At 45.3% G+C, this 288,358-nt stretch overlaps 1 protein-coding gene across 2 annotated transcripts; it reads left to right on the plus strand.

Annotated features, from left to right (window-relative positions):
* Window positions 1–3,339: 3,339 nt before the first annotated feature.
* On the plus strand, window positions 3,340–199,965 carry TLR5 (toll like receptor 5). 2 transcript variants are annotated; one of them, XM_069233840.1, is made up of 3 exons: window positions 3,340–3,859; window positions 163,553–163,668; window positions 197,240–199,965. In XM_069233840.1, exons 2-3 carry the CDS (start codon window positions 163,643–163,645, stop codon window positions 199,857–199,859), a joined length of 2,646 nt encoding a protein of 881 aa, XP_069089941.1. In that variant the 5' UTR covers window positions 3,340–3,859; window positions 163,553–163,642; the 3' UTR covers window positions 199,860–199,965. The 2 variants fall into 2 exon arrangements, with proteins under 2 accessions (XP_069089941.1, XP_069089940.1); XM_069233839.1 differs by lacking the exon at window positions 163,553–163,668 and having other exon boundaries at window positions 3,341–3,859.
* Window positions 199,966–288,358: the final 88,393 nt, after the last annotated feature.

Consider the following 288,358-nt stretch of genomic DNA (forward strand, 5'->3'; position numbering starts at 1 on the left):
AGTCTGATCCGTGTCTATTAGGCCCTGCATATAGGGGCCCAGTCTGTGCGCTAAGATGCCAGAAAAAAGTTTAGCGTCCAAATTCAATAATTTGATTGGTCGGTATGTTGCACACAGAGTTGGGTCTTTGCCAGGCTTTCAGACAACCGCAATAGTGCCCGTGTGTATTGACTGGGGCATCAATCCGGCAGAAGCAAAACCATTGAACAGCCTCACCAGCACCGGAGCCAAGAGCTCACCAAAAATCTCATAAAATTCCGCCCCAAACCCATACTGGTGCCTTCCCCAGGCGAAGCTGCCTGATAGCCTCCAGGACCTCCGCAGGAGTAATATCCTTGTCTAACTCACTGGCTAGCATATTAAGTACTTGGGGCAAGGGTATCTCATCTAAGTATCTCTCATCTAGGAGCTCTGCGGTATATAATGAGGCATAGAAAGTCTCAAATTCTTTCAGGATCAGCTCTTCATCTGTAGTGGTCGCTCCCCTGCTTGTCTGTATTTAATTTATCTGGCGGTGAGCCACCTGAGCGCGCAACCGGTACGCCAGGAGTCGCCCTGCCTTATTGCCCCCAGCATAGTACATCTGTTTAGTGCGCAGAAGAGCAAATTTGGTCCCATCCATATCTATTGCTTTCAAATGTTTATGCGTCACCATCAACTAACGCTTCACACTCTGCGCACCGGTAGCCCCATGCTGCCCTTTCAGCTCTCTTATCTGATCCTCTAGCTGCTGCCTCTTTTCCCTCCACAGAGCGTTGGCACGAGCCGCACTGTAATCGGAGCGTGATCGGAAAAAGACGCCACCCCAATCCCTGAGTGTGTAATTGTGTGCAGCAGGCCTGGGGAGGTCAGAAAGAGATCAAATCTCACATAGTTCTGGTGTGCGGGCGAAAAAAACTTATATGCCCGCAGGGTCAGATTCTGTGCACGCCAAACGTCCGTCATTCCCCCTTCCTCCAACTACTTTCGAAAACCCACAGAGAACGCCCCTGCCTGTCCACTTTGCTGCGCTGACCTATCTACATGGGTGTCAGGGACCAAGTTAAAATCCCCTCCTATAAGGACATCCACATCTGTTGTGGCCAACACCCGCCCGATGGCCTCCCTCAAAAACTCCACTTGGTGTTCATTAGGGCCATATATACAGGCAACATTAATAGCACGCCCATTGATATCTATGCGCAAGGAAATAAGTTGTCCGTTCACCTCAGCCTGCAAGGCTAATAGCTTCCCCGGGAAATGTGTAGCCAGCAAGATTGCCACTCCTGCCCTCCTCCCCGGCCCAGAAGAATGGTATTGTCTGTCAAACCATTGTGTTCTCAGCTTCTTCCAATCTGATCTCAGCAAGTGTACCTCTTGGAGCAAACATATGTCCCCTTTGGCCTCCCTCAGCTTTTCATAATAAGAACATGTTACATTATCTTTTTACTAGTCCTAATTTTAAATACCATGCACCCTAGTTTAGGGCTTATAAGGCCTGGGTCTCGGGTGACTGATTAATATTTAAAAGGAAGGTTTTGACCTATCAAAAGGCTTTAGTTTGACAGTTCTAATTGCACTTTGAAACAACCAAAATCAGGCTTCAATGGTAGGCCTGCAGTCATGTTTGCACTGTCACTGTAATGGGTGGCACCATGGGTGCTGCAGTTCACTACTGACATTTAACTTACAGGCCATGGGTATACATATATCAGGAACATATAAGCATATAAGGATGTTAAATATGCCACTTGAGAGTATAAAAAAGTTCAACATGTTTTAGGGGTCAGAGCACATACACTGGGCACTGGACAGCAGAGTCCAAAAACTAGCAATAAAAGCTAGCAAAAAGTGTGGGTGACCATGCAAAAGAGGTTTTACTACAGTTTTATTCTTCCATTGTCAATGTAGACATTTTTTCCCATTTTCGGATGCTCACTGTTCTTATACAGTAAAAACGTATATATACTCTGAAGCTCAGGCTGACCCCGTGGTATGCTCTGTGTAATATAAGGCTGTTGATAAATACATATATCAGAAAATAGAGTGATAACTTGGTAGCTAAATTGTTGACAGAATAACCACACATAAGCATTAGTGACAAAGAACTTTGTAATTGTAAATTGTATTTATATAGGGCTTCCTACCCCTGATGAGACTTTGAAGAGCTTTGCGGTGAGGTGTACGCTACTCCAGCACTCAATATTAGAGTTTGATAGTAGATTAATAATGTTTTTGTTGAGTTGAGCATTAGTTCTCAAACTAACCGAAAGTCCAAATTTGCCAAATTAAGCCAGACTTTCAGCCTGACGTTATCTGCTATTCCCACCACAAGTTTTCTGATCTTTATATAACCCAGATTGTGGTAAAATGACATTGCTTTCCCAATCAGATTGGAGGTGTAGCCTAATGCCAAGACCAGTGATACCCAAAGTACAACCCGGGGGCTGCTGCTGCCCTCCTGACCTTTACATGCAGACACCGTGACAACAATGCCAATAGTGAACTAAGAGAAAAATCAACTGTTATGTGCACCCTCTGGGTGGCCTGGGTTGCTAATATATGTGGGCAATGTTATAATCAAACACAGGAGAAGTTTTTTATAACGTGCATTCTGAACCTATGTATTTCGAGGTCCTCTTATATGCCATAATAAAGAAAAAGAAGACAAAGTGGGAAGAAAATTGTCTAGGATCACACAGTTTGGTCAAGGGGAAAGCCGGGATTGATCCCAGGTTTTCTGGTTTCACATTGTGCAATTTAGCCACTGGATGTACATGCTTTGCTTCCCCCTATGACCACCTTACACAATCCTTGACCCACCAGCGCCCCCGACCACCGCCCCACTGGCAGTGTGGCCCTTGGTCACACCACAGACCATACATTGTGGCCGCTGGGCAATGTTTGCGAGCACCTATGGTCTAGGCAAACAGCTTTACACACTGAGGAACTAGGTTCAAGTCCCATTCTTGGCTCAACCACCAGTGATTCTGGACAACCAAATCTCCCTATGCTTTAAGAAAACTACATTTGTTCACGTAATATGTTCCTTGTAAAGTGTTCTGATCCTCTAGGTTTAAGTTCGCCCTATAAAAAACTACAAAAAACATTTTTACAGAATCAATCCAATAATGGCCTGTTTTTTCGTCTTCGGTAACTTCAATGCGAAACAACTGATCGCAACAAAGGAATTGCACGTTCTGGTGGTTGTTCAGAAAACAAGGACGTGACGCTTATTTTTTCTGAGGCGCGAGGCTTTATCGTGTTGAAGCCTTGATTGCAGCCCGGAGGTCTCAGTGCTGTGTTTGTTTTCCTTGCCCCGGGCGGCCCGGGTGCTGTTCACGTGGAATGTTAGTTTTTTTGCACCGTGCATGCCTCTCCTGATGACATCACATCCCAGGTCCAATTGCACAACAGTGAGGAGGGCATTCGGGCACGGGCTCTGGAGATGAGGGCAGCGGCATGAACCGGACGGCGCCCTCTCGTTGAGCAACCCTGCTGTCTGTGCGCGCGTGAGAAAAGTTGCAAAAGTTAAGAAAAGCCTGAAAGCGCGCGCGGTCCTTGCCTCCCCATGTATGACGGGTGGGGGCTCCTGGTGAACCAGAGAGAGGCGTGATGAGGAAAGGGAGTTCCTAGCAGGACGAGGAAGGTGTTGGAAGGTCGCTGACTAACACCAGTGACCTGATTGCCAAAGCAAGGCAAGAGCGCTGAGAGGAGCCGAGGAGAGAGCGCTGACGTCGTGCAAGAAGCACCTCCTGAGACAACAGAGGACCCTCGAGGAACGGCCAGGGGCGGTATCCTGCCACTCACAGCCTGCCTCCGCTGCGGACATGTCTGGGAAGAGAGGCGTGTACAGTGCTGGCAGCCGTGCACACCCCAGGTGAGTGTCAGCGCTGCGTTTACTTCCACGCGTTTAGCGCAGCTTGTGTGGTCGCACTGCAAAGTTTCAGCCAGGATCGGATGATACATCCAGATGTTCTTCGGGGCGAAACTTCTATTGATGCAGAAGGTGCAGTGGCACCAGGGCACACAGGCTTGAGAGTGCCACTGAACTCTGACCATTGCTGCAATTTATAATTCAAACAGCAGCCTGGGGGGGGGCAGTTCTTTCCTTGTACAAGAGCCTATGACACACTGGCTACGCTGCAGGCATGTTCCCCGCCTAGAAGTGTCCAGTGAAGCGCGACGTGCGTTGCTTGGATCACAAGCTCCCCAGCATGGTCGCTACTGACCCGGGCATTCCACCGCGACAGCGGCCACCTCCACCGCGAAGCCTGAGAGTACGACAGGGGGGTGTTTCTTCATATCTCACTTGATACCTTAGGGTTTCACCAAAACTGCTGGGGGACATCATTCAACTCTGTGGTCAGGATCGGTGGCTTAACAAAGGCTCCCACACCCCCTGCAAGGGGTAGGGGCGAGCTCCAGGGGGCCCCCTCAGCACAGAACACTGTGCACAGGCGGCAACCCCCTCATTAAGTCCAGGGAGGTAGGGGCCCCCTCCATGTACTTTGCAGGGGGTCCCCTCACGTTTCGTTACGCCGCTGGTCATGATGGCGAAAATGTCAGTTCGGGAGTTATAAGAAGTCTGCACAGCCAGCAGTTACCGTTACATGTTATGGGTGGGCAGTCCTTAATAACATTATATATATATATATTTACCAATATAAGAGGAGTTAATGACAGTTCACATCATGAGCTGATGTATTTCGAGGTGCTCCTATGTGATGATGGAAAAAGCGAAACTGTGAAAGCAGTAATTACACGTTAAATCAAGTTTACTCGAAACCTTTCTGGAAAAAAAATGCAAAATTAAGGAAATTCTGAGGAAGCTATTTTTATGATGAAATCACCAGCTTCCCCAGTCGACAAAGAGACTGATTTTAAGGCGATTATATCTGTTTTCAAAATTAAATGCCTGGTAGCAGCAAGAAAGTTACATATCTTCTCATCAGTGCGAGTGAAGTGCTAAGCCCAGCGGCGGGTAGACTCGCGGCGCTCTTTCCACAAGGTGTAGTAGGCGCTTTTCATTTGGTATTGGCACTGGTAGTTGGGACTGCTGTTGTAGATGGTCAAGACCCTCTTTGGCAGTGGTTCTCAACCTGTTGTCTAAAGACCACTCGGGGTCCGCGAGGCCTACTCAGGGGGTCTGTGACTGTTTAAAAACGCTACCCCCCAGGACCCTCTAGTCCTCGTCCCATTCATCACAACATGGAGATTTGTCTACCTCCACAACACGAAAAAACCCACAAGGAATGCTAGATCCCCTCACCCTTCGGGTAGTACTTAAAGAGTACTTACCGCCTTGGACATCAACTCTGTTGCATGGATAATTGCACGATTGCCGATATGTTTGATTGCAAGCAAACTTCTTTTTCCTTGTGTGTCGCTCCTTCGCGCTCATGGTTATGGCAGTCTTGGTGCTTTGAATTGGCTCGCTTATGTCAACTGTTTTACTTTTCATTTTCAATTTAAGTGGCAGGAAAAGTCCAGTTAGGAATTTACAACGTTAACAGCTCTAACTCGAGCAAACGTGAGACCCATTGCATTGCAAATGCTTGTTTCTGTCTGGCGATGGAATAGGCTGAGGAGTAGAGGGAGCTGCTCCTGCTGGGCTGGAGCGGTTCCAATTTTGTGATGCTTTGTCATCCCTCAACCTACTGGGCTTGCTGAGGGGTGCGTGTTTGTGGCCCGGCTACTGCTGCTGGTGGTGCAGTTTTTCTGTTTTCAGGCCTCTGTGGATCCATCTCTTGCACTCTTGGAATCCCCGTTCAAAGGACTTCGAACTGCTAGTACCAGTGTCTCGAGTGGTGTTGGGGACCTGAGATGGTGGACTGTCCAGGACAATCTACTGAGAGGGGTTCCTTTGCAGCCCTACCCTCCCTTGATTCTCACCACAGATGCAAGTTCCCCGGGTGGGAGGCTACTCTGAGGGACCTTTCTTTCCAGACCCAGTAGTTTTTTCAGGAGAGCCGCAGGTCCTCCAAATGGAGGGAGTTGATGGACGTCTGTCAGGCTGTCCTAAGGTTCTGTTGTCATCTGGCGGGCCGTCATCTGGTGGTGAGGTCAGACAACCGGGGGACAGTCTTCTATCTCAGCAGTCAAGGGGGAATTTATTCCCGGTCTCTCAATGCAGTGGGTTTGCAGTTGTTTCAGTGGGGGGAGTTGCATCTTCTTTCCCTGAAAGGAGTTTATGTTTGGGGAATAGACAACGGGGTGGCGGATATCCTCAGTTGTTTTTTTCCTCCCTTTCAGGAGCTGTCTCTTTCGGGGGAAGTTTTTCAGCGGGTGTGCAGGAGGTTTCGTGCTCCCTTTCTGGATCTCTTTGCTTCTCGCCTCAATGCTTGGTGGGGGGGGGGGAGGTGCGTTGACGATTCCCTGGCCCAATTGCCTGTTGTATGCATTTCCTCCAGTGACTTTGATTACCCAGTTTCTCACTCATCTGGGGGGGAAGCCTGGGTGGTGATTGTGGTGGTTCCTTTTTGGCCTTGGAGGTAGTGATTTCCCACTCTCAAACGGATGGCGATCGAGGGCCCTTGATTGATACCATCCTCTGCATTTCCTCTCCGGTCATTCCCCTCTCTGGATCTCCGGAGTCTCCACCTGTCGGTATGGAAATTGAGAGAAGGGGACTGCAGCGCAGTGGTCTACCCAGACATCTAGTGGTGGCGGTACAGTGTTCTAGGAAGCTGGCTACATTTCAGTCTTACAATTGCCATTGGAGTAGTTTCCAGAAATGGTGTTAGCCTGTTGGGGTATCTCCCCTGGAGTGCTTTCCACTCATGGTTCTTCAGTTTTTCTGGGAGGGGTTTGAAAAACATCTGGCTGTGTCTACTTTGCGTGCTCAATGGGCTGCGATTAAGGCTTTCCGTTCTTCTTGGGGTAATCTGCAGGATGTGGATGATTTGGTGGTTCAGTTGCAGCACAGTTTTTCCTTGCAAGGTTTGGTATGAAGCCTTCCTTTCCTTTCTGGGGTTTACCATTGGTACTGAGCTCTTTGGTCTTGGCTCCCTTTGAGCCATTGGAGGTTGTTGAAATGAAATTTGTGACCTTCAAGGTGGTGTTTTTGGTGGCTGTGACATCAGCTTGATGTTTAGGGGAGTTAAGTGCTCTCATGGCTAGGGAACCCTTTCTGTCTTTCCAGGAGGATGTGGTTGTGTTGCGCTTGGACTCTTCCTTTGTCCCTAAGGTTCCTTCCCAGTTCCATTGATCTCAGGAAACGCTTTTGCCCACTTTGGTGGTGGGTGACAAGGATACTTTTGGGGTGGATTGGTCTTCTTTGGATGTGAAACGAGCCTTGCAGTTATACTTGGTCCGTACCCAGTCTTTTCAGAGATTAGAGTCTCTCTTTGTGTCCTTTGGGGCTGCCTCTACGGGGAACGGGCCTCTGTGTTTCTCTCAGCAGGTGGATCAAGCAAACTATTGAGCTTGCTTATTCTGTATCTGGGGTGCCTCCTCCAGCAGGAGGGAGGTCTACCTGGGACTTCCTGGGCTGAGTTTCGAGGGTGTTTGTTCCGGAAATTGAATTGCGGCCACCTGGGCTTCTGTTAACACTTTTGTCAGGCATTACCGTTTGCGAAATGCCTTGAAAGATCAGAATAACTTTGGTCTGGGGGTTCCGAGGACAGTCTGTTCTTGACCTGTTTTGTGTTTTGTTTCTTTTTTCCTCTGATAAATAATCACTGTGGGCTGACTGCACGTTGGTGTGGTCCCCCTTATTGCGTCTGGTTCTGGATTGGCTGCATGTTTCAGAAGGCTGGTTCTAACAGCTTGGGTATGCTGCATTTTGTGATGAATAGAACGAGGACTGGAAGGACCTGGGGGTAAATGCCCTATTGCTTACCGGTAATCTTCATTACTCCTGATCGTTTTGTCCTCGTCCCATTCATCACACCATGCGCTCCCTCCCTGACTGCTGGCCTTCTGTGGTGGCTTGGTAACACAGGAGAAGTGCTGGGTAAGTACTCTTTAAGTACTACCCGAGAGGGAGGGGCGGGGGATCCGGCATTCTTTGTGTTATTTTTTCTGTTGTGGAGATAGACAAATCTCCATTTTGTGATGAATGGGACGAGGAGAACAGGACCAGGAATAATGAAGATTACCAGTAAGTAGTAGGACATTAAATAATATTACAATTAATAAAGTATACACAGGTAAAGAAGCAAAATTGAAAATGTGGAAACTTTGAATTAAAAAAAACAATTAAAAGTGTGAGCATTTGTTTGGTGTATACTTGTTTTTGTGGGTTTTTCTGTGCATTATATTGAGGTCCAAATCATAGAAATTGCTTGTGACAGGAGTCCCGACTTCCAATAATGACTCAATGGGTGTCCCCCGATTCAATTAATGATTCATTAGGGGTCAGCAGAAGTAAAAAAGTTGAGAACCCCTGCTCTATAGTTTTATGAAGTACTTGAGGGGAACAATCTCCACTTTCACAACAAATAGAAAAAAATAATTAGCACTTTCACAGCACTCCACTGGCCTTCAGCATCTTCCCATCTATGAAAAAAATCACAGTACATTACCGGCCGTATGGGAGCCTTGAACAACAAGCCTGCATGAAGCCTTGGTTCTATTTTGAACTGAGGTTCGAAGAAGACTGACCTTCAGCTGATCCAGAATCCATCATTCTGCTTGAGCCAGGGTTGAGCGTTCAGTGGCACGGCCACCTCTAGTTTGAGATAGCAATTTTGTGCAACCAGTAGGATTTATCTTGTGTTTGTAGGTGTACGTGTGCAAACCAGTGTCCAAAAGCCACATGATGCAACTGGGTCCGGTGCAAACCATATGTAACTAGTCAACTAGAATTTTAACTACACCAGCTCATATTTGGCAGCTCTTATTGAGTCAGATTTGGGCCAGTCTCTGTAAAATATACTGAATTTGTCCTGGTGTTGATAGAGCGGAACGTGGTAACAATTTGCCTGCGTTCGGATGCTCTTTAGGTCGATGAATCTTTTGACTAAGTGGGAACTCTCTGTACTCTTAATTGATCAATCACCTCTTATCGATAATCAATAACGAACATAAGCAACACCTTGAACAACATAACACTTAACAATTAATCCAGAATACATTTCGGCGAACCCTGACCTTTCAGCCAGGAATAACCACACCAGTTTATTGCAAAGTTAGTGAATTTATTTCCCTATATTAACAAAGCTAGCACGATATAGATGTGTCTCAACACCAAATGATAAACATATATGAACATTAATAGCTGTCCATATCGTCGAAACAAGTGTAATCTATGTAGCATTTGAATCACAAGGCATTCGATAGTGGCAATGCAAAGCACTAATACGATAATCTGTAATGGGCTAATTGCGTACATTTAGTCAGCATAACAAGATCTCCAATTGCATCGTGCGACATATGGAATCCTCATCTAACCTCAAATTAGCATCAGCATGTGGGACTTCATGCAAAAAACAATTTAGCAACATCAATTTAGAAAACTCCTAGCTAGGGTCCTTATCAAAATCAGCAGTTGGTTACCTAAAAGAAACACAATGCAATTTTACAATTTCCTTTCATAATTACCAATTCCAATCAGCAATCAATGAAGTCTTCGTCTCACAGGTACCGTTTCTCGATCAGCCTGGGACGGGACAAAGGGGCAGGGGTGAACGGGGCAATTGCCTCACGGCGGCAAGTTAAGGCTACTACTTCATGCAAAGGGACAAATCAAAGTTAAAGTCTCTAGGGCAAGAATCATTAAAGTCTCTTTCTCTCGACTAGAGAAAGCATCAAAGTCTCTCAAAATGGCGTCGCAGCAAAATGGGTCATAGTAGCTACGAAGTCAAAATGGCGGGATGTCCGAAGATAGAGAGAGAGCTTCCCTCTCGTGCACCTGGGTTTTATAGACAACAGTTCAAGTCCAGTAGGGTCTTCATTGGAGGGTTCATAGGTTAGCTTCAAATTGACCAATCAAAAACGACAGTTCTCAAGCTTTTACTTAAGCATACATTATCCTTGGAGATGGGTACGCAATTTGCAACATTGTTTCTCGATTAGCTTACTCTCAGAGGCTCCATTGTCCGCACCTGCAAGCCGACCTTGAATTTAAGAGAAAATATGCCATGCTGGCACCAACTTTAAGATAAGCATGCGAACAGTCTCTGTGGAAAAGTACAGCTTCAAGCAGAAATACACGTTTAATAGCACAGTGGAAAAATACGAACATTTAAACCGTGAGACCAGGCAACTAGGCCAAAGCCTCCGCTAAAGTAATGCTAAGCTAAGGCATTTCAAATAAGCAAATCGTAGCACACGTTTATGATTATGTCGGATTAGTGCAATTCTAATACACCACGTTATATAAAGCACGCGTATAAATGATGGCAAACTACTCTGAGGGCACATTTTGTCCCCGTACAATCTTTATTAATTCGGTTAACGTCACACATGATTATTTCAGCACTACGTTTATGCGTTAATAAATCAAAACCTTCATTTTCTGCTTCATCAATCCCTCCTCTGATGACTACTTGTCATCACACAAATTTAGCCCACAAATTTTTATCCCATTAAAATTCTGTCAGCTCCCTTTTCCTTTTAGTTCCCCTAGTTTGCTCTTTGTATTCTTCTGCCATTCTTTTCATTATTTTCTCCTCCTTTCTTCTTTTAATTCTCTCCATAATCATTATTATTCCCCTTTTTATTCCCCAAATTCCAAGTACACAAATTATCACTATTAATATCCCTTCTATTATTTTCAATAATATTCCATTCCAAATTCCCCCAATCCAATGTCCCACTGAAGCAAGTCCCTTTCCAACCTTCTCCCACACTCCTGGTTCTTTCAGTTCCTTCAAATCTGCACTTTCTTTTGTTAGATTAGCAAGCATAGTTTTAATTTTCACACTATTATCAGGTATATAGGTGCAGCAGTGACGTGCACCAATCATTTTGCAAACGCCTCCATCCTTTGCTAAAAGAATGTCTAAAGCAAGCCTATTTTGAAGAGTCATAGCTCTTTCCGCTGCAAGTTCAGCATCCATCAGGATTATAGCACCTGAAAACTTTGTCAACATGTTATCCACTATAGTAGACAACTTTCTTATTTTGATGGAATTCAGCACAACCCCTAATGAAGGAATCATGGCTCCAAATATATCACCTACCACAGCAGCTGCGGTCTCTCTTTTCTGGATACGATGGGATCCAGGTGTCTTTTCAATCATCGATATGTCATCCAGTTGATAAACCTTTGGAAACACTATACCCAAATAACATCTTCCCCATCATCCCTTTGGAAGACGATAATAGGCATTATGCCCACAAATGTAATACACCCCTGGAATGACAGGGTCAAGTCCGTCCATCATGAATGTCCATTTGGCCTTAAAAATAAACGTATGTTTGCATTCACTCGCTCCTACAAAAATATTGTCATAGTAAGATTCACCTCGATATATACAAAACTTCCCTACATGCCAAGCATCTAAAGCTATTTTCCCTTGTGTCTTTATAGCAGCAAAATCATAATTGTCTACTGAAGTCCTCTTATGCAGTTCTTTTTCTAACTTCGCCTTCATTTGAGCCCTTCTATCATCTGTGCGATCTAAAAAGCTTATTTCTACAGCAGAGACGGAGCAAGTAAGGTTCTCCCTATGAGCATGAGCCGTTTCAAAAGGTTGCATTGGCTCGAAAAAGTCCCTCATTATTTTGTAATCCCAATATTTTGCAGTCTCGCTTAGCTGCGCTATTATAGGAACATAAGCAAAGGTAACATCATAATTTGAGAAGAAATACTGTATGTTAGCTTGACCATAAAACCCAGACATTACTATACTACATGTAATCCCGTATGTAAGAGGCATGTGGTGATAAGTCACCCCTTCCTTTACTGATGTCGGTATCTGGGTACACACATAACAATCTTTCGCATCCATAGTCTCAACATACTCTGTTAGCAAGCGATAGAAAACGTTATACGAAAGCTCCTTCTTATCATGCAAGAGCCTCTCATCCATTGCTAGCCTTTTCAATGGTGTTAGTTCAGTGACAGTAACAGGAACAATAGTAGAAGCAGCAATAGTCTCATTCTCACCCTTTCCATGCATTCCAAACACAATTGCCATTATTATTAGTACACATGTTAGTACTAAGCCTATACACACGTATTTACAATACTTCTTTCTATTGTTTTGCATAGCGTACCCAGGCATGATCTGTATAGAATCAGAGAGCTAGAAGCACTTATAAATGAAACTACTTAGCAATTCAGTTACAAAGCTTGAACGAGCACAATGTTCACACCGTCTTCTTTAAAAGGCCAGTCACTTTTCGGTTAGCAGCATTTGTCTCAATTCGGTTTAGCAATGTCTCAGCTGGTTGTTTATCTCACGTTAGATTGCAGCAAGCAATACCATTTACTACCGTTTCAATCAACAGAGTCTATGAAACTTTTCTTTTCTATTGGTATCTCTTCTTCTTCTTCGTTCTCGATGCTTAGAGATACAAACTCATCAGTCCAATCATCATTGACTGCATATGCCCATTCAGGACCGGAATACCTCTTGTTTGGTATCCTTTTCCTTTTCAATTTTGCTTCTCTCTTTGATTCTGCTTCGCTGGCACTCTCCTCCTTCGCCAAGTCCTTTTCTTCACTTGACGATTGTTCCACGACAGTCACTTCCTTTCTTTTCTCTTTCACTTTCGGCCTTCCTCCTTCGTTCAAACCTTCTTTACCCTTTTCTTTTATCGGTGAGATACTTAGTCTTCTTTTTGCACCGTGTCCGTTTGATGGACCTGCGATCTTTTCTGTAGAGGTTTGAACTCTTTCGTTCTGCTCTTCTTTGTCCCCACCTTCAGGGGAATCAGTCACGTTTTCCTTTTCTTTTTCTGTATCGTCTGTTTCTGGGAAAGCCCCCTTCTGCTCAGGCTCTCCTGCCTTCTCACTCTCCTCGAGCCCTTCGTCACCGTTACTTTCTTCAGGCTCTGTATCACTTTCAGCTGCTTCAGGTTCCTTGTCACCTTCAGCTGCTTCAGGCTTTTTGCTACCCTCAGCTGCCTCAGGTTCTTTGTCACCTGCAGCTTCGTCGTCGCTGTCTGAACTTTCTCCTTGGTCTTCCCCAAGTGAGTCGGACTCTTCGTTCTCCAATAATATCTCCTTTTCTCCTGCTGTTGCTTGTTCGCTTTCAGTTCGCTTTTGTTCTGTCTCAGCACTCGGCACCGTTTTATCAGGCACTGGTAGTTTCAGCGCTTCAACTTCCTCATCTGTGGGACACAACACCTTCTTTGTATGACTGGCGTGAATCCAGTTGGGAACCCCCGCGCACTTCACAGCGGTAGTTGTTGTCAGGATCACTTGGAAAGGGCCTTTCCAACGGGGTTCCAGACACGACTTCCTCACGTGCTTCTTTATCACGACCCAGTCACCTGCTTTCAGGGCGTGTCCTGGACCTTGGATCGGTGGCAAGGTGGTCGCCTCCACCTGGTGAGAGAAAGAGCGAACCACGTCAGCCAGACCTTTGCAGTAGTCTAACACCATATCATCTGTAATATTCAAAAGCATATTTGCGGGAACTGCAGGAAGTCTCATAGCCCTGCCCATGAGAATTTCGTGCGGAGACAATCCAGTTTTTCTATCCGGAGTGTTTCTCATTGACATTAGCACTAAGGGCAATGCGTCAGGCCATTTCAAATTTGTTGATGCACATATTTTTCCCATTCTCGATTTCAGCGTACCATTCATCTGCTCCACCAGTCCTGATGCCTCAGGATGATGGCTACAGTGCAGCTTTTGCTCAATGTTCAGTGCTTCGCAAAGTAACTTCATCACCTCGTTATTGAAGTGACTTCCCCTATCTGATTCTAAAGAGATCGGGAATCCGAAACGTGGTATTAACTCCCTCAATAATAGCTTGGCAACTGTAAGACTGTCATTTCTACGTGTGGGGTATGCCTCAATCCAATGACTAAAAATGCACACAATCACCAACACATATCTTAAACCTCCATGCACAGGCATCTCAATGAAGTCCATTTGCATTCGGCTAAAAGGACCGCTTGCCCTACCAATGTGGCTCGCGTTCACAACTGTTCCCTTTCCTGGGTTCATCTGTTGGCAAGTGACACATCGATGGCAAACTGCTTCCGCAGCTTGGCGAAATCTGGGGTTAAACCAATCAGTTTTGAACAATCTTATCATGGCATCTCTCCCTAGGTGAGCTTGCCCATGATAGAACCGCGCAAGCTGTGATAAGAGACTATTTGGCAAAACAAATTTTCCCTCATGTGAAACCCATAGCTCGTCTTGTCTTTTTATGCATTGTGATTTAATCCAGGAATCTCTTTCATCCTCCCTGACATTACTTTGTAGTGCTTTTAGTTCTTCTATTGTATCTACGACCTTCAAGGCAAATGCTTCAGCTGGTTCGAGTTCTGGTTCACTTATTGTATTCCAATCATCCCTTAACAATATACAGTTCAAGGCACAAAATCTTGCGACTTGATCTGCACAGGCGTTTCCCAGAGACACATAGTCCTGTCCTTTCGTGTGAGCACTGCACTTTACCACTGCAACTTCAGCTGGTACTTGAATGGCATGTAACAACTCCCTTATTCTCTCCCCATTTTTCACTGGGGATCCTGAAGAAGTCAGGAAACCTCTCTGTGACCACAGTTGTCCAAAGTCATGCACAATCCCAAACCCGTATTGGCTATCAGTGTAAATGGTGACTTTCATCAATGCAGACAATTGACATGCTCTAGTAAGGGCTACAAGTTCTGCTACTTGTGCAGAATAGACTCCTTGGAGCCATCCCGCTTCCAAGACCCCTGTTACAGTACATACAGCATATCCTGCTTTCAAAATTCCCACCCCATCTCTTAGACATGAACCATCAACAAAAAGAATTTGGTCATTTTCATCAAGTTTTGTATCCTTGATGTCCGGTCGGGGTTTTGTGCAAAATTCAGTCACCTGAAGGCAGTCATGCTCGACGTCTTCAGCGTTCTCAATTTCAGCATGTTCTCCAGGAAGCAAGGTAGCTGGATTCAACGTAGTGCACCTTTTCAGCTGCACATTCGGTGAGCCCAGAATAGTCGTTTCATACCTTGTGAGTCTTGCTCCAGTCATGTGCTGTGTTCGGGAGCGGGTCAAAAGTATCTCAACTGAGTGAGGGACCATGACTGTTACTGGGTGTCCCATCACTATTCCTTCACTCTGAGTGAGGCTGATACCAACTGCTGCTACGGCGCGCAAACACCCTGGGAGTGCTGCTGCAACTGGATCCAGAGTAGCTGAAAAATACGCTACTGGTCTGTTTACGCCACCATGGGCTTGTGTCAAGACAGACAAAGAACATGCATCACGTTCATGGCAAAACAATGTGAAAGGCTTCGTGTAGTCAGGCATACCTAAAGCTGGAGCCCTACACATGCATTCTTTCAGTTCAACAAAGGCATCCATCTTGTCTCCTCTCAGCTCAATTTCATCCAAAGCATCCTTCTGGGTCAATTTCAGTAAAGGCTTTGCTAGAGACGAGAAGTTGGGAATCCACTGGCGACAGTATCCCACCATTCCCAAAAACTTCCTCACCTCCTTCCTTGTTTTTGGTGGACTCATTTAAAGTACACTGGTAATTCTTTCCTTCATTATTTTCCGTGACCCTTTCTCTATCTGGTGACCCAAGTATTTCACCTTCTTCTGACAGAACTGCAGTTTGGAAGGAGACACCTTGTGTCCATTCCCTCCCAAATGGTTCAACAGAGCAATGGTATCGGCTGTGCAGCCACTTTCTGTCTTTGATGCAACCAGTAAGTCATCAATGTACTGTACTAGGGTTGACTCGAATGGCAACTCTAACTCTTCCAAATCTTTCTTTAGGACTTGATTGAATATCGACGGTGACTCAGAGAACCCCTGAGGAATTCGGCACCAACTGTACACTCTGTCTAGGAATTTAAAACAAAAGAGGAATTGGCTGTCCTCATGAAGAGGCACAGAAAAGAATGCTTGTGACAAATCGATGACTGAGAACCACTCAGCTTCGCAAGGGATCTGAAACATTATCACAGCTGGATTCGGTACGACAGGGCAGCACTTTATTATGATGTCATTTATTTTCCTCAAATCCTGTACAAGTCGGACTTTCCCACTTGGCTTTATTAATCCCATTATCGGTGAATTACATGGGCTGCTTAATACTTCTTTCAGTACTCCCTGCTTCACGAATTCGTCAATAAGTTGGGCAACTTTCATGAGGGTATCTTGTGGCATGTGGTATTGTGGGGTCTGGGGAAAGATCGCATTGGGCTTTACCATCACCTTTACTGGTTCTACTCCTTTCATCAATCCCACCTCTTTCCCTGTCATGTCCCACACTTTCTCTCCGACTGTTTCCCGTAGTTCTGCTGGGATATCTTCTTCAGTTATCATTGGTAAAAGACAAATCAGAGGATACTCTTCGTCAACTGTTTCTATTTCATCGCCCTCTATACTGTCCTCTTCTTCCCCATCACTGCTCGTCTGTATTGTTATTCCCTCGTTCGAGCACATTATCGAACAACCCAACTTGCACAATAGGTCTCTTCCTAACAGTGCAATCGGGCTTGAGTCACATACTACAAACTGATGTACCCCTTGATAGTTACCAATGTTGACTGGTATCGGATCTGTTATTGGGTTCGTCAGATGCCTGTTTGCTACTCCCACCACTTGAACTGTCCTCCCCGAGAGTGGCAAATTTGGTACTTCACTGCTCTTAACTGTTGAACGTGTGGCTCCCGTGTCAACCAGGAATGAGACGCGATGACCCATTACTCTTCCCTCTACGTACGGACCCTTTTGATCAACTTCTAGGGATGCCGCAAGCACACAATCTCCTTCCTCTTCTGAGATTTCACTCTCCCATACATTGTTTATTCCACTCTCACTGTGTAATGGGAACTGTTGTACTGTGCCGTTTGTGCTCATTACCTGACCCGTTACCTGTGGAGGAACCATCATTTGCTGCTGACTCATTGGTGCCAAAGGTATTTGCATTTGCTGATTAGGTACCAAAGGTAACTGCTGTTGCATCGGCTGCATTTGCGTCATCTGCACACGGGGCATCTGCATCTGCTGCGGCTGCATAGGTTGTAATCCCTGCAATTGATTCATGGTCTGAAAATTTGGGTTTGGACCCCTCATTTTCGGTCCTCTCGTTATCTGAAATGCATTGACATCATTGTTTTGCTGACCAACACCTACACCTGCACCTGCACCTTCCTGCACCACCATCGGACACTCGCGTTTCCAATGACCTACGTTTCCGCACGCGTGACACAGCATCACTTTCTTCATTGCCTGCACACCTGTCACAACAGTGTTCAAATCCGGACCATTATTCACAAAACCTCCTCTACCTCTGCCTCTGCCCTGTGGTTGAAACGCCATGTTTCCTTGCAACTGCGGCTGCTGTTGCTGAAACACCATGCCTCCCTGCAACTGCGGCTGCTGTTGCGGTACCTGCTGTTGGAACCCTTGCATCCCTGGCAACCCTTGCAAGCCTGTCTGAGCCGCCTTAAGCTGCATCATCATCACCTTCTCTTTCAGTCTTTTCTGTTTCACCTCAATTTCGTTGCTACAGTATTTCGCATAAGTCAAGACTTCATCCATCGGTTTCGACTGCCAGCAGATCAAATGCGATTTTATCATCTGACTTATCTCTGGTCTCAGCCCTTCCACAAATCTGAACACAAAATGAAGCATATCTTTCGCCTCGATTGCTTCTGTGCCACTGTAATTCTTGAACGCCTTCAACAACCTCTCATAGTAACTATGAATCGATTCTTTAGCCTCTTGGGCAGTTCGATCAATTTTCTGCCAATCCACATTTTTGGCGGCAACCTTCGTCTTCAAATGTTCAATCACCTTATAGTACAGACACATCACCATAGGTGATGGCGCACCCGTCTCTCTGTCTCTCTCTGGTTCACTTGTCGGCCAACCTACAGCTCTTTTGCAATCCTCCCACAAATCTGCCGGAACCACAATCTCGAATAAAGTGTTCAGGTCTTCCCAGAGACATTTGGCAAGCTTCACAAACCTATCAGTCTGTTGATACCATTCGATCGGCTTCTCCCTCAGTTTGGGAAAATCGTTCGTAAAAGACTGAATATCGCTCCTGTGCCATGGTACATGTACTAATTTTCCCCCTGCTGTCTCCCTCATGGGTAACATGGTTACGGTCTCGCTGCTCTGCGGTCTTTTCTCATTGTGCTCTGTGGCACTGTCCCTCCTCTTATCCTTCCTCTTTACCCATCTACTTTCCCACTTGTCTAAGCACCTCCACACTTGGGCACTCTGCAACAATTCTCTAAGGTGTGCCTTCATGCCTGCTGATCTCATGTGTTCAAAATCTGTGGTCCCAAAATCCAACCTATAGCTCCTGCTCAAGTGTTTCGTCTTGCCTATGTCAATCCCGTTCCTGTCTGCTACTTCCTGCAAACTTTTATGTACCTTGTTTACCTCTTTCGTGATCTTTGGACATAGATACCTCAATTCCTCTTCCGTGTAGGATTCTAACCTGTTCACACCCATATTCCCTTCCACCAATTCTTGTGCTTCCATGTTCAGCCTCATCCTGCTCAAGTAATCGTCTCCTTTCCCACTGTCTGAACTTTGTGTGGAATTTAGACTGTTGAACCACTGCGTCAGCTGTTGCGCATTTACCCCCATCAGTGTAGCATTCACATCGACTGCCATCGATGGTTGCGGCAACTTTTCAGTGTTCGATGTTAATGGTATTATCAGTGGGGGGCTCGACCTCACCAGTGTTGATTGAGCGCATACGGGACTAAACTCCATCAAGGACCCAGACCCAGTTGGCTGAGCCACTATCGGGGTTATCCCTGGAGTGTTTTCTATGCACCTTCTTTCTGTCCCATTCTGCAGCATTTGTCCCTGACTGCTCATACCTAAGTTAGGCTGACTATACAAAGGTACCACTGGACCTACAGTAATGGGCAGTGATATCGCATCTGGATTTTGTCCATTTCCCATATTCTGAGGCATGTTCATCCCCATATTATGGGCCATCATTGCCGGCATGCCCATCTGACTCCCCGTCATTTGAGCATGAACACTTCCTCCCTGCATCTGCTTTTGAGGCATCATAAACTGAGTTGATTCAGCTTGTGCCATTGTTGGGTTGTAACCATTCTGTACGCCCCTTACGGTTGGATCTAGAATCAATCCTCCACTGTTATCACTGCTGTAGTACCCTGGCATCTGCGGCTGATAATTCTCTGCCGGTTTCAACACTGGCACATCTGGATACATTCTCCTAACCTGCGGTATCTGTGGGGTGAGCAGTAGACTCGGATCCTTAGATCCCGATGGTGCTCCTGGATTCTGCGTTTCACTGTTCTGTACCGATGCCGGAGGGGCAGAACTGGTACTTGGACCTTGTCCATTCTCTGCATAAGGTGGTGGACGGTCGTTCAGCAACTCCATTATCAATTCCTCATCCTCTAGCTCCTCTTCTTTTCTCAACTTTTCCTCGTCCTCTCTGTCCTTGGAACACTTCCTGTCTGTCTTACAGGTAGCTTTCTTACCTGTCTCCTCTTCATCTTTAGTAATTGCGGGGAACAATTTTATTCCCTGCAATACATCTGACCTCCACACCTTCTGCGCATTATCCCACCTAGCATCCGCTAGTGTCTTTTCTACCTTCCTCATCCTTGTTTCAAACTTGTTTTTCTGTTGCTGCCTAGCCATGAGTTCCCATATTGCTAGAGCCTCAAACTGTGCTGGCCTTGGAGGTACTTTCATGTCATACATCGTGAATCTCAAATTCTCTAGGACCCTTATATTGAATGTCCCATGTATCGGGAATGCTACGCTCCCATGTTTCTCTGTCCACTTGTGCCATTGTTTTAGCCAAAGGCACGGAGCTACCCCTTTTTCCTCCATTACAATGTAAGCTGGTGTACCCTCGGGCGGCGTTTCCTCTCCTACGCTCGCTTTAATGTATGACTCTCCCTTCATCGCGCTCCTGAATGCTTTAAGGAATTTCATTTTCTTGACTTTTAATTCACAAAGTTTATAATCAATAGGTCACTGTTATTCCACAAAATTTGTAATCAATAGGTGACTTTAATTCCCGGAATACTCTTCACCTGCCTTTCCCCTTCCAATCGAGTGCCACGGACTGCGTCCAATCCGTGCGCGACCCTTCTTTCCAACCAACCTATCCCAGCGTGGCTCTTAGTGACGTCACACTCACACACACTGCGGCTGACAAAGCCTCGCGGCTAATCCTCCTTCACTCAGTTCCTCCCGTAACAACTTTTGCATGTATCGCGAGCTACCAAAAACTAAAACAGATCTGTCGGTTTACTACAGGAAGGGTAACACAATCGCTTCAGGACCTTAGGGACTTTTCACCAGCCTCGACCACTATTCGATCTCTTTCACCAGCCTCGGCCGCTATTCCGTCTTTCTCAGTCCCCACATTCGCAAGCAAGCCTGACCCGCAGACCTACTCTCAACTTGTCAATGATCTGTTCTAGTGCACTTAGAATCTTGTCAAAGCCCGAAGTCGAAGTTCCTATCGCTCCCTAACACACGTACCGACCCGTTGACCACGCCCGATCAACCTACTAAACCGCCCAGACCACAACATGGATCAACATACTCCGGAGTCTCTTGACCTCGCAGGGCCCGTCTCAACAACAACAACCACGTGGACCTTTTTATGCACAAAGCGCCACACACACATGAAGTTCGACGACTTCCCTACTCTCACACTCGGAGCCGCACCTCCGTTACTCTATGAAGTTCGACGACCTCTCTACTTCTACACTCGGAGTCGCACCTCCGCTATCCTTAAAAAGAAAATCCTCGCAACCTTTTCACACACCCTGCGGCAATAAGCTGTGCAAGCGCAAAACCCTAACTTCACTCATACCATTACTAGTACCGCCAACGCTGTTTCCACATCTCCTTTCTCTCCATTCGCAAGCTTCGAGATCCCGGGAAAGTCGCGGTGGACCTAGCCCATCATCATCTTGTCAATCAGTTTTATCCAAGAAAATCTAATTCAACTTTTCGAATGGGGTCTCAAAATGCGTAACCGTTAATCCGACACCATGTACTCTAATGGTACAGGGTCCCAAAAGACGAAACCGTCCTCTGCTACCATCTACTGATAGAGCGGAACGTGGTAACAATTTGCCTGCGTTCGGATGCTCTTTAGGTCGATGAATCTTTTGACTAAGTGGGAACTCTCTGTACTCTTAATTGATCAATCACCTCTTATCGATAATCAATAACGAACATAAGCAACACCTTGAACAACATAACACTTAACAATTAATCCAGAATACATTTCGGCGAACCCTGACCTTTCAGCCAGGAATAACCACACCAGTTTATTGCAAAGTTAGTGAATTTATTTCCCTATATTAACAAAGCTAGCACGATATAGATGTGTCTCAACACCAAATGATAAACATATATGAACATTAATAGCTGTCCATATCGTCGAAACAAGTGTAATCTATGTAGCATTTGAATCACAAGGCATTCGATAGTGGCAATGCAAAGCACTAATACGATAATCTGTAATGGGCTAATTGCGTACATTTAGTCAGCATAACAAGATCTCCAATTGCATCGTGCGACATATGGAATCCTCATCTAACCTCAAATTAGCATCAGCATGTGGGACTTCATGCAAAAAACAATTTAGCAACATCAATTTAGAAAACTCCTAGCTAGGGTCCTTATCAAAATCAGCAGTTGGTTACCTAAAAGAAACACAATGCAATTTTACAATTTCCTTTCATAATTACCAATTCCAATCAGCAATCAATGAAGTCTTCGTCTCACAGGTACCGTTTCTCGATCAGCCTGGGACGGGACAAAGGGGCAGGGGTGAACGGGGCAATTGCCTCACGGCGGCAAGTTAAGGCTACTACTTCATGCAAAGGGACAAATCAAAGTTAAAGTCTCTAGGGCAAGAATCATTAAAGTCTCTTTCTCTCGACTAGAGAAAGCATCAAAGTCTCTCAAAATGGCGTCGCAGCAAAATGGGTCATAGTAGCTACGAAGTCAAAATGGCGGGATGTCCGAAGATAGAGAGAGAGCTTCCCTCTCGTGCACCTGGGTTTTATAGACAACAGTTCAAGTCCAGTAGGGTCTTCATTGGAGGGTTCATAGGTTAGCTTCAAATTGACCAATCAAAAACGACAGTTCTCAAGCTTTTACTTAAGCATACATTATCCTTGGAGATGGGTACGCAATTTGCAACATTGTTTCTCGATTAGCTTACTCTCAGAGGCTCCATTGTCCGCACCTGCAAGCCGACCTTGAATTTAAGAGAAAATATGCCATGCTGGCACCAACTTTAAGATAAGCATGCGAACAGTCTCTGTGGAAAAGTACAGCTTCAAGCAGAAATACACGTTTAATAGCACAGTGGAAAAATACGAACATTTAAACCGTGAGACCAGGCAACTAGGCCAAAGCCTCCGCTAAAGTAATGCTAAGCTAAGGCATTTCAAATAAGCAAATCGTAGCACACGTTTATGATTATGTCGGATTAGTGCAATTCTAATACACCACGTTATATAAAGCACGCGTATAAATGATGACAAACTACTCTGAGGGCACATTTTGTCCCCGTACAATCTTTATTAATTCGGTTAACGTCACACATGATTATTTCAGCACTACGTTTATGCGTTAATAAATCAAAACCTTCATTTTCTGCTTCATCAGTGTCATTTGCTGACGTTCAGCAGCACCCACACATTGCCTGTGTTCCGCTCAGAAGACCAAACTGCAAGGGGAATGGAGATATCTTATTTTTATATTTTCCCTTCCAGATGGGGCCAACACAAAGGCCTCACTTAAAGGATCATCAGCCCTCCTTTTGTTGGAGTCTCAACCTGTCAGGGAGCTATCAAGAACCTAACACCTAGATACCAATTCACTGGAAAGAAACAAAGGTGCTCAGCTTGCTATCACTTCACAAGTGCGTAAACGAAACTATAATTTGGGGGCAGGTTTTCAACTAGGATCAGTCTCTGCATGCAAGAGATATGGTTCCACTGTAGGTAAGTCAGATGTACCTGCCTTTTAACAGAAGTGCATATAACGATTTAAATAGCAGTTATTCATGTTTTAATTTAGTTTCCTTTATAGCACTGCTCATCGCAGTACAGGGAATCTAAGCGCTTTACAGCACATCTATATTAAGCAGAGACGAGTCATGCAAGTAATTAAATCAATTGACATAAATGATACATAAGGCAACGATATTTACAAGGTTTACTAGTCATATACCATACAAACAAGTAGGCATTATATACTAAGAGTGCTTAGTCTGGAGAAACACAAGGTCAGGATTTAATATAAAACACAGTGGTGGGTGTTGACCGTACTATTAAGACTTTACTGTTAGCCAAAATAATCCTTTTTAGCAACTGTAAAATAACAAAATATTGGCAAAAATCAATAAGATTAAAAAACAGCGCACTGCAGTTTGCATGCAGCTCATTGATGCTGGTTCACTGTGCAATATCAGAATATTATGAACTTCAAGTAAGAAAATTATCTCTCTTACAAAAGCAGTAATCCACTGAACTATCTACATACCCTACAAATATGCAATCAACGTGTTACATGTTATGTTTGACAATAGGCAGAATAACCCTCTGTGCTTTATTATCAGTTACAACCATAGCTAGATAAAACCAGGGCCACTGGAATTATGCGGCAGGAGGTGATCAAATTATGTGGCAGGGTTGAGTAAATTATGCGACAAGAAAAGACAAATTATGCAGCACATTTTGTAATAGTATTACTTCATAATTTTTAAACTTGGTAACACTGTCTGGGCATTGGTTGCATCTCATCAGTACCAGTTTAATACCCAAATAGAGAAATAAGCATCAGCAAAGGTGACCAGTCCAGCTTTTCAAAGGGCTTTCCGCTGCGCTGCAAAATGTTTTGCTGCATTTTTAGTAACCTTTGAACCGTCTGAGTTAGAACCAATTTCTTTTTTTTAAAATCTTTAGATTATGTGGCAGATGATGGATCATGTGGCAAATTCTGCAGATCTATAATAATGCAAAAATTGCTGCTTCTGCAAAATCGAATAATTCCAGTGGGCCTGGATAAAACACATATCTCTCCATCAAGTACATTAACCATCACAGTTATGTTACTAATACTATTATGCCCTGAACATTTTCTGGCCACATAATGGTCTCTGTAGCTGGGGCCTTAACCTCATAACATATTTTAAAAAGCAGCTTGTCTGTGACTGGTTATGTGAGTCAGAACAGATTTACTGTCACATATGTCCTTGTTGCCAGTTTCTTTGAGGAAGATATATTTTTAAATGGCTTTTCATGACCCCACCCTTTTCTGCTACCATTCTTTGACCCTCAATTTATGGGATGCCTGAGCAAATGTTTCCCATTTGTAGTAATTATTCTCAAAATGTTCACCACTCCCCATGGTCCCTCCCACACTACCTACAAACACATATACCTATGCATGCGAAGACCTCTGCCACCATGGCGAAGATCTCAATAGAGAAAAGATAGGGGAGACGGAGGTGGCGATCTCCACCCATAAGGTTTGTGATTTGCATTTTGTAGCAAGCAAATAATACAAATGGAGTACTACTTTACTAACTGCATATGCAGTTTGTGAATCTGGCTGATAATGTTTCCTTTTTTAATTTCTACACATAAGAAAAATATTTTTCTCTGTAGAGAAGTCCTTTCCTAACAACACCATGAATTAAGGGTGGGCTCCCTTTCCCAGGTTGGAAGAACCCTCACTCCTGCATTATAAAGGGGTGGATTTATTTTAATTTCCATGGTAGGAAACTGCATGCAAAATATTTAATATCCACCAACCTATGAGTTTATAGCAATATTTTGCATTGTACATGGCCCATATCCTGTGAAATTTCTCCTCATTTTCTTCCCCTAAAAGTAAATTAGCGGTGGTGGAAATTATACCCCACTGTCAGGCTTTATGCCATTCTAAGTACACTTTATAATCACAAAACGCCTCAAATCATGATTCTTTGACATTGAGCTGCGCTAAAAGAGCTATACATCTGTCTGTGGGAAAGGAAGTGATACCTATATTTCTGATTATGCTGCTTTTTTATGGCCTGGCTTCACAGTACAGCTGTGGCCAGACAATTATGTGAGAACCACCAGTAAAGAGGATTTGGCTCCACCCACATTTTGGATTCAGAAGTACATGTTTTGGTTGGGCAGAAGTTGTGTACTTCCACAAATAAGTGCTTGCCCATCACATAGCTGTGACCATTTTGTTTATTTATACAGCTACCTTTGTTTAAACTCTCAGGGGCAAGCAAACACATATGACTTGAATTCTATTAAAGTGTCTTAGATAACTAGATAATTTATGGTGTATTTCTTTTGCGGCAGCATAGATAGGCGGAAGGCATTTATTAATGTACATGAATTTCTAGGTCTGGCTTGACATAAGCCGACCTATTGGCATTGCCAAAGCTGTCTGCTTTGGCTTCTAGACAAAGAATTGTCTTAGTTTGGCATTTCTTGTATGCCCAGACATTGAGTAAATATTATTTGCATTTGAACTTTACACTGTTCACAGGAATCTTGCTTAACTTGCTAGCAAGCAATGAACAGCCAGATCATCTTCTTTTGAGCGAGTTAGATAAAGGGTAATTGAGTTAATGTGCACAGAAACTGATCTATGATAAGGCTCTTCCAGGCAGTCTATTGTCTACCTCTGCACAAAACACAGGCCTTACCCAGGGCCAGGATTTAACTTTGTTTTTACAGTACTTTTAGTTCTAAATGTCAGTCTTTGATTAATGCTGTAAATTGCTTCCTATTGCAAAAAAACTCAGGTTTTTATTTCTTCTGAGCACTTGAAGATTTCTAGAAGGAGCAGAACAGTTGCAGTGCCAGTCCTGCATGGCATTTATCATTGTACTTTTCTCTCTAGTTATTGTCCCATCCAGACAGTTTCCGAAAGATCATGTACAGTGCAGTTTTTACTTTTAATATCCTCATCTTTTTTCATGTGCTAAGTTTTTGACAGGGCCAGCTGCCAGTAAATCAGCCATAATCTGAAGACCTTCTAAGAAATAACTATATTTTAGCGCTTGAACAGACCGATGTATATATATATAGTTAGGTTCTAAATTTACTCGCACAAAACCAGAGAGATTCAGCAGTTATAGTTAGAGTTATTGCAAGTAATTCGCGGCCTAAGGTAACTATACCGGTGCCACCGCCATGCACAGTTTTTTCTTCAATAATTTGACTTCTAATGTTTCATAGGTTTTTTTATTGATGTTATAAAAGTTGTCATGAGTGCTGTTATATTTGGGGTAATTAGCAGTGCATGGCGAGGACCATCCCCTGGGGCCCACTAAATTCAATTCGGGGGCACATGGACCCACCCCTGGGCCGCTTTCTGCCCCGGGGACCCCATCCCTCGTAGCCCAGGCTTCGATAAATGGAGGGGGGGGGGGCTCACAGCCCACCTCCCCTGGCCAATTTCGGCCCTAGGGATTTATTTTTCTGGGTAGATGGGCCACATGACCCCCATCCCCTGGTGATCTTGGCCCTGGGAAACCTATAATCCGGGGCCCGGCCATTTGTCCTGGGGTCATGCAGGCCACCCAGTGTGCATTGGGACTTTCGGGGGAGCCTGAACGACCCTGCGATCCCAGATGGCTCTCTGCCTCCTGCTGGAGCAGGCATTGCTTTCGCAGACAAGGAACTGCTAAAGATGCAGCTCACTGACTGCAAAAGCAATTGTTTTCCTCTGTTGCCCTGCTCGCACGTCTATGGGCAGGGAAACAGAGGAAACCTCCGCTTCAAGCAAGCAAGAGCTGTTTGATAGCTCTCACTTGCTGGAACCGGAACGTTCGCTCTGACTTGGTGGGAGCTGTCAGAGCTCCCGCCAAGTCAAAGCAAACAGCTATGTTCCGGGGTGGGCACCCCAGCACATAGCAGGAGCCAGCCCTGGGGGTTGGCGGTCCCCATGTCCATTATTGCTCCTCGACTGGGGCCACGGGGCCCACCTCCAACATCTGAAATTTGCCCCGGGGAGGTGGTGGCCCCTGGGGCTGGAGGTCCTCAGCGGACCGCCCTTCCTTATCTTCTTCTAGCCCTGGGGGGGGTGGCAGTCCCCTGGGCTGCATGGGAGCCATGTGCCCCCCCCCCTAAATTTAAATAAATTGCCCCGGGGAGGTGGCGGTCCACGGGGCTGCGGCAGGGCTGCACGGCCCCCGCATGTCATTGAATGTTTGCCCTGGGGAGGTGGTGGTCCACAGGGCTGCGGGGGGTGGCGTTGCGGCCCCCTGCATTTTTGTCTGAGATTGCCCCGTGGAGGTCTCTGGGGCTAATACAAGCCAGAGGGGGGCCTGGTGCGTCCACCTTCTTTTTAAATCCCCCAATTGCCCCGGGGCAAAATAAAAAAAAGGGGCGGGTACTGCCCTTTTAAAAAAAGAAAAATGTGTGAAAATCTGCAGATCTATACATTTTCCCAAGATATACAAAAAAAAAAGTTTTTAGCCCTGGCGGGGTCCGTAAGAGACCCCTATACCAAGGTTAGGGGCTCAGGGTGACCCTACCCTGGCCCCTTTACCTTTTTTCACTTTTTATTGTGGCACTCAGCTGAAGCCAAGTCCCAAGATGGCTGCCAACACATCCTTGTTGAAGTGTTGGCAACCAATCAGATATCAGCACGGGGACAGTTGGATCCCCTAGATATCTATATTTTTTGCCCTTTAATATCTCTGAAATCACTGAATGGATTTGGACCAAAGAGCTAGCTTTCTGCCAAATTTGGTGTAAATCCGTCAAGGGGTTTGGGCTGTAGTCGTGTTCAAAATCCCTAATAGAAAATGAATGGGGAAATGCGTTTTGGGACCGCCTCTTTTTCTCGTCCCCCACTTGATGGATCACCCTGAAACTCTCAAGGCAGCAGCTGAACTGACCAAAGTATAAGTTTGTAAAATTTGTTTAAGATTCTTCAGGTGGCACCAAAGTTATTGGCAAAACAAAAAATGCTCTTCCTATGGAAACTAGGTCCTAACTATAACTACCTAGTGGCAACCACCACTAGGATATATATGTATCTCTATATATATAGATATATATATTTTATACTGGCAGTCTCCACTAGGTAGTTATAGTTAGGACCATGTTTCCGTAAGCATTGTTTGATTTTCCTATATCATTGGCGTTGTTTGACGAATCTTCACAAAATGTTCCCAAAAAAGTGTGCCGGTGATTATTGTTGCGCATGAAAGTTTTAGACTGATCTGTGAAGCGTGGGCCGAGAAAAAAGGGGTGGGGGCTGGGAGGGAGGGAGAGGAGCAAAAAACGTGTGTTTCCCCTGTTAATTCCCATAGGAGTTTTGAGCATGGCTACAGCCCGACCTGCTGGACGGAATTACACCAAATTTGTCAAAAAGATAGTGTTTGTCCTGCAGATTGTGCTTTTTTTATTTGGTGTAAATCCGGTAAGTAGTTTTTGAGATATTAAAGAGAAAATACATTTGTATTTCTAGGACCGCAGATCCATCGTAAGGTTTTTGCGGTGATCGCAGCAATTTCAAAAATGCCGCGTCAACAGGAATGCTGTGATTGGCTGCCGCAGCCTGACCAGAAAGTTGCGTCCGCCATTTTAAGTTACAGGACACAGTGCCCAGGGCTGAAAAATAAAATAGAAAGTGGCATAAGAGTTCAGGTTGGAGGTACCCTGACCCCAGGGGTGTGATATAGGAGTCTTTGAGGGTCAAATTAGGACTTTTAAATGGACTTTAAAATTATTTTTTTCATAGCGTGCAACATTCGCAAATACATTACAATGTTCATCGCAGCCCCCATGCAACTTTGCGTCAGATTTAGAATATCAGCAAAAAATGTATTGAAAAAACATTCACCGGCTCATTCTTACATTCATTCACTCATAGTAGCACTCAGACACTCATGCAGCTGCAGGCAGACCCACACAGACTCTGATATGCCCACTCACAGACCCACTCAAACACTGACACACCCACTCACAGACCCACTCAGACACTGAAACACCCACTCACAGTCCACTCAGACGCTCACACACCCACTCACAGATCCACTTTTATCTTCGCGCACCTACTCACAGAGCCACTCAGACACTCACTCACCCACAGACCCACTCGGGCTCTGATGCACCCACTCAGACCCTCACAGCCCCACTTAGACCCTTGTGCACCCACTCACAGCCCCACTTAGACCCTCGCGCACCCACTCCCAGACCTACCCAGACACTCATGCACCCACTCACAGACCCACTCAGACCCTCATGCACCCACTCACAGACCCACTCAGACCCTCACGTACCCACTCACAAATCCACTAAGACACTCATGCACCCACTCACAAACCCACTCAGACCCTCACACACCCACTCACTGACCTACTCAGACACTCATGCACCCACTCTCACAGCCAGACACTCTCACAGCCAGAGAGACCTTCTCGCACCTATTCTCACACCCAGAGAGACAGAGCTTCCGGCCATTCGTGGTGCAGGGTTGGGTGGTTATGGGTGTTGACTACCAGCCTTGTGGCCAACCCAGCCGTGTGCAGTAAGGATTGGGTAGTTATGGGGGTTGCCGTGCGTGGTGGTGGTTGGATTAACATACAGTAATGAAATTTATGTTATGTTGAAAAAAACATAGAAATGCACTGAATAAAACAAAGGTTACAGGGACGTTATAATTAGGTTCTGAATTTACTTGTACAAAACCATAGAAATTCAGCAGTTATAGTTAGGTATTTCAAGCAACTGTAACTCGCACCCTAAAGTAACTATAATTTGCGCCCTCGTCATGCACTGCTAATTACCCCAAATATTACAGCACTCATGACAACTTCTATAACATAATTAAAAATATAACTGAAACATTAGCAGTCAAATTATTGAAGAAAAAACTGTGCATGGCGGGAGTTATAGTTACCTTAGGGCGTGAGTAATAGTTACTTGAAATAACTCTAACTATAACTGCTGAATATCCATGGCATTGTATGAGTAAATTCAGAACCTAACTATGATGACCTTGTAACCTTTGTTTTTTCAGTGAAAGAATATGTATATATATGGGTATATATATATATATGGATATATATATTTATATTGTTAGACCTGAAAGCCTTAGGGTGGTCATCCCCCAGCTTTTTGTCTGACCCTGTTTTTGCTGGTTTTAGGACTCTCCACACTTTACCGCTGCTGACCAGTGCTAAAGTGCATGTGCTCTCTCCCCTAAACATGGTAACATTGGTTCCAACCCAATTGGCATATTTAATTTACTTGCAAGTCCCTGGTAAAGTGCACCAGAGGTGCCCTGGGCCTGTAAATTAAATGCTATTAGTGGGCCTGCAGCACTGGTTGTGCCACCCACCTAAGTAGCCCCTTAACCATGTCCCAGGCCTGCCATTCAAGGGCTGTGTGTGCAGTTTCATTGCCACTTCGACTTGGCATTTAAAACTAACTGCCAAGCCTTAGACTCCCCTTTTTCTACATATGTCACACCTAAGTTAGGCCCTAGGTAACTCATAGGGCAGGGTGCTATGTAAGTAAAAGGCAGGGCATGTACTAATGTGTTTTTTATGTCCTGGTAGTGAAAAACTCACAAATTAATTTTCATCTACTGTGAGGACTGCTCCTCTCATAGACTGGCATTAGAACTGCCCTCATATACTTTTAAGTGGTAGATTCTGATCTGGAAGGAGTAGACCTGTCGTGTTTAGTATGGCCAGAATGGTAATAGAAAATCCTACTTACTGGTGAAGTTGGATTTAATATTACTATTTTAGAAATGCCACTTTTAGAAAGTGGGCATTTCTCTGTACTTACTGCCATCTGTGCCTTACAGACTGTCTCCAATCCAGGTCTGGTCTGTGCTGGTTGACATCTCCCCTTGTGCAGTCCACCCAGGCAGCCATAAACACAGGACACTCAGACGCCTCTGCATTCATCTGCATACTGAACGGGTCTCCCTAAACAGGAAGAGTGGAGGGGCTCTCTCTTACACTTCAGAGGCCAGTTGCCTGCCCTCACACAAAGGGCTGATAACCCCCCACAGGGACCCAGACAGACAGGACTGGGCTAGAGGGTGAACTTGTGCACTTTAAACCCACTCTTTGAAGTTTCCCCCACTTCAAAGACACTTTTGGGTATATATACTGGGTCTCTGACCCTACCAAATCAGACACTTCTGGATCTACACCTGGACTATGTCAGAGGGACTGCCTGGCTGCCCAAATGACTCATCTGGACTGATTTGCTGAAAAGGACTGCTGCCCTGCTTGTTGCCCTACAGCCTGCTGGCCTCTGACTCTCCTGGAAGGACTCTGTCTTCCCCACAAGTGCTCTCCAAGGGCTTTTATTGAGCTTGCCACCTGTTCTGAAGTCTCAGGGCCACAACGGCTTCTCCCCAGAGAAGAAAATTCCTGTGCATTGGAAAATTTACATAACGCCTGCAGAAATCGACGCAGTGCCTTCTTCACGGTGGAAAAATCGCTGCATCGCCTACCAGATCGATGCAGCGCCTGGTCCTCCCACCAGCGTTTCAAGGATTTTCAACGCACCATCTTTGGCTGTCAAAATATCCCCGCATTGCAGTGTGGAACCAAGGCTTCACTCCTGGAAATCAACGCATCAACTTGACGCTTGGAATGAAACAACGCATTTTTTGTGCTGCACCAGAAAATCCGACACAGTGCCTTATTTTTCAACGCCTCTCCTCTGCGGCCCGCATGCGTCGTTATTTTTGACCATCACAGGTACTGTGTGTTACAAGGATACAACCACTGAATCTTAAGGATTGAGACTGGTTTAGACCTTTAAAACGTGATATCTCAACTTGTGTATATTAGATTTTTGTTGTTTTTACCTTATTTTATTCAGATAAATATTATCTATTTTTCAAAATCTGTGTGGTGTATTTTTGTGGTATTTTCACTGTGTTACTGTATGAGTTATTGCACAAATACTTTACACATTGCCTTCTAAGTTAAGCCTGCCTACTCGGTACCAAGCTACCAGAGGGTGAGCACAGGATAATTTGGATTGTGTTGTGACTTAACCTGAATAGGATTGTGGTCCCTACTTGGACAAGGGTGTATACCTCTGCCAAGTAGAAACCCAATTTCTAACATATATATATATATATATATATATATATATATATATATATATATATATATATATATATATATATATACACGTAACCCAAAACCATGTTATTTAGAGCTGTTGTCCTAATAAATGCACAATCACACATTATATGATTACATTGCACAGGTCAGATTCTGTTTTTTACCACAGTACACTGAAATTGAGAAAAATGAAATTTATTGCCACAGACTGCAAAGTACATTTATTACCATTATTGAGTAAGGGGAGAGACGTCATAACCCACTCTAGGCCTCCCCTCAGGTGAGTTATGGGTCTTTCTGACACTGCACAAAGGTATTAAATAGCATAATACTTTCTGCACACACACGTGTGTGTGTGTGTGTATATATATATGTGTATGTGTGTGTGTGTGTGTTTATTCACTGAAAAAAAAACAAAGTTTAAAATTATGTTATAGTCAGGTGATTATGTCAGTGACAACATTAACATTTTGAACTAAATAAAACAGAAATTCGCCAGTAATAGTAACAGAGCGCGTGGGTGTAAGTGTTTACAAACCACATGTGCTCCTAATGCATCAAAGGTGTGTAGAGGTATTGAACATGTTTAAATCTTTGTATCGAAGAGTAACTCTTACAGTTGATGACTTATGCCCAGTGTGTTCCACACAAGTTTTCTGGTTCTGCAGATAAGGTTTCCAACAGGGCATAGATTATTCATAGTAGAAACTAAGGGCCTCATTATGAGGCTGGCTATCAGAAGATTACCCGTTAAATCAAACTTCCACAGGAGCAGATGCCTTTTACCCAACTCCCACCAACAGATGCGTGCTCAGACTTTAACTGATTATCTGAACCCTGCATCCGCTAGGGGGAAAGGGGAATGGGAATAGAAAAGAGAGACCGCCTCAAGATCAAGTTCCAGACTGTGTTTCCCACTTGAAGATAGGATATTTAGTGTGTGTCGCTGAAAACCTGCACCTTTCTTCTTATTGGGGTTTCTTTAAAGGAAGGACCTGCAGTCGGGTGATAAGAGCATAGATAAGTACATTCTACTACTGCGCATTCAACTGTTCAGCCATTCACATTCACCCAATTCTATTGTTCTCCTAACCTGGATCTTTTGAGAGACTGGCCTCTCTCTAAGAGAACAATGTTAACGTAATATCTTCTTTTCTCCAGGTGTCAGAGGTTTCCAAGGTTCTCTGGAGAACAGTTGAAAAGTTCACAAATATACAAACTACTAATATCTTTTACAGGAAACAAAAACTCCTTCTCAAGGTTCAGTTTTCTCAATCACAGTCTCTAGGAATTAGTCTGAGTACTGAGGTTTGTCTCTAAGACTGACACGTTTCCAAAGCGAAGAGTTCCTGAATATATATGTACATATATATATATTGCAAGTCTGGAAATCATACGAAAGGATTCCTTACTGCAGTTGCTTGTAGTTCTGTTATGTGAAAATGAATTCTCAAAAAGCCCCAGTTGTTGGAAGAAGGAAAAAATTCAGCTTCCTCAAAAGAGAAAAAGTAACTGGTGTGCAGACAGTAACAAGAAAAATAATTAATTACTCAAAACTGGAAGGATTCTCTATGAAACGAAGCACCTCAGGAACACTGCTCATCCTCCTCAGGATGGCAGTTGAAGTGCAGGGCTCCCAGAGAGAAACAGCTGGAGGGAAGCTTCAGCACAAGACTAAGGTAGAAACACTAGAGCGCTGACCTCAAAAGGATTTGCGGTCACCATCTTGAGTGGCAGTTAAACCTAAAGAAGCCAGTCTAAGAACAGCCTCCGCAAGAGCCACCGGGAGTGAGGACGCCGCTGCAACCAACATGGGTACAAGGAAAAGGGGAATCGTTTTTGCTGAGGAACAAACTTAACAACGCTGGCAATAGTTTTCCTGACACTGGCGGTTTCAAGAATGCCACATTACATGTTTGGCGGTCGGACCGCCATCCGGCCGCCGTTTCTGCCAGGATCCTAGATCCCTACCTCGGTCTTGTTTGCAGTCAGCCAGAGCATCGCTGAACTCAGCGCTGCCCTTCTGATTACAGCTTTGTTCTCTGCCAGCCTTTTCATGGTGGTTTCCCCACCATGAAAAGGCTGGCAGAGAACAAGTGCAGAGTGCCACAGGGGGGTCCCTGCACTGCCCATGAAATGCCTTTCTGAGCATTCTCTTCTCATCTAACCATGCCTGTAACAACCAAGACTTTTTTGCCTCTTTGACGGACATTGTAATTTGCCAATATAGTGGCCCTGCTCGGTGACACCACTTGATTACAAAGTTCACATGTCCTAGTAATTATTGGACTAGTCACAATTAACAGATTTTCTATTGCATACTTCTGCCTGCAGATTCCTCACCTCCTTAGTCTTATTTAAGCGTCAGTCTGGATCCGCAAAACTTGATATAGCTATTCTTCGCCAGGAGCTGGTGCCATGGCTCCAGCTTGATTCTATGCCTCCCTGGATGCTGTGTGTTGGAGCTGTATATGGTACAGCCCTGGTGTTCTGACCTCAGTCCTTTTTTCTCTACCCACTTTGATGCAGATCAAAGTTGTCCTCCGCTGGAATTTCATTTTAAAAATGTAATTTTGCCCTCTGACTTCATGCAATAAACAGCTCCTGAGGACCTTGAGGGAACTTCTTTTACTTCTAGAGGTTGCAGGAAGCAAAGGAGTCACAGTCTCTTCAGATCCTATTATCGCAATACTTAGAGAGAGGTGGGTGGCTTTGTTCCAGGGGAAGTCCTCCACACCAAGTATTGGATGGAAGGCAGGTATTGTGGTTGGCGACACCACTCCCTGACTCAGACCTTGATGTCACTTTCAGATCCATTTCCTGTTCTGGAGGATGTGGCACCGGTGCCTGGATCTGTTCCTCTTCTGGTGATGCTGGGCCCGCTCCTGGATTTTCCTATAACTTATGTGGCAGCTTTCACCCAGGCTTTGTGGCCATGTAAAATCTTGGAAGAAATGGGCACTCCGCCTTCTGTATCAGGATATGAAAATTAAAAAAGTATGTAAAGAAGAAGAAACAGAAGCTTTTAGTAGCAGCACCAGCAACTCAGACAGAATGAAAGAAAGGTGGGCAACAACCAAAACTGTAACTCTGAAACACTTCAGACAGGAGTGAAGAACATACAGACGTAAGGGAGAACAGACATGTGACAGCTGTGTGTGGGCCCTCACCATGAACCAATCAGAAGCAATCACCACAACAGGCCTCAATGAAGTCTGATAAATGGTAAACATAAAACATAATTCGGCCTTCATGAAAGGAAAACAGCGTCAACGTTGTCAAGCGAGAGAAGGCGGCGTCCAGCCAAGAAGACTCCCAAAACCCTATGGGTAAAGTAGATCAGTCCATGTTGTCTGTACATAGCCCCTGTCACAAGATAACCAGGTATGAAAGTTATATATATATATATATATCACACACAGAAGTCTCGGAATGCAGGAACTCCACACAGCGGTCCTGGATGGGCTCGGCTCCGAGAGGCCCTAATAAATCTTCCAACACTCCTTCAAATAACAGGAGACCCAGGACACCTCCAAGGTGCAAATCAATTTATGTGCTGAAATAAATTGATTTGCACCTTGGAGGTGTCCTGGGTCTCCTGTTATTTGAAGGAGTGTTGGAAGAAAGATATATATATATATATATATATATATATATATATATATATATATATATATATAATTCACCAAAAGTATTCACTGCACTCCATGAAGTCTCAATAGTGCCTATTTATTGATGCCAAAATAACAACCACCAACGCGTTTCAACTCCCCAAGGAGTCTTGTTCACAGTGAATGAGTCCCTTTTCCCTGTGTCATAGAAGCAATGAGACAAATAAGTGATAAGGAGAGCTATGAAAAATTGAAAAATGATCCCACGAACCATATACAGGCGATGATTATAAAGAAATTGGAAAAATGGCCCAATGAATGTTTAATCAATGAGGAAGAATTCAAATATCTAAATCCAAGATATCCAATACTGTCTTCCATTTACTTCCTTCCGAAGATCCACAAGACATTAATTAACCCTCCAGCAAGGCCCATCATCTCGGGGTGTGGATCGTTGTTTGAAAATATATCCAAATATGTTGATCATTATATTGCTCCATTAGTCTCCTCTCTTAGCTCATATATCAAAGACACAGGAGACTTCTTACGAACAATAGACAACATTCAATGGCAATCTGGATACAAATTGGTGACAGTGGATGCCGTGTCATTATATACATCAATCAGACATGAAGTTGGATTAAATGCATTAAAATTCTTTTAACGACAAAGAAAAGTTGAAGAAAAAAGCCATTCGGAGATGTTAGTAGAGATGGTGGAGCTATGTTTAACTAACAATATCTTTCTATTCAACAAAAATATCTATAAACAAGTGCGCGGCACAGCCATGGGAATCTCCCTCTCTCCAAGTTATGCCAATTTAACTTTGGGATTGTGGGAGAGAGAAATAGCATGGCAGGATGGATATTCCGATCATCTGGATAAGGTAGTATAATGGCTACGCTATATAGATGATTTATTTCTGATTTGGAATGGCACCAAGGTGGAGTTTGCGATGTATTTTAAAATCTTGAATGAAAATGAATATGGTTTGAGTTTCACTTATAACATCAATGAAAAACAAATTGATTTCTTGGATATAAGAGTGTATATAGACAATAATCAAATTAATACAACTGTATTCAGGAAAGCGACTTCCACCAACAGTGTCCTACATGCGAGCAGCTTTCATCCTAATTCCCTGATAAAGAGCGTTCCATTTGGTGAATTCCTAAGAATGAGAAGGAACTGTTCAAATGATAAAGAAATGGAAAACCAATTCAATATGGTACGGAAACGCTTCCTGCGTCATGGATATCTAAGAACCAATATTGATCTTAGTGAGAAGAGGGCTAAGAGGATGTCTCGACAAGAAATACTGATGAATAGGGATGCAAAAAGAGGAAAAAACAAGGAGGAAACTTGTCCCCGCCTAATTCTCACTTTCAGTAAAGAGAGCAAAGCAATAGAATATATATTCAGAAAACATTGGAAGATATTGAGGAGTGATCGAGATCTGGCAAAAAGAATAGGTGGAATTCCACAAATATCCTATAGGAAATCACGCTCATTACAGGATATATTGGTAAAAAGTCACTATGAAGCACCAACTACAAGAAACTGGGTGAAGAATGAAACAATTGGCTTTCATAAATGCAATAAATGCAAAGTGTGTCAAATTGCAAGAAACACCAAAACTTACATTGACCACAATGGTAAGGCCATGAATATCCTACAAAGAATCACCTGTGACAGCCAATATGTAGTCTATATGCTTGAATGTGAGTGTGGTTTGAGATACATTGGCAGCACAATTTGTCCATTAAAGAAAAGGATTTTAGAACAACCTAGAGCCATTACCAACAAAGATATGAGCTACACAATGGCAAAACACTTTGCGAACTCGCATACCAATGATTGGAGATCATTACGATTTATAGGTATAGCACAAATGAAAATAAATGAGAGAGGAGGAGATAGAATTTGAAAATTTAGACAAATGGAGAGTAAATTTATTATTCAGCTCCGCACGAAGATGCCTTATGGATTGAACATGGACGAAGAATTACATGTACATTTGTGATTCTGACAAATGGTCTAAATAGATGACAATAATGGCATTCATGTGGGCAAGCCACTGACAAAACACTATGAGATAAGCATATGACATCCTAGTCAAATAATGATAGGCATTACATTAGAGAAAACTGATATGTGTTTACCTAGGATTGAGAGAGTAGAACTTAATAGATAATTTATAAAATCTCTCAAGGTCATCAACAACATACTGGCATGTCTCAGTTAGAAATGCTTGAACACCATAGAGACACTACATTTGAATATGCATATGAAAAATTGAATAATTGTTATAAGGGAATTTGTGTCACTTATGTACAGCTTTTTTGCTTAATATAATATAGTAAATGATCAGTGGTGCATATAAATAGTATTATATTATGAATTAGAAACTGAACGAAACGACACACTAGAGGAGAGCACATGCAATAAGTATTATATTATGAGGAAGGCGATCTTTTATCAGTACTAATCTATGTATTTGTTATGTTTATTTGTATTTTTTTTTATGTATTTGTAGTAATTGTATTTAAAATTAGGAAAATTATAAAAATGTTTTTCAATTGGAAAACTACACCTTCCAGAATGCATTGCAAATAATGAAGCACTATGGGGTATAAATAGCAAAAGGGAAAAGGGACTCATTCACTATGAACAAGACTCCTTGGGGAGTTGAAACGCATTGGTGGTTGTTATTTTGGCATCAATAAATAGGCACTATTGAAACTTCATGGAGTGCAGTGAATACTTTTGGTGAATTGTATTCTTCAAGATTGGTCCTCTCCGTCACTGGCACCGGCAGTGGAGTGCACCACCCAGCAACCTTTAGACCATTTTTGTTTGAAGATATATATATATATGTATACTGCTTCCAACAAGAGAAGATCCAAAATGAACCAAAGCTGAAGACACAAACACCTAATACAGAAACAGAATTAGATGTAAACCCCCCATTCTCCGGATGACACCGTAAATAAAATCACATCTCCACACCCCTTTCTAATGAGATTGCCCCAAAGCCAGAAAGCGGAAGACATGGAATTGGAGTCAAGATTCCACTCTAGAGGAAGTCCCGTAATGAACAAGAGGCGACAGCCTCCGATTCACTCATAGTCTCTGGTGTTTCCAACTTTCTTTTTTCTTTTCTTTTTATTCCGAGAGTTCACTTGAATGCAACCCATATCGAACAAGACAATACAGAACATTCATTCAATGGCTTCATTAAATATGACTCTACCACTACAACCTACATACGTACCCTCATGTTCCTGGTTCAGGCTACCGTGATTACAAACATGCACAGAACACATATATTTCATAATCCGTCCCATAGCTTCCTAAATTTCCACCAGATCTTAAGGTGTAGCAATATTCTAGGCCCTTTATCTTTTCCATTTTCGCTTGCCAATGTACAAAGCTAGGAAGAGCCTCGGACTTCCAATTTTGGAGTATTAGGGATCTGGCTATCAGTGTGACCACATATAGCTTCTTATTATCCATCACCCGCATTCTCAGATTCACGGAACCTCCCAGTATAATCGCTTGGGTGTCATGCACAAAATCAATGTTAAACATACTAATACAGTGTTCATTAATAGAGGGCCAATATCCTGCTATTTTTGGACATTCACAAATAATGTGCTGCCAATTTCCTGCACTTTTATTTGCAAGATACAGGGATAACAGGGCACTTGTCATAGCAGCCTCCCTACCCCAGGTCCTCACATAATTTAATAGTTATTCAATATATAGTTCAGATCATGTTATATAAAGGTATCCATGCTCTTTTAGATATCCTAGCTTTGATTTCAGTGCCTCTAGCAATGCTCCCACCAAAATTAGTTGCATCATTCCACCTAAGATTCAGTAATGTTTGACCTCAGATATTGGTTTTGCCTCATTATATCAGTCCAGTGTGTCATTCATACAGTAAACAAATGCCACCACATATCTGCAGTATGTTCCTGCAAATAATATCTTACATAGTTCAATGCTTTGTTGTTCATTCACATTTATGATCAAATCAAATAAGTACATGCACATTAAAACATTCACAAATTAAAAAAACATAAAAAATGTGCTTCAGTTCCATCACCTGCCAAGGATACCAGGAGAGGACTTAGTATAAAACCTGGAATTAGGCCATTTACAGGACTGCGAAAATATCTTACCGGAAATTTAAGTATAATGCTTTATCTGGTCTTCCCTTGAAATATTCATGGAGATTAAGGACAAGGTTAGAAGTGAGAACATTAACAATATTACAAAAAATGTTTTCTATATTCAAACACATATGCTTAAGGATAACATGACATTGTAGCAGGCATGTGCAACCTTATAGACCATGCACCAAAATAAAACAACCAGCCTACATTCCAGCCCTCCCTGCCGAAGAAGGCCTAAATAGCTAAGAGGCAAAAACATCTTAACACAGTATTGAATGAATATGGATATGACCATTTATGAAATGTATAAAATATATATCTGTGTCATGAACATTGAATGGTGAGTAGCCAGTATCCCGTATTTTGAGTTGTATACTGGCATTATTCTGTTTCTTTGTTTCAAAGTTTTTGGTTTTCTTGGTAACTCCTTGGTTCCCATGCATGAGGCTCTAAGTGTATTTGTTTGTAGTGCATCACAGGAGAAGCATCTAGGCTTAGCTCCTCTCCTACTCCCAGGACACACTGTTGTCAGAGTCTCTCCTCCCTGGCATGTCTTGTTTAATTTATTGCCTAGACTCCATGTCCGGGCTATTGCCACTCATTTTGTACTTGGTGATTGTTTGCCTTTGGTTAATGTTTCTTACCACAGTCAGATCAGTTTGAAGTCTCATGACTAGTAGCACTGCTTCTAGTTTTATTGTCCCAGCTGCACCCACAATTCTCTGTAATGGGTTTTGTGGAGCTCCAACAATGCTCTCGTATGGAACGATCGTGGGGATAAAAGGGTTGTGAGCTAAAGTTGTACTTATTTTACATATGCAAGTTGTTCCTTGTGATCAGGTGTGAGGAAGACACTGGTAGGATAAAAAGCAAGACGAGATTTAGATCTAGAGTCATAATGCTCTTCAGCAGAGCTTCTGCAACACCCAGCTATTTAAAAACAGGTAGGAACTTTGGCAGAAATTGAGGCTTGAGACTGCAGCATATGGAAATCAGCAAGTACAATGAAGAAAAAAAAGAAGTGAAAAAAGCACTTAAGTTGCAGGCAAATGCAGAGATGAGGCCTTATTTAGAGTTTTACTGATGGCCAAACTCTGTCAAAAACGTGACAAATATCCAGTTCACCCTAATAAGAGACCAAATAAGCTATTCTGCACTTGTAATAAGGCGGATAGGGATCCACTATGTGACAAAGTAGCCCATCTGCAAATTCTGACTAAGGCCTTAGTTGGTAATAGTCCTATTCTATTAAAAATAAAAATACAAAGTTGACATGCAAAATAGGTGCAGAATGTTAACAAGTCAGCCTGGCTAAAAGTTAGAGACGTGGGATGGGGTGGGGTAGATTGTTATGGCGTAGACTGGGATAGAATGGAGTTGGGTAGATTGGAGTGGGGATTTATTGGGGTAAATTGGAGTGTAGTGGGGTAGATTTGAGTGGGGTAGAATGGAGTAGACTGGAGTGGGGCAGATTGGATGGGGTAGAGGAGTAGGGTAGTTCGGGTGGAGTTAGGTAGGGTAGATTAGAGTGGGGTGGATGTGGGTGAAGTGGGTTGGATTGGACTGGAGTAGGGTAGATTTGAGTGACGTGGTAGTATGGAATGAACTGGAGTGGGGTAGATTGTGTAGAGAAGAATGGAGTGTGTTACATTGGGGTGGGGTAGATACGGTGGATTGGGTGGAGTGGAATGGGGTAGATTGGGGTGGGTTGCTGTGGAGTTGGATAGATTGGAGTGGAGTTGAGGTAGGTTGTGGAAGAGTGTAGTGTAGCGGGGTAGATTGGGTGGATTAAAATAGGGTAGACTAGAATGGAGTGTGGTAGAATGGAGTGGGGTAGATTGAAGTGGGATGATTGGTAGTTTGGAGTGGTGTAGATTTGAGTGGGGTGGATTGGAATGGAGTGGTGTAGATTGGAGTGGGGTGGGATAAAGTAGGGAAGAATGGCGTAGAGCAGATTTGAGTGTAATAGACTGGAGTTGAGTATATTGGAGTCAGGTTGATTGGGTGGAGTGGGGTGGGTAGATTGGAGTAAACTGAAGTGGGATAAATTGGGGTGGGTGAATTGGAGTGGTGTGAGGTAGATTGGGATGGTGTGGGGTAGATTGGGATGGGGTAGATTGGATTGGGGTAGATTGGGGTAGAATGGAGTGAGGTATTTTGGGGTAGATTGGAGCGGGTTAAGTTGGAGCAGGGTAGGTTGGAGAAGGGTAGGATGGAGTGGAGTAGATTGGAATTGAAATTAGTAAATTGGAGTGGAGTGAATAGTTTGGAGTGGAGAGGAGTGGTTTGGAGTGAAGTCTGGTAGGTTGGGGTGGAGAGGAGTAGATTGGAGCACAGTAAAATAGATTAGGGTGGAGTGGGGTAGATTGAAGTGAGATAGATTGGGCAGATTGGAGTTGGGTAGATTGGAGGGGAGAAGGGTAGACTGGAGTGAGATAGATAGGAGTGGGTAGTTTGGAGTGGGGTAGATTGGAGTGGAGTGGGTTTCAGTGAACTGGAGTGGGGTAGATTGTGGTAGATTACAGTGAAGTGGAGTGGGGCAGATTAGGTAGAGTGGAATGGAGCATGGTAGATTGGGTAAATTGTAGTGGGGTAGATTGGAGTGGGGTAGATTAAACAAGGGATGATTGTAGTGGAGTTGTTTGGAGTGGGTTAGATTAAATTGGAGTGCAATGGGGTGGATTGGAGTGGGGTAGAGCAGAGTTGAGTGGAGTTGGATAGATTGCAGTGGAGTGGGGTAAATTTGAATGGGATGGGGTAATTTGAACTTGGGTAAAATGGATTGGATTTGAGTCAATTTGAATGGATTGCATTGGATTGAAGTACATTGGCATGAGATCGATTGGGGTAGAGTGGATTGGAGTGGAGTGTGTAGACTCGGGTAGATAGTAGTTGAGTGGGGTAGATTTGAGTGGAGTGCAGTAGATTGGGGTGGAGTGTGTTAGACTGGAGTGGGGTGGGGTTGTTTGTGTTAGACTGAGTGGAGTGGAGTAGATTGGACTGGATTTGTTTGGCGTGGAGTGGGGTAAATTGGGCTAGAGTGAGATAGACTGAAGTGGCCTGATTGGAGTGGTGTGGAGTAGATTGGGGTGGGTAAATTGAGGTGGGGTAGATTACAGTGGAGTTGGGTAGACTGGAGTGGAGGCAATTGGAGCAGAGTGGGGTGGGTAGATTGGGTTATATTGGATTGGAGTGGGATAGACTGAGTGGAGTGGGGTAGATTGGTGTGTTGTAGTTTGGAGGGGGTAAGTAGTGTGTAGTGGCGTAGAGTGGAGTGGAGTGGCGTGGTGTGTGGCATAGATTGGAGTGGCATGGAGTTGAGTGGTGTGTCTTAGAGTGAAGGGTCATAGAGTGGAGTGCCATGTCGTGGAGTCTGTAGAATGGAGTGGCGTGGCATAAAGTGGAAGGACATTGAGCTGAGTGGAGTGGTGTGGTGTGAAGTTTGCATGGTGTGGTAGCACACTGCCTTTACAGAAACACACTTCAGTTGAAAAGACAGTTACATTTGCACCAAAATACAGTTGTACTGCACACCGACAATAATGCGTGCAAATGTCATCACCTACTGTAACATTGAAACATCAACAGAGGTAATTTGTTTTTACTGTATGCTAAAAAAAAAAACCATCCTTTCTCATCCTACATGGGTACTCTGCAGGATTGTCACGCTTTGCAGTCAGAGAAAGAAATATAAACACCAATCTCCCTGGAAGAGAGAGTCTGACATTTGACCTCTGTCTTTGAATGCACAACAAATGTGACAACATAAGAACAAGGTTTAAAGGCCTGTTTACAGAAAGCGGGTTCGTGGAAGAATACAGTAAACACGGTTTAGGTAATGGGAGGGCAAACTGAACATTGAGAGCCTAAAGCAAATAAAGCCAGCGAATAGAAAGCCAAAATATTTGAGCTTTAAATCACAAATCCAGCGGTAATCAAAGAGCGGAATGCATTCCTAGATCAAGTCCCCAGGATGTTTTTAGCACACCAGGCAGCTGCTGGTAGGCAGCGACCTAAAAATTAACCTATTGATTTGTTTTTTTCAATGGATACAAATCCACAGCATATAAAAACAATCTAAGGAGAAATGCCTGTTGACACACAAAGGGTAAAAAAGGAACACACTCAAACCCTGACTTAACTAACTGCTCATACCCATCCACGGCTATCATAATAATGTCTGCAGAGAAAGAGAAGCAGGGGTGCAGAGGCTATGCTGGAAACATGAAGGAAAGGCACTTTGGGGTGAACTTAAAGAAATTCTGCAGGTCTAGGTCCACAGATGGCCTAGTTCAGTCAACATTAGTGGCTTCAAATACATGGAAAGTTCAGTAACATGTTCAGACATTTGATGACAGACGTTCACCCTTCAGGTTTCTCTCTGACCATTGCAGCAAGCCCTTTATGATCCTGCTCACCAATGTATTTGGTGTCAAATTATATTCCCTGCTTTGTTGCAGGCATGGTTACATCTTCCAGTTCTGTTGCCAAGATAACTGCAAGTTGATTGAAATATGTGGCGGTAATTCAGACGTTTGCCTCCCAGCAAGGCAAACTCGGCCTTCAATCCTTCTGACTTCAGTGAGTTTTATTGCTCCTGTTATGTGGAGTTATAGTAACACTTGTTACTTACTGCTTAGAAATAGCAGAAACGAGGTATGAACTGATATAAAAAAAAAAAAAGTTATGGTATGCATTGCTCATGGACCTACAACCTCGTCTCCCCAAAGATCTATCAATGTGAGCTGGGAAATCTGTCCATTATCGTACTAGTCTTTAAAGTGGCAGATTCCAAATGCTGATGTTCAGTGCTTCCAGACACTTGGTTCACAGAAAAGTTTCCAGAACTCCATCAATAAAGAAGACATATCCTTCATGCACAGGGCTGGGATTAGGCATCAGGCAGTCCTACTCTGGTACCAGCCATCAGCCTTGCAGGGCTTAGACAAGCACAAACCTTTTTGCGTTGGCATCAAACACAACTCTGGCCAGGATGAGTGGAATTTCAATCACCTCTCAGGTGTTCGCTCACTGCCCCTTAAGCTGCATTACCTCATCCATAACCTTACTCTGAGATCCTAGAAAGGATAATCTGTGGGGAAATAGACCTCTGTATTCCCAAAAAGAAATATGAATGTGTTTCTGAGATCGAGAGAGGGATGGGATATCTTTAGAAATTATTGGGAAAATCCTGCTGCCTCGTTCAAGGTTTCAAAAAGAACCAAGGCAACAGAGAAATGCTAATTTCCTGTGACTACCATTAAAACTATTTTAGAATTATTAATGGATGTTGGTAGTTATCAGGATGTTCCCTTTCTCCTCAGAGAAAAAGTAGTCCAATGCTCCCCTTCCACCCTTCTGTTTCCTTGAACTTCTCCCACGTGGCATCTCATAGACATGGTTCCTTAACCCTGACATTCAAGCAGAAACTTAGGATCCTCCTAGGATCCGCCTTTTCGTCATCAGCTTCCCAGGTTCCTGAACTCCTCACACAGACAAACCAGTGAATGTGCCCAGAATATAAGGATGAATTGGTCTCTGGATTCTCAGGCCCCGCAGCCCGGCTCATATGATTTTCCTTCACTGTTGATGAAGCTGTGATGATTTATGCTCATGTCCACCATGAGTCTGCAACCAGTCATGACAGCAGAAGAACCTGCTGACATTTTAAGCGGCATATATACTTTTTATAATTACCCCCAAATAAATAAATAAATTGCATGGAGAACTTTTTAGATCTGGCCTTCCTAAAGACCTCTTCTGATGTTCAGAGAGTGGGATATGGGTCAGCCTTCTTCGGCCACTGGCTTCTTTTGGTAGTGTACTTAGACCACCTACACATAAATGATAACCAGTATGTGGATTAGGGTACCTTCACGTTTAGGGTCCTCCAAAGGCATTTTGCAGATTTTTACATTTTTGCAGTGCTGCAACGGCATAGCAGAAGTCCAATTCGCTGCGCGGCTCAGTCCTCGCTCTTCTGCTCCGTTGTTTCACTGGCTCCCAGCGAGATATGCAGTTCTTAGGTGGCTGACATGAGGGGCTGGCCGCTGAAGAGTGCGGCTGAGCGTAGAGATTTTTTTTCTTTTTTTTACATTATGGCATATGGTGTTGCTGCCACAGGGATGCTGCATAGGAGATGTTTGTGCTAGAGCGTTATCAACAGGGCGCAGGAGGTACTGATTTGCATACTTGATGCTATTGTCTAACTGATACTTACATCATTGTATTCAGTTGCATAACAAAATGGCCGTGTTAGTGATTGAGTTTTGCAACTGCAGCACAACTGGGCCTGGGTTGTGTCACTTCCAGTAACCCCATTTCTGGTAAACCACTGACATTTTTAATCTAGTGTTGGCCAGAATACAGAGTTTACATCAAGAATAGGATTATCATTTCACTCATGACCAAATCCTTGATTTAACAATGGACTTCAATTCCACAAAATGTCAGGAGTAGAGGAAGTGAGATTGGGCATCCGTTGAAGCCAGATGAGATCCAGGTTTGATTCTTTATCCCATCCTTGTCCACTAAATAGTCTCCTGTTTGTCGCTGATGTCATACGAAGGGGCAAAGAGTGGAAACTAAAGAAAGACTAGGGAAATAAAATGACTTTTAGAGCTCTGTTTACTTTCTGTCTCTGTTGCTGCAGTGATGAGCACTCATACGAGTGCTCCAAGGTTGAGTTATAGGTTCCCAAAGCTACTCCTGCCTCCATCTAATTGACATTCATGAGCTTAACCTGTAGATGTACGTCCTCTGGGTCTGCATCTTATTTTGTATGACTCATTTATGCAGTGATGTGTATTTCTTTGCTCTAGTGTGGCAGAATGAAAATAATTAAGTTATGAATCCCAGTTATGTTGTATTGCTGAAGTATGCTTAGTGTTATATAGCCATAGGTCTTTACCTCTCATGATATGGTAATCCCCTACCTGCAATCTATGAATCTTCTAAGCTTCCTGTATCCTGTATATTCACCTGCCAATCATTTGCATGCAAAACCCCCATCTATTCAACCCATTCACTGAAAACAGCTAACTTGCTCTGATCCCTCCATAAACAAATTTGAGTAATGCATGTAAGGGTCTCCTTACCAATAACCACTAAATTAACAACTAACCTTGGGTTCCATAGTAGTCTACTACTCGCCATAAAGCAGTACAACGCCTCATCAAGGGCCGTAAACACTTTATAAATGCATTGACAACATAATACAACCCATACGATGCTGGAAGGGGATGCACGTTTTTTGCTGTTAGACTGAAGGTGGCAGCTTTCCAATGGCCTTAATTTGTAAATGGTTTCTACTAGGCATGGGCAGAACTCATGGAATTTCACTCCAGAATTGCAGCAGAGATACATACACATTCTGTAAGATTCCACGGAGTTCTGCCAGCTGACAAATATATGCATATTGCCCTGCTCACCCTGCGATTTAGTGTCAGTAGCGTGTTCCACACTGAAAAATAAGTGTGGACGGCACCACACTGTACGCAAGAACGTGCGCTTATTCAAGTTGATTTTGCTGCCGGTCAAGTTGAAAATCTACTCGAGAAGCAGCACTCTAACCGCAACAGCTCACGACTGCCTGCGTTAGAAATCCTCGCCAGAAGTGCTCCTAGCAACCGTAAATTGCATTAGAGGATGCCAAATCTCGCGGAACTCGCCTGCTTGCATTTCTGGAGCCTCACAGGAGAAAAAATTACACCACGGGGCGATTTGCGGAATTTGGCAGGAACTCTTTGCCCAAATTCTGCCAATTCTAGGAGTGGAATGAAATTTTCCACCCAGGCCTAGTTGTCACACTTTCATTTTTTTGCTCTCAGTGTCACTGGTGAATCAGATTCTGGTGAACCCCCTTTCATTTCATTTCTCTCTGCACATCACCCATTGAAAGAATACTTTCGGTAGAGTTGGTATCCTATTGCAGGATTTTTCATCCATAAAATCATCTTAAGGCAGCAGACTTGTAGACCTTTAGTGAGCATTTATTTACACATTTTGCAAAGTCATTCTCACAATACCTTTTACACAAAACACCTTATAGGTATCTTTATTTAATTATTTATTTTACTCAAGCAAACATTTTGCTCAGGTAAGCACAATATTTGTTTATGCTGTTAGCAAGATAATTTGGAGAACTCTTCATCCTGTTCCCAGCATTTCTGTCTTTCAGTGGTGTGCATTTCCTGGTATGGATCCTTTACCCTCCTCTGTGCTACCTTTTGTTTTCACATGTTCCTCTTAATCATTGTCCAAGAATCACAGGATGAGCCCCAGCCTTCATCTTTTGTGTATTTACATCTAATGTACTGACATAACTTGTATATCTGGAATTTCCATTTCACATGAGGAAGGCTGTATAATGAATCGGAGATGACCAAGCCTGGTGTCCCTGGTTTCTGTTAGTTTGCCACTCAAAACTTAGTTTGATGATTAAGCAGTTTTATTGGGTTTTATCATTTATAGACATTAGCAGCTGTAGCAGGATGAGAACAAAAATGGGTGGCATTCTATAATAACAAAAAACATGTAGCAGTCGTCAAACACATTTCAATATCTGCACATGAAGGAAACCAAGGTTCAATGCTTGCAGAAACAATAGGCTCGGAGTAAATTGCACTGGCTCATAATGATATAAAATGTCAGAATCATTCTGCTAGGTGCTGCTGTGTAAAATTGTCCCCTATGTGCCCTAAAACGATGCGGGGTCCCGATAAGGTTGGACTGTAGAACTTGGAAAAAGAAACCTGAGGGAGCACGATTGATAATGGTGTAATGCTGTGAAACACAATTTGAGGGGATCGCGGGAGGGGGGGTGAATTCTGGTGCATTGTCATGGAGTGGGACGGTAGCCGGGGGCCCGAGTTTGACACAGTGAGGGGGGGAGGTTCTCTTCAGCCTGTTTCATAGTGTCTCAGACAGCGGCTACATGGCACCGGCGTATTTTACGGGCCTCCTCCAAATGCAGTGCACTGATTTCTGCCTCTCCCAATTTAAGTAATGCCTTACGCCATTGGGAGAGAGTCCGGGGGTGTTGGGTCCTCCACTGCATGGTTAGTAGACAATTGGCCAACAGGAGAGTGAGGTTCGCAAAGCGCACCAATATCTTGTGATTTTTTTTGTCTGTGGCAAATACCTAAGGTGGTAGCCTCCCATGAATTTAACATGTCGAGTTCTGTCACCGTGGTCAATGAAGCATGCGCTGTGTGCCAAAAACTTGCTATGCTGGGGGCAGGACCAGAGCATGATCGACAACCAGGGTGAGATATCTAGGACAAGCGAAGTAGAATACAGGGAAAATACGACTTAGTCAAAAGGGTGTAAGATAAGCCCTGTGAAGGTTCATCTATTGAATGCTTTTAAAATCAGCATTCCTCGGAACAGTCTTAGGGGATTCCAGGGCTCTGGACCACTTGGTGTCGTGAAGAGGTCTTTCTGAGTCCTCCTCCCAGAGAACAAGAGCGATGTTTCTGTGTTCCCTAATTGCTTTGTGTAGCCATGGGAAAAGATGTTGCCCCCCACTCCCGATGAGGTATATAGCATGCATCACCGCATAGGTAGGTGATTCTTCAACCAGTGCTCCCCAAAATGATCAAAGTGCCACCAGCAATTACCTGCATGTCGGTAACTGTCCAGAGGGGATGTTATAATACTGACAAATGTTCTAGAATGTTAGGCTTTGGGCATTCTAGAAGAGGTCACCCACCATTTCTAAAGAGTGTGCAGGCCACTCCGACAGCTGCTCATCCGTAAGCAGACTTAAGAGTCCCGGTAGGCCCTGGAGGGCTACTTTGGGACAGTATGAGGTGATATTACTTGTGAGGTGGAAAGCCCTAGTTAGACATTTTTGGGCGATCCATCCATGTATGGATCAGGAGCGATGTATTTTGATAGTGGGATGTAAGAGCTGGCATATTATATAGGAGAGGAGTGGACCGTCTCCTGTGCTTGTCTCATAGAGGTTTGTTCCTGCCAGCCAACAGGATACCCTTTGGAGCTGTGCCACTAGGTAATAAGGTTTGAAGGATGGCACCCCAGGCCCCCTTGACCCATCAGATATTCTAATCCAGCCACACTTTTGATAGATCCTTTTCTACTGAATTTGTGTGGACATATTTTGAGGTAAAGGAGTGCTTGTGTCCATTCTGTGGTGAAATGCAACCTGTTTTACTGCATCGATATCGACCTACACCTATTTATCCATCCCACCCCTACAGCCATCAGCTAATCACATCCATTTATATGTCCTTCTGCTCTCATCCAATCATTCATTCATCTACCCACATTCAATGCAGGTATGCAGCCACATCCACCCATCCTCCCTTATACACAGTTACATCAGCCCTACCATCTTGTCCATCCATGAATAGCAAAGGGGTATCACTGGCCCACCTCGGCAGCGATTGATATAGAAAACCGTTTATGTTTTCCCACTCTGTAGGCGATCTACATGGATCAGAGGACTAAAGAGCATATAAGGGCGTAAAAGTCCTTTAGATCACTTCAGTGGTGCTCAATGTGGAATGCCACTTATGCAAGCCAAATGACTTTGTCCCTCCCCGCTAGATTACCTTGCATCTTGAACTTGTATAGATAGTCTATGGGCCTGCAGTTGTTGGAAAATGGACAGGAATCTCAATGCCCCACATGCAAGCTTTAGCGCAGTGTTGGATCAGTATGGAATCTGCTGCAGGCCCTTCAAAGCCTCTTGGGAAGAGGTGTAAAAGAGGCATAACCAAATCTTACAATTTGGTGTGGTATGTGTCAATGGTTTGCAGCAGCAATTGCAGTCCAAAACATTGAACAGTTACTGACTTCTGAAAGGAGGTGATAACTGATTTGCAAATGGGAAGCTGACCCCATTTTACAGCTTCACCTGTGGAATCGTGTGGGAGAAGGAGACCACTGTCTGCTCTTCCCATTATGTTAACAAACATTAACAAGCATTTGCAATGTAATGGGTCTTGTGTTTGCTCGAGTTAGAGCTATTAGCGTTGTAAACTGCTAACCGGACTTTTCTTGCCACATAAATTGAAAATGAAAAGTAAAACAGTTTCACATAAGCAAGCCGACGACCGCCATGAGCGCGAAGCAGACACACCAAAGGAAACAGAGGTTCGCTCGCAGTCAAACGTATTGGCAAAAGTGCAATTATCCATGTAACCGGAAAAATGCAAATATCCATGTAACAGGGTTGATGTTGTGCAAAGCGCATGACTACTGCCCAGCGAGATTACGCTGCCTACGAAATAAAAAGAAAAAGTAGTCCAGAAATCATACGGAAAACATGGAGCCTCGTTTGTTTTCAGTAGTTGGCGAGTGTGCTCGAGGAGGGCTAAACACCGGAAAAGGCATGATGTATGCATGCCTTCCACTAATGAAATCAAGCTAATTTTAAAAGGCAAGCCTAAGAACCAACCAATCTGATGGGTGTGACATGGGCGTGGTTAAAAGCCCACAGAGAGATTACCACAGGGACCCTAAAAATTATTTTGCTAAGAAGCATGAGCCCCTTTGAGTAACGGGCTGCTTTAAAAAAACATAAACTTTCTCAATTGGGAATGCAGACCCAGTGATGGTGGTCTGCTGTTTTTTGCAGGCCACCAATCCACTGTTAGGTGCCAGTTGCAGGGGGTCGCAGTTAGTAACTAAGTTAAAATTCATTAGACCGGTCATTTAAACACCCCCCCCCCGCTATTGAGGATTTTACAATCTGACCAATCAGTACAGAGATCGCATCAGAAAATTAAAGACTTGTCTCAAAAGGTCAGTGTGCAATTTGCGGCCCTTTTTTGCAATCAATCTTTTATTACTTCAGGTCCCAAATGTCTGTGCTAAAGTATTTCCAAAAATAATATCTATTGTAAATAATGGGCTATGCAAGATCAAAAATAAATGCCTGCAAATTAAGTGCAATAGGTTCAGAATACTTGTAGGTTCCTGATGGCCTGCAAACTAAGCTTGTTTATCAGTTGGCCTATGTTCTTTGCTGTGGGCAAATACTTTGTGGCCTACACCTGAGCTGTGATAAACTTGAGGCTGTAGACATGACTGCATCACCCTCACTAACATTGTTAACATTTGTGATTAAAAACAGGCAAATTGCACATTCTTTAAATATTTATATTTATCAACTGTACAGTACACATGGACACTAGATTTGATGAGAGAGAACATTGGACATATCTGCCTAACAAAGCGCCCATCTGTCTTTTATCAAGAAATTAATCTAACTACTGCACTGGAAAGTATGTGCCTGCAAACAATACCTAAAACATAGTCTCTCCACTCTCACTACTCAGCTGCCATAACAAATCAGCAAGCAGAGTGTCAGAGTGAAATGTAACAAACCTAATTTTTACAATGATGAATGAGACTGTGAAGTAAGAAGTTTGCTTTTTAGAGCTGGAGTTGAAGATGTACATAAATAAAATATTTGCACTCACAACTATGTTTCCTTTTTCTTACATTCTGGACCATAAATATGTTTTGAGTTTCCCTCACTGGAATACATTTCTCCTCAGACAATACCTGATGACAGTCCCATCTGCAGCCTTTTGCAGTGCTGCATGGCCTTCTGGCTCTTTTTAATGGTCTGGTTTGACAGCGCAGCTGTCACCAGACAGTCATGTGTGCATTACTAGAGATGGGCTTTGGCTGTGTTCACAGGTGTGGAGTCAGGCATACATGTTTTGATTGGGCAGAAGTTCTGTTCTTCAACAAAAAAGTGCCCTGGAAGTAGCTGTGATCATTTTATTTATTTATCCAGCTGCCTAAGCTTGAACTTTCAGGGGCACACAAAGGCATTGTAGTACTATAAAAGTGTCATAGATAACAAGATAATTTGTGTTGTTTTTCTCAGGCAGCAGCACAGATGGCAGGGGGGCAGTCATTAACCTACATGGATTTTTAGGTCTGGATTACCTTTTCACCTACACCCATATTATTCTACAGCTCTTTGGTTCCACATAAGTACACATAAGGACAAGCCATTCCCGTGCTACTGGGGCTCTCACAAAGCCAAACACCAAATGAGGGCCCAAATCTCAAGTCTGCATTTAAAGTTTCTTAATATTGGAGTGAACATTGGTGTGCATTTATCCACACTTGCCATTCTTGTGCTTGTCCAGCCTGTAGTTCCCCAAGAAACTCAAACTGGGTAACTGCCTCTTCCCTTCTCTAGTTTCACCTATTGGGTGGTGTCAGAGCAGCATTCTCCTTCCAAGGACAAGTTTAAGACTGAATAACAAAGTCTAACTCTGGAAATGTCCCTTAGCGAACAACAGCAAATAAGGTCCTCTCCAGGCCTGTATGATTATTTATCCAGAGCTTCTAGAAACTTAAGAGAGGACCACCCAGAGATGGTCCACAATCCAGGCTTGTGTAGGCGCGGCTCTCTTTCAGTGCAAAGCAGTCACCTTTAGGTGCTCATAAAAGCACTCAGACTAAACACAGGTTTCCAGCAAAGCTGCCCTAGTTGGAAATATCCCAGTGAACCCTTTTCAGGGGACCTGTGTGTCTTGTCCTAAAACCTCCATCTTTGTGCTAGATCTTCTTGCAACATGGGTGCAGCACATCAAGGAGATTGCGTTTGTGGACACCAAACCTGGCACTTGTAAATGAGATTAGGAACCCAGGAGTGGTGGCAATTAAAGTTGTTAAATGAGCATATCAGCCCTTCCCTTTTTGAAGCTTATAATACTCTCTTTAAACAAGAGAGTGGACAGAATAGAGTTACCCATAAAGTGACAACTCCTGGTTATTGAAATTAATAAATGTACGAGGTTCCACTGGCTTCCTACCCTTGGAGTGTAGAACAAAAACATGCCTCTCAGAGGTAAGGGCAACCTGCCAGCCAAACCTTGAGTGCAATGCCAGTACTTATATGAGTGACTTATTCTGGGCCATTTTAGGATTGGGCGCAACTGGTTCTTTTTTAGCTCCTAGTGAGGATATAATGAGAGTAGGATAACACACCCACTAGAGACAAAACAAAAACAAAAAGAGACCTTTACTGTGAACTCAGCAGAATGCTAGAGGAACTAAACCTTTCTACGTTTTCATGTTAAAAATGCATGCAACTAATCACTTAAAAGGAGCAAAACATGCACGTCCAAAGCTTCAGAAAAAAACGTCACATTCATTACACAATTTAACGATGCCCTTAGGTTGCCAAGAAACACAAATGCATCCGATCACTCTTAGAGGCAAAGCAAACACATTTTTGTGAGAAAGCCAAATCTGTGCATTCTTATGTAGACAATTACTGCGTATTCAGCATCACAGTGTTCTGCTTTTTCCCATCACACAAATAGCTTGTTGCAGCTTCCTAATTCACTGTAGACAACATCGCTTTTTAGAGTGCGGAGCGTAGAGGAATTGTCAGTCTACATTACGCTGTCTTTTTTCCTCTTACCCTCGAGTGTATACTGCTACATGTAAATTAAAAATCCATTGTGGCCTTCCTGCTTCGATTTACAGTAGAAATAAGACACTGTCCACCACCATTCACACAGCCTGCTGCGGTCAAAAGTTTTCATCTCAGAATCTGGGTCCACTAGCAGTGTTGTAGCTGTCCACAGACGCTGGCTCAGCCGTGTGGCATTGCTAGGGCCAGATCTGTGTGTGGAGGACTAACTGAATGGAGGATGAAACAGCCTATTCGAGAGTAGAGCCTCACATGCACCTCTATTTTTTGTGGCCTCTTGTTTTGTGTCCTGCTTTATCTTTAGTGACATTATATATGTTGGCCTGAAGTCTCCCCAAAATGCTTATGGGCTTTACTGCTGAGAGCAGACGTGATTATTCCTGGACTGTAAGAACCTGGGCATGGAAAGTATTTTTACATCCTCCACAGCCTGAAGGGAATGAAGGCTACAGACAGATTCTTGACAGCACACACCTGAGATCAAAGTTCTCATCTTTTGCTTTCTGGCCTTGTGGATTTTTGAACGGGAGGAGTGCTGAAAGCTAACTCAAGCACAGCAGGACTCACTCGTCTGACTTCATCAGTGCTGTCCACACAACAACAGTGAACACTGTTTCGCGTCTATTGCGAGGTCCACATTCACTGCGGTTTACGGGATCCCTGTCTTTTGATGGCATGTTTTGACAGCCCTTGGTCACGCTGCTTCCATTTGTTGGATAAAATCATAAAAGGTCCTGACTTGTTGCTGGATTTACTATAACCAATTTGTCCACGTTGTCTCATCATCTAACGTTAATTGCTACCACTTTTGTCCTGATGATTATCCTTTTTAAATCAATTTCTCTAGTGTTGAAACATCGACAACCTCACTAATAGACTGATGATAATTTCATTTAGGTACACTGTCCTCTCAGTTTGAGTCTTGTTGCGAAAGCTTACATTTATATCAGTCCCTAGTCAGTGGCCGCAGCAGCCAGGAAGGGCTGGTGGGGCAGCAGAGGGGGCTTGGGGAGTGGGATAACAAAAATAAATAAATAAGACCTTAGGTCCCGCCTCCACCGCACCCCCTGCCTCGGTGCTTCTGTGATTGGCCTTGCTCCCCTCTGCACCCAGTCTAGAGGCTTCTCTCATGCTGTGTAAGGCTGGGATTATCTTGAGCAGGCTGAAATGCCGCTCAGTGAGGGAGTGGGAGCCTGGGCTTGGTCTCCACCTGGCTGTGCAAGCCTCAGATGGCCGGCCAAACCGACATGCGCACTTAGAGTGCACCTAGCACTCCTCCCCCTGCTGACGCGGAGGATGCTGACCCCGCCCTATCTAAGCGGAAAAAATAAAATGGTATTTTTCTGCTGCTTTTCAGCAGGAGAGAGGCAACGCTCCTCCGCCACTAACCCTAGTGTATATATGCTTTGTATATAGCACTGCCAACATTTGTTTCACCGTTGTCACTATTCACCTTCACTGCGCCATTATGTTGGAGCACCTGAAGATAGTAAAAATCTGTTGTTTTGTTTATTTTTCTAAAGAAATGCTCATATAGTGAATACTCTTAACTATATAAGTACAACTAAGTAAATTATATCACTGTTCTTTGTACCAAATGTCTTCCTTACATAAATGTTTTGATTGAAATATAATGGCTGCTACAGAAATAAATAGAAGGGAGGGTTGGGAGCACACTGCCTCACATCCCAGCACAGTTTGCCTTTGCATTATGGTAAATGCGAAACACAATTAGCACTTCTTTGATATTTGACTGCAGTTTTTCACCATAGTTGGTGCAGATAGTGCTGTATATCTCGACACATGAATACGTTTCTGTATTTTGTCCTTCAACAGTAGAGAGCAGAGAAAATTCATCTGCGGTTGCTTGAAATGCTGCTAAAATATTTGCAGGTCACAGTACCACTGATAACGCGTCCAGCCCTTATAAATTACCTGTACCTGGACACGTTGGAGGTCGGTGAATCTTTTAACCGAGTCGGGCTCTCCTCATCCTCAATAGTCGAGTCACTCAAATCAATAATCAATAACTGTTGTAATCGATAATCAATACTCAATTAATAGATCAATATAACACATCAGAAATCAATAACAGTTGATATTTCTGCGCACCATTACCTTTCAGTCATGAATAACCACACCAGTTTATTAAAAGTTAGTGAATTTATTTCCCTATATTAACAAAGCTAGCACGATATATATGTGTCTCAAAACCAATTGATATATGTATATGAACATTACTAGCTGTCCATAACGGCGGAAGAAACGCAATCTACGTAAAATCTGAATAATGATACACTCTGTTATAGCAATGCAAATCACCAATGTGACTAACTGTATTTGACTAATTGCATACATTCGGTCAGCATAACAAGATTTCAATTCTTCATGGTACATTGAATGAATACCTCGACTAACCTCTAATTAGCATTGGCATGTGGGACTTCATGCAAAACGAATTTAGTCAACACAAATTTGGAAAAGTTCTAGCTAGGATCCTATCAAAATAGCAGTTGGTACCTAAAAGGAAAAAAAACACAATGCATAATACATTTATCCTTTCATATTTACCAAATACAATCAGCATTCAAGAAAAGTCTTCGTCCTTCAGGTACCGGTTGATCAGCATGGGGCAAATTTCAAAGGGGCAAAGTTAAGGGCAAGCTTCCTTGCAACGGCAAGGAGAATAGGGCAAAGTTACTGCATGGGCAAGACGGGGCAAATCAAAGTTAAAGTCTCTAGGGTGAGAATTCTTAAAGTCTCTTTCTCTCAGATAGAGAAAAGGGCATCAGGGTGTCGTCCAAAATGGAGTCTGGCATCAGGCTTCAAACTGGCATCGAGGAAAATGGCTGACTTCTCTTTGTCCGGTGGGTTTAAGTAAGAAACATTCCAAATTCTGTAGGGTCTTCCATTGGAGGGTTCATAGGTTGGCTTCAAATTGTCCAATCAAAATTGTCTTTTACTAGCGCCCATTTATGCATACACTGTCCTTGGCGCCTTGGAACACAAATTGTATCATGGTTTGCCAATTATTTTACTATCTGTACCTTCATTGTCCGCACCTGCAGAGACTGACCTTGTATCAAAGGGGATGTAACCGGCCTAGCACGAAACCTTGGAGATAAGTGTACTAGCCAGTTTCTACTGGAAAAATACAACTTCAAGCAAGAATATATTTCATTAATTCAAGGAAAAAAAGAATCACGCAGTTAGAATTTGAAACCAAGCAACTAGGCCAAAGCCTGTACTAAATTTAAGCTAAGCAAAACAGTTTTCAAACAAGAAATCATGGCATACATTTGCGATTATGACGGATTAATACATTTTTAATACTTCATGATTAATAAAGCTCGTTTATAATGATGGCGAACTACCCCGAGGGCACAATTTCCCTCGTACATTATTTCTTTTACTTAAAATCACTCTTCAATATATATGTCGGTTACACAGTGTACATGAATATATGTCGAACCCTCTTTTTCTGCGTCCTCAATCCCTCCTCTGATGACTAATTATGTCATCACATCAAATCTACCCACAAATTTTATTCCATTAAAATTCTGTATAGTAATTTGGCACTTCAGTCAATTCCCTTTTTCTTTTAGTCCCTTTTGACTTCTCCCTATAAATTTCCACCATTTTGTTCTCTATTTTCTCTTCTCTTTTTCTTTTGTTCCTTGCTTTTAACATTTTGAAAGCTTTCCATATTCCCCAAGAACCTAATAGACAAATTAATATTATTAATATTCCCTTTACTATTTTTAGTAACAATCCGTTCCAAACGTTGCTGAGCCAATTTCCCACAGAAGCAAATCCTTTTCCAATTTTCTCCCAAACTCCGGGTTCTTTCAATTCCTTTAAATCTACACTTTCTCTAGTTAAATTTGTAAGCATTGTTCTAATTTTTCCACTGTTGTCGGGTATATAGGTACAACAGTGACGCGTGCCAAGCATTTTGCAAACGCCGCCATCCTTTGCTAAAAGAATGTCTAAGGCAAGCCGATTTTGAAGAGTCATAGCTCTTTCTGCAGCGAGTTCAGCATCCATCAGGATTATAGCTCCCGAAAACTTTGTCAACATGTTATCCACAATAGTAGACAACTTTCGTATTTTGATTGAATTCAATATGACTCCTACTGAAGGAATCATAGCTCCAAATATATCTCCTACCACACCAGCAGCTGTCTCCCTTTTCTGAACACGATGTGATTCAGACAGCCTTGGAAATTTCTTTAAGTCATCTAACTGGTAAACCTTTGGGAACAATATTCCCAAATAACACCTCCCATACCATCCTTTAGGAAGACGATAATAGGCGTTGAGTCCACAAATATAATATACTCCAGGAATAACTGGGTCTTGTCCATTCAGCATGAACGTCCACTTTTGTTGAAATGCGTATGTGTGTTTACATTCACTCGTTCCCACAAAAACTGTGTCATAATATGATGGAAATCTATGTATACAAAATCTTCCCACATGCAATGTATCTAAGGCTATTTTCCCTTGTGTCTTTATTGCGGCAAAAGCATAATTATCTACAGACGTCCTTTCGTGCAACTCCTTCTCTAATTTCTCCTTCATTTCGTTCTTTCTGTCGTCAGTGCGGTCTAAAAATTCTATTTCTATTGGTGAAAGCAAGCATGTAAGGTTCTCTCTATGTGCGTGAGCTGTGTGGAAAGGGGACATTGGTTCGAAAAATTCCCTCATTAATTTGGCAGACCAATCTCTAGCTATCTTACTTAGGTGCCCTATTATGGGGACATATGCAAATGTAACATCGTAATTAGTATAGAAATAATGAATGTCTTTTTGAGCATAAAATCTGGAAGCTACTATACTACATGTAATTCCATACGTAAGAGGCATGCTGTGATACGTTACCCCCTCCACTACTGAGGTAGGTATTTGTGTACACACATAACAATCTTTCGCATCCATGGTCTCAACATACTCACTCAGTAAGCGATAGAAAACGTTAGATGAAAGTTCCTTCTTATCATGCAAGTGTCTCTCGTCTTGCTCGAGTCTCTTCAGAGCTGTTAGTTCAGTAACGATAATAGGTTTAGAAGTAGAAGCATCATTCGTCTCACTCTCGCCTTTACCATGCATTCCAAGAACTATTGCTACAATTATTAGTATGCATGCGATCATTAAGCCTATACACATGTATTTACAACACTTCATTTTACGCCCCTGTGTAGTGAAGCTAGTCATGATCTGTATAGAATCAGAAAGCTGAAGACACTTTATCAAAGCGTATTTGCAGGGTTTTTTTTTTTTTTTTTTTGCAGGTATTTACAAAGCTGAACGAGTTCAATGTTCACACAGTTTCTTTAGCAGCTTAGTCTCTTATCGGTTAGCAGCGTTGTCTCAAAATCGGTTTCAAAGTCAATCAAGTTAGCAATGTCTTAGCCGGTTGAAAAGTCAATCAGGTTAGCAATGTCAAGTTAGCAATGTCTTAGCCGGTAAAAGAAAATCAATCAAGTGATCAATGGTTTCAATCAACAGAGTCCATAAAGTTTTTATTTCCAAAATGAAGTTCTGCCTCTTCGTTCTCAAGGCTGAGGGATACGAATTCATCTGACCAATCGTTATTGGCTACGTATGCCCACTCCGGACCGGAATACCTCCTGCTCGGTATCCTTTTTCTTTTCAGTTTTGCATCTCTCTTTGATTCTTTCTCACTGGTACTTTCCTCTTTGGCCAAGTCCTTTTCTTCACTTGATGTTGGTACCACGACAGACACTTCCTTTCTTTTCTCTTTCACTCTTGGCCCTTCACTGTCGTTCAACGTTTCTCTAGTTCTCAGTTTCACTGGTGATATACTTGGTCTTCTTTTTGCACTAGGTCCACTTGATGGGACTGCGATCTCTTCTGAAGAAGTTTGAGCAGTTTCGTTCTGTTCTGCCTTGTCCTCTCCTTCTGGGGAGTCAATCCGGTTTTCCTTTTCTTTTTCTGTACCGTCTGCTTTTTGGAAAGCCCTCCTCTGATCAGGCTCTCCTGCTTCTTCACCTCTTTCAAGCCCTTTGTCACCGTTACTTTCTTCAGGCTCTTTGTCACTTTCAGCTGCTTCAGGCTCTTTGTTACCTTCAGCTGCTTCGTCGCTGTCTGAGGCTCCTCCTTGGTCTTCCCCAAGTGAATCGGTTGCTTCGTCCTCAGAGAATATTTCTCCCTCCTCTATTTCTGCCTGTTCGCTTCTAGTTCTGTTTTGCTCTGCCTCAGCGCTCGGCACTTTGTTATCAGGTACTGGCAGTTTCAGCGCTTCAACTTCCTCATCTGTGGGACACAACACCCTCTTTGTGTGACTGGCGTGAATCCAGTTGGGAACTCCTGCACACTTCACAGCGGTGGTAGTCGTCAAAATCACTTGGAAAGGTCCTTTCCAACGGGGTTCCAAACACGACTTCCTCACGTGCTTCTTTATCACGACCCAGTCACCTGCTTTCAGGGTGTGTCCTGGACCTTGGATCGGTGGCAAGGTGGTTGCCTCCACCTGGTGAGAGAAAGATCGAACCACATCAGCTAGACCTTTGCAGTAGTCTAACACCATATCATCTGTAATATTCAAAAGCGCATTTGCAGGAACTGCTGGAAGTCTCATAGCTCTGCCCATGAGAATCTCGTGTGGGGACAATCCAGTCTTTCTGTCAGGGGTGTTTCTCATTGACATTAGTACCAAAGGCAATGCGTCAGGCCATTTCAAATTTGTCGATGCACATATTTTCTCCATTCTCGATTTCAATGTGCCATTCATTTGCTCCACTAGACCTGATGCTTCAGGGCGGTAGCTACAATGCAGCTTTTGCTCAATGTTCAGTGCTGCACAAAGCAATTTTATTACTTCATTATTGAAGTGACTTCCCCTATCTGATTCTAAAGAGATCGGGAATCCGAAACGTGGTATTAACTCTCTCAAGAGTAGTTTTGCAACTGTGAGACTGTCGTTTCTGCGTGTAGGGTATGCTTCAATCCAGTGACTAAAAATGCACACAATCACCAACACATACTTCAAGCCTCCATGCACAGGCATCTCAATGAAGTCCATTTGCATCCTGCTGAATGGACCCCCTGCTCTTCCAATGTGGCTCAAATTTACTACTGTTCCCTTCCCTGCGTTCATCTGTTGGCAAATGACGCAGCGGTGGCAAACTGCTTCAGCAACTTGACGGAATTTGGGGTTAAACCAATCAGTTTTAAATAACCTAATCATGGCATCCCTCCCAAGATGAGCTTGTCCATGGTAAAATCTGGCTATCTGTGTCAAAAGGCTATTTGGAAGAACGAATTTCCCTTCACTTGAAACCCATAATTCATCTAGTCTCTTTACACATTGTGATTTAGTCCACGAGAGTTTTTCATCCTCACTGACACCATTCTGTAGGGATTTCAATTCGTCCATTGTATTTATAACATTTAGAGCAAATACTTCGCTTTGTTCAAGTTCTGGTTCACTTATCAAATTCCATTCATCCCTGAGCAATATACAGTTCAATGCGCAAAACCTTGCGACTTGATCCGCATATCCATTTCCTAGGGAAACATAGTCTTGTCCCTTCGAGTGTGCACTGCACTTCACCACTGCTATTTCCCCTGGTAACTGAATGGCATGTAACAATTCTCTTATTCTTTCACCATTTTTCACTGGTGATCCTGAAGAGGTCATGAAGCCTCTCTGTGACCACAATTGTCCAAAATCATGCACTATTCCAAACCCGTATTGGCTGTCAGTGTAAATGGTAACTTTCATTAGTGCAGAAAGTTGGCATGCTCTAGTAAGAGCTACCAATTCTGCTACTTGTGCAGAGTAAACCCCTTGAAGCCAAGAGGCTTCCAGAACACCTGTTACAGTACATACAGCATACCCAGCTTTCAATACACCCAGTGCATCTCTTAAACATGAACCATCAACAAAAATGATTTGATCATTTTCTTCTAATTTGGTATCTTTGATATCAGGCCTTGGTTTGGTGCAAAATTCAGTCACCTGAAGACAGTCGTGCTCGGTGTCTTCAGCGTTCTCAATTTCAGCATTTTCACTGGGAAACAAGGTTGCTGGAGTCAACGTAGTGCACCTTTTCAGCTGCACATTAGGTGATCCCAGAATTATTGTTTCGTACCTTGTGAGTCTAGCACCAGTCATGTGCTGTGTTCGGGAACGTGTCAAAAGTATCTCGACTGAGTGAGGGACCATGACTGTTAATGGGTGTCCCATCACTATTCCTTCACTCTGAGTGAGGCTGATACCAACTGCTGCTACGGCGCGCAAACACCCTGGCAGTGCTGCTGCGACCGGATCCAAAGTAGCTGAAAAATACGCTACTGGTCTGTTTATGCCACCATGGGCTTGGGTCAAGACAGACAAGGAACATGCATCACGTTCATGACAAAACAATGTGAAAGGCTTTGTGTAATCAGGCATACCTAAAGCTGGAGCCCTGCACATGCATTCTTTCAATTCAATAAAAGCATCCATCTCATCTCCTTTCAGCTCAATTTCATCCAATGCATCCTTCTGGGTCAGTTTCAGTAAAGGTTTTGCTAGAGTTGAGAAGTTGGGAATCCATTGGCGACAGTAGCTCACCATCCCCAAAAACTTCCTCACCTCCCTCCTCGTCTTTGGTGGACTCATTTGAAGTACACTTGTTATTCTTTCCTTCATTATTCTCCGTGACCCTTTCTCTATTTGATGACCCAAATATTTCACTTTCTTCTGACAGAACTGCAATTTTGAAGGAGACACCTTGTGTCCATTCCTTCCCAAATGGTTCAATAGGGCAATGGTGTCGGCTGTGCAGTCACTTTCTGTCTTGGATGCAATCAGTAAGTCATCAATGTACTGTACTAGGGTTGACTCGAATGGCAATTCTAACGCTTCCAAGTCTTTCTTTAGAATCTGATTGAAAATTGACGGTGACTCCGAAAACCCTTGAGGAATTCGACACCAACTGTAAACTCTGTCTAAGAATTTGAAACAAAAGAGAAATTGGCTGTCCTCATGAAGAGGCACCGAAAAGAATGCTTGTGACAAGTCGATGACTGAGAACCACTCGGCATCGCAAGGGACTTGAAACATTATCACAGCTGGATTTGGTACTACAGGGCAGCATTTAATTATGATGTCATTTATTTTCCTCAAGTCCTGCACAATTCGGACCTTTCCACTTGGCTTTATTAGTCCCATGATTGGTGAATTACATGGACTGCTTAACACTTCTTTCAGTACTCCCTGTTTTACAAACTCGTCAATGAGTTGGGCGACTTTCATGAGGGTGTCTTGTGCCATATGGTATTGTGGGGTCTGGGGAAAGGTTACATTGGGTTTTACGGTCACTTTCACTGGTTTCACTCCTTTCACCAATCCCACCTCTTTTCCTGTCATATCCCACACTTCTTTTCCAACTGTTTCCCGTAATTCAGCTGGAATATCTGCTTCAGTGATCATCGGAAAAAGGGTAATCAGAGGATATTCTTCATCGACAGTTTCCATCTCATCCCCTTCTACACTGTCCTCTTCTTCCCCATCACTGCTCGTCTGAATTCTAATTCCATTGTTCGAACACATAATCGAACATCCCAATTTGCACAATAGGTCTCTCCCTAACAGTGATATCGGGCTTGAGTCACATACCACAAAATTATGTGACCCTTGATAGTTACCAATTCTGACTTGTACTGGATCTGTGATTGGGTTCGTCAGGTACCTGTTTGCTACTCCCACTACTTGAACTGTTCTCCCTGAAAGTGGCAGATTTGGTACTTCAATGCTCCTAACAGTGGAACGTGTAGCTCCTGTGTCAACCAAGAATGAAACACGATGGCCCATAACTCTTCCCTCCACATACGGGCCCTTTTGATCAACTTCCAAGGATGCTGCAAGCACACAATTTCCCTCCTCATCTGAACTTTCACTCTCCCATGCATCGTTTATTCCATTCTCACTGTGTAACGGGAACTGATGTACTGTGTCATTTTGATTCATTCCTTGACCCGTGACCTGTTGAGGAAGCATTGCTTGCTGCTGATTCATTGGTGCTAAGGGTATTTGCATTTGCTGATTAGGTACCATAGGAAACTGCTGTTGCATTGGCTGCAATTGTGTCATTTGCACACAAGGCATTTGCACCTGTTGCGGTTGCATGGGTTGTAGACCCTGCATCTGGTTCATATTGTTTTGAAAATTTGGATTCGGACCTCTCAGTTTCGGTCCTCTCATAGTCTGAAATGCATTGACATCATTGTTTTGCTGACCTACACCTTCCTGCACCATCATTGGGCACTCCCGTTTCCAATGCCCGACAATTCCGCACATGTGACATGGCATCACCTTCTTCATTGCCTGTATACCATTTGGAATCATAACGGTATTCAAATCTGGACCATTATTCACAAAACCTCCTCGACCTCTGCCTCTCATCTGTGGCTGAAACATAACATTTCCCTGTTGCTGCTGCTGCGGCATCTGTTGTTGAAACCCTTGCAAACCTTGTAAACCTGTCTGAGCTGCTCTGAGCTGCATCACCATCACCATCACCTTTTCCTTCAATCTTTTCTGCTTTGTCTCAATCTCATCACTGCAGTATTTTGCATAATTCAACACTTCATCGATCGACTTTGACTGCCAACAAATCAAATGCGATTTAATCATCTGGCTAATTTCGGGTCTCAGCCCTTCCACAAACCTGAACACAAAATGGAGCATGCCTTTTGGTTCAATCGTTTCCGTGCCACTGTAATTTTTAAACGCTTTCAACAACCTCTCATAATACGCGTGTATAGATTCTTTAACCTCTTGAGCGGTCCTGTCAATCCTTTGCCAATCCACATTTTTCGACGCAACCTTGGTTTTCAAGTGCTCGATCACCTTGTGGTACAAACTCATTACCATAGGTGATGGCGCACCTGTGTCCCTATCTCTCTCTGGTTCACTCGTCGGCTAACCTACAGCCCTTTTACAATCTTCCCACAAATCAGCCGGAACCACAATTTCAAATAAGGTATTCAGGTCTTCCCAGAGACACTTCGCGAGTTTCACAAATCTATCCGTTTGTTGATACAACTCTATCGGCTTCTCTCTCAATTTGGGAAAGTCATCCGTAAAGGATTGAATATCGCACCTGTGCCATGGTACATGCACAAGTTTTCCCCCTGCTGTCTCTCTCATTGGTAACATGGTTATCAGATCGTCATTCTGTTGTTTTTTCTCACTTCGTTCTGAAGTGTTTTCCTTCTTTTTATCCTTTTTCTTGACCCACCTGCTTTCCCACTTGTCTAAACATCTCCAAACCTGTGCACTCTGCAGTATCTCTTTAAGGTGTGTTTTCATCCCTGCGGATCTCATGTGTTCAAAATCTTTTGTCTCAAAGTCTAACCTGTAACTTCTGCTCAGGTGTTTGGTCTTACCTATATCGATCTCGTTTCTGTCTGCAATTTCTTGTAACTTCTTATGTATGTTGCTCACTTCTCTTGTAATCCTAGGGCACATGTATCTTAGTTCTTCCTCTGTGTATGATTCTAATCTGTTCAAACCCATTGTTCCCTCTACCAGTTCGTCTGCCTCCATACCCAACCTTATTTTATTCAGGTATTCTTCTCCCTTCCCGCTTGATGTACTCTGTGGGGAGTTCAGGCTGTTGAACCATTGTGTCAACTGTTGCGCGTTCAGTCCCATCAATGTAGCAGTTACATCAACTGCCATCGACGGTTTCTGTAATGTTTCAGTCTGTGAGGTTAACGGTACTAATAGTGGTGGATGTGACCTTACCACGGTTGACGGAGCACAAATTGGAATTGGACTAAACTCCGACAAGGACCCAGATCCATTTGGCAGTGCCGCTATCGGAGTTGTCTCTGGAGTGGTTTCTATGCATCTTCTCCCTGTCCCATTCTGTATCATTAACCCTTGGTCGCTGGTGCTTGAATTTGCCTGTATGTACAGTGGTACTGGTGGACCTACAGTGATAGGTAGAGATATTGCTTCTGGATTCTGTCTGTTCCCCGAATTCTGTGGCATGTTAATCCCCACATTGTGGTTCATCATTGCTGGCATACCTAACTGGCTTTCTACCACTCGCACTTCTGGTGTCTGCTTTTGGGGCATCGAGAACTGTGTTGATTCAGCTTGAATCAATGTCGGTCTCTGATAGTTTTGTCCTCCCTGCGCCATTGAATCGGAAGTCATTCCCACATTATGCTCATCGCAATAGTGCCTTTGAACCTGTGGCTGATAGTTATCAGCAGGTTTCAATGTTGGCACGTCTGGGTACATCCTCTGAACCCGTGGTATTCGTGGTGAGAAAGGCATGTCAGAACTGCTCGGCCTCTGAGATCTTCTCAAATTTGGCGTCACATTACCCTGTATTGGTTCTGGAGGGGCAGTACTAATGCTTGAGCCTTTTTCGCTTTCCACTTATGGTGGTGGGCGATCATTCAGTAATTGTATAATGAACTCCTCATCATCTGACTCGTCTCCCCTTTTCGAGTTTCTATTGCTCTCTCCTTCCCTGGACTGACTCCTGTTTGTCTTACAGGTGGCTTTCCTTCCTTCCGTCTCCTCTTCCTCGGCAATCGCTGGAAACAATTTAATTCCCTGCAATACGTCTGATCTCCAAACCTTTTGTGTGCTGTCCCATCTAGCATCCGCTAGGGTCTTTTCTACTTTCCTTATTCTTGTCTCAAATTTCTTTTGTTGTTGATTTCTAGCTATTAGCTCCCAAATTGCCAATGCCTCAAACTGTGCTGGCCTTGGGGGTACTTTCATGTCGTATAGCGCAAACCTCAGATTTTCTAAAACCCTTAGGTTAAACGACCCGTGGATAGGGAACGCTACACTTCCATGTTTTTCTGTTAATTTGCACCATTGCTTTAGCCAAAGACACGGCGCTATACCCTTTTCTTCAATGACGATGTAAGCTGGTGTACCCTCAGGCGGTGTTTCTTCTCCTACATTTGCTTTAATATAAACATCTCCCCTCATGGCACTCTTAAATGCTTTGAAAAATTTCATCCTTCCGTCTTTTGTTTTTCTGACAATATGTAATCAATAAGTGACTTTAATTCCCGGAATACTCTTCGCTTGCCTTTCCCCTTCCAATTGCGCTTCACGGACTGCGTCCAATCCGTGCGCGACCCTTCTCACCAACCGACCTATCCCAGCGCGGCTCCTAGTGACGTCACACTCACACACTGCGGCTGACAAAGTCCTGCGGCTTGTCCTCTTTTCATTCGGCTTCACTCATAAACTAATTTCTGCAATATAACGCGAGCACTTAACCAAAAGAATAAAACAGATCTGTCGGTTTACTACAGGAAGGGTAACACAACCGCTTCAGAAACCTTAGGGATTTTTCACTAGCCTCTGCAGTTATTCCATCTTTCTCGGTTTCCCACTTTCGCAAGCAAAATTTGACCCGCAAACTTTACTCTCAACTGATCAATGAACTATTCTAGTGCACTTTAGAATTCGTCAAATCTCAAAGTCGAAGTTTTCTTTCACTCTGCAACATTCATACCGACTTGTTGACCACGCCCGATCAACCTATTAAACCGACCAGATCACAACATCAAACAAGTGTCACATACACTTTTCAACATACTCCGGAGTCTCTTGACCTCGCAGGGCCCGTCTCAACATCAACAACCACGTGGACAATTTTTCTGCTCAAAGCGCCACACACATGTGAAGTTCGACGACTTCCCTACTCTCACACCTTTGGAGTAACACTCCTCTAATATCTTTTAACCCCCCTTAAAATCCTCACAAACTTCTCAATTAATCTGCGGCGATAAGCTGTGCAAGCGCGAAACCCTAACTTCACTCATACCGTCACTAGAAACGCTGAGACCGGTCTCATACCTGCATGTTCCTCATTCGCAAGCTCCGAGATCCTGGGAAAGTCATCGGGGACTTAGGGCATCATCATCTCTCCAACTTGTTTTATCAAAGAAAATTCTAACCTGACTCTGTCTATTGTTCGGATGGGGTCCCAAAGGGCTAAACCATCCTCTGCTACCATCTACTGATAACGCGTCCAGCCCTTATAAATTACCTGTACCTGGACACGTTGGAGGTCGGTGAATCTTTTAACCGAGTCGGGCTCTCCTCATCCTCAATAGTCGAGTCACTCAAATCAATAATCATTAACTGTTGTAATCGATAATCAATACTCAATTAATAGATCAATATAACACATCAGAAATCAATAACAGTTGATATTTCTGCGCACCATGACCTTTCAGTCATGAATAACCACACCAGTTTATTAAAAGTTAGTGAATTTATTTCCCTATATTAACAAAGCTAGCACGATATATATGTGTCTCAAAACCAATTGATATATGTATATGAACATTACTAGCTGTCCATAACGGCGGAAGAAACGCAATCTACGTAAAATCTGAATAATGATACACTCTGTTATAGCAATGCAAATCACCAATGTGACTAACTGTATTTGACTAATTGCATACATTCGGTCAGCATAACAAGATTTCAATTCTTCATGGTACATTGAATGAATACCTCGACTAACCTCTAATTAGCATTGGCATGTGGGACTTCATGCAAAACGAATTTAGTCAACACAAATTTGGAAAAGTTCTAGCTAGGATCCCATCAAAATAGCAGTTGGTACCTAAAAGGAAAAAAAACTCCATGCATAATACATTTATCCTTTCATATTTACCAAATACAATCAGCATTCAAGAAAAGTCTTCGTCCTTCAGGTACCGGTTGATCAGCATAGGGCAAATTTCAAAGGGGCAAAGTTAAGGGCAAGCTTCCTTGCAACGGCAAGGAGAATAGGGCAAAGTTACTGCATGGGCAAGACGGGGCAAATCAAAGTTAAAGTCTCTAGGGTGAGAATTCTTAAAGTCTCTTTCTCTCAGATAGAGAAAAGGGCATCAGGGTGTTGTCCAAAATGGAGTCTGGCATCAGGCTTCAAACTGGCACCGAGGAAAATGGCTGACTTCTCTTTGTCCGGTGGGTTTAAGTAAGAAACATTCCAAATTCTGTAGGGTCTTCCATTGGAGGGTTCATAGGTTGGCTTCAAATTGTCCAATCAAAATTGTCTTTTACTAGCGCCCATTTATGCATACACTGTCCTTGGCGCCTTGGAACACAAATTGCATCATGGTTTGCCAATTATTTTACTATCTGTACCTTCATTGTCCGCACCTGCAGAGACTGACCTTGTATCAAAGGGGATGTAACCGGCCTAGCACGAAACCTTGGAGATAAGTGTACCAGCCAGTTTCTACTGGAAAAATACAACTTCAATCAAGAATATATTTCATTAATTCAAGGAAAAAAAGAATCACGCAGTTAGAATTTGAAACCAAGCAACTAGGCCAAAGCCTGTACTAAATTTAAGCTAAGCAAAACAGTTTTCAAACAAGAAATCATGGCATACATTTGCGATTATGACGGATTAATACATTTTTAATACTTCATGATTAATAAAGCTCGTTTATAATGATGGCGAACTACCCCGAGGGCACAATTTCCCTCGTACATTATTTCTTTTACTTAAAATCACACTTCAATATATGTGTCGGTTACACAGTGTACATGAATATATGTCGAACCCTCTTTTTCTGCGTCCTCACCACTCACAGGCACACAGGTGCATCTCCCAAGCTCGTCATCCTGCTGGCATGAGTTAGCCTTTTAATCAGAACGTGAGTTGGGAGCACGCTGTCTCACATCCCAGCACAGTTCACCCCATTGCAAATTTGACCATAGTTTTTCACCAAACTTGGAGGAGCTAGTGCAGCATTTCCAGAAACCCCAGATGAACTTTCTCTGCTTATGAAGGATGAAATCCAGAAACATATGTAAGTGTCTAGCGATATACAGCACTATCTGCACCTCTCCTGCACGGGGATCCAGTGGAATTGCCTGAGGTGTGGTGTGGTGTGATGTGGCATCAACAGGGAAGGTCTGGCTGCGGCATTCTGTATGGTCTGAAGTCTTTGTAGGAGTTGGGAGGTGATTCCTACATAGAGAGCGTTGCCGTAGTCTGTTCGACTGGTGATGAGGGGATGTGTCACGGTGCGTCTCGTGTGCAGTATAGCCACTTGAAGATCTTACATAGCGTGCGCAGAGCGAAGAAGCAGGCGCCACAGATGGCGTAATCTGTGATTCCATGTTGAGTCTGTTGTCAGTGATGATTCAGAGGTGTCTGGCGTGTTTGGAGGGAGTGGGTGCTGGTCCTAGTTCTGGAGGCCACTAGGAGTCGTTCCATGTGTTGCTGCTCTTGCTGTAGATCATAGCACAGCGTCTGCTAGACTTCCTCAGTACCACATCTTTTCTGAAAATATACTTAGTCACTGGACATATTCTGGAGAGAAATCACGGATCTGCAGCAATGGGATAGGTTTAAATTTGAACAACAAAGTTTGCTTCCAGAACAATAATTTGAAATGTTTAAGATATATTAATCAGGTTGTCCACTCCTCCTAGGACCAGACAAGCACTTTACATATTTATTGTAGTAGATGTCCCTTCAATAAGAGATGACAGAGTGAACAGCGTGTAGGGAAATAGGACACACAAAAAGCTAGAACGAGTAGCAACTAACCAGAAACAAAGACATTTTGAAAGAAAGTACAAGAGGGACAGAAGGAAAGGACTGCAAAATGAGTACAGCCAGGTGGAGTATAAAAACAGTGGGCACACTCTCTGAGAGGACGGACAGAGTTGGATGGTGATGCAGTTGTGTTTGCCTCCTATTGTAATACAGTATCCACCACTTCACTGAAACAGTCTTCATGATGTAAACCAGTGTGTGTTTGTAAAGAAAATGCTGCTGCCAGATTTTTACTGCAGGGGTCAGCTAACCAAAAAAAAAGCACTGGCAAAGCCAGTATTGTTCGTCTATGAGAGCTACTGACTTTCACAGTGTTTTGAAGCCTTGCTGTACAGCAGCGCAAATGCTTTACAGTGTGCCTAAAACTAATTTTTAAAAACGCTGTGATGCAGCCAGGGCTAATAGACTTTTTTTAAAGTGCTGGAGGCATCATAGTAGTTTTTTATATTAATTTTAGCCATCGTGCACAGAAGGCAGGGTGCTATACAGCATGGTTACAAATCACTACCTGTACAGCAGGAACAAAAGGCAGTAGCAGATCCAATAGTCTCAAAAGTGGAACCTATTGTTTTGCCAATGCTTGTTAGGTCTCAGCACAACACTTCTTTGATTCTGAGCAAATCAGTCAAGCGCCTCACATGTGAAAAAGAAAAGAAAGACATTTCGCCAAAAATCCTCTGATATCAAGAAAGCAATTGCACCCATGTCCATGTCTTAGTGAAAATAAATTGTTGAAGCAGATAACATCTCTTGTCACAATTCAAGCAGATAACATCTGGTGTCACAATACCAAAATTTCAAAGGAGAACAAGCATTTTCAGTGCAACGGGTCTCGCATTTGTTCGAGTTAGAGCTATTAGTGTTGGAAAGCAAAAAAAAACGCAGTGTGATCGCGCTGCGTGTAAAATAAACAGATAAAGTAGTCCGGACTCCAGGCTGAAAACATTGAGCCTCGTATGTTTTTGGTACTTTACCGGTGCTGTGTAGGTGGGCTAATCACTGGAAAAGGCATGACTTATGAATGCCTTTCACAAATGAAAGCAAGCGGATTTTAAAAGGCAAGCCCAAGAACCAATGTAAGTAACTGACGTGGCATGGGTGTGGTTTGAAGCCCAAAGAGAGATTACAGAATGGATGGAGCACTTTGTGCTCGCCCATAAAAAAGGCTTCTTTAAAGTGTGTCTGGCATACTAAAACATAGCTACAAATGACAAGAGATTCAACATGGACGACAGGGAAGAAGAAAAAGTATAGGTAGTACTTCAATCATAGCGCGATCAGCGGAAGGACAGCAGTCAAGCTAAAGCAATTAGTACTTGGTTCATGCTCCAGCTGAAAGAAGAGGAAGTGAAGCTAGCATGCCCTCTGCAATTCAAAAGCAGCAAATAAAAGTGACAGTGAAGCCAACAAATGTTAAGCAATGTGTGGGCTGGAAAAGTTCTATACAATATCTCTCACAAGTGAGAGCTTGTGCACGGTCACAGGCAAGACCTGAAAAGTGTGAACATGGAGTTTTTGGTTCCTGCAGTTAAGGTACAGTCACGCAGTAGTCCAGGTCAGTCTGGCTTGATCTTGGGACCAAAAGTGCTACCGTCCTTTGCAGCGACGGGCAGCACTTCTGTAGTCATCTCTTGTGTAAAGATAATGTGTGCATTTGTGGTGATGGTGTGCAGTATTTCAAAAGGAGTGCAACTTTTCAGAAGAGTTTATAGAGTGCCGGGTCCTCTGAAGCTGAACAGTGCCATGAAAACGTATTTGGCAAACAGGCAACAAGAAACTTGGAGGTACGTTGGATTCTCACACCCAAGGCCGACCGAGATGTGAATAAATGATTGCACGCTGTATGCACTCTGTTATCATCTAATGATTAGGTTTAAATAGCCTCAGGTAATTTTACATTTCAATAAAAACAGGCTTGCCTGACCAATGGAAGCATGTTCACCTCTTCCAGCTTTAAAAGGAGCTCAAACATGTTTCCACAATTTTGAGTAGCCCAATCTTCCTCTTGCACTGAAACACAGGTTAAGTGAGGGATTTCCCACTCTCATACAGAGGGGAGTGGCCAACTAAAGGTCCCAGTGTGCAATAGCCGTGTGCAAACAAACCATGGCTGATCAATGATGAAACTGAAATTGGGGATACAGTTTTACCACATTTTAGGGTAAGTAGGAAGGGGTTGTGGTCAAATATGGCCCTAACTAATCAATCAGAGTAGGAAAGAAGTGCGGCTATCTGAATAGAACATACAATTTTTCCAGGCACACTAAGCGGCCATGAGGAGGGGAATAAAAGGAAAACTGGATGTCTGGGTATAGGGTGTTGTCATACATCTGTTCCCCAGTGCTGAAGCCAACATGATACTGTGTTTGTATTCTGAATTGTTTGGGCCTTTGGAACAGGCGGATGTGACCAATCAAGTGGAACATTTAAAATACAGGTAAAGTCACCCCCTAAGATTCAAAGGGCATTTATCCACCTTGCCAACTGGTCTGACAGGCTGTTAAGGACTGTCTGCTGATCTGTGGGGGGCATAGATACGTACTCCCTATCACCACCGAGTGTCTGTCCAGCCTACCCTCTGCAAGTACAAACCTGCCATCTCTAGCTACAACAACTGTCCTAGCCTCAAAGGGGACACACACACTCGTCCAAATCAGAGATCCCCTGGCATATGTGGAAACATTGGTAGTAAAAACCTGACCCAACCAGCACTTCTGGAGTTTGGTGTCCTCAGCTTCTGTGATATAGGACTCTCTGAGCAGGGCAATGTGGAACCCTCCATGCTTCAGGAGGGAATATATTCTGTACTATTTACGTATTGTGTGCATCGTCTTAATATTCCAGGTTATCAGAGAGAGGCTATTATTGAGGTCCATGAAGGAGGAGGTTAATCAGTGCATGCAATACCTGACCCAAGGAGTTGAATAACTTTTAACGTAACCACAACCTTTAAGAATGGGAGGTAAATTTACTACTTCCAGAAAAGTCAAAAGGAAAAGTATTCCTCGTATTGAGCATGTTAGGGGGCCCTTACAAAACAGGGAGGACTAGTTTGGCACAAGTTATAGTTACCTTAGGGCACAGGTTATAGTTACTTGAAGTAACTCTAACTATAACTGCTGAATTTCTATGGTTTTGTGCAAGTAAATTCAGAACCTAACTATAACGTCCCTGGAAACTTTGTTTTTTTCCAGTGAATTTCTTTGTTTTTTTCATGTAAAGTAATTTGAATTACTATACTTTAGTCCAACCATCTCCGGGGATTGGCCACATGGCCTGGCCTGTGGCCAGGCCTGGCATCCAAGTCCCTATAGCCACCAAGCTCTGTTCCGTGCATGACCGAAGCGGTCAGTCTCTTTGTCCAACCCCAATAATCACACACACCAATGTCACTGAAGAGAATGAGAGGTTTTTTTTAGGCTTTGATGAATGACATACTTAAAATAAGATATTTTCTGGCAAATTGAAAAGAAAGATGCATTTCTCAAGTAAAAAGAGTTTGCTGACCTTTTATGCACCTTAAATATCTGAAGTTGAAAAGAGAGTGAAGCAGTAAAATTGTTTTTTTGTTTTTTTTTATTTTCAGGAACCGCAGGGGGAGCCTCAAGGCCCCTTGCGGTTCCAGCTTGCTCACGACTGCTGATCGCTCCCGCTTGCATTTATTTATAGATATTTGCCCCTGGGAGATGGCAGTACATAGGGCTGCAGCTCCTTCCCCCAATAATTTCATGTTTAGAGCTAGGGAGGTGGCGGTCTCAGGGACACATTCTGGCCCAGCTGGCCCACCTGCATAACTATATTAAAGTTCCCCGGGGTGGTGGCGGTCCCTGCAGCTGCAGGTGGGCAAGCAGGCCTCCGCATTATTTTACTGTGATTTGCCCTGGGGAGGTGGCGGTCCCTGGGGCATGGGTGGGTCCGTGCATAACTATATTGAAGTGCCCTGGGGAGGTGGGGGTCCCCAGGCCTGCAAGGGGGACGGGGGCACCCCCGCATTTATTTATAGATATTTGCCCCAGGGAGGTGGTGGTCCCTGAGACGCGAGCCCCCTCCCCTCCCCACATACATTAAAAAGAGTACCCCAGGAAGGGGGCAGTTCCTGGGGCATTCATAAGCCCTGTGAGGGGGCCCCGTGCACCCCCCTCCTATTTTTATGGCATGCTCCGGGTCCTGGCCCACCTAGGAGCAAAAAAAAGCAAGCGCAGGAGAACGTGCTTGCTTTTTTTTGTTTAAATCATGAAGAAATTTATGGATTTGCTGCGATTTTCGCCATGATTTATAACAAAAAAACTTTTAAGCCTTGGGAGGGTCCCTGGGGGACCCTTGCACCAAGGCTAGAGGAGTAGGGTAATAGTATCCTTCCCCATTTCATTTTTTTCTAATGGGAAGCGCACTTTTTTGACCACCCCCTTTTTCTTGGCCCCCGCTTGACGGTTCACCCCGAAACTTCCCATATATACCAAGATTCTCTGTAACACTTTTTTAGGAAAATTTTATGAAGATTCGTCAATGGTACCAGAGATATAGACAAGTCCCCAAAAATGTTTTCTTATGAAACTAGGTCCACTAGTAAGCAACCGCCAGTAGTCAATATATATCCAAAGCAAGTTCATAAGCGAGATTGGAGGACGCGCACTCCAGATGCTTGAACCACCATTTATTGTCATAATATTCACCATGGAATCAGTAATTGGACGGCACAAACAACACCCAACGCATTTCGGCAAGCAAGTGGTCTTGTTTACAGGTGGGTGATTGCCGCCCCCTTAAAACTAGATCTATTATCAATAATATATTCCAGAAAACAACAAAAAGCCATTCACACAGGTGTTCCAAGGCCTGTAGAGACAGGGAGCCAAGTGCCAATGAAAAGTCACAGAACTCTGAGGTGATTTGCAGTTTGAGTATTTTATTGTTTGCAATGTATGCCCCTTCTGCATTGAACGAAGCCATTTTTCATTTCACAGCTTCTGGAATGGAAGGTTTCCAGCAAAAACAAAAAAACATCTCCCTTGGCCAAAGTCTAGAGCGGCTTCATGCTTGAAGTAAGACAAGCAGACAGTAGCCATGACGTGCAAGTAAGGATGTGCAGTTCAATGTGTAGGTTGCAACGGACTGGTGCAAAATAACTAGCCCGCCACCGTTGTCTTCGCTGATTCAGCTGTAAGCAAATCAAGAGTTACTACATGTGTTTAGGCTGTTTGAGAGGCATGGTTTGGGTTAAGTCCATATTCTGAAAGTAGCCAAACATAGCATGTAGTGAAGATGGAACTGCAAGTTCTTAACCACTGACTTCATAAACGTGAGCTGGTGCCCTGGTTAGTAATGGTATGGCACTGTAGAGGCTGTTCAGGGAGCAGCTGTGTTTTCAGTGGATGGCAGCTGTTGTTTATGAACGTTCTGCAAACAGAAAATTGCTAATATCTGCAAAGAAAGCATGTGCAAACAGATGGAAAGTTCCTAAGTAAACAACCAGGCCTGGGCAGAGAGATAATCATTGGTTGCACAAGCCACCAAGAGTGATCCCTGGGGGGAGCAGGCCATTGTTCCCTGCTTCCCTGCTTCCTTAACTTCAGAAAGAAGTCCTTCCGTATACTAGTGCTTATCCAAGAGATGGGCGGAGTGGGAATCATTCTCGGTAGACCTGGGTAAAGCGGTAGTCAGTTAAGATTATTGATGGCGTTCAGCATTCGTGGCACTTCCTTTGTTTTTAAAAAATCCAACGATTAGGTGTTTATGTCTTCACAAAAAGTCTGTACAGGTCCAAGTTTGGACTCAACAATGATGGGAGACATCAAACCGTAGACCGTGTCGCCCAGAGCCTTGCAGTGGTCTCCAGCTTCGCATGAGGACCATCATTCTTGCGTTAATATGAAATTGCCCTCTTTTTCTGACTAAGATAGAGGTTGGCTATTACCTTTAATGTCAGAGACGTGCTGGTCCAAATATACACGTTTACTACCCACAGGGATAGTCAGGTGTCCTACAGAAAGATCCATCTGCCTTCTTATTCTTACACAAGACGTTGTGTGATTTTAGATGGTTTTTCTGGAGCAGGCAGTACTTGCAGGCTGCAGGAGCGCCAGTGGTGTAGGCAGGCTGCACAATGGTGATTACTGACCAAGGAGTTAGTGTAAACGCTAAACAGGAAGGTGCCTTCATTATGTGGCACAGAGGAGCGACGCAGATATTGTCGCAAGTTCAGTTCAGGGAAGAGAACAACATATCATCTCTCTCCCTCTAAAATCAAGCAACGATTGTGACATCCCGGACGAAATACACACACCTTTCTAATAGCAGCTTCTGTCCCACCATGCATAGAGTATGATCAGATGCAGTCAGATATTCAGACACCTGGGTAAGGGAAAAGTACAATAAAAAATAGGCTTCTGCAGTTCACAACTTCTTTTAAACTTTCAAATTCGTTGAAACACTCTAGAGGTCTAAAACGTGTCCGCATGATACCAGTGTCTCACCAGTGCTGACCAGAAAATATTAATCTAAGATGCCAGGGAAACTTAGAACACTTAAACAGCTCTGGCGAAGAGACCCCGGGTCAAGAGATTACATGAGCTGTCGAGAAGAGGGCACTGCTTTTATTGCATTAAAATGGCTTCTTATGAGGGTGACCACCCCCTGGTGACCTGCTTAAGGAATCCTGCTAGTTTTACGCAGGTCACCATACCGATGACGTATTTCATCACACTCCACTGTTTATGCAGGTTAACTTCATTTTGAAGGTTTCAACAATTGTCCGGGCAGCACCCTCACCTTGTACTCAGAACTCATAGGACCAGATGTAGCAAAGGGTTTTTCCCATTCTGTGTCAATGGGAAAATGTGTTCGTACATATGGCCCATAGTCTCTTCACCGAAAAGCGCTTCGACGCCTCGTCAGGGGTAGTAAGCGCTATATAAATTCTATTACAATACACTACAATACGAGTTCCGAAGATTCTCGAGCATTACTCTGCGAAATCTGCTCCACTTTCTTCATTACAAATGCTCGGTGCAAGTGTACACAAACCCTAATTTAGACAAAGTTCACTAATGCTTGGAGCTCCATTTGATTAAAAAAAAGTGTTGGGCTTATTCATTGCTGTTTGTAGAGTCCACGTCCTCTGCGACATTTGCAGCACCCGATAAAAATAGGAATCTTAACTTCTAAAAGATTCTGATAAAAAAATTAGGAGGCATCTCTGAATGGAAAACAGATATGGTGTAAAACATCAGGTGAGCAGATAACCTAACGCGCGTTTTTGCAGGACAGTTGTAAGGAGTTGAGGCCCGAGTGATGTAACCAAGATTGGGGACTTTTGGACCTGGGCCTGAGACTTAAAGATTCTGAAACCCTTACAAGCACGGACATCTGCCTGCAAAGTGTCATAATTTAGAATTGTGCCTAATCAACTAAACCCCCGTGTGCATTTGTACAGTTTCCCGGGCAGCATATGTTTGTCCAATTCTGACTCGTTCTGATTGCACTGTAACAATTTCACCAGGTGTAAGCTTACGGTTCCCTTCCGCTTTATAAGTCTTCCTAAAATCTTTTTCTTGTCATGATAATAAAAACCTGTATGAACTCTTTCCTTTTCATGTACTCCCTTGCAAAATAGAGAAGTCACATATACTTTGCCACAGTCCAGCTGGAAGTATTGCTGTCACTTAAAAGCTCACTTCCGCGGAACGTGCTTGAGCTGCACGTCACGAGTTTGAAGCTCTGCAAAGCTGACTCGGCTTCCATACTTCTGAGATCGGTAAACTGAGTGCTGTGAAATTGGGCAATAGTAAAAATGTTAATTACAGCGCTTAGAAGCAACAGAAATATGGTTTGAAGTGCTCTATAAAAACAAGCTGTTACTTTGTTTGATCCAATTAGGTGGCTCATGGGAGGTGAACAGAAGTGTGGCAAAGTCATTACAAATGTGTGTTAAAACATACAATGAGTGGCAATTTTGTGGGTTCTGTTACCGTCAACATTTGCATTGCCTGCTTCCCTGGGAACAACTTCCCCATCTCCCAGGGCACATTTCAAAAAGCCAGTTACTTAGTGTTGGGATATTGCGACGTTATGCTTTTAGTAGTAGCATTGTTCTTCGCTCAGAGGCATACAAACAAGACTATTAATTATTAATCAAAAACTACCCGGGCTTTCGAGGAAGCCCAAGCGACAACAGGAAGTGCTCATTTGAAGTCCACTCTCCAACTTCCGCTGCATTTCCTGCTTTTCTGAACACATTTGGGAGTTAAGGAAGCAATGTACTGGGCACGCTCTGCTGAAGGAGGAAGTCACAGCTATCAAACCCACTATGACATCATTGCCTCGTGGGACAGGATGTAAGAATCACAGTTGTCAAACCTACTATGACATCATTGCCTCGTGGGACAGGATGTAAGAATCACAGCTATCAAACCCACTATGACATCATTGTCACGTGAGACAGGATGTAAGAATCACAGTTGTCAAACGTACTATGACATAATTGCTTCGTGGGACAGGATGTAAGAATCACAGTTGTCAAACCCACTATGACATCATTGCCTCGCGGGGCCGGATATAAGCCTAAGCACTCGAGGCGGAATTTCCTGTGACGTAGCACTATGTTACTCACCCGGCACTTTTAAGCATCACAGGAACGTCCTTAGGGATTCTGTCATAGCCAGTGCATCGCTGTATTGATTGCAGTGGGTGGGACTCGCATACATGGCCAGAGTTCCACCCAAGGTGTATTAAGTAACCCGCTGCTGCAGAATTACTTATTAATTGTCAGCCGATGGGGCCCCAGTGACCCAACACAGTAAAATATTTTGAGCCCTGAGCAGTGGTGTAAATACTGCAGTCACCCATTAAGGGAAGTTTTAGAGTGACCCCTGCAATGATAGTCACCCTAGAAACTGATGGGACAGGCATACTTGTCTGCCAGGCAAAACCAAGCGAGGAGGGGGATGGTGAATGTTCATGCAGAGACAGAGCACCAAGCATCGAAAAGTGTATGAAGGCCCACTGAACGATGCGATATTGCAGCTGCAGCGTTTCCCACATAATTGTTGATTTGCCGTATAATCTGCAGATTTTAACATAAACATGTTGTTTCTAGCTCAAATGGATCAAATGTTACTAAAAACACTTCACCAAGTGTTGCAGCGCAGTAGCAGGCCGTTTGAAAAGGTTCTCAGGTTATCCTGCTGTTGCCTAATGCTGTATTTGGGTGTCAAACTGGCACTGGTAATGAGGTGAAACCCAAGCCGAGATAGGGTTAACGTGTAAACATGACAAGATAACCAGGTAATTCTATCACAAAATGTTTCCAAATAAGACGCATAATTGCCTTTTGTTGCCACATAATTTTGTTAACCCTGTTGTATAATTGTGCTATCTGCGTTAGAGTAATAAGGGTCTCTTATGCTAGGTAAATCATAGTTATTCACACTAAACGCACGTTCTTTTCCCCCGCTAACACTGATTTCCCTCCCCTTTGTGATGTTGTGTGTCATAGTCCACACAGACATGTAAGGATGAATGGCGTAAACTCAAAGATTCACGCCACTGAAGGATTTCCTAACCTGGTAGTGTCTATTGATTGCTGCCATACACCTCTAGTTACTCCCAGGGCTACAAGCAAGTGTTATGGAAAGGATGATACGCCATTTAGTGAATGTGAACATGGTCTGTGAAGCAGCCTCTGGTTCCAGTGGTGTGCAACATTTCCTGCTTCAGCCGATGACTCCATAATTCTGAGGAACAGCTCTCTTCATATCTTACACCATGGTAACATTACAGCTGCTCAGGACTTGGGTACTAGGCGAAAATAGCAAATCATTCTCTAGATGTTCACCATCATATTGATGTGATCATAGAGATCATCCAAGCCACGACATCGTGCAAGTACCAGCCTTCAAAAATGACATATAATTTGCTATGTATCTAGAACTCAGATGTGTCAAGGTTGTAAAATGACATGTAGATGGGCATGTCAATTTGTGTCCCCAGCATTACTTCTCACCTGTACCCAACTTGGCATCCCATGCAGGTTATTCTGGGTATCCCGTCAAACCATGGCTCATGACGCTCTCTGGGAACCATTAACTATCCTGGAGCAGGCCTACAATAAAGTCCACATCAACATCCAAAACATGACTTAGCATGCTTTTGGACGTTTGAAAGGATGTTTCCGGTATCTTTTCTGCACCGGGGTTTCACTGAGTTACAGACAGGATTAGATTTGCAGCATTGTGATTTTTTTCTGTTGCAATCTGCCCAGTATTGTGTTTTTTTATACATTTTTATTGGCATTTTTGCAACTAGTATAACAGTAGGTGAATATTGTAGGAACAGTTCAAGGAAAAAAAAAGGTAATTAAGACCCCCCTCCTATCCTCCTTCTCGAATAATGTATTTTAACCAGTGTGATTGTTAGGAAATTTGAAACTCCCCCCTCACACCACCCCAGTCTTATTGACCAAGTGACGCCCCTTGCGCTCAGCACTAGAAACCCTGGTCTCCCTCCGGACCCACCACTACCCTGCTGTTGTCCTCAGCACCTTGAACCTCGGTTGCTTTGCCACCCTCCGCTGGCACATTATACAACATGGAAGGAGCCTTCACCTGCCCCCTCCGGTGCTTCACCTGCACCACAACACAAACCAAGAATATACCCACTACTTGCCTGAACCACTACTGCTAAACAACTAAAAAGTCTCTACAACTAAGTACTGAACAGCTACTGTCTAAACAACAATTGTGCCTGAATAACAATTGCCTGAACAACTAATTTTAAGGTAAGGTTTTCTTTTTGTTTTTTATTAGTTGTTTAGAATATATATATATATACATATATATACATATATATATGTATATATATATATATATATATATATATATATATTAGTTGTTCAGGCAATTGTTATTCAGGCACAGTTGTTGTTTAGACAGTAGTTGTTCAGTACTTAGTTGTAGAGAATTTTTAGTTTTTTAGCAGTAGTGGTTTAGGCTGTAGTTGTTTAGGACCTAGTTGTTCTGTCACATATTCGATCTGACTGGTTGCAGTACGGTCCCCCACCTGTAATCTGCAACTAATGAATTGAAAACACGAGCACTGCGTCACTAATTACAGCAAGAGCAATTCGCACCAGTATTTTCACCTTTCTCGTGTTTCTCCTCTCTCTCTTGGCTTAGATTTAAGACACAAATTACATATTATCATGAACACCAAAAAACCTGTATAGCTCTCATCTTCCACTTAAAAGCTAGTACCTGTTTCTGTAAGCATTGTGGTCTTGTGTTCATAGACAACTTTTCTATTCCTTGAAAAAAAAACTATTCAAGAATGTCACATTGTCAGTATGATTATCGTAGAAAATGTTGATATGATATGAAGGTCTCCATGCTGCAGATGTCTTATAGGTATCATATATGTTGTCATAATATTAAGGTTCAAATAAACACTACCCAGTTCAGTTGATAGGGGCAGGCATAATTTGAGATTATTGGTTGACATATGTGATGAAACAGTTTCTTTTTTAACTCCAAATGGAAAAATACAGACCTTTTTGCCTCATGCCCTAATTGGGCCAGCATGCCCTTACGAGATAAGGTCTGCGCTCATTCAAAGACATTTCAAAATGGCGCTACATTGTTTCAGGGCACCCTATTTTTCATTTTCATTCTATTGCTGCACTTGAATTTTTCAGCACACCGAGCACCACTAGGGGATCACCAGCAAGGTTAATTACAAACGATGTGGAACTGTGGTCAAATTCCAGGTATTTCACAGGGATTTTGTGACCATCCGTCTGTTTTTTGACACCTCTGTTACATCTTTTTGTCAAGCACTTGAGGTTTCTTGCCGCTTTTACGCCTTCACTTTTACTGACGAATACGTAATTCACCTACCTTCATTTATTGTGCATCTTCACTACCTGTACGCTGTATTTATTTGAATGTGTATTTATTTTCTCCCCTTCGTAATCTCCAAACTGTATTACGAATAAACTTATTCTGGTGGTTGCTTTTCGCAACTGTTTAGGACATTTTCCTGGGTCCATTTTGATTTTTTGTTATGCTGGTCTCCAGTGCTTGAAATGGAAAAAATAAAGTGCAGGTACTCTGTGCTAGAGTACCTGCTTGTTTCTGAGAAGTGCCGGTACTCCCCAATTAAAAGTTTTACGTTTTTCTTGAGATGTGCCGGTACTCTCCCGCTCAAAATAGAAAAGTGCCGGTACTCAGTACCGGACAGTACCGGCCTATTTAAAGCACTGCGTGGTCTCCGCAAAGTACTTTAACACCTGGGACCCGTTTTTTAAAAATAAGAATCGAGAACAGAAATCCACCCATTCTTCTATCTTACCTTCTAGGTCTACAGTAATATGCGATTTTTGGGACATTTACAGAGCTTTCCAGAGGCAGTCCTGGGAAGCCACAAATGTTGCATTTTTACCTTGGAGTGCTCCTGAAATCTTTTTGTGAATGCCATTTCCGTAAGGACAATTACACCAGCAAACAAAGACTTTTGTGTCTGTTCACAAATGATATGGCCATTACCAGCAGGAGGCGCCCACTCCACGCCTCTCCAGGTAGATTTACTCACAACGAACTACTTTGCGCTAGTAAATCTTTACGAGTACAAACACACCTTCTGTATCTAGAAAAAGTGGCTTTACACTCTTAAAAATAGCTACTTGGGTAGTATTAACTTACATTTGCAAACAGCTTTGTGAATCCAGCCCTTGACCTTTGTATTTGTGCCATTCTTTAAACTAATACATGAACAGTTATGCTATAATCTGTAATAACAATAATTAGGTGTTGTGTACAGCAAGAAGCAGGTATCCATCTTTTTGTTCATCTGCTCGTTTGATGAGTCCTTGTGGCTGCCTCTTAAGGCCAGGAGCCCACCCTATTAATCAAATACTAATAAGAGTTTACTAGAGACAGGTGTAACCCTTTACGTGCTGAACCCACAGTAGAAGAACATTACCCCGCTAGTCATAACCCCCCTTCAAAATAAACAGCAGGGGCATCCACCCATCCTGTGTCTGCATGAACTGGATCCATGCCAGGGCTTCAGCTGGTCACTTGGATAAGTGCGTATATATTCAATAGAAACGGGAGTCACTTGCTTATTGAACTTGTTGTTTTTAAAAATATTTCCTAACTTCAGAAGAACGTCTAAAAAATGGACACCTTTAAGTGATTGCATGCGGCATCATCTAAATGGCAATAAATCTAACCAGCATCCTACTGCAGAATTCCATAGTCACTTTGCAGTATTTGTTCTTGATTACAAGTTTCTTATGCTATCCCATTTGCAACATTTTTAACATTTATAATTAGAAAAATCATACCAAATCTAAAAGTGGTATGAAAAATAAAAATGTGGTTATGGAGGCATAATCCATTTCATCAGACAATATGGTTCTAAGCCTTACATTACTGCATGTTCCACGACTTCAGCAGAGTAGGGAAAAAGTGTTTCAAGGATTATGTTAATGTACACGATGAAAGCAGAAAATATCCACGGTTGTACAGGTAACAGTTCTTTTTTTATATATAAATCTTTTTATTTGTTTTTCAAAAGGTGCATACCATACTCAAAGCAGCTTTACTCAGAGATACATCATCGCACAACTAGTATTAAAGAAAAATTAGCAACAATTTCCTCAGCCAACAGCCCTCAGACACTCGAGCACACATGACAATAATTGGTTTCATTCCCCAATCATAAGCATCCCATGTCTCGCAATATTTAGCAATGTGTGGTCAGCAGCACAGTTCGAATGACCCACATTCGGCAAGTGTGTACACATCCAGTGAGTGGTATGCCATACAGGTCCCCCAAACCCTCCCAAACTATCGGGGGCAGCTTCTATTTGTACATGTTACCTTCTCTGCTATCATAAATCCATCCATCCCTCTTCTCCACTGTTGGGCACAGCTCCGATCCACAAAACAGGCAATATCCCTCTTGGCCATCACCAACCTGAGGCTGCAGAATATAAGCCTAGCCCGGGGCAAGTTGATGTTGTTGGGGATTCCCAGAAGGACAAATTTGGGGTCAAGCGTTATTTGTTCCGACAGCACCCCCACAATTCCCCAGCAATCCTTGTCCAGTATTCCTGTTTTACAGAGCAATCCCAAATGGTATGCAAGAAGTTACCAATGTTCTCCTGATATCTGGGACAGTTCCGGTGTTGCACCCTTCCCATAGTATGTAGACACTGTCTATCATAGTAAATTCTATGAAGGATCTTGAATTGAATTAGTCTCAGTCTTGACCTAATAGCTACTTCTCATGGGCCCATCAATGCTGCCTCCCAATCTACATCTTCCAGTTCCCCTGTATCGGACTCCCAGCGACTGCGTAATCTGCAAAGTGTATCAGGTATATTATTGTTAATGGTCTTACACACCATGGACATAGCTTTAATGTCTAGATTCTCCATCAACAATCTGCCTTCCAGCGGAGCATATTCAGGTATACCCTCCCTCAGGAGGCCCTCCATGCGTGTCTCAGTCATGCATATTGGAAGAGCTGAGTCCTGCTAAGCTCATATTTGGCCTGAAGTGACTCGAAAGACATGAGATCTCCCCCCACCGACACATCTCCAATCTTGGAGATGCCAATACGGTCCCAGTCCTCAAAGCCCTTCAGTTTACTAATTTCTTGCAACTAGCATCCCTCCCAAAAGGGGAGTCATCCTGGTGGGCCTGTGCAGCCATCCCAGTACCTTAGTAACTCTAGCCCACTCCCTGAGAGCCACCTGGGTGGCTGGTAAAAGGTGCGTTCTCCCCTCACCTAAATAGTGGAGAAATGATTTCCCCTCCCATTGCAGTCTCTCCAGCCCGAAAAGTAAGGTGGTCCCCAGGGGCATACATCCAATCATTAATATTTATCAGGTGAGCTGTCCAGTAGTATGCATCCAGATCTTGCAAGAGAAAAGACCCTACTGTACTGATTATGCTGCAGTGTTTTGAGGGCAATTCGAGGATGCTTCCCCTCTGTAGGAGGCTGGACTGGCTTGTAGTGAGTACCAAGGGGTACTTGCACCTTGCACCAGGCCCAGTTATCCCTTATTATTGTATAGGGTGTCTAGCAGCTTAGGCTGATAGATAATGGTAGCTTAGCAGAGCAGCTTAGGCTGAACTAGGAGACGTGTGAAGCTACTACAGTACCACTTAGTGTCATATGCACAATATCATAAGAAAACACAATACACAGTTATACTAAAAATAAAGGTACTTTATTTTTATGACAATATGCCAAAGTATCTTAGAGTGTACCCTCAGTGAGAGGATAGGAAATATACACAAGATATATATACACAATAGCAAAAATATGCAGTATAGTCTTAGAAAACAGTGCAAACAATGTATAGTTACAATAGGATGCAATGGGGACACATAGGGATAGGGGCAACACAAACCATATACTCCAAAAGTGGAATGCGAACCACGAATGGACCCCAAACCTATGTGACCTTGTAGATGGTCGCTGGGACTATTAGAAAATAGTGAGAGTTAGAAAAATAACCCTCCCTAAGACCCTGAAAAGTGAGTGCAAAGTGCACTAAAGTTCCCCTAAGGACAAAGAAGTTGTGTTAGAGGAATAGTGCAGGAAAGACACAAACCAACAATGCAACAACGATGGATTTCCAATCTAGGGTACCTGTGGAACAAGGGGACCAAGTCCAAAAGTCACAAGCAAGTCGGAGATGGGCAGATGCCCAGGAAATGCCAGCTGTGGGTGCAAAGAAGCTTCTACTGGACAGAAGAAGCAGAGGTTTCTGCAGGAACAAAAAGGGCTAGAGACTTCCCCTTTGGTGGACGGATCCCTCTCGCCGTGGAGAGTCGTGCAGAAGTGTTTTCCCGCCGAAAGAACGCCAACAAGCCTTGCTAGCTGCAAATCATGCAGTTAGCGTTTTTGGACGCTGCTGTGGCCCAGGAGGAACCAGGAGGTCACAAATTGAACCAGGAGGTAGAGGGGACGTCGAGCAAGACAAGGAGCCCTCTTAGCAGCAGGTAGCACCCGGAGAAGTGCCAGAAACAGGCACTACGAGGATGCGTGAAACGGTGCTCACCCGAAGTCGCACAAAGAAGTCCCACGTCGCCGGAGAACAACTTAGGAGGTCGTGCAATGCAGGTTAGAGTGCCGTGGACCCAGGCTGGACTGTGTACAAAGGATTTCCGCCGGAAGTGCACGGAGGCCAGAGCAGCTGCAAAAGTCGTGGTTCCCAGCAATGCAGTCTAGCGAGGTGGGGCAAGGACTTACATCCACCAAACTTGGACTGAAGAGTCACTGGACTGTGGGGGCCACTTGGACAGAGTTGCTGGATTCGAGGGACCTCGCTCGTCGTGCTGAGAGGAGACCCAAGGGACCGGTAATGCAGCTTTTTGGTGCCTGCGGTTGCAGGGGGAAGATTCCGTCGACCCACGGGAGATTTCTTCGGAGCTTCTAGTGCAGAGAGGAGGCAGACTACCCCCACAGCATGCACCACCAGGAAAACAGTCGAGAAGGCGGCAGGATCAGCGTTACAGAGTTGCAGTAGTCGTCTTTGCTACTATGTTGCAGGTTTGCAGGCTTCCAGCGCGGTCAGCAGTCGATTCCTTGGCAGAAGGTGAAGAGAGAGATGCAGAGGAACTCGGATAAGCTCTTGCATTCGTTATCTAAGGAATCCCAAGAGACAGAGACCCTAAATAGCCAGAAAAGAGGGTTTGGCTACCTAGGAGAGAGGATAGGCTAGCAACACCTGAAGGAGCCTATCAGGAGGAGTCTCTGACTTCACCTGGTGGCACTGGCCACTCAGAGCAGTCCAGTGTGCCAGCAGCACCTCTGTTTCCAAGATGGCAGAGGTCTGGAGCACACTGGAGGAGCTCTGGGCACCTCCCAGGGAAGGTGCAGGTCAGGGGAGTGGTCACTCCCCTTTCCTTTGTCCAGTTTCGCGCCAGAGCAGGGCTAAGGGGTCCCCTGAACCGGTGTAGACTGGCTTATGCAGAATTGGGCACACCTCTGCCCAAGAAAGCATTTCCAGAGGCTGGGGGAGGCTACTCCTCCCCTGCCTTCACACCATTTTCCAAAGGGAGAGGGTGTAACACCCTCTCTCAGAGGAAGTCCTTTGTTCTGCCATCCTGGGCCAGGCCTGGCTGGAACCCAGGAGGGCAGATGCCTGTCTGAGGGGTTGGCAGCAGCAGCAGCTGCAGTGAAACCCCAGGAAGGGCAGTTTGGCAGTACCAGGGTCTGTGCTACAGACCACTGGGATCATGGGATTGTGCCAACTATGCCAGGATGGCATAGAGGGGGGAATTCCATGATCATAGACATGTTACATGGCCATATTCGGAGTTACCATTGTGAAGCTACATATAGGTAGTGACCTATATGTAGTGCACGCGTGTAATGGTATCCCCGCACTCACAAAGTCCGGGGAATTGGCCCTGAACAATGTGGGGGCACCTTGGCTAGTGCCAGGGTGCCCTCACACTAAGTAACTTTGCACCTAACCTTTACCAGGTAAAGGTTAGACATATAGGTGACTTATAAGTTACTTAAGTGCAGTGTAAAATGGCTGTGAAATAACATGGACGTTATTTCACTCAGGCTGCAGTGGCAGGCCTGTGTAAGAATTGTCAGAGCTCCCTATGGGTGGCAAAAGAAATGCTGCAGCCCATAGGGATCTCCTGGAACCCCAATACCCTGGGTACCTCAGTACCATATACTAGGGAATTATAAGGGTGTTCCAGTAAGCCAATGTAAATTGGTAAAATTGGTCACTAGCCTGTTAGTGACAATTTAGAAAGAAATGAGAGAGCATAACCACTGAGGTTCTGGTTAGCAGAGCCTCAGTGAGACAGTTAGGCATCACACAGGGAACACATACATATAGGCCACAACCTTATGAGCACTGGGGTCCTGGCTAGCAGGGTCCCAGTGACACATAACAAACATACTGAAAACATAGGGTTTTCACTATGAGCACTGGGCCCTGGCTAGCAGGATCCCAGTGAGACAGTGAAAACACCCTGACATACACTCACAAACAGGCCAAAAGTGGGGGTAACAAGGCTAGAAAGAGGCTACTTTCTCACACAACCCCCCCCCAAACGAAGGACAATAAGGCTAACCTTGGCCAGTTGAGACTTTATTGTCTAAGTGGTGATAATTAGAGAGTAGTTCTGCAATAGACTGGTTACTCCCTTTATCATCCACTAAATGGTTACTTCCCTGTGGGGATGTAAACCACCCTGTTTGAAGTTTTTTAGCTAAGCAACAATGTGAAGATGTATTTTCAGAGGTTCTATCAGTAAGTTTTAGTTTAGAGCAGTGGGAATTGCCCACTGAACCTATTTGTAGTGATGGAAATGCCAGACAGGGATGCTGTCTCAGAAAAGCCATAGCTGGGCAAAAACTTTGTCATATGGCTGGAAGAGAGAACAGGGATGCTGTTTCTCTTGAGTTGGAGCAGGGCAGGGATGCTGTCCTATGAGCTCCACACTAGGGCAGGGATGCTGTCCTAAGTGTTGTGAGGCAGTGCAGAGTTTCTGCACTAAAGTTTCTCTGGGAGGGTTGGAGGGATGCTCCATGTTAACTAAAATGGTGCTCTTTTTGTCACCAATGTTAGTTATCCCACAGAGAGGTACTTCTACCTCAGGGAGTACAGTTTTGCCAACTGATGATTCCCTTGGAACAGGTGCCACCCCAGGAGAGGTTTCTCCCACCACAGGAATGATATCCTGAATGGTAGGGTGGTTAGGGGATACTGTGATACCCCTTTTACCTGTTGTTGGAGAGGGATCCTGAGTTTTCAGGCCTTCTCTCCTTTGCTTTTTCATTTCAGTAGAAATGAGAGGGAACAATTCCTCTGGGATGCCCAGCATGGCTGCATGGGCATAAAACTCTACATCAGCCCAACCTGAGGCCTCTAGGTCATTACCTAAGAGACAGTCTACAGGTAAGCTAGGTGATACTACCACCTGCTTAGGGCCAGTAACTCCACCCCAACTAAACTGAATTATAGCTAAGGGAAGAAACTTAGTGGAGTTATGGACATCAATAATCTTATATTGTTGTCCAATGATGTGTTGATCAGGGTGCACTAGGTTTTCAGTCACCAAAGTGATACTGGCACCTGTGTCCCTGCAGGCCAAGGCCTCAACACCATTTATTGAAACTGTCTGCCTGTACTTATCCATTGTAAGGGGACAAGCAGCCAGTGTGGCAAGGCCAATGCCACTAGGTGTGACAGAAACTGTCTTGGGACTGACTACCCCAGTTTCTATGATGGACCCATAAGTGAACCCAACTACACCCTTTGCTTGACTGTTGCCAGCAGTCCCACCACTAGTACCACTACTACTAGGGGCACTAGAGCTTGATGTATTAGTGGTGGTAGGCTCAGGGGGTTTCCTTGGACAGGACTTATCCCCTGGCCTATGGCCTCTGTTTTTACACACAAAGCACCAAGGCTTTTTAAATTGTGTAGGTTGAGAAGAAGAAGAATTTGTTTTATCCCCACCCCCTGAAGAGTGTTTAAGATTTGAAGTGGGATCTTTGGTTTTACCGTTATCCCCATGCTTATCTTAAGATTTTTCACCATCTTTCTTCTTATTGTTCTCTTTGTCACCCCCTGTATGAACTTTTCTGTTCACCCTTGTTCTGACCCATTTGTCTGCCTTCTTTCCCAATTCTTGGGGAGAGGTCAGATCAGAGTCCACCAAGTACTGGTGCAACAAATCAGACACACAATTATTAAGAATATGCTCTCTCAGGATCAAGTTATACAGGCTGTCATAATCAGTAACTTTACTGCCATGTAACCACCCCTCCAAGGCCTTCACTGAATGGTCAATGAAATCAACCCAGTCTTGTGAAGACTCCTTTTTGGTCTCTCTGAACTTTATCCTGTATTGTTCAGTGGTTAAGCCATAATCATCCAGGAGTGCATTCTTAAGAACTGTAAAATTATTGGCATCACTTTCTTTCACAGTAAGGAGCCTATCCCTACCTTTTCCACTAAATGATAGCCATAGGATAGCAGCCCACTGCCTTTGAGGGACATCCTGTACAACACAGGCCCTCTCAAGTGCAGCAAACCACTTGTTAATGTCATCCCCCTCCTTATAAGGGGGAACTATCTTATGCAGATTCCTGGAATCATGCTCTTTTGCAGGATGACTATGGGGAATACTGCTGCTGCCACCATGGGTTTCTAAACCCAACTTCTGTCTTTCCTTCTCTAGTTCTAAAGACTGTCTATCCAAATCCAGCTGTTGCTTTTTAAGCTTCAGTCTGGTTTGTTCCACCCTCAACTTATTGAGTTCCCTCTCTAACAATCTGTCATCAGGGTTGGTGGGAGGGACATTCCTAGACACAGAAGTATGATGGGAATGAACAGAAGGAGACCTGTCCCTTACAGAGGGCACCCTAACAGCTTGGCTGACAGTGTAATGTGAGAGCACATCATCTGTATGATGTGACTCCACCTCAGTACCAACTATGCTAGACTGTCTAGTAATGGGCAGGCTAAGAAGTTTCTTTCCTGAATCTTTTCCTGGGGGAGTCCCTGGATCAGATTGGGAACCATTAGCTACTTTTTCAACAGATGGGGCACTTTTAGCCTTATTATGTTCTCTAAGCATGTTAAGTAACAATTCCAAGGAAGGATTCTTCCCTACACTCAAACCTCTCTCTATGCAGAGACTCCTTGCTCCTTTCCAGCTAAGGTGATCATATGCAAGTTTGGACAGATCAACATTTTGGCCTGTGCCAGACATTTTTAGAGAGAGTTAAAGTGATAGAAAAAGAGAAAAAAGTTTGTCAGAGCTTTTAGAAAGACAGAGAAAAAAAACTTTAAAAACTTTTTAGAACTTTTTAGAAAGTTAGAAGTACTTTTCAGCACTTAGAAAAGAGTGAAAAGAGGAAATGCAAAACTTTTTGGCTATGTGTATATACTCTGACCTTGTTTTGTATATTTTTCTCTTATGAAAAGTACAATGACAAGAGTGGTAAGTAGTCTCAAAGCACTTATCCCACCGCTGCACAACCAATGTAGGAGGCTGGACTGGCTTGTAGTGAGTACCAAGGGGTACTTGCACCTTGCACCAGGCCCAGTTATCCCTTATTAGTGTATAGGGTGTCTAGCAGCTTAGGCTGATAGATAATGGTAGCTTAGCAGAGCAGCTTAGGCTGAACTAGGAGACGTGTGAAGCTACTACAGTACCACTTAGTGTCATATGCACAATATCATAAGAAAACACAATACACAGTTATACTAAAAATAAAGGTACTTTATTTTTATGACAATATGCCAAAGTATCTTAGAGTGTACCCTCAGTGAGAGGATAGGAAATATACACAAGATATATATACACAATAGCAAAAATATGCAGTATAGTCTTAGAAAACAGTGCAAACAATGTATAGTTACAATAGGATGCAATGGGGACACATAGGGATAGGGGCAACACAAACCATATACTCCAAAAGTGGAATGCGAACCACGAATGGACCCCAAACCTATGTGACCTTGTAGAGGGTCGCTGGGACTATTAGAAAATAGTGAGAGTTAGAAAAATAACCCTCCCCAAGACCCTGAAAAGTGAGTGCAAAGTGCACTAAAGTTCCCCTAAGGACAAAGAAGTCGTGTTAGAGGAATAGTGCAGGAAAGACACAAACCAACAATGCAACAACAATGGATTTCCAATCTAGGGTACCTGTGGAACAAGGGGACCAAGTCCAAAAGTCACAAGCAAGTCGGAGATGGGCAGATGCCCAGGAAATGCCAGCTGTGGGTGCAAAGAAGCTTCTACTGGACAGAAGAAGCAGAGGTTTCTGCAGGAACGAAAAGGGCTAGAGACTTCCCCTTTGGTGGACGGATCCCTCTCGCCGTGGAGAGTCGTGCAGAAGTGTTTTCCCGCCGGAAGGACGCCAACAAGCCTTGCTAGCTGCAAATCGTGCGGTTAGCGTTTTTGGACGCTGCTGTGGCCCAGGAGGGACCAGGAGGTCGCAAATTGGACCAGGAGGTAGAGGGGACGTCGAACAAGACAAGGAGCCCTCTTAGCAGCAGGTAGCACCCGGAGAAGTGCCAGAAACAGGCACTACGAGGATGCGTGAAATGGTGCTCACCCGAAGTCGCACAAAGAAGTCCCACGTCGCCGGAGAACAATTTAGGAGGTCATGCAATGCAGGTTAGAGTGCCGTGGACCCAGGCTGGACTGTGCACAAAGGATTTCCGCCGGAAGTGCACGGAGGCCGGAGTAGCTGCAAAAGTTGCGGTTCCCAGCAATGCAGTCTAGCGAGGTGGGGCAAGGACTTACCTCCACCAAACTTGGACTGAAGAGTCACTGGACTGTGGGGGCCACTTGGACAGAGTTGCTGGATTCGAGGGATCCCAGTGAGACAGTGAAAACACCCTGACATACACTCACAAACAGGCCAAAAGTGGGGGTAACAAGGCTAGAAAGAGGCTACTTTCTCACACCCTCCCACAGAAAGAGCCACATATCTCTTGCCAGGTTCTGGAAGAATTCAGGTGGGATCTGGTAATATGTATTTTGTAAGACATATAGCAGCTTCGAGAGAGGAATCATTTTAAACATGGCTACACGACCCATCAGAGTGAGTGGGAGACCTCCCCAATGCCCCAGATCAGTTTGACAAGCTCTTGTCACCTTCCCCGAGTTACGAGTATAGCAGAGATCTGCCATATGTGTCATGATTATACCAAGATATTTGAATCCCTCCTGCGAATATTGCAAATGATTTGGTAGGGAGTGGATAACCGTATCCTCCTGCGTGTCATATAATACCGATTTATCCCAGTTAATGTTCAGATACTTGGAAGAGTCTTGAAAGAGACTCTAGGGGCCTCGCCACTTATAAAAGTGTGTCATCAGCATATAATGAAATGCGTTCCTTCTCAATCTCCTCCTCTCTCAGCTTGAACCCATGCAACTCAGGATGGACACCGATCATACATGCCAGTGATTCTATGGTGAGGGTAAACAACAAGGGGGACATCCCCTGGCAATGGGAAACTCAGATGAAAGTGTCCCATTAACCCTAAATGCCGCTACTGGGTTACAGTAGAGCAGCCTCACCCACTCCCGGTATCTGGGGCCAAACCCAAATCTTTCCAAAGTACCTTCCAGAGAAGGCCAGTGCACTGCATCAAATGCTTTCTCAGCATCAAGGGCCAAAAATATGTGCGGGCAACAGTTCTTGTTTCTTTATGACCATGGGACAAAAGGCGGTGCAGCAGAATATGGATTAAAATGTAACTAAAAGCAGGGATTTAGGTCGATTCAGTTTGTGTAGCGGAATGGAACAGTGAAGCTGTAGGATCGTATTGATCTCATGTTAACTGCACTGTTTTCCATCCAGTTCCTTTAAAAACATCCAGAACACAATAAAATGTTAATGATAGCATATCATAACTGTGTAGTTTAAAATGTATAAAGTTGTGAGATTATATGACATTAAGCAAGGCGTACTCCATTGGAAGTGCCATAAAACCCACTGTGAAAATCTTTGCCCTAATAATGTCACTTTTAAAACAAGCATTAGTAAACCCAATGTGGTCTGACATTAACTGCCAGCCTTTTGGTTTTGTCAGTGCTTACTTTTTTATCATTTGTTTGTAAAACATAGCCTGTCATTTGTCAATAATAAGAAAACAATGCCCAAACATAAAAATACCTGTGTTCTCATAGTGGTCTCTGGCACCGAAGGCAGCTACTTGTGTGTGGATCTGCTCTTTGTGAAAGAGCAGAATGCCACCACTCATAGTGAGGTTAGTTAGTGGCTGAGTTGGGCTGGCTCACTGCTCCCTGCTGCGTGCTGTAATGGTGAAAGAAAAACATAAACAACATGACAACAGACCAGTGGATGAAGAGGGGGGGCTGAATGTCCATGTAAGTAAATTATGTTGATAATTTTAGTAAAGTGGAATGGTCTTGTACAACACCAGACTCAGAAATTACACATTCATCATCATTCTACAGGTATTATGCCAGGTAGTAAAGAAATAGCTGGTAAAATTATTTCTGACCACAGTTTTCTGAAGCGGATAACAATAGAAGAGTATAAATTCATGTAAGGTTGGGCACCGCTCCTGGATTTTGTTTCTGACTCGCAGCCCACCCATTTAGCTGCTGCACAGGCTTTTTTTCACTTTGTTTTCCGGGTATCTGCACTGTACCTCTTCTTGTCTGCTGCTCCGTCTGTCTGTCTTCTTCTTGGCGAGGCTAGTAGCACGTATTCTCTGAGGCATTCATTATAGTCATGATCAGTGCATTAGGTTTGGTTGGTTGGTTGGGTAGAGCATTGAACTCAAGCACTTTAAGAACTCTACTGGCATTCTCTCAGACTGATAAGGTTCAAGGTTCTCTGTGTATGGATTAAAGCCTTTGCATGACTGTAAATATTGTGCCAGATTGCCTTCTTCAACCTTTTCTAGTTTTCTTCCAATGAGCTTAACTATCTCTGGATCTACAGGAGGTGCTCCACAATTTGGTGGTGTTTACCAGCAGTGCACAAGGCTCTGCTGGCCTGGAATGCACCCACAGTATACCCCACCTTTAACCAAGGCTGAGAACTGACTAGCTATTAAGAGGCTGATGGTCTCTGGGAACTATTTATAAGGTTCATGGCCACTGGAGATGAGACAGTCAACTACTAGATATGAAATAGCATACTGTCTCCTAACCATAAAATCTATTCAGTCCTCCATAACTGTGGTCCTTTATTTGGCCTCACAGTCTGTGTTTTTTGTGTGTGTTGCATATTGCACATGTGCGTGACAGGGAGATCATGTGCCAGGTGAGTAGTATACAATGGAGAATGCAGGAGCTGCCTGCACTCTTTACCTGTTGCCTCTGCCCAGCTTGCGAATAGGATACCCTGCATGCTACTGCCCTTGGGCATCCACACAGAGCCCATTTAGATGTCTGGGTGAGCTTGAATAATACATTCTTAGTTCTTCAAAGGAAGACATCGCCAAGGTAGTATATCTGAGGTCTCCTTTCCTCTTTGTGTTGTGTTGAGCATCGCCTAGCAACCAAAAGATGTTCACTGAGATATTCTGCTTATAGTCAAATCTTGACTAGTTGCTAGCAACCCTTCTTCAACTCCACAGCCCCCTCCCACCCTCCTCCAAACAAACAACGGAAAAAAGTAAAAAAGCCAAGAAGTTTTTGAAACTTGAAGAAAAATTGGGTTTCTGCTGACCCTAGCTTCAGATTGTACCATCAAAGCATAAGTACTGCCCAACCCATCCATTGCTTGTACTTTCTCATAAATTGGTATTATACTCTGCGCATTATCCTAGAAGGAAGTTGGCCAGGGACTGGAGTCTGCTTGTCGGTGTACCCCCTTCAAGGCCAGGATGAGACGTAGGCAATGGGTGATGCACAAGCTGCTCTGACCTGAAAGTAGAGTAAGCTGTGAAGTCTGGACTAGAGAGAACCAAGTTACAGGTCAGGAAGAACTGGATGCAAAACGTAGCTGGCGAAACTGCATGGAGTTCAAGTATAAAAGCCTTCCACAAGCATTTGGACCTTTCTTCACCGCTGGCCAGACCTGATGCAAAAACATGGGAGTGTCAAGGGTCTGCAGGGAACACCAATGGGCTGGGATTGTTTTAAACCTTCCTCAGCAGCCACCCACCCTGTAGTACATCTGACCATGCAAGAGTCAGTATCTGTCCATTGCCAACATGAGCCTGACAGACCTTTTTTTCTTCTCACCATAGAGCCTAAAGTAGTATCATATTTGTTGCAGCCAGTTATGCTGATCCTCTGATTCACTGGGACACTCAGCATATTTAAATCATCCTTCTAACCCTTATGGTTCTGTAGATATCATTATCTGTTGTTGCAGTTGAACCCCAAACCTAAGTCCTAGTACTTCAGTTCCAAACTGTGATCAGGTAGGTCCAGCCTGTGCTGTGGTCAGCCAGAAATCTTGGTCACAGCGGGTCGCTTTTGAAATGCCAGTCCTTGAGGTTTTGGTACCCCCTCTGGACAAACCCAGGCTGCTAGCCCAACATCACCCCAGTAGCACCTCTTCACCTAAGGTGAAGCGCGACCACTGAAGGCCATGGAAGCACACATTTAGACAGATGTTCAACAAATAGGTTTGAAACCTAAGAAAACAATGTTTGGGGGAGGGGTCTCAGTATCGGCCTGCAACATTATTGATGCCACTATATAGTCAAGGTAAGTAGCGAACGAAAGTACATCTGGGCAAATTGTAAATGTATTATAGCCACCTTTATTCATTCTCTCATCCTGTTGGGTGCCTGCGTTCCACTTACAGATCACTACAAAGTGAGTCCCCAAAGACCAGCTATGACAGCTGAAGCGTTCCCCACTTGGTAACATTTGCTCTTTGTTAGTTTTGGCAGAGTGCCTTACCAAGTAAATACTCTGCTTGTGCTGAGGGTTCTATCTCTGACTCAGAAACTACTGGTAACCATTGGTTTTTGTGTGTCCTTGACTGAACAGTCTGGCTTCCAGATTGTGAGTTAATGCTGGTCTATACTCCTGTGGAGGGTACAAGCACTGAACATACCCTAGTGTTTTGCAGTAGTCATTGCACTACCTCCCCAAAAAAATGAATAGGCATGGGCTGCCCACAGAACTAGCCTAAACTCTACCAGTTTTCTAATGTGAGAGATGTTCACCCAGGATAGAGAAGTAGACTCCACTGCAAGAGCAATACATTTTCAGTGTAAATATGACCATAGACAATGACCAGGGACAGCCACCAAGGCGGTCTAATAACGTAGCTTTTTCATCAGATCCCCTCAGCTCCTGTTTTGAAGAAGGTTTAAGGCCCTGAAACACCTCTTTCAGAGGTGACCTTCTTCAGCATAACCAATCCCTGATAGTACTGCTCCATGCACAGTTCTTTCTAAGACATTTACCCCCACACGTTGAGTTTAAAGCCAAGGAATCTTAATTTTAATCAGTTCAGTATCCATTATACATTTCTTTATTTCAGGTTTTCTTTGGGATATTCCTTGCATGAAATGTTTAGTATTGTGTTGTATTGCGTTTACGTTATTGTCAGAATGTCCTAAAGGCGCACCTTGTAGTCTTTCTGTCTGAAGCAGTTTTAAATAAGGTTATTCTGCAGCCCTTCCTGCAGCGTTCAAAACTTGTGCTTTGTTGAAAAGTGAACCTGAGATGTGGTGACAGATCAGGTGTAGAATGGTCCACTTCCTAGTCAGCAAGCCTTTACCTTGCACTTAAGAGGTGAGAAACAATGATATGCTAGAGGAGACATCCGAATGCAAGACCCAGGCAAGGAATTCTTCTGAATTCAAGATCTGGTGTATTCGCACAGTTAAAGTTTGCATGCAGGACACCCCAACAGGAGCAAAGTACTTGTCCAGCGAGTGTAAATGCCAGTTCCAATTCCTGGTTACATAGTCCATTTCCATCAGCATACTGAGGACAGAGGAGGAGTAGGCTTCAGAAATCCATACCCTAAAAGGAATGAAGAGTACAAGCAAGCACTTTTAGATTTCGCCTGAACAGCGTGCATGTGGTGTCAGCAAAATCTATTGTTAATTAAAAAAAAGCTTAAATATAGGCTTAGAGTCCACCCATTGCTTAATACTTACCTTTTGTTGGTTTCCACCTCACTTTTGTGTCTTTGCTTCTTATTGGTCTCTTCTCCAGCTTCTTCTCCACTGCTCACCTCCTCCTGCTTTCTTCCGGGGCTTCTGTCCCTGCTGTGGAGCATGGACCTATAACAGCTTCTTGTTTGCGACCAGTGCCGTTCCAGTGGCCATGTGCTGCTCCTATTTTTTTTTTAACTTTCTGTCATGCACTCTGAAATTCTTGGCAGTGCATGATCTCCTGCCCTCTCCATCCTCCTCCCGATGTCCACTGTTGCTTCTCCCACCCCCGCATCTCCCTTGTGTTGTTCCCCTTCCCCATGCTCTTATCTCGCTGTATGTTACTGTTCCCTTCCTCCTCGTCCCAGGTGTTGCTTCCCTTCACACTGCCAGCTGCCAGTTGTTTCTGTTCTTGCCTCTTCCTCAGAGGTTCTTTAGACATTGCACAGCAGAGTCTTAAAAAAGCGCTGTGATGTGGCCAGTGCTGGCTGTGTCCCAGAGCTTTTTTTCTTTACTTTAAGCCATGTTGCTCAGCATCCCTCAATGACGTGCAACGTGTCTAATAAAAAAAAATAATGACAAAGCCAATAGTTCTCACATAGGCAAACCCTATTGACTTTGCCAAAGCACGTTCTCAGCTGAAGTGCTGTTGAAGAACTTCTGGTTCACAGTAGGAGGCTATTGGTGTCATCTTATGAATATACTAAGGGAGTTGTAGATGCAAATCGATAATGAGACTTAGTTGAGCCATCCATAAATAGTTGCTGTCATGTTCTTGATTGTGATGTTCTTAGGGAAAGGAATTGTAGGTTCCGCATCAGCACTTGTATGTCACCCAGAAAGCTTTGCATTGTTTGCAGAGCACTACTAATGTTCTTGTGAACATGTAGTAAAATTCTCTGGTGTTACACATTTCTTGCATTTTATTAACCGTGTGTCCGGAAAATCTGAAGGAAAATAAAAATGTATGTTAGGGTGTACGTTATCTGCATAGTTAACCTGCTACCAGACCCATCATCTACTCCCTTCTCATCTAAAACGTACAGTGACAACTGTACATCGTTCACATGTGAGAGACCTTATATCATTTCAGGTTCTGACTCCCTAGGAAAAAGCGAAAATAACAAACATTATTTTGTGCAATAGAGCAAAAATGTACGTTTTCACCAATACACCCGTACTACCAATACTGCCCTTAGTGACCCTACGGGCAATGCAACTCCTAGTACTAACTCGGGTGCTGCTGACAGTGCCCTCTGGGGTATTACTCATAGCAGTGCAGCATAGGCTGCAGCTACAAGGACAAGTTCCTGTAACCAGTGATAAGTTTGAGTGGTTGGCTGCTGGTAGGGCATCAGAACTAACCTTTGGTGACCGGCACTTATTTTTCCTCATCAGATATTTACTGAGAGCAAGAAAAACACATAAAGTGGAAAGACAGAGGAAGAGAAAGACAGAAAAAACATCATTAATGGAGAAAGTAGAAACCTGCAAGAGTGAGATAAGGGGCAAGGGAGTGGCTGGTCGTGGATAAGAGTCGTGAGGTGGATTCAAGGCTTGGCAGCCTTGGTATTTGGAGCGCTGACATTTAAAGCTACAGGCCTCTGAGCAAAGTTTTGGGCATCGCATTAATTCTCTTACAAATTAAGCTCCGCCTGTAACAAATGTTACTATTGGTACTGCTACTCAGTGCTTAATTTGTGCTTGTTGTTTTCGTTGCTGAGCACCGGCACATATTTTTGAGGGCCGGCACTTATTTTTGTGCTTCAAGCATTTACTACGAGCAAAATACAAATATGGGAAAGAAGGAGGAAGGGACAAGCATTTTCAATGCAACGGGTCTCGCATTTGTTCGAGTTAGAGCTATTAGCGTTGTAAAGCAAAAAAAAACGCAGCGCGATCGCGCTATGTAAAATGCAGTGTGATCGCGCTTCGTGGAAAATAAACAGATAAAGTAGTCCGGACTCCAGGCTGAAAACATCGAGCCTCGTATGTTTTTGGTACTTTACCGGTGCTGTGTAGGTGGGCTAAACACCGGAAAAGGCATGAAATATGCATGCCTTTCACAAATGAAAGGAAGCGGATTTTAAAAGGCAAGCCCACGAACCAATGTAAGTGACTGACGTGGCATGGGCGTGGTTTGAAGTCCAAAGAGAGATTACAGAATGGACGGAGCACTTTGTGCTCGCCCATAAAAAACAAAAAAGCGTCACAATAGGAGAAAGCAGAAAGCTGCAAGAGTGAGCTGAAGGTGCAGGGAGAGGCTGTATATGGATTGAAGAGAGCCGAGATAGCTTCAGGATTACTCTGCCTCAATATCCTGTGCTCGCACATTTCATTGCAGCAACCGCGTGTTTAAGTGAGGGCTGTGGGCACCAGCATGCTTTTATTTACAAATTAAGCACTGCTGCTACTATAGCTACTGTTATTATCTTTAGTAAAATGATGTCCAGCACTACATCGCTGCAGCTTTTATCCAAATGTACAGTGTCTGCAGATACATTCACCGCTCTGTCTCTTCCAAGAAGCTATCCACTGCCTCTGAATAATAATTGTTCTTTGTGCTTTTAGAATAAAATGGCAAAAATGGTTGTGTATGCCACTTTTTACATTTTTGTTCCAGTTTTTTACGTAAATCCATGTGGTTTTGAAACCGATGAGTCAAGAATAGTCAAGGTGTCAGACTCAAAGAGTATGAAAGTCGGCGACTTTTTAAAAATGTATTTAAAGAGAATTAGGTATGTCACCTAAGTACCCTCTCTAGATAGTATGCTGTGCTCTTAGCAACAATTGTTTACATTTGTGGTTGCCACGATCTTCTGTTTATAAATGTTGGTTTATTTAAATCTGCAGTTGAAGGTTCACCTGCACCTTGGTCATTTTGAGAGGAAGCAAATGGCGTCATGTGGCGTGCCTGCTCGAATTGTTAGCAAATGTTTAATGTCCATCCAGGCAGTACCATTTTATTGTTGAAATAAAATTATGTTTTTGTTTTCCTACGTTCCAAAGCGCAATAAAATAGATTGGCAATGTTGTCAGTCAGTCTACTTTCTGGACTGATCCCAATGTAGTCCTTGAAGCTTTGTCCAACCCTCTCCTCCTCACACACCTCTCTGCCCCCATCACCAAGCTGGAATGCCACCCGGCCTCAAAAGCCTCACCGAAGCAGGTGTCAGACTGGTCAATAATCTAGAATTTAAAAAAACAGTTTTGGTTGAGTATAACCACTTTTCTATAAAAGACCCTTGCCTGCAGAACAGCTGCCTCGTCTCTACTGTTTGTCCTTCATATATTGCGTCACTGCCACACATCTCAAATAATGCAAAACAAACATTAGCTAAGAACAATGTCACTCTGTCTTCGTTGCCCCCTCTAGCCCCTTGGCACCGCCGCTGTGCCAGGCTGCCCACGAGAAACATGCTTCGCAGCGGTGTTCATTTCATTGAACTTTACCGGGATCTCTTTCTCTGGGAAAGGTCTGTGAAAAGGAAACCCGACGGTGCTACAAACAGCACGGAAAGAATCTGAAAAAGGCCAGCCACAGAGAGACAGCTTTACAGGGCACACTGTAGGGAAACTCACACACGTAAATGAGTACTCAGGAAGCCTGCCCACCCCAGCTGTGGACGCTTCCTGCATCTTGGATTTAGGCTAGATGTGTAGTAACCGTGAACTCCAGGGGAGGACGTTTCCTCTACCACTATGACTATCGTTTATTGTATGTATAATTATGGGGCGGCCATTTTTAAATCCAATCCAAGATGCAGCATCCATCCTTGATATTTTAGGTCTGAGGTTATTGTGTGTTCATGCTTGCCAACAAACTCGACCAAAAGAGGTTTCAAAAGTACTGATTAGCCAAAAGATGACTTCCCCCTTTTAGACATGGAGTTTCTGATTGGCTAGGGTATGCACCTCAGCCAGGCAGAGCCCACCACTCTACTCACACCCAATATAACCCCTGCTCACCCCCTTGGTAGCTTGGCACGAGCAGTCAGGCTTATCCCAGGGGGAATGTGTAAAGTGATTGCACAACACACACAGCACATGTGACGCAATAAATACATCACAAAGGAAACACAACACCCAGTGATATAAAAATAAACTGTATTGCATAAAATATAATTAGACCAAAAACGACATGTATCAGTAATACTCTGCTACACAAGCAGTTGTCAGAAAATTACACAGGTTACTAGTACTCTGTAAAAATAAGCAGTAGTCCGGTAAACACATAGGGTACTAGTAATACCCAGCAATACATGCAGTAGTCAGGTTGACATTATCACCAAAAATGCACAGGTCAGAATAAACACATTTTCAGGAATACCAGGACATCCTAAGGAACGCACCCAAAATAAAACATCCAGATATGGCATAGGTCAGGCACCCAGAATGCCCTGGTCAGGATAAACATATTATTAGAGAGGCCAAGACATCATCAGGAGTGCACATAAAATGAAACATTCCCCTAATGGCAAGTTACCAGTATCACCAACAAAGCTATACAAGGCATGGAAGCATTTACTTAAGACACACGTCCTATACTCACAGTACCCCGGCTGTACAGGTAACCAACTTGAGGGATGCACGGGTCCCGAACCAGGAGCTCCTGGGTACCCAAAAATGCTAATGGAGCAAATGCCCCAACCTCTCCGGCACCAGTGGTGCTACCCTGCCACGCCCCTCCCTTGAGGCAAGAAAGAGAGAGTGGGCCCATGGGTGGTTACAGTCAGCGAAGAACCCTTCCTGGGTCCCTCGCGGGAGAGGAAACTGCCAGCCACCAGTCTTGCGGGCGGGGAAGACCTCCCTTGGTCTCTCTGAGCCGCCCGCGACACACACATGGCTGTTGGAGCGATCTCCTCTGTGCCGGGTCCGCGTTTCGCTGCCCAAGCCTCGCTCCGTGAGGCTGGGTAGTGGGGTAGGGACATTTGTCTGCATTCCCAGCAGTACAGGGCGTTAGCGCGCTCGAAGGAAGGTGGCCAGGCAGCTCCCTGTGTCGGTCAGGTCCTCAGTTGTGATGGGAGGTGGGGCAACTCTCCACCTCTCCTGGGGCTCTTCCTGAGCCCTTCCGGACTCGAGGACAGAGCGGCCGTACTTGGGACCGGCCTGGTCTCTGGCTGTCGGACCCGCTGCAAGCCCCAAGGCCGCGACATGGATCTCCCCACTGAAAGGAAGGTCCGCTTGTGCTCCCAGATCACCAGCAAGGCTGCGCTCGTCCACGTGGCTCCAGAGGCTCCACGCGACTGCTGCTGCAACAGGAGATCTTCACCGAAGGAGTCTTGAGGGCTCTCCCAGCGCCTGTGAGGGGCAAGCCGACAAACACACCGTCCAGCGCGCTTCAGGCACTCTCCATGTCAGGTGCATCATTCCACATGCACTGCACCTTCCCAAAGAGAAAATGAGAGAATAAAGGAACGGGGGCCAGAAATAGAGGAAAGTAGAGCGCTCCTCCTGCTCTAGTTTTTTTTTTGTAACAGGGGCCAAGGAGTGGGACTTGGCACTCTCCCAACCCCCCCACCGCCCCCAGCTCCTCGGGAGGCACCGGGAGGGAACAGAGGGGCAGACAGGGCACCACACACCAGTAGAAGTTCACATGGCAGTTCCTTCTAGCTGCCCCACAGAACCTTTTTACTCCAGAGTCAGGGGAAAGGCTGGCAGCAGGGCAACATACAGAAAAGCAATCCAGATGAAGCCTTTGTGCCCCCCAGCAATTACAAGGCAGCAGGCCAACAAAAGAAGAGCAGTTCAGATGAGGTATTTGTGTAGTTAGGCAGTCCCTCTGGCAGAGGTTTGGTCCCAAGTCCAAAAGTGCTCTCCAAATGTGGGGGTCAACCCCCTGTACTTATATGCATTTTCTGCAGTCTCCACAAAGAGGGAGAGGGGTTCCAACCAGCACTAACTGGTTTCATGAATGTTCCCTCTCTCCTCCAGCACTGGCTTCAGACACCAGTGGGGGGTAAACAAGCCCTTTGTGGTAGGTCAGGGCCCAGCCTTTACAGATGCAGGTGTGGCCCTCCTTCACCTCACTGAACCCAGGAAGACCATTCACTATGCAGATGCACTCTTGTGACACCTCCACCTTCCCTGTGTACAAGCTGTCTGAAAGGTGTGCACAAAGCCCAGCTGTCACTCTGCCCCAGACGTGGATTGGAGGTGAGCTGCAAAACACCAGAGTCATAAGCACTAATAAATGCTCACTTTCTAAACGGGGCATTTCAATAATGGTAATAAAAAATCCACCTACACCAGTAAGTGGTGTTACAACCATACCAAATATGCCTATGCCACCCCTCATAGATTAGACAATATCACTTAGACATATGTTAGGGCATTTCCAATGCAATCCTATGAGGAGACAACACTCACAGTAGTGAGAAACTAGATAGGCTGTTTGTCACTGCCAGGACATGTAGTACATAAAGGCATATGTTCTACCTTTTACATACACAGCACCCTGCCCCTAGGACTGGCTAGGGCCTACCTTAGGGGTGACTTATTTTTAGTAAAAGGGGAGTTCCAGGCCTGGCAAGTAAATCTAAATGCTAGGTCCCCGTGGCAGTAAACTGGTGGTCAGACCGCCAATCTCCTAATCAGGTCCTCAGTCGTTGATGGATTTAGATTTTGAACTGAAACAAATCTTCAAGAGAATTTACTCTAAGATAGAGCTGAATTATTTTAAGGTAGAACTGAGTGTTATAAGCATATGGGTGGTAGGTAGATCATGTCAGATCCATTTGAGAGGTTACCCAAGGTCCTTATATAAAGATTAAAATAAAATGCAAGGAACAATAGAACTTTGAAGTATACAGTGAAGCCTTGGTTAAGAGGAAAAGTACTGTTTGTCTATTTCCATTGTTCAGTCACAGGAATATGACACACACCATTTTAGTACATGTGTCCTAAGCCAAGCCTGTCTTTTCAGTGTGTAGACAAGTATTGGCCCTGCTTGAGGATTTCAGCACAAGGGTGATCCTCAAGCAGGGATTAACTCACTGGGCTATATTGCTTTGTATGTCGGTGAAGTGTCCCCTCCCCAGCCATGGGCAGATGCTCCTCCCTAAAGAAATTATTTCTGCCCATCTGGGAGCGAATAAAAGGGGTTTACCAAAAATCCCCTCCCAGGTTGGAAGGGCAGAAAACACTCTAGCCACCATGGAGTCGTTGGGAGAAGCCCACCTAGCCACGGTATGTACTTGCCCTTCCTACACAAAAAAATACACCCTTTGGCGAGTGGGTGAGAATTTATCCCCAGTATCTCCCCAGGAGAGCCCAAAAGGGATGGGATGGTGTGGCCCACCCTACCACCGAATCGAGCCTCCACTCCAAAAAGATTACTAAAAACGTTCTGTCCCCACAAGACGCGAGGGATTATTTAAACAAAAAATTGAATGGGGTGCCCAGCCCATGCATCAGGCCGTACACCCACCCATAAAGGCCCCAAAAACCTCCTGATCCCCTGGGAAGCAGCTTGGGAGGGTGTACCCAAAGTCTGCTCCCCAAGGGAAAGGGGGCGAAATCTCACTACACCCAATGATATTTAAAAAACATTGGTTGTGGGTAGGATCACCCTGGGGGGGGGTGTTAAAGGATTTCTGTACAATCAATTTGCCCAGGGGGTCGAAAATCCCACCGGAATGCCAGGAATGTTTTTTTTAAAAAAGAACAAGGTGATGGCTGGAACATTCTTATATAACTTTACACTCCCCTAACCACAGAGCTCCAAAAGTCCTCCCCCCAACACCAACATAAGCCCCCCACCAGCTATTGATTAGTTGATTACAATGTAATACACAAAACAGCATGTTACTCAAGTGTGTAAACATATATAATTCAAAATCGCCTCATCTTACATATATACAAAACATTGAAAATCACTTTAGCATATTTTACAAAAAATATGAAAGACCAAAGAAAGATGATTCCCTTCACCCAAAACCCACTGATATAGCACCGCAAATCACTCACATAGAATAGTTATCACATTGAGATAAACAATGTTCAGAGTCTTATCAATGTCCAATCATAACGAGCTACCGTTTGAGCAAATCACTGGATTGGCTTGGAAGAGTTAATCAGAGGCCCAATGGTGCAATGAGGAGTAAAATATGAATATGTGTTGTCCCCGCCCCTACTGGTTTCGATCTGATTTTTCTCCAAAAGACTTGTTGCTTAATTCCTTCAAATATGTGGGAAGGGCCATTCAGCCCTCCTCATGCTGTATTTGCCAACACGTTTTGACCTCAACGATCTGTGGGTGCACTTTGTTTTATGAGGTCATCATCAGGGCATCACATGGTTTGTGTGGGGCTAGATTCTAGAAGTATAATAAAAAGAAGCGAAGGGGTGGAAAAGACAATTTACTGAGAATTTCTACCCACTTGAAGGTAAAAAAAAAGCCTTATGCTGTTCATGTACCTCCCGTTGTGAAATTCAAGAGGGCGTAACATGTTGGTCCTGTTATTTTTTTTTTTGCCTAAATCCCCTTGAAAAAGTAGCCCCTAGACCATGCATAGAGATGCCCATAGTGCATGCTTTCTACGGAAAACACCTGGAATTGTGACTAGATGGCTCTTATGTGTTTGCGCTCCTTCACACAGGCATCATGAGTTTTGGGTGGTATTGCGCTTACAACCCAGCCAGCTAAAAGGCTTGCTTATTGTTAGAAAAAAGCATTGCCACCCTTTTGGAGGCTTCCAACACCCGTGTGTTTGTAGATTGTGTGCTATGGTTAATGAGATCTATAGTGCCTTTCCCGCCTTCCATGATAACTCCCCTTAATCGTGACTGAAAAGATCTCATTCCCTCACCGTCACGTAGTAATATGAGTGATGAGTGGTCCTGCATATATGGACCAGCAGAGTACAAAGACGTGCTCACTGAAAAGGAATGCATCATTGGTAAGCTTCCATTAAGAGGCAGGTCACAGTGCCCAGACATGTACTACAAAAATATCAACACAATACCTTCCATTATTGTTGTAGTACAGACCCTCGGCTCGCTCTTTCTTCTCGGTCTCCTGGGGGGTAGAGCATCCTGGACATGATATTGTCATGTAGGCCGGCAAAGGGATGGTAAATCCCAAATTCTTCTCACGTGCCGTGGTAAATGCGGCGCTATTCAGGCTCTGGTCAGCTGGCGAGGAGAGAACTTTTCCAAGCCTGGGCATTTCTGAAATGTAGAAAAGGAGGCAGATCCATAGTCATGTGGCTTGCTAAGATCCTCCTACATTTTCTTGCCCAAAATACCCAGCGATCGTCAAACTTTGGTTAAAATTCCATATTTTCCTTATGTTTCTTTGAGGGAAAGATCATGAATTTTCAGGGTTCCACAAAATTCCTACCACCCAGATTTCATACACATCTCCTGATAAAAATGAAACTCCATCCCCATTTTGTCTGTTTACAACAATGTATAAGCTTTCTGGGTTCACCCCTGGGTTTCACACCTATTCCCATCACAATCTGCAATTAGGTAGGAACCCCAGAAAATAGGAATCATAGAAATAAAATAGATCACCTCGTAGAAAAATGCAAAAAACTGTCGTATAAAATGTTTTGTACAAGTCTGCCTGTTCCTGAAATCTGGAAGGTGGTGATCGTAGCATAGCAGGCATTTTGTTGCTTCTGTTTTTAGGGGGAAGAAAACATACACTTTCTTGCACAGCAGTTTATAATTCAAAAAAATGCCATATGTTAGCTATTTTCTTGGTTCTCTCCAGGAGAATTCGCAATCCCTGAGTACTTTAGAAACCCCAACATAAGGGAAAAATTTGGCCTGGATCCTTTTTTGTGAAAAAAAAATTATGAAGGATTAAGCACAAAGGTCCCCAGGCATGAAAAAAAGGGTTCAGCAGTGGGTAGCAGTTAGGGTTAAGAGGTCACTCTGAATAAGGACATTGGGGGTTCTACTGCAAAGCAGATATAATGTAAACAAAAAGTGTTACATCCATTTTAAATGATATAGAACACACATTACTTAGATCCAGGAGATTACCAATAGTTCTGTAGAGATTCAGAGAGATTTCAAACACTGGATATGATTTAGACGTAAAGAGTTAAAATATTAATAAAATACCCAAAAGACAAGCTGTAACCCAAATGATATGAAAGCACAGCAGAGTCAATGACCACATGAGATGTAATGCATTCGTGACATTTATGAGCAAGGCAAAAATAATCCCATATACTCCGCAGAAAAGATCAATTTAGGATTTGTTCTCAGTGGGTGTTTTCCGCATAGCATAAGATAATCGGTCTAAAATGGAGGAACTATAGGGTGGCCTGTGGCATTGCCATGAAAGTAGGTGTTTCAAGAACAAATGTGCTTTTTGTTCTGTATTTATAAACATCAATTGTTTTGTGTAGGAAACGGATTTTTAAACCTAGGATTCACATGAAGTAGGGGAGATTGGGAGTTAGGGTTGTGGTTCGCTGGACCTTCTAGGCCTAAACAGGACCGAACAGATGCTGCATCCTCTGAAAGACTCCATCAGTGGAAACATTTTGATGTATGTGCCCTTTGTGGAGTGATGTGGTGAGGAACGTGTGTGCTCAGTCCTGTCCCAGTTAGCATGATTTAGTAAAAATTGCATGGCCATGGCAAATATAATATTGTCAATAAGGCAATGGCATCACATGACTTGTAAGCCAGATCGAAGACATGATGGGATGTGTGTAAAATGCTAACAGTGTGCCATAAGTGAGTGCACTCTGCGGCCAGCTTTAATCTCACAAATGCATCTAGTTATCACGAAACATGCCTGTGTGTCACAGTGTTCCCAATTATTAAAAACAGCAGCAGTTGCGATGTGAGCATTTCACCTCTATGCGGTTTTCTTGTGATTTCATAGAAAAACGAATTCTTGAAACACAAATTGAGAGAAACGATTTCACGTAAGCTGTTTAATCGAAATTTTCAAGATGAATGACATTCAAGCAACTTTTAGAATGTCTTTTTTTCATTACCTTTTACTTGTTTTTTTAAAGTAATAGTTGCCATTAATCTTGGATAAGATTTCTCTTTCTGACAGTTTTTATTATCAAGGTTTCCAGAGTTTCTGTTTCTCTTCACCCCTTGCGCTTCCCAAACCCCGTCACTGGGTTATGTTCCATATTAAACTTCAGTTTCATGAGAACATCACCTCTCAAATCATTCTTCCCTCTGCTACTCCATTTTTACCCTCCCATGTTCCTTCTCTTTCTTCGCTCCCACAAACTCCTGAATGAACTCATTTTTAGGTCTCGCCTGAGCGCATGCGCTGTTTCTTGCGAGTCTATTGTTCTGTAAAAGAATGAAAACTAACAAGCATTTGTAATGCAGTGGGTGTCGCATTTGCTGGAGTTAAAGCTATTAGCGTTGTAAACTCCTAACCGGACTTTTCTTGCCACATAAACTGAAAATGAAAAATAAAACAGTGAGCCAATTCAAAGCGCCACGGCAACAGCGTGAAGGAGACACACAAAAGGAAAAAAGTTTGCTTGCAGTCGAAAGTATGGGTAAAAGTGCAGTTAGCCACATAACAGTGCTAATGGCCAAGGCAGTAACAAAACTGCCCCATGGAGGGACAAACGTAAAGCATTTACCAATGATAACAAAGGATTTTTGAAGGGCAAGCCCACAAACGAGTGATGGTGATGGGTGCAAGGTGGGCGTGGTTAAAAGCCCAAATAAATAACAACGCGTCAGAAAAGCAGCGCTTGCGCACTGCTATGCTCTACCCAAACAGGGACTACAAATTACTTATCATTGGCAGGCTTCCTTGTCACTCTCCTTTCTGTTGGTCTTATTGGTCAGCGCAGCTGAGATGATTTTGCTGGTCCGTTTGCTTCAGGAGACTTCGGCAGGATTTTAGGTTCATTTCCTTAGGTTCGACACAGTGAGGGGGAAAAAGCATTGACATAAGCCAATATGTCTTTCCTATGCGAGATCTGTTGTTTTTGTCAACGTTTTTTTGTTGTTTGAAAATGAGTTTCTCCCCTTTACCATTACACTGGATAATGGTAATACGTGACGTTCAACGCCAGGAAACAGTAAATCTTTTGTATGGTTGGTTGCTTAAAAACAAGGTGTTATAAAGTGCTGTTTTGTTCGTGAGATGAGGGATTGCGAAAAAGCAGGGACTGTAAGTTGAACTGCATGCGCTGTGTTGTGCTGCCGGGTCTGTTTGCATGGAAGCACATGTTGCGCCCCGTGATGTGCCGCAGGCCAGCGCGTGCACATCTTGTCGCAGCACCAGGGGCAGGCGTGGCCCGTCACTTAGGGCGGAGGGCCCCCACCTTTGGCCCCTCATGAAGAGTGTCTGTCAGGCTGAACAAACGTCAGCCTGACAGACACTTCATTTTCAGCTCAGACACCCAGGAGTGAGACATGCACGATTTGCGCAGACTCCTGGCTGCCTGAGCTGAACTTTGCTGGGCTGAGGAGGTCACAGCTCCTATGGGTGTGACCTCCTCGGCTCAGCAAAGGTGCCTCAAGGCCCTCCCCTGGGTGACGAGGAAAGCGTCACCCATTGACACTCACCCTGGGCGCTTCAGGTTTAAGCCCTGAAGTGTCCAGGGCGAGTGTCAATCAGTGACACTTCGTCACAGAGTGGGGTGGGGTCGGCAGTCTCACTGACCCCATCCCACTCTGTGACGAGGCTGGGACTGCTGCCTGAGGGAAGGCAGCAGCCCCAACTCTCCTGGGACCATGAGGCTGAAGGTAAGTGTGTGTGTGTGATGTTTTAAAATGAATGTTTGATGCGTGCGTGCACGTTTGAATGGTATGAGTGTTGTTAATGGATGTGCGTGCGTGCGTGTGTGAAAGAGTGAGTGTGTGTGTGTGTGCTTCCTGCACGCCCCCCTCCCTCCTAAAGCTGCCGGCCGCCACTGACCAGGGGGTCTGTACAGTGAAGCTGAGAGCAGTGTGTACACAAAGCAGTGCTCTGTGGCCGGCTCTGTGGCGCGTCTGGGATGTTACTTGTGTCCAGAGAGGTATTTCTCTCTGTAAAATGCTGCAATAAAAAGACAATGAAGCACCGTAGGATGCATTTTGCGTGGCGGGCGCAATAGCCATCTCTGGGTTGCGGTTTGTTTGGCTGGTGCTATAGTATAGATTTTGGCACAGTGTGCTGGGAAGCACCTTGTAATCACTCCAGAGTGCTGTGGGGTACTGTGTGTGCGAAGGGCCTGAGTAGCATTATTTGAGGGGTGGTGGGAGCTGCAGTTGGTGTCCTCTCTTTGTAGTATTCTTTGAGGTGATGCTGTATCTGGGTACTTACAGAGAACCCCTCGGTACAATTGTTTTGCCCCGTACTGTGCTGTGAGATGATGTGTACTGTGCTGTGAGATGATGTGCACTGTGCTGTGAGGTGATGTGCACGGTGCTGTGAGGTGATGTGCACTGTGCTGTGAGATGATGTGCACTGTGCTGTGAGGTGATGTGCACTGTGCTGTGAGGTGATGTGCACTGTGCTGTGAGATGATGTGCACTGTGCTGTGAGGTGATGTGTACTGTGCTGTGGTATGCTGTGTACTGTGCTGTGAGGTGATGTGTACTGTGCTGTGAGATGATGTGTACTGTGCTGTGGTATGCTGTGTACTGTGCTGTGAGGTGATGTGTACTGTGCTGTGAGATGATGTGCACTGTGCTGTGAGGTGATGTGCACTGTGCTGTGAGATGATGTGCACTGTGCTGTGAGGTGATGTGCACTGTGCTGTGAGATGATGTGCACTGTGCTGTGAGATGATGTGTACTGTGCTGTGGTATGCTGTGTACTGTGCTGTGAGATGATGTGCACTGTGCTGTGAGATGATGTGCACTGTGCTGTGAGATGATGTGTACTGTGCTGTGATGTGTACTGTGCTGTGAGATGATGTGTACTGTGCTGTGAGATGATGTGCACTGTGCTGTGAGATGATGTGTACTGTGCTGTGATGTGCACTGTGCTGTGAGATGATGTGTACTGTGCTGTGAGGTGATGTGTACTGTGCTGTGGTATGCTGTGTACTGTGCTGTGAGATGACGTGTACTGTGCTGTGATGTGTACTGTGCTGTGAGATGATGTGTACTGTGCTGTGATGTGCACTGTGCTGTGAGGTGATGTGTACTGTGCTGTGATGTGTACTGTGCTGTGAGATGATGTGCACTGTACTGTGAGGTGATGTGTACTGTGCTGTGAGGTGATGTGTACTGTGCTGTGAGATGATGTGCACTGTGCTGTGAGATGATGTGCACTGTGCTGTGAGATGATGTGCACTGTGCTGTGAGATGATGTGTACTGTGCTGTGATGTGTACTGTGCTGTGAGATGATGTGTACTGTGCTGTGAGATGATGTGCACTGTGCTGTGAGATGATGTGTACTGTGCTGTGATGTGCACTGTGCTGTGAGATGATGTGTACTGTGCTGTGAGGTGATGTGTACTGTGCTGTGGTATGCTGTGTACTGTGCTGTGAGATGACGTGTACTGTGCTGTGATGTGTACTGTGCTGTGAGATGATGTGTACTGTGCTGTGATGTGCACTGTGCTGTGAGGTGATGTGTACTGTGCTGTGATGTGTACTGTGCTGTGAGATGATGTGCACTGTACTGTGAGGTGATGTGTACTGTGCTGTGAGGTGATGTGTACTGTGCTGTGAGATGATGTGCACTGTGCTGTGAGATGATGTGCACTGTGCTGTGAGATGATGTGTACTGTGCTGTGGTATGCTGTGTACTGTGCTGTGAGGTGATGTGTACTGTGCTGTGAGATGATGTGTACTGTGCTGTGAGATGATGCGTACTGTGCTGTGAGATGATGTGTACTGTGCTGTGAGATGATGTGTAATGTGCTGTGAGATGATGCGCACTGTGCTGTGAGATGATGTGCACTGTGCTGTGAGATGATGTGTACTGTGCTGTGGTATGCTGTGTACTGTGCTGTGAGATGATGTGTACTGTGCTGTGGTATGCTGTGTACTGTGCTGTGAGGTGATGTGTACTGTGCTGTGAGATGATGTGCACTGTGCTGTGAGATGATGTGTACTGTGCTGTGAGGTGATGTGTACTGTGCTGTGAGATGATGTGTACTGTGCTGTGAGATGATGTGCACTGTGCTGTGAGATGATGTGCACTGTGCTGTGAGGTGATGTGTACTGTGCTGTGAGATGATGTGCACTGTGCTGTAAGATGATGTGCACTGTGCTGTGAGATGATGTGTACTGTGCTGTGGTATGCTGTGTACTGTGCTGTGAGATGATGTGCACTGTGCTGTGAGATGATGTGTACTGTGCTGTGGTATGCTGTGTACTGTGCTGTGAGATGATGTGTACTGTGCTGTGAGATGATGTGCACTGTGCTGTGAGATGATGTGCACTGTGCTGTGAGGTGATGTGTACTGTGCTGTGAGATGATGTGCACTGTGCTGTAAGATGATGTGTACTGTGCTGTGGTATGCTGTGTACTGTGCTGTGAGATGATGTGCACTGTGCTGTAAGATGATGTGTACTGTGCTGTGAGATGATGTGCACTGTGCTGTGAGATGATGTGCACTGTGCTGTGAGGTGATGTGTACTGTGCTGTGAGATGATGTGCACTGTGCTGTAAGATGATGTGTACTGTGCTGTGGTATGCTGTGTACTGTGCTGTGAGATGATGTGCACTGTGCTGTGAGATGATGTGTACTGTGCTGTGATGTGCACTGTGCTGTGAGATGATGTGTACTGTGCTGTGAGATGATGTGCACTGTGCTGTAAGATGATGTGTACTGTGCTGTGGTATGCTGTGTACTGTGCTGTGAGATGATGTGCACTGTGCTGTAAGATGATGTGTACTGTGCTGTGAGATGATGTGCACTGTGCTGTGAGATGATGTGCACTGTGCTGTGAGGTGATGTGTACTGTGCTGTGAGATGATGTGCACTGTGCTGTAAGATGATGTGTACTGTGCTGTGGTATGCTGTGTACTGTGCTGTGAGATGATGTGCACTGTGCTGTGAGATGATGTGTACTGTGCTGTGATGTGCACTGTGCTGTGAGATGATGTGCACTGTGCTGTGAGGTGATGTGTACTGTGCTGTGAGATGATGTGCACTGTGCTGTGAGATGATGTGTACTGTGCTGTGGTATGCTGTGTACTGTGCTGTGAGATGATGTGCACTGTGCTGTGAGATGATGTGTACTGTGCTGTGATGTGCACTGTGCTGTGAGATGATGTGTACTGTGCTGTGAGATGATGTGTACTGTGCTGTGGTATGCTGTGTATCTGAAGGGCCTGAGTAGCATTGTTTGAGGAGTGCTGCGAACTGCACTTTGTATCCTCTCTGTGTCGAGTACCTTGGGGTGATGCTGTGTTGCTTCCAAGGGGCTGCTCAGCTCGGTGCAGGTACTGTGTTTTGTGATGCGTACTCTGCTGTGGCACACTGTGACTCTCCTGATCGGCACTGATTGAGGAATGGTTGATCGACAGCTAGTTCCCTCTCTGTAGTACACCTCGAAGTGACGCTGTCTCTGGCTGCTCGGTGCAGCTATTGTTCCTGCCTGCTGTGCTGCGGTGTGGTGTGTATGCGAAGGGCCTGATTGACATTGGGTGTGCTGCCCAGTTGGTGCCCTCTCTGCCTGGTACACTTGGAAGTGATGCTGTCTGGTAGGGTGGTCGGCGCAGTCGTTCCCTCCATATTGCGCTATGAGATGGGCGTCCCGTGCTTTGGGAGCCGGCGCGCGCTCTGACAGCCCGTGAAGCGCGGTACCGTATGTACATTTCCATCCATTGCTGTGGTATGCCGCACGCAGAGGTATGCGTGTCCTGGCTGTTTGCAGCGCGCTGTAAGGTGCACCTCGTGTAGTCTACGCAGTGTGTTTGGATTGTGTGACATACTGCGAAGTGCACTTTGGGGTGCTTTGAGTGACAGCTGCAGTGTCTGGTTGTTCGCTGGGCGCTACGCAGTGCAGTTAATTATCTGGCAGAATGCTGCGGGCTGCAGTGCACAGGAAGGATCCCGTCTTGTCTTCTTAGTGGCGCATGATGTACTTTTTTCATCCATGTTGTGCTTTTTGTTTAGTAACCTAAGATATGCTGTGGTGGTGGTTTTATTGAGTGATGTGCAAATAAAGTTGGTGTTTTTTTCCTGGTGGTGCTCTGTAACAAATATATTTATTTAGACATCCTTATAAAACACTCTCAAACGTACTATACATCCAATTGGGCGAACCTAGAATTCAGCTTACATAGAACCAGAGTGAACAAACGTGAGTGCCCCTTGCTGTACGGAGATGCCAGTGTGGGTTGGCATGGACCTAAACCGAGCCATGACCTGCTTACTCCTACATCAGGGATGCCATGAAACAGAAACACTTGTTAGGTTTTAAATCGCTAATTGAAGTGAGCAGCCGACGTCATAATTTCTTTATCAGATACGGGTTGTATAAAAATGTATTTATATAACACTTTATGTTTGTGGCAGTGAGGGCGACCACCATCCTGAAGAATGCCAATGACATTCCTATAAAGGGTCGAATGGGCAGAAACATGTTGACCTTCGCTAGTGGGTTGAATTATTCACCACTTCTTTTTAATGTCACCACCTGGGGACTCAATAAAATAATTATTTCCACCCATTAGGTTACTTTAACACTCACTTTTTGAATCCCCTCCGTACATAGGCCCATATTTATACTTTTTTAGCGCCGCATGGGCGTCGTTTTTTAACTCAAAATCGGCGCAAACTTACAAAATTCAATTGTATTTTGTAAGTTTGCGCCGATTTTGCGTCAAAAAACGACGCACATGCGGCGCTAAAAAAAATTATGAATATGGGCCACAGTCTTCACTCTTCAGAGACTGTATGAGTGGCATAGTGGTACAGCCATCTTACATTCCTCTTATGCACCCCCAAAAAGCACTTTTTGGGTAGTAGCTTGCACTATAGAACCCATATGGGAAGGTGCTAGTAGGGGCCTGATCGGCAGCATGTCACCCAACGGGTGGGTGAGGGCTTTCTCCATTAAACTAAGTGCCCACCTGGTGTACCTTCCATTCGCTGTGCTTGTCCTGCATATTAGAGACATCCAGTTCCTCTGTGTATTATAGTGTCAGTAGGAGGATTTCTACCCCACCCCTGTGTGTTAGATGAACAAACTTGAGGTCAGAAACTGTAGCTGATCATGCGCATTTAAATAGAAGGCTACATCTATTAGGGTAAATGGTAGGAATAAACAGATGAGATGAGCGTGTGGAGGAGAGGGCTGGGTGAGAGGGTGGGGGATTCTACAAGAGCAAAGTGAAAAGAAAAGATAAGAGTAATTAGAAAATATAGAAATTAGGGTCAGTTATCAGAGTGTTGAAGGACTCTTCAAAAGGGGGTTAAACAAGGTGAATAGCCCAGCCAGGAGAGCTATAAGTTCAAGGAGGTTATATTGATGTTTTTGTTTGCAAAGTGTTGCGAGATGCTGTTTGAGCCCTTTTTCTAGTATGTTTTCTGATGTGTCGTACAGCTATGCTGTGTCAGGTTGTTTGCAGAGTGATGTGTACTGGATTTTGACTTCTCTGAGCTGAGTTGCTTTTTTTTGTCGTTGTGCGTGGTTTTATGCAGAGTGGCATTAAGTTGCAGTTTGTGTCCTCTCGCCTGTTTTTAAGTCTTGCCTGCTGACAGAGCACATGCTGTAGCTGCAAGAGGTATTGTTTACTACAAGGGGCTTGGATCCCATCTATTATTTACCATTTGTTGACTTAATTGCCACTCTTATTTCTGCCTCCTAATTGGCCAGTTCTTGTAAATGTCACTTCCTGTTCTTTCATTTGGAGCATGGACCAAGTATTGAATGATTAAGTTTGATTAGTGTCCTCCTGCTGTCCATCCACTGCTGGGTGTGACTCTGGTACAGGCCTCGAAAAATCATAAAATAAAAATGTTACTAGACATGTAAGTCAAGTAACTTGAATAATATACTCGACCATAACTGTAATATAATTGTGTAATCCGAGGCAAATGTCTTAGTTTACAGAGTCACCTTTTTCTTCATTCTCACATATGACTGTACCTTCAAATATGCAAGCTCAGCATTTCTGCTCTACAAAAAAACTTAATTGTTTGATTAAACTGACTAAATGTTTGCTCCATGGATAAAACTAATTTAACCCACATATACAGGACACATGATCCATTACTTGCCTCTAAGGCCCATATTTATACTTTTTTAGCACGCATTTGCGCCGCTTTTTGAAGCAAAAGTGGCGCAAACTTACAAAATACAATTGTATTTTGTAAGATTGCGGCGCTTTTGCATAACAAAATGGCACAAATGCAGCGCTAAAAAAGTATAAATATGGGCCTAAGTTTACTGATTGTTTAAGCATAAACCCTGAAACACTGCTCTTTTAATAAATATATTACAAAAGCATGATGTGGTCGCACACTGTAATTTACAGACAGAACATTTCCAAGAAATGTCAAAAAACATTCACACTAACTTGCAGCTTTACTGATAAAACTATATAATGCATTGACAATCCGTGAAAATCGGGTTTAAGTAAACATATTTATTCTTTGCACGTCACCAAGTAAAGTGTTCTGATTTGTTTTCATCCAATTAAAATATTTTTTTCATCACACAGAAGTACAAACTGGGGGCTTTCACAACTACTGAAATATATTTTGAAATGATTGTACAGTTAACGTAGCTATTTAATTGGGTGTGTAGCTTCTTCCCCTACCGCCCCACTGATGCTTCTACCTCTCCCCACCCCATTGTCTATGTTACTTCTGCCCCTACTACCCTTTACTGTGTTGCTTCTTATCCTTCCACCCTTGTCCGTGTTGATTCTTACCCTCCCACATCCACCTTTGTCCGTGTTACTTCTTACAGTCCCATTTCCACCCTTGTCTGCATTGCTTATTTCCTCCCACCTCGACCCTCCTGTTGTCTGTGTTAACGCCCCCACACCCACCATACGAAAAAAAAAAAAAAAGCACAGACACAGCCTTCGCTGGACGCATCATAGTGATTTTTTTACTATGCTGTTGCCTTCCCATATCACTTCACCATTGTTTGTGTTGCCTGTTACCACCCTCCCACCCATTGTCCGTGTTGCCCATCGACCGTAAGAAAAAAATTATGCGGTCAGCGATTGCTGTGTCACAGCGCTTTTTTTGTAACTTTACTTTTAGCCATGCTGCACAGCTCCGCTGCTCTACAACATGACTAAAGGACATCGGCAAGGCCAATAGCTTTCACATAGGTGTGACCTACTGGCTTTGCCAGTGCTTGTTAAATTAGTTTATTTTCACACTCCCCCACGCTCAATTATTTTTTGGTGGCAACGCCCTTCTGTACTTATTTTTTAATCAAATAGGTTTTCAATTATTTGATTTCTCAGAAATTGTTTTTTGTTATTTTGTGGTGGTTTTTCTGTGAATTTACCTATCTGATGTTTACGTTTCTGTCCTTACTCAGGAACCTGGCATTGACTTACAAAAATAACTGCACGTGGTTTGTACTCCCACACCATATTTGAGGCATACATATCCAAACACTGTTGGCTTCCAAACACGTGCTTGTAATTGTATTCCTGGTTTCAGTGGCCTCCTTCCTGCCCGAGTTCAGTGGAGTGTGGGGGTGCCTGCAGTATGTTATGTTTTGAGAGTGTCATGCGTTGGTCTTCGTGGAGAGGACTCTTGCCTTCCCTTCACAGTTCCCAAGACACGGCTGTGCCTGGGAAGGATACTAGAGTCCTACCTGTTTCTTACTAGAGCGAACTCCAGGTATGCGGAGCCGTGCCAGATTCCTTGACAGTCTCAGCGTTCAGGTGCAACAAACAGGTCTGTCGAGTTTGCCACTGCAGGAGTTTGTTCCGACGGGCGTTTTCATCTGTGTGTGTAAACAAACACCAGCAATATAAGGTTATATTGATATGATTCAAAGACAAACTTTTGGATTTTAGAACTGCTGTCAGAACTGAGAAAACATCTGCAATCTGGTCAGACGGGGGTCCTTATTTGATCACATTGTATGTACCTGCCGAGATTAGTGTGTCTCTTTCTTCTGTGCGTAATGTGCTCCAGGGAGTATCCTTCAGGTGCCAGCTGTCCGTGCCTAGAGTCTAGGCGCTGAACCCCTTCTTGGAACCTCGATCACTGCACCTGACGGTCGAACCTGCGGTGACTTCGCCGCCCGCAGACTCGACGTGCCTTTTATCTGGGCATGTCGTGAAGCGATTACCATTCTGGGGTGGTCTTCTCTTCCAACGTGGAGTTTTCGCACACTGCTTCGAGGTGTGAAGACGATGTGTTTGTTCATCCTTCTTCAAGCCTGCACATTTTAAAACTGGAATGCCAGCCTAATGTCTCATAACTTGGTGCCTATTTGAAAGTGGCAGTTTTTTTTTTTCATTTGCCGCTGTTTAAAAAAAAAAAAATCTGGGTGGTGGATGTACCCAGAAAACAACGTTCTGCAAGATGGCCTCCCACATCTCAGCACCGCGAAGGCACACGTGCTACTTTCAGTCCAAAGCACCTCCTGGCGCCGGGCACGCGGCACTGAGGGCGGGAAGTGCCTATGCGACTTGTCTGGAGAATCTCTGCTAAGGGGATCTCATGGCTCGTTCCTTTGAAGCTGAGGTGACCAGGCATCCTGGATTTCCCGAGACAGTCCTGGTTTTCTAGCGTCTGTCCCAGTGGATTTCCGTAAATTTGACGTGTGTCCCGATTTTCCTAGAAAGTCGACTGAACAGCCGGGGGGGGGGGGGGGGGGGGGGGAGGGGGGAGGCAGGTTTTAATGTGCTCCAGTGCGAAATTACCCAGCTACCCATAGCACATCCAGTGGTCCGCTGGCGGCATCGGTGTGAGTCATGTGCGGATCACAAATTCTGTTCTTGTCTTGGCAGACAGAAGCCGAGAGAGTGCATGGGTGAATGTATCTATTCACTCACCTACTGGCCTATTCTTGTATGTTGCTCTACATTCTAAAACAATTTGTCCATTTTAGTTTCTTTGGTTGGTGTATTTTTGTTTGGCCATTTTTGAGATCTAAGCAAGAATGTAAGTGACCACGGTGCATGTATTGGCCAATTTCAATTAATATAGGCGAACATTGTCAACAAATTGACCATCCTTTAATGTCCATCATGGGCTCATTCTGTTCGCTCTCTGTACACTGATACGAATAACTAGATAGCTGTGCTTCTTGCAAGAGGTCGACACAAGACCCAGATCGGTGACACTGCCACCTGTTGTCCCTACTGATATGTCCTATTTTGGTCCCATCTGAATAAAAGCCCCTACCAACCCAAGGGGCACTGGTGGACAGAAAAAAATGTGTTTGTGACCTCAGCCTGGTCTAATTGGAACTGGCATTCGGGCACCAAGGTAAAGTGTCGTTGGGGGATTCAGAATAGGTTTTGCTGCCAAAGGTGCATTTGTTTCTGCCATGGAGCACGAGTCTAGTTTGCTGTGTTCAAAAGCCTGGCTTCACTGCAACCATTCCACTGTCCCCAATCCCTTGGAGATTGGCGCTTCTTGAACCGTAGTTATAACTGGATCTTCTCTTATGCAAGCGAGTATTTTATTGTACAGGATAATTAAATAACATATTTCATTAATAATAAAAAATGGACAGTGCTTAATCTTAGGAATAAGAGAAATATATAACAGATCCCTAAATTCAGTAGTTTAATTTTTTTGTATTTTTTTAATGAATTGCTCATGTTGTCACATGGTATTGTATCTTTAAAACACTGACCTCTAATGATGATCTATCATCCCAGATCACGGTCTGCTGATATGCTTGAGGCATCTTGCAACAATGAACAAGTGTATAAAGCAGCTCGAATTTGCGAGAAAAATTAGTTCTCGGGCTACTCTCATCACGCAATTAAGGAGGACAACCCTACAATCAGGACATTACCAACAGCCCTTAGCTCATACATCCTGAAGTATGCAAAAAAGTGATGGACGAAATGCTTGAATTAATCTCAGGCAATGGTCATTTCTCTGGTGCGTCATAGTCCAGTCGTACCACGCCAGCTCATTTTGGACCCAGCCATATGCAAATCAGTCTTGACCCGGCATCAGTGGGAACAGTCCAGCTTGAACTGCCAGGGTAGGTCTTTCCCAAACCAGAACACAAGAAATCCAGGACCAGTTTAATCTTTATTAGGGCTCCTCAGCTGGGTATAGCTTGGTTCCCTTGGTCCAAACTGTGGTGGTACGTTGTGTAAAAAAACGATGGATTGGGATGCGGTCCTGAGTAATTACCAGTGGCTGAGACTGGTTCAAGCGTTCCATCCATTACTTTTTTAGGCCTTGCCTACAGGCAGCTCATGCACTGTCACTGCGAGAGTTATTGTTTACTTTAAAAGTCTTGGCGGTCTCCCATTGCTTATTATCAGGGCCACTGGAATTATGCGATTGTACGCCCGCAACGATTACTGCATAATTAAAGATTTGCTGCATTTGCCACTTAATCCATCATCTGCCGCATAATCTGCAGATTTTACCCCAAAAAATGTTTCTACCTCAAACAGTTCAAAAGTTACGATAAACGCAGCAACACATGTTGCCGTGCAGTGGAAGGACCTTTGCAAAGCTGCACTTATCACCTTTCTGTTGCTTATTGCTATATTTGGATGTTAAAATGGGACTACTGAGGCGCAGCCAGTGCCCAGTGTTACCATGTTTAACAATGATGAAATAATGAACCACTGCTATTACAAAAGTGCCACATTATGCCATATAATTTGCCTCTATTTGTCGCATTATTTACTTAACCTGCTGCATAACTTGGCCCTCTCCTGCCGCATAATTCCAGAGGCCCGGCTTTTATTTGTTGGCTTCATTGTCACTCTTCTTTGTTGCCTCCTAATCAGTGGAGGTGCTAGGCATTGCTTGATTCTCCTTCTGTGGAACACGAACCAAGCACAGATGGATTCCCCTTGATCAGCGTCCAACTGCTGCTCGTGCTGTGATTGAAGTTCTATTTCTTCTTCCCCTCGCCCCTCCCCCTTGTCCATGGTGCTTCCAGAGACATGTGACTGCTACTCAACTCCTAAGATGGCGGCCACGTTGTCAATGAATGGCGCCATTTCCGAAGCGTAGCTTCTGGGACTCGGAGATAGAGCAAGGGGTGTTGATGCCTGTGGCACCCCGAACGTCCAAGGGTACAGAACAAGGAGTTGCCAGTACATTGGCAATATTGTGCTTGATAAAATGGACAAATAATGTAAAAAAAAGAGACTGCTTTCATGAGGTATCATACCAGACCCTTATCGCTGCAAATGTAGACTTTGCGTTTTTTTGTTTTTAAACAATGGGAACCTTACGGCCGAGTGACGCATTTTACATCCCGAAAAACAACATCCTTATTTATACAAGATAAAACTGTCCTAGGTCAGCACCTTACTGTTACAACTAGCAGCGAATACACGGGCCGCTTGTAAATATCCACCCTTCTGCAGCATAAGAAAGGGGCGGGTTCAGGTGCTGTTATGAAGGGCACCGTGGCATCTGTTATGTTTGGGAGGGGCGCCCCACAGTTCTCGGCGCACAGGGGTGTTTTGTATGTCTAAACCCCGTGCATGCCGGAAGGTTCCAACCTCCCTGTTTATGTGAGCGAGATGGTATGGGCGCCGTGACGCAAGGGAGCTAATAAAGTGTTTGACTCGGCAGGCGGGTGGGACTAAGACCCCCGGCCGAGGAAGCGTAACGATCTACCTGTGTGTCCCGTGTCCATTGCATTTCAACCGCATGTTTGCGGCCCGCGCGTTACTTACCAGAATGTAAAGCCCCGATCGGCCGGTGCACTTCCATGCGCGCTGCGCACGCAAAAGACGGAACAAATTGGCGACGAGGCGGCGAACCCACGTGGCGAAAGCGGCGGTGTGAAAAAAAAAAGAGCTGCTGAAGCAAATCAGCGCGAGGCGAAATTAATCCTCCACATGCCCATACTGGAGTGAGCTGCAGCCCCGGAGAAACGCGCGCTCAGCAAGAAAGAAAGTAGACGGTGTCCTAAGACAATACAACGGCCTGTGGAGACTGGTCGACAGCCCGAGCACAGAAAGGAGGTGAGAGAGAGTACGGCTCACGAACGAAGGGGCACAGACATCTGGGTTTCAATAAATTAAAAAAAATTAATAAATAAACGTCGAATTAACAGAAGAAGGGACAGGAAAAGAAAAACAAAGCATATTTTGAGAAAACAAAAGGGGAACAACAATAAAAGGCCGGAAAAGTTGGACAAAAGTTAAGGACATAAAGAGGGGACACATATATAAAAAAAAAAAAAAAAAAAAAAAAAATGGCTACATTCCCGGTCATAGAGCCTTTTATTATGGAAGGACCCCCATCAGCACAGGCAGCAAAGTGGAAATCATGGGTGGAACGGTTAGAAAACTACTTTGCAGCGGTTGCACTAGACCCGGATAGACAAAGACCAATGCTTCTGCACATGGGAGGAGCGATGCTGCACAGAGTCAGCAAGACAGTAGCTGAAGAAGGGCCCCCATTCACGTACCGAACGCTAAAAAGGGCAATAACTGCATATTTTGAACCAATGGCAAATCCAGACTATGAACGATTCCTCCTGCGCCAGGCCAAACAAAGCTCAGATGAATCAGTAGATACATACTATGCAAGGTTAAAGGAATTAGCAAGCACGTGCACACTGCCTGACCCAGATGATGAGATAAGAGCACAATTTATCCAAGGATGCCACTCAACAAAGCTAAGAGAGCACATCCTTCAGGTCCCAGGCATGACGATGGCGAACATGCTGACGATGGGCAGGTCAAAAGAACTGTCCAGGGTAAGAGCCGCACACATGGAAACAGCGCTTGCACAAACTATAAAAACAGAACCGGTAAACGTCATAGCATCAAACAGCATGACAAAAAAGAAAGACAGAACAAAACTGATCATGCTACATGTGTGGAGGATCATTCCCACACCAAGGAAAATGTCCAGCTCAAGGGAAACAATGTGCCAATTGTCAAAAGCTGAATCATTTTGCAAAAGTTTGTCGATCAAACACCAGAACAAAAGGAGAGAGACAAAAGACAAGTCAAGGGGCCAAGGCGATACAACCACCAGATCTCAGTCCTGACATGGATGATGATGATGAGCCAGAAGACACTGTGTACATAATCCATGCAACGAAACCAGGCTGTACAAGCCGGAAAAAAATTCCCAGATGCCAAGTCACAGTAGCGGGACACCAGGTTATGGCCCTCATTGACACAGGGGCGTCAATAAATATACTGGCACAATCTGACTTCGATAAAATGCCATGTCGCCCCCCTTTGCGACGCACCACGGTACAAGTCTTCGCATTCGGATCAACCAGGCCTCTCCCAATGGCGGGAGTCTTCGTGACGGATATCAATCATGAGGAAGAAAAGGTACAATCCAAGGTGTACGTCACCAAAATAGGAACCGGAATGCTGCTCAGCTGCCGCACTGCAGAAGAGTTGAAATTAGTGACGTTCGCATTTAGCATTCACGTCGGGGGGCTAGTCAGTCTACAGGAAGAATACGCAGACATCTTCCAAGGAATTGGCTGCCTAAAAGGCCGCCAAATAAAGCTACATATAGATAAATCAATAGAACCAGTCGCGCTGAAACACCGACGCATTGCATTTCATCTCCGCCCACAAGTGGAGGCAGAACTAAAAAAACTGGAAGAGGCGGACATAATTGAGAAAGTAGAAGGGCCAACCCCTTGGGTGTCACCCATAGTGGTCACTAGAAAGCCGAAGCAACCAGGGGAGGTACGCATATGCGTAGACATGCGCCTCCCAAACGTAGCCATCAAGAGGGAGCGCCACCTCACCCCGACGGTAGACGATATAGTGGCAGAGGTCAGCGGGTCCAAGTGGTTCTCAAAAATGGATCTACGAGCAGGATACCACCAAATAATGTTGGCTCCGGAGTCTAGAGCGATCACTACGTTCTCTACCCATGTGGGACTACGCCAGTACCGACGTTTGAGTTTTGGGATTGCCAGCGCAGCAGAAGTCTTCCAGGACACAATCAGAGGAGTTCTAGCTGGCCTGGAGGGAGTCATAAACGTGAGTGACGATATCTTGGTACATGCACCCACAGTGGAGGTACACATGCAGAGATTACGGGCAGTATTCCAACGACTGCAGGAAAATGGACTAACTTTGCATCGCGAGAAGTGCGAGTTTTTGAGAAAAGACATTGCTTTCTTTGGGTATCATTTCTCAGAAAAAGGAGTTCGGCCGGACCCAGAGAAAGTAGCAGACATAAAATCAGCACAACCACCCACTTCAGTCACCGGCGTGCGAAGTTTCCTGGGATGGTAACTTACTGCGGGAGGTTCATTCCCAATCTAACCTCCCTCACGGCCCCCCTCAGGGAGCTCACTAAGGCCCACACTCCGTGGGAGTGGAATGAGACACAAGAGAAGGCATTTCAGGACACAAAACAGGCACTATCAGCAGAGACAACGCTAGTTTTCTTTGACCCAGCAAAAGAAACAGAAATATCAGTGGATGCGAGCCCAACAGGTCTTGGAGCAGTGTTGTCTCAAAAGAAAAAGGAAGGTGACTGGACCCCTGTGGCATATGCCAGTCGAGCATTGACAGAAACGGAACAAAGATATTCACACATAGAAAAGGAGGCACTAGCAGTCAACTGGGCCTGTCGCCACTATCATCTGTATATATATGGTCACCCATTCACGGTATACACCGATCACAAGCCGCTGATACCATTATTCAACAAGACAGCCTCACAGCCTCCCCCTAGAATTGAAAAATGGATTCTCCAGTTGCAAGGGTATCAGTTTGCAGTGGTATATCGCCCAGGGGCACAAAACCCAGCAGATTATTTGTCTCGGCATGCAAGACCGTTTACTGAACCGGAAAAGGAGGAGATCGAGAGTACGGAGGAGTACGTGAGGTTGATAGTGGAGAGGTCGAGGCCACTGCCTATATCCCTAAAAGAAATACAAGAGGCAACAAAGGAAGATGAGGTATTGCAATTGGCAATATCCTGTGTAAGCGATGGGAGATGGCATTTGTTGAAGCAGAATCTGAATCTAAGAACCAAGGAAGACAACCACGATATGCAGGCCTTGTTTCGAGTCAGGCAAGAGCTGGCCGTGTCGCCGGAAAACTGCCTGCTGAGAGGAAGTAGGTTAGTTATTCCGGACCGCCTGAGACAAAGAACTGTTGAGTTGGCCCACAGTGCTCACCAGGGCGTGGTTAAAACAAAAGCTCGACTGAGGAGCAAAGTGTGGTTCCCTGACCTAGACATCTGGGTAGAGAAGATCATACAGAGGTGCCACGCATGTCAAATGGTAGGGCCGACGGATCCGCCGCCCCCCATCATCACCGAATCCATCCCGGCAAAGCCCTGGCAAAGAGCCAGCGCGGATCTTGGAAGTTTGCCGGATGGAAGACACATGCTAGTTGTGATTGACGATTTCTCCAAATATCCGGAGGTCGAAGTTTTAGAATCGACAGTCACGGAAAAGGTCATACCATGTATAGAGAAAATAATGGCTACGCATGGTTTGATGCAGGAACTAAGGACTGACAACGGTCCCCCATTTTCGAGCAATGAGTTTGCAGCATATCTGGCATCGCATGGCATCCACCACAGAAAAATCACTCCACGATGGCCTCAAGCCAATGGTGAGGCCGAAAGGTTTATGAGGACCCTCAATAAGGTATTGCGGATTGCGGTAGCGAGGGAGAAAAATATAGACTGCGCGATATTTGAGTTTTTGAGAGAGTATCGACTGACCCCTCACAGTACAACTGGTGTCTCCCCGAGCCAGATCTGCATGCCAAGACAAATAATGGATACCATTCCCCAGGTGGAAACCCTCACCGAGGCATCAGGACAATGAAAGAATAGGCACAAACAAGTGGAAGCGAGACTACGACAGAGACAGGTCCAAAATGAGAGAATGTCAAGGAAAAGGAGAGCGCATCCCAGACGTCTGAGTATAGGGGATGTGGTACTCATGAAAAATCGACATCTGGCCGGGAAGTTCAGAACAACTTTCGAATCGGGCCTGTGGACTGTCACTCGAGTAAAGGGGACGCTAGTGACCGTCACCCGAGGAAGCGAGATGGTAACCAGGAACATTTCTTGTTTCAAAAAATACCACGGAGATCATTTTATTCATCACAGGAGCGAAAGTGATCGCAGCTATGAGGTAGAAGATGAAGATATAGAGCGACCAGGGTTTTTCCTGGGGAGTGAGCTTGAGACTAGTCATACCGGCAACGGGGAGGATGTCAGAGTGGGAGATCTGGCACCTACGGGGGTGTCAACCCCGGTTGAGGAGAGCCTATCTGCAGAGGGGCTGGTGGAGAAAGACAGCCGGGTGGTGAGTCAAAGAAGAGGAGAAGGAAGGTATTATCTGAGGTCCCGCGTATCACCCCCAGAGCGGCTGAAGGACTATGGGCCTCATTATGACCCTGGCGGGCGGCGGAGGCCGCCCGCCAGGATCCCGCCCTCCAAATTACCGCGCCGCGGTCAAAAGACCGCGGCGGGTATTACGAGTTTTCCCCTGGGCTGGCGGGCGGTTCCAGTTAAACCGCCCGCCAGCCCAGGGGAAAACGACCTTCCCACGAGGATGCCGGCTTGTAATCGAGCCGGCGGAGTGGGAAGGTGCGACGGGTGCTACTGCACCCGTCGCGTATTTCACTGTCTGCAAGGCAGACAGTGAAATACATTTTGGGGCCCTCTTACGGGGGCCCCTGCCGTGCCCATGCCATTGGCATGGGCACGGCAGGGGCCCCCAGGGGCCCCGCGACCCCCCCTACCGCCATCCTGTTCATGGCGGCTTTCCCGCCATGAACTGGATGGCGGTAGGGGGGGTCAGAATCCTCATGGCTGCGGAGCGCGCTCCGCAGCCATGGAGGATTCCAATGAGCAGCAGAAAGTCAGCGGGAGACCGCTGACTTTCCGCTTCTGACCGCGGCTGAACTGCTGCGGTCAGAATGCTCATTGGAGCACCGCCAGCCTGTTGGCGGTGCTCCCGTGGTTGTGTGTGAGTAAAGTGGACACTGTAAGGGGTGTGTATTATGGTGGTCGAAATGCTAGTGGAAAAGTCAGTGTGTGCAAGGTTACAACCACGTATTCAAGGAAGAACACACTGCTGTTTAGTTGTAAGTTAATTTATAGTTGAGGAGGAATGTTATGTTTGGGAGGGGCGCCCCACAGTTCTCGGCGCACAGGGGTGTTTTGTATGTCTAAACCCCGTGCATGCCGGAAGGTTCCAACCTCCCTGTTTATGTGAGCGAGATGGTATGGGCGCCGTGACGCAAGGGAGCTAATAAAGTGTTTGACTCGGCAGGCGGGTGGGACTAAGACCCCCGGCCGAGGAAGCGTAACGATCTACCTGTGTGTCCCGTGTCCATGTCATTTCAACCGCGTGTTTGCGGCCCGCGCGTTACTTACCAGAATGTAAAGCCCCGATCGGCCGGTGCACTTCCATGCGCGCTGCGCACGCAAAAGACGGAACAGCATCCAGGGCTCATTGCACGAGTTTTCAGCACTCTAGTTCTTTTCACATCAATACCTTGCGCGTTTCCTGTCAGTGTTTCTTTACTTGGTAACGCATCTGGTTTCTACTTGTTGGTCCTTTCAGGTTGGATGTCGGCGCCCTAATAATGAAGCGCTATTTCCTCTAGTATTCATTGTTCTATTCATTATGCATAGCTCTCATGTGGGACTTTTCCCTAGCCACCCTCTCGTGTTGCTGCCCCCCCCGTGGGGGTAGTGGGCCACTCCTTTTCCCTGGCCTTGTTTCCTGTCCCTCCTGAAAGAAAAGCGCTGTGACGCGGCACCACCTCTGGCCGCATAATAGCGCCTTTTTTCTAATTTTACTTTTAGCCATACTGGAAAGCCACACTACTGTACAACATGACTAAAATACATTGGCAAAGCCAGTAGATCTCGCATTAGCAAGACCTATTGGCTTTGCTAATACTTGTTGATCAAGCACACCTCTGACATTCAATTTCTCGGCTTCTCGCCGGGTACCTAGTAGCACTCTGCCCAACAGTAACACCATTCGCCGTCTTTCTAGGCTCACCTACCAATGATTGCACCAATTCAGTGCCCTCTAGACAGGAACCTGTCACCAACATGAGAACAACGTGGCAGGAAAGCTGCCAGGTCAATTACCATAGCATCATGCATCCTAAACACATGCATCTGAGACTACATAGAATCATACACCTGGTACGCACTGAGCTGGACAACATTGGTTCATGAGACCTGGATTGTGACACATGTAGAGAAAAACATTACAATCTGGCTGAACTCTTCGTCCACAGCTCCTCAGTTCATCTGAGAAAAGACCAAAAAGGCCTTCCTAATTCAATGTCATTTTACTTCCACACTCACTTGGCAGTGAATAAATGCAAATTCTATAAAAATATACATGTTCAAATGATGGGTCAACAAGAAAGAGTGCCAGTATGAAGAACAATGTGCCATGGTATCAAGGCAGTGGTTGAGAGGGCTACAGAAGTGCCAGTACCACATCCCGATTAAGTTTCCATCTCATCGGATAGTAGTCTGCAAACACAATCCTCTTTCCATCATGGTGGCCCATTATGGCAAGCGTGGATCACTGCTTAAACGTGATGCTCATGTATTCCATTCGAGGCACGTGTCCAGCTATCTTCAACAGGCATTTGTATGGCCTTCCCAGCCTACTATACTTCACCCAAGCGTCGAATATTTGTGTAAGAGTAACAGACCTGGTCTGCCTCTTCTGGCATGACACCAGCACAAACATAGACCTAAGGAAAGATTCTCTTTGAAGCCATCCTGAAAGTCCAAGAGGTCCGCTCTGCTGTCCAAGAAGAAGGCTAGTAGGCCTGATGCTGAGCTGCCAGGCTGCTTGGTGGACACACGCTGCTGGTCAAGGCAGCACCTCTGCTCAGAGGACACCTCCCTGTCACGGCCCATGGGGGCCAAGTATTGTAACTAAACACCAGAGCACACTGCAAAAGTAACACAAAAAGTACAATCAAACAAATGATCCAAGTTAAATAGAAGTGCTGGTTTATTCCACAAATAGGAGAAACAGTGAAGCCCACAGCAATACAGCAGCTGACACGTGTTTTGTCCTCTGGACTTAATCAAGGCTTTTTCAACAGTATAATCGTAAAGAAACAAAGCTGTGGTTGCAAAACGACGTTCGGCTTGGTAATAGATCAGCAATGTAGGTGTTAAGTAGTATGGCAACGTTAAAAGGCCATGATAAGCCTCACTCGCGTGAAGTAGCACAAAGCATGAGTCTTTGTCAGATGCCAGAAAAAAAGGATAATTTCTTTGATTGGAGTTATATGTTACGTTTGCAGTGTGCTCTGGTGTTTTGGTACAATAGTCCCCAGCTCTGGTTTTCCAGGATGGGTTTTTACACCTTGTGGCAGGGTGTTCTCACTGGGTTTGCATCTGTCACATGCAATATCTATTTACGTACTCTATGTGTTACGGTAACATAGGCTACTTTCAGATGTGGGGACATTTTAGGCATTGATACCATTTATGAATTGTACTTAAAACATCCAAGAATCACCTGACCTGGAAACCTGCTGCATAGCCAACCCAGTGACTCGAGGCACTACTCCGCACATCCAATGCCTGTATCCACTGTGCATGCCAGTATCATAAATTAATGTTAATGATAGAGAGATGTTTCCGTACTGCTGTGTGAAATGTACAGCATAATGGTTCCTCGTACACAATAACAACGGTAGAAGAGCGGCAATTCCATATTAATGGCAAATTGACACCATGTAATTGCTAATTAACCACAGACAATGAAGGGCACAACAGATCAGTGCATAAAAAAGGTTGCAGTTAGCTAGTGAGGCAGTGATAGGAAGGGAAGAGGTATTTGAAGGTTTATGAGGGACATAAGCACATACCTTGTGGAGATCCTATCTAAAGCCCTGTATCTGGTTCAGGAGCATCTGGGCGTATAAAGTGTCAGATGAAAAGGATGAAATAATGTAAGGGGGTGAATTTGTGAGACCTGGCTCAGGGTAGGGAGATGGAAAGAGTATGAAAGACACTCGGCATTAACCTGTGAGATAGTTGTTGTAGTGTGGATAAGAATCTGCTGGTGGAAACCTTCCTGCAGATGTGGTGGCGGCCATAGTGACTCCGCTTGAGATGGCTTGTAACTGAATAAGTGTTGATGACGATGATACGAAATGTATACAGCACACAGCTACTTTGAACCTAAGTGTCTCCGCATGCAAGAAAGGGTACGGATGGGGGACTACTCTGCATAGACACCTTGACTCTGAGCCTGTTCTTGCAATTGAACAAATGTGTCTTCAACTGTTTCCTGGACATCAGTAGATTTTGCTGCAATCACGTATGTGCAGGAAGGGCATTCCGAATTCTTGGGATAATGGCAGATCAGCATCTCCTTCCATGCCTTGTGTTCCTGAATCTGGAGGAGACAATGAAGCCTCCATGCTTAGATCTTAGCTCCCTGCTCGGAGCATAGAGAGAAGACATCAATTTCATGTAAGTAAAAAGCCCATTTGAAAAAATTGTTTTATGGCTCAAGCAGAGTGCTTTGTTTAAAAATGAACCGCGTGCTCACAGGAAGCCAGTGCCAGCTCACCAATTATTTAGAGATGGCTGAATCTTCCGTGAGGCCCAAAATCAGCCGCGGATACACATTTTTCAAGAGTTGGACTTGATGGATTAAACACTTAGCGGCACCCGCCATGGGGGTGGTGTTGCAGTACTCCATGCGCAAGATAAGCGATTGGACCATCTCTTTCCTTACTGGCAGTGTGATAAAAGGAAAATTTGTCCTTAGGACATAGAGAAGTCTAAATCCTGTAGCACAGATGGAATTTACATTCCTTTCAAGGTGGTGCTTTGGAGCTCTCACATAAAATCACATGAGGGCATGAGACTGGACTGTTTGCCGGAAACTGGTCGGAGCAAGTGATCTTGAATCTGTGTGTCACACTTTGCATCAAGACATGGCTGAGATGGAATCCTCTTGTATGTAAAATCAAGACTCCATTATATTGGGTCAATGTAGTGGGCCAGCAGGTACATACACGTCACCCTATAAATAATTGTATTTGTTTTTGGGGTTCGGACATTGGCTCTTGTTCGGGAAGGTCTAAGTTGGGACGAGGAAAGATTGTACATTGGATTTTAAGGGGGTTTCTAATAGTTACAGCAGGTTATCCAGAACCACAGGTTTTTATTAGGAAACCAGTCTGTTGATGTGTTGTTTCTGTGGCCCTTAGGCTTGCAATGTGAGAAGGCACTGAAGTTCTAGAAGGATTTTCTCAAAGTGTTTTGGTCCTGAATGTTGGCTCTTGTGAGAGATTTGAAAGCTAAGGTTGTGTTACATTTGTATGAATTTGACACCTTCGACCAGTTAACATGTTAAGTGTTGAGGCCAAGAGATTTTGTTATTTGTGAAAGTTCATGCTAGTTCACATTAGATGCAGGATATCTGCGGCTGTGTCCAGCATCTATTCCGAAGTACCACATTTAAAGTTCTACTGCACTGTGTACTGTTTCAGAGTCTTGTTGCGAAGCGCTTTGATGCCTGGCCGTTGGCTTTGGTTTGTGCAATGTAATAGTGCCACAACAAATATCTCTTGTTGTCATACACAGCTTTTTTGCTGTAATACAAATGTTCCCTGGTACCAACTCCCTCTTCTAAAGAATATGAACCTGTTTCTTCTAGAACAGCTGTTCATTACTCTGTACCTTACATCTAGATGCTGGTAACACCCTGCTCCATGATCTCCAAGGCTCCACATTGGTAACCCTGAATGGACTCCTTCATGGGTCACCACATATCATCCACAGACTGAACAATATGGTCATATCACCCCCCTACTGGCGGAATTCCATTGGTTCTCCTTGCCAGTCTGCACCATCTTTAAAACAGTTTCCTTGTTTACAGAACCATGGCAACCAGCGCCACCGTATCTTGCAGACAAGCTCACAATGTCTTGTGGTACTAGGCACAGCCGCAGCCAGGACAGCATCTGAAGACTAAGAAGTGTAAAAAAAAAGAAAAAAAACAGGACTGAAGGCCTTTTCCAACTATGCACCCAGGATCTGAAACAGTATTCCTGTATTGATCAGGAGTGCCCCAACGCTGGTCCAATTTAGGAATGAGTGGAAGAACCACATCAATAAAGAATATTACATTGCAGTGCCTTATCCGTTCCCAAGGCAGGTTGCAGTCCTGTTGTCCTTCTGCTTTGTCTTCGGCCTTGCACAGTTCTCTGTTAGCGAGGTGTGCGCTGTAGGAGTACTACATACATGGGTGCACACAGTACACCCGGTGACAGGCCTTTGCACGAGCTGGAGCACGGGCGGGATAACGATGCTACGTTCTCTGTCCCTCCCCTCAGCATCTCCGAACCCTGGGAGCGGAACAGACCTTTTAAGTGCTGTTTCCTCTGCGCCACGTGGTTGAATTTACAGGTCCGCGTGCATTGTCCGCAGGTATCCCTTTGGCAGCCAGCCTGACCTGCTCTGGGGGTGTGGGAGGCTTATCTGAATGCTTGCGTCTTGGGGATACACTCACCTGCCTTGTGTTTGGGAGAACACATAACTCTTTGTGCGAGAAACCGCCGAGTTAAGTATCACTTTGTCGGTGGAATGCACCGCGCCTGGAAAACAATTGTAACTGTGTTCCTACCAAGGGGGCATTTTGTGTTGTAAATGACGTTATAAATGACGTGGAAATAGCTTGACGTGGCATGGAAGCAGCCTTGGGATTGTCCTCCTTTTCAGTCTTTCTGAACGAAAAGTTGAGTTAAACAACAAAGGCATCTACTGTCAGTTATTATTTTGCAAATAAAATAAATGCAGGGTTCAAGGTTTTTCTTAGAAGCAGCCACTGCTCCCACTGAATCCTGGGATTGCCTGATACCGAGGCTGCTTACTGTTGATGCCTCCTCATTCCTCTCTCTTCCAACACCCTACACATTCTGGCGTTTTTCACACTTTTTCACCATTTTCTTCTCATTCTCTTCCCCCCATTTATCCCTTCTAATGTCGTTCTCTCTTTTGTGATGGATCAAAATGAGATGAAAAATAAAACCTGTCCCTGGAATGAGCACCGGTGCCCGCCACCTGCATAAATTTAAGAAATTAAGCACCCATGTAGCCAGTGCTTAATTTGAGCAGGTGATTGCAGATGGGTCCCACCTGCACTAATTTTTAGGGCACAACACTTAGGCCCATTTTTATACTTTTTGACGTAAACCTGGGTAAGCGCATGTTTGCGTCAAAAATGTTAACGCCGGCTACTGCCATTCCAACGCGCCAGGCGGGCGTCATATTTAAGGAATGACAGTAGCCGGCGCTGCAGCCAGGTCAGCGTCAAAATAAATTACGCTGACTGGGCAGCGTAAAAATAAATGACGCTGACCGGGCAGCGGAGGCGTAGGGAAGACTGGGGGTTATGCATCAAAAAACGGTGCAAGTCAGGTTAGAGTCAAAAATATTGGCTCTAACCTGACTAGCGCCATTTTTTGTCGCACAGGCCCCATGGAAATGACTCCTGTCTTAGCAAAGACAGGAGTCATGCCCCCCGCCTAATGGCCATGCCCAGGGGTCTTCTGTCCCCTGGGCATGGCATTTGGGCACAGTGGCATGTAGGGGGGCCCAACTTAGGCCCTTCTATGCCACAAAAAAAAAAATATATATATATATATATATATATATACTTACCTGCACTCACCATGGAAGGGAACCCCCATCCATGGGTGTCCTCCAGGGGTGGGCTAGGGTGGCAGGGGGTGTCCCTGGGCGCAGGTAAGGGCACCTGTGGACTGCTTCCATGGCCAGAGACCATGGAAATGAGCCCACAGGTCCCTTAATGCCTGCCATGACGCAGGTGTTAAAAAATGACGCAAATCCAGCTGGGCGCCATTTTTTAAGGCCCACCTCCTCCTGTGCGGCAAAATGACGTGGGAGGATAAACAAGGCACATATGCCTTAGAGTCATTTTTTGGACAGGAACGCCTACCTTGCATATCGTTAGCGCAAGGTAGGTGTCCATGCTAAAAAAGGACTCAAACTCCATGGATTTTGGCGCTAGTCGGGTCTAGCGCCAAAGTATAACTATGGAGTTGTGTTTGTGCCAGATTTGAGTAAAAAAAAAAATGACGCAAATCCGGCGCAAACAGAGTATAAATATGCCCCTTATTTTTCCTCATCTCATGTTGACCAGGAGCAAGAGAGAGAAAAACACACAGGAGAAAGAAGAAGGAAGAGAACAACGGAAAGATGGATACAATGTGAATAAGCATTTGCAATGCAATGGGTCTTGTGTTTGCTCGAGTTAGAGCTATTAGCGTTGTAAATTCCCTACTGGACTTTTCTTGCAACATAAATTAATAATCAAAAGTAAAACAGTTTCACATAAGAGAGCCAAGTCACAGCGCCACGGCCGCCATGAGCATGAGCGCGAAGGAGAGGCACAAAAGGAAAAAGAAATTTGCTCACAGTCAAACCTATTGGCAATCGTGCAATTATCCATGTAACAGGGTCAGTCTGCAAGGTGGTATCAAAACCTCCCCAAGGAAGGACAGAAGCAAAGCATTTACCAATGATAAAGTATTGTTGAAAGCCAAGCCCATGAACGAGTGAAAGTGCTGGGCGTGAGGTGGGCGTGGTTAAAAGCAACACAATACTTACAACGGGTCAAAGCGCTTGTGCGCTCGACCTACAAAGCAGTGACTGGCAAGAGTCAGTAAAGAGGCAACAGTGTCTGGTGGTGAATTAAAAGGGCCTGAGGTGAATTCAGCACTACACAGCAGTGGTTCCCAACCTTTTGACTTCTGGGGCCCCCGCTTGATGATTATTGGAACCTGGGGACCCCCACTAAATCATCATTGGAATCCCCACTGAGTCATTACTGGAAGCTGAGGACCCAGCCTAAACACTGTTGATGACTTGAAGCGCAAACAAGCATTCATCAAACACATACAGAAGTAATAATACAAAAATAAATAGGAAGGTTAGAGCTATTTTAAATTCAATTGAATCCATACTATATTCTGTTTGATGCACCTGCACTGCTGTCACAAAGCAATCTAAGGATACTAATTTAGCCTCCAATTTTAACTTCCTTGACATTTACAGTAAGTTTTAAAATGTCCAATTGTACTTTCAGCCACTTTCCTGACATACACACTAGTAATCTGTTAAAATTATTACATTTTTTAAGCAGTCGCGAACCCCCTGCAGAGGCTTCATGGGCCACCAGGGGTCCCCTGGACCACAGGTTGGGAACCACTGGTATTGAGCACGTCGATTTTGAATAACACAGCGAGAGCATGACTTTGGGCACCAGCACTCATTCTTTTACAACGGAACCACTGCCTGTAGAATAGAAAATACAGGTAGATTAAACATCTTGGGTGGTTGTGGAGGAGCAGCAGATAGCTACAAATAGCTTCAGATAAGGTGCATAAAAATGTAGGCCTTGGTTCACAAAGCCAATTTTGTGTGTACATTCAACTTTTATGTGTAAATTGCTCCAGTTATGAGTGCCAATTCATTTTTATCTTTCTACAAAGATAAATATGCACCATGTTATATTACTTTAGTATAGTGTAATATGACACATTAAAAACTCGTTTCCTAGGACTAGGGAGCAGCCTTGCCAGGGTGGAAATGCCCTGGAAAGTTTAGGAACACTAATAAACTCACGGATTCTTGGGTATTCACTAACTTGTCCTTGACCCAATAGGCACGGTTCCGGATTTGACATCATTGCCATGCAGGAATACATCTCTTCTCTTTCCAGAGTGGGAACAATGAGGAACCCCTCAGCCCGAAATTGGTGCCTTTGTACAGGAAAGGGGCTTCTCTACAGGATGAAATATTTTTGCTGTGGCAGATTCACAAGTAGACATGTACTCTTTCTACAATTGTGCTTTTGGAACGTGCTTAAGGTGCACAGAAAAAAGGAATTCAATCTTTGTCTAGTGCTACAACTGGAAACCTGTACCTGCCACAGATTTCATTGTGTATTCTTGGCAAATTGTGTGATTTGTTTAAAAAAGACATAGGGGGTTATTACAACTTTGGAGGAGGTGTTAATCCGTCCCAAATGTGACGGATATACCACCAGCCGTATTACGAGTTCCATAGGATATAATGGACTCGTAATACGGCTGGTGGTATATCCGTCACTTTACCGTCACTTTTGGGATGGAATAACACCTCCTCCAAAGTTGTAATAACCCCCAGTATCTGCACCCAACTGAGGGAGTAAACCTGCAGGTGCATATTTACTCATTTTTGTGGGGCCACAGTGAGCCGAAAACTTCGTACATAATATGTAAATTATAGGTTGTCCAAAATGGAGGAGTAAGTGTGGCCCCCGGTCTGAGGAAGTTCACCGGTGTTTTTGGAGTCAGACAAGGCATACACCGACTGCGTGAGGGAATTCAGTCAGCCGGATCTAGTTTAAGCGTGTCTGCCTTCGGCATCACTACAGAGCAAGAACAATGACCACCCTTAGATTAGCAGAATGTTAGGACCCGCCAATAAGGTTCGCCCAATGAAGTCCTTTTGTGTCTTTGTGCTATTATAGCGGGGCTCCGTCTATTTACTCAGAAAGCTTCGCTATTGATATTCGTACAAGTTTTTCCCAAACTTGCATCTAACAAGTTCATGAGGGGGTTTTACAGCATCTATATCTGTGGAATGCCTTCTCCACTCAATGGATTAAAATGAGTTCAGCAGCTCCTGGGGACTTGATTTGTGCACTGAACAGCACAGAGTTAGTAATGCACGCACTGTGAATAATTGTGTGTATAGTAAAAGTGGGCTAGCAAATAGCAATACCACTCCTCATGTGCCTTTAGAGTTTATTTATAACCTCTTTTTTTTTACAGTTTCAGTTGCCTACTTTAACAAAGAAAAAAGTGATTGGTGAAGAGCCTTGGATCAATAAAATCCACTAGGAATTCCTAGAAGCCCAACATACCAAAACATGTGTCTTGGTTGTTTGCCATAGGAAGTCTTTGGTATAACAGTTCAGGTTGGACCTCCCATTCAGGTGTGGAACCAATGCTGATTTGCATCTGTTTAATCCTGTTCTGTAGTAGGGCTGTAAACTAAAACCGACAGACTACTATCCTACCCAAATACATTTTATTGGCCCCATTTAATTTCACCAAACACATTTGTTTTGTTATTATCAGTAATATACTGCCTTGTGATGAAATTGTATCATGTGGGAGCTGGTTGTAGTGCTTTTGTGATAAACTACAACTCCCTGTAGCAATAGCACTACAATGTTAGGAGAAACACTATTTACATAGTATGACGTTGAGTATCAGTGTAAGTTTTAGGGTCGAGCCTGCAAGAGCATGCATTGGTGCATGCGTCTTCCTTGCAAGACTGTTGCTAACCAAAAAGGGCTTGGAGCCTGCCTGTTTTTTACCATTTGTTGGTTGGTGTGGCACTATTCTTTAAAGCCTCGTAATTTGTCACTGCATGCCAACCATCATTTCTATTCCTTTCTGTGGAGCAAGGACCAAGCACTGATCACTTCAACTTAATAAGTACCCATCCGCTGCTCTTGATGTGATTGAGGTACTGTTTTGTTCTTTTTAACTTCGTGGGCACTGCAGACAGAAGGGGTGTGACTGGAAAAACGTTGCCCAGCAGGACAAGCAAAATTGCAAAGTTTTATTTTATGTAGTTAAATAGTTTCTTTTATTTTGCCTATTCTTCATTACTCACTTTCCACTCATGTTTGTTTTTGTTTTTGCTCATGGGCGCTGTTCTCAAAAGATGATAATTATCTTGTTCTAAATATTGCATGCAACATTGTTTCTTACCTATACTTTACGAATTATGCTTTAACACATAATCGTGCAGTACAACCCAATCCACCCCACCCCACTGCACCCCAATAAAATCCACCCTACACCAATCAACTCCAGACCAATCCAATCCACCCCACACCACTCTAGTCCACCCCACTCCAATCCAAGCCGCCCCAATCCACTCTAGTCCACCCCACTCCAATCCAACCCACCCCAATCCAGTCTAATCCCCCACTCCAATCCAGCCCACCCTATTCCAGTCCAGCCCACCCCATTCCAATCCAATCCAACCCACCCCACTCCAATCTGCCACATTCCAGTCCAATAACTCCACCTAACTCCAATCCAGTCCATCCACTCAAACCCATTCCACACCATTTCAATACAGTCTACCCTACTCCAATCCAGTCCACCGCAACCCAATCCACCATACTCCAATCGAATCCACCCACCCCACTCCAATCCATCCCACTCCAGTATGTCTTAACCATCCCACTTCAGTCCAGTCCACCCACTCCAATCCAGTCCACCTTAATCCACTCCAATCCAGTCTACCCCAGCCCAAACCACCTTAATGCACCCCACTCCTATTCACCTCAATTGACTCCACACTAGTCCAATGTACCTCAACTTCAATCTACACCACTCTGATCCAGTCCACCTACCAACTCCAATTTACCCCACTCCAATCTGCCACATTGCAGTCCAATAACTCCACCCCACTCCAGTCCAGTCCACTTACTCAAATCTATTCCACCCCACTCCAATCCGGTCAACCACAACCCAATCCACCATACTCCAATCTAATCCATCCACCCCACTCTAATCTATCCCACTCCTGTATTCCTTAACTCATCCTACTCCAGTCCAGTCCACCCACTCCAATCCAATCCAGTCCAACTTAATTCACTCCAGTCCACCCAAATCCAAACCACCTTAATACACCCCTCTTCAATTCACCTCAATCCACTCCACACCAGTCCAATTTACCTCACTCCACTCCAGTCAACTTTAATCCACCCCACTTCACCCCAGTCCAACCCAACCACTCCAATCTAATCCAGTCCATCTCAATCCACCCCACTCCAATCCAATTTACTCCACTTCAATCCACCCAACTCCAATACAGTCAAATTCAATCCAACCCACTCCAGTCCACTCCACCCCACCCCCCTCCACACCAATTCCATCCAACCCAATGCAATCCGTCCCACTCAATCTAATTCACCCAATCTAATCCACCCTAACCCAGACCACTCCAATCCAGCCCACCCCAACACCAGTCCAATTCACCCAATTCCAATCCACCCAACCCCACCCCACTACAGTCCAATCCAACCCACTCCAGTCCACCCCACCCCACTCCGGTCCAGTCCAATCCACTCCACTCAAATCCACCTCAGTGCAGTCCAACCCACTCCAATCCACCCCACCCAATCTAATTCATCTCATCCACCCCACTCCAATCCACCCCAATCCAAATCACCCACCTCAATCCAATCCAACCCACCTCAATCAATCCACCTCACTTAATACACTCCACCTCACTCCAATCCACTAACTGCAGTCCAGTCCACAACACTCCAGTCCACCCTGCTCCAATCAACCACTCTACTTCAGTCCACTCCAGTCCACCCCACTGCAGACCAATCCACCTCAGTCCAATCCAACCAACTCCAATCCAAACCACCCCATCTATTCATCCCACTTAATCCACTTCAGCTCAATCCACCCCACCTCAATGCAGTCCAACCCTCTCCGATCCAATCCACCCCATTCCATTCCACTCCAATTCACCCCACCCAATCCAATCCAAATTACCCCATTCCAATCCACTCCAGGTCAATCCACCCCACTCCAATCCACCTTACTCCATTTCATTCTATCAAAGGCCAATCCAACCCACCCCATCTGGTCCTCCCACTCTAATCTACCCCACTCCAGTCTACCCACCACCACTCCATTTCACCCCACTCCAATTCCCCAGGCTAACCTGGCGAGGCCCTGCTACCAACCCCTGGCAGTGTGCAGCAGGGGGTTTCTGCACTCAGGGATTACGTTCAGGGCCTGGCCCACGTCTTTCACCGTCATTTGAGAAGGAAATAAATAATTCCGGGGCAGACCGCCTGAGGTCGTCCGCCCCGAACTGTACTAGTGTGTGTGTGTGAGCGCACTAAGCGTGGCGGCCCTGCGCGGCCTAGTAATCAGGCCGCTACGGGTGTGTGCAGGGAGATGCCTGAGGGTTCCTTAGGAACCCGTGCTGCCGTCTCAAGGGGCGCTCTTAGAGGTGCACTGACTGTGCAACAGTTTAGAGCAAAATCAGTGCGTCTCCCAGTGGCTGCTAATAATACGCAGGCGTCCAAGCAAATATGTTCTCTCATTTGCAAAGACCACACCGCCCAAGCAGATACAGATGCATGTTGCTTTCCAAAAACATTTTCTGTAATCAGGTCCCACTTTGATGGTTGCAGCATCCTATAGCCGGTTGACATGTGCAACTGATAATTCTAAAGTTGCCTTAAAAATGATTTCTCTCTCCCTCTCTCTCTGCCTCGCCCACAAATACCCCACCATGTCTTATATGCCACCATGTCTTATATGCCATCATGTCTTATATGCTGCTTAAGGTCTTAAATGGTTATTTTATGTTTACAGTCAGTGTTTCTAGTGTGGTGATAACGCCCTTGCAAGCGCCAGGCAACCGTCCGTTCCATGGCGGTGACTCACACCGGAGTGGAAACGCACTGCTGCTCAAATCTCAAGACTGAACACATTCTCTTGCCTTTGCTGCCCAGCAGGAGGAGACTCCTTGCACAGCTGTGCTTGTAAGCAGGATGATAAAATGACATGATGCACAGTCGTGGGGAGTAACACGTTCAAACGTATGTGCACGGTCATGGCAAAAGCGCAACAATACAATCGCCACCAAAGCTGCCACCATCACATTGACAGCACGGAAAAACAACCACCTGTGTCACACAGATGCTTGTAAAATGCCAAAAGATCATAATTTCGGGAAAATGAATTAGCACCAGAGTGTGCGAAATTCTAAATAGGGACTCTGTATTGACAGAAAATAAGATGATTAGTAAAGACACCATGACATTGGAGTCAGTAATTAATTCAAACACACGAGGTTAAATAGAACAGTAACGGTGGTGATAATTGCAGTGTTTAATTTGTAAATAAAAACGTGCCTGTGCCCAAACTTCTCCTGTGAAGCAGACGGCTGCTGCAATTAAGTGTGCAAACACAGAACATCAAGGCAGCGTAATCCTAAAACCTGCTTGGGCCTCTGTAATCCATTCACAGCCACTCCCTGCCTCTTCAGCTCACTCTTGCAGCCTTCTGCTTCCTTCCTTTGAACGCTTTTTCGAATTTTCTCTTCCTCCGCCTTTCTCATATGTCTTGTGCTCGCAGTAAATGACTGATGCAGAAAACTATGCCCCGCACCGGAAACAACAACAAGCACAAATTAAGCACTGGATAACTGTTCGCAAAAGTGGGCATCTTCCACATATATAAAGACTGGTGCTTGACTAGTTAAAATAGTTGCATATGCTGACGTAGAAAGAGTATCTTTAATCTAAGAGTTAGACAGGGACTGTTAAAACTCACCTGGGAAGACTTTTGGAACTTTACCAATAAATGAAGTGTTTCCATTATGTGCATTGCGGTTTCCTAACTTGAGTGTTATTGTTTTCTGACCTGCCCCAACCTACTTGTGAATATTTTCAGATGTTTTCAGATGTTCATCAAATATTCCTATGCATTCATTTTATTACCAATTATCTAAAATGCCAATTTCTATCAAGTGTTTACATTTTATGTTTTTTACAAATATACTTAAGTTCATTAAATACATGTATAGTGGTACAATTATTTAAACAAATCTTGTAATTGAAAAAAAAGAAAATGTGCTGTTATGCTTGATTTATTTCAAGACACCAGATTACACTTTATCAACAGCTACAGAACATTCCCGTTTACTTTTTGCTTCCAAGAAACATTTTAATATGGAATTTAAATCCAGTGAATGCCATAAAAAAAAATGCATGGCGTGCTAAGTGAAAGCCAGGGTCCCTGATGAGATTGGGTCATCCGGTAACCTTACATGTGTTTTATGTTGTGTTAAATTGCTTGTATAGCACTACCCGAAGGCCTCCCAGTGCTAACAAACAGATCTCTACAACAATGTTTGAGAAACAGGCCCTAAAACAGCCAGGTTTTGCAGAAGGCTGCCCGGAAGGGAATTTCACAATTTAGCTCTGAGGTAAGCCATTGTAGTCCCTCCCCATCTAGATATTTTCACTCTATATTTGCATCCTATTTATACATTGTTACAAATCCTACATTAGTTTCCAGTTTTTGCTTGCACTTTTTTTCTAGTGCTAAAGAGGCAAGGTTTTCCTGGACGCAGTAATCCCTTTAACACTCGTTTGTACTCAATTTATACACAAATTCATTCTTCTGAATTAGCACTTTGGATTTTTTTTGTGTGTAAAACGATGACTTTGTGAGTCTAGATGACTGCAATTTTGCCGCACCTCCGCAATAGTTAAGTGTGGTTAAAGCCTACTTTTCCTCTCCTTATGGGGATCCTCCTAGCTGGTATCATAGTTTGCGTTATAGAGTCCTGCCGGCCATTTTGATGGACCTTATTGGAATGTCAGATCCCAACGTGGACCACTGGTTTTCAGAATCGCCCGTGTCTACTTTGCAGTTTCAGCCTAAGTGGCTTTTTCCTCAGTCACTTGAATGTCTTTGCTGACGAAGTTTAAGGGGTTTCCATCCTCTGATGATGCCCCTAATGTATTTTCAAAATTTCTGTTGGAACCTTCATGGTTATGTGCACGCTCTGATCTAAATTACTTCAGTTTTCTCTGTAGAGTAAGAGTGTTCCATAGTTACACATCTGATAGACTGTACTGCAGCTGTGAGTTCCAGAAATGTCTGAATGATTGGTTAATAAGTGCACTCCACTCTACAATCTTTCCATTGTTTGTGGTGAGTAGCTTGTACCAAATGGATGATGCACTTGTCTTAAAAAGAAGTCCAAGTTTTACCTTTACCTTGTATTGTCTGTATCTCATGCTGCTTGACAACCCCTCTGATGTTTTGATTGCCAGAAGATTTAAAATAAGCTTCTCTAGACAATTACACTTTGGCGACCTCGCACTATTAGCCCATTTTCTGGCTCATCAGATGATGGTAGGAAGATGTGACTTGTTTGAAGAATGATCGTGTTGTCATGGAATTTTTTATTGTATAGAAAATCAAAACTTTGTAGAGCCATGGGCATCAGTAGCCTATTTTAACTTTTGAACAACTTCATACTTTTTCAGTTTTAGTACATTTTCTTTTAGTTAGTTCACTCAAATGTCTTTTTCAAGAATTATGGTAAAATTATCATCGTTTTTCAATGGAGCTTAATACAGAGACACCCCTCCCGAGGTTTTCATGTTACAGTGGCAGAATAGCTGGAACCTAGCCAGAATTCTTGGTTGAAGCATACCCGATGCCTTAACTGTCTGAATAGCTTTATGCCCAGATGTTCACCATAACAATATTTTAATTCCAATTTCCATTGGACAAGGTGTTGTTTAAGGCACCCTTTGTAGAAAGGCTTCTTGGATCTGCACAAATTGTCTCACCTGTAGTTCTCCATCCTTTCTTCTCTAGTTGGAACAGAGGATTCTACAACATTCACCAACATCGTAGTGTTCAGATTACGGGAGAGCTTGCTAAATCAACCATTTTCTTGAGTTTGGATGCTCATAAAGTTTTGTCAATCTGAATTGGGGCATAATTTGCCTCTGCCCGCAGCACCTGAACTTTATACAAAACATATGAACTCTCTTGTGTTAATATATGTAGAATCTAAAGCACCATCAAAGAGTTCAGACTGCTGTCCACTAATCTTATTCGGCATGGAACTACACAAGAAGGTCCTTTGCTTTGCATATGTTGGAGTAGAGAGCAAGTACCCTTCAGAAAAAAGCACAGCTGTTAATTTGCTGTCATAAGATGTGTGACTGCAGGACAGTATGATACCAAAATGTAATTATCAGAATATAATTTAAACAGAAATATTATCTCTTGAATATTACCTAAAGCATAGCCCAGTAACCATAGGGATAGTTTTGTAACAGAAATTAGGACATGACATTTAGACTAGATGATGTTTCTGTATATGGTATTCTAACATACAACCTAAAGGGCAATGAGTCCATGCCGCTCTTACATATATTGCCTGCCCCCCTCTAATCACCCTAACAGTCGGACAATCCTCTCTCGGTCTCCTACTGCTAACATGGAGCTTCTGTATGCATGTCCACTCTATTGTGACGGCAGAGAGAGGATCCCGATAACACTTCTTTGAAGTTTTAAGAACTGATTTTGGCACACAGAATAGGGGTTTTTGTGGGAGATCTCTGATTTGGTATGACATTTCAGGGTTCAAGTCAAAGGAAGACTCAATACACAGAAATGTGTTCATTACAGCAACAAAGTGCCAGGTAGCACATTAGGCTATGGGACACTTTTGAGGTTCCTTTTGTTTTTTGCCTTTGCATATTTTTGTGATGATTTTGCCACTCCTCTCATTGTTACTGGAGGAATACCATGCCAGCAGTCGATGGACACATCAGTTGCCACTCGCTTCTTGTGTTTAATTTTTGGTTCCTTGTTGAAAATTAAATATTAAATTCTTTTTAAAAAAGTCTTCTCGTCCTTTGGACATTGGTAATCCCAGTACCATCAACATGGTCCTCCAAGCAATTACTCCGATCACCACCAGCCTAAACAATACCTACATTTACAGTAGAGCATCCCTTACGCATGCAGTCTGACCCATCCTCAAGAAGCCCACTGCAGAAGCCGATAAGCTCCAAAGTTTTAAAGTTACTGTTATGGCAGAAACTATACTTTCAATTTCTTGATCTATCAATAATGTTATACTCCGTGGCTCTTTCAGAAGTGCGAGCCATAAACATCGCTTTATCTCTTGTTAAGGTGAGTAAAGCAAGGTTTAGTTATCCATCTTCAGGCTAATCCAGTGCATCTCACTGTATCTAGACCCATGTTTGTCTTCCCCAATATTAAACCCAGTCTGCCTGCTAGTTTTTCTGAGGCTGATATGCCCTTCTATGCCAAATCTGGGAAGTACCCCACGACCCATGTTTGCAGGAGGGCAAAGGATTTCTCAGTGAGGATTAGCATGATGGTAGCATATGTGCCTGTACTACACATCCCGTGCGTTCTCCCGCAATCTAGTGTTGGGATTGGATATTATAACTTGTTTTTCTCAGCAGAACCTTTGTGCCACGGGATGGGTTGTGACTCCTCCCTTAGTCCACAGTGCACATGGGCACCCACTCCTCTAGCGATTGTTTTTTTTCCACCATTGGGTTCAGATCTGTTCAGCAACAGCTCTAAGACGGACGTGTTCTGTGCAGCTTTTTACCGCATCCTCTACTCATATTTGCTGACAACTGGAGAACAAGCACTGCATTTTGTCCGAGATGCAATGGTAGATATTTGTGGCTGGGCCAGCATAGCGTTTGCAACCTATACTTCTCCACTGATCATAAAGAGTAATTTTGTGAGTTCTGCCTCACTTTCTGCTGCAAAAAGACTCAGATCCCAAAGAGAAAGGCATTGTGCACGCTCGAAAATGCAGCATCAGTCACCCTCTTAGCACAACAGCTTCGGTGAATAGAAACCTCTCCGCCTCGAGGAAGAAGAGGCAGGTCCATCTGATGAACGGTGTCCTCAAGCACATCAGAAGAAGATCATGGCGAGGCGCCCTCAGCAGTGACACAAACACGGCCTCGTACAAAGAAGACATAGTGAGCCGGGACTAGTACCCCCGTGCTGAGCCATGGGTCAAATTTCCACTGATACAAACACCCTTATGCTGAGGCAGAGCTCCACTGCCGCAGGAATCAGGCATTAAGCCCCAAGCTAGGCCAGCATAAGGCCCAGTGCTTAATTTGTGCTTGTTGTTTCCGGTGCTGAGCACCGGCACTTATTTTTGCGGGCCGGGGCTTATTATTTTGCCTCAAGCTTTTGTTTGCGAGCAAAAGAAACATGGGAAAGAAGGAGGAACGGAAAAACAAAAAAAGAGTGACAAAGGGAGAAAGTAGAAAGCTGCTAGAGTGAGCTGAAGGGGCAGGGAGTTGCTTTTTATGAATTGAAGAGACCCCGGATGGCTTCAGGATTACGCCGCCTCAGTATTCCGTGTTCCCGCATTTAATTGCTGTAGCCGGGTGTATAAGAGGAGGGCCTTGGGCACCGGTACGTTTTTATTTACAAATTAAGCACTGATAAGGCCTCAGCCTTCGGGTCCACCAACACCCGTGGGCTCTGGTCAGCATCAAGGAAAGGCTTTGGAGATGAACACGCTCCTGCTCCAGGGTTGCTTTTGCATGAAGGGCATCAAGTTGCCCTATTTGGAGCCGAAGTAGATGCGGAGAGCACCGCCAAAACCGAGCGCAGAGTCAGTGCAAAGGCCCCTTCAACGCTGCGATTAGAAGAATTTGAGACACTCATCCTTGAAAGACTTGAGGCAGAAAAGATGTTCGTACACCGAGAGACTGGCACGATTTCAGCAAAGCCACTCCTTGGAAAAACTGCCTCTGATTCCTATCTCCCAAGCTGTCTCCGATTCCTAAGCAGCAGAGGCTTACTTTCTAGAAGGAACTGGTGTTTGGTGCACCTGTACACCTGCAGACAAAGATGAATAAAGACAAGGCTACAGGACATCCTCCACAGCGTGCTACCCACAGGCATTTAACACCTCCTCCTCCTGCACCTCCATCACCTCTCCCGCGGCCATTTTCACTACCCTCTCCAGCCTTAACAGAGTATTGAGAGCCGTTTGGTCCATTCATTTTGGAATCCAGATAGCCCTTACGGGAAGAGAGACCCCTAGGACCAGCCTTCTGGGGCAGGGCACAGGGATGATCCCTGGAATGACTTAAACGCCAAACCGGCATTCGATCTAGATCTTTATCTTTACCCAGCCAAGCCATCTCCTCCGCATGATAACCTTGCATATCATACCGCTGCCCAGAGAGCGGCCTGCCGCCAAAAAGTTGACATGCATGTCCTAGAGGATGAGGATGGTTTTCTACTGGAGACCCTCTCTAATACATAATGGGTGGTCCAGTTCCTTCCTATGCTCAAGGGTGTGCTTAAGTTAGCCCCCAACAACTTTAAGAACCTGTTTAGGGCTAAGGTGTTCAAGCAGGGATGGAGAAAAGTTTAAGGCATCTCTTCATTTTGATTTGGAGGGCATGTCCCCCCAATCCCTTGTTGCTCCGCACAGCAAAGAAGTGGGCCTCCATGCAGATGGCTGGGTATGTCTCTCCTCCAGATAAGAACTTTAAAAGGCTTGATGTCTCCGGCAAACTTGTTGCAGTTGGCTCAATCACCCAGTGCCAAATCGCCAGTTTGGTGGGTTTGCTGTTGATGTACAACAGGTACCACTGGGATGAGATGGAGACTTTAGTACAGCACCTCCCTGAGACCTACCACAAGAGGGAGGAGGAGCTAGTTGCAGAATACGACATTATTTTTAACATGAACATCCACTGAGCCTTGGGCGCTGCAGATACTGCTTCTCACATTCTCAACACCAGAATGTTGGTCTGACATCATGCATTGCTTCATGTCTCGGGTTGAAACAGGAGGTTCGGTAACTCCACCTTAAAATCCCATTCAACAGGGAACACCTCTTCGGTCTCCAAGTGGCTAAGATGTAGAAATACTAAGAAGGGCACCAAGATTTCAATGTCCATGGGCGCCCTGCAGTCTGCCCCACTGAGGCAACAATGCAGGGTCTGGAGCAGGAGCAGGACCCACCCTCTGACCAAGTGCAATCCTATCATCACCAACAACCAGCCTTTCACAAGTACCAGATAGGCACAGCGTACTCGACGGATGGCACAGGTGCAACAGTGGTAAGGGCAGAGGTAGAGGCGGCTCTGGCAGAAGATCGTCCATTCCTAAGCACTGATTCACCCTTCCCACCCTACCAATCACACAGCAACTATTACAGGAGATTAAGGGATTTCCATTCTTGTTGAGTGGAAATCACTTGATCAGTAAGTACTAGTTGTGGGTCTGCAGGATAACTGCTTAGAATTCTGCATTCCCCTGTTTAACATACCACAATGTCGAGACACCATTGGTCAAGACCAACTCAGTCGCTTGCAATAAAAGCTCAAAGCGCACAATGCTGCGGGTGCCTCCACACCAATGGGGCAATGGAGTCTGCGCACTGTGCTTTCTCATTCCAGAGAAAGACGGCTTCCTCCAGCCCATCTTAGACCTGAGGCCGCTCATTTGCAGCGCTTTCACATAACGACCCTGCAGATGTTATCCTGCTGCTTCATCAGGGAAACATCATGATGAAGTTGAATCTCCAAGGTATCCTACTTTCACAACCCTGTCAACCGTTCCCATCACCAGTAACTTCAGTGTGTGGTTAGTGGACAGCATTACCAATTCTCAGTACTACCTTTCAGCATCCCAAAGCTCTTTTCCAAGTGTCAGGCGGTGGTGGCTGCCCATTCACTCAGAGCGGCATCCACATTTTTCCGCATCTCAACGAATGGCTGATCAGGAGCACGAGCAGGCTACACCATTCAGCACACACTCAGCGTCCTAACCCTGCTCCATAATTTAGGTTTTACTGTGAATGCAAATAAGTCCCATCACCAACCCCAACAGATTCGCCCTTTCTGGGCTCAACATTAAATGCTGTCACTGCAAATAAGTCCCATCACTAATCCCAATAAATCCGCCCTTTCTGAGATCAACATTAAATGCTGTCACTGCAAATAGGTCCCATCACCAATCCCAACAGATCCTCCCTTTCTGGGCTCCGCATTAAATGCTGTCACAGGAAAAGCAGACCCCAACCAGCCGAGGGTGATGGTATTCCAACAGCTGCTGCCTCTTTTTCAGTCCTAAGATTGCGAAAACTGTAATAAAACTCGAGTATGATTGTGGGAGGCCATTTGTTTGGTGTGACATTCCAAAGTTCAAGTTGCAGGAAAACTCAAAACCCAGAAATGTGCTCATAGTGCCAGGTAGCACATTGGACTATAGGTCACGTTTGAAGTTACTCTTAAGTTTTTTAAACTTTTCTATTTGTTTGCCTTTGTATATTATTGTGATGACTGCCACTTCCCACGTTGTTTTTGAAGAAATACCATGTCAGCATTCAATTTTGCTCTCTACAATGATGAAACACCAACAAACAGTTACTTGGCAGGCTTTTTTTAGACCCATTTCCACAGGTGACCATTACTACCAACGCATTGCTTACATGGTTGGCTTTGCATCTTGGTACCATCACTGTGCTAGAAAATGTGACCTCTCACCACCTGGGTCATTACATCCACTATCTCGAGCTGATGACTATCCACCTAGGCCTCAAAGCTTATTACAAGGTGGTCTGTGGCCTGGTGGACCACACCTATACAGCCAACATGTCAGCTGCATTTTACATACAGAAACACGGGTACTAACTGTCCCAGCTATCTGATGTGGCACTGGGTGATCCGCTGCAAGATCCGTGTGCAAGCGAGGCAACTACTGGAAGTGGATAACCACTTTGCGGACCTCTTAAGGAAGGCTCATCAACAAGCCCACAAGTGGTGTTTGCACTCTCCAGTCCCATGGGGACCCCTCCTCATTTGCAAATGGTTACAACCACCCATGAGGTGTCGGTTAAAAAAAAAAATGTTTTGCAATCGTAATTTGGCTGCAAAACATTCATACATACAACAGTGAATCGGTATTAGGAAGGGATGTCCTAAGCACGCCCCTTTCCTTAATACCGATTCCTAAACCCAAATTGTGATTTAGTAACAGGTTACTGAATCTCATTTTGGCTTTTGTAGATTTTGAAACCCTTTTTTCTTCGTTCGCAAGGGCAAGGCTGTAAGGATGAACCTGACTGGGACATTTGCTTAATTTTTTCTACCCCTCCCATCCATCCTGTACGTGGTGAGGAAGATGAGGCAGGTATCCAAGACCCTCATCCTAGTGACTCCAACTTGGGCCAGGCAGCCCTGCTACTCTGTGTTCTTAGAGATGTCTATCAGTCCCCATGAGAACCTACAGACCTGGTTGGATCTTTTACATAACAGTGCGGGCAAATCAGGCAGCCAAATTCTCCAATACATCTTAACCTAGGATCCAGCACCTGAGGTCACAGAATGTAGCCACTTAGAGCTCCCTAAGTGGTATATGACTATACTGCATGATGCATGTAAGCCTTTTTCAAATGAATGTTACACACCGAAGTTGAAAAGATTTGTCCACCTCTGCAATTCCAAACACCTATAACCCTTCAAAGTCAAAGTTCAGGATTTTATATATTACCTCTGTACCTTCAGAAGGCAGGTCTTTCATACACCTCAATATGCCTTCGTTTACTTGCATTAGCAGCATAAATGCAAACACAGAACACTCATCCCTCTTCATGATTCCGGTGGTCCAAGTGTTCATGGAGGGCCTCAAGAGGTTGATACACCCACAAACTCCTCCTGCCCATTACTGGAATCTAAATGTGGATCTTACAAGACTTATGGGGCCACCTTTTATACCCATTCGCTCATGTAGTTTTTCCTTCTGCTTCTGGATGATGGCCTTCCTCATAGCAGTAGCTTTCATCAGACGCACCAGCAAGTTATAAGAACTCACTATTCAGGAACACACGAACAGAGTGGTCCTTCAAATGAATCCCATGTTTCTACTCAAGAATATCTCACATTTCCACATTACCCAGGCTATTGATCTGCCCATGTTCTTTCCTCAACCTGCGTCTGTAGCGGAAAGAGCACTGCACACCTTAGAGGTAAAGCGGGCACGCATATACTGTGGTGAATGCATTAGGTCTTTTCGCAGGACTACTCAGCTCTTTGTAGCCTTTACAAAGCCCCCCAAGGGTCATGCCGTTCCCAAAGACAACATTTTAAGATGGATTGTCAGGTGCATCCAAACCTGTTACACTAACCCTAAAATGTTCTCGCTGCACCTCCCAGGGCTCTCTATACACATAAGTAAAGAGCCACCTTTCCTAGGTTACATCCCTTTAGCTGTAATGTGCAAAGCATCTTCCTGGACAGCACTATACACCTTCACAAAACATTACTGTGTAGACATTCTTGCTCATCATCAGACTATGGTTGACACCAGACTAAGTTAGGAACTCTGTTTCAAACATCTAAATCATCTGTCTGTCAGCCACCGATTTGGAGGAAACTACTTTACAGCTGATGCACAGCATGTACATCTACAGCCACACGTGCTATGAACAGAAAATGTTACTCACCCTGTAAGTATCTGTTTACAGCACGTAGTGCTGTGGGATCACATTCACTCGCCCTCCTCGATGGAAGTGGCCAATGATGGCACGTTTTCATTTTTAACGCTTGTCTTATAACTTTCAATGCATATGGCACATCACACTATTCGTCATTCCACGTTCACTTTCTAGCCACTGAGTGGAAAACGCTCTAATGTGGAGTTGGTGTCCACCCCCATGTGGACTATGAAGCGTTGAAATGCATGCTGTTACTCAATGATTCTTCGAATTAAAACAAGTTGTAATCCCCAAGCCCAACACTATATGGCAGGAGAAAGAAGATGAAGTAATCTACAGCATGACGCACTACAGACAGACGCCTACAGGGCAAGTACCCTTTTCCTTCCTGATGAAATAAATTGGGTGCACTAATGAATGCTTCTGCCACTTAACTCCAGGGATTGGTGGCCCTGCTACAGTGTTGTGTTCAATAGCAAGTTACGGCCAGCATCCTTACTTAAGGAAATCTATGACTAGCGTAGGCATGTTCGAGTACTCCTGGGAATTTTTGTGAATCTATAAAAAGTTGCAAATCTACTTAAATTGCAAGAATGCTCTTAAAATTAGTAGATTTAGGATGTTTCGGAACCATTCAGTATTTTTGACTTTTAGTACAAACTCATGGAGCTAATGAGGTTAGCTCCCTAAGTCTCATTAGTCTTTATAGAGTATTTCATACTATACAGAACATACGCTAGCCATGATTTGCTCCCTTTAACGCAGTCCTCCACCTATTATATCGCCACACTTCAACCTACATTGTTAAGTCATATTCTTTTGATGTTTCAGAACCTGTAGACACTGTAGGTTGCATATACGAAGAGCCAATGAGAGACTCGGTCATTTACTGCAGAACACTGTGTTCTGATGGACCGATAACAGTGTCCTGAAGGACTGATAACAGTGACCCCGTTTTCTACTGATAGTTTTAGCAGACTGCTCTTCACAAACACCTACACTGTTCCTTAGACATTAGACTGAACTAATAGGTTTTGGTTTAAGTGCTAGCCGACATGCATGGTGTAGCCAATGGAAAACTCACACCAACACAGTGCTTTCCAAAGATTCATATCTGGTCACTCACAGGATACCTTACATTGTGTTACTATCAGTGTATTATTTGATATAAACATACTTTTGCAGCGTCAGTCTTTTCTGTAGTCACGTCACATGCTGTGCACTATTCGGCCATCTAGTGGTTGGAACCAGAATTCTCAAATTTGGTAGTAGTCTTTCCTCTTTTAAAAAAAATTAAATTGTGATTGGGCGTCAACCATCTCCAGTTTTATGCTTAAACCTTCCTCTTGTGACATCATTTGCCCTCCCCGGAAGACTTCCTGTTGGTCGCTATCTTCAAATTATTTTTTTCCACCGTTGGCACTGGAAACAACGCCGAAGGCTGTCCAAACTGCAAACTTAAGAAGTTTGAAAAGTCATTTTTTTGGCAAAGAAGAAACCACTGATAAGAGGTACCGGAGGAAAAGTGTTGAATAGGTATGTTGAAATTGCCACAGAGAATGCCTGGACAGGGGGCTCCCTGCTCCAATTGATTTTGCCAGAAGCACCACCATAAATTTGTATAAAAAGACAGACATCAGGAGTATAACCACAACCGTGTTGACTGCGAGGACTGCACCAACTTTAAGCTGAATACTCTAAGGTGAGAGAAGCAGAGGCAGGCTCACTACATGTAGGGGCAAAAACCAACCCCATCCCTGAAAGACTTAGGGCAGAGTAGAAGAAGAAAATGTCTCAGAGGGAGCTGAAGGAGCAGGCTTGGACGTCCAGTTGTCCATCGTCGACATCGAGAGCGAGCAAAACAGACAAAAAACAAAAGGTAACCCTGAAAAAACACACTGGGGGAGACTCAAAAACATCTGACTCTAGAATTCAAAAAGGGGACTTGGCGTAAAAAAAATAAAAATAAAAAAAAACACCGACCAACGGCAAGTCACTACCTAAAGAACCTTTGAGTCCCAGAATAGGGCTACAGTGGTAGTTGAACTCCCCAAAAGACATTTAAAGATGATTGAGGCGAAGAAAAGGCAGATTGAAGCCAGGAAGCTTTGAAGTTGAGGGAAGAAAGAAAAGGGGAAACACCAAAGAAGGCATTGAAAAACTCCTTCAAAGGATGTTTTGATGGTGCAAAGAAAGTTGACATCAGTGCTCGACGTTGAGGAAAGGGCCACTGAGATTGAGAAGAAAAAGAAGCAGAACTGGCAGCAATTCTTCAGGAAAAAAACAGGATTTCAATGAATCCCTTTGGCAATTTCGTATTCCACACAAGAACTCGAGACAGGTTGATAGTGGCAAGGGGGAAGCCGAGGTACTGGAACTCTTATCAACACCTGAGCCATAGGAAGAAGAACTGGGTCAAGAGTTCTTTTTTGAAGAAGAAGAGGATCCAGAAAATTTAGCAATGGAAATGCTGCAGAAAGGAACTTAATACACAAAGAGTCAATGGCAAGATATTGAGATGGATTCTCCTGAGGAGGGGATTGACACATACCCCTCAAGACCTGCAGCCCCAGATGCCATTGCTTTGTATGGTCATATTATTGAGAAAGCAGCTGAGAAATATGAGGTGCAATTAAAAGAAGAGAAGGCCCAGTCCCGTTTCTTACTAGAGACGTTACTGCCCTCTCAAACAAAAACAAAAACAGTTCCTACCAATGCATCCAGGCATTTTGGATCAAGGAGGAGAGGCATTCAAGGAGCCCGCTACTTGCAGAGCAGTAGCACCTAGAGCTGAAAAAAAGTACAAACATTCTTCAAAAGTCTCTCTATACATTAAGGGAACAGTTCCACCTGATCCTGTCATTGCAGCTAATGCAAGAAAAAGGGCCAATACACCAACAACATCTGGTCCACCACCAGATAAAGAAAGAAAGACAATTGGTCTGGTTGGAAGTAAATTTGAGAGAGGGGTTGCAAATCAATAAAGAATTGGAAACTCCAATGCTGTGCTAAATCATTACGCCTCTCAGCAATGGGACAAAATGGCGAAGCTCATGAAACTTGAGCAGTACCCAAAAAGGGCTGTGACACTGGCTGAGGAAGGAAAAAATATAGTCAATACTTGCCTCAAATCAGCTGTTGATGCAGCAGATACAGCTATCTGTCAGATGATGGTGGGGACAACACTGCAAGACATGCTTGGTTGAGGGTGTCAGGTTTCAAACCACAAGTCCAGGAAAACATCATCAATGCTCCCTTTGATAGTAAACATCTGTTTTGGAGTGCTGTAAATGATAAAACCTTGAAGCAACTAAAAAGGACAATGACACCTCATAATCTATGGGAGCAGTACATTTCAGAGGTCACTAAGGAGAGGAACAACCCCTGTTAGAAGACCAACAGGAAAAGGGAGTTTCTCCAGTACATCCTCAAATCAAGGATTTCAAAGGAACAAGACAGTCACAGACAACACCTCACTGTTGGCGATTTCAGCTGCAAAAGCGACAGTCCTTTTGAGGTTGTGCATAGGGAAGAGCACAGCCTCAAAGAGGAGGAACATCCCCCACCTCCAAGTGACTCCGCTTTGCAACAAAACCTCTCATTTACAACACCTGTTGGAGGAAGAATAAAAAACGTCCTTTAGCAGTGGGGGAAGATGACAACATACATTTGGATCATAAACATCTAAAAATAATGATACTGCATGGAACTTAGCAGAACACCTCTAGCAAAGGGACCAAGAAAAAAGGTCCTCAAAGGACAAAACATCATAGCTACTGAAGGAAGTAGAGGAGTTGCTGGGGAAGGAAGCAATAGAAAAAGTGCCCAAAAGGGAAATAAATCAGATAAACTACTCAACATATTTCCTAATAAAAAAAACAGATGGACCTTTGGTCCCATTCTGGACTTAAGATTTATAAACAAGTTCATAAAGACACAAACATTCAAAATGACTGCTCTACTGGAGGTTATCCCGGAAGTTCAAAATGGAGATTATACGGCAACAATAGACCTCAAGGATTCTTATATGCACATTCCAATGAATCACAAGCACACAAAAAATCTTGAGATTTATAGTCAACAAAACACATTACTAATTCAAGGTACTGACTAAAGTCAGCTCTAAGGGTATTTACAAAATGGTTAGAACCTGTAGCAGCACACCAAAGAAGACAAGGAATTCACGTCTACCCTTGGTTGGTAAAAGCAAATTCATTGGACAAATTCAAAAAACATACTCAAAGAGTCATAACAACACTGTTCAATCTAGGATTTTGAATAAATGCAGAAAAATCATCAACAAAGCCAGAGAAAGAAAAGGCTTTCCTAGGAGCAAGAATAAACTCAATAGAAGCAAAAGCTTATCCATATGAAATGAGTATAGTGCCAGTACTTCAAGAAATTCGCCTTTACCAGAAGGGACAGTCTCTGACAGTGAGAACTGAGGGAAAAATCCTAGGCAAGATGGCCTCATGCATTTTGCTCATCCCATGTGCGATGTTTCATACGAGACCAATTCAAGAGGGCGTTGGGAGGATCTAGTGGTTGTCATGCAAAGAATTCAGAAATAGATGGCTTGGTGGAGCTGAGCATAGTTATCAGCAGGAAGACGTTTTACACAACTAATTCCTACAGTGACCTTTCCTACCGATGCCTCACATATCCTTTGGGGAGCACATATGGGATCACTCAGTGTAAGAGGCGTATGGACAGAACACGAGGCAGTACAACACATCAGTGTACTGGACTTAAAGACAGTGTTCCTAGCTTTTCAGAAAGAGCTTTCAGGAAAATCAGCACTGATACAAATGGACAGTACTACAACAATGTTTTATATCAACAAGCAAGGGGAACCTCAATAGTTTGTCCTGTCAAAACTAGCACAACAAACTTGGGAGTGGGCAATTCAGAGACAAATTTACCTGTCAGCTAATCATCTTCCAGGAAAGGACAATGTCCAAGCGGACAGACTAAGCAGACACTCATCAACGACCAATGAGTGAGAACTCAATCAGTCAGTACTCAAACAAATATTCAGACTGTGGGGTACACCAAAATTAGATCTATTCGTAACACTAGCAAACACTGTTTTTGACGCAGAACTGTGCTGCGCAACTTTCACATAATTCTGGGCCTAAGTCTAGCAGCATGGCTCCTGAAGACTTAAAGTTTCCCAACCTGCACCTACTGGAAAAAACACAATGGCAGTGCTCAGAGAAGCCAGAAGACCAACTACAAGAAAATGTTATATGGCAAAATGGGAAATATTCTCTCTTTGGTGTAAAACATGGGTTCTGCTACACCAAAACACAGAAGATGTTACAATCCTAAAGTATCTTACTCATCTTCTACATTGCAAGTTAACATATGCTTTATTAAAAGTACATTTAGCAGCCATCATGGCCTACACAAGAGGACACATATGAAGAAGTCTCCTTACTTCTCCTGTAATTAAAAGATTCTTAGAGGGAGCAAAAAGAATAGCACCACCCAGAAGGGTACCTGCACCAAAATGGAACTTAGACTTGGGCCTATATTTATACTTTTTAGCGTCACACTTGCAACATTTTTTGATGCAAAAGCAGCGCCAACTTACAAAATATAATTGAAATTTGTAAGTTTGCGCTGCTTTTGTGCCAAAAAATGACACAAATGCGGCGCAAAAAGTATGAATATGGGCCTTGGTTTTAGCACAACTGATGGGGAAACACTTTGAACCTCTTTACAAAGCCGTTTTACAAATACTAACACTAAAAATAGCTTTTCTAGAAGCAATAACATCTCTGCGTACAGTGAGCACATTACAAGCTCTCGCTATTCAAGAACCTTATACACAAATTCACAAGGACAGGGTAGTCATAAGGACAGACCCACACTTTCTACCAAAAATAATTTCAATTTTCAACATAGATCAGTCAAGACAAATCCCAAGTTTTTTCCAAGAACCCAAAAACCGCACAGAATGTGCGCTATGTATGTTGGATGCTAGAACAACAATCCTGTACTATACAGAAAGAACAAAAAAAATCAGGAAAGCAAAACAATGATTTGTATCATTTGCAGAAAATAATAAGGGTAATCAAGTCATGAAAGGTACAATTGAAAAAAAGATTTCCCAAACAATTCAATTATGTCACTCAAGTGCAGGAGCACCATTAAACTATAATCCAAGAGCACATTCAACCAGCAAAAAAGGAGCAACAGTAGCCTTTCTACTGACTACAGTGCTGCGGAATATTTGTATGGCGGCTACCTGGTCATCTGTGCATACTTTCACAACCCATTATTGCATAGACATTTAAATGGACAAGGAAACTGAAGTTGTACAAGGAGAATTGAAACATTTATTTACCAATTTAGGCTCATTTTCATCCCAGCCACCTCAACAGTAAATACTGCTACAAAATCAATGCAAAGCATATGAATCCAGAAAAAAATCATGCTGCAAAACAAAATAATTTATTAACTGTAGGTGTAGTTTGCAGCTTCAAGAATTTTCTGGATCCACAAGCGCCCCACCTGCCTCCCCAGAAGATGAGGTGATGTATAAAAAAAAAGAAGAATCTGAAGATGGTGACCAACATGAAGGCTTCCTGGGAGGGCATATGACGTCACAAGAGGATGGTCCAAGCACTAAATGGTGGAGGTTATTAAGGCCCATGACAAAAGAAAAAAAAGAGGAAAGAGAGGAAGGACTGTTACTGTGTAGAATTCCGGTCCCCACCACTAGATGGAGGAATAGTGCACAGCATGTGAATCCAGAAAATTCTTCAAGCTGCAAAACTACACCTACAAGTAAGAAATTATTGTGTTATTATTTGACAATTTGTCCTGCATTTACAGGCATTTTAACTTCGAGGTCACCCTTTATTGCCTCATTATAACATACGATTCCGCTAATCATTTAGTAGGAGAAATAAAGCAGCAATGGCATCTCCAAACACTCTTCACAAAGTTTACTTAGGATGCTAAAGAACTCTTCAAACATGCCTCTACACAGAGCAAGTTACCCTCCACATCATGGCATTGGGTGACTTCTTGTGTGGCGAGATCAAGAAAATGCAATAGATCACTCAAATTCTGATTATGGCAGTGTGACAATAGAATTAACTGCCAGTCATGAATACAGCAAATACATCATGCTTGAGATGTTAAAATCTTAACCATCTTCCTTGCAGTGGATTTTAAGAAGCAGAGTTCATAGGCCGTGCTATTACTGTTCAATACACAGATACAAAGCAGACAAACAGTACGTGTTGCCACATTTCCACCAGCCTAGCTTTGTGTGTATGACAAAAACGGTGTAAAAGCACACAAAGGCCTACCAACTCATGTCCCCTTGTCATGTGTGGCATGCTTTTTGCCCAGGACATATTGTTTGGAGTCAAGGACAACAACAACAAGTTGTCATGTTTATTTTGTCCTTAGGACAAGTGGGCCCCATCACTTGCAGCACAAGCCCTTTGGCTGCCAGCTTACAGGCAATTGAACTGTCTACAGTTGAGATAATATTTGTGTCCATATGTTAATGCTGTTCGCACCAAATAAATGTTGCAAGGTAACACTGCACTATTGACTGGTTCCAGTAAAAATTATACTATTTATTTGAAGCATCATTTAGTACAACGCGCTGATGAATACTAGTCTTTTAAAAAAATATCCATAATGGAATATCAGTGTAACCATTTTCAACAAGATTATGGAAAACATGAAAATAAACAAGCGCTGGCAAAACAACCAATCCAACATTGGTGGTCAGTCTTTTAGTTTTGTCAATGTGTGTCTTGTTTTAACAATGCTTCCCGCTTTATTGTTGTGGGAGCTTCCAGGCCCTCGCCACTGTAACAAACATTGGCAAAAGCAAACAAAAAAAGACAAATTTTGGCCTCAAAAAGGACACATTGACACAGTAGTTCCTGGCACTGAACAAAACTACTTTGTGTGTCAATATGTTCCCTGTGGAAGAGCAGATTGCTATCACTCACAGTAAAGCCAGCTGACAGATGGATAGAGAGAGGAACAGAATTTCAATAAAAACAAAGTGTCTTGGTTAACACCAGACCTAGTTAGGGGCCCAATTCTTTAAAAAAAAAGTTACAAAAGTGCACCCATGGTGTATGTCTTTGCATTAGTCGCTTTCATGAATTCACAAGAATTTACAAGAGTAGACCAGAAAATCGTACTCTTAGAAAATATTTGTGAACTGTACTTTAGCACAAGTAAATATGCGTGTGTGGATTTGACCATGCAAAAATGCGTGTTTACAAGCTCACTTTCCCTCCAACCACTTTTTCCACAACCCTGGAAGAATGTTTACTTCTGCCCTTGTCAGGAGTATATTTCCAACCTTTCTCAGTATGGAAAAAGATTAGAGAAGAGCTGAAAATCCTTAAAACATGCAAGTTAGTAGGGTTGCACAGACTCAAAAGCATTCCAGTCCCAGAACTATTGCTTACTGCTTCCTCCAGCCACAGTATGTAGATCTGCAGAAAGATAGCAAAATAAGAAAATTGCTATATTAAGGCTTGAAATTGCTAGTATTCAAGCCCTACTATGGTATAAGCCATGGCATAAACAGAGAGGCTGTTGTCAGAGCTTTTACATAATAAGATTGCTGCCATAATTTGTCGCTGCACTACACGCACCAAAGGGATGAGTAGATTTATTTACAGGACAGGTAGATGTATGAAGCAACCTGTCCCATGGACAAGAAGATACTTTGTCAAAGTCCACTCCTCTGCAACGTTCTAACTCGTTAGAGTGCACTAAATCATCAAAGTGTGTATGTGCGTGTGCGTGTGTGTGCGCGCATGCACGTGCGAGTGTGTGTGCTAGAGATAGTCTTAGAAAACTAATATTGTGAAAGGTCCTAACAGTGTGTGCAAGATCATCATATTATTTTCAGAGCTATAAGTTGGCATTAGTCACACTAACAAGACAGAACTGAAAACCTTCTGCTCTTTGAAAGCTGCAGGGCTACATAGAGTGATTAGAGCTACAAGGCCACCCTGCCTCATACAAATCGGACCAGAAAGGAAATAAAAATAGATATGTTAGTCTGCCTTCCTTGTGTTTCTGTAACTGAGACATTGCTGGTGTTCCATATCAATGGTCTGAAAAACTACACAGGGGGTTTCCCTACCCCACTTCATAGAGAATAATTGGAGAAGGAAGTGTAAAAGAGTCTGAGAATTTGGGAGGTGCAGACACAAGGACTGGTTGCTACGGAGACATGCCTAAGTGCTGACGTTTGACTGCAAACCTAATAGCTTTATGGGGCATGCAGGTATACTTAATACAGCTTGGCATAGAAATAAAGAATTTCCAAGAGCCATTCATGCAAAACAACAATCATGAGGCTTAGAGCACATATGCAGATATTGGTTAGGGACTAGACTAATCGAATAGAGAATGTAGAAACGTGGTGAAATCTGACCTGCTTGTGATTTTCATTATATTCATTTTGTTTTATATTCTGACTTCTGAGACTACCATAGATTGCCATGTGAATTGCCATTGTTCTGAAGATTAATAGAGCAGGTTGTTTTCATAATATGTCATCTGATGGAATGGATGTAGTGAGTATATTTGATAGCACTAATAAATACAGACATTTTCGGAGTCTCTTAAACGTACATTGCGAGTTTCCATTGAAGACTGGGAGTTGAGGGTGAAATTTAACTGATAGGAAAAAGAGACAGCAAAGTGGTCCATTAAAGCCTTTGCCGTATTAGTTTGACCACTGTAACTCTTTTATGCCAAAAAGGACAGGCTCCTATTGTGGCACAGTCATTTGTTTGAAATGTTTAACTTCTAGCCATCGAGGAAGTCCTTAATGGATGAGTGATTTTCAAATTCTGGCAGACATTAAAGTCTCCCTACGTGGTTTAGTGGGAGTTACATTCAGGGTTGACTAATTAGGTCAGCTGTTGTAGCATTGTGAAGGTTGTTAATTAGTAACACAAATATTTGATTGAGCAGTAGGGATGTGTGTTTTACCAGCATATATTCTGTTGTAGAATTACATTCTACGGTAGGGTGAATTACAGGTTTGTGTTTTCGCTGACAGCAAGAACATCAACTCGCTCCTCTTAGCAACTATGCATGAGGATTTTATAACTTAGAACTAAATTGGCTAGGTAACGTACAGAGCTAGCAGTGGTTCAGAACTATAAACAGAAGGTTGAGCTGAAATACCCCAATAAAGCTGCCTGGTTGTACTGGGATTTTTCTGCCTACTGAGATTGTGGTTGAAGCAGTCACCGACAAAATCGACAAAAATAAATTCTATTCTGCTTGATTGTATATGAACATCTGAAATATTAAATAGATAACTATCCTTGCATAATCAGGCTATTATTTTCTTCATAAACCCCTCAAACTGACTCCTTTGGCAATTCGAATGATATTTTTTGGAAATGTGCTTCTGCTTTTCGTTGATTACATTTATTGGCTACCTTAATGATCAAACGTGACACATTTAACATACTTTTTACAGAAAATGGTAAGAATAAAAAATGGTTTCCAACGCAGAATAGGAATGAAAACTAAGAGGTATGGTAGGTTTTTATAATAATTGTTGCAAGATAATAATCATTAATATGTAGTGTTATACAGGAGATTCTTAAGGTCAGCAAAAGTTTTATTTATACATTTATTAATTTAAATGATTTTTATAACACCAGCAGGCTGCCAGAGAATCTGACTTGAGGGAATTTGCACTACATAGACATGATGCTAGGGTATGCAGTCAAGGTGAAAAAGATAATCAAAAGCAAGACATTGTAGGTAATTGATGGTTGTTGTTATGTTTTTCAGGAAAGCATTCTAGAAGTATACACCTAGAGCTGATGAAGTTCAGACACCATAAACCAAATTGGAAGGTGTCTCACAGAACATGCAGCCATTATGCCCTGCTCTTTAGTGCTCACCAGGTACAGTACATGTGTTCTTATGGAACCCTCACCCACATGCTAATCATGTGGCATGCTTCATCATCGGGTCCTCACCTGGTATGGTGCTCACCACCAGGTGGGCTCAGCCTCGCAGTGGGAGGGAACACTTTGATATTCTTTATGTTCTTAATGTGATCTTATGACAGAAAGTGTTAAAAATACCTCCAGGGAACCCTAACCCAAATCACATTATGACATACTGATAGGTGATGATTCACAGTATACGCACACACACACAGTGCTAGGGGGACATATCAGAGACACATAAACATTCCATTGGCACATGGACTGCCATTCTCAATTTTATTTTTTTATGTTTTCCTGGGGAAACATTGAGTTAGCATCCCCCACATTAGCCTATTTTCATCTATTTTAGATGGCAGAAATGTATTGCTAATCTTCTAAGTGACTGCTATGCTGCTTCCAAAAATTAAAGATATTGCACTTAGCAGATTTAAGTGCCCCTCTGACAATTTCAAGATGGCTAACACTTTCCCACTTTTCAGGGCAGATAACTTACAACAGCGGTCCAATCTTTCAAGATGGCCACCACGTCACCCCTCCTTACGATGGTCCAGCGCACACAGTTGTTTAGCCTCAACATGCACCTTTTGTTTACAAATATACATATGGTTTTCTCCTCTGCATTTTATGAGTCTGTAGTAGTGATTATGTCTCTGGGTCAAGATTGGAAGGATTGGGCAATTAATTTTATCTATCAGTAGTAATTAATACAGTTCCTGGACGTGGAAATAGGGATAGAAACATGAGTACATTTAGCAGTTAAACCTATTATAAGATGGCCCCCATGATCCGCGCCGGTTGGGAGCCATTTTTCTCAAAAAACTCTAGGTGTGACTGCTCATCAGAGCACAAATTGCACTATTTAAGGACTAGCTTGGGCTGCCTCTTCACCATATTCAGCAGATGAGGTCCACAGAGCTAGGTTGTTAAGTCCCCACTGAGCATTGGTCTAGTGAGTAATGCCCCTGACTGCTGGGTCATTTGTTAGTATATTTATTCTTCTTTACTAGTAAGGTGGCCCATGGTTTCACACTGTGTGACCTTTATCCCAGCAAGCCCCCGCGTTTTCTATCATGATGCCTGAATAATCTTCATTGCCATGTATATCTCCCACTTGACACAGTAGGAGCCTGATGGCTTACATTCATGTATTTATTCTCCTCTTTGTGTGTGGATATGTGATGCACTGCATGAATGCACTTGAATAATAAGATGACTGCATGATATTTTGAACACTAGCTGTTAAAGGTAGTATAAGTCACACCGGGTCACTTACCCTGGCTAGTAGCTGATGGTATTTCTAAGGTTAGAGACCTCATCATTTTAGAATGTGCAGTGCATGTGTTTTATTGTTTGACCTACCCATATTCTAATACAGACGTATTTTCAGTTCTGTGTTCCTTATCCTTTTTTTAGAATTCTAGAAGTGGATAATCTCCAATTTTCAATCAACTCACCTTGTATAAAATGGTTGGGTAACTATCTCTTGAGCGTGCAAGGAATGCATGTGGATGCCTAATGCCTGCTCAGTATGGGTTAGGAGTGCAAGGGTCTTAGAGATCCAGATGAAATGTGCACATCTTGTGAATCAGATGAAACATGTCAACCTAGAGACACACTGGCTCATTGTGTTATGACACAGTGCCTCTTTGTGTCATGTTATGTTTTAAACCATATCACAGAGCCCCTCTTATCAAAGAAGTGGGTTAGGGTTCCCTGGAGATATGTTTAACGTTTTCTGTCCTAAGATCCTATTAAGAACATAGAGAATGTCAAAGTGCTTCCTCCCACTGCGAAGCTAAAACCACCTGGTGGTGAGGACCTCATCAGGTGAGGACCCGATGAGGAAGCATGCCAAATGATTAGTACCTAGGTGATGGTTCTATAAGAACACAGGTATGTACTGTGCTTGGTGAGCACTAAAGAGAAGGGCATAGTGACTGCTTGTTTTGGGAGACACCCTCCACTTTTGGTTTATGTATGATAGATTATTTTCAAGGTAAAGAGGCAAAAAAAGGCAGCGTGGCCAAGGAGCTGAAGATGGCAGACATACTGTAAATTAGCTCTGCCGCTTAAAGGCCGCAATCGCTAAGAATCCTGCAACCTCAAGTGCCCAGGGGGACCCTCTCTCAATCCCCCCTGCAGCGGAAACCTGCGCTGTCGGCCACGGGTCAGAGGGTGCAGCTAGTGGACACCCAGCCAAGCCCCCCAGCCGGGGCAGCGAGTCCACACCTGCCTCAAAGACCTTGTGGGCCGCTCCTCCCCCGGGAGTGGGAGCACTTCACACGGTGCCTGGGCTAGGCAGGTGAGGTCTCATGATGTTTGCTGCACCCAACACCCAGAAGGCCCCTTCCAGGTCCTGCGGCAGCGGGAACCCTGGCAACAGAAAACTAGCCGGTAGGCATGACCAGGGGGCCCCAGGGGAGGTCCTCAGGCCCGGGGCGCTGATCCAGCCGGTCCTCGTGCACCCTGAGCGCCACTTCTCCCCCAGACGATAGTGCGCACTGCTGTTGCACCAGGGCCGGATGAAAAAGGCCCAAACAGATTGGTCCTGGTGCAACAGGGCCCTTGGGACCTCCTCCCCGCAACAAGAGTGGGCGGGGGTCCTAGCAGAGCGCATGCGGCCTCCTGTCCCTGGTCAGTGGACTTGGAGCGCCGCACCTACAGCACTCTGCTCTGCGGCGCTACCAGAAGAGGTGCTGCCCGTCCTGGCCTTAGCGGGGCACACAGAAACTACCCCGGGGATGAGAGCTTCCCCCTTTCCCTGCCTCCCACACCCCAGACAGAACTTGGCCCCGGGCAACTCCTAATGGGGGGGGAGAGGAGAAGATTCCCCCTAGACGAGACTCAATTGGGGGGGAGGCAGCTGCTGTAGGATATCTGAAGCATTGCGCAGATCATTGATAGGTGATCCTGCATGGCAGCCCCCCATCCGCCTACAGATACTGCTCAGTGAGGCCATCCACCCTGCCCCGCACATTTACCTGCTCCAGTGCTATTGATAACCAACAGGGCAAGGCACGAGCCGTGCCCACACTGCTGCAAGGGGACCACCACCCTGAGACGGGGAACTTCACTAACCAACGATGGAGCATATGAAATTGGCCTTCACCTGCTCGAGCAGACATTCTCAAAGACCCTCCCAGGCAGCCACTGTAACATCTACTAGCAGCACGCATCAGGATCTTGCCATAGGGAGAAAAAAAAAATGGCTAAATCGCACTCCTGCCTTCTATCAGCGGCCTCTCCCCAAGAAGCAGACACCGAACGTGGGCCCGGAACCTTCAGGCCCCAGCTCACCTCTGCCGACAAGCAAGCCTCCAAATCCTCACGAACCTCAGTAGAAGCCTGCATTGATGAAATATGAGTAGAGTTCGGACTCCTGCAGGAAGACCAGGGAAAACTGGCTGCTCAGATTACCGACACCGAACGCCAACTTTAAGACCTAACTCTACAGCTAACATCTCAAGAACAGATTACCCAGGACCTTGTGGACCAGGTGAAGCACTTGGAAACGCGGACCGAAGATGTGGAGGGCAGGGCCTGACATTACAACATCCTCGTCATGGGCCTCCTGGAGGAAGTGGGGGGCTCCCAGCCAATGGTTGACTTCTAGGAGACCTGGGTGAAGTCATTCACGCCCACTGAGGTCCTGACCCCCCACTTCACTTCGGAGAGGGCACACCAAGACCCAGCCCGCAGGCCACTCCAGGATCACCCCTGCACCCTGTAGTGGCCCGGTTGCTTCATTATAAAGACAGGGACACAATCCTTCAAGCAGCCAAACTTGCAGCACGCCTGCTGTGCGAAAATAGCCAATTTCCCCCTCTCACACCTGACTTCCCAGCGTTGACTGGGTCCCTCTTGGGCGCTTAGCCACAGACACCTACCGATTGCAGGCTAGACGACCTCGAACTCGCAAGCCTCAGGAGCATGCTAAACCGCTCCCTCTGCCCCAGCTTTCATAATGGCATCTTTCAACTACAGTTTGGGCGTGATGCTGACGGCTTCAGGACCCAGTTACAGTTGTTTCATGTTTGTTGTTATGACATTTTTGTTATGCATCTTTATTTACAGGGCAATGTCTTTAACACCACCCATGATCCGCACCTTACTCCTGGGCTTCTCGGCCCTCACGGCCTTCTCTATCCTCCCCACCCCATACTCACATCTTCACCAATGTCCTTGCCACAGAAGATATGGTTCCTCACATTTGATGTAAGGGGAATGCGTTCCGCCCGGTTGCGCTACTTCACATATGCATACCTCAAGCGCCAAAACGCACAAATTCATTTCTTGCAGGAGACTCAACTCATAGAGGGAGAACTCCCAATGCCTTTGACGCTGTTGGAGGGACACTGTAATAGGTACAACATATTCTGCATTCTCAAGAGGGCACACCATTACATACAACAACAATCGACAGAGAGGGCAGGTATGCGTTCGCCGAGGGTTACTTTGACGGGGAGCGTGTGCTCCTAGGTAGCATTTACGTACATAATACAGGCCAAGCATCATTCTGGGGCACCTCATCAGAGACACTAGCACAATGGGTGGGCATCCCCTGGTTACTGGTAACAGACTACAATAATTTCTTAGAAATCTCAATTGATCGGTTCTCCCCTTCCCACCTTCCCCATCCCCCGCCCCAAACTCGCCAGCACTCCTGCACATTCTCTGACTGGGTCGACCAGTGGAGACTCCACAATGCCTGGAGGGTCCATAACCCACAAATCCCCCTCTACTCCCACTATTCCACCCCTCACGACCTACTTATATGTTCGCCTAGACAGACAGATTCCTTTGCTCCGCAGAGCTAATCCCCCAAATATCTGAAACAGACTTCCTGGGTAGGGTTCTCTCTGACCACGTGGCACATTTCTTGGAAGTTGAGTTGGGGGCTCCGCGTCCCCCGGTGCCCCTCTGGCAGCTTCAACAGGATCATGCCATCCCCTCTGTGCAATTTCTTATGTATGGGCCCCTCTTGGCCTCAATACACTGACTATGGGGGGCCCTCAAGGAAGGACAGCTCCGACACAAAGTTATCCATGCCTTATACCTAATGGGTTATGGGCGCCATCTCATCACATGGCTCTATGAAGAGCACACATTGACTCTTCGCTGACTCACCTTTGGCAGAGCTGGGAGGATGACATCGGTTGGCCTCTCCATGACTCGGAATGGGCTAGGGCATTAGAATCCCCCATAACAGTGTCTCGAAATGCATGTTTCAAAAAAATCCAGTACATGCTTCTACTTCGAGCCTATCTCACCCCTGAGCATCTAAACAGACTATTCTCGGCGGCCCACTTAACTAGTCTGCGCTGCTCTCAGACCGTGGTGGATCTCCAACACATCTGCGTATTTATACTTTTTTTTAGCGCCGCATTTGCGCCGCTTTTTGACGCAAAACAGCGCAAACCTACAAAATACAATGGTATTTTGCAAGTATGCGCCGTTTTTGCGTCAAAAAACGACGCAAATGCGGCGCTAAAAAAGTATAAATACGGGCCCTGGCCCTTTCCAGCGCCCAAGCGCATCTGGGATGAAATACACACTAACCTAGCCACGGTCACAGGACTCAGCATGCTAAAAACGTGGTCAGCTACGCCGCTGGGATTATTCCCCCACAGGAAGCACCATGAAGTAAGAGCCCTCTTTGCCAATCTGGCGCTTTTATCAGCTAAGCGTCTTCTCCCATGCACTGGAAGGCTCCACACCCTCCTTCACTTGCCCAGTGGCACACCGCTATTTCCTGTTGGGGAGAGGCGGAGAGCTCCGCACTGCATTGGGAAGAAGCCCGTCGCATCCGACGTTGCCCCATAGCAGCGGACCGGCAACCTGGGAGGTCATGCTTCTGCAAGTTAAAGCACAGGCAGCTGAGGATCCCTCTCCGGGAACCCCCCACAGTGACTCTGAGATGCCCCAGACCCACAGGCAAGTACTCCCCCTCCCCCCCTATCGCCCTCCAAATAGGGATAACCCCTCCATAGCCAAGATAACCCCCGAACTCTTCCCCCCTTCATTTTGCGATCACCAGGTGTTCTTCCTAACCAAACACATATAAATTGCTCACCCTTAGTTCCCTGTTAACATCCTCCTCCTCTCACTCCCAGTTCCGGAGTTTATTCCTCATTCACGTCCCCTCCTGCCAAGCGCCACGTCCTGATACCATTGCAACAGCCCCGTCAGACATCTAAAAGTGAACAATGGTTGAAACATACATGCTGAGACAACCAACAATTCCTGTATTATCCATATACCTTCTCTCCCGCTGTGAATGATATTTGTAACATGCTTTCAAAGGCTATACCGACGAACAATGTAAAACTCAAAAAAGATATATGGAAGGAAAAAAAAAGGCAAACAAAATGATAATTTCATACACTATTAGTCTTGCAACTCACACACTCTGTGATTCATACAGGTTTTTCTTCTGTGAGGTGTGACCTATTCCTGACTTATTTTTGAATATCCAGGAGTAGGTCGTGCATACTCATGAAATGAAGCTTTGTGAATCTTGCCCTAGGAAGTTACCTGAGCTCTTCCCAGAGATCTTGTCGCAGAAAAGGTGGGAGCATTGCAGTTGTTTGGAAGATAGTTTCTTTTTTTGTTTGGTCAAGTTTAGGGTTGATGTTGCTTCATACCTTGTACATTCAGCCAGCTGTACTGGATATGAACAAGGAAAGAGAGCTTACTTTTAAGCGTTCCGTCGTCTTATGCTATCGGTCAGGGTGGAGTCAAGACTTATGTAGCCTCACACCTTGTACGTTCAGTCCAATTAACAGAGCAAGAGAACTTGCTGTCAAGCTTTCCATGTTCTTATGCAATGGATGCAGATGAAGTTAAGGTTAAGATACTGTCACACCTTGTCCACTGAGCCGCTCAGCACAGGATAGGAACAGTGCAAGAGGCGTAGCTGTCCAACTTCTTATGCTATCAATATGCACAATAACTAACAATGTAAGTAAGCTTGCTTTGAAGCTTCCCTAGGTCTTATGCTATGAATATGCACCAAAATCAACAGCAGAAGAAAGCATGGTGTTAAGCTTCATATGCGCTCATGCAATGGACATGCTCTCATGCAATGGACATGCTCTCATGCAATGGATATGGGTGGAGTCAAAGTTATTGTTGCCTCACACTTTGTCCATTTAGGCACACAATATGAACTTTACCCAGAGAGCCTGCTGCCAACCTCCCGTGATCTTAAGCTATAGGTAAGTACAATATTCAGTCATCTTAATGTTATTGCAAGGTCTTTAATGCTTTCCATGTGAAAACAGATATGTCTTTGTGTGTGAATACCATCTGGATATGTAGTTCACACTGTAATTGCAGTTGGTGTATTTCTTGGGTGCTACCCTCTTTATTTCTTGGTGGTGGCACATAGGTGTATATATGTCCGTAGGGCAGCAGTGGTTTCAATTGCACAGTGGGTCTCCTTTTGTGGCTACGCTGTGGGTTATTGTTGCAAACCAGGTTCAATGTAGAATTCCACTGTATTCCACTCATTGCGCAGATTGGCAGCTCCCTTTCAGCCCAGTACCCTTAATCAGAAAACCAACAGAAATAAACAACAAAGATAACGCATCTACAAAATGCACAATGCCACTGTGCATTGTGTTTTTGTATAGGAGATAGAAGTCTGAAACTAGCATTGCAGCTGACATCTGTCTGATGGCTCATTCACTGTATTCCTAACTTGTTAAACTAGGGGTCAATCAATCAATCAATCAATATTTGTAAAGCGCAGCTACTCACCCTTGAGATTTCAAGGTGCTGGGGCGGGAGGGGCCTCATCTGAAGAGCCGCGTCTTGAGGTTCTTCCTGAAGATGGTGTGCGACGGGCTTTGTCTGAAGTGCAGTGGGAGGTTGTTCCAGCTCTTTGCTGCAGTATAGGTGAAAGATCATCCTCTGGCAGTGGTTTTGCGGATGTGAGGGACGGTGGCCAGGGCCATCTGGGTGGGTTAGAAGATAGTTTCCTGGGATCCTTGTGTCCTACGATTTATTTGAATGTGGTATCTGTGTTGCAAGGTAAACAGATTTAACAGAGCACATACCATAATGCATTGCATGGAAGCTAGTCTTGAGATAGTATCACTATCTTGTGGCAACTAGGGCTGGGTCACAAGTCCTTTGCATGCTTGGAACAGCTGTGCAATGATGGTTTGTGAATGCTTCTGGCCTGCCCTGAGTTTTTCCTATAATATAATGAAATCAACAGTCTGCTGTCTTTTGCACACTACTAGCAGAGGTGAGCCCTGCTGATGCATGTCACACCAAACAACCCCCTAGTAGCAGTGTTGGTGGCTGCTGTTGCATCATCCCGGGCTTCAAGGAGATTGATGATGGTGGAAGCTTGGTTGTAGTGTAGGAGCTCTGACCTCCCCACCTGTACCCCAGTGGTTTGTCTGCCTATAGGCCCTTTACTGCAAAGATTGTTTAATTTCCACAATGCTGGGGTCTCTTACCTGTTGTTTTGTGTGCGACATGTATAACTAAGGTATGTTTGTTGCGTGTGTGTGTGTGTGGGACCAAGGGAATGGTGCTGTGTGTAGGGGACACCGTGTGCATGGATGCACAAGATAATGGTCTCCTTGCAGGCTGTCTTTTATCCATGGTAGACAAGATACTATGCACATTCCTTTGGTAGGGGCCCCTCCTTGAAACCAGTGTTACTTGCTCTATTGGAAAGGCTTCCTCAGTCCAGAGTAGGTCTCCTTGCACTGGTGGAAATGTCTGCTAATGTCTCTTCTTGTGGTGCTAGCTGTCTCCTTGCAAAGATGACCTTCCCCTCAACTTAATATGAGGGCAATCCCCATCCACACCTTTGACTATTTAAAACTGGTCTGACCCTGAAGTAGGATAAATTACAATTAGGTGATGACAAAAACATCTATAAGTGGCCATGCCGAAATGTGTTACTGGCAGCCAGCCCAGCCCCAACTTCCGGATTGATCAAGTAAGACACCTTAGGGAGTGAATAGAGGTGGTGATGAGCCACCTTACTTGTTATACTCCTTCTTCTTAAACACATAAAATGTCTGAGTAAAATCTGGGTAGTCCAGCAGGGTAAAACAATCTTGAGTGAGGACAGTGAGCTTATCAAGACTTTTAAAATAGGTTTAGAGACAAGCGCAAAATGCCTCTGTAGGGAGTTGGCTCTGTATGTGCTATTTCAAAGTAAGGAATAGCATGCACAGAGTCCAAGGGTTCCCCTTAGAGGTAAGATAGTGGCAAAAAGAGATAATACTAATGCTCTATTTTGTGGTAGTGTGGTCGAGCAGTAGGCTTATCAAAGGAGTAGTGTTAAGCATTTGTTGTACATACACACAGGCAATAAATGAGGAATACACACTCAGAGACAATTCCAAGCCAATAGGTTTTTGTATAGAAAAATATATTTTCTTAGTTTATTTTAAGAACCACAGGTTCAAATTCTACATGTAATATCTCATTTGAAAGGTATTACAGGTAAGTACTCTAGGAACTTTGAATAATCACAATAGCATATATACTTTTTACATAAAACACATTTAGCTGTTTTAAAAGTGGACACAGTGCAATTTTCACAGTTCCTGGGGGAGGTAAAGTAATGTTAGTTCTTGAAGGTAAGTAAACCACCTACAGGGTTCAAATTGGGGTCCAAGGTAGCCCACCGTTGGGGGTTCAGAGCAACCCCAAAGTCACCACACCAGCAGCTCAGGGCCGGTCAGGTGCAGAGGTCAAAGAGGTGCCCAAAACACATAGGCTTCAATGGAGGTAAGGGGGTGCCCCGGTTCCAGTCTGCCAGCAGGTAAGTACCCGCGTCTTCGGAGGGCAGACCAGGGGGGTTTTGTAGGGCACCGGGGGGGACACAAGTCAGCACAAAAAGTACACCCTCAGCAGCGCGGGGGCGGCCTGGTGCAGTGTGCAAACACGCGTCGGGTTTCCAATGGTTTTCAATGAGAGACCAAGGGGTCTCTTCAGCGGTGCAGGCAGGCAAGGGGGGGGGCTCCTCGGGGTAGCCACCACCTGGGCAAGGGAGAGGGCCTCCTGGGGATCACTCCTGCACTGGAGTTCCGATCCTTCAGGTCCTGGGGGCTGCGGGTGCAGGGTCTTTTCCAGGCGTCGGGATTTCAGAGTCAGGCAGTCGCGGTCAGGGGGAGCCTCGGGATTTCCTCTGCAGGCGTTGCTGTGGGGGCTCAGGGGGGACAACTTTGGTTACTCACAGTCTCGGAGTCGCCTGGGGGTCCTCCCTGTAGCGTTGTTTCTTCACCAGTCGAGTCGGGGTCGCCGGGTGCAGTGTTGCAAGTCTCACGCTTCTTGCGGGGATTGCAGGGGTCTTTAAATCTGCTCCTCTGGATACAAAGTTGCAGTCTTTGTTGAACAGGGCCGCTGTTCTCTGGAGTTTCTTGGTCTCTTAGAAGCAGGGCAGTCCTCTGAGGATTCAGGGGTCGCTGGTCCTGGGGAAAGCGTCGCTGGAGCAGTTTTCTTTGGAAGGCAGGAGACAGGCCGGTAGGACTGAGGCCAAAGCAGTTGGTGTCTTCTTTTCTTCTTCTGCAGGGGTTTTTCAGCTCAGCAGTCCTCTTCTTCTGTAAGTTGCAGTAATCTAAATTCTTAGGTTCAGGGAAGCCCTTAAATACTAGATTTAAGGGTGTGTTTAGGTCTGGGGGGTTAGTAGCCAATGGCTACTAGCCATGAGGGTGGGTACACCCTCTTTGTGCCTCCTCCCAAGGGGAGGGGGTCACAATCCTATCCCTATTGGGGGAATCCTCCATCTGCAAGATGGAGGATTTCTAAAAGTTAGAGTCACTTCAGGTCAGGACACCTTAGGGGCTGTCCTGACTGGCCAGTGACTCCTCCTTGTTATTCTCATTATTTCCTCCGGCCTTGCCGCCAAAAGTGGGGCAGTGGCTGGAGGGGGCGAGCAACTCCACTAGCTGGAGTGCCCTGTGGTGCTGGAACAAAGGGGGTGAGCCTTTGAGGCTCACCGCCAGGTGTTACAGCTCCTGCCTGGGGGAGGTGTTAGCATCTCCACCCAGTGCAGGCTTTGTTATTGGCCTCAGAGTGACAAAGGCACTCTCCCCATGGGGCCAGCAACATGTCTCAAGTGTGGCAGGCTGCTAAAACCAGTCAGCCTACACAGGTAGTTGGTTAAGGTTTCAGGGGGCACCTCTAAGGTGCCCTCTGAGGTGCATTTCACAATAAAATGTACACTGGCATCAGTGTGCATTTATTGTGCTGAGAAGTTTGATACCAAACTTCCCATTTTTCAGTGTAGCCATTATGGTGCTGTGGAGTTCGTGTTTGACAGACTCCCAGACCATATACTCTTATGGCTACCCTGCACTTACAATGTCTAAGGTTTGGCTTAGACACTGTAGGGGCACAGTGCTCATGCACTGGTGCCTTCACCTATGGTATAGTGCACCCTGCCTTAGGGCTGTAAGGCCTGCTAGAGGGGTGACTTATCTATACTGCATAGGCAGTGTGAGGTTTGCATGGCACCCTGAGGGGAGTGCCATGTCGACTTACTCGTTTTGTCCTCACCAGCACACACAAGCTGGCAAGCAGTGTGTCTGTGCTGAGTGAGGGGTCCCCAGGGTGGCATAAGATATGCTGCAGCCCTTAGAGACCTTCCCTGGCATCAGGGCCTTTGGTACCAGGGGTACCAGTTACAAGGGACTTACCTGGATGCCAGGGTGTGCCAATTGTGGATACAAAAGTACAGGTTAGGGAAAGAACACTGGTGCTGAGGCCTGGTTAGCAGGCCTCAGCACACTTTCAATTCAAAACATAGCATCAGCAAAGGCAAAAAGTCAGGGGGTAACCATGCCAAGGAGGCATTTCCTTACACAACCCCCCCCCCAAACGAAAGAGGATGAGACTAACCTTTCCCAAGAGAGTCTTCATTTTCTAAGTGGAAGAACCTGGAAAGGCCATCTGCATTGGCATGGGCAGTCCCAGGTCTGTGTTCCACTATAAAGTCCATTCCCTGTAGGGAGATGGACCACCTCAACAGTTTTAGATTTTCACCTTTCATCTGCATCAGCCATCTGAGAGGTCTGTGGTCAGTTTGAACTACAAAGTGAGTACCAAAGAGGTATGGTCTCAGCTTCTTCAGGGACCAAACCACAGCAAAGGCATCCCTCTCAATGGCACTCCAACGCTGCTCCCTGGGGAGTAACCTCCTGCTAATGAAAGCAACAGGCTGGTCAAGGCCATCATCATTTGTTTGGTACAAAACTGCCCCTATCCCATGTTCAGAGGCATCTGTCTGCACAATGAATTGCTTGGAGTAATCTGGAGCTTTTAGAACTGGTGCTGTGCACATAGCTTGTTTCAGGGTGTCAAAGGCCTGTTGGCATTCTACAGTCCAGTTTACCTTCTTGGGCATTTTCATGGAGGTGAGCTCTGTGAGGGCTGTCACAATGGATCCATATCCCTTCACAAACCTCCTATAGTACCCAGTCAAGCCAAGGAATGCCCTGACTTGAGTCTGGGTTTTTGGAGCTGCCTAGTCCAGAATAGTCTGGATCTTAGGCTGGAGTGGCTGAACTTGGCCTCCACCTACAAGGTGTCCCAAGTAAACCACAGTTCCCTGCCCTATCTGGCATTTGGATGCCTTGATAGAGAGGCCTGCTGATTGCAGAGCCTTCAAAACCTTCTTCAGGTGGACCAGGTGATCCTGCCAGTTGGAGCTAAATACGGCAATATCATCAAGATAAGCTGCACTAAAGGACTCCAAACCAGCAAGGACTTGATTCACCAACCTTTGGAAGGTGGCAGGGGCATTCTTTAAACCAAAGGGCATAATAGTGAACTGATAATGCCCATCAGGTGTGGAGAATGCTATCTTTTCTTTTGCTCCAGGTGCCATTTTGATTTGCCAGTACCCTGCTGTTAAGTCAAAGGTACTTAAGAATTTGGCAGCACCTAATTTATCAATCAGTTCATCAGCTCTAGGAATGGGATGGGCATCTGTCTTGGTGACAGAATTAAGTCCTCTGTAGTCCACACAAAACCTCATCTCTCTCTTTTCATCTTTGGTGTGAGGTTTGGGGACTAAGACCACTGGGCTAGCCCAGGGGCTGTCAGAGTGCTCAATTACTCCCAATTCCAGCATCTTGTGGACTTCCACCTTGATGCTTTCCTTAACTTGGTCAGACTGTCTGAATATTTTGTTTTTGACAGGCATGCTGTCTCCTGTGTCCACATCATGGGTACACAGGTGTGTCTGACCAGGGGTTAGGGAAAAGAGCTCAGCAAACTGCTGCAGGACGTTCCTACAGTCAGATTGCTGTTGGCTAGAGAGGGTGTCTGAATAGATCACTCCATCCACTGAGCCATCTTTAGGGTCTGATGAGAGGAGGTCAGGGAGAGGTTCACTCTCAGCTTCCTGGTCCTCATCTGTTACCATCAACAGATTTACATCAGCCCTGTCGTGGAAGAGCTTTAGGCAGTTCACATGGATCACCCTCTTGGGGCTCCTGCTAGTGCCTAGGTCCACCAAGTAGGTGACCTGACTCTTCTTTTCTAGCACTGGGTAAGGGCCACTCCATTTGTCCTGAAGTGCCCTGGGAGCCACAGCCTCCAAAACCCAGACTTTCTTCCCTGGTTGAAATTCAACCATTGCAGCCTTTTGGTCATACCAAAACTTCTGGAGCTGTTGGCTGGCCGCAAGGTTTTTGCTTGCCTTTTCAATGTATTCTGCCATCCTTGAGCGAAGGCCAAGTACATAGTCCACTATGTCTTGTTTAGGCTCATGAAGAGGTCTCTCCCAGCCTTCTTTAACAAGAGCTAATGGTCCCCTTACAGGGTGGCCAAACAGAAGTTCAAAGGGTGAGAACCCTACTCCCTTCTGAGGCACCTCTCTGTAAGCGAAAAGCAGACATGGCAAGAGGACATCCCATCTCCTTTTGAGTTTTTCTGGGAGCCCCATGATCATGCCCTTTAATGTCTTGTTGAATCTCTCAACAAGGCCATTAGTTTGTAGATGATACGGTGTAGTGAATTTATAAGTCACTCCACACTCATTCCACATGTGTTTCAGGTAGGCTGACATGAAGTTGGTACCTCTGTCAGACACCACCTCCTTAGGGAAGCCCACTCTGGTAAAGATACCAATGAGGGCCTTGGCTACTACAGGGGCAGTAGTCGACCTAAGGGGAATAGCTTCAGGATACCTAGTAGCAATTATCCACTACTACTAGGATGTACATATTTCCTGAGGCTGTGGGAGGTTCAAGTGGACCCACTATGTCCACACCCACTCTTTCAAAGGGAACCCCCACCACTGGAAGTGGAATGAGGGGGGCCTTTGGATGTCCACCTGTCTTACCACTGGCTTGACAGCTGGTACAGGAGACACAAAACTCCTTAACTTTCTGGGACATGTTGGGCCAATAGAAGTGGTTGACTAACCTCTCCCACGTCTTGGTTTGTCCCAAATGCCCAGCAAGGGGAATATCATGGGCTAAGGTCAGAATAAACTCTCTGAACTCCTGAGGCACTATCACTCTCCTAGTGGCACCAGGTTTGGGATCTCTTGCCTCAGTGTACAGGAGTCCATCTTCCCAATAGACCCTATGTGTTCCAGTTTTCTTGCCATTGGACTCTTCAGCAGCTTGCTTCCTAAGGCCTTCAAGAGAGGGACAGGTTTCTTGCCCCTTACACAACTGATCCCTTGAGGGTCCCCCTGGGTCTAAGAGCTCAACCTTATAAGGTTCCAACTCCATAGGCTCAGTTCCCTCAGAGGGAAGAACTTCTTCCTGAGAAGAGAGGTTCTCTTTTTGTTGTTGTGGTGCAGCTGGTTTCCCAGCTGGCTTTCCTTTTTTCTTGGTAGGCTGGGCCCTTTTTCCAGACTCCAGCTCTACTTTTTCACCCTGTGCCTTGCACTGTGCCCTTGTCTTGACACACACCAGTTCAGGGATACCCAGCATGGCTGCATGGGTTTTCAGTTCTACCTCAGCCCATGCTGAGGACTCCAGGTCATTTCCAAGCAAACAGTCTACTGGGATATTTGAGGAGACCACCACCTGTTTCAGGCCATTGACCCCTCCCCACTCTAAAGTTACCGTAGCCATTGGATGTACTTTAGTTTGATTGTCAGCATTGGTGACTGGATAAGTTTGTCCAGTCAGGTATTGACCAGGGGAAACCAGTTTCTCTGTCACCATAGTGACACTGGCACCTGCATCCCTCAGGCCTTCTACACTTGTCCCATTAATTAAGAGCTGCTGCCTGTATTTTTGCATATTAGGCGGCCAGGTAGGCAGTGTGGCTAAATCCACCCCACCCTCAGAGACTAATGTAGCTTCAGTGTGACACCTTATTTGCTCTGGGCACACTGTTGATCCCACTTGGAGACTAGCCATTCCAGTGTTAGCTGGAGTGGAGTTAGAAGTGGTTGTTTTCTTGGTACAGGCCTTGTCTCCAGTTTGGTGTCCAGGCTGATTACAGCTACGACACCAGGCCTTCTTGGGATCAAAGTTTTTACCCTTGTACCCAAAATTGTTTTGTGAAGAGGCTCTGGGCCCACCCTCCTGTGCAGGGTTTTGGGGGCCTGTAGAAGACTCTTTACTATTTTTGTTTTTGGCTGTCTCACCACCCCTCCCCTGGCAAGGTTTTTTGACCCCTTTCTTTTGGTCACCCCCTGTGGAAGTCTTGGACACCCTAGTCTTGACACAATGGTCCGCCTTCTTTCCCAATTCTTGGGGAGAAATTGGTCCTAGGTCTACCAGATGCTGATGCAGTTTATCATTGAAACAATTACTTAATAGGTGTTCTTTCACAAATAAATTGTACAGCCCATCATAATTACTTACACCACTACCTTGAATCCAACCATCTAGTGTTTTTACTGAGTAGTCTACAAAGTCAACCCAGGTCTGGCTCGAGGATTTTTGAGCCCCCCTGAATCTAATCCTATACTCCTCAGTGGAGAATCCAAAGCCCTCAATCAGGGTACCCTTCATGAGGTCATAAGATTCTGCATCTTTTCCAGAGAGTGTGAGGAGTCTATCCCTACACTTTCCTGTGAACATTTCCCAAAGGAGAGCACCCCAGTGAGATTTGTTCACTTTTCTGGTTACACAAGCCCTCTCAAAAGCTGTGAACCATTTGGTGATGTCATCACCAGCTTCATATTTAGTCACAATCCCTTTAGGGATTTTTAACATGTCAGGAGAATCTCTGACCCTAGTTATGTTGCTGCCACCATTGATGGGTCCTAGGCCCATCTCTTGTCTTTCCCTTTCTATGGCTAGGATCTGTCTTTCCAAAGCCAATCTTTTGGCCATCCTGGCTAACTGGATGTCCTCTTCACTGGAGTTGTCTTCAGTGATTTCAGAGAAGTTGGTCCCTCCTGTGAGGGAAACAGCATCTCTGACTATTATGTTTGGAGACAGGGCTTGAGAGGCCCTGTTCTCCCTAGTTAGAACTGGTAGGTGGGAATTTTCCTCCAAGTCACTATCTTCATCCTCTGTGTTGCCATCCTCAGAGGGGTTGGCCTTTTCAAACTCTGCCAAAAGCTCCTGGAGCTGTAGTTTGGAAGGTCTGGGGCCCATTGCTATTTTCTTTATTTTACAGAGTGACCTTAGCTCCCTCATCTTAAGATGGAGGTAAGGGGTGGTGTCGAGTTCCACCACATTCACATCTGTACTAGACATTATGCTTCTAAAAGTTGAAATACTTTTTAAGAATCTAAGACTAGTTCTAGGTTCTAATTCAAACTTTCACAAAACTTTTAAACTCTAAAAGAAATGCTAACAGGGACTAACACAAGGCCCTAGCAGGACTTTTTAAGAATTTAGAAAAATAGTTCAAATTGCAAAAATCAATTTCTAATGACAATTTTTGGAATTTGTCGTGTGATCAGGTATTGGCTGAGTAGTCCAGCAAATGCAAAGTCTTGTACCCCACTGCTGATCCACCAATGTAGGAAGTTGGCTCTGTATATGCTATTTCAAAGTAAGGAATAGCATGTACAGAGTCCAAGGGTTCCCCTTAGAGGTAAGATAGTGGCAAAAAGAGATAATACTAATGCTCTATTTTGTGGTAGTGTGGTCGAGCAGTAGGCTTATCAAAGGAGTAGTGTTAAGCATTTGTTGTACATACACACAGGCAATAAATGAGGAACACACACTCAGAGACAATTCCAAGCCAATAGGTTTTTGTATAGAAAAATATCTTTTCTTAGTTTATTTTAAGAACCACAGGTTCAAATTCTACATGTAATATCTCATTTGAAAGGCATTGCAGGTAAGTACTCTAGGAACTTTGAATAATCACAATAGTATATACTTTTTACATAAAACACATTTAGCTGTTTTAAAAGTGGACACAGTGCAATTTTCACAGTTCCTGGGGAGGTAAAGTAATGTTAGTTCTTGCAGGTAAGTAAACCACCTACGGGGTTCAAATTGGGGTCCAAGGTAGCCCACCGTTGGGGGTTCAGAGCAACCCCAAAGTCACCACACCAGCAGCTCAGGGCCGGTCAGGTGCAGAGGTCAAAGAGGTGCCCAAAACACATAGGCTTCAATGGAGGTAAGGGGGTGCCCCGGTTCCAGTCTGCCAGCAGGTAAGTACCCGCGTCTTCGGAGGGCAGACCAGGGGGGTTTTGTAGGGCACCGGGGGGGACACAAGTCAGCACAAAAAGTACACCCTCAGCAGCGCGGGGGCGGCCGGGTGCAGTGTGCAAACACGCGTCGGGTTTCCAATGGTTTTCAATGAGAGACCAAGGGGTCTCTTCAGCGGTGCAGGCAGGCAAGGGGGGGGGCTCCTCAGGGTAGCCACCACCTGGGCAAGGGAGAGGGCCTCCTGGGGGTCACTCCTGCACTGGAGTTCCGATCCTTCAGGTCCTGGGGGCTGCGGGTGCAGGGTCTTTTCCAGGCGTCGGGATTTCAGAGTCAGGCAGTCGCGGTCAGGGGGAGCCTCGGGATTTCCTCTGCATGCGTTGCTGTGGGGGCTCAGGGGGGGCAACTTTGGTTACTCACAGTCTCGGAGTCGCCTGGGGGTCCTCCCTGTAGCGTTGTTTCTTCACCAGTCGAGTCGGGGTCGCCGGGTGCAGTGTTGCAAGTCTCACGCTTCTTGCGGGGATTGCAGGGGTCTTAAATCTGCTCCTCTGGATACAAAGTTGCAGTCTTTGTTGAACAGGGCCGCTGTTCTCGGGAGTTTCTTGGTCTCTTAGAAGCAGGGCAGTCCTCTGAGGATTCAGGGGTCGCTGGTCCTGGGGATAGCGTCGCTGGAGCAGTTTTCTTTGGAAGGCAGGAGACAGGCCGGTAGGACTGAGGCCAAAGCAGTTGGTGTCTTCTTTTCTTCTTCTGCAGGGGTTTTTCAGCTCAGCAGTCCTCTTCTTCTGTAAGTTGCAGGAATCTAAATTCTTAGGTTCAGGGAAGGCCTTAAATACTAAATTTAAGGGTGTGTTTAGGTCTGTGGGGTTAGTAGCCAATGGCTACTAGCCATGAGGGTGGGTACACCCTCTTTGTGCCTCCTCCCAAGGGGAGGGGGTCACAATCCTATCCCTATTGGGGGAATCCTCCATCTGCAAGATGGAGGATTTCTAAAAGTTAGAGTCACTTCAGGTCAGGACACCTTAGGGGCTGTCCTGACTGGCCAGTGACTCCTCCTTGTTATTCTCATTATTTCCTCCGGCCTTGCCGCCAAAAGTGGGGCCGTGGCTGGAGGGGGCGAGCAACTCCACTAGCTGGAGTGCCCTGTGGTGCTGGAACAAAGGGGGTGAGCCTTTGAGGCTCACCGCCAGGTGTTACAGCTCCTGCCTGGGGGAGGTGTTAGCATCTCCACCCAGTGCAGGCTTTGTTACTGGCCTCAGAGTGACAAAGGCACTCTCCCCATGGGGCCAGCAACATGTCTCGAGTGTGGCAGGCTGCTAAAACCAGTCAGCCTACACAGGTAGTTGGTTAAGGTTTCAGGGGGCACCTCTAAGGTGCCCTCTGGGGTGTATTTCACAATAAAATGTACACTGGCATCAGTGTGCATTTATTGTGCTGAGAAGTTTGATACCAAACTTCCCATTTTTCAGTGTAGCCATTATGGTGCTGTGGAGTTCGTGTTTGACAGACTCCCAGACCATATACTCTTATGGCTACCCTTCACTTACAATGTCTAAGGTTTGGCTTAGACACTGTAGGGGCACAGTGCTCATGCACTGGTGCCCTCACCTATGGTATAGTGCACCCTGCCTTAGGGCTGTAAGGCCTGCTAGAGGGGTGACTTATCTATACTGCATAGGCAGTGTGAGGTTTGCATGGCATCCTGAGGTGAGTGCCATGTCGACTTACTCGTTTTGTCCTCACCAGCACACACAAGCTGGCAAGCAGTGTGTCTGTGCTGAGTGAGGGGTCCCCAGGGTGGCATAAGATATGCTGCAGCCCTTAGAGACCTTCCCTGGCATCAGGGCCCTTGGTACCAGGGGTACCAGTTACAAGGGACTTACCTGGATGCCAGGGTGTGCCAATTGTGGATACAAAAGTACAGGTTAGGGAAAGAACACTGGTGCTGGGGCCTGGTTAGCAGGCCTCAGCACACGTTCAATTCAAAACATAGCATCAGCAAAGGCAAAAAGTCAGGGGGTAACCATGCCAAGGAGGCATTTCCTTACAGCCTCCATCACTCCTCTGGGCATTCAGATCATTGCACTGACAGTACTTCTGATAGTTTGCTGAACATATGCTGTACTCCTCTAATGCGTGTCAATTAACGCTCCTGAAAAATCTGTACACTTGGCACAATTTCAGAGTTTGCAAGTGATCTCCTTGTGGGAATAGCCACAGATTCAACCTTCTTAAATCCAGTTTTTTCTTGCACAGAGTCCTATTTTTACTACTGTTTCTGATGTACCCACTGAAAGCTTCAGGTAGTTTGCACCTCAGGATGGTGCCCTTTTTCACCTTTAGATGCAAGCATAGTGTCTTGAGCTCTACAGACTGTTGAATGGAGTGTCGTAGTTGGACTCTCGCTCCTAGCGAGACTTCTGGTTTTGGGGTGGCAGCACTTTTGTTTGTAGGCGACTGAGTCACTCCTGCAACAAGTTGCAACTGTCGGCCCAAACCTCCCAGCTCACAAGCTTTACCTCACCAAAAACCTAAACAGTAAAATAAAAGGTGATTTCTGGTAGCCTTACGCATGGGCTCTAGATGTGACTTCTCAGGGGAGTTGTGACGGAACGCAAGCTACCCTTTTCTCTCATTAGCAATAAGTCTCAGTCACACTCAGGCAATGAAAGTGCAATGAAGGGGATGCAGGAGAGTTTTCAATATAGTTATTGAAAATAATGCAATGTACGATAAAATGCATGAGCTGCAATGATTACAATAATAAGCAATAATAAAAGCAATATTGTGAAGGTGAGAGTTGTGAATATAAACCCCCGCAATCATACAATAAATATGACATATGTATTTCCTAGCAAAGAGACCCTAATCTCAATCCTAACGAGAGCTAGTACCATGTCCATGATGAAAATCAAAACATTTCTAATAAAATGCAAGAGAGTAAAGATTTAAAAGAAATAATTAAAAAATGAAATAAAACAGAGCATGCTAGGTGGGTAAGAGGTCACTGGGTGATGAGGGCAACAGGCCTGCAAGCCAAAGGCAAAGCTATCTGCCGTGCCCAAGGGGAAACTAAAATGGACTTACCACACCCTCCCCATTGCCGAAATAAGAATGCTAACTCACTAGCGAGGGTGCAATAGTCCAAATATAAAAGTGCACTGAACTACAATCTAGTTAAAATCCAAGCTAAAAACATGCAAAAGAGACATAATGTAAACCATGACAAGCAAGGCAGGCCAAAACAGGCAGCATCAATAAGGCAATTTGGTATCTTGTTTATATTTTGGAAAAACCCAATAGTCAAATTTGACAATTGGTGTGATCCTGGAGAAAGCCTCTGAAGTCATCAAATTAGAGTACACCGTGGCAAGTCTCCACATCAGCAGATGTCAGATCAGTCACAGGATTGGCAGAAGGATCCACGGAGCAGAAGTGCGCAGAAGCGGAAAGGACTGTGATGGCAGCACCATCCATTTTGCCAGACGTCGCTGGAGCCAAGTAGTTCACAAGCGGTGGCTCATAATTGGCCTCACAAATCAACCTCAGTCTTAAGGTGCATGACCGTGAATGAACCCCCATCAGGAACATTAACAGTTCCTTGTCCACAGGAGGTACTTGCCGCAATGCAAGACACACTGACAGTGTACACTCGAAAAGGCACTAGGTGCATTGAAAGACAGGTTGCTCAGAATCTCATAAATTCCATTCAAAAGTATATGAAATGGTGGACAAATCAAAGGGACAGTAGTACCATTCTGAAAGCATGCCAAGTTTGCGACCTCCTCATTACAAAAGCGGTGAAGGTACACCTAATTGCAAGTCATTGCTAAGAAAGACCTCTGTTTTGCCATTCAGAAATTTGAACTGAAAGGGCAACTCTCACTCTTCTTTAATAAAGCTATCTCCTAGCTGCTTGTATCAGTTTCAAACATTTTGTGAAGCGAAAGGTGGAAATTGGCAGATTAATAATGCCATGTATTAACCATACAATTGATGGTGTCTCTGCTACTGTGATAGGCAGCTTTTCGAACTTTTCAGTGTTAAGCATGGAGTAACTAGCGTCCTTTTTAGCCATTATCTGTTGTTCCCTGGACAAGTTAAAAGCAGCAAACAATTCACTACTGTTTAAATGCTTCCATGTGATGCAGCTATTTTTCTGAATCTGCAATGTCCAACCTTCTGACTTCTGTAGACCCCCCTTTTATCAATACTGGAACCCGGGGACCCCCAATGAATCATTATTGGAATTCGGGACCCCCCCCCCAACTGAGTCATTACTGAATGCTGGGGACATAGGGGGTCATTCCGACCCTGGCGGTCCATGACCGCCAGGGCCGGGGACCGCGGAAGCACCGCCAACAGGCTGGCGGTGCTTCCTGGGCCATTCTGACCACGGCGGTAAAGCCACGGTCAGAAAAGGGGAACCGGCGGTTTCCCGCCGGTTTTCCCCTGGCCCAGGGAATCCTCCATGGCGGCGCTGCTTGCAGCGCCGCCATGGGGATTCTGACCCCCTTCCCGCCGTCCTGTTCCTGGCGGTTTTTACCGCCAGGAACAGGATGGCGGGAACGGGTGTCGTGGGGCCCCTGGGGGCCCCTGCACTGCCCATGCCACTGGCATGGGCAGTGCAGGGGCCCCCTAACAGGGCCAAAGCAGACACTGAAAATCGCAACGGGTGCCACTGCACCCGTCGCACCCCTACAACTCCGCCGGCTCCATTCGGAGCCGGCTTCATTGTTGCAGGGGGTTTCCCGCTGGGCCGGCGGGCGGCCTTCTGGCGGTCGCCCGCCGGCCCAGTAGGAAAGCCAGAATGGCCGCCGCGGTCATTCGGCGGTTCCCGCCTGGCGGGCGGCTCCCGCCGCCCGCCGGGGTCAGAATGACCCCCTTAATCTGTTAATATTACTGAATTTTCTAAGCAGTCACGGACCCCCTCAGGAGGTTTCGCAGAGCCCCAGGGGTCCCCGGACCACAGGTTGGGAACCACTGGTTTAGAGTGGGGCTTTCTTGTACCTAGCAAGAAATCCTGCAAGTCTGCTTCCTCTGATAGGAGACTAAGATGTTCTTTAACTGTTGCTAAGGTGTTAGTGAGTAATCAGTGTTAGTGAGTAATCATTGTTGGCACAGTTTTCCCAGCGATTCCTTAAATTTGCGTTGCGAATGCCTTTCATAAATACTGAAAGGCATTTTTGCATTCGCAACGTTTGCAAATGGAAAAAGGCTTGATACATCTGGCCCCAAGTTCCTTATTCCTAAGGTGGCAACACTGGCGGATGAATTGTCATCTCAAAATTGTTGAAACTCCTGTAAGACAGTGAGATGTTCACTTATCTCAAAAGATGTGTCTGCCGCCACCTTACCAGAGCCATCTAGATCTGGGACATACATAAGTACCCCAAAGAGGACCTCATATGGAGGGCGTCCCCCCTAAGGACGGCCTTGGCAGAACATTCAGTGCTCTCTGGACCCCATATAGGTGATGAAGCCAACTGCGGCCTGAACCTAACACTCTAGCTGTTAAGGACTGCTTTAGATCACGATTCCTCCTCTCCACAACATAATTACCCTCAGGATAGTAGGGTGAGGAGTAATGGAGTTCAATACCCATCATTACCATGGTGTCCCTGAAAGCCCTAGAGGCAAAAACAGGGTCCTGGTCCGAATGGATTGCTGCAACTGCATATGTATCAGTGTTGGACCTGGCTCTTTTTACAACATCATCCCCACATTTCTTGCCTCCCTCCTCCTATTTTTTCTGACCCTTTTTGTTGATGTTAGGACTATGGACACTTTATCACTGCTGATCAGTGCTAAAGTGCATGTGCTTTCCCTTCTAAACTTGGTATGATTGGCTTACACCTAATTGGCACATTTTATTTACCCATAAGTTCCTTGTATAGTGGTATCCTTTATGCCCAGGGCCTATAAATTAAATGCTACTAATGGGCCTGCAGCGCAGCTTACCCCCACCTACTGAAGTAGCCGTTCAAACCTACCGCAGGGCCTGCATGCGCTGTTTCTGCCACAGGGACCTGGCATCTAAATTGACTTGCCAGGCCTGGAGCTCCTCTTTTACTTCATATAAGTCAACTCTAACGTAGGCCTCAGCTAGCCCTATGGGCAGGCTACTGTGCACGTAAAAGGTAGGACATATGTGTTTATGTACTACATGTCCTGGTAGTGACAAACAGCCTATTTAGTTTCTCACTACCGTGAGCGCTTCTCCTCTCATAGGATTGCATTGGAAATCCCCTAAACTATGTCTAAGTGGTATTGTCTGATCTATGAGAGGTGGCATTGACATGTTTGGTATGGTTGGAATGGTAGTGAGAAATGCTGCTTCCTGGTGTAGGTGGATTTTTTATTACCATTATAGAAATGCCACTTTTAGAAAGTGGGCATTTCTCTGTGCTTATTACTGGTGTTTTGCAGCTTGACTCCGATCCACGTCTGGGGTGGAGTGACAGCTGGGCTTTGTGCATACATCTCAGACATCCTGTACAAGGGAAAGATGGAGGTGTCACAAGAGTGCATCTGCATACTGAATGGTCTTCCTGGGCTGGGAGAGGTAGAGGCGGGCACACCTGCATTTGTAAAGGCTGCGCCCTGGCCTCAGACAAAGGGCTCGTTTCCCCTCTACTGATGTCTGGAGCCAGTGCTGGAAGAGCGAGGGTACATTCCTGGAACCGGTTAGTGCTAGTTGGAAACCCCTCTCCCCCTTTTGTGGAGGCTGCGCTAAATGAGTATAAGTACGGGGGGCTGGCTCCCACATTGTTAGAGCACTTTTGGACTTTGGACCGAACCTCTGCCAGAGGGACTGCCTAACTGCACAAAGGTCTCATCTGGACTTCTCTTCTTTTGTTGTTCTGCTGCCTGGTGTTTGCTGGGTGGCCTAAAGGGCTCATCTGGATTGCTTTTCTGTATGTTACCCTTCTGCTAGCCTTTCCTCTAACTCTAGACTGGCAAGGTTCTGTGGGGCAGCTAGAAGGAACCCCCAGGTGAACATCTTGTTGTGTGTGCTGGACTGTCTGCCCCTCTGTGTTCTTCCGGTGTCTCCCGAGGAGCCCAGCACGTGGGAAGCGTTACATCCTGCTCGTTATCCCCTGTTACAAAAACTAGCACAGGAGGAGTGCTCCACTTTTCACAGTTTCTGGCCCCTCATTCCTTTTTTCTTTGCCTTCTCCTTTCCCATTGGAAAGGTGCAGCACATGTAGAGTGCTGTACCCAACTTCGAGAGCACGTGAAGAGTGCTTGACGGTGCTCTTCAGCTTCTCTCCGCCCTCCCCCCCAGGGTGCTGGGAGGTGCCCCTGAGTATCCTTCTCTGAGGCTCCCCCATCGCAGGAGCAGTTGCGTGGAGCCCCACTGGACAGCGCGGACAAGCGCTACCTCGCTGGTGCCCCAGGGGCACGAGTCGGCATCCACTCTGGGAGCCTGTCACCACTGCGGCCCAAGACGCAGACAGAAGCATTGCCTTGCACTCATGGGCTGCCTAGCCCCGGCATGAGAGGATCCCCTGCCAGAGCCCCTTCTCTGCCAAAGACAGGAGGGGCGGATTCTGGGCTGGACGGGGTCCCAAGCCAGGAGGCTTGCCCTGCTCAGCCTGTTGTTGTAGGAGACGCGTGGTCTCCAACGACAGAGGGAGACGGAGCTGCCTGAAGCCACCCCTCCCTCCACTTACAATGCCACATTACCGAAGAGCCAAGGAAGGCTTCCCTGCGCCGGTGAGAGGAATGTACTGGTTGCAGGGGGCCTTGCTCAAGGAGGACCCAGGGTTACCTATGCGGGGAGACTAGTCTGTCTATCAATGGTACTATCTGTGGATACTACTGACATGCGTGCTTTATTCCCCCTCCCCCCCAGTTGCGCCTACCAGTACGGGGCATAGCTGGCACGGCTCGCCGAGCAGGAAGGAGACATCGACTGAGGCCCCATCCCTGCCGAGCCCCCTTTTTGTTTTCTTTGTTTTACCATATTTATGAGAGAAGGAGCGTAGAAGCTCCAAAGGGGACGGAGTGTGACCCAGCTACTGCAGTTCACAGAAAATAAGCCCAGCTGCACTGTGACTTTCATGTAGAAGGAGCCGTGCAGTGGTTACCTCTGTGCTCTAGTATTCTACCACCCGACATGTTTATGCCCTCATATATTGTGATCATTATTGTGTAACCTGACTGAGGATTATGTTACCCGCTGTTTGGCCCTGTAGGGAGGGACAGGTGTTCTTTCAGGGTCTAGCTTGCCAGCAGGGTGAGGGTGGGTAATGTTTTATAGCATCTGTGCCCTATGGTAACATTTTCCAGAAATGTGCATTCATGGTGATGTCTTGGCATTTCTTGTAGGGTGTTTATTATGATATGTGCATTTTCAGTGATATTCATGACCTGACTACTGCTTGTGATGCAGAATAGTAGTAACCTATGTGTTCACCTGACTACTGCTTACGTTCTCAGAGTACTAGTAACCTGTGTGATGTTCTGACAACTGCTTGTATAGCAGAGTATTACTGATACATGTCGTGCTTGTTCTAATGATGTTTTATGCAATACAGTTTATTGTTATATAACTTGTTGTGTTTCCTTTGTGGTGTATTTATTGTGTCACATGTGTTGTGTGTTGTGCAAACGCTTTACACATTGCCTCTGGGATAAGCCTGACTGCCCGTGCCAGGCTACCAAGGGGGTGAACAGGGGTTATCTTGGGTGTGTAACTCCCTTGCTCTGACTACCGTGGTGGTCCCTGTCTGGTTGGGGGGCCTACCCTAGCCAACCAGAAACCCAATTTCTAACAATCAGCAAGTCTTAAATAACAGTTCGAGTATCAGCCGACTGTCGTGGCCATACCCACAGGAATCTAGAACAAGAATCAACAGTGACTAAGATGTATTTGCATGCACCATCAGGTTTCAAGGGACAGCAATGGTCCAGGTACACACATTGCAGTGTCCTACTGGACACCAAGAGGGATGTCTGCGGAGGGTATTTGATGTTAGAGTCGTTTATTTACTGGCAAATGTCACAGCAAAGGACATATTGCTTGGTCTGTTTGTATAGACCTGGGCACCAGAAGCATTTCTGTAAGAGTGATATTGTGGCTGGTACACCAGCATGAGCAGAAGTGACACCCTCGTGCGCTGCTTTGATGAGATCTAATCCCTGGTCTTGGTTGGGAATTACTTGATCACCCACCCCAGGAATGTTTGCAAGGGCAACCTTCTATGCACTGATATGATAGGAATATTTTGTAGGATATGCTTTTGGAAGAGGCTTTTCCTCAGTCGAAGCTTTCACAGCAGCCCGAATCTCATTATCCAATCTCGTATGAGAACGAGTCACTGCAGCAACAGAAGCCGTAGCTACTGTGGATTTGGCAGCTTCATCTGCCAAAGTGTTTCCTACAGCGTGTACTCCTACACGTTGATGGCCCAGTGTATGTACTAAATGAGCATCTGGTAGCTTATCCTTTAGATCAGCCACCCTCCCTTATAGAGTCCAGTGTTTTATGGTTTTCCCTTTTGAGTCTCTGAACCCGTTCAACCGCCAATGATTACGATAATCATTGTAGGACTGGACACAATAATACGAATCACAAACAATCAATGTGAGTTGCACTGGATCCGTATGTTCCAGTGCCAAGATAAGAGCTTTAAGCTCAACCAACTGTGCTGTGCAGTCCCCTAAGATCTGCATGTAGATATGTTTAGGGAGGCATACACCATAGATCATCGCTGCGCAAGCCACTGAATATTGATGTTTTGTACTTCCTGCTGGTTGTGCTGAACCATCAGTGTAAATGAAAGTTTGATATCTGTCCTATGTTAGTAGGTGGGGGTACTCCTTTTCATATTGGAGGAACTCTTGTGTTTGAAGTTTGGGGTCAAAGATGTAATCAACATCAGTGGCAGTCAGGGAGGTTGCCCATTGAATCCAACGTGGATGTAATGCTTTGCATTAGGAATGCTTGGATTGATGACACCATCTAAGGCCGGCACCAGAGTAACAGCAATAATGTGTTTCCCTTGGACAAGTGGCCTCTCCTTAATGACAGCCATCTGTACAGCAGTCAGAATCTTTTCTGTGGGTGCAAAACGTTGTTCTGCGTTTGAGTACGAATGTGATTTGTATGCAATGGGTAGCGTGTCCCCTCATTAAAGGTGACATAGGTGTACCCAATGACACCAGCAATTATTCTGATGACCAAGTTTTGTTTTTTGTCATGTGTGTGTAAGTGTTTTGCTTCTAGCATGTCTTGTTGCAATCCTCTAAGGATACATGTGTGTTTTATTGGCCAATGTTTACATGAGAAATCTGGACGTATTAAATCATACAATGGTTTTATGAGTTGAGCATAATCTGGAATGTAAGTTCTGCAAAAGTTGAGGAAACTGAGTAATGACTGCAGTTTCTTTATTTATTTGGTGGTTGAAGCTGAGCGCATTTTTCTAGGAAGTGTGGGGACAGGCTCCTGCCTTCATTTCACAGCTCGTATCCCAAAAAACAAGGCACTGAGAAAGGCTATTTTAGTTTTTTTTAAATCACATTTGTAGCTAAGGGCTGAGAACCCTAAGACAATCTAATCCACCCTGGCAACATGAACGCTGAGGTTGACATTTGTGAGATAGATGTCATCCACATAGGTAACAGCCCAGGATAAGTATCATGCAATATTGATGCTACACGAGCTGAAAACAATCCTGGGCTGTTCTTATAGCCCTGGGGCAAACGGCAAAAATGTTTTTGTGAGCCGAATAAGAATGCACTCAAGTTCCGCCTTTCAAGCGCTAAGTTTTGACAGAAATAAACATTGGAAATATCTAAGCTTGTTTTGTATTTCTTTCGCTCTATGTTGTTAATTAGTGTGGTGCTGTGTGCATTTTGTATTGCATATGTGCGTGTGTAGTTGTTTAAGTGTCTGTAATCTAAGACTGTTCTATATGAATGGTCTGGTTTTGCAATGGGGAATAATGGGTTATTCATTGCAGAGACCCAGGGCTCTACTAACCCCTGGGACTCAAGTTGAGTGAGGGTCTCCCTAACAGGGGCGTTAGCCTCATGTTTTAGTGGATATTGGGGCTGAGACTGAGGTATGAATCTAATAGGTGTTACGTGATGGGGGAATCTTTATCCCACTCTATATGGTTGCCATATAGCGCTGGTGGTTGCGCTAAAGCCCATTTGACAGCATAAGCTTTCTTTACTGTGTCTGGAAAAAGATCTGAGAAAGAAGGCAGAATTACATCTTCCCCATGTGGGAGCTTGCAGACAAATTCAAGTGGCCAATATTTGTTTGCCAATAGGATATCACAAAATATTTCTTCTATAGTACGCTCTATGTCTCCCTTAATATGAATGGTTAGTTCATACATCCTGTCTAGTGGGGAGACCAGCCTGTCCACTGTTTGAGCTACAATGAAGTTGTTAGTTACTGTCACAGCCAGATGATCTATCAGCCTCTGGTGACATATTGTGACTCCTGCCGCGCTGTCCAGCAGGGTCACTGTCCACGTCTTATTCTTCAGCCATGTTCTAAAGGTTGCTGGCATGTTTTATCAAAATTGCTGCCACCTTTTCCTTTTTGAAGTGTGGCTTTGTTGTAGGGATTTATCCTCTTTCTTGTCCGAGGATAGCTGTAAGCCTTTCTTCTGTTTCACGTAGTCAGTGCACTGCTCTGACCGGCCCACTCTCTCACTGCATCTATCCAGTGTGTCCTGAAAGGAACGAGAGGGACGTGTATCAGTATATCTGTTAGGATTCCTTAAAGTTTCTCTATTTCTGAGATTATATCCCGTTTCGGAGTTCTGCAGATGCAGAGAGTCTGCTCTCTGACTCCGTCTATCTTTATTTCGTTTTAGTTTATCCCAGCATTTTTTAGAACCCTCTTGTGCTTGTTTAGTACTGTCCATAGGGGTGGTACTCTGAATAGCAGGCTTTTTTGGCTTGACTCCCAAAATATCCTGTTCTATACTAGTATAGGTAACGGAAATAATTTTCAGTAGTTGGTGCTCCTGTTCCAGCTGTGGAATCTTCCGGAGCTGCTGGCGTATAGCCAATGCTATCGCTTCCCCTTTAATGTTACTAAGTTTTATTGGGGAGACTGTGTCGAAGTTACGCATCAGTTTCATCCCCCAAACCAGGGCTGGAGCAGCCCGTGCTCATTTTGAATTTGTTTCAACACTTACGGTAAGTTGGCAAGTGTTGGGGTACCATGCGTGGTAGTGTCAATTGCAGCGAAGACTGTACCCCATGTGGTGCAGTCGTCCACTGAGGGAACCATTCCGAATGGCAAGCATATTGTGAGAATCTTAGATTTATCGTGGGGTCCTGTTTGGGGAAACACAGCTTCCAGCTGGTTCGTTTTTGAGCTATCCAGAACACAATCTTTTCACGATCTGTGGGCACCTCGCCCATGATAGAATATACTGTTTGTGGGTTAATCCCTGTAACAGGCAATTGGTGTCCAGCTGGTGCTGCCCGCGTTGGGGTAGTGTTCAATGTTCGCATTATGAACTGTAGAAGTCATCTATATAGTGTCAGTAGCTCATTGGAAAGGTTTCGCAGATCAGCTGCCTGCATGTTTTGTACACCAGGATGTGGTGTGTACATGGTGAACATGGGCCACGTTGGTCCGTCATTACCTAAGAGACCTAATCTCACGGGTTGTATTACATGTGGTACAGCTCCATTGAACCAGTTTTGATGTTCTTGATAAGAAAGTGGTATTTCAAGATACTGGTAAGCTTGATACCATTGTGGTACGTTCACTATTTCATAAGTGTGAAATGAAAATGTTGTGTTGTCTTCCTAAGGAAAGGTAGCCCAGGAATAGAATGTTTCTGTTTGGTAAGCATCATTAGCGTCCACTATAAATGTGACACCCCACCCTCATCTCTTAAGCCATGGGCTATTAGATGTAGTGTTAATGCATGTCTGGCATTTTCTGTCTATGGGGTTAGCCATGTTGAATAATGGGTAAAGAGAAGGAATACCAACTGGGGAGTAATTCTTTTTAATGGTTCAAGTTTGAACAACCTACAGTCTAGGTAGGTGCTCCCTATTCAGCTGATGAGGATCATCCCTAAGACCACAACATCTCCGTATAATGGTACTTAGGGTGCCTGTGGGTGTGAGACAGAGATACTCAGGATATCCGTAAATTAGTGCCAAAGCACCATTGTTGGGTGCCATGTTGTAGTTGGACTCTCACTCCTAGTGAGACTGCTGGTTTTTGGGGTGACAGCACTTTTGTTTGTAGGCGAGTCCTTTCTACAACAAGTTGCAACTATCAGCCCAACCCTCCCAGCTCACAAGCAGTACCTCACCAAAAACCTAAACAGTAAAAGATGATTTCTGGTAGCCTTACGCATGGACTCTAGATGTGACTTCTCAAGGGTTGGGGTGGAAAGGAAGCTACCTGTTTCTCTCAATTGCAATAAGTCTCAGTCACACACAGGCAATGAAGGGGATGCAGGAAAGTCTTCAATATATTTATTGAAAAGACTGCAATCTACGATAAAATGCATGAGCTGCAATGATTTGAACAAAGAGCAGTAATAAAAGCAATATTGTGAAAATGAGAGGTGGGAATAAAAATAACACCATCTTACAATAAACATGAAATATGTATTTTGTAGCAAAGAGAGCCTAATCTCCACCCTAACGAGAGCAAGGTGTGATTAACCCTAATCTGCCAGTACCATGTCCATGAGAACCCTTGTTACCTTGGAATGAGGTCCCTAGGTCAGACTCTGTGGTGACACAAAGACTGAATTCTGCAGCAAGGTGGCAAGCAGCATAGATGGCATCTGGAAGGAACCCCTGGTAATGCCCTTGCCCGTGTGAGGTGTATTTACACAGATGATATCCTTGACGCAGGTATGTACCTAAACAACTGATAATATGGCAGACTTGTGTCGGAAATTGCATAAACAATCCCTGACAAGTGTGCATGATGTTCCTGTCACGCGTCAGTGGGAAAGGGACATGATGACAATACCTATGTGTATCACTGATAGTGACTCCGATAATGACGCCTTCTCAGAATGCCACTGATAATGAAAATCAAAACATTTCTAATAAGATGTAAGCAAGAGCAGAGAGCTAAAAGAAATAATAAAATAAATGGAATAAAACAGAGCGTGCTCGGTGGGTAAACGGTCACTGGGTGACGAGGGCAACAGGCCCGTAAGCAAAAGGCTAAGATAACTCCCGTGCCCAAGGGGAAACTAAAATGGATTCACCACAGGAGAGCAAGCGGAGGGGCATGCTGGCTATGGTGATATGGTCTTACATTTCCATATCAAAGGTAAAAGTGAAGGCCCTTAGATGGGCTTGGTGGAGCTTAAGAGTGTTTTTAGCATGGTTGGACAAATTGCAGTACCATAGATTACAGGTTGAAATTACACATATGAGGGTTACTCTGCCTGCAGCATTGCTAACATAGGGGCAAGCACATCTTCCGAACAAGTTTAAAATGTTAAATATAAATATTTTTGAACTGCACAACTCATAATATACACCTTCGTAGACAGACGTGATGTCACATAGCCAATCAGCGAAATAGGAGTCCGTCCCATATTTTGAGCTGCATACAATAAAAGAACTTATGAATATTGGATCTGTGGCATATCTAATTGTCTTACACTTGATCAAGTCGTTTTAAGACCTGCATGTTCTTGCTAATACTTTATGGCAGTCCAGTAGGACCTGGATGTCATTGGCTTGCGTATGGCTTTGGAGGCCATGGGTGACCAGCGAAGTGCTCAGCCATATGTGGCTGGTGCCTATGGAAATGTGCAGGTGGGTATACACGCTTGCATTTTATATTCTGTTCTCTTCACTCATGCCTTCTTAATCAACTGTAAGGAAGTCTCTAAAATGTTTTGAATGATTCGGCCTTAGTGACTTGATCAGCCTTGTAGGGACTGCTAATCAGTCGGAAATGTTCAAGGCAGTAACAATTGTGAATGAAGGAGCACAGCTTTTCATAAATAATTGTAATAGAGAAGTGGTGTCTTGGTAACTGGTGAAAGCCTGAATTCTAGTCATCATAATTTTTGTCCTGAATGTTTAGCTAAAAATTGTGTAGTACTAATTGCAAGCTTCATCACCATCAAAGCCCTGATTATAAGCGGGCTGTACAGGGTTGAGGTGTTTACCGTACCTGGAAAATACAGTACTGATGGGTGCAGTAAATCAATCCAACTCCCATCTCCGTTACTTGAGGAATTTGGGGCCCGATGTATCAAAGGGTTTTACCCATTCTGTGTCTATGGGAAAATGCTTTAGTACATATGGCCCTTGGTGCTTTCAGTACCCAATTCCGCATATATTGGAATATATTGCATATTGGTCACTTAGGAAATTCCAGTAGATGTGCCTGCTGAATTTTCTAAGGGGAAATTGTGGCGTTCAGTAATTACCTCTGTCTTTGAATTCTGCATGAAGCTGACGCAGAGTGGGCAATTGCCCAGTACCACCATCTTCCAAGCCCCCCTCCAAAGATGGTGAACTTTCTCTCCTTTTGACCTCAGTCTCTATGTTCTTAAAGTCATCTTGAGAAATTTTGGGCATATTTAACTGTGTTTTTTGTGATTCTGAAATGTTAACATAATTCACTATTGTTTGGCATCATGCAGACTTAAAATAGCAGGAGATAGGTAATAAAATTCGAAATGGTTCTGAAATGGGTCCCCGAAAATAAGTCTTGCCTCAGACACCCAAAATCTTTAAGATGACACTGCCGATAACTGCGCATTTTGAGTTGTGCAGGGATTGCAGTTGGGTGGCCCACTTGTCATCAGGGCCCAGATGTGCCTTTACTATAGAATAGCCATACTCATTGTTGCTGTAACTTAGGTATGCTGTGTCTTTCTTATAGAATAACCATACTGACTGTTGCTGTAACTTAGAAGTTGGAATGTGTTGTTTGAACAGATATGTCATGATTTGAAAAATGTTCTGTTTTCTCTTTCCTGCAGGAATGCAATGTCACGTCCATTTACTGTGGTATTAGGAGTGGCACTCCTAGTGAATTCCACCCAGGAGTACTCTTCATGTACAACCACGAATAGAATTGCCTGGTTTCAGTTTTGTAACCTCACCCACGTTCCACCTGTGCCCGAAGATACATTAAAATTCCTCCTGAGTTTCAACTATATTTTGGAAGTCAACGCTACATCCTTCCCGCTGTTGGAAAAACTTATTGCTCTAGAGCTTGGCACACAACATACCAGTCGATTAACAGTGAGAAAAGATGCCTTCAAAAATCTACCAAACCTTCATATGTTAGACCTGGGAGACAACAAAATGTTGCTGCTGGATCCTGATGCATTCACAGGCTTATTCAAGTTAACAGACCTCTTGTTGTACCATAACAACCTCGATGGGTCAGTTCTGGAAAATGACTATTTTCGAGATCTTGTGTCCTTGGAACTTGTTGATCTCAGTGGAAACAGCATAACACACCTAAAACCTAACCCGCTGTTTTACTATCTACATAACTTTAGCATTTTGAGCCTAAAGTTGAACAGGGTAGGCACTGTTTGTGAAGGAGACCTTCACAGTTTCCAGAGAAAAACATTTGAATTCCTAGATCTTTCGGATAACTATATGTATCAATCAGTCAACATGGACTGGGACAAATGTGGTAATCCATTCAGAAATATTAAGTTTGAGAGACTGGTCCTCTCTAGTAATGGGTTTAGTGTCAACAAGATGCATCATTTTTGTAAAGCCATCAAGGGAACTTCATTTAAATACCTGAAAATGGCTCACCATACAATGGGTGCAGGGTTTGGCTACCAAAACCTCAAAGACCCTGGCAACGAGACCTTTGTAGGCCTAGCAGAAAGTGATTTAAAGTTTCTAGATATATCAAATGGATTTATTTTCTCACTCAATCCATATGTCTTTGCAAATCTCACTCAATTGGAAACGTTGATGGTAACATATAATAAAGTGAATGTAATACAAAGAAATGCATTCTATGGCCTGAATTCTCTTCATACCCTTAACCTGACGGAAAACCTCCTGGGTGAAATCTATGATTTTACATTCAATGGACTTCCTAATGTTGCAAACATTGAGTTGGAGAAAAACCACATTGGGATTATCCAGGAGGGTGCTTTCAAACACCTAAAAAAATTAAATAATTTAAACCTCAGAGACAATGCATTGAAAACTATCGCTTTATGGGCCAAGATGCCCTTTATTGAATACATATTGTTAGGAGAAAACAGAGTGACTGAGTTACATGTAAAGGTAATTAATTCCTCTTTTATAGATCTATCTGGAAACAGACTGAAAGATCTAGGGATTCTATACGGTCTTCTTTCTTCAAATACTACCTTTATCAAGTACATTATTATGAAACACAATTATTTGTCTCACTGTCACAAAGAGGTTCCAATGCAAAACAATCAGTTGGAGTACCTTGACCTTAGTTCCAATGCGCTAGAGATTATTTGGAGTTCAGGAGAGTGCCTGGATGTTTTTACAGCCCTGTCCATGCTTCAAGTTCTTCACTTAGACAACAATTATCTTAGGTTCCTACCTAAAGATATATTTTTTGGTATAACATCATTAACAAGACTCAACCTCTCCTCCAACAGCCTCACTTATCTTCCTCATAATATTTTTCCTGATGGTCTTGGGATCCTTGATTTGTCCAAGAATCAACTTGTATCTCCAGATCCAGATCTTTTTACCTCCTTGAGTCAATTAGATATAACAAATAACCGGTTTGTCTGTGACTGCTCGCTTAGCAGACTAATTGTGTGGTTGAATCACACCAATGTAACAATGACTGGATCCAGAAATGATATTTTATGTGTTTTCCCAAGTACGATGATAGAGGTTCCACTTCATATGATCATAACAGATGACTGTGACCAGGAAAACCTGGAAGACCTGATGTTTTCACTGTTTGTCTTCACGTCAGTGACTCTGATGGTTTTTATGATATCTGTGATTATTTACACACACCTTCGTGGATACACCTTTCGATTGTACAGAAGCATAGTCAGCATTATAATGAATGACCAGCGGCAAGAGGTGGACGATGGCAGTGCCTGCAGGTATGATGCCTATTTGTGCTACAGCAGTAAAGACTTTGAGTGGGTTCAGAACGCTTTGCTGAAAAACCTAGATTCACAATATTGTGAGAAAAACAGATTTAATGTGTGCTTTGAGGAAAGAGACTTCATTCCAGGGGAAGACCACATCATCAATATCCGTGATGCCATTTGGAACAGCAGGAAAACAATCTGCATTGTGACAAAGCACTTTCTCCGGGATGGCTGGTGCGTGGAAGCCTTTAACTTTGCCCAGAGTAGATACTACACTGAACTAAAGGATGTTCTCATTGTTGTAGTTGCCGGGGCCCTGTCACAGTACCAGCTGGTGAAATTTGGACCTATTCGTTCATTTGTTCAGAGGCAACAGTATTTGAGGTGGCCAGAAGACCTCCAAGACATTGACTGGTTTTTTAATAGACTTTCAAAAAAAATTCTTAAAGGACAGTTAGTGGAGAAGAAGATAAAAAGTATGTCAAAAGAAACAAATACATTAGAACTGCAGAGCATAGCCACAGTATCTTAACAAAAGATACCCATTTCCCTGTCCATGCCAACGTTTTATTCTGCTTAATGCACACATTGAATGGTACGCAGCACGTCAGTGAGGATTAAATTATTTCTACAATGAATTGTGGGAGAAATGTATGCAATAATTTCATGGAAGACATTGCCTGTCTGCTTTCTGCATAGTTGTGTAAGCTGTGAACCCATACAAAGAATAGCAATAGGAACTCATTGTTTCTGTTCTCCAATACCAACATTCGCTGTGAAATTCTGAATGTGTCAGAGGAGTGGTTGCTACTTATTCCAACACTGTGAGGTTTGAAATTTATTGTGCATGATAAATAATGCTTTCTAAGTTTTAGGGAATAACATGCAGATTTAGGTACCTAGCACAGGAATGCATGTTATGGTAAACACTGTACTGTTTTCCCATCTTAAATTCTGTCAGAATTGGCCTGCCAAAAATATAATGAAGAGTGAGGTAGTTAACACACCTAGTAATTATCAGGGGTGGTTTACATACCACCCAACTCAGAATTCTGACTCCCTATGCATACTAGGGTTGCCTAGAGGTTGAAAAACACTGAGCAACTGATAATCAGGACCTACGTTTACTATTCCATATAGAACACTATCAGCTTTTTCTTCATAAAACATTTCTCACCTAGGAGTTTATGCCTACTGTGAACTGATTTTGTCATAAAAACACTTAGGCCCAGATTTACAAAAACGTGGTGCATCGCTGCAACATAATTTGCAGTGCCGCACTGCGCCACTCTTGAAACGCAGGGATGCACTGTAATTACAAAAATATGGTGCACCCCTGTGTTTCCCCCTGCGCCAGTGCTGAATTTAGCTGCCAATGCAGGCATCTTTGCACCATAGTGCAAGGGTGTCTGCGTTGAGGTGTATGATTGTTTATGTGCAGGAAGGTGTCTTTTCCTGCACATAAACAATCTACAACGGCGATTAGGCATTCCTATGTGTGCTGCAAGATGCAGCTCACATAGAAGTAACAAATCATCATTTTTGAATGATTGTTTATGTGCAGGAAGTGACACCTTCCTGCACATAAACAATCAGAAAAAAAAAAAATGAAGAGGAATAAAAGTATTTCTCCTCGTTGCACCATGCTAACGCCTCCCCTAGGGTGGCGTTAGTTTGTCACGCTGCTACAGATTTACAATATCTCGTAAATCTGGGGCAGCATCAAAAGCAGCGGGTTTTGCGGTGGAACAACCAAAGCAACACTCATTGCACACCTCATCTGCCACAGAAAACTACGTTGGAGGGGCCCTTATTTACAAGGAGGCGTTAAGCCACAAAAAGTGGCTTAACGCCTCTTTGTAAATATGGTACAGTGAATAGGGCCACAGGAGCGTCACTGAAAGTGACGCTCCAGTGGCGCTAGGGCCTTGTAAATCTTGCCCTTAGAGAGGTTTGGTTTTACTGTTTGTTCATTTAGGATGTTACTAATAAGAGCCAACTAAAATATGCATCCAGTCACCTTGGGGCCTAATCACAAAGGTAAAATCAGTGTGAAATTAAATGAAAAAAGGAAAAAATGTTCATTTACACAGGTGGGGTTTTGTCCCCCCTTTGTAGACTTCTCCAATTTGAAAAAATCAGATCTCATTGGAACAGTCACATGACATTTCAAAAAGTACAGAAAAAAATAAGTGCCATGGGGCATCTTGCAGCAACTCGTAGCTCCAGATGGTGCTACCAAGAGCCAGTGCTAGCTACCTAATAAATAACACACTCCGACAAAAGTTACAATTTTGACTAATGCACCACTCACAATAAATGTACCCACTGGGTATTTCATATTTTACTCCAAGTTGCTGATGTACTCTTCTAAAAAGAGGGACAGACATCGTTACCATATACCATACTATAGCCATGTGGTGGAATGTCAAAAATAGGTGCAAGTTTTACGAGCTAAGTGCTGGTACTGAGCACCCCCAATTACCGGCACAAGTTAAGCATTGACTCCTTGGAAACTGTGCCTGGCAACTTCCCAGGCATATTTCTGGAAATGTCTATAAATCCCAAAAAGTAGTACAATTACACCTGCACATAGATATACATCTGCGGGTGTAGATTGACTAGGTTTTTGTGAATCGTCATCTATGTTTATTATGAATTTTTGCATATTCTTACATCTCCAGCTGCTTCATAACTCCTAATTCAGGGAATATTGGTATGCCCTAAGCTATATGTTGATAAAGGGCTTCTAGTGACATGATAATCAACCAAAAATCCAAAACGAAGAGTATTTTTCCAAATGTCTATGTGAGCCGAATATATATATATATATACACATATATAAAGTGTTGTGGTGATTCTTGTGGTGCATGGAAAGTTTCAGGGTGATCCGTCAAGCGGGGCCAAGAAAAAGGGGGCTCAAAAAACGTTTAATTTCCCATGTTAATTCCCACAGGATTCTTTGGACAGAACTACAGGCCGAACCACTGGACGGAATTACACCGAATTTGGCAGAAAACTAGCTGTCAGTACGCAGATTATGCTTTAGTTTATTTTATGGGAATCTGTTCAGTAGTTTTTGAGATATTAAAGTAAAAATAAGTTTGTATATCGTTGGCCGTAAATAATTTGCAAATTTGACACAAATACACATGCGCAAAGAAGCACTGTAATTGGCTGACCGCAACCTGACTTCAAAGTTGAAGCCGCCATTTTATTTTTATGGGACACAGTGCGCAGCGGGGTTTGGATGCCAGGCCTGGCCTTGCAGCCAGGCCTTGCAGCCAAGCTCTTATAACCACCCAACACAGTGCCACGCATGGCCTTTGGCCATGCACAGCGCAGGTTGGCCACAGGGCCTGTCTCTGTCAGTGGATGTGTGAGTCGGTGCACGTGTCTGAGTGGGTCTGAAGTGGGTGTATGGGTCTGAGTAGGTGGATTAGTGTCTGAGTGGGTGTGTGAGTGGGCGCCTGAGCCTCTGAGTGCATGTATGAGTGAATGAATTAGTGTATGAATGAGTGTGTTTTTAGTTTCAAATGTTTCCATAACTGCGAATATTTTGCAAATAATTAGCAGAAATTTGCGAATTTTCATGAATATCACTCATTGTGAGGCAAAATTATATTAAACCTGTAACTTGCCCCTAAAACACACCTGTATGACAATCCTGGGGTCAGGGTACCTTCACCCTGACCCCTTTTGCCACTTTCAATTTGAATTTTCATCCCCGGGGACCGTATCCCGTGAAATAAAATGGTGGTCGCAACTTTCTAATCAGGTTGCGTTCGGCCAGTTGCAAAGCCTCTTTTTGCACGCATATTCGCAAATTTCACAAAATATTCACATATAATCAAAAAAGGGGGGACAGGGAGATTACATGGTCCAGTGTACACTCTTCCTAACAGTTATATTGAACAAATAATAAAGTACACTGTTCCAAAAGAAAGGCACACATCTCATAGGCACTTATAAATATAGAAGCCAAAGCCCTATAACATCCGTTCGATGTCATGCCTCATCATTGGGTTTGCTACACACACAAACCAAAGGCAGGCTTTTTGGCAGCGCACGCTTACTGCTGGGGCGTACAGCACAATTGACCACAAACTCGACACACAGAAAAGGCAAACAAACCCACTGCAGTCCCACAGGTTGAAATTCCTTCATTTATTTAACAAATCACCATGTTTCATTTTACTCCACTTATGCGTTTCAACACTTAGGCCCTGATTTATAGCTTTTGACACTAAACTGTGCTAACGCAGTTTAGCGTCAAATAAGTATACCGCCGGCTAGCACCATCCCAAGACACCAGCCGGGTGTCATATTTATGGGATGACAGTAGCCGGCGGTAAGGCCCGGCTAGTGTCATAAAAAAGGACGCTAGTCGGGTGGGGGAGGCCTGGGGGAACAGGAGGTTTAGCGTCAAAGGATGACACCAGTATGGGCAGAGGCATAAATAATGCCTCTAACCAGACTAGAGTAATTTTCTGACGTTAAAGCCCCATGGACACGACTCCTGTCTAAGTTAAGAGAGGAGTCATGCCCACTACCCCATGGCTATTGGGCCCAGTGTTATGTAGGGGGGCCCAACTTAGGCCCCCCTATGGCACTACAGGAATAAACATTTTTTACTTACCTATACTTACCTACGATGGGGTCCCAATCCTCCGCTGTCCCGCTGGTGTGAGTGGGGGTGTCCCTCTGGTTAGGGAACGGCACCTGTGAGCTCTTTCCATGGTCTTTGACCATGGAAAAAGACTCACAGGTCCCATAACGCCTGCCCTGACCCAGGCGTTAAATAATGGCGCTAAGCAAGCTTAGCAATATTATTTAGGCCCGCCTCCCTCCCGTGCACCATTTGTGCACGGGAAGATACATAAGGCACCTGGGCCTTGGAGTACTTTTTTACCCAGGAACACCTACCTTGCACCTCATTGACACAAGGTAGTTTTCCGCAAGAAAAAATGACTTTAACTCCAATGTTTTGACGCTAGACGGGTGTAGCGTCAAAATGTAAATATGGAGTTAAGTTTGCGCTGAAATAGAGTAAAAAACATTACGATATTTCAGTGCAAACAGAGTATAAATATACCCCTAAGTCTTCCTCAGAGTGGATCGTTTTGAAAACAAGGATCTGTCATTTCAGTCCTTATATACTGATAAGGGGTTTTCTGAGAGCTGTAGTGCATTATCCAACACCAAAAGTGATTGGGACGTACAAAACTCAATTCAACATCTTTGGTTTACTTCATGCTGGCCAGTTCATAATTTTCCACTTCTCCAGTTACAATGTCCTCTCCACTCACCAGTCACATTTTTCACTGATTTTTATGTGCGCACTCCAATTCTCTGCAACCCCACAGCTAATTTGTTACTTTCTCCATGGTTAACAACTCACAACTTCTGGGCTCCGTATTCTGAATGTTGATTCAGTAACAGAGCCAAAACGGCACATATAATGCAACAAGACTAGCTCTTTGCTCAGTCAGATGAAGCTGGCCTTTCTTCTACAGTGCTCTTCAACATGCTTTTAAGGAGTTCAGACCTCTACAGGCTCTGAAACATACATGCATGCGCTGATATGTGTCCAACTCGAATGCCGTGATCTTCACTCGCTCTTAGTACCGGGCACACTAAGGTTGAAATGCATTCATTTATTGTAACAAATCATCAGAAAACAAGTTTAAGCACTTGGGGCCTCATTACGACTTTGACAGTCTTTTCGGAAGACCCCCGCGGTGGCGGCCGCCAAAAGACCACCATGTTGGCGGTCATCCGACTGCCGTATTAAGAGTCACATAGTGAAGACCGCCAAAAGTCAGCCAAAAATCTTAGACCCCCAGGACACTGAAGGGCGGGAAAGAGGCAGTTCCACCACCAGCCCGATAAAAATCCACCCACCAGATTACGAGCCGCAAATCAACACAGTGGTTCTTACATGGCAGTAAACTATTGGTGGTGCGAACCGCTGCGGTCAAAACTCAACATCAGGCGGAACAGAACACCACATTGGATAGTTTGAATATCCCATACCTGGCACAGATCCACACATCCCACACACCTACACACTGCACTGTATAACACACCCCACACAACCCACAATCCTTTGCTACTAAAACATCAGTTTGAGACACTGACAGCAGGCAATTACCTAAAGAGAGCACCCTTACACTATAGGCACACACATACCACAGGCATCACACACCACAGACCAGCACAACTACCACATAACACACATAAAGAGCACACACATTTCACGACAACTGTCCATCCCACACAACGCACCACCTACACTTCATCACTCACCCAACATTGCACTCTTACACACACAACACCCCCCCCCCCACACACATTGTCATCACAACCACTAACATGTCCCCATAAAAGCACCCATGTTTCACTGATGAAGAGTTGAGGTCATGGTGGATGAAATTGTCAGGGTAGAGCAACAACTGTTTGGAGCACAAGTCCAGCAAACATCAATAGCCAGGAAAATGGAGTTGTGGCAAAGAATAATCTACAGGGTTCAACTCATTAGGCAACCATTCACGCACAAGGGAGGACATCAGGAAGAGGTGGAACGACCTCCAGGGAAGGTGCATTCCATGGCATCATGCCACCAGATCGAAGTGCACAAGACTGGCAGTGGCCCCTCACCTCCTCCCCCATGGTTCACACCATGGGAGGAGAAAGTCTTGGACATACTGCATTCTGAGGGCCTGACTGGAATACCTCAGGACTGGAGTCTGGTAAGTACCCACAACATCCATGTCACACAATTGTCTTGTCCTGCGTGCTTCCTCACCACCCAATACTCCCTAATTAACTGAATGTCCCACTACACCTACCTGCCAATCATCTAATGCCCCTCTCCTGCATGCCACCACACCAACACAGACCAACTGCCCACACACCCCTTGGCAAAGGCACGGATACCATAGGCAAACCATATCACTTCGACTCCCAGAATGCACTGACCCTTCAATGTGAAAACCTTTAATGTGCACTGCACATCACAGTTCATGCATGTATGACTATTGTACTAGCTACACTAACTAGAATGTACAGCTGAGGCCAAGGACATGGCAATGACAGTAATTCAACGGCACACCACAATGGCAAGCAAGGGTAAACACAGCTCAGTGACAAATCCAAATGGCCACTTATCCTTATCCCCAAGCCTGAAATGAACTAACCATAGGTTGGAAACTAAGATAGCAGACTCCATTCACATGCACAACATCCAGAGACAGGACTATAACCCTTGCATGCTCACATACTGTGTTGCCAATGGGACACCATTGTGCAATGTGCATCCATATTGTGTGACATCTAGCAAGCCTGACTATTCAGTAGGTAACAGAGCTAATCAGTCACATCAAGTATCAGACAGAAACAGAACCCATCTGCAGTGCTATATGTACCAAACCTGAATGACAGCACCTAACATGGAGTTTGAACTCATGTCACACATTTGTATGTACCACAAGGTATGCTGTGCAGCATCTGTCATTGTCATTGCAAGGAATCATGTAAAGCCACTGTATGCATCTGACAAAGAGGTAACCAAACACATTTTCTAAACTGAACTCTGTTTCTCACTCCATCCACCGGCAACCCTGCCAGTGCCACCATGGAGAGGATACCAGACACTGACAGTCCTCCTCAGGCTGAAGGCCCCATTGAGGACAACACACCTGGATGTCTGGACAGTGACAACCTACTTGGCCCATCTGGGACATCTGGTCAGTCAACGACTCCCTGCCTCACCCTGCCTACATCAACGCCCCCCCCCCCACCAACCCTGTGGCATCTACATCACAGCCAACCATACACCCCCAAACCTGTGTCCCAAGGACTGTTCAAACTATTGTGTGCCCCACAGTACAGGGACCTGAGTCTGACAGGGACCTGAGTCTGACCTTCACACCCCAGACAATCATGGTCCTGCTAACTTTGGGAGTGGGCACACCCTGACAGGGGCTCAGGCACCTGGGGACAGGGTGCGTGGGAGGGTTGCTGTGGACCAGAGGATGGGGCCCCCAAAGGACTCAACTGACCAGGAAACCATCTCCCAAGTTCCCAAGACAGGATCGGCCAGATTATCACCATGTTGGGGGAGACTCAAAGGCTACAGGGGGAATACCACCAGGAGGTCATGCAGCAGTGGCAGGCACACAGGGGTGCTGAGGGACATCAACACCACCCTATGTGGTTTCTCTACCCACCATCAGGCCCCTTCCACTAGTAATATTACATCTACACCATCTACGTCAGCGGCAGCTAGTGGAATGGAGGTCCTGCCAGGGGAACCACATGCTTCAGACACCCCTCCCTCTGTAGCAGAAGAACCACCCCCCACTGCCAGGAAGTAAACCTCTCCTGATTTGTCACCCTTGTGTGCCACTCAGACACCCTGTTGAATGTTCTCAGACAGAACTCCTTTTTCCCATGGTACAAGGACGCTGGACCTGTGTAACCAACAGTTGTAGCAGCTACAATGATGAATTAATCTACCATGTCACCACTCATCACATTTTTGTTATTCTGTTCACATTTCTTTTGACTGTTATAACTCTTATATGCACAATAAATCACATTTGGACATATATGTGTCTTTAATGATACAGACAACAAATGTAATGATTTTCAACTGTGGTCTGGTAATGGCCTCCTGATTCAAACTGGCAGTGTAATGGCCATCAGATGGGGCCTCCCTCAGCATGACATACATGATAACAGTAATGTAACTGGATAGATGTCACAGAGTGAACTTGAATTACAAAGCAGCACCAGGGCATAGTCCGCATACCGACCTGCAATGACAGCATTACAGAGAGTACCATCGGGATGGAAGGCATGGTGCCACGCAAAGCACAAACGCAGGTCATAGATGATGTGCCCATTGTAGAATACCTCCCAATAAGGGGCACCCAGATTGGACCTAAACATCACCAGTCACAGGGTCTTGACAACATCAGTATATTAGAGAAGTGAAAGTTTGAATCCGTTGCAATAACAAATTTCAGAACTGAACCACTATTACTGTACACCTTACATCCTATCTGTCTGCTTTCACAACTCACACATAGGCATTGGATCTCACTACACCCCCACTGATGAATCAAGTCAGGAGCTGTAATGTCAGCAATCCACTTCTGAATGTGCACAATCACGACTTGAAAAGGCCAACTCAACATACCTGTATGTCACTGGAAGTACTGATTGATGAACTCTGTCCTAGAGTCAGGTGCTCCTTCCTCTGTCTCTTCATCACTTGCCATATCAGCATCTCCAACCACTTGTCCAGCTGCCTCACCCTCATCAGCTATCAATGGTATCTGACGTCTCAGGGCTAGATTGTGTAGCATGCAGCAGGCAACAATGATTTGGCAAACCTTGTGGGGCGAGTAGAGGAGGGCACCTCCAGATAGGTCCAGGCACCTGAATCTTGCATTCAGGAGGCTGAAAGTCCATTTGATTGCACACCTTGTCCTCCGGTGGGCCTCATTGAAATGGAGTTCCCCTGGCGTGCAGAGTACCCCACTGGTGTCAACAGCCAAGGAAGGTTTGGATAGCCAGAGCTACCTGTGAACACAATGGTAGGACAATTGAAATAATTAGATCAGCGACTAGCCAGAATGTGATGACAGGTGTAAAAGAATTGAAACACTTAACAATGCATACTTATCAAGCAGCCAGGCCCTCTCTCTGTGTAGTCGTGCAATCATGTGTGAGACATTGCTGTTCCGCAATATGTAGGAGTGATGTACTGATCCAGGAAACTTGGCTGTGACTTGTGAGATGTACTAGTCTGCCAGACACACCACCTGCACATTGATAGAGTGGTAGTTCTTCCTGTTCCTATACACCTGTTTATTGGCACTGGGAGGGACCAGGACTACACGTGTGCCATTAATGGCCCCTACCACAGGAGGAATGTGTCCTATCTCATAAAAGTCTGCCTTCACAAAGGCCAAATCCTCTCTTTGGGGGAACTTGAAGTAGCTTTCCAGATGTTTCAACAAAGCACACAGTACATCCTTCAACTCCAGACTGAACATGGGCTGAGACATCTCTGCTGTTAAGGGAACAGTATTCTGAAATGAGCCAGTGGCCAGGTAGTGTAGCACTGACAATACTTGTACTATGGGAGGTATGCAATATGGACTGCGAATGGCTGGCATCAGATCTTGCTCCAACTGTCTACATAATCCATGATGATTTGACGATTCAGACTATATATCTGGATGACATGCCTGTCCTCCATGGTTGCCAGGTCTAATAGTGGATGGTATACTGGTGGCTGCCTCACTCTCCTCATTGCAGGATATCGATGTTGAGAGGAGAGAACGTAAAATGAGTGATGCAGTAGGCACACATCTGCAGCACATGGTATTCTACCTCACACCTAACATCTGTAGGGGATGCATATCACTGCTGACACATACGATACAGAGCAAGGATATGCAAATGTTACACCCTCATTGCTGCCCATTGGCTAAAATGTAAGTCGGATAGGAAATGTGTGACATATGCAATTGAACATGTGTGGGTGACTGAGCAGTCCTGCACTGATCACACATATATATCTGTAATCTACCTATATGTTTACCCATTGGCTATGCACCTCTGAGTAGCTTAACAGAGCTAACAGCATATATACAGCCTCAACGTGTAATTTTGTCAAGATTTTCACATTATGTTGCACAACCATGATGGCACTACATAGGTTTACACAGATATTTGGGCGAGGAAGTGTTTGACACACTTAATAAAGCACATTCATTGATTACATGTGCCCAAAATGGCAGGTGCCTGGCCTACTGTAGTGGACAGTTGGAAGTGACCTAAGTCAGCCAGCTGAAGTCGTCATGGCAGTAGGCAGTTGCTACCGACATGCAACTTGTCATTGGTTAACATTGCTGCCCTTAGCGGACTGGTCCAATGGCGATGACGGCCAGTGGTGACGGTCCTGTATGTGGTGTCATTGACTGCCTTTTTCTGCAGCCTTGCTCACTTGACTCCTGAAACTGTTGCTAGCAAGACCTCCACGATGTGAGATACTGTGTACTGCCTCTGGGAGCCATCATTCCACGTCCTGCAGGTGATAGGGCCCCGGCCTTCACACAGGAAGAGTTGCAGAAGCTGGTGGAGGAGGTCCTACCCCTGTATGGACAGCTATATGGGGCACCAGAGGAGCAGGTGAGTCCAGTGCCTCAGCCATGTGTGATAGGGCTTGCGTGTGATGTTGAATTTGGCATGTGTACTGGTGAGGGAGTAGATGAATGCAGATGGAATATAGTGAAGGCGTGTGAGCAGAGAGGATGGGTATGTGTGGGCACTTGCTGTGACAAATGTGTAGTGACCACTCCTGTTGGTATGGTGCATGTGTACATGACTTTCTCCTTTTGCCTGTGTCATCCATGCAGGTGAATGCCCATCAGAAGAAGGGGATCTGGCGTGCCAGCGCCAAGCAAGTGCTTAGGGATCCACAGCCGGCAGAGCACCCATTGTCGTAAGTGGTGGGAGGACCTGAGATGCTGGGCCTAGAAGACCGTGGAAACCCACCAGGGGATGTCCTCCCAACGAGGGAGGGGTGCCCGTCGGACCCTGACCCCCCCTAGTGGCCCACATTCTGGCGGTGGCCTACCTGAGGTGGATGGGTGTTTGGCGGCAGCACAGTAGCCACAAGGGGGTAAGTACTGACTGTATCCTGGTACTTGACTCTGTTTGTAAGGTGTTTGCTGTCTCACTGTAGCTTCTGTGACAATGGAGTAGGTGCTACATGTATGTAGACTAGTGGAAATCAGTAGTTCCCACCTTGCCTAAGTATTAGAAGTAGACATTGGCACATGTGTGACTCCATCCTGACCTTACAATGCTTGTGAGCTGGTGTATCACCCTACCCATTGAGAATAACATGGTCCATCCACCAGCATATGAGCGTTAATGGCTCTAAGGTGTCTGTTCACTCCCATCTGTGTTGACCACCTGTATTTGCTACTGGGTGACTCACTTTTGTGGGACAGGGACTATTAATAACTAGTACTGGTAAAGGTATGGACTCCATGTGAGAAAGACATCCCATGTACACCACAGATAAGGCCTGTATAGGACAGTACATATGGGATTGTAGTTGCATCCCCATTGGCTGTTCATCTTCATTCTCTGGGGTATGTAAATGTAGCAATGGAAGGACATACTCATTTGGTTGTATGAAATGGTATATTTGAACTCATTGTACATTTCCATGAAGTTGACATGTGGGCATTTCATCTGTAACCCAATGACTTTGTTCTATAGGTGGTCAATGCCTTGCCTTTGACAATATGCAATGGCAATGGAATGTGTGCCAATGCCCTACCAATTACAGTGCAACATTGCTTAGTTGCTGCCTACATCATGTCTCAATGGTTACTTGGGGGCACTTCTTATGAAGTGGAACAATCATTGCTACCCTTGGCCTAGCTGATGTGGGCACTTTGGACAGGAATAGGTTTGGAATGACTTATGGGGTCAAAATGAAATGGTTTACTTCTCCCACTATTGCTAATGCAGCCTTTTGTTTTAGTGGGATATGTTGTCAGTGCAATGGCAGTCTTGTAGGTACATGTGTGCATCATCAGCGCCACAAAGCCTCCGGGTAGTTTGGCTCTATATAAAACGCGATAACATAACATAACATGTGTACATGTCATTTCTGTGTGACGTGTGTTGTCTGGACTTAGGTACAGGTAATCACATGTCAGGAATGTTGTGAGTGATGTTGGTTTACTGATGTTGTCAAGTTGTGCAACTGAAACTGCATGTCAGGTGGAATGATAGGTGCCATATGATGTATTTGGTGGCTGCCTGGAGTTTATTTGTCGTGACACTACACTCAGTGATTGACTGTAGATTTATCATGTGTGCTATGTATGCCATTCTTGCTGCACATGCATGTTTGAAGTGATGTGATGTATCTGTGTTTAGTGTCTAAAGCTATTCCTCTGTGATTGTGTATAAGTAATGACACGCATGTTCTCCTGACATGTATTCTACACATCAGATGTCACCTGAACAGGAGTCCGACTTTACTCCAGTCGTGCTAACTTACTTGGATTTTGATGTGGGTGTGAAGGCTGACATAAAGGGGTAAATAGTAGTAACATGTTGTGACATGATGTAGGATATGTGTATTGCCAACAGAGATGGTGCATGTTTACATGTGTGTATGTGTGGAATATGTTAACCCTTTCTCTCCCTCTCTTTCACTCCCTCTCTCTCTATTTTTGTGCATCAGCATTGGCAGGCGAAGGAGCATAGGCGAGTGGGGACGATGCTGCCACGGGACCCGGAGTGCTGCGACCACCCACCGTGAGGACCCAGTGGCCTGGAGGGCCACAGGGGAGTCTGGATCTTCCGACTCATCATCTTTGGATTCCTTCTCTAGTGGACCCTCCCTGGTGGTGGCAGACCCTTCTGGGACCACCCCAGCACCATCTTTTTTCCGCCACCCCCTTACTACCACTACCCTCCCTGTAGCTCTCCATCCAGTTGTCAGTGCCCACTCACCCATGAGGGTGGGCGTCTCTTTCGCCGCAGGCACCCCTGCCCCAGTCAGCCCTGTTGCCCTCAATGAGGAGGCTAGTGACCTCCTGAGGTCAGTCTCTATGGGTCAGTCAACCATGGACCAGCTCAAGTCCAACAGAGCAATGCGTTCCTAGAGGGCATCCACTGTGCGCTGGCTGGTCTACAGAGGTTCTTTCAGGCTCTGACCTCTGCACTAATGGCAGCCAGACACCCTTTGTCACCCGTCCCCCCTACACCTTTCTCTTCCCAATCCCACACCCCTCTTCCCCCCACAGCAAAAGCACACAGACAGACATGCATGCACCCACCTCAACATCCAAGAGTTCTGCTGTCAAACACAAGCACCACAAGACCCACCACTGGCATGCACACACACAACACCCACCTGCAGACACACCAACACCCACAACCTGCACGGACTCCCCCACCACCCCCACCTTCACAGGAACTACACCGGGCACACCTGGAGACACCACACCCACATTCACTGATACAGCCACGACTCCAATCCTAGCACATTAGCAAACCCACAAACATCCACCCCAGTATACATCCGCAGACACCACAACCACAGACACACCAACATGCAGCACATCCACCATACCTGCAGTCACCACCCCAACAGACAGTCACCCATCCACCACAGCATCTCCCAGCACCTCCTCCCAAGAGACATAAACACCCATATTCACCCACCCAACAGACACAGAGCACACACAAGCATTTGTCGCACGCACATGCACCCAAACCATCCACCAAGACACCTCCCACAACCACTCCCTCTCCCTTCACTCTCAAACTCTTTTGCCATGACCGTAGCTGGGTGTCTAAGACATTTTTCCTCTCTGAGTTGAACCTTTTCCCTACTCCTCTCCCACCCCATGTGACCCTCCCTCCCGAAGATCTGTATCCCTCCCCGTGTTCAGCCCTTTCACCTCCAAATGCTCCCCTGGCCCCCCTGCAGGTACCTATGCTCCTACCCCTGCCAAGAAGTCGACCCCTCCCAGAGTTCCCAACCCTCCCCTAAGCCTCAACCTAAGCCGCCCAAGCCCAGGGATCCACCTCCCAAACCCAACTCTCTCCCCCACACCCCCATCCCCTAAGGTGCCTGCCTGCCCCCTTGATGCCCCTACCTGTGGAGGTTGAATGAGAGTCAAGTAGGGGCACAGGAATGTGCCATCTGTGCATGCTGCACATGTTGTTTTCGACTGGCTTCTGGCCTTATGTACTTGTACATAGTTGTGTTTTTAATTATTTATTCCCATACATCTGGGCCAACCAGTTGTTGGTTCCAAAATTACTTTTTTGTCCTGCCTTTCATTCCTTATGGCTGTTTTGGTTTTGTTGACATGATTTTGTGTGTGAGTACATTTGGTGTGTGTGTTGGTAGTGCTACCAGTTGTGTGTGGCCAGCATGTGTGGGTGTGTGCATTACATTTGTCACGCTGTGATGGCTGTGTATTGTGTGATGAGCATGTGTGAGTTAGGGACATGGATTAATATTGATATTGTGTGTAGTGAGTGTTATTTCGAATGTTGCATGGTTGTACTGTGTGTGTGAGTGTGTGTGCTGACTGTTATGTCTGATCTGTTGTGATGTACGTAGGCGGAATATGATGTATGGCTTGTTGTATGGATGTTTGATAGTGCGTGTTGGTTCTCTGGTGTTGTTAGGTTGTGGTGTATGTATGATTTGTCATGTTGAGGTGTGGATTGTGGATGTATGACGGTGATTTAGAGGTGTAGCGTTTGTGGTGTTTGTTGTGTCATTTGGTTGTGTTGTGTGCTGTAGTGTTAGACTGTGCCAGTGCTGTGTTACTGGGTGTTGGTGTGTGTTTTGAAAGTGTGTGTTGGCCATAGTGTGTGTATTATGTATGTGTGTGAGGGTTTCCTTGGTGGTGCCACCACGGTGGGAAGCTTGGAGGTGTGCAGCCTCATAGTCTGTCCAGCGGAAACATGGTCTCCAGTGGCCTGAAGATGCCCACCGCCGTCTGTGGCGGCCTGACCTCACTGGCAGCGCCGGTGGTGATTTAGCTGTATTCTGTTGTGTATACAGCCATGGTCATGATTTGACGGTCTTCTCCGCCAGCCTGTTGGCAGTACGACTCCCACTGCCAACACAGCGGTCATTAGACCGCCAAACTCATAATAATGATCCTCTTCCTCAGAGTGGATTTTTTTTTAAAACAGGGATCTGTCATTTCAGTTCTTATATGTTGATAAGGGGTAATCTGAGATATATGTATGCATATATATGTGTGTATGTGTGTCTATATCTTTGTGTGTGTGTGTAAATATATATATATACATATATATATATATATATATATATATATATATATATATATATATATATATATATTCCCAAACATTTCCCAGTCACATCAGCTGCTGGTTTGGAAAGTTTGGGGGTGATCCGTCCCCCCTTTTTCTAGGCCCCCGCTTGACAGATCACTCCGAAACAGCAATCACCTGCACACTTTTTTATGGAAATTTTTGCAAAGAAATCATCAAATGGTGCCAAAGATATAGGCAAGTCAAAAACGCTGTTTCCATGTAAACATGGTCCTATCTATACCTACTAGTGACCGCCAATAGGTAATATATATACACTCTAATAATGAGTCGCAGTGGTCTAGAATTAAACGCACAGCAGAGGTCTCCTTTTTTTTTTTTTTCAATAATTACAACATTCTCAGGAATATAGTCCACAATGATGTTTGCCATAATATTGGCAAAAAAATTTTGCAGAAAAATGTGATAACTTTGTCCTAATCCGATAGAGATGAAACATAGTTAATAACGATCCCAGCTCAGGGGTATCCACCGGTGTTCGTATGTCGCTTCCGAAACACTGCGCTTGAGTAACCCAGCATGCTTTTCGGCTGAATAAATTGTAAATAAACGGAGACAAGATTTTGCATAAACATCAGTCAGTGGCGCTATTTCTCTTCAAGGAAATACATCATCATATTTAACAAATTGATTTATGTATTTTGGAACTTAAATGTAAAAGGACTCCTAGCCCTCGGGAGTCATCCTTTCAGATAGCCATAACCGTAGCCGTAGCAATTGTACCCGTGGGAGTTCTCTCTGAAATCGTTTGGGCTGTGCGGACAGAACTCCAGTACTTTGCCCTGCAGAAAGGATCCAATCCCATGCTTTTAAGTTGTCCCATAATTCACGTTGATCATTATACCACACCGTGATTTGAAGTTTCACACAACAGATTGAGTAAAATAACATGTAATGCCTATTTCTGCCTCATTACAATATCTATCTATACAATCTCTCTCTCTCTCTCTCTCCATATATATATATATATATATATATATATATATAAAATCTCTACTTAGAGACCACGTCATTGTATTTTGTGCCTCGGGCGGTGGTGGTCCCTGGGGCCACAGGAATGGGGCCGGACGGGCCCCTTGCCTTTCTTAAACCAGGGCTGTGGGGGGTCGATGGGCCCCCGAGTTTATTAAGAGTTCTTGATGGATCCGGTGAAGTCCTGAGGAAAAGAAATGTGCGTTCGAAACATGGGACGTCAGTCGAGTAGCTGATGATACAAACTGTAAGGATTATCTTGCTTTTGTTGTACAAAATGTGACTAAATCGAGACAAAACCTAGCACAAAGTGAAGCAGCGCTGCTCTCTTCAAGTTAACCTTGTGGAACTCGTTTTGTGCAGTTTGACAGCTAAGGTTTTATTCACACATCCATTGCAGAGCACCATGAGTAATATACTGCTACCAGGTGGACTGAGAAACTGAAACATTGCTGTCAAGAAATATTCAACCCAACCTCGGCCGCCTTGCTGTGTCTTTCTTTCCATTAGATCTCCCCCTCGCCCCAGTTCTGCCTGCTGCAGTAAATTGGAGGGGGGCAACAGACAGAGAGAGGCCTCTGCTCCCCGCTCCTCATGTGCCCGTGAGAAGCCTCTGCTCTCCACTCCTCATGTGCCAGTAAGAGGCCTCTGCTTTCCATTATCTTATGTGCTAGTGAGAGGGCCCTGCTCTCCATGCCTCATGTGCCCATGAGAGGCCTCTGCTCTCCCCTCCTCATGTGTCGTGAGAGGTGGGTCAACCTCTCCATGCATCAAGAACATGAAAAGGTTTATGTTGTAAACAACCTGTCTACATCTAACAAAGTGTTTCTTAAATGTGTATTAAATAGTTTTGTATTGTGAGCTAAACATATACCTCAGTAATGTTACAAAATTAGTGTTCTAATGAAATGTATCTATGTTATGTTTTGTTAGTGTACAAGATGCCATTCATTAAGTGCGCTGTATATTGCATTGTTTCCGCTAGCACACATTTTCATTAACATTAATTAGCCTGTTAGATGTATAAGTTCAGTGCTGCCACCTGCAAGCAAAATACACACTTGAGTGCCCATCCTGTTTATATGATCTAGGGGCACATGATTCCAGACTCCAATTGTTTATTCCAGAGTATACTACAGTTCTCATTGGCAAGTAAACAAATGTAGTCATTAGAGTCCTTATGTTCTCTGCTTACTCTAATCACTGTAGTGAAATAAACAAGATCTCTTTCATAACTGACAGGACAGCAATAAAGCAGGGCACACTGGGCATGCACCTCCTTCCCTCAGATGTGTCTTTGGAAACATGCTGAGTCTTCCGGAGTTCTACCACACCTGTCTGTCCTCATGCATTCTTTAGAATCTATAGACCCCAAGAGAATACCTGAGATACTCAATGAAAGCTCTATGACAGGGTCTCCAACGAGTAGCTCGTGAGCTACTAGTAGCTCTTGAGCTACTCATAAGTAGCTCCCCTGTGTGTAGCCCTGCCTACAAAAACTGAAAAATTTATATTTAAAACAAACATGTAAACTTGTCTGCCATGGTCAGTATTGGAATTCTAATAATATCCGTAGCGCTAGATGATTTTCACCAACATAACTCACTGCAAAAAAGGTCGGAGACCCCCTGCACGGTCTACGTCCTATGCACTTGAGTTGAAGCATTGTACAAGCCTCAGATATGACCCACACTTGAGCAAGTCAATCCTGCATGCCAGATGGGTTAACGTTGGATTGTCGGAAAAGAGCAAAAAATGCACTTTTAGCTCTACCTTTCTTGATTAGACCAAAGAAATTGCCATCCTTATCTTCCATCGTCTTACACACGGATAGAAATCTCTAGGTGTGAAACTAATGCCTGGGTATCACTATGTCCCCTAGCTCTCCAAACAAATCAGTCCACCCACTTGACTTAAAAGGTGTCCACTCCACATATTTTTACCATGTGCTATAACGCTAACAGGCCTCTGCTCATTGGCATTGTATATCAGTGTACGGATTCACCCCTTATGTCTAGGATTTTATATATAACTATCAGCAGCACTATGGGGCAGATTTATGAGTAGTGGCGCTGCACCTTGTGCAGCACCACTTTCCCTGTGCCCCTTAGCACCCCCCAACACCACCATGGGTGCGCCGTATTTAAAATACAGCGCACCATGGCGGTAGTGAGGGGGACTAGCGTCATCATTTTTTATGCTAGTCCGGTGCTTTGCAGAACTAGCATCAAAGATTATGACGCTAATCCTGCCAAGCACCCAGAGGCCCGTTGAACACAATGAGAGCCTCTTTTCAATGCATGCACTTAGCAGGCGTTAAAAAATGCAGATAAAAATTGCACAATGTCATAGATTGCAAACATTGCGCCACTTTGTAAATATGGCGTACCATTTTTGCCCTTCCAACGCCACATTAGCGTAAGAAATGACACTAATGTGGCGTTGGAATGGCGCTAGGCCACCATAAATCTGGGCCTTAATGTATCAGTTAATGTAGTGATAACATGTATCCTTTAATTGGATTTGTCTCCCAGCCCTTTAATTTTCGTTTATTTGCTCGTCGTTTTCTCTGTTGGACCTACCTGCATCAACCACCCTGTGCAGTACGTGGATGAGGGCTGCCACAGCTCCAGGACCTATTTGTGCAACCTGAACTTCAGAACAGCTTAACCCGACATTAAATTAAACTTTACAGCACCTAAAGAAACTGTAAATCTGTACAAACATGGCCAACCCTTACGGCAATCCCAAAGACATCCCTGTGTGCTAAGCTTAGGACGAGAGAGAGCCATCACATGCTCCGGAGGTAATTTTTGTGAATCAAGAGTCTGTTGCAAAAAAGGTTTACCGCATTTCAAGAGAACTTTACAACATTATGAAGGAACTATTTTTTGCAGACTTTGATGCAATGTATTTATGTGTTCTGTATTGTTTTATGTGATAAAGCGTCATTTGAAGTTATTTACAATGTATTTTTCTACTTTTTAACTTAATGTACCGCCAGATATATGTAAGTATAGAAGGTATTTTCATTCCACATTTAAAGTATGCTGAAAAGTGCTTATTTCTGATTAAAAAACGAAAAAAAAAGTAGGGTGACTACCTTCCTTGTACAAGTATTCCTTTTCAATTCACTTCTGACACCTCTTCTTTTATGTTCAATGTGTTTTTACAACGTAGGTATTTCTTCATTTGGTGAATGATTTGACAAGCACTCACCAGTTAGGGTGTGTTCCTGCGGAATGGGCTTTGCACCTTGCAGGTAGTTAGTGCAATTCGAGTACAAGCTGCACTCGAGCGAATGGACCTTTAGTCCCAGACCGAGGCTACACATCCACAATGCATCAATAATAGTGAACACATTACGATAACAGAGATTAGCAGATATGCAAACTGTGAAGGTTTTATCAGCAGTTTAGCAAAGTTACAAACTCCAGACATTAAAGGCTATCAAAGATAAATTGTCAGTGTAAATTCATTATATATTATACATTGATTCGAAATCAGCAAATAAGAAATAAAATGCGGAGCGTTATAATGAAGCAAAATTCAGGTACCAGATCTCTCTTGAAGGCCAAGCAGAAGGTACCTTCCATTGTATGATGTCTGAAATAAGACTGGAATTTTATTTTTGTGAAATGTTAGATTCCTATTGTTTCTCTTCATGGGAACCTTAGGAAGTTGTTCTTCTCTGCAAAGAATTGCTTATTTTTTTTTTTTTAATTGTGCATTGCTGAGCTAGTTAGATTCAGATGGCCCTTTCCACTCTCCTGACACTAGAGACTTCCTCGCTCCAGCTCGGTGAGTTAGATTCTTGATCAAATCCATTTTCACTTTCCTGGCTGCTTTTTATATTGCTGCCCTTCAGAGGCTTTACTGGCTGTCACCTCCTTCTTGAATCTCTCTCACAACAATTCTCCTAATTTCTTTAGCTTAGCATATTAAGGAGTCCTCCCGTCAAGTGAAGATGAATTAGCTCAATTGTGCATCACAGTCAGCATGTTCCAGGCACAGATGTGGAAATTCACTCTTTATGAGTGCTTACAGAGAAACAGATCACATAGAAACTGTAACCTTCAAATTAACTTGGCTCCTGAAACAAGAGACAGGTAAAATACACAATAAACACGTTTTAAACATATAAGCCCGTATTTATACTTTTTTAGCGCCGCATTTGCGTCACTTTTTGATGCAAAAACGGCGCAAACTTGCAAAATACAATTGTCTTTTGTAAGTTTGCGCCGTTTTTGTGTCAAAAAGCGGCGCAAATGCGGCGCTAAAAAAGTATAAATACGGCTTTTAATTTTAACATAAGTTACACAAACTGAGGCCTACACTAACTATGGCTATTTTAACGTGAACATCACACTTGAGGCTTTTATGTGGTGCAAATTACCACACATAATATATGTTACACAAAATGAAAAAATAGTGACAGGGCTCCATCAATTTCCCCTCTGAAGACTCGGAGAGTCCTCACACATTGCATTCATAACTCCCCTTGTGTCTTATTTCCAAATGCCAGTTGTTGGCTTCTACTGTTTACGTCTAGGCACATCTAAACCTCTTAATTCATCATACGGGTGATTGCATCTCCACAAGCTCTGCTTCTTCTCTTTTGTTTTTTCCCATTCCCCTTCCCCACTGATTTGCCTCCTTTACACTTAGATGCATTCTTTCCAATCGACAACCTAACCCCCCTTACAAAAAGAAACAAATGTATAGCTAAGATAACGATTTTTATGAGGGTCAGAATGGTCGCTAAAAGACCAATGTGTGAGAAAACAGGGCTCATTGCAGACGCCCCCTAATGTTTTTGCCCCTAAAGTTTCACATTTTGCTGGTGTTTTCCTGACTCTGATGGTGCCCTGGGTACTGCTAACCAGTTCCAGGGCATGTGTTCTGTATAAAATACATATGCAAATTAGGCTATTTATAATTGGTTATGTCAACATACCTATAAGTCCCTAGGATCTGATAGGGCATGTAGGTTTAGGGACCCAAGCATAGGTAGTGCACCTATAGGTGCACTGCTGAGGTGCCCATGGTCATTTTAAAGGCAGGCCTGCCTTGCCGGCTGCTTTTAAATTAAAGTTAAATGCAAACTCAATTTTGGAATGAAAAGTACTTCCAAAGTCTTAAACTACCTTATTCTTACATATAAGTCACCCCAAGGTGTGCCCTATGTGCCCCTAGGGTTGGGTGCCATGTAACTATGAGCAGGGACCTAGCCACCCCCTCATTGTAGTGAATGGCCTCCCAGCATATCCCTCACATCCTTCAACCCCAGACAATTAGGTGCCCTCTTGATTAGATTAGAAGAGGGGTGTATTTAGGGTTTTAGCCACACCAGTGGGTGGGCTCAGCCAGATGTAACCTCCAAAAATCAGTTTCAGCCATGATGGATTTTTGAAGAATGTTGCTCCCTCGGTTTGATTTTTGCCACACTTCCCAGGAAGTGATCATCCCAAGGGGATGACCCTTCAACTGATACGAGAACCACGACCCTCCTGTTTTTCACCCAGGAGCAAGGATAAATATGGCAGAGCAGCACCCACACCTCAGATCCCTACAAGGAAGAACATCAGGAGAAGAAGGACTACCCTCCTGGACCCCTGAACCTGCACTCTGAAGGACTACACTACCTGCTCACTTGGGCTCCACCACAAGAATGCCTGGCTTCAACTGGTTCAAGGAGGGACTCCCTGTTTGCTACAGGTGAAAAATTGCTAACCATAGTCCCCTGCCTCAGATCCTAAAGAAATTGACCAGCTAACCACTGTCCAGAGGACGTTTTGGAGTTCAAACCAGGTGCATTCTGGGAGTTGTAGTCTGCACCCCTCAAGGAGCAACTCAGAGCTTCTGGAACCTTGGGGTGAGCTGGGGATCTCCAGAGCAGTGTATCCAAAGGGGGCTTCAGGGACATCAGATCAAGATTCAGATTTGGCCCGGTCGAAGGATTTTCATCTTTAAAAAATCGTCCTAACGTAGAAACCTTCACTGACAGCTCCCGCGACATGTATCTGAGGTCAGATTGGACTGGGGACTTCGTCCCGCTGAAGAAAATCTTCAAGAAAACGACTAAGTCCTAAGGTACATTTTTGACTGAGGCCTCCCGATTGCTGTAGCCGAGCAGGGCTCCATTGTGGTCAGCCTTAACTTTGACTTTGCCCCGGTCGAGGTGTAACCAGATGACCACATTGGCGCTATTTGTTTCTATGCTCTAAAAAAACCCAATTCTTTAAAAATTCATATCTCTGGTTCCCCTTATTCGATTTTATTCGTTTTGGTGTCATTTTAAAGATGAAATATACTCTATTTTTTTAAATGGGTGTTGGAGATTTTTTATAGTGTTTTGCGTTTCACTTATTTACTGTTTTGTGATTTTTAAATGCTTTACACACTTGTCTCCTAAGTTAAGCCTTGTCACTCATTGCCAAGCTGCCAAGGGTTCAGCTGGGTTTAATTTATTGAGACCTAACTGGACCTAAGTGGAAGTTAGTGGCCTATTGCTAAGTGTAGGTACTTACCTGTTCTTACCAATACTTCACTTTCCATCATTTTTAGTGTGCAGTGGTGGGATCCAGTACTGGTGTTTAAAGTCAAACTGCAGTTTTAAGTGAAATAAGTTAAAAATCCTCTAAATTGACCTAGAGCGAAAGTATTTTAGATTTTTCAAATTCTTGACTATTTTCTAATTCACTTCATTTTTGATTTTTCTAAATTGGTCTGATCAATTAGCACTAAAGTTGTTTTAAGTGACACAAAAGGGAGACCATGGAGCTTGATCTGGCTAGCCTACCCACACTTACTGCAGCTGAACTTAGGGTGTTGTGTAAAAAGAGTGGATTACCTGCTGCTAACAACCTTAGGAAGGCTGTGATGGTCAACTTCCTTGAAGCCTGGGTAGTGCAGAAGGAGGCAGAGAAATCTGCAGAGGTAGGAAGGGAGAGTGAAGATGTCCTTTCAAACCTCCAGGATGAGGAGGATGATTGCCTCACTGTACTCTCAGCAGCTAGGGCCCCATCCAGAGCTAGTGGGAGGGGAAAGTCTGTGGCATCAGACCAAGATCAAGCAGAACTGGACCTCAGGGAAAGGGAACTTAAGGCCAAGGTAGCCCTCATACCTTTAGAGGCAGAGAAGTTAGCCCTAGAGAAGGAAAAGTGGTCAAGGATTGAACAGAGAGATGGTGGCAATGACAGAGAAATTGAGGTGTCCATTGGTGGGGGGTTTTGCCCCCAGATTACCCAAGGGGGTAGTTCCTGTCTATGTAGAGGGAGATGATATAAACAAGTTGCTGGGGGCCTTTGAGAGGGCCCTCCAGATAAGGGAGTTAAGCCACAGTATACTGGGGTTCACTTCTTTGGGAGTTGGTCCCCAACTATGGGTGGGATAGGCTTATGAAGAGGTGCTTAACTAAAACGTTTGGTATGACCCCAGAGCAGTACAGGATGAAGTTCAGGGACACCCAAAAGGTCAATACCCAGTCTTGGGTTGACTTTGTTGAAACCTCACTTAAGGCACAAGAGGGCTGGATACATGGTAACAAAGTAAATACTTATGAGGAGTTATACAATTTGATCATGAGAGAGCACATCTTGACCAATTGTATCCAAGAAAGATTATTCCAGCATCTAGTGGACTCTAAGCTGACCAACCCCAGAGAGCTGGGGGAGGCAGCTGATGAGTGGTTGAGAGCCAGGGTGTGTGTCAAGCCCCAGAGGGAGATTCCAAGAAAGGGGGGGTCAGGTCCCCAAAAACCTAAGGAGGGAGGTGGTAAGCCCACTACAGAGACTCCCTCTGTACCCCAGAACCCTAAGAAGGAGGAGAGTAAATCCCACTCCCACTCTGACAAGTAGAGACTGGGGGACTCAGGGTTCAAAAAGCTCTTGGACAGTAAGGCGTGCTTTGACTGTCATCGGACAGGTCACTTCAGAGGAGATGCAGCCTGTCCAAGGAAGGTGGTTTGCGGTGGGCTGCCCAGCATAGCCATGGAGGAGGAGGACTCAGATGATGAAGTCCTCATAGCATTGGGCTGCGAGACAGGACCACATAGTAGGCCGGTGATCCCTGAGGCTGGGAGTAGGCACTTTCACCCCATTCAGGTGAATGGGATCCCTACCACTGACCTGAGAGACACCTGTGCCAGTCACACAATAGTGAGTGACCGGTTGGTGACCCCAGATATGTATGTCCCAGGAAAGTCAGGATAGCCACAGGGGAGGTCACCTCCAAACCTGTGACCATAGTGCCCCTAGAGAGGGAGGGTATCCTTGACTGGTTTTGGGTAGTAGTCAGTGCCGACCTCCCCCTGAATTGTATCCTGGGCAATGACCTCCCAGAGGTGAGTCTGGTCCCAGATGAGGCGATGCCCCCCCCAACCTATAGTCCTGGGGAGCTAGTCCCTACAGTTAGGAGACAGGGGTCCCCAAAAAGGAAAGAAGAAAAGGAAGGGTAGGCCACTCTTAAAGAGCGTTCCAGGGAGCCAAAGGCCTTCTGCCCCAGTAAGGGGGAGCCCAGAGTTGGCACTGGTGAGTCCTTACCTAACCCCAAGGAGTCCTGAGTAGTCAGACAGCCATCCAGCTGCAGGGTGTTGCCCCTGCACTGATAGAAGGGTGAGTGGGAGGAGGGTGTCTGCCACAGGAAGTGGTAGCCCCCCACTCTAGATAGCAAGAGGGGTGCCAGGACCCCACAGTTGCCCCTAAAGCAGCCCACCCACCTATCAGTGGAGAGCTTAGGGTGTGGTTCTGGGTGCTGAAAGCTGTCAGTAGCCTCTGCTGGGTGCTGGCCTTCAGGGCAGCACTGCACTTGGCCTGGGATGCAGACCCCAGGGCCAAAAGCAAAGTAGGTCCCCTGACCCTGTTAGTCATGGTGAGGTTGTTCAAGTGTTGGGTGACCTCTTTGGGTAAGCTAGGTGTCGCCCTAGTACAGTTAGGGATAGGGGATGTGGGCACCTCACTACCCAAGTTGGCAGAGAGAGAGGAGGAAGACCACCCTAGAGGGAACTTTCAGTTTAAGATGGTTCCTTTCACTGTTGGGATGGGTTTACTACCCAAAGGGAGTGACCATGACAGGAGGATGTAAGGCAGAGTAGGGCCTGCAAAGAGACAGTGAGTTTTCTTCAATGTCTTCCTCACCTGACAAGCCAGGGAGACTCTCCCAGGGTTGGGCTGAGTCTCTTTCTTGGGTGTGTGGGCTGGAGGGGGGAGCTTGTGTGAGACAACAGAGCTGATTGCAGAGACCCCCTAACTTTGAGCCTCCTTTTTTCACTTTTTGCTGGTGTGTTCCTGACTGTGATGATGCCCTGGGTACTGCTAACCAGTCCCAGGGCCTGTGCTCTGTACAAAATAGGTATGCAAATCAGACTAATTATAATTGGCTATGTCAACCTACCTATAAGTCCCTAGTATATGGAAGGGCATGTAGGCTTAGGGAACCCAGCAGAGATGCACTGCTGAGGTGCCCAAGATCATTTTAAAGGCAGGTCTGCCTTGCTTGCTGCTTTTAAATTAAAGTTAAATGCAAATTCGACGTTGGAATCAAAAGTACTTCCAAAGTCGAAAACTACAATATGTATACATATAAGTAACCCATAAGGTGTGCCCTATGTGCCCCTAGGGTTGGGTGCCATGTAACTATAGGCACAGACTTTATAAAAACAGTTTTATAAGCCCTGGTGAGGTAAAACAGCCAAATGTGTTTTTCCTCATTGTAGTGAATGGACTCATAGGCTATAACAGGGAGACTTTATTTTAATTAACAAAGTCCCCTTAAGTGTCAGATACCTCAATTTGGTATCAAATAATTGTTATAATAAATCTCACAACTTACAATTGTTGGATTTAATATATAACTAGTTCAGGTGAAGAGTTTTAAACTCTACCTAAAAAGTTGCCAACTTCAGCTCTGTAGTGCTTTTTTCTGATTGGCCAGGCTGCCTTGATGAGGTGTGAAGTGGCCTGGGCTCAACCCAAACAATGTGCCTGGGGGAGGAGAACTACCTCCGCAGATGAGGAAGCAGGAATGGGGAGGGCTGCAAACCCCGCACCTCCCTCACATCCTGCAACCCCAGACAATTATGTGCCCTTTTTTGCGAGTAAGGTGTCTAAAGCAAGCCTGTTCTGTAGCACCATTGCTCTAATTGCAACAAGGTAAGTAGTGGTAATGATTAACACATTGGTCAACCAATGTAGATAACTTTCCGGTCACTCAAAACTACTCCTACAGAAGGAATCATAGTGCTAAAGATGTTCCCAACTACATGTGAAGCATTACGCTTAGTTCTCCCATGAAGCACTACTCATATATCATTTGTCTCCTCCATGTGATACACCATTGATCAGTGATCTTAACCTGTGGTCTGGGGACTCCTTGTGGTCCATAAAGCCTACTCAGGGGGTCCGCAACTGCTTAGAAAATTAAATAATATTAACAGATTATTAAAGTTCATATAACTGAAGATACAAAATGTAAAGATGATTTTTTTAAAACATTAAGTAAATGTGAAGGAACTTGAAACTGAAGACTAAAACTTAAGTTTGAATCCTCAGAATAATTTGTGGGAGCAGTGCAAGTGCATCAAAAGAATATAGTATGGACAATGAGTGGATTTAATTGAACCTAAAAAAGCTCCCGCTTCCCATTAAAGTTAAAACTCTGAGTTGTTTTTTTTTATGTTTGTTTGTGAATTAAATAAAATATTTCATCATTTATGTATTTGTTTTGTTGAATACTTCTTTCTGTGTTTTTTGTGTTTTGTGAGTTTCAAATCATCGCAAATGTTTATGCCAGGGTCCCCAGCTTCCAGTAATAACTCAATGAGGGCCTCTGATTCCAATAATGATTCATTGGGGGTCCCCGGCTTTCAGTAATGATTAAGTGGAGGTCCACAGAAGTCAAAAGGTCAAGAACCACTGCCTTAGATAACACTAAAGTTAAATAGCAGATGCTTACCCAATTTGCCAGAAGCGGAAAATAAGCATTCTTCCTGCACACAAAATAAACTTGAGGAATAACATGAACATTGCCACCAAACACTTGATCTCCCACAACTTCAGTTCTCTCTACAAATTCACTGCAACCTATAACCTTTCTTCATAAAACAATGTTTCCTCGCTGTTGCCAATTTAATCTCAACTTTGGGTGTAGCCGAGCAACATTTTGATTATTTTCTTCCTTTTCTCACTCACCCTTAGATTCTTTCCCTGCCTTGAACGCAATTCCTTCCCTTCTGACTTCCAACTTTTCAATAAAATCCTTCTTAGGTCTCATCAATTTATATGTTACCCTCTCTTTACGGAAATAGGGGATCATTAATCTCTTTTTGAGACTCAAAGAAATGCTTTACTTTATCAGTTTATCTGACTTGAAAATGAGGATTCAAGTTCTTGTAGAGAGGTGCCTCATCAAAGACCAAATCAAAATTTAAAAAATATTATTCAAGATGACCCTGCTAACAAAGAAATTACACTACAAAGCAAGGAATAAGTGAGAGGTAATATATGGTATGTCACTGCATCTGAGATGAATGCAGATAAATAGGTGTAGATATAACAAGTCATGCGCATGCATGATCCAAGAATATTCACGCAATAGGTTAAAGAAGTCAATTTTAGAATGAATTCTTTCAGAACCATCTCTATTTAAAATGTTCATATTAGATCTACGCACCTCCAGGTGACTAGAATTTGGCTTAACTATGGTGAAAGCATGCTTGACAAAATAATTTAAACCCACTAACAGGCCAATCATCAGGATGAATAAACAGTAGCCATCATTGTTACTAACACTCTACATGTGTTTGGTGAATTAAACACCATTATTTCCCCGCAGTCAGAGTCCGAGGAACACAAAAGCAAAGCAAGTTCTAATCATCATCTCCTACTTGTGTAAATCAGCAAACATGGATTCGTTCAGAAATGAGTATATATATGTTCTTGTACCTTCAGGAGTTGCCCCCAAACCCTACATCAGCAAATGATACCCCGACTCTTCTGCTGGAGCCTGGGCCCTAAGGACTTTTCTCAGGGATGTGGAACTCCTATTATCAGATGCCTGGGACATATTGTTTGGGGTCAAAGGCAACAAGTGTTCATGTTTATTTTGTCCTTGGGACAGGTAGGCCCAACCCCCTACAGCACCTACTCTTTGGTTGACAATTTACAGAGAGGGGGCTATCTGCAGCTGAGTTAATATGTGTGTCAGTATGTTAATGGTGTTCAAACTTGTATTTATGGTTCATTATTGAGAAGCCTTTATTATTAGGGTGAGTGCTGTAAAAAAAAGTCTTAAGGTTACACTGCACTACTGACAGTGGTTCCTGTAAAAAGAAAGTGTACACACATTTGAAAAGTTTGACAATATAAGGCTAAGTTTAATGCTACCAGAATGTTCTCTGATTATATGCAAATGTTTGCAGAAGCTTGTATGCAAGAGTGATGATTCTTTGCTTTCAAAATAAAATGTTAAGAACAAAAAACCAGGGATCAACCGAAAACCTATTTCTACTATGAAATTTTAGGTGCTATTTGTTTGAAGTGTCATATAGTAAAATATGGTGATTCATGCTAGTATTTCCAAAAAATATTCCTAATGGAAAATTAGTGTAACATTCTCAACAAGATTATGGAAAGCATGAAAATAAACAAGCACTGGCAAAGCCAACCGATCCAACATTTGTCTTTTGGTTTCGTCAATGCATGTCTTGTTTTGACATGGCTTTTGTAACACTTTATTGTTGTGGGAGCTGCCAGGCCCTCATCATTGTAACAAACACTAGCAAAAAAAATCTTTTTGGTATCAAAAAGCACACATTGCCACTAGTAGTGTAACAAAGTTCCCGCAGTCCACGCGGTGCAGGGAGATCCCGCCAGGGGAGCCCCTCTGCACAGCACCTGCCCTGTGTGGGTCTGGAGGGGGCCCTCCATGTTCTTTGCAGAGAGGCCCCCTCCAGTTTTGTTATGCCACTGATTTCCACAGTTCCTGACACTGAACAAAATGACTTTGTGTGCCAATATTCTCTTGCGGGACAGCAGAATGCGAACACTCACAGTAAAGCCAGCCGATAGATAGATAGAGGAAGAAATAGAATAAAAATAAAAATTCTTGGTCAACGCCAGACCTTACTGGGGAGCCAAATCTTAAAGAAAGTCACAAAAGTGCACCCATGCTATATGTATTTGAATTAGTGGCTTTTAAGAATTCACAAGAACTTACAGAAGTAGACAAGGAAATCATACTCCTAGAAAATATCTGTGAACTGTATTTTAGCACAAGCACTTATGGATCTGTAGATTTGCTCATGCAAAAATCCATTGAGCGTTTACAAGTTTACGTTGACTCCAACCACTTTTTTTCTCAATCCTGGAAGAACTTCTACTTCTGCCATTGTCAGGAGTAAACTTCCAACCTTTCTCAGTATGGGAAAAGATTAGAGAAGAGCTAGTGAACATCCTCAAAACATGCATGTTAGTAGGTTTGCAGACTCAAAGACATTCCATCCCTGGAACTATTGCTTAATGCTTCCTCCAGCCTCAGTACATAAATCTGCAAAAAGGCAGCAAAATAAAGAAATTGTTATAGTAGGGACTGAAATTCCAAGTATTCAAGCCCTACTATAGTATTTGCCCTGGCATCATCAGAGAGGCTATTACCAGAACTTTACAGAATGAGATTGCTGCCATAATATGTTGCCGCACTACATGGCACCAGAGGGACAAGTAGATTTTTTTACAGGACAAGTAGATTTAAGAAGCAACCTGTCCCCTGGACAAGTAGATATTTTATTAAATTCCACACCCCTGTTCCTATACTTCAACAGTTTTAATTCATTTGTAACAGTTCACTTGGTTTGAATCAGTCGAGAATCACAAGTCAGTAAACCTTCACTGTGGTTTTATAAATAAGTTTTGTTGATCCTTAGTCTCATGTTCTCAGGTCAGGCTCACTTTGAGCAAAGTATGTCCATTCAGGAGCTGAGTACCTTCGAGTAGGACACTGGCTGTTCACCATTATTGTCACTCTGTTCACTTGTCTGTGTTTTTTCATTGTCTGTCTAGGAAGTGCTCCTCCAACACAAAACATCTCAGTCTCTCACCCTTCCTTGGCCATCTTTCTATTCTCTGTCCCCTTTGGTTTGCACTACTTGGCCCTTCTTTAGGCTCACAGTTATCATTAACAGTCTCTTCAGTTTGGTTCTCTCTAGCTACTCTTGGTTCATTCACCACAGACTTAGCCCTGGTCTTTGGTTGAATTTGAGACACCTGGGCACACTGTCCTTTTCCCTCTGGCCATTCGGGGAGCTCTGTAGTTTGACTTGGCAAATAAGTGGGTGTGGTCACCACTTCTCCACCAGCTTGGCTTTCTCTTGGGGTGTGAGAAGTGTGCACCCAGTGCGGGAGGCCCTCACACTTCACAGCAGTATTCATTACAAGGATGGCTTGAAAGGGGCCACCTCAGCGAGGCTCCAAGCAACTCTCCCTAAAGTGTTTCTTCACTAATACCCAATCTCCTGGACTTAATTCATGGCACTGTTGTTGGCTTTGAAGAGGACTCGCCACCTTGACCTGATGAGAGATAGAATGCACCATATCAGCCAGTCATTTGCACTAGTTGAGAACCATATCATCTGTAATATTCACCAGCGCAGCTGCAGGCACGGTGGGAAGTCTCCTGGTTCTCCCCATCAAAATCTTGTGGGGACCTAGTCCTGTCCTCCGATCAAGGGTACTTTGGAGACTCATCAACACCAAGGGTAGGGCATCAGGCCTCTTGAGAATGCGGTTGCACACACTTTGGCAAGTAAGGACTTCAGTGTTCTATGGATCTGTTAGACAATATCATGTGGGTCAGGCCAGTAACTACAATGGAACTTCTGATCCACCTGCAGGGCTACACACAGCATCCTTTAATTTTGTTCATGAAGTGAGACCCCTCATCTGACTCCAGAGAAACCAGCAAGCCAAAACAAGGGGTTAATTTCCTCAAAACAGCTTGACCACAATGAGACTGCTAGCCTTGTACGCTTCCATCCAATATGAATAGATTCAGTCTACAACTAGGATATAGCAGAGCCCATTGCATAGGGCATCTCAGCAAAATCAAGTTCAATGTGATGGAAAGGTCTATATGATCTCCTTCTATGACTCACAGCTACCACTGTCCTCCTTCCCACATTTAACTGCTGGCAGTTGATAGAACAGTGACACAAATTCTCAGCACCGACACGGAAATGGGAATTAAATCAATGTGTCTTAAAAAAACTCTTCATTGTGTCTCTTCTTATATGGGTTGGGCCATGAACATGTCTAGCCATTGCAGATAGCATAGCATCCAGCAAGCCTGAGAGCGCTCTTCCATTGACACCCAAATCTCATTCTAATTAATCTCGCACCCTGCTCTGACCCAACCCTCCTGTTCACTTTCTGGGACTTCATGCAGCAAACTTTTGATCTGGAGTCAGGCTCACTTTTAGCAAAGTAAGTCCATTCAGGAGGTGAGTATGTTCGACTAGGCGCCCATGTACTTTTTGATCTCCTGATTACTGGCTGTTCCCCATCATTGTCACCCTGCTCAGTTGTCTCTATTTCTTTGTTGACACTCTCCATGGGATGTGCCCTCTGGACACAAAATATCTGTCTCTTATATTCCTTGGTCACCTTTCTCTTTTTTAGTCCCTTCCTGTCTGCACTGATTGGCCTTTCTTTAGGCTGAGAGTTATCACAGTTAACAGAAGTAAATCAAGGATTGTAGTAACATCATTTTCAGGATCATTTGAATGGTCTCTATTCAATGTGCAAAACTCAAGAGCACAGTATCTGCCCATCTCATCTGCGTAGCAGTTGCCAGCAGTCACAAAATCACATCTACTCTTGGGTACTGTTAGAAATGGGGTCTTTGGTTGACAGTCAGGTTACCCCCTGTTCAAGCAAGGACCCTCACTCTAGTCAGGGTAAAAGAGAATCACCCTCAGCTAACCCCTGTTTACCCCCTTGGTAGCTTGGCAGAGCAGTAGGCTTAACTTCAGAGTGCTAGGTGTAAAGTATTTGTACTAACACACACAGTAACTTAATGAAAATACTACAAAATGACGCAACACCAGTTTAGAAAAATAGGAAATATTTATCTAAACAAAACAAGACCAAAATGACAAAACTCCAACATACACAAGTCAAGTTATGAATTTTTAAAGATTAAACTAAAAAATAGCGCTTAGAAACAAAAATGCTTAGATGAGGTGTTAACACGGCGTCGTGACGGAGTCATTCCCAACAAGCCGACACCAGCGGCGCCGGACATGGAGTCGCGTAGACCACCAAGTACAGTACCTTTAGTGAAGAGTGAAAACAAGCCGATGCGTGAAGTCGGGGATCGCGGCGTCTGTGCGAAACGTTGAATCTGCGCACTTCGAGCGGCGTCGGTCACGACGTGGTGCGGCGAATTCCACGGAGTCGCGGACTTCAGCGGGGCTGCAGCGGCGTCGGGCCTGCGAAGAGCGCTGCGTTCCAGCGAAGGTCACGGTGTCGGGTGCAGGCGGCGTCACGGGATTCAGCAGCGGCGTCAGTCCGAAGTCGTCCGAAGTCGATTTCCTTGGATTTCTACCATCTTTCCTTTCAAGGGCCCAGGGACTGTATAGGGCACCACTTGTCAGAGCAGGAGTCTCTCCAGAGACTCCAGGTGCTGGCAGAGAGAAGTCTTTGCTGTCCCTGAAACTTCAAACAGGAGGCAAGCTCTAAATCAAGCCCTTGGAGATTTCTTCACAAGATGGAAGGCAAACAAAGTCCAGTCTTTGCCCTCTTACTCTGGCAGAAATAGCACTGCAGGAAAGCTCCACAAAGCACAGTCACAGGCAGGGCAGCACTTCTTCCTCAGGTATTCAGCTCTTCTCCAGGCAGAGGTTCCTCTTGGTTCCAGAAGTGTTTCTAAAGTCTGTGGCTTTGGGTGCCCTTCTTATAATCAATTTCTCCTTTGAAGTAGGTCTACTTCAAAGTAAAGTCTCTTTGGAATGTGAAATCCTGCCTTGCCCAGGCCAGGACCCAGATACTCACCAGGGGGTTGGAGACTGCATTGTGTGAGGGCAGGCACAGCCCTTTCAGGTGTGAATGACCACTCCTCCCTTCCCTCCTAGCACAGATGGCTCATCAGAATATACAGGCTACACCCCAGCTCCATTTGTGTCATTGTCTAGTGTGAGGTGCAACCAGCCCACCTTTCAAGCTGACCCAGACAGGGAATCCACAAACAGGCAGAGTCACAGAAATGGTATAAGCAAGAAAATGCTCACTTTCTAAAAGTGGCATTTTCAAACACACAATCTTAAAATCAACTTTACTAAAAGATGTATTTTTAAATTGTGAGCTCAGAGACCCCAAACTCCACATGTCCATCTGCTCCCAAAGGGAATCTACACTTTAATCAGATTTAAAGGTAGCCCCCATGTTAACCTATGAGAGAGACAGGCCTTGCAACAGTGAAAAACAAATTTAGCAATATTTCACTGTCAGGACATATAAAACACATTACTATATGTCCTACCTTAACCATACACTGCACCCTGCCCTTGGGGCTACTTAGGGCCTACCTTAGGGGCGTCTTACATGTAAGAAAAGGGAAGGTTTAGGCCTGGCAAGTGGGTACACTTGCCAAGTCGAATTTACAGATAAAACTGCACACACAGACACTGCAGTGGCAGGTCTGAGACATGATTATAGAGCTACTTATGTGGGTGGCACAACCAGTGCTGCAGGTCACTAGTAGCATTTGATATACAGGCCCTGGGCACCTTTAGTGCACTGTACTAGGGACTTACTAATAAATCAAATATGCCAATCATGGATAAACCAAACACATACACATTTTGTAAAGTAGCACTTGCACTTTAGCACCGGTTAGCAGTGGTAAAGTGCCCAGAGTAACAAAAACTGTAAAATCAGAGTCCAGCACACATCAATAACCTGGGGAACAGAGGCAAAAAGTTAAGGGAGACCACACCAAAGATGACAAGTCTAACAGGTACTGTACATTTCATACCCGCTATTTCAGTGAGAAACTGTGGAGCTTCCAAAAGGCTTGCAACATCATTCTCATTTTGGATAGAGAAGTCAGAGGAGGTCACGAGACCCCTCTGGGACCATAATGGTTGAAAATCATGGACCATACCAAACTCATATTGACTATCAGTATAGATGATAACTGAGTGTTAGAGACACACCAAGCTCTAGTAAGAGTGACCTGTTTGGCAACCTGTGCAGAGGTTGCCTTACACAAACAGCAGGCTTCTACTACACCTTCTAAGGTGTAGAGAGCATATGCTGCTTTCCAACTCTCCCTTTGAATTAGTTGTCTTTGGGCAGCGGTGGGGTAGCATCTGAGCGTCACCAGACTGCTATGAAAGACTCATTTGGTGCCCTCCTTGCATAATCCATTTTGCACCAGTTCAGGCACTCTTCTGCTTCTGGCATCCGTAACCGCTGCTGGTCTGCTTTGGAACTGAAACAAGACTGTATCCAGTTGGGAGGGCTCCCACTGCAGCATTGTTTCTCCAGCTCCTGCAAGATTTCTGCAACATCCGTGGTTGTGCATCCTCCAGTGATTCAAGGACTCTGTGTGCATCCAAGAAGCAGATGGAATCTCGCTTGGAGTAAAGGAGTCACTCCCCTGCATCTGCAGGCACCTCAAGACAACAACAACCGTCTGATGGGTGCTGCTGTCCCAAGGACATCAAAGGGCTCTGCAACACAGGTGGTGGTTCTGTGATCCTCTTCACGTCCCTCTTGTCTTCTGATCCATTTGGGAGACTGTGGGCCCCTGCTGCAGCTGCTGGAATGAAACCCCTGTGCACCGCAACTGTTGCACTTGCTAAGCCTTGTTTAATCTTCCTCTGAGGAGATCTTCAGGCTCCAAGAAGCCTCAGCCTCCAGCACTCCGCAACCCCAACATCAGCCTCTATTCTGCAGTTCCTGTGTCGTGGGACTCCTGCTTTTGTTGTTCTGTTGATGCGACTCCCTGTACCTACTGCCAGTGGGTCACTCGTGGGGGCTCCATCGACTCTGGCTGGCTTTCCTTCCTGCTGAAAGACTACCCTGACTCTCTTTCAAGGGTTGTCACTAGCAGGGGCAGTTCCTCACTGTGGGCTAAGGGGCTCCACTCTTTTAATTTTGAAAGCTATGTGAATGGCTATTTAATATTGCAAAAAGCCATTATCAGCCACATTTTCAGTGCCTTGCCTGCCTGATACATCATATGGGAATATGGGCGCCAGGTAATTTCATGAGACACATAAGCTACTGCACATGTGCCGATGAGATGATTGTTCGGTGATGTCCTTTTAGCAGGCTGGTAGTATGTGGGCTGACATGGCGCCAGCCCTTCTCTGTAATATATGGGGGTCCTCAATTACCGCCCACTAATGGCACAAAGCAGCATTACATTTTTACGTACTTCCCGGGGCTGCTTGTCAATTATGTGTAAAGCTGCCTCACCACCCCACCCTTTCCCTAATCATCACAGGGAGGTGGTGGTTTGCCTGTGCATGTGCACACAGAGCAACATCTCTGCCAGGCGACAGCTCTCTGTACACTCTCAAGCCATGGATAAAGGGCCAAGATATGGCTGCGCAGTTCAGAACTTTGCACTGTAGCACAGGGAGTTCAGGCAGTGGGGTTGTACTGACAGGAGAAAGGAGAGAGGCACCCTCTAGATGATGGGTCCAAGAGTGACTGGACCTTCTTTCAAGTCAGTGCTGCCTTCTAAACAGATCTGCAGTGGCTGCCGTTTAACAGAGTGTGAACGTTCAATGAGTGACAACCAAGTTGTGTGTGCTGGACTGCAGACTGTGTGACCTGTGTCAAAAACACAGCATTAAGTCTTGGGAGAGGTTGAGTCTTAAACTCGGGCAGGTTGCCAACGCATGTACAGTTAAATTGTGCCAGCTTGAGCCATGAGCTTCTTATCCTTTCACCCATCCTTTCCCCTTCATTGCTCCTCGCAGCACCTGCGTTAGGAGCTGCCGGGACACAGACTGCTTGCGTAACTTTACTGGTAAAAACACGGATGAACAGTGAATGCAAAAAAATAAAGGCATGTTCCCTAAGAGTGTTAGTTATTTCCAGAATGTCATGTTTCTGTAATTTTTTGGGTGTAACATAGGAGTCTTGTTTAATGCATGCTTTAAACTGAGTTGCTCCCATGTGTTAATAACGGCTACGATTGTAGTTGAGGCTGAGGGCAGTGCAAGTTTCTCACAGTGCCTGCCAGTGGGTCAAAATAGAGTTCAGATTACATACTCATCCAATCATTGGCCTCTCTGCGGAGCAATGCTCATGTGCTCTAATTGCAATTGTGATTCTATGCAAATGTGCAAGAAAAAGTTACACAGCTGTCAGAGAATTGGTGAGGCAAAAGGAAAGAAAAATGCAGTGCTTATACGTGAGTGGTGGTAAAGTGAACGAGATGCGAGAAGATGCATTCAGGAGAGGTGTAAGATTTGCAGATGCATGCAATGTGAAGAGAAAAAGGGTGTATGCCCGCCATTTTTAAAGTCCACTAGCAGCCACTGGTCACTAGCAACTTCCTAGTCCTCAAAAAACTTTCAACTTACCTTGCAACTACTATTTGCAGTTGACAAAGCTTGTTGGTGGCCCTGCAGGTCACTAACCCTCCTGCTCTCCTGTGATCTTTGTGGGACAACTCATGGGTGACTCCAAGGACCTCCTGCATCCCCCTGGTCTCTGCAGCTGGACTTTCCTTCACCATCCTAGAGGAGCTTAACCTCCAAGAGGGTGGGCATTGCCTACCTGCACTGCTTGGACATCTCCGAGTTGTCTGGACACTGGCCCCTTCTTTATCAGGTTCCTCTCGACCGGAATTCACCTTTGGGTTCCACCGACCTGGTCCATGGGTTGCAACTGCAGCTGGACAACCGAGGACTTCATTGACTTCAACAAGGGTTTCTGACGCCACTTCTACCCTATGCACCTGTGCTCCTTGGTGTAGGTACTCCGGTCTTCTGGGTATCCATTGATGGAGGCACTCTCCAACCTTCTTTGTGCCAACTGGTTTGCTCAGTATCCACAGGGAAGTGTCATGAATCCATAAAAATCCAACCGTGACGGTCCTGTTTTAGCCTATGGGATGCCCGGCTCGGTAACAACTCTGCACCTGGGCACCTGTGGGATTACAGTTACTTACCTCTGGTATTTTCCTACTACTCTAGCCCCTGGGATCCTAACACAATTAACTTGGTTGGGCACCTCCATTTTTATGCCACTCTTTTAGTATATGGATTGGTCCCCCCATACGGCCTCATATATTCCTATGCTATTCTTGATTGTTTCTAAGTGTATATTTTGTATGTAGATATCTCCAAGTGGAGATATACCAACAATAGTATAGTCTTGTAATAAAGAAACCTTTATTTTTTCAACACCTGGTGTGGTTCTTTCTTGTGAACAGTTACTGACTGACTATTGTGGTATTGCAAGTGCTTCACACTCCTCCTAGATAAGCTTTAACTACTCACCACAGCTATCCCTAGAGAGATATTGCTATCTGGATACCTAAACACTATCACTATCACTAAGGTAATTCCTGGACACATTATAGGGCACCACACAATAGGTATACACCAAAAGTTGAGCCAGCCTCCTACAATAAGTCTTGTGTGGCTGATATCGTTTCAAGGTATGACACCATAAACCTTAACAGACAAGTCACAACTTGATAAATCTTAATATTTATCCCAGGATTTTGATTTGTGATGAATCCAATAAACTTTAACTCTTTGCAGCAAGCATGTTTCTCATCATAAGTACAAGTGTCATACATGAATCACCATTTCAAATTTCACCTTTAATACAGAGCTCTTCTGGACCCAAAGGGACACTACAACATGAAACACACTAACGCTTCTAGGCCCATATTTATACTTTTTTAGCGCAGCATTTGTGCCCTTTTTGACGCAAAAGCGGTGCAAACTTACAAGATACAATTGTGTAAAGTGACCTCTGCCCACAGGAAGTGGTCACTTAGTGGGTGTAGCCAAGCTAAGGTAGATGACCCATTGTACACTACTAGGTACCCCCTAAAATGCCCACCAAATACAGTATTTAGTGGACATCCCTAGAACAGAAAATCAGGTTCCATGGACAAAAGAAGACCAGCAACCAAGAAGACCCAAGTCTTGAGAACTGAAGTCCTGCTGCACAAAAAAAAGGGACCAAATCCTGCAAGCTGTACCCAGGACTTGACAATCGTAATGGAGGGGTTGTTTGGATGTCAGACGGACTCTATAAACTCCCATAGGACCTCCACTCTTCGAAAATCACCAAAGATCTCACTCCGGAGGGAAGGCATCACTCTGCAACTCCAAGGAACCGAAGACCCAGTGAAGGCCACTTCACTAACTGGCTGCTGACCAAGGAACTGGATGCAGCAGCCAGACCAAACTTCGCCTGTCGGGCTGTAAGGATAAAACCTACCAGTGTGCCACGTCTGGTGGCACTGCACCCTCTAGTGGCCAGACCGTGTAATAGCCCTAGGTACTGCCCACTTTATGTCGAGCAAACAGTAGGACCGCCCATTCCAAACTGAAAAAGCAATAAAAGGAAGCCCAAGTCGAGGGACTTCAGGATCCAGCTGTGCCCAGAGTGTCCCACAACCCTTGCAACCTTGACGCCCCAAGGGGACCCACTGGACTTGCCTTTAAGTCCATCTGTGCAGTGATTTTCCAAGCGGTCCCCTGCAGTGGCCTGGCACCAGCTCCATCACTAGGAGTCACCCGAACTTCTCCAGCTGGCACAGGGTACCCATTGACGACCTCGATATACCTGCAAAAGGAGACATTGGTAAACGCATTGCCTGATTTACTAATTTTTTACGTATTTCTGCATTGATTCCTATGGTGCGTAATTACGCACAAAAATACTAACTTTCGTAAAAAAATTAAAATTCATAACTTAAAAAGTACTTACCCAAATTTGATGATCTTTGCCTTTAAAATGATATAAAAACCTGAAGTAATTTTGTAAATTGGTCTTGAGTTATTCTTTTGAGTGTGTGCCTCGATTTATTGATACTATGAGTACAAAATATGCTTTGCACTTCTCCAAGATTAGCCTAACTGCTAGACCAAAGTACCATAAAAATTAGAGCATTAGATGGTCTAGGTTTTACCTCTGTAAACCAATGTGTGCTTGCCTGGACCCCATGCACAGTCTGCCTAGCTTTGCACACTACTTAGAGGGCCAGCCTCCTACACAGGTGTTCTGCCCCCTGGCCGGGAACAGATGGGCTTTCCTTTGGCGTGCCTGATGTGGGCATCCACGCCGCTGTTATCATTAAGTACCAGTGCGGGTGTGAGGCGAAAAACTAAACATTAGAGCATCACCCAAAAATGGGGGCTCAAAACTGGAGCAGGCACTAAACGCGGCCTATCCAGATAGGAGTGTCGGCTGAGGAAACTCCCCTTGAAAGTGCTTCACAGTGCAGCTAAAATGTAACTAACAAAGGTGAGTTTTCCAATACAAAATTAAAGGTTAAAATTGTAAAGCAGATGTTTCACTTATTAAACACACAATTCCTAAAAGCAGTGTCACCTACAATGCTACGTAAAACTAAAGCGTTTCCCCTTCCCCACACTGATCCCAGATCACTAGATAAGATGTTTTAGTCAAATAATATCTTAGCAAAGTGCTCTGTCGAAGCCGAGCAGGAATGTTACCTCTAAAAGCCTTTTAAGGGCAGAATGAAAAATATATATTAGGCACGTGGGTGAGAATGGATTTGTTCAACATTCTAACTCATTGAGCAGGAGCACAGAAGTCTCTACTCTCAGGAGGATGGAAAGGGCCGTCTGAATATAACTAGCTCAGCAATGCATAATTGAAACATACAATTAATTGCAGTAAAGAACAACTCCTTACAGTTCACACGAAGAGAACCAATCGCAATCTAACATTTCACAATAAGACATTTTCAGTCTTATTCCCAGACATTGCACAATTAAAGTTTTCTATTGCCTGGGCTTCAAGCGATGTATCATAGCATGGTACATCTTGGTCAACGTGTTCCAGGCACAGGTGTGGAAATTCATTAATCACTCTCTAAGGAACACATACAGAGAAACAATTCTCACAGAAACCAAAACATTTGTAACATTCTACTTAACTATTGCATACTGCAGCTTAGCTCCTGAAACAAAGGAAACATGTACAGCAAACTCAGAACATTTAGGGCCTGATTACGACCTTGGCGGATGGGATTCTCCATCATAAACTTGACGGATATCCCAGCTGCCATTTTAGAAGTTCCATAGGATATAATTGAACTTGTAATACGGTGGGCGGGATATCCGCCACGTTTGTGGTGGAGTATCCCATCCGCCAAGGTCATAATCAGGCAGTAAGTTTTAACATGAGTTACTCAAACTGAGACCTATATTAAGTATGGCTAACTTAACGTGTACATCATACTTTATAAAGGCGTATATGTGGTGCAAACTATATGTTATTCAAAACAAAATGGTAGTGACAGGGCGTCACCAGGTGCTAACCCCGAATCTGCCCTTTTGCTTAGATCAAGCGAGCTGGCTATGCTATTAGGCACTTTATAAACAACATGTGAAATTACCTCCCTCTTCTATTAAGCAGTATTCAAGGTCATCTACTCCTTATTAAAACTCAGCTATTCTTCCTGTTTTTCCAATCCTCTTGAAGATTAAGGTTGTAAGGGCTTCTGTACTTACCTTTCGCAGCCCAATGCCACGATGCTCCTAGGAGTGAAGATTTATTTTTTTACAAACATTACAAACAAAAAAGTAGAACTAAGCAGGTCAAGCTAGTTAAATGTTTTTGAGACAAGAAAGTGTCATGTTGCCACAAATGACTTGAAAAATGCCCCTGTTTTGGCTAGGGAAGTGTAGCGTCCTCCCCAGCCTGGTACCCGCTGAATGACAAGGTCACACACAGAGCTGTAAATCACACATCTTTATTCCTCTATGTGTACCTTTGAACTCCAATATTCTAAACCAAGTTTTTATTGCATTTTTTTCTAACGATTATATCACACTGATACAGAGTCCTCGGGGAGCCAGAAAGGTTCTGTTCTAAATCATGCAAGACACTACATCCCTCACTCAGTTAAATGAAAAATGTCAATTTGTTTTAGAAAATGATTGTCGCATGATGTTCCCATCAAACCTGAATGTCCAACAGCTGAACCAGACTTGCAATAAAATGATGCAATTCTCCAGTACTGTTGAAACCTTATTTACCATCTCTTTAGTTTTCTTCCTCAGGTTTAAGCTTCTTTTCCTGAATGCTTGTCAGACATCTGCCACACCCTACAGACAGACAACTGGTGAAGTTGCATCAGAAGAAGTCCGTCCTGCAGCCCCAGTGGAGAAACTGTATCTCGTGCTGCTCATCACAAACAGAGCTGTGAAGTTTCACAGAGTGCAGACGTGGGCCCATTCCTCCCAGTACAAGTATGCTGCACCCTTGCAAGACACTTGCAGAGCAGCACCCACCTCTGGACATGCATTGGATCCTAGGTCAGGGCCACCTGCTTGAAATGCTCCTGCTTCTGCTTTTTCTCCTGCATCTGGACCGCGCGCCCAAGGCCAGTCAACCACGCCTGTTCGGGAGGGAGGTCCACCCACATGTCCTGTTCCTCTGCAGCCCAGCAGTGATGCACCTGTCACTACTTGTGGTTAGCTCCTCCGTCTGAGATGAATGGCTGTCTTCCAGATACTGGATCCCCCTGTGGGTGTGGCCTGCTCTCTTTCCCACTGTCCTCAGCCTCTGGCTCCCGGTCGGATATCTCATGACTCTGGAATGGGATGTTGTTTGAAAGTCAAAGTGTACTGCACATCATTCCTTTAATAAAGCTGTTATTCAGTGTACCAGGAGATCTCTTAATTGCTGTTTCTAAAGAAATTCTGCCAAATAATAAATCTTTCCTCTTGTGGAATTTGCACTTACTTGCCTAATGATGTTTGGGTGTGGGAGCGGGGTCTTTGCTGGGGTGTCTCTCAGCAGCAATGAAAACTAACTTCCCCTGTTCTACCATCCGCACCATCTGACTGAGTGTGCAGGCACCTTCCCTACATCTACATACTACAGTAGATATAGGTTTTTTACAATCCCATAGCATAGTGAGTGTGTAGCATTTTTTTAATACTGTGTTCCTCAGGTGGTGCTCTGACATAAGGCATCTGACCTATTAACGAACAAGTCACAAAGTACTCCGCTTTATTATAGATGTGGGTGCAACTCAGAGAGTTTCATGCCATGGAATTCTGCGGATTATATAAAAACTTTGCGAGATTCCATGGAGTTCCAGGAGGAGGCATAAATCGGTATGTTGTGCTGATTTTAGCCCCAGGCGCTAGTTCCACACTGAGAAATCAGCGCGAACAGCACCATGCGGTGTGCCAGAGGGTGCTGCTCCTCAATTCGAGTAGATTTTCTGCTTGAGTGGCAGCTTTCTCAATGCGAACGGGCGCGATCGCCCACGACCTCATGTGTTTTTGAAAAATCTCGCTGAGTGCCCTCCTGGCTCCTGAAAATCACACGAAGAGATGCCAGTTCTCACTCGCCAACTTACCATTGGCAAACTGCACTTGAGAAAAAACTCCGCCATGCAGCGGTCAGAGGAGTTTGGCTGAAACTCTGCATCACATGCATAACACGGAGTGGCCAAAACTCCACTAACTCCACCAGTGGAGCAGAGTTTATCCCTACTTTGTACAAATGTCTGGTTCCTTTCTGAGGGGCATAGAGAACAAAAATGTTTGGTCAGATTGCAGCCTGAGTAAATACCAGTTGTAGAGACTAATTCAAACTTTCCATCCATCACTTTTTGTTTTTCTCAGTGATATGCCTAAAGTACATCGGATATGTCCAGATCTCGGTTCTGTGCTCACTGTGCTATAGGAATAAAGCAGCATCTTACTAGTGAGGCCAAAATAGACTAAAACCAGTTTGGGGTTGCTTGTGTTCGTGCTTGGACAGGACCTGGCCGTTATGTCATGAATGTTCCTAGTGGAGCAGTATAAAGGCTGATTTGCACATGGATGGTTCCTGTCTAAGGTGGCATGGCGAGTAAAAAAACTGGTAGGAATGCGACCACCGTAATTATCAGTGTCTGAGATTAATTCAAACATTACACATAAATAGACTTCTTTTTGGTTTATGATGTTGGTTGCAATGCTGAAGAAGTAATAAAGCATGTTGGCTTACTCTTGGGTAGATAGTCATATACTGTCATTCCCTGTACTATGTCGCCATCTGCTGTCTGATGGGCCAAGTGTAACTTCATTATTTTCTTATTTGTACATAAAATAACACTGTCTGGGAAAAAGTTTCACCTCATCAGTACCAGTTTATCACACGGATACAGCAGTAAGCAGGGAAGAGTCTTCCACTGGGTGCAGCATGCGTTGATGAGTTTTTTTTTTACTAACCTTTAATCCGAATTGAGCTAGAAACAAATGTATTTGTTAAAATAGATTATGCAACAGATAATGGATTATGTGCTAATTCATAAATATACTAAAAAACACTGCAGCCACAAACCACATAATTCCAGTGGCCCTACCTTAACCGTCTGGCCCCTTCACCTCTGTGTTTTAGTTTTTTTTTGTTTTTTGCGCGCTAGATGTTCAAAGTTTCAAAAATACCACTATGAATTTCTCCGAGTTAATGCACGAGCATTACACCGAAAATTGGTAACGTGTGAGCAGGGATTGTCTCTCTCTTTTTCCAACTTGTTCTGTTTAAAGTTCATGCTTTCCCTCGGAAAATGTTGTTTGAACTTTAGACATCTCGCACCTTTGGTCCCATCGTGATCCGACCGACCCTTGGCAGATATGAAGCAAATTGTGAATTATAAACTGAATGCACCTCATCTAAGCGCGGTGTATGGAGGGTGTTTTCTAAACGTGGTATAAAAAGGGGAAAAAGTCTCTAAGGTGAGTCACTTCAGGTGATCTCATTCTCCCCCTACCCAACACCCTCAAAGCTCACCTAGGGGTGAACTGGAACCAAAAAGCTGCCAAATGCTGCACTGAGCGTTGTGGATCCAGACCATCTTCAGGAGAGAGGAGGGGAGCGAGACATTCCACCACCGGGGAAACTTTCCATAAAAATCAGTGCTTTAAATGGGCCGGTACTCTCCGGTACTGAGTACCGGCACTTTTTTATTTTGAGAGGGAGAGTACCGGCACATCTCAAGAAAACGTGATACTTTTAATTGGAGAGTACCGGCACTTCTCAGGAACAAGCAGGTACTCTGGCACAGAGTACCTGCACTTTATTTTTTCCATTTCAAGCACTGATAAAAATAAAAATACACGATTCGTTTAAACGCACAATGTAACTAAAATATTGCTTAAAAGGCCAGGGGAACTCGTGAAGTATTCCAATATTCAGAGTATGGCATAGTACCTAGAAGTAATATGTTTAAACAGCTCCAGAACGCTGTGAACTTACCCGAACATTGTGCGCTTTTCCTTAGGGCATGGTAAGGGTTATTTATGTAGTGCCTACTGCCCCTGACAAGGCGCTGGACTGGAGCACTTTTCGGAGAGGTAGCACTCTACCCGTGGGAGACCAGTGTTAGTAGTATTTAGTTATAATCTGACTGTTGTTTCATGCTCTGTCATGCTTCAATTGTCCCGTCATGGGTGTTAAGTTGTCGTGTGCGTGGAGTGTTGTGTTTGTAGTGCTGTTGTCAGACCTTTCATCCACAGATGTCATGCCAGTGGCTGAACACAGGCACCTGCTGCCCTGGCTGTGTGGAAGCGCCCCGAGCTCCCGTGGGACCCCTCATTAAAGCACCTTGGCCTGAGAGTTCCATGTTCTTTGCACGGGGCCCCCTCCAGTGTGTCACGCTTGCTAATGAGTAGACCAGGGAGGCGCAGGGTTAGAGAGGTAGGCAGAGAGTTTGTGTGCGTTTGTGCCTGGAGCAGCCCTCAGGTCACCTGATCAGTCCTGAAAGCCGTCGCCCCGCCCCCCTCTGCCGGCCTCCTCCAGGTCTACCAAGGATCTCCCTGAACTTTTTTAGGGTCGAGTCTGCGTAGCATGCTATCTCTTGCGAGACGCTGTAGTAGTTAGAAAAGGTCTCGGAGCCCCGTCCATGTCACCTCAGTGTCTTTCATTGGTTCGTGGGCTTGCCTTTTAAAATCTGCTTGCTTTCATTAGTGGAAGGCCTGCATACATCATGCCTTTTCCGGTGGTTAGCCCTCCTTGAGAGCAGGGACCAAGTACTGAAAACATACGAGGCTCGCTGTTTTCTGTTCGGTTAAGAACTACTTTTTCTCTTTTTTTGCAGGGTGATCTCGCCTGCTTAGCAGCGCGATCGCGCTCGGTTTTTTTTCCATTTAAGAGGCAAGAAAAGTCTGGCTGGGAGTTTACAACTGCTAATAGCTCTAACTCAGAGAAATGCAAGACCCGTTGCATTGCAAATGCTTGTTATCTCTTGGCGCCCAGTGTGCGTTCTTTCTCTCTAGTTTACCCGTTACAGGCGCTGTGTGCCCCGACTCCATAGTGCCACCTTCTGACCCCTTGGTATCAGGAAGGTATGGCGCAGGAGTAACCCCGGACTCTTCCCATCACAAACCTGTCACCCCGCAAAAGCAACCCTCCTATTCTGACGCCCACAACATCATCTTTAATCTCTGCTACATTTTTGAGTACCCGCAAATCCAAATATAAACAAGAAAATGCTGGCAATATTGAAGGCAAGTGAACTGTAATGGAACGTTGCAAATTTGCAGGCTAAAGCCAAGAACATAAGTAGCTTGTGTATGTTCGTGATTTTTCAAATCACACACTTTGCATATGTAGCAAGGTGAAGGTATTATATGGCAAGACTAGGAAGTCTTCATGGAACATCAACAAAATACAGAGTAGTGGACCCGGATTCACTCTCAGCAAACCCTAGCTCAGTCCTGGTAGTGTGGCAAAGAGCAGTCAGGCTATTTAGAGGGGCACGTGGAAAGCATTTCACATTACCAACATGGGCGATAAGTAAATTACTCTACTCAACAGAAATCCAACACCAATTTAGAAAAATAGATTCAATGTTTTTCTTAATTTAGACACCAAAACTAACTTTGTAGTTTTTGTACAACCAGAGTTGTGAATTTTTAAGTCTTTAGAAAATATAGTACTTTACAGATTTAAAGGGCTTCCCTTGAAGTCAATGGGGAAAATAGCAGTGTGCACTCAGGAACTTGTAGGGTGAGTTTCAACAAACCCACTGGAATTAAAGGTTCTGAGGAGACCTAAACCAAGATTCAACAGTCAGACTTTTGTTACTTTGCCCAGGGAGTCCAGTTGCAGAGGTGACTTGGCTGTCCTTGGTGCTGAACGGTCCGCAGTGGCTGGTGCGTTTTGCACTACGTTTCAAAACGGGACTTGGGGGTGGACTCACACTCTATCCTTCGGATGTAGAGGTCTTTGGGGGCCAGGACCAGGAATCAATGCTTGGATCTTCACCACCTCATCCAGTGGCTCCGTGTGCAGAGGTAGCACCTAGCTGTCAATCACTGGGGATTGTCGTTCCAAAGATGCTTTGCTGTTCCAGTCGAAGTCACTTCCTTCAGATTGCAGTCCCACAGGAGAGTAGTCACTGGCGACATTGGTCTCTATGCTGAGGGAGTGCCCTGGAGTCGGTGAAGGATGTGTGGCCATCGGTTTCTGTGCAGGCGACAGACAAGCCTTGCTCACTGCAAGGGTGGTCCATGGGCTTTCTGGCGGCTGGAGGTTGTTTAAGTAGTGAGTAGAGGCTTGAAACTTTGCACAGATCTCACCCCCGCTCTTAAGATGCTGGGCACCGAGTTTCTTTAGGCTCAGGCACACAGAGCCTGTCGGGCTGCAGTTCTTCGATCTCAGCCCACCTTTACTCCTGCAGTTTACAGAGGACTGGTACCACCAGTCAGGGGAGTCTTCCTTGAGGTTTCGTGTCCACAGGGGTCCCTCTTGCAGGTGCCAAGCCTTCACCTTGGACACACGCCAGGCACGTGGTTCCAGTACTGGTCTCCTTAGGTCACTCTGTGTCCTCTTCTTTGCACCTGGGCTGGAGTCCAGGTCATGTTGGTGAAGACATCTTTTTGTGCTTCTTTCTTCTTTTCCAGGTAAGATCTAAGTTCTGGTGCCAGTAGAGCCCCTTAAATCCTGGTTTAGGGGGTGTTAAAGGGTGTGAGGGACAGTGTCTGCTGCTGCAGTGATGACTTCCTGTGGGAGTATGTCACTTTTCTACCCAGAACCCACTACTCTTCGGGTCTTCCAAGATGGCAGAACCCTTCCTTGGCTGTGCTGACCTCCTAGCCCACCTCGTACTTTGAGGGAGGTGCACGCCTCCTGCATACCTAATTTCCTTCCTGCCCGGCCAGGCAGGGCAGGATGGTCTTTGTCTTTTGCTAGGGGAACAGCTCTTGGCACATCAAAGGCTGGGGAAGCCTTTGAGGCTCAAAGCCCTGATGCTAAGCTCACTAACCAGCCTGGGAGGGAGGAGGTGTGACCTCCTTCCTGCTCAGGCCCTTTGTCTTAGGTCCTTCCAAGGTGTTAGGAGGTCAGACTCTTGGCTGTGGTGGCAGAGGCTCAGGAGAGCCCACAAAAACAGTACAGGACTCGGTAACTTGGTGGGTACTCTTTAAGGATGCCACCTGGGCATATGCTTTTTAATCCTAAACATGGGCATCATGTTCAGGTTTGAAAAGCACAATGTTAAATACCAAATGCGATGGGATTCAGCTAGGCCATTGCAGAGCTGGACATCTGAGCAGTGGTCAGATGCCAGCCCATGTTATCAAATTGGCCACTGGTTACTCGGACTGGCGCCACAATTTGCACGCCTGCACCGGGCCAGCACTGCATTTTAGATGCCGCATGGGGCATATGTGCTCCTGCACATATGTCCTCACTCATGGGACAGTGAACCCTGCCCCCTGGGCTAGATGGGGCCTGCCACAGGGGTGACTGACCTGTCTGTGGGCAGTAACAGGGACTTTGCCTGCACCTGGTGTGGGCATAGTCTCATTCTGTGGGCTGCTCGTGCAGGCTTGCATGGCAGCTCTGCAGTCTCTCTTTTCACTTGGGGTGCTCAGGGTGGCAGAGTCAGTGCTGCAGCCATGGGGACCCCGTTTGCCACCCTTGCCCTGGGTACCATTTACTAGGGACTTACAGGGGAGGTAAGGTCCTTGCAAACTGGCCTATGCAATTGGACATACAATTTAAGGGAAATATCATTGGTACTTGGGCCTGGTTAGCAGGCCTCAGATCACTATCAGAGTCCAAAAACCAGCATCTAGCAGTTCAAATGGGGCAAAAAGTGGGGGCATCTGCAAAGAAGCCCAGTTTGCAACAGCATACGTATTAAAGACTCTGCACCTGCGGCATATAAAGGTCATCTTCTAAGTTTGTGGGTTTTTTTCATAACCAAGTTTATTAAATTTGAAAATACACCATTACAACTCCTCTTTACATTGAGTTCCCTCAGTTTTCTTTAATGCACCCACCTGCTTCACGACAGTCAACTAATGACAGTTCCATCCCACACCCTCTGGTCAGTGGTCGTGTAGTATCCCAGAGTAGCTCCATCAATGTCCCCATATTTTATCATGCTTTTGCGGACAACCTCTGACTTTGTCAATGGGTTCTTCGAGCTTAGCACACCAGTCCATAGCAGAAATCTGTTTAGCAATGCTAGGGGCTGCAGTGTTCAAGGAACAAGCTATATCTTTTTAGCCAGAGTTTTGGTGATTCCCACAAGTGGTTGCTTGGACTGGGAGTGACTCGGGGCCTCTAGAATGTCCTGTACGGCCGCACTTGGGATTAGTTCCACAAGTTTCTCCAAGACCTCTGATTATGGGGCAGTCAAATTAGTTGTGTTTGCTAGCCCTCCTCCACAGTTGCTTAGGTGTAAGTTAGTTTATATGTAAATAATTTAGTTGAATCAGCCATAGACAGGCCTGAATGACTATGGTACGAGAAGCCACACTAGCATCTCTCCAATCTACCTCCACGAGGGTGCTGACCCATGATTCCCATTTCCGTTTAAGCAAATCAAATGTGGTAGGGGAGTTATGTATAGGTGTTTGGTAGCTCTGAGTGGTCCCACCTTTTCACCATGGACCTTGAAGGAGCCTGGCTTTAAGGGGGTTACATTCTGAGAGGTGGTCGGTTTCTCCCCAACAACAGGAAAGTGCATGTCTAAGTTGTAGATATTTATGAAATTGGGTAGGTTAAGAGACAATAGTGATCAGAGCTCTTGAAATGTTTTCGTAGCTGAACACAGCCAGATGTCACTCAATAGTGTGATCCCTATCCTGTCCCATTTGGCAAATCCTTCTAGCTGTGAAATATGGCCCTGTCAATTCCTCCTTCATACAGGGGGATGTGTGTGAGAATATTGTTCCACCCCAACATGCCGAAGTCACTGCGCTCCTCAAAAAACCCTTAGCCGACCACAAAGTACTCAGCAGCTATGACCCATCTGGCTGCTCCCATTCTCAGCCAAAGTAATCAAGAAGACCATCAACAGACAACTCTCTGACCACCTAAAATGCCACAAACTCCTCGATGACTCCCACTCAGGACTGTGAAACAATCACAGTACCAAAACAGCCCTCAACAGATGCACCATCCTCAAATGTGGACAAACCGCCACTCTCATCCTTCCCGACCACTTCTCCTCTTTCAATACCATTTCCCATCACACACTCACCATCAGACTACACACAGCAAGACTACAAGGACCAGCACTGGCTAGCTTCCTTCCTCTCCATAATCAAAAGACAAGTCATGTTTGCTGTTCATATCAAACCCAATGATTTCATCCACAGAATCCCACAGGGATCATCACTTAGCCCCACACTTTTCAGCATATACATACATCACCAGATCCCACAGAATCAACATCATCTACACAGATGACACCTAGCTAATTTTGTCCCTCTCGGACGACATTATCACCACCAAGATAAACTTCAAACAATGCATGACCAGTGTGGTCAATTGCATGAAAGAAAACTGCCACAAGCTCAACACCTACAAAACTAAAGTGCTGACCGTCAGGAATAAGAGCTCACCTTTGGACTCAACCTGATGGCCCACAAGTCTTTGACCCCACACCCCTCCAACTGACCTTGCTAGGACCCTAGGCCTCATCCTGGACACACCATCCTCACCATGAAGTCCCAGGTCAATGCCATCACCTCCTCATGCTTCCACATCCTCTGCATGTTATGTGTAGTCTTCATGGGCCCCCCACTGAAAACCTGATGTACCATCATGAAGGGCTTCATCACAAACAGAGTGGACTATGGCAATGCCCTTTATGCTGGTATTCCAAACAATCTTCTTCACAGACTTTAAATCATCCAAAATGCTGCCGTCATGATCATCCATGACCTCCTGAGCCGACCCCACAACCACAACCACACCACTCTTCAGAGAGCTTCAATGGCTCCCCATACAGAAGTGCTGCAAATTCAAACTTCTTACACACACATTCAAGTCACTACACAACACGAGACCAGCAAATCTCAATCATCGGCTTCGCTTCCACCAACCCACCAAACAACTTTACTCAGCATCAGTCTCACTCGCACACACACCCTGTATCCACAGAAGCAGAACGGGCGGTCGATCATTCTCCTACCAAGCTGCCAAATCAGGGAACAACCTACCCCAACACATCAGGGCCTCCTCCACATTTCCTGAATTCAACAAGAAGCTGGAGACCTGGCTATTCAATTAGTCTTCTTGTGGGACAATAGACACTGCCAGAATTCCGGCCCAGCCTCCCCACATGCCTACACTCATCTACTCAGTGCCTGGATATAATCACGGGTGACAAGCAGCATTCAACAGATCCACCTTACATTACATTATAGCTTATCATCTGTGGTGTGGCCTACTACATCTTGACCACAACCCTGGAAGAATCAGGTAGCCCTCAGTGCAGTGGAACCCATACAGTACATGTAGGATGTTGTCCAGTCCTATTTGAGTCAGTTCTAGTCTGTATGCAGGGTCTCCCCAGCCTTCCATGAGCCAGCCATTTTTTATTAGAATATGGGACGCTCAGGAATAAAGTTGAATAGTCAAAAGACCGCGGCTGCCATTCTGGCTTTCCTGCTGGGCCGGCGGGCGACCGCCAGAAGGCCGCCCGCCGGCCCAGCGGGAAACCCCCTTCTACGAGGATGCCAGCTCCGAATGGAGCCGGCGGAGTCGAAGGGGTGCGACGGGTGCAGTGGCACCCGTCGTGATTTTCAGTGTCTGCTTTGCAGACACTGAAAATCTTAGTGGGGCCCCCAGGGGCCCCACGACACCCGTCACCGCCATCCTGTTCCTGGCGGTGAAAACCGCCAAGAACAGGATGGCGGTAAGGGGGTCGGAATCCCCATGGCGGCGCTGCAAGCAGCGCCGCCATGGAGGATTCCCTGGGCCAGGGGTAAACCGGCGGGAAACCGCCGGTTGCCCTTTTCTGACCGCGGCTTTACCGCCGCGGTCAGAATGGCCAAGGAAGCACCACCAGCCTGTTGGCGGTGCTTCCGTCATTTTAGCCCTGGCGGTCGCCGACCGCCAGGGTTAGAATGACCCCCTAAGGGCCTGATTTATATTTTTTAAGTGCTGCATTTGCGTCATTTTTTGATGCAAAAGCGGTGCAAATTTGTAAAATATAATTGAATTTTGTAAGTTTGCCCTGCTTTTGCATCAAAAAATGACGCAAATGCAGTGCAAAACAATGATAAATCAGGCTCTCAGTAAGCTCCGGAAGCGCTGAGATGTTGATATCAAGGATTTGAAGCTTAGCCATTGGATTGGAATCGGGGCCTGCCACACATTGGCATCCAAGTTCTCTGTTAAGGAAACCAGGAGGGATTTGGCCCAGGTGCCGCTTAGGCCTGACGCCTCTTTATACAGAATTAAGAGCTGCATTATCCAAGACCCCAACATTGTGGGGTTTCGAACATAAAGGTATACATTGTCTGCATATAACAAGATGTGGTCCTTCTCGTTCACACTCTTTTGCCAGTCCTGCAAATAAGTGTTGCAGTGGATGAGCCATGCCAGCGGTTCAATTGCTAAAGTGAAGAGAAGAGGTCATAAGGGGCAGTCCTGTCTGGTGTCCCAGTGGATTGGAAAGGATTTCAAGAGTGTTCTATTGATGCATACTTGTGCTTCAGGGGAGAAGTACAAGAGGCTGACACATCTGCACAAGCTACAACCAAGTCTGTGAGTTCCAGTACTGCCTCTAGGAAAGACCAGTCAATAGAGTCAAATGCTTTTTCAAAATTGTCGAGGAGTAATGTGCAAGTGTCTGTGACCTCAAACCTATGGGTTAGCGCAAAGTGCAGATGTCTGATGCATGTATGGTACTATGGCCTGGTATAAAGATGCATTGGTTGGGGTGACTCATATCTGTGCATATCTGACTGAGCTGTCGGATCAATGCTTGGGCAAATATTTCAGCTCTCCATTGATTAGTGAAATAGGCCTGTATGAAGAACACTGTTTGGGAGTGTGCCCCGTTTTGTAAATGACCACTATGGACGGTAAGTATAATTCCTTGGAGAATATGTCATTGGAGTCTGCCTTTATGTACAAATCTACCAAACATGGTGTGAGTAGTTCTCGGAACATCAAGTAATATTTGATTTGGCAACCATCAGGGCTGGGCATTTTGCCCACATTTAGATTGGTTTAAGTGTCTCAAAGCTCGCCCAGTGTGACAGGGAGTCAAGATCCTCTCTTTGAGCTAGAAAGAAGGATGGAAGGAGGATATCAGGTAGTATGGGATTAGTCGTATCCGACCAGGATGGGAGGGCATGGAGCACATAGAGCTCAGTCGTAGTCAGCAAAGCACTAGCTATGGCTGAAGCTGTTCATTGCCTGTGTGGTCTATGATTTGGGGACCACTCTAGATGTCTTGTTTCTCGAGGCCATCCAGTAATTTACTGGATTTATCTCCATGTTCATTGACACATTGTATGGAGGCTGTCCAAGTCTGCCTGGCCTCCTCCAACACTAGTTGCTGTAGGGTGAATTTATAAAGATCAAGTTGTCCCAGGAAAGAGGAGTGACCACACATTGCCTTTTGAGTTGAAGAGTACGTGTTTCTAGGTTGACCATATGGGTTTGTTTAATCTTGTCTGCATTGCAGAGATGGGATTTAGCCACACCTCTGATCACGCCTGGTCCGTGGGCCAGAAGGTGCCAGTAGAGGCAACTGAGCCCTGATTGGTTTCAAACTATGCTCAGATCTCTGTCTCCAGGGTCTCCGAGTAGAGGAAGTCAGCCAGGTAACAGGCGTTAAGACACCAAATTGGCCGGCGTGTAATCTCGGGAGACCCGAGGTGTAGTAGGACTGAGGAGTGGTTGGAGAGAGATGCCACTTGGAAGCATGTCTAAGATGTGTAATGCATCTGTCGCCAGGGGTAGGAAGAGGTGAATTTGGGAGAGGATCTTGTGTACCGCTGAAGTGCAAGTGAATTCCTTTGCCCAGAATGCCAGACTCTCCATATGTCACAGAGGCCGAGAAAGGACTTCAGGTTTGTTAGGAATTTTAAAGTTCCTCTGCGATGAGTTGTTGGCAAGGCCGTGGAATCTAGTGTGGGGTCCAGGACTGTCTTAAAGTCCCCTACTATAACAGTGGTCCCTATATGCTGAGAAATTGTATTGGTTGCCCTCAAATGTTCCTCCCAGCCCCACATATCTGCCTATGGGGTGTAAGGAGGTGGAGGTAACTACAAAGGGAAAGTTTCTGTGGAGAAGTGTTGCAACCCCTCTCGTGCCCCTGGTGATGCCAGTGTGGAAATCTCTATCGTAACCATAGAAGCTCCTAAAGTGGCATCTTGTGCCCATAAGGTAGGTTTCTTGAAACAGATGAACCAAGGGGAGTTTTTATTTGGCATAAAGGAAGGCTAAAATTCTCTTAATGCAACCTTGCAGACCAATGAGGGTAAGTATTGTGAAATGAGGCATGTTGGACTGGATAGGTTAAAGGTTGTGGCGGGTGGCTACTTAATTGCTTCATGGTCAGTCAGGCCTGTTGTGGTGATGTGCTGAGTGGTGCCAAGGCATTGGGGGGAGCATGATGTGTGAAGAATGTCTGGTGAATGCAAACATAATAGAAACTTTAGAACCAATCTGAGCAAAACAATCCCTGTACCTATACCCTCCAACTCCACCCATCCTATACTTCTATACCAGGAGCATCTGTCGCCTGATAATCCCCTAGAACAAAACAGTTACTACAATTTGTTAAGGCTGTAGAACAGGACCTCCAGTATGTAAGGGAACTTGCATTTGCGTCGTCAGCTACAGTTCTCAGGTCCTCTGATATGATCTGCTTCCAGGACCTAGCAGTTTGGATGGGCCTCTGTGTGTGACCGTCAGTTCTCCTGGTACCCAGGAATGTCCATGTTGAGGAGCCCTACATTGTCATCTATCAATGAGGTCAGTTTAGAAGAGTTCCAGGGGTGGGTCTGGGCGGTCCGAGACTGCAGGCCAGCATCTGTTTCAGATGAGTCTGATGTGCGTCTATTAATGCCTTGTTTCCTGCAGGATCTCACCCTCCGTCTTGAATAGGGCACGAGGAATTGAAGCTGATCCATCTCTCTGGGCTCGGATGGGGGTCCTCGTGGTAAGATGGAGGTTATTTTTTTCAGCTTTCCAGTCACAGGCTGCCTTTAGGGTGTCAAAAAAGAAGGTGTGGGAGTTGTGTATCACCTTCAGTGTGGTAGGCAACATTAGGATGTATTGGAGTTTCATTTCCCTCAGCTTTTGTTTAACTTCATGAAAGGATTTGCCTTTCTGTTTCACATTCTGGGAGACGTCTGGAAAAACATAATGTGCATAGATTGAATTAAGTGGTCCCCAGTATCCCTGTCTTGAAAGTTTAGAACGTGGGAGATGATCATTCATGGGGGTTCACCTGGGGGAGATGTGCAGGCTAAGGATCTGCGGATGCATTCCAGCGCGAACCATTAAGAGAGGTGGTCACTTGGTATCAAGGATTTCAACCAGGATTCTGCTCCCTCTGGAAATCCCACAAAACATAGGTTATTGCATCTGGATCTGTCTTCTGCATCTTCTGCCCGTACCTCCTGTTGTTTAGCTATGAAGTAGTTTGGAGACTGAGCCCTTAAAAGAGGTAACATTGTCTTCCAAGGCCAAAACTTTATCTTTTGCCTTCGAAACTCTGGAATCTACATTTCGGAGATCTTGCCAAAGGAGGGTCACATCCACTCGAACGTCCCCAATTTTAGATTCTACTGCTTCTCTTGAGTCTTGGTTATGCTTTAAAGATGGTGTCAGTGGGATCTGCCATCCACTGTTTAGACAGTCCATCGTTCTGGCTGCTGTCCCTTGTTGCTTGTGTTGTGGTTAACTTATCAATTTTAGTTTGGGCTTTTACTGATGTTCCTCTTTCTTTAACCATGGTTCCTCTATGTGCACGTATAGTCGTAAAGGGACTCCTGTATTTGCCTTCTTACTCAAGTGAGGCTCAACTGAATGTCTCATAGATAGCTGACTCACTTGACCCCGAAGGCATAGGATATTGTAGCAGTGTGGGTGAAGGGGGCAGCACAAACAGTCTACAATCTGTTGTAAGGGGTGACCGTGTCCTGTTGTGTTTGTGGCTGGGTAGACTGCATCCACCAATTCAGAATCTATTGGGCCCAGCTGGGTGATCCTGGGAGGGTCTCAGAACTGAGGCCCAGTGCTAATGCAGTGTTGAATGGTACCTGGAATTAGAGGCAGTCAGTGGAGGGTTTCTCCAGTGTTCGCTCAGGTTCTTTAAGTTAACAGTCATTGGGGGAACACCATATTGAAATCCCCCTATTTTTTAAACCTTCTCTTTGAAGTTCTCTATGGTGAGCTAGAGGCTGACCAATAATTCTGGAGGAAGAAGAGGAAATCTCAGAGGGGGAGTGTCTTCTGACAGGTCAACATTGACCTCAGGATTGGATATCAGCATGAGGGGGGCATGCCAGTGCTATCATAATCACTAACCTTCCCTGCTCCCTTATCCTTATTTGGCAACTGAGTAAGAGAAGAAATGGAGGGAGCAAATATAACCTCTCGAGACCAAAAGTAAAATAAGTCATCCATCCCCTGATGTCTTCCTCTCCTTCGCATAAAAAGGACTCATAAGGATATTCTGGGAAGAAGGAAAGAAGTCTATCACTGGTTCCCTCACCTCTGGCAAAGCATGTAAAACTTTTGGGTTCGCTTAAGAGACAAAGGGATAATTTTGCTTTGTCTGTGAGCTATTGTATTCAATATTTCCTGGATATAGACTGCTGATACCTGCATCATGATTTGTCTGCCCAATTTGATCCAAAATCTTCACCAGAGAAACTGATCCCCTTGTCTGACTATATAGACCCTCGCTGTTATGTTGTTGGCTCTGATCAATACAGACTGATCCTTCAGAAAGTGAGAGAACCCTTTTAGTGCTAGCCTTTAGTTCCCTCAAGTTCAATGATCTGACTGCATAGGGTGAAGACTACATACCTTGAAACCAATGGTGGACATCCATTTATCCAACCCCATAGCAATGCCATTTGTGGATATTATCCCAAGATGGGAAGGAGATAACCAAGTCCTCATGGAAATATTCTGCAGAGTCAGCCATCACTGTAGCTCTTGTGTGATGTCTGGCGAACCCGGAAGAGGCAAAGTAAAGTTCTGAGACTCTGGATTCCAATATTTCTCTATATTCTTCATGAGTCTGCTCAGAAGGTACTTGGCCCAGGCAAAAGGAACATAATAATTGCACCTACATCCAGTCTACTGCCAATGAAGACTGAAGATCAATTAACCTTATGATATGAGCTTTAATTTTGTGGATTTTTTTTTCTTGAGCCACACCTATCACTGATCTGTTCGAAACCTCGCTCCTATGAAAACTCAGTCCAGAGCTTGAAGGAGTTTAGACGTTGCAATGTGGAAGTAGGCATCATGAAGATCAATAGCTGTCATGGAATTCCCCTTGTACTCTATCACACTGAGGGGCATATTTATGGGGATTTGGCGCAAGGCAGCACACCAAGTTACCTTGCTGTGCTGCCCTGTATCAAAGTGAAAGAGAAGGAATTGCCGTATATATAGCATATGACACATTCCTGTCATTTCCCCCTGCACTGGTGCATAATGGGCTTCCTAGCACCAACACAGGCATGGTGCAAGGGTGTCTGTGTTGCATGCAGGATTGTTTTTGTGCAGGGAGGTGGGATTGTCTTGTGCAGGAAGGGGCACCTTCCTGTACAAAAACAATCCTGGATAGCTTTTTTTTTCTTTCTATGTGTGCTGCAGCATGCAGCACACATAGAAAGAGATAAAAACAAGGAGAAATAAAGATATTTTTCCACTTTGATTCTCCCTCCGTGGAGGCGTAAGGTTTTGAAGCATCCCCAGGTTTACAAGGTCTTGTAAATCTGGGGATGCATCAAAATACATGGGTGTTGTGTGGGAACACCCACACAACACCCATGGAACAACTCCCTTGTGCAGAGTAAGACAACACCACAATTTGTGCTGTCTTGCATTACTCCATATCTGTGAGTCCATTCAAAGCCACGCAAAGTGGCTTTGCATGGCCTCATAGATATGAGTTCAAGGTTTGCACTGTTGTTGCATCACAAAAAGTGATGCAAACGCAGTGCAAGGGACTTATAAATATAATAGGTCTCTCTTCGATACATGAGAGCACCGTAGGAGACAAGGCACGGGAATCCTTCTCCTCTCAATTTCTGCAGATACATATGGACGTATTTACACACCATTTGGGGATATGTGTTTGATTATGGACGTGACATTATGGGGGATATGCCAATTTATTTCTAGGAGAGTGGTGTAATAACCTTAGGAGCTGTATTTTCATAGAATAATAGTATAAACCCTGATGAAGTCTTTTGGGGATTAATTTCCTCACAAGATGAAACATGTGTTGGCTGTTGTTGTTCTAAAAGGACACCTCATGGTGAATTTTGCTCCAAATGGACATTTCATTTCAAGAATAAACTGAACTCTCTTCACGTATATCCTGGTTTGACTTTTTCTGGACAATTGAGAACAAGATACCAAGACACGGAGCATATAACTGATTGAACTTTTTATTCACGAGTGCCCTGACTTTTTGTTGCTGAGATTTGAAACTTAGGAGGAGTTTGGGAGATCCTCCTGTCATGAGCACTGTGCATGTACTTAACTGGTGTCACTACTGTTAATGATAATTTTGGAAACTTACTGTGAGCGCTGACTCCTGTGTCATTTCTTCCATTGCGCATTTCTGTTTGGACTCATAAATATGCTCCTGATGTTCTGGAGTATAACCATCTTGAAATGCACAGTCTTTAAGCATTTGGTGAGTTTCTTCAGATCCAGGACAGTTCTGTAGTCCCTAATGCCCCATGGACAAAAGCAGAATGGAGTGCACTCCCTCACCAGTCTCCTCCCTGGCTACTTGAACTATTGCCTTCTATGCAAGCAAGTCTTAGGTGGTCATTACAACCCTTGCGGATGGTGTTAAAGCAGCAGTAAGACCGCCAACAACCCGGCAGTAAAAACTTTGCAATTACGACCGTGGCGGAAACCGCCAACAAAGACAGCCACTTTAACACTCCGACCGCCACGGCGGTACAAACAAACAGCGCGGCGGTCACCGCCAACAGACAGGTGGAGGACAATGTACCGCCCACACCGTTATGACAGGCCAATCCGCCACTTTTTCCGGGGCGGATTCACCGCGGATAAAAACACGGCGGAAACAGAAATTTCAAAGGAAAAACGCTCACCTCTACACACTCCACGAGGAACGAGGACACCATGGAGCCGGAACTCCATATTCTTCCTGCAATAGTCTTCCTGCTCCTCTACCAGGAGCACCAACGCCGGCGGAAAAGACCACGGTGAGTACTGCACCTACGACACAGGGGAGGGGGGAGGCAAAAAACAGGGACACACACACGCAACACCCCCACCCCCACCCTAACCCACTACAACACACACACCAATGCATATCTAAACATTACAGTTACACCCCCCAACCTCCCCGGAAGAATGCAAAGACAAAAGGAAATGAGTGTAACCATTGTAATATATCAAAATTCAGTAAGCATATATATACATATATTCACTATTTACAAAATATAAACCAAGATTAGTAGTCCAGGTATTGCACCATTCATAGTCCGTGGACCACTGGGCCCAAAATGCATGGGCGAGGCCCACACACGATACCAGATCAAAACAGAGAGAACACTGCAGGGGCATCAGCTAGACATACAACATGCACCTCAGGGGGAAGGGAAGTGGGGGCACCTCAGCCAGATGAGTGCACAACGCCAGATCCACGAGGGGGCTCCATGCCCATTGATGTATCCTGGGAAGTGCAAAGCCACAGTCTCTCAAGTCTCTCCAGTGGGTGGTTTGCCCACTGTTCAATCCTGGGGAGTGCAAAGCCACAGTCTCTCAAGTCTCTACAGTGGGTGGTTTGCCCACTGCATTATCCTGGGGAGTGCAAAGCCACAGTCTCTCAAGTCTCTACAGTGGGTGGTTTGCCCACTGCTGCATCCTGGGGAGTGCAAAGCCACAGTCTCTCAAGTCTCTCCAGTGGGTGGTTTGCCCACTGCTGCATCCTGGGGAGTGCAAAGCCACAGTCTCTCAAGTGGATGCCTTTCTCCACTGGTTCTGGAGGGGGCTTCGTGCCCAGGGTGCTTCATCCTGCCAAGTACTGATGGAGTGGATGTGATACCCCACTGGTTCTGGAGGGGGCTTTGTGCCCAGAGTGCTTCATCCTGCCAAGGACAGATGGAGTGGATGTGATACTCCACTGGTTCTGGAGGGGGACTGCTGCCCAGAGTGCTTCATCCTGCCAAGGACAGACAGAGTGGATGTGATACTCCACTGGTTCTGGAGGGGGACTGGTGCCCAGAGTGCATCGCTCACCCTGTGACGGTCCCTGTTGCGTCAGTGCCCCTGCTGCTCATTGGCTAGCGGTGCTTGAGTAGGCGGCCCTTGCCCTGTTCAGCGGTCCTTGCCCTGTTCAGCGGTGCTTGACTTGGCGGTCCTTGCCCTGTTCAGCGGTCCTTGCCCTGTTCAGCGGTGCTTGACTTGGCGGTCATTGTCCTGTTCAGCAGTGCTTGACTTGGCGGTCCTTGCCCTGTTCAGAGGTCCTTGCCCTGTTCAGCGGTGCCTGACTTGGCGGTCCTTGCCCTGTTCAGCGGTGCTTGACTTGGCGGTCCTTGCCCTGTTCAGCGGTGCTTGCCCTGTTCAGCGGTGCTTGACTTGGCGGTCCTTGCCCTGTTCAGTGGTGCTTGCCCTGTTCAGCGGTGCTTGACTTGGCGGTCCTTGCCCTGTTCAGCGGTGCTTGACTTGGCGGTCCTTCATTGCCCAGCTGGGCTGGGGCTGGCGGTTATTCAACTGGGCAGCTGGGCTGTGGCTTGCGGGGCCCTCCTGGGCAGCTGGGCTGTGGCTGGCGGGGCCCTCCTGGGCAGCTGGGCTGTGGCTGGCAGGGCCCTCCTGGGCAGCTGGGCTGTGGCTGGCGGGGCCCTCTTGGGCAGCTGGGCTGTGGCTGGCGGGGTCCTCCTGGGCAGCGACGATGGGGCTGGCGGTGGCCTCCTGGGCAGCGACGATGGGGCTGGCGATGGCCTCCTGGGCAGCGGGGATGATGGCGGTCTTCTCCGCCGTGCTGCTCCTCCCAGACTTGCCGGCTTTCTTCTGGCCCTTCCCCACCTTGGGAGGAGTCACAGCTGAGTCCACACTCCCCCCGGGACCCCTGGGTGCAGCTTGGGTGGCTGGAGTCTTCCCCCTCTCCCGCCGGGCAGTGGCCAACTTCTGGTGCTTCACAGGGGGGGGACTGGGTGTGCTGTGGCTCCGTGCCACACTGGCTGTCCTGGTGGCCGGTGCACTCCACATACCTGTGACAACAGGCACCACTGGTTCCATCGATTTTGTGGCTGAGGTGCTAGTTCGGGACCTATGAGTTGGACAGGGTGGGGGAGGTGGTGGCAAATAGGTTAAGGGTGGACAGGAAAAGTTGTTTGGAGACACTGGGACGGGTAGCTGGAGGGGGTTTGGGAGTGGAGGAAGAGGTGGTGGTTGTAGGAGGTGTAAGTTTTGTGGTTTTGGGTGCATGCGCTGGAGGCTGTTGTGAGGTGGATGTATGTTGGGTGGGTGTGTGCCTGCTTTGTGTATCTTCGGAGGGGGCGTCACAGACACACTGGGAGAAGATACAGGGGACGTGTGAATGGTAGTGGGGGTGGTGACTGCACGTGAGCGGGTGTGCTGGTGGGTGTGCTGGTGCGGGACGTAGTGGCTGTAGAGGTAGTGCATGCAGGTGTGAGTGTAGACAAGACTGGGAGGGAGGAGGGAGACGACGAGGAGGGGGAAACAGTGGAGGCAGTGGATGTTGGTGTGTCTGTATGTGTGTGATGCTTGCGTGAGTGCCTGTGGGATGTGTGGTGCTTATGTTTGCCTGAGCTTCCCTTGTGTGTTGAGGTGTGTGCAGGCTGGTCTGATGGTGTGCTTGGGATAGGCAGAGGTACAGGGGATTGGGTCTGGGTGGAGGAAGTTGGAGGGGGGAGGCTAAACACAGGGACAATGGCTGCCATCAGTGCTGAGGCCAGAGTTTGAAAGGTTCGGTGAAGGGCAGCCTGACCAGAATGAATGCCCTCCAGGAATGCATTGGTTTGTTGCAACTCCCTTTCTACACCCTGGATGGCATTCAAAATGGTAGACTGCCCAACAGTGAGGGACCTGAGGAGATAAATGGCCTCCTCACTGAGGGCAGCAGAGGTGGCAGGGGCTGAGGTGCCTGGGGCGAAGGTGATGCCCACCCTCCTGGGTGAGCGGGCACGGGGCGAAGGCTGAGGGGCTGCTGGGAGGGCGGCGCTGGTAGGGGGGTGGCAGCTGTACCTGTAGAAGTGGGGGGCACAGATGTTGCCGCCACCACAAGGGATCTCCCATCGGAGGACAAGTCCGTGTCTCTGGTTTCAGCTCCTGTCATCGCCGTGGTGCTCCCCTCGCCCTCCGTCCCACTGGTGTATTCAGAGTCCGTAGTGTGGCCCTCCATGGCCATGTGGGATGCAGCTCCCTCGTGCTCTGGTGCGCTACTGCTCCTCCGCCTGATGATGCTAAAGCACACAAGAACAGTTAGACCGCAAAAAGGGGGGGGGGAACGGAAGAAAGACATGTTGAGTGCATGGCTTACCGCTACCGTTGGCGGACAAGACAGACACAGAAGCCCCCTGCACTACGTCGTGCTGTTGGCCTCTACAGTGCAATTCCTGGGAAATGGCCTACAAGGCTATGGACGACATATGCACACATAGATGACACAGGTGCATGAATAGCTGTAGTTGGCACTCTACAGAGGTGGGGTTGGGGGCCACAGGGCCATGCCTTACGAAGGGGCCTAGCCTACGGAACTCGCCCTGGCCTAGGGAAACCCACAGCCCTCCTCCCCCACCCAGACAACTCCACTGCGCACAAAGTCAGCTGAATGAGAGTGTACTCACCCCCTTGTTTCTGCTGTGATGCCCTCAAGCGCCCATCCAACTCCGGGTAGGCCACCGCCAGGATCCGGAACATCAGGGGGGTCATCGTTCGACAGGCACCCCTCCCACGTTGGGAGACCATCCCCATCTGAGCCTCCGCCGTCTTCTTGCTCCAGCGGCGAATGTCCTCCCATCTTTTACGGCAGTGGGTGCTCCGTCTGTGGTGGACCCCCAGGGTCCGGACGTCCTTGGCGATGGAACGCCAAATATCCTTCTTCTGGTGGGTGCTGACCTACATAAAATGTACAGGGGAAGAAGAGAAGTCATTACCAACTGCGCCGTCAAAGTGAGTGGCCCCCAACCCTACCCTTGCCATGTGGCACATGCACCCACCGTCTTTTATTCACTCAGAACTCTGCCCCCTTCCTTCTTACAACCAAAGTTGTTTGACTCTGTGCTCGCTGTTGTCCTTCATAGGCACCATCCGCTGAGACATGTGAGGAGATGGCGGAATCCTCCGGTGTACCGACCGCTGGTGGACCTGTCGACAATGGAGGAAAGAAATTTGATAATCAACTATAGGTTTGACTGTGCCACAATCCAGGAACTGTGTACACAGTTGGAGCCTGACCTGATGTCAGCAATCTGCCATCCCACAGGAATCCCCCCTCAAGTGCAGGTGCTATCAGTGCTCCATTTCCTTGCTAGTGGGTCTTTTCAAACAACTGTGGCCATGGCATCAGGGATGTCCCAGCCTATGTTTTCCAACGTATTGTCCAGAGTGTTGTCTGCCCTGCTGAAACACATGCGGAGCTACATCGTTTTCCCTCAGGTGGAGGATTTGCCTACAGTGAAAGGTGACTTCTATGCCCTTGGACATATCCCCAACATCATAGGTGCTATTGATGCGACCCATGTGGCTTTGGTCCCCCCGCACAGGAGTAAACAGGTGTACAGGAACCGGAAGAGTTATCATTCCATGAATGTACAGATGGTATGTTTGGCAGACCAGTACATCTCCCATGTGAATGCCATGTTCCCTGGCTCAGTGAATGACGCCTACATCATGCGGAATAGCAGCATCCCTTATGTGATGGGTCAACTCCAGAGGCACCGTGTGTGGCATATTAGGTGACTCTGGTTACCCCAACCTATCATGGCTACTGACCCCGGCGAGGAATCCCAGGACAAGGGCAGAGGAATGCTACAATGATGCCCATGGGCGAACTAGGAGGGTGATCGAGCTGACCTTCAGCCTCCTGAAGGCCAGGTTCAGGTGCCTCCATATGACAGGTGGATCCCTATTCTACTCACCAAAGAAGGTGTGCCAGATCATCATGGTCTGCTGTATGCTTCATAACTTGGCTTTGCCTTTTCTGCAGGAGGATGGTCCAGATGGCGGTGTTGTTGCTGCTGTGGAGCCTTTGGACAGTGATGAGGAGGAAGCAGAGGAAGAAGACATGCAGAACAGGGACTCAGTCATCCAGCAATATTTCCAGTGAAACACAGGTGAGAATACATTCCTGCCTACTACATGTACTTTTACACTTCTACCTCTATCCTGTCTGTCGATTTCACCCAGTGTATGGTCACTGAGTTGTCACTTTCCCTTACGGTTTTACAGGTGTGGGTCCCAACATGTGACATCTACTTAGATTCCTCAGGGACTAGAGCTGTGTGACATAGGTATGTTAACATTACTATTTCCTGAACATTTTGTCACTGTAATTGCAAATACACTATTTCGAAATCACAGACAGACTCCTGATCTTTTGGTGCTTTAGGTGTGTTTATTTAAATACAAAATATTGGAGGGGGAAGTTAAATGGTGAGGGGTGATGGCGGAGGAATGTCCATGGCAGAGTCCAGTCTATTAGTCTCACAGGTGCATTGCTCAAATGGGCATAGGAAGTGGAGCTGGGGAAGTTTCAATATGGACAGGGTGACAAAGTGGGACAGTGGGATGACAATCAGAGTGGTCTCATTTCTTGGCGGGGGTCTTGGCATCGTGCTCTGTCTTGTTCCTGGATCTCAGGGACTGTTTGCGGGGTGGTTCTCCCTTTGCAGGGGGTGGGTGCTGGTGTGGTGGTCCTGTGGCGGGGCGTCCTGTCCACTAGCGCCGGCAGAGGTGGTGGGCAGTTCATCGTCCATGCTAGTGTCAGGGGCCCCTTGTAGTGCCACAGTGTCCCTCCTGGTGTTGAGTACTTCCTTCAGCACCCCTACGATGGTGCCCAGGGCGGAGATGATGGTTCTGAGTTCCTCCCTGAACCCCAAATACTGTTCCTCCTGCATGCGCTGGGTCTCCTGAAACTTGGCCAGTACCGTTGCCATCGTCTCCTGGGAGTGGTGGTATGCTACCAGGATGGAGGAGAGGGCCTCGTGGAGAGTGGGTTCTTTTGGCCTGTCCACCCCCTGTCGCACAGCAGCCCTCCCAGTTCCCCTGTGTTCCTGTGCCTCTGTCCCCTGGACCGTGTGCCCACTGCCACTGCCCCCAGGTCCCTGTTGTTGTTGGGGGGGTGGGTTATCCTGGGTTCCCTGTAGTGGTGGACACACAGCTGATTGACGTGTCCTGGGGACAGAGGTATGGGCCCGCTGGGTGGGTGCTGTGCTGGTGTTTCCAGAGGGGGGAAGGTCTGTGGTGGCCTGTGCCTGTGTGAGGGGAACCGACTGTCCCGAGGCCCACGATGGTCCGGGCTGGTCATCTAGATCCAGGTGGACAGAGGTGCTGTCATCACTGTGGGCCTCTTCTGTGGGTGGAGTGGAGATGTCTGGACCCTTCTGTCTGGTGAGGTTGGGTAGTGGTCCTGCAGGGGTGGAAAGGCATGATTATTGCATCTGTGTGTGGCATGGTGTGCAATGCGTGGGTGAGCGTGTACCCCAGTGCTGGCATTCCTGTGTGGGGGCTTGTGTGAGGATGGTCTAGGGGCGTGCATGGGTATGTGCAGTGGGCATGCTTTAGTGATGCATGTCCATGCGTTGGTGTTGCATGCAGGGCTTGGTGTTGGGATGGGTGGTTTGTGATAGTGGTACATTTGTGAGGAGTTGGAGTGATAGGGGTGGGGGCAAGGGTGGGGGTATGTGATAGCATGCAGGCAGGGTGGGGGATATGGTAGTTAAAGGTTTGACTTACCAGAGTCCCTTCCTCCACCGAGGAGGCCCTCAGGATGCAGAATCGCCAAGACCTGCTCCTCCCATGTTGTTAGTTGTGGGGGAGGAGGTGGGGGTCCACCGACAGTCCGCTGAACCGCCTGGTGGTGTCTTGAGACCACGGAACGCACCTTCCCGCGTAGGTTGTTCCACCTCTTCCTGATGTCCTCCCGATTTCTTGGGTGTTGTCCCACTGCGTTGACCCTGTCGACTATTCTTCGCCATAGCTCCATCTTCCTTGCAATTGAGGTGTGCTGCACCTGTGCTCCAAATATCTGTGGCTCTACTCGGACGATTTCCTCCACCATGACCCTGAGCTCCTGCTCTGAGAACCTGGGGTGTCTTTGCCGTGCCATGGGGTGGTGTAGGTGATGTGTGGGGTGGTGCGTGTGGTGATAAGTGTGGTGATATGTAGAGGTGTGTGGTGTTTTGTGTGTGGAAGTTGTGTGGGTGATGGGGTTGTGTGCCTGTGGATGCTAGTTTGTTGATGGTGGTGTCTCTCTCTGACCTTCTCTCTGTAATAGTGATTGTAGGGGTTTGTGGGTGATGTGGGTGTGTGTTTTATATTATATTGGGTGTGTGGGAGTGGTGTGTGTATGTGTATCAGGTGTGTGTATTTTGGATTGTCCAATGTGGTAGTGTTTTGTAAATGTGTGTGTATTTTGAGCGCAGTGGTGGGTACCGCCAATGTAATACCACGGTTGAAAGACAGCCGCGTGGATTTGTGTGTCATGATAGTGTGGGCGTATTTCTGTTGGCGTGACGGTGGAGGTTTTTTTTTCGCCAGTTTATCACTGACCTTTGGTGTGGCGGACTTGTGTGGGTGTCTGAGTTTTGTCGGATTCCAAGATGTGGGTCATAATAGCTGTGGCGGAATTCCGCGGCGGTGTGTTGGCGGTCTTCTGCACGGCGGTAAGCGGCTTTTACCGCCAATGTTGTAATGACCGCCTTAATCCTTTGGAAAAGGAAATGCTTCTTGATGGGATTACAAAGAACTGGAATCTTTCTGCCTCCAGAGAATCTCTGCATTCAGACCTATAAAATCCAGAAGGTCCTCTCTTGTAGGGCAATGTGGGTTTCCAATTTTTAAATGACTTGATCATAGAATGCAAGTTGTCACCAAAAAAGCTTTTGACCCTTAACTGTGATTTTTGGAAGAGATTTCTCTGAGAAATTCACCTCCCACTCCCTCAACCACAGAGTTCTCCTGGGCAACACAGCTGCTCTCAAGGCAACCACTGCTGACCTGAGAACATCAGCAGAAATGTCTGCAAGGAAATTAGCCTCCTGCTCTGTCATTATTAAGAGGTCAGAGCTGTCTGTTCCGTCTTGAATAGCAGCCACTAAAGACTCAAAATCTCTGACCAAGCCCTGCACAGTATAAGCTGCACATGAGCCTGCCTTAATTATCAAATTATCTGCTATAGCACTGACCACATTCTTGATGATGGTGTCATATGGTGATCAATGCTTGGGATCAATAGCATTTCTGACAATAAGAGGTGCTAAGTTGGAGTCCACCTTTTCTGCCCCTTCCAAGGGGTAGACCTTTTGCAAAAATCTAGGGCAGTGGACTGATCAATTTCCTTACACCTTCTGAAACATAAATCCATAATCTTGGCATGCAAAGGTATTACAAATTGCTGTGGTCTCCAGTACAGATGGAAAAAGTCCTTAAGATCCTACTGAAGGAGAAGGGAATCAAAATCCAAATTCTCACAAATATGTTCCACACAACTGCAGAATATCTTCTCTCCACTCATACTTCCCGGATGATGTGCTGGGAGCGTCTGAGTCTCTCCAGGAGAGGAGAGGTTCAGATTTAGATTTATTTTTCTTGGTCTTCTCCTCTCGTGATCTTTCTTATGTAGGTCTTTTGCTACCACCACCTCAATCAGATCCTGTACCTGAGAGGTGTCATCAAGGCTGGACTACAAGGCAAGGCTGACCTAGTATGTCCTGCCATTGAACCTCCTCTTCAGCAGAAGAAGAGGAAGGTACATGCCTTTTTTTCTCCACTTCACTTCAGTACTTGCAGACCAACAGAGCAATAATGACACTTATCTCTCTCTCTATTTATATAGCAACTATTGTGTTTAGAACTCACCAATCAAGAAGAGGATATATATTTTCCAATTATAACGCCTAATGCAGCACTTCACCCATGTACATATGGCTCACAAGAAGAATAATCAATGTGAAATGCAAAACTTACAAATGATTGCTCTCTGTACGGAGCTCCGACATGAATCACAAACCTGCTCCACAGTCAGCAACAGCTTCTGAAGAGAGGCTCTGACCCCTTGGAGTGCGTTACTCTGGTCAGCTGTTGGGGTGTCTAAGCTGTCCCCCTGCCTCCCGAAGCATGGAAATAATTGTTCATGCTTACAGAGCCAGTGAGAGGCAGCTGCTACTGGCAGGGCCTGCTCTAGGGCGGTGCGACTGGTGCCACCGCACTGGGTGCTGACTTCGGGTGGAAGCGCCATGTTTGCAAATATATTATGATTTTAAAAGCACCTGCTGCAGCATTCCTTGCCTACAGCAATTTTCAGGTAACAATACAAATGTCAAGATAACTCTGGTGAATAATGTTCTGCCTGGAGGGAGAGAGATATCAGAGTTTCGAGGGGCACTATCGGAGGGTGTTAGGGCAATCCATGGCAGAGGTGGTCAATAGGGGGCCGAGGGGGGCGCCAACAACATTATCACACAGGGCACCATCAGCGCTAATGTCAGCCCTGGCTACTGCTCCTTTCAGTCCTGTAAATCGGGAAATACAGATCGAGCTCTAAGGGCCAGGCAGAGAGCTTAACTGCCCCAATAAAAATACAGCTACCGCTCCTTGGGCACAGAGCATGCCACTGGCCCAGCTAGGCAGACAGTTTCAGTAAATCATCCATCTAATCCTGCTGTGGTTGGGGCTCCACACATGACCGCCAACTGGTGTCTGCAAGACACTACAAAACAAGAAGAGGTGAGAGGTAGTAGGGCCTTTATTTACAAATTTGTGTTGCCACGTGAGGTCTGGTGCCTCACAGGTAATGAAGCAAAGCGAGGTGACGAGGTAGTAATGGGTTTTAGCACACATTTTTTGCTGCACAGCAAAGATGAGATACTTGATGCAAGCAGGCCAACACGTATGTAAGTGCATTCATTTGGATCAGGCCCTGGGTGCCCTATCATTCACATTGGCAGTTATTGACCCACATGGTCATTATGTGTTGGGTCTATTGGACGGTAAAGATTTTGCTCTGCTGAATGTTTATGCCCAGAATGTGGACCAGTCTGACTTTCTGGCTAGCTTGGCCCTTCTCCTTCCGTTAATGATACCCTGTTTGAGCATAGTAGAGGGTGACTTTAATTGTGTAGTAGACATGGACCCTTACCATGCTGGTGCACAGATTAGTGGAATCTACCCCCACCTGGGCTTCACAGTGGGACCTTTTAGGTTAACATGTCTCAGGCCTCCCACTGCAGAGCCTGTATGTGCAGTCTCACTGTCAGCTCAACTTGGCATTCCAAACCTCTTGCCAAGCCTTATGGTCCCCTTTTCATGCATGTAAGTCACCTCTAAAGTAGGTCCTAAGTAGCCTATAGGGCAGGGTGCCTTGTAAGTAAAAGGCAGGGCATGTACATCTGAGTTTTACATGTCCTAGTAAAGAAAAACTCCCAAAGTTATTTTTTTTACTGGGAGTCCTACCCATCTTATAGGCCAGCATTGGGAATTCCTTAAAATTCTAGAAAGCTGGAATTACTGATCAGAGAGGAGTAGCGACATTATGTTTAGAATCATAGGAATGGTAATGATAAACCCTCTCCACTGGTAAAGCCGGATTTATTATTACTATTCTAGAAATGCCACTTTTAGAAAGTGAGCATTTCTCTGCACTCACTGGCCTGTGTGCCTACAGCTTGTATCCAATACATGCCTGACCTGGGCTATGTGACAGCTTCACTGGTGCATTTCCTTCAGACACCCACAACACAGGATTCTCAACTGCACCTGCATTCATCTGCATACTGATGGGTCTTCATGGGGAGGAGGTTGGGAAGGGCTCATACTTAGGGCCTGATTACAACTTTGGCGGAGGGGGTTAATCTGTCCCAAATGTGACAGATATCCCGTCCGCTGTATCACGAGTTCCATAGGATATAATGGACTCATAATACAGCGGGTGGGATATCCGTCACATTTGGGATGGATTAACCCCCTCCGCCAAAGTTGTAATCAGGCCCTTACACTTTAAAGAGGAGTGACCATAAGCCACAGAAAGAGGCTGATTACCTCCTACTGATAGTCTGGAGACGGGTCTGGGCTGAAAGGGAGACCTGTGCACTTCATAGAAACCTTTTGAAGTCATTTCCCTCATCGAAGGTAACTTTTTGTTATAAGTACTGGGTCTCTGACCCCCTAAAATCAGATCACACCTGGAAGAACCTCTGCTGGAGTAAAAGCTGCTGCGCTGAAAGGACTGCCCCATTGCTGTGACTGACTGCTCCCAGAAACTGCTGCCCTGCTTTGCTGCACTGCCCCGATGCCTGCTGACCTATGCCCTGCCAAGAGGGGCTACAGACTACACCCAGAGTGACTTCAAGGGCATGCTGGCTTGTCCTCTGTTCTCCACCGAGGTCTCAGGGATATCAAAGCCCTCATGAAAGAATCTGTGGAACTACCGCACCATTTGCAACCATCCCAGGAGAGGCTTCATCTGAACCTAACCCCCCCCCCCCATTCAACAACTCTGACAGTATTTTTGCTTCAACCTGCTGCCTCAACTAAAAAAAAGCTGTAAGTGGCTTCACCTCAACCATCCACACCGCTTTCCAAAGGCTCTGCGAGCGGCCTTACTGACACTTGCCGTATCAGCCAGTATCTGCTCTTTACCGGATGAGAGCTTTTGTGTGTGCCCAGTTGGAGCGCGGCACCCACCTGACTTGCGCGTTCCACGCCTAGGTATCCTCCAAGAGCGCAGCACCTTTATTGCTCTCTCCGGCGCTGCCGTCAGTGGTGCCCCGACTGGTTGCCTAAGCAACAGTGATGCACTGCTCATGTCCACACTTCCTTAGCCAGCAGCACACACTTCTGCATAACTCTGGCCCCTGCCACACGCCGCCCCAGGTATTCTCATATTCACGGCCCAGGGCAGCGGCAGTGCATTTACAGTCAGATTAGACTCGAGCGGTATTGAGCAGATTACAGCATAGTTGTACTTTTTACCTAAACGCCTGGGCTGGATTCGAACAGCCCAGACCCAACCTTATGACACTTCTCGCAGTAGAATAAACGTATTTCCCAAAGTACTGTAAACACCCTAAAACAAGCACTGTATAAAGCGCCCTTGTTTTGACAAACTCTAAAGTGACTTTCTCTTGATATGTATTGGATTTTTGTCATTTTGGTCTTGATTTACACAGATAAATAGCCTCTATTTTCGGTAAATCTGTGTGGAGTCTTTTTTGTGGTGTTTTCATTGTGATTGTGTTGCAAAATACTTTACACATTGCCTTTTAAGTTAAGCCTGCCTGTTCTGTGCCAAGCTAGCAGTGGGTGAGCACAGGTTAATTTAATTTGTGTATCTTACTTACATTGACTAGGTTTGTCGTCCCATCTTGGACAGTGTGCATACCTCTACCAACTAGAGACCCAATTGCTAAAATTGGTGATCAGCGGTGAGGGTAGGACTTTTTTTTTGTCCAATATCATATAGTAACTTAGTGTTCTCCACAACTCTATATTTAGACCAACTCAAACCTATTCCTATTGATTGGTGACATTTTTGCCTGACCTGTACCAATTGGCATTTTTTTTTTCAACTCTCCCTAATTGGTCTTTTTGAATTGTACTGTTGAATTATGTCTCCTCGCTCTGGAGAAGCCGCAACTACACCTACAGTGATCAAATTTGAGCTGACCACGTTATAGCCTTACATTGTGCAATAGCTGAATGATTTCTGCAATGACTTTCAAGTGTGTACAAGGGGTTTCACCAGGAAGGTGGAACTGCAGAAGATTTTTAGGGGCTGGACGGAGGCCCAGGTTGCAGGGGACGACATCCCAGTGGAGGACCAGGAAATTCTTGAGGAGGATGAGAATGACCTGTTTCTGGATTCCCATGAGGAATCGAACCACTTGTTGAAAGGGCCAACATTTTGCCAGGAGCAAGAGTGGTTTCCAGACCAGGGAGCAGTGTCTCTTCCAGGAATCTGTCACCAGAGGAGCTGGCAGAACGGAGGGAGGAAAGAAAACTCAGGCTGCAGCTTGCTAGATTGGAACAGGCTCATGAGGAAAGAAAACTAGCTCTAGAGGAGAAGAAATTGGCTGATTAGCTCAGTTTGGGAAAGCCGGACATAGGGGCCCTGGAAGTAGGGTCCAGCAGTGGAAATGGTGGCAGTGTCTTCAAGTGAGTCTAAAGTTCACATCACAAAAGATATAGGGCCAGATGTATCAGCTCCCGGTTTGCATTTCTTAAACAGCTGATTTTAAGAAATAACTATTTAAGAAATGGAAAATGGGATGTATGAAATTTGCATTTTGGTAATAGCGATTTCTTAAAATTTGCAATCGCTATTACCGAATCGCAATCAGAGAATGGGACTCCATTCATCCCTATGCGCCTGTATGCCCATAGGTGTGTATGGTTTTGCAGTTCCCAATTTGTGAATCCTAGTTAGGAATTAGCAAATTAGGTAATGCAAACCCCAGGGTGCTGGGGACCTAAGGCCCCCTCTGATGCACCCCAAAAAAATATTTGCAGACAAGTGAAGCCCACACATGCCCAAGGGGCATGTGTGCGCTACATGTCATTTAAAAAAATGCATTTATAATGCATTTTTTAAAATTGCACATGCTTACCACCAAATTGGATTTGGTGGTAATTGCATTTCCTACATGCCCAATTCGCATTTAGGAAATGCTTGATACATGTGCTTTGGAAATTGCAAATAGGAATTCCCTATTTGCGACTTCCTATTTAGAGAATCGCAATTTGTGATTCTCTAAATGGGGTCGCAATTTTAAGGAATTGCTATTTTTGCAATTCCTTAAAATTGCACAGCAAATGCCTTTCATACATCTGGAAAGGCATTTTTGCATTCGCAAACAGCTGAATTTTGCGATTCGCACCATTTGCGAATGCAAAATTGCTTGATACATCTGGCCCGTAGTGCCCAGTTTCAGTGTGGGGGTGACATTGATATGTGGTTGGCAGACTACAAAGTGGGTTTAAGAATGCACAGGGTCCCAGAGGAGTTCCAGGGAAGTAGGCTTTGGTGGCACATGCCGCTGGTGGCGAAGGACATCCTCTTTACCTTGGAGGTTTAAGGCCAGACCAACTACCCTGCCGTGAAGGCCATCTCTGTCAAAAAGTTTGTTCTGACACCTGAAAAGTACAGGCAAATATACCGGGCCAATTGCAAACTCAATGCGCAAATGTGGGTAGATTTTCTGGAGTACGCAGGTAAAGCACTGAAGGGCTTGGAGAAGGGAAGCAATGCTAATGATTCTGAAGGGCTGTACACCTTGTTTTTAAAGGAGCACATGCATCCACCAGGTGTGCCAGCACCTGGTGGATAGCAAGCTGACTGATCCCAGGAAGCTTGCTGAGGAGGCAGACATCTGGGTCAACACCATAGCGTCTGCAAAGGTAGCTGGAGGGGTGAGGCTCCCAAAACTGTGGTCAGGGTTCTCACCAGAAGAAAGAGGGGGAGATAAAAAGGAGTTCTTTAAAAGCCCATAAAATAGCTCACAAGGGAGAGGGTCTGAGTAGCAAGGTGAAGGTATTATATGGTATGGCTAAGTAGTTTTACCATGGAATACCAACACAATACCCAGTAGTGGACCTCAGATTCACTCTTGGTAAACCCTAGCTCAGTCCTGGTACTGTCGCAAAGAGCAGTCAGGCTACTTAGAGGAACATGTGTAAAGTGTTTCACATTACCAACATGGACGATAAGTAAATTATGCAATTCAACAGAAATCCAACACCAATTTAGAAAATAGATTACTTTCTAGTCTTAACATAGACACCAAAACAAACTTTGTAGCTTCTGTACAACCGGAGTTGTGATGTTTTGAAACACAGTACTTTGCTGGTTTAAAGGGCTTCCATTGAAGTCAACAGGAAAAATAGCAGTGTGCACTTGGGCTCTTGGAGGGTGTGTTCCAGTGAAGCCACGGGAAATTAAGGTACTGCGGGGGCCTGGACCAAGAGTCAATAGTCAATCTTTTGTTGCCTTGCCAGGGAGTCCGGTTGCGGAGGTGGCTTGGCTGTTCTTGGTGCTGAACAGTCGGCAGTGGCTTGTGCGTTTTGTACTCTGTTGCAAAACTGGACTTGGGGGTGGACTCTCACTCTACCCTTTGGATGTAGAGGTCTTTGGGAGGTCTGCAGCAGGATTTGACGCTTGGATCTTCACCACCTTGTCCAGTGGCTCCGGGTGCAGAGGTAGGGCAATGTGTACAAAGCATTTGTCTAGTTGCAAATGGGCAGATTCACAGAATCGTCCCGTTTACAACTAGAAAAATGCTTTTGGGAATGTTCAAAGCCCAAATGGCAATTCGGTAACTTGTTACTGAATCACAATTTGGGTTTTGCTATTCGGTATTAGGAAGGGGCTTGTTCAGGGCGTCCCTTTCTAATACTTAATCTGAATGGTATGTATGATTGTTTTGTGACCATGAATGCGGTCGCAAAACAATCGCAGTTAGCACCAATTTCAAAATTATGTTAACATTTTTAACAATGGGGAAGGGGTCCTCAAGGGAATGCATCCGAAAATGTTTTTTTAAAGCTGGTAGTGGTCCCCCAGACCACTGCATACTCTTCAAAAATGAAACTGAAACATTTCATTTTTTTCTTTTTAAACACATCCCGTTTTCCTTTAAGGAAAGCGAGTTACATTTAAAAAAAAAAAAGACTGCTTCATTTAAAAGCAGTCACAAACATGGTGGTCTGCTGAGCCCAGCAGACTACTTTCCCTATGATTTTTGAGATTTCCAGTGGGTCTCAAATTGCAACCTACCTTATTAATACAAATGAGTTAGGTCTATTTGCGACCCACTGAGAATCGCAGAAGAAACTCATTGGAGTTTCTTACCTTTAGAATTGCAATTTCCTAATTGCTATTCAAATTAAATCGCAATTAGGAAATTGCAATTCCAAATATTCGTACATGTGGCCCGTAGCTGCTAGCTGTCAATCACCAGGCTGGCCGTGACAAATCTGCTTTGCTGCTCCACTGCTCCAGTTGAAGTCACTTCCTTCAGGCTGCAAACCCACAGGAGGGGGGTCACTGGCGACATCGATCCCCATGCTGAGGGTGTGCTCTGGAGTCACTGAATTTCGTGTGGCCACCGTGTTCCGTGCAGGAGACAAATAAGCCTTTGTAGCTGCAAGGGTGGTCCACAAGCTTTCTGGTGGCTCAAGGTCGTTTGGTAGGAAGTAGAGGCTTGAAACTTGGCACCGGTCTCACTCCCATTCCGTGAGTGCTGGACACTGAGTTTCTTTGGGCTCAGGTACACAGAGCCTATCGGGTAACAGTTCTTCGTCCTCAGCATTTCTTTACTCCTGCAATTTGCAGGGGACTGGTGCCACCAGTCAGGGGAGTCTTCCTTGGGGTGTTGGTGTCCACGGAAGTCCCTCTGATCGGGACCAACGAGTTTTCATCACTAGCACACGCTGGACACACGTTTCCGGTATTGGTCTCCGTAGGTCACTCTGTGTTCTCTTCTTCGCACTGGAGCTGGCGTCCAGGCACCGCTGTTAGTGCTGGCGTCTCTTTGTGCTTCTTTCTTCTTGTCCAGGTAAGATCCAAGTTCTGATGCCAGGGGAGCCCCTTATATTCTGCTTTAGGGGGCGCTTAAGGGTGTGAGGGACAGTGGCCAATGGGCTACTGTCCCTGCGGCTAGTCCGCCCACACAGTGACAACTTTCTGTGGGGAGTATATCACTTTCTACCCAGAACCCACTATTCTAGGGGTCTGCCAAGATGGCAGAACCCTTCCTTGGTTGTGCAGACCTCCTAGCCCACCTCTGTCACCTCCAGGAAGTGCTCCAGGCCCTGCAACAGGCAGGCCTGACTACTAATGCCAGTAAGTGCCAGATAGGGCAGGGGTCAGTGGTGTACTTAGGACACCTGGTGGGTGGGAGTAAGGCGCAGCCCCTCCAGGCCAAGATTGAGACTATCATGGCCTGGAAGCCCCCAAAACCCAGACTGAAGTCAGAGTATTCTTGGGCCTCACTGAGTACTATAGGAGGTTTCTCAAGGGATATGGCACTGTTGTTGCCCCCTTGACTGGGCTGACTTCTAAGAAGCAGCCCGGAAATGTGAATTGGATGGAGGCATGCCAAAAAAAAACATTTGACTCCCTAAGGCAAGCCATGTGCACAGCTGCTGTGCTCAAAGCCCCTGACTTCTCCAAGGACTTCATTGTACAAACAGAAGCCTCAGAGTATGGCATGGGGCAGTATTGTCACAGCTCAATAAAAAAATGCCTGTATCAATCTGTACCCTTCATCTCTAGTTGGTTACCTCCTTAGGAACAGAGTTGGACTTTATAGAAAGAGAAGCTTTTGCTATGGTTTGGGCCCTGAAGAAGCTGAGGCCATACTTGTTTCCTGATTCAGACCGACCACAGGCCCCTCAGGTGGCTAATGCACATGAGGGGCAAAAATCCCAAACTGCTGACGTGTTCCATTTCCCTACATGGTATGGACTTCAGGGTGGAACACAGACCTGCTGACGGTCTATCTAGGTCTTTCCTCTTTAGTGATGAGAACGCCCTAGAGGTTGGGTAGCTCTCCCCACTTTCAGCTGGGGGAAATGTGTTAGGCCTGGCATCCTTACAGTGGTGTTACCTTATACGTTTTGGCTTTTACCTCTTGTTTTACTGCTGTATCTTTTTGTTGGCCTTAAGTCTCTGAGTACTTTACCACTGCTAACCAGTGCTAAAGTGCACGTGCTTCTCCCCTAAACATGGTAACATTGGTGGATCAACAATTGGCATATTTAATTTACATGTAAGTCCTTTGTAAAGTTGTACACAAAATACCCAGGGCCTGTAAAATAAATACGACTAGTGGGCCCATAGCACTGATTGTGTCACCCACTTAAGTAGCCCTGTAAACATGCCTGAGGCCTGCTACTGCAGAGCCTGTGTGTGCAGTCTTACTGCCACCTCGAACTGGCATTCCAAAGCTATTGCTAAACCTTAAACTCCCCTTTTCTTGCATATGTCACTCCTAAAGTAGGTTCTAGGTAACCCATAGAGCAGGGTGCCTTGTAAGTAAAACTTCTGAGGATCATGAGGGTTACAGAGCCATCTTGACTGCCCTGACTCTGGTGGGAATTGAACACCATTCGTTATTTGGGGGTGGCCATCTACCTGGGATGCTCTGCAGTGGGTAGCTCGCTGGAGGTCTAAATTGTGGGACGATGTGGGCCATCAAGTGTGGTCCGCCCTCCAAAGACCTTTTGACTAGCATCTTGATAAAACCTGCACCTGATTCCATGGTTCAAAATATGAATGTACTGATTAAAATGGTGTGCTTTGTTTGGGCTATCGCACTACAGAGGGTGCACACTAAATGACCATACACAAGTGGGCTGCCATTGCTGGTTGCCCAGCGTTAGGGACAAATGAATGGTTGGTCTGGGCTGCGCCAGTGGACAGAGGTGGTAATCACTATAATGGATGACTTATTTGTGGGGGCCACAACTTATCCTTTCCTGTAACTTCAGGACTAATATTACCTCCCAGTGGGGCACGTTTTGCTCCATGGGACTTGTTTGCATGGGGTGCACAAGTGGTAGGGCCAAGGCATTGAGGAACCATCAGAACATGAGTGCCTGCATTACATCTTTCTCATCACAGGCCAGATGAGGGCGGTCATGTTGCTATACAGGGCACTGTTGGAGGGGGAGCAGCTGGACCTCATGCGTTTGCATCAGTGCTGCAAGGAGGACATGGGGACACCACTGTCTGATACAGCTTGGAAGTGGGTGCTGGAGCTCACCTGCCAAGGTATCTAGTAATGCTCACTTCAAGCTTGTTCAGTTCTATTCCCTACACAGGGCATACCTCGCCCCCAGCGATTACATGCCATGTTCCCGGTTATAAGTCGGACCCACGAGTGCTTCAAGTACCCATGGCTCAACAACGAGGTCAGAACAACGACCTCGTTCTTATCACTAATGCCTTTACCACGAATGCGTTTACAATGATTTTCCGTTGTAAACGCATTCCCGTTAAAGGCATTAGTGATCAGCATGCACAGTTCCAGCATGCTTCCCCCTAGCCCACCACCCCCAAAAATTACTGCGACCCCCCCCATCCCACAACTACCCCAACCCCCACCCCCAAAAATACCCCAACCCCAACCCCCCTAAAACCTAAATACCCCCACCCCCAACTCACCCCTTAAACCTAAACCCTGCCCCCCTCCTTCCCCCAAAACCCTAATCACCCCAGCCCCCCACCCCACCCCACCCCAAAAACTAAAAATACCCTGAGTCCCCACCCCCACCCCTAAAACCTAAACACCCCAACCCCCCAACCCACCTCTTAAACCTAAACCCTTACCCCCCCAAACCCTAATCACCCCCAGCCCCCCGCCCCACCCCAAAAACTAAAAATACCCCGAGTCTATCAGAGTCACCAGATCCTCAGGGTCTGTGCACGTTCCCAACACTTCACCACAAGACAGCTCCAATACTCTGATTAGAATTATCACAGAGTCTAAGAGAGTCCAAGTGGGGAAAAGGGGATTAGGAAGGGAACAGCTGGGAAGGAGACCTATAGGAAGCAAACGGTTAAAACACACAATATCAAGATTATGTCACATTAATCATTACTAGATTATAACTCTAAGCACTGTCATTCTGAAATCATAGACCTCCTAAAAATGAACTTAATAACTAGGCTTCAAGATTACTGGATACCTGAGAAGGAATCAAGGAAGGTTAAATGCACTTTCAGATTCAAACATTATCTTTTGCATGAGGATGAGGAAAAACATCATATGTATCAGTTTTGAGGAACTTATTATATACATACTACATCACACCTAGAACTCTAGCATTTTGTTTTCTTAAATTGTCGGAACATGAATTATGCACATTGTATACTTTCACAAAGGTTGTAAATACCATAGAATGATCATGCACAATGAATAACATAAGTTTAGATTCGAGAAATAAGTCACGCGTCCTGCTGACTAGAAAACCCCCTTGTAAATGCCATGAAGAGGTAGCACCTTATGAACACATGAACACTGTGATATTAAACACAAGAAAAGAATTGCGCTTCCTGTCGATTCAAATATCACCATAAAAAAATGCCAGAAACAGATAATGCACAATGAATAACATGAATTACACCCGAGAGTGAAATCGCTGGTCTCGCCGATTTGAATGCCACCATGTAAATGCCAGGAAATGGTAGTGCACAATGACCAGCATGAATTATACACGAGAAATGAATTGCGCATCTCGCCGATTCAAATGCCACCATGTAAATGCCAGAAAATGGTAGCATAAAATGAACAGCATGAATTATACACAAGAAGTGAATCGCGCATTTCGCCGATTCGAATGCCACCATGTATATGCCAGAAAATTGTAGCGTACAGTGAACAGCATGAATTACACTCAAGAAGTGAATTGCGCGTTTCGACGATTTGAATGTCACCATATGAATGCTTGGAAAAGGTAACGCACAATGAATATCAAGGGTTAAAGCACGAGGAAGGAATCGCGCATCTTGCCGATTCGAATGTCACCATATAAATGCCTGGAAATGGTAACGCACAATGAATGTCAAGAGTTAAAGCACGAGGAAGGAATCGCGCATCTTGCCAATTCGAATGTCACCATATAAATGCCTGGAAATGGTAACGCACAATGAATAACATGAATTAAGCACGAACAAAGAATTGCGCGTCTAGCCGATTCGAATGCCAGCATGTAAATGCCCAATAAACATCAAGCGCACTTTCACACGAACAAGAGTCAAAAGATTTTATCATAGTAATTAGGCCCAAGAACTTGAAATCCTTCGAGAACGGGGTAGGGGGCCCAGCCCGACCTCTGTCTTATCGCCCTGATCAAGAATCACCAAGCGGAGTGAAAGGGCGAGGCCTGGAAAATCCAAGTAGGCCTCCGGAACAGGAGCTCAGGAAGTTGCTGCTGCTCTGCACCGGGACCTCTGAATAGTGAGCACGTGGAGCTGGGCTGGCTCCCTTTCATACATGCTTAGCCCAGCCCACCAACCACACCTAGGCATGCTGCAGGGAAGCTTCTAGAAGGCCCTGGAAGGGGAGCACACCCTGACACAGTCTGAATGCCTGCAACAGTACATTACATGTGAATAGTATTTATATGCATGCTGAACATAAGTCTTCAGGATGAAACTCTGCAATGCAAAAAGTTAAACAACATTACATCAGCACGATGCATAAATTATGTTAGCTTCAAATCGTTAGGTTTTTGCATTCTGGTCGCCCGTAGAGCGTGTACTGCCCTGATGTTGACAGAGTCCCCACCTCGCCCCTAAAACTGAAACCCCCAACCTACGCCTTAAACCTAAACCCTGACCGCCCTCCCCCTAAACTTTAATCACCCCCAGCCCCCCACCCCACCCCAAAAACTAAAAATACCCAGAGTCCCCACCCCACCCCTAAAACCTAAACACCCCAACCCCCAACTCACCCCAAAAACTAAAAATACCCAGAGTCCCCACCCCTAAAACCTAAACACCCCAACCCCCCCTTAAACCTAAACCCTGCCCTCCCCTCCCCCCAAACCCTAATCACCCCGAGCCCCCCACCCCCACCCAAAAAAACAGCCCCAGTCCCAGCCCAACTTACCTCCTCCTTCACCTCATCGACTACGACTCTCTTCTTCTGTACCTTAAGCACGTACGTGGTTCAGACATGTGTGGTTAAGGTACCAAAACCAGGAAGTCGTGGAAAACTAAAGCGTTGTTTTGCTTTAGTTTTTCACAACTTTGTGGTTCCGGAGTCGTTGTTCCAGGTGTTTCCCCATGTTCCCTGGTGGTGTGCCACCCTGTCCTCGATGCTTTGTGGAGGATGTCGGCTTTTTCCACATGGTCAGGTCATGCCAGGCATTGCTTCGATTATGGACCACTGTTTTAAAGTTTTTTGCAGATCTACTGATTAGAACTTCGATCTAACTCCCCAGCTGTGTTTGCTGGGCCTGCATGATCGTAGTGAGGCTCGGAAGGTGATAGATAGATTTAGAGACGTGATGCTTATTCTTGCTTGTAGACAACTGACAATATACTGAAAATTGACCTGTGGCCCTAATGTTTATAGATGGGATTAGAGTTTGTGAAACGGGCAGAGCGTGAGAGGGAGGCGATCTAGAAGGAAAAGAATAGGGTTGTACGTATAGTTCCAATGTTGCCAGCTTGGAATGCCGTACTGTTGGAATGCCCCACAGTGGGAGAACCAACCCCTCTAAGGGGTTTCCTCCCCAGCTACTGAGATGCCGGGAGTGATCCCATCACCAGGGATGACAGCTTGAACTGTTTAGAGCATGATTGGTTTGAGTGGCTTCAGGTTCCCTGTAGGAGGCTTGCCTGGCTTATAGTGGGTACCTGATGGTACTTACACCTTGTGCCAGGTCCAGTTATCCCTTATTAGTAGATTAGTAGTATTCTAGCAGCTTAGGCTGATAGAGGTAGCTATAGCAGAGCAGCTTTGGCTGAACTAGGAGACATGCAAAGCTCCTACTATACCACTTATATCATATTTGTACTATATCATAAGAAACACAATACTCAGGGTTATTAAAAATAAAGGTACTTTATTTTAGTGACAATGTTCCCAAAATATCTCAGAGGATATACTCCCTTAGGAGGTAAGTAAAATACACAAAATATATACACAAACCAAAATCAGGTAAGTAAAACAGTCAGAAAACTGTAGAATACAATAAGATGCAATAGGCCTAGGGGCAACACAAACCATGTACTAAGAAAGTGGAATGCGAACTGCGAATGGATCCCTAGGCTAGTGTAGTGTGTAGAGGGTCGCTGGGAGTGTAAGAAAACACTAAGGGTTTCCAAGATACCCCACCTTAAGGCCCTGAAAAGTAGGAGTAAAGTGATACTACTTCCCCAGAAACACACTAAACTCGTGATAGGAGATTCTGCAAAGACCACAACAGACTGCAAAGCACTGAAGGTGGATTCCTGGACCTGAGGACCTGCAAAGGAAGGGGACCAAGTCCAAGAGTCGTGAAAGTGTCCAGGGGGGGCAGGAGCCCACTAAACCCCGGATGAAGGTGAAAAAGGGCTGCCTAGGATGGAAGAAGCTGAAGATTCTGCAACAACGAAAGGTGATAGGAACTTCTCCTTTGTGCAGAAGATGTCCCACGGAGTGCTGGAGGATGCAGAGTTGTTTCCTTGGAGAAAGACCACAAACAAGCCTTGCTAGTTGCAAGGGTTGCGGTTGGAGAAAAAGGGTTCTGCCCGGGCCCAGGAAGGACCAGGAGGTCGCCACTTGGAAGAGGAGACAGAGGGGGCCCTCAGCAACACAGAGAGCCCATTCACAAAAAGGCAGCACCCACAGAAGCACTTGAACATGGGTTCAAGAAAACTGAGCACGGTGGTTGTCTCAACACTACAAAAGAGGGTCCCACGAAGCCGGTGGTCAACTCAGCAATTTGAGCAATGCAGGACGGAGTGCTGGGGACCTGGGCTAGGCTGTGCACAAAGGATTTCTTGCAAAACTGCACAGAAGCCCTACCAGCTGCATTTCATGCAGTGCACAGGATTACTGTCTGGAGAGGGAAGGCAAGGACTTACCTCCTCCAAATTTGGACAGTTGGACCACTGGACAGTCGGGGTCACTTGGGTCCACCACCTGTGTCCCAGGGGCCATGCTTGTCAGGATGAGAGGGGTCCCAGAGTACTGGTGCCTGCTGGAGCAGGGGGAAGATTCTGTCAACCCACAGGAGATTTCTTTGTGGCTTCCAGTGCAGGGTGAAGGCAGACAGCCCTCAGAGCATGCACCACCAGGAAACAGGAGAAAGCTGGCAGGATTAGGAGCTACAATGTCACTGGTAGTCTTCTTGCTACTTTGTTGCAGTTTTGCAGGTGTCCTGGAGCAGTCAGCGGTCGATCCTTGGCAAAGTCGAAGAGGGAGATGCAGAGGAACTCTGGTGAATTCTTGCAAGTCGTTATCTGAGGAAAAGCCCACTGGAGAGACCCTAAATAGCCCTCAAAGGAGGATTGGCCACCTAATCAGGTAGGCACCTATCAGCAAGGGTCTCTGATGTCACCTGCTGGCACTGGCAGTGGCCACTCAGAGGCCTCCATTGTGCCCTCACACCTCTGGATTCAAGATGGCAGAGGTCTGAGACACACTGGAGGAGCTCTGGGCACCACCCCTGGGGTGGTGATGGACAGGGGAGTGGTCACTCCCCTTTCCTTTGTCCAGTCTCACGCCAGAGCAGGGACTGGGGGTTACCTGATCCGGCGTAGACTGGCTTATGCAAGGAGGGCACCATCTGTGCCTTTCAAAGCATTTCCAGAGGCTGGGGGAGGCTACTCCTCCCCAGCCCTTAGCACCTATTTTCAAAGGGAGAGGGTGTAACACCCTCTCTCAGAGGAAATCATTTGTTCTGCCTTCCTAGGACTGGGCTGCCCAGACCCCAGGAGGGCAGAACCCGGTCTGTGGGGTGGCAGCAGCGGTAGCTGCAGAGAAAACCACAAAGAGCTGGTTTGGGAGTACCCGGGGTCCATAGTGGAGCCCCGGGGATGCATGGGATTAGCACCCCAGTACCAGATTTGGCATGGGGGGACAATTCCATGATCTTAGATATGTTACATGGCCATATTCGGAGTTGCCATTGTGAAGCTACATATAGGTATTGACCTATATGTAGTGCACGTGTGTAATGGTGTCCCCGCACTCACAAGGTCTGGGAAAATTGCCCTGAACTATGTGGGGGCACCTTGGCTAGTGCCAGGGTGCCCTCACACTTAGTAACTTTGCACCTAACCTTCAGTAAGTGAGGGTTAGACATATAGGTGACTTATAAATTACTTAAGTGCAGTGTAACATGGCTGTGAAATAACGTGTGCGTTATTTCACTCAAGCTGCAGTGGCAGGCCTGTGTAAGATTTGTCTGAGCTCCCTATGGGTGGTAAAAGAAATGCTGCAGCCCATAAGGATCTCCTGGAACCCCAATACCCTGGGTACCTAGGTACCATATACTAGGGAATTATAAGGGTGTTCCAGTGTGCCAATTAGAATTCGTTAAAATGGTCACTAGCCTATAGTGACAATTTGAAAGGTAGAGAGAGCATAAGAACTGAGGTTCTGATTAGCAGTGCCTCAGTGACAAAGTTAGTCACTACACAGGTAAACACATTCAGGCCACAAACTATGAGCACTGGGGTCCTGGCTAGCAGGATCCCAATGAGACAGGCAAAAACAAACTGACATATATGTAAAAATGGGGGTAACATGCCAGGCAAGATGGTACTATCCTACACAACCCCCCTCCCCCCCAAACAAGGGATATTAAGGCTAACCTTGCCCAGATGAGTCTTCATTGTCTAAGTGGAAATAACTGGAGAGTCCATCTGCATTGGAGTGGGTGCTCCCAGGTCTATGTTCCACTGTATAGTCCATTCCCTGTAGGGAGAAGCACCACATCAACAATTTAGGGGTTTCACCTTTCATTTGTTTAAGCCATAATAGAGGTTTGTGGTCTGTCTGAACAATAAAGTGAGTACCAAACAGGTATGGTCTCAACTTTTTCAGTGCCCAGACCACAGCAAAGGCCTCCCTCTCTATGACAGACTAACGCTTTTCTCTAGGGGTCAACCTCCTGCTGATAAAAGCAACAGGTTGATCCTGGCCCCCAGTGTTAACCTGTGATAGAACTGCCCCTACCCCTAATTCAGAAGCATCAGTCTGGACTATGAATTTCTTGGAGTAACAAGGGCTTTTTAGGACAGGTGCAGAGCACACGGCCTGTTTGAGCTCCTCAAAAGCCTTCTGACAGCTAGCTGTCCACAATACCTTTCTAGGCATCTTTTTGCTAGTGAGGTCATTAAGAGGGGCTGCAATGGAGCCATAGTTCTTAATGAACCTCCTATAGTACCCTGTGAGGCCTAAGAAGGCTCTCACCTGGATTTGAGTTGTAGGGGGAGCCCATTCCATAATGGTTTGGATCTTCCCCTGCAGTGGTACAATCTGTTCCCCACCTACCAGGTGGCCCAGATAAACCACTTTCCGCTGCCCTATCTGACACTTTGAAGCCTTGATAGTGAGGCCTGCCTTTTGCAGGGCCTCCAAATCTTTCCATAGGTGGACCAGGTGATCATCCCAGGTGCAGCTAAAGACAGCTATATCATCTAGATATGCTGCACTAAAAGCTTCCAATCCTTGCAGGACTGTGTTCACCAACCTCTGAAAAGTGGCAGGTGCATTTTTCAAACCAAAGGGCATAACAGTGAACCGATAGTTCCCTCCAATGGTGGAAAATGCTGTTTTAGGTTTAGCATCTTCTGACAACTTAATCTGCCAATACCCTGCAGTTAAGTCAAAAGTGCTTAGATACTTGGCAGAAGCCAGTGTATCTATTAGCTCATCTGCCCTGGGTATAGGGTGATTTACACAGTTGTCCTTTTGCTAAGCAGTAAGGCAATCTGCAAGCACCACTCCCTCCACTAAGCCATCAGCTTCAGTGGTGGAGAAGAGGTCAGGGAGAGGGCCACTCTCTTCTTCCTGCCCCTCATCAGTTGCCATGAGCAGGGTTAAGTCAGCCCTGTTATAATAAGGTTTCAGGCAATTGACATGGAACACCCTAAGGGGACTCCTGGCAGTGCCCAGGTCTACCAAATAAGTGACCTCACCTTCCTTTTCTACTATTAGATGGGGTCCACTCCATTTGTCCTAGAGTGCTCTTGGGGCCACAGGCTCCAATACCCACACCTTCTGTCCTGGGTGGCACTGGGCCAGGACAGCCTTCTGGTCATGCCTTTGCTTTTGGAGCTCTTGGGTGGCCTGAAGGTTTTTACTGGCCTTTTTCATGTACTCAGACAGTCTGGATCTCAGGCCAAGTACATAGTCCACCATGTGTTGCTCAGGAGCTTTTAAAGGTTGTTCCCAACCCTCCTTTACAAGAGCAAGGGGGCCTCTTACATGGTGCCCAAAGAGGAGTTCAAAGGGGCTAAAGCCCACTCCTTTTTGGGGTACCTCCCTATAAGCAAAAGGGAGGTATGGCAACAGGACATCCCATCTCCTCCTTAGTTTTTCAGGGAGTCTCATTATCATGTAAGTTACACCACACTCCTTCCACATAGCTTTGAAGTATGCAGACATGAAGTTCCTACCTCTGTCTGACACCACTTCCTTAGGAAAGCCCACTCTGGAAAAGATTCCCAGGAGGGCTTTTGCCACAGCAGGAGCTGTAGTGGTCCTTAAGGGAATAGCTTCAGGATACCTAGTGGCATGGTCCACAACCACAAGGATAAATCTATTGCCTGAAGCTGTTGGAGGGTCAAGGGGGCCAACTATGTCAACCCCTACCCTTTCAAATGGCACCCCAACCAGTGGAAGTGGAATTAAGGGGACCTTAGGTGTGCCACCAGTCTTGCCACTGGCTTGGCAGGTCACACAGGAGCGACAAAACACCTTAGTGTCCTCTGACATATGAGGCCAGTGAAACAATGGAACAAGTCTGTCCCAAGTTTTACTCTGCCCAAATGCATGTCTGTGCCCGTCCGCGTCCAGACCACGCCCAGCGCCATGACCCCTGGTCCCCAATACCACCACGGCCAGCAACGCCATTACATCGCCAGCACCCTCCGCGCACTCAACACCGGACGAGCACACGCCTGCTTCCTGGCCTCCCCTAAGAACACCCAGGGACCCTTCACCTGCAAGAACTGCAGCCTCACCAGCCTCCAATTCGCTAAACCTCCTGCCGAGCCTGACCGCAACTACCTCCAATGCATCCTACTTAACACCTGCTCCGCACGCAAACACGCCGTCGAACTCTGGGAGCTGCTCGACACCTCCACCCCAGATGTCGCCTTCCTGACGGAGACCTGGATAAACGCCTCCTCAGCCCCAGACATCGCCATAGCCATTCCGGATGGCTACAATAACACCCGCAGGGATCGCACCAACGGAGTCGGAGGATGAATCGCCATTGTCCAGAAGAACACCGTCAGGGTCACGACCTGTACCGACGACACCCTCAGCACCACCGAATACCTGCACTTCCAGATCCACACCAACCCCAACACCACCCTCAGAGAAACCCTCATCTACAGACCCCCGGACCACGGCCTCAGTTCTGCGACTCCATCGCTGACCTCGTCAGCAGGCACGCCCCAGCCTCCGCCAACTACGTCCTCCTTGGCGACCTGAACTTTCACCTGGAGAATAACAAAGACCCCAACTCCACCACCCTAATCGACAACCTTGCACCCTTAGACTCAGACAACTCGTCACTACCCCAACACACTCCGCTGGCCATACGCTGGACCCCGTCTTCTCCGCTAGCCCCCACGTCACCTTCAGCCACACCACCGAACTCCCATGGACCGACCACCGCTGCATTCCACTTCACCTTCCAGAAACCCACCACGCACCACCGCACCCAACAGATCCCCTGCCGCCACTGGAGCAAAATCAGCCAAGACCAGCTGAACACCAGCCTCGCCCGAAATGACCCACCGAACCCACCAATCCCGACCTCGCAGCCTGCAACCTCTGGCGCTGGATCGACGACTGCGGCAACACTCTCGCTACACTCAATAGACCTTCCAACAGAGATGCCAACAAGAGAGCCAGCAGGTTCACCTCAGACCTTCGAGCCTCCAAGCAAACCTGCCAGAAACAGGAGAGAAAGTGGCTCCTTGAACAGACACCGGACAGCCATGCCGCCTTCAAGAACGTCATTCGCAATCACCATCACCTCATCAGATCTGCCAAGAAAACCTCCTTCAAAGACCGCCTGGACAACAACACACACAACAGGAAGGAGCTCTTCAATATCGTGAATGAACTCTCCAACCCCAGCTTCAGCACAAACGACATTGCATCTTCACAGGACCTGTGCAACTCCCTTGCCGCCTTCTTCCACCACAAGATCACAGACATCCATGACAGCTTCCACAGCCAGACCACCCCGCCAATCACCGTCTCCTCAGACTCTCCCCCCACCTTCAACTATGACCCCCTGCTCGTCTGGGCCAATGTGAACGAAGACAACACAATCAAAACCATGGGCACCATCCACTCTGGATCTCCGTCAGACCCATGCCCGCACCACATCTTTAACAAAGCAAGAGCCACCATCGCACCCCACCTCCGCAAAGTCATCAACATCTCCTTCGAGACCGTGACCTACCCTGAGAGCTGGAAGCATGCTGAGATCAAACCCCTACTCAAGAAACCCAGTGTGGACCCGAGAGACCTCAAGA

The sequence above is a fragment of the Pleurodeles waltl genome, chromosome 5 (genome assembly GCF_031143425.1).
Source record: "Pleurodeles waltl isolate 20211129_DDA chromosome 5, aPleWal1.hap1.20221129, whole genome shotgun sequence".
NCBI lineage: Eukaryota > Metazoa > Chordata > Amphibia > Caudata > Salamandridae > Pleurodeles > Pleurodeles waltl.

What these genes read in the sequence shown, in the direction of transcription:
- TLR5 (XM_069233839.1), top strand. Translation starts at nt 3,810, where the DNA reads ATGTCTGGGAAGAGAGGCGTGTACAGTGCTGGCAGCCGTGCACACCCC. An exon ending in GGCAGCCGTGCACACCCCAG is followed by an intron (nt 3,860 to 197,239) that starts GTGAGTGTCAGC and finishes TCTTTCCTGCAG; the next exon opens with GAATGCAATGTCACGTCCAT.